Raw genomic sequence first — 259,377 nt, forward strand, 5'->3', positions numbered from 1 at the left:
AATAAAAAACTGTAAAAATAAACATCTTTACAAAATGACAAGTAAAGGCACAAAAAACACAAATTTCCGAATCTCAGTTTTTCACAACATAAAGCTTTAGAAACAAATACCTGTAGTAAGGCAACGTCTGTATGTTTGAACAGTGCAAACTACTTCCAGTGACAAGATAGACTGTATGTGAATGCTGTACCCCGTGTTAGTAAACAGAAGACAAAAGACAGAGAAATCCATGCTAATGCTATGCTAATGTTTTTGGACATCAAAGCGAGATGAAATTTCTCGAAAATGCCTCTGTTTTTCATTCCCTGTCTGCTATGTGTAAAGAGTTATGCCGCTAATGTGACTGCAGGGCGACGTCTTGTGAAACGGAGTCACGTGATTAATGTTGCTTCGTCTGAGTGGTGAAACACAGTCATGTGGTAGATCTACTGGGGGCATCTCTCCACACAATAAAGCATATCCATCCATCCATTCATTCTCTATACACTGCTTTATCCTCACTAGGGTCGCTGGAGCCTATCTCAGCTGACTCGGGCGAAGGAAGGGGACACCCTGGACAGGTCGCCAGTCTGTCGCAGGGCTACATATACAGACAAACAATCACACTCTCATTCACACCTACGGGCAATTTAGAGTGATCAATTAACCTCAGCATATTTTTGGACTGTGGGAGAAAGCCAGAGTGCCCGGAGAAAACCCACGCATGCACAGGGAGAACATGCAAACTCCATGCAGAAAGATCCCAGGCCGGGATTTGAACCGGGGATCTTCTTGCTGCAAGGCGAAAGTGCTAACCACTTACTCCACTGTGCAGCCCAAAGCATATCTAATGTGGTAAATAAAAAAAGTAACAGTGGAGAGTAGCCCAGTGTAATGGAGTAAGAGTAGCATTTCTCCTTCACAAATCTACTCAAGTAAAAGTAAAAAGTATGGCAGAGAAGAACTACTCTCAGAAGTACTTTTCTTTTCAAAAAGTTACTTAAGTAAATGTAACGTTACTACCCATCTCTGATACTCACATTTCTAAATTCATATTCACCTCTTTTAATCCAGTTCTCGTGATGCAGATTCAGTTTTGTAATTCAAATGCAGTTCAGATTTAGCTCGCTATTTATTTCAATTTACACACATCCTTGTCATTGAGGACAGACGACTGTGTGCAGGTCCACAGAGCTCCTTTTCAGCCAGTCGACACCTTTGACCAGGTTCATTCCTGTATATAAAGATGGACGATGCATCTCCTCTTCCACCTTCCGTTTGAAAACTGTCATGGATACAGGCGCTGCTTGTAGAGCTGTGATACATCTCTAGTGGTGCAAGAGCATCAAAACAACAAATCATTTGGGTGAACAAACTAAACTCCTCCTGAAAGGATCCGTTCATTTCTTAGTTTGGTTGAGCTCTTGGTCAGTTGCGAGGAAAAATGCTCATTTACTGAATGAACTGTTCAGGTCATGCATTATTCACTCAGTTCCCTGCGAGCAAACGTGATTAGTTTGCAGTGCATCCTGCAATGTGAACAAACAGGTGACTGAAGATGTTCTCAGATCCATTCACTGTGAGGGAACAGATCAGATTCAGTGATGTGTTCACTGTACGTACTACACAGTGGTCATGAACCCAGAGTGTCTGCAGCTCAAACTGTCAGAATCAGGTTCAGCATGTTGAATAGTAAAATGCCAAACTGTTTGTAAAAAACAGCAGTCATCTCTGATATTCAGGCAAAGTGACTTCCATGAACAAATCTTTTAATAAACTGAATCTAGTGATTCAGAACTGGTTTGCAAAACAGCATTTTCGACTTTATGAGCACTGAGCTGAATGTTGTCAAAACCACTAATACTGACCAAAAAAATTGTCATTTTCTTCTGTTTTTGTAACACAACATGTAACTTGAAGGGATATCCCAGCCACTTACAAGTGCACTTGTTTTTTAAAGAAAAGGAGTTGCGAGGCGGCAGATTGAAACAAGGATTGTTTAAAGCAGAAAAAAAGCAGGAGAGGCAGAGATGTGCAGGTTTTATTCCTCGTATAAGTCGAGCTTCAAAAAGCACTTTGATTAGTTGTTCCCAGTCTGTTTAAAACACTCATCTTTGAAAGATGCTGAATTTCTTTGAGGCATTGTTGAAGTGTTTTCTGGGATATTAAAGGAGCAGTTTTACATTTGGGCAATAGGATAGAAATAGAAGATTGATACTAGTACCTGTTCATTTAGCATGAAGCTAATGTGGATATTCTGCAACATTTTCCTTTATGTTTTGGCCTCTCATTGATGCAGCATTTTGGGTCACTGTCATGGAGATTATTTCAAACATCTTCTGAATAATGTGTATTTATCAGCAGTGGGAAACAGCTAGCCTCATCAAAGGTGCAAATCAGAGTATGAGCACCTCAAAAGCTCATTGTAACAATGGAATATTTCATTTGTTTATTTCAGACATAAACCAAAGTGGAAAAAATATCCTAGCTACCATTTAGAGTTACATGTCTGCTACTGCCTGGGGGTCTCAGCTTATACATGTTATAGGGGCTTAAAGTCAGCTTACCGTGGCTCATACAGAATGCAAAGTGAATTTTAGTGATGGCAAAGGCATCCACACAGCGTGAAAATGGTTCTTCTGGAGCAAAAAAAAATCTGTGTGTATCCTGGGACTTAATGAACTGCTTCGTAAGCATACAGAGATTAGAGGAAAAAGGAGAGAACTGGAGGCAAACATCAGAAAGAGCTGGAGTTTGTGGTGAGTTCTGGGTTCAAACAGAGGCTGAGCCACACTGAAAAACTCAGTCACACTCCCACAGACGCAGCCCACAGTGAACTTCAAACTGGTGGAGCAGAGCGTTTTGGGGTGAATAAATACACAAGGCATAAAAAAGTGTCTACTTTTAGTCTGAACAGGTGGATTGTGTTCCCTTTGGACAGAGCCTGGCTGCCTGTTCCCCTGTTGTCAGTATTTATGCTTATAAGCTGACACAGTAAGTAGTTCCAATATAACTGGGATAAGAGCGGTATTGATGTTTCACGTCACCACAATGCGATAAACATGTATCTGATGCCAGCTATTTCCATTAAGAAGGACAGGCAGCTATTTGTTCAAGCTGTTTAGTGTTAAGCATAATGTGTTGATCTGGTGGATGTCCCTTTAACCCTCATGTCATCCTGCGAGTCAAAATTGACCCATTTTTAAAGTTTGAAAATGTGGGCAAAAATATATAAATTTTCACAGTGAACTTCCGATGTCCACATTTTCAACATTTTTGGGAAATCTTTGAACATTTTTTAGTGGAAAAAAGAAATGTTAATAATGGTTCTTAAGAATATTCATAAAAATAATCAACCAAAATTCAGCAAAAATTCACTGGATTAGGGTTGATTTTTTGTGAATGTTCTTAAAGAAAATGTTAGACGTTTTACTGATATAAATGTTATCACTTTAGATATTTTTAGGATTTTTTTTGGAAAGGTTTTCACTAATTTTTTGAAAATATTTACAAGAAATTTTCTTGCCAAATTTTGGGGATTTTTTTTAAATTAAACTTTCAAGGGAAACTTTTAAGGAATTATTGGAATTTTCTTCCTGACGGATTTCATATTTTCAGAAATTTGGGGATTTTTTTGCTGAATTTTTGGATTTCTTTCAGACAAGGAAACAATCATTTTTGGTGCTCGTAAATGAGGACAACAGGAGGGTTAAATTGATGTTTAAAAATATTAGGTTGGACTACATTTGAGTGAAATCCAAAACTGTTGCTGCTGTGTGGCAGCCAGACTGAGGAAAGAAGACAAGCTCTTTTTTCTTCCTCCTGACTTCTGTGGAGGCAAAACCCAGAGTGGCTAATGTTTAAACCAGCCAGCTCACTGAGTGACACCACAGGGCAGAGCCTGGTGGTCCGAGATGGGGAGCTTACATAGAATATAGGACGGTGTTAGGGGATGGCGTATGTGTTGGAAGATGTAAAAAACATAGAAGACCCCCACTCAACACACACACACACACACAGACGGACATACACCCCCCACATCCTTCCATCGCTCCATCCCTGTCCCCACCAGTCCCTCATTCCGCTCAGCCCCCTCCCCTAAACAAACTCACACACATGCTGAAAGATGAATGTCCAACAAATGGAGGCAAGAAGGTGAGTGAGGCCCCGTATGAGAGGTGTATTGTGCAGCCGGGGGCCTCCCATCCCCCTCCCAGCTCAGAGGCCAGTAATCAAAGGGGCCCAGTGGACGGGGCCAACGGGGTTAGGGGTGGAACGGAGGTGGTGGTGGCTGGAGGGGGGGGGCAAGTGGCTGTCTCACTAGGAATTTATTTATTGGCCTACTTTGAATCTCCTGCTGCCTCCTGCACTCCCTGTCACTCCCATTGATCTTGTCCTGATCCGCCCCCACGGATGGCTCTGCAGACTGTCCTCCTCTTCCTCCTCCTCTTCCTCCTCCTCTCCTCTCATGAAGTGCTCTGTGTAAAAAGCCTTCTGCTCCTGACTGGATGTCCAGAGGGAATGGAGAAAGTGCTTTCAAATCATTTCAAACCCAACTGACAACAGCCGATGCACTGTGTACGTTTCGGCGTTTAAAAAGTGGACTCACTGTTTACATCGTATGCATGTCCTCCATTTGGTCAGAGTGTAAAATAAAAGTGTAGTTAGGTAGCATAGAAGTCTCAGAGCCTTCTTATTACATGCTGTGTGACTTGTTCACAGGCTTTTTAAAGGTCTGATTGGTTGGGAATCAAACATTTTGACAAATAACTAGAAATAAACTACCAGTCAAAGTTTGACACACCTTTCTCATTCAATGCTTTTATTAATTTTGTATTGTTTCTACATTGTCGATTAATACTGAGGATTAATACTTTTTTGTTATCCAACATAATTCCATGTGTATTATTTATAATTTTGATGTCTTCAGTAATAATAATCACTGAATGAGAAGGTGTGTCCAAACTTTGACTGGTAGTGTATGTGGTGCCCTGGTGGGTTTAAGGTAGAGCTGTAATGGTTAATCAAAAAAAATGTCTGATTCCAGCTTCTTAAATGTGAATATTCTCTGGTTCCTCTCCTTCTCTGTGACAAAAAACTGAATATCTTTGGGTTGTGGACAAAACAAGACATTTGATTAGGTCACACTGGCTTCTGGAAACACTCAGTGACATTTTAGACCATTTTTTGACATTTCATAGGCCAAAGACTAATCAGTTAACTGGAAAATAATCAACAAATTAATTAAAGTAAAATAACCGTGAGTTGCAGTCATTTAAGGTGCTGTCTCTGGTTCCAATCCTAAAGGGCCACTGATGTCATAAATGTCTCTCCTTTCCGTCTTTCTATCTTATCATCTTGACTGTTTAATCTCTAGTAAAGCTATAAAATGGCCCCAAAGTGCTTACATAACCTTCAACTGTCTGTGCACAACTAAAAGTGAACAAATAACGCATTAAGCATCACAAGTCACAAGTACTGAGTCAGACATGCCAACTTTTAGCAACAAATCCCCGACAACTTCTTGGACGTGACTTTGTGCCAAAACCCTACTTTTGCTTTTGTTGTGTCTCTAATCTTGGAGCCAGTGGACACACAAAAGAGGGATCCCAGAAGCTACAAAAGTAATCTTCTCCTACACAGACATATTCCCACGCTGTTGGCACTCCCACAGCAGCAGCAATGTGGCGGAGTCGATGCCACGCAATTTGTTTGCTTCCCATGGGTGTTCACCGTGTGGCTATGTAGGTGCTTAGAGCTAAATCCTCCTCTTTTGAATTTCTTAACTAGCACGAAACGAAAAGTCAGAGGATCACCAGCCTCACTGGATATCATGAATTGTGTGTCAGTCTTGTGTCAGTTCATAACCTGTATGTTGACATATTTTAATGGATAAAGAAAGACCTTTTATCTGCTGCTTGGTCTGAATGTATAGTAAGAGAATCACTAAAGTCGGTAGGATTTATCTTCTGGGGACAAATGTAGTTTATTGAAGTTTTCTACAATATTTCAATCTGGATCAACACAGTGAACCAACCGACCAAACAGAAGAACCTTACTGTAACAATGCTATGCAGAAACGACATTCACGGTCATGGTCAAACTTAAGCCTTGGCTATACTCCCATGTGGACGTGCACACTGACACAACAGGCACATAGTTGTTGCCATTAAGCCAATGTCAAACCAGATGACTTTCAAAATCTCTTGAGTCCCAAGAATCCCTCTGTAAACATCTGCATGGAGCCCAAAATTTATGCTACGAAGGCAGCAGTGTGCATGCCTGTAATATGTAGATACAACCAGCCATACATGTATGGAAAGGAGTCCTCGCAGTGAACTCCAAGCAGAGCAGGAAGTGGTACGCAACAACTACACACTTGTGTGATCCACAGCTGTCTGTGTCCATAAGGGAGTCTAGTCAGATACTACTTTCTAGGTCACTTGAAGTCTGCTTGACGGTTGCACAGTAGATTGGCTTCCACGTATTCCATGCATGTACACTACTGTCCTTATAACGTAGTCACCACATGGAGACAAATTTTAGGCTGCATTTCAGTATCTGTAGAGGGGTTTGCTCTGACTCTTGTGGATTTGGGGAGATGATGAGGAGTCGGCAGAATAGGTAGATGCAGATCTACTGTGCATGTATGGAACAGGATCCTCTGAGTGTGCTAGAAAGTGGTTGAATAACAACAACTCCACAGGTGTCCTTGTACGTGTCAACAAGAGTGTATAATGAAGGCTTCATACTTCTTTCTACTCCACTTGGAGGATGCATTCCTTAAATGCCATATGCACTTTCATTTAGCAGACATTTTTATCCAAAGCAATGTACATCTGAGAGTAGATACAACACAAAATGCACAGTAAAGTTGTAAATTTCCAGACATGTACACTAACATGCACACAATCACATTTGTAGTGGAGTTGCTGCACTGACTGTCAAATTACGGCCTACACATGGGACGTCCACAGAGGAATCTGCGTGGGCCAGTGACAAAATGTATGTCACTCGGACCATCTTTACAGCCTCTTTACTAGTTTCTACATGTTCTATTATATACATGAGCTGAGATGAGCAACAGAAATTCTAATTTAGTATCAAAGTCTCACATGCATTTTGTTTGGAAAGAGTAAAACACAACTGGAACATCACCAAAGACCAGAACCAAACACAAACCTCGTTCATAGGGCTCACTCCTCTGTGCAAATGTCGCAGAGTGTGTGCACAAGGTGTAAATTAGCTTCCATAGGAATTATGTATTCAGCACACATTTGCCAACAAGTGCACTTATTGCCATGACCTTTATGACACTATATCTTGCACACAAACATACAATTTCCATTCGGTTCCCTCCGCAGGGTTTGTCTTTGTTCAATCTGGACTTGCTCGCTTCACGATAGATCTTTCTTGTGGAACGCCTGGAATGTCCCGACCATGATAGGAAACATATGTGTTAGAGAGAAGGTCGGTTGCTGGGAGATAATGGAATTCACTGTCACATATACGCCTGGTGGTGTGGGGGCGGTAGGAGGATACAGTCAGACATCACAGGTACAACGCACTGATCATACAAGTCGGCTCCCTTTGCTTCATAAACAAGCCAATCCCCTTCACAGCGTTCGCTCCTCTGTGTAAATGTCATACAGTCTGTGAGGACCCTGGCTTACACGTACACCCACCTCAACATACAGCAGACACATGATCCAAACACACACATTCCAGCCACAAATACTTGTGAAATGTAGTTGGAGCAATGCAGAGGAACAGGGGTCATTAATCTAAGCATTGTTATTCTGGTCTAACCGCATCCACAAATCCCACTTCACCCTCCTGGACCAGCCTGAGGATTCAGACAGGCAGACAAACTATCTAATAAGATCCCTGTTTGAAAATAGCTGAAAGGCACGCACATGCAGTCAAAATGCTTCAGGCTAGGTGGGGTGTGGCTCTAGCTGCAGCAGATTAACAACCAGCGGCTGTCTTTGTTTTACCCACTCTGATGCAGAGACTCTAATCTAATTAGTCCAACCTGAGATATCTGAGCAGTTCTTGGATGGACTGTCCCAGATTTGTTACAAAACATTTTCGTTCCACAGAGGCTGAATCTCTTGACTTTTTCCACCAGCATCTCCAAGTTTTCACTTATTTAGTGAAATACCTCAAAATCTACACGTGGGTTGATACACATTCATGGTTCCCAGAGGATGTATCGAGGTGATTTCAGTGATCTGAGATTTTGAGAAAAAGTAGGCTTTCTTTTTTCAAAATGTCATCACAGCTATAGCAATTTTTGAAATACCTAAGATGATTATAACACATTTCTGGATCACTTACCTTTTCATCTGTTTTTCTAATTTCCCAAATATCTAAACTAACAATATTCCAAAAAGCTTTAGCTGTACTCTCTGTTGATCCTTATAAATGTTTAAGGTTTCTGTCAAACAATTGGGGCTAACTTTTTGTAATGTCACAGCACATTTGCAGCAAGATCATATTTTCAAATAAAAATTAGATTTGTAGCAAACTTGTGGTGAACTTCATTTAAATGTTGTGGAAAACTTCATCTATTAGCTGTTCTCACTTTGTTCGTTTAGCAGGTTACAGTTAGTAGGAATCAAGCAGGCACCATGAGATCCTGTACAAGTAGCCAGTCCATCACAGGAACTATTTATGCTCACGTTCACACCTTTGGAAAGAATCTGAAACCGACAATCATCATTTGCCTGACCATGTATGTCTCTGGACTGTTAGAGAAACCCAGACGAGGAAACAGCTAACCAACAGGTTCAGAAGAAAATTAATCTTACGATTCTAAAAAAAACTACCAAAAATGTGAATTTTTCACAGTTTGAAGGCCACTGTCAGTTTGCCACACGTCTATTTTGCATATAAAATATGATGCAAGTCTGAGGCAACAAATTTGCAGTTATATTGCAAAGGTTAATCACAATTATCTGAAAGAAATTCCTTTTTGTCACGATGCAAACTTGTCGCTAATGGCAGCCTTGTCACCAGAAGATACTATGAGTTAATCATTGGTGGAAAAACACCACTGCTCACCATGTGTGTCAGTAGTGACAAATCTCTTATTATTGGCAATTTTTTTTGCTGAAAATCACCCACAAATATTCTGCAAACATTTTACTTTTGTAAGGGGAGTGCTGATTACTAAACGTTTCCATGCTTCAGTAGGATGCTAAACATGGTCAGCATGAGGCCCGCTAAACATTAGCATGTTAGCTTTAAGAAGTGCTGCTGTGACTAATCTCAGCCACACAGGCCTGCCAGGCTAGCAGCTAGCATAGCTTGTTTAATCACTGTATGCTGCATTAAACATTCGTTAAAAGCAATTACGGCCATTATATCCTCATTTCTAAATCTCATGCTCATAGGCTGAACTCCTGTTTGCCATATTTGAATCAATACACATCTGCTCAATGAAGAGGCCCTCTTCAGATTTGACTGTTTTATGGTGCAGGGCATTATAGTGGATCTATACTGTACTCGATCTCTCATGTCTGTTGCATGGCAGCGGCTGAGGCTGCATTGCTATGTACAGGAGCTGCTGCAGTGCCCACAACTTCCAGCCTGCGAGCACGTCGATAACGAGCAGCAGCCTCTCTGACAGAATCGTTTACTGCCCGGAGGGCTTGGAGACGAAAGTGGAGTGTGCATGCCTGCCTCTAACCTACTTAAGCCTCTCGCTGCACAAATGGAAGTGTTGATATGCAACATGAGATGTCCTGGTGAATTCCTGCCTGCAAGTAGACTGACCAGAATAAATGTGTGAGATTAATGCCAGAGGAAGTACTGGTGGTGTTACTGTGCACGTGTGTATGTGTGTGGTTTCCTTATTCCTTGCTTGTGTCAGCATGTGAATTTAATGGCATAATATTTAGCAAGTGTATCTTATTGCAAATGATACATTCATACGGTGTTTAGTCTAGAAAGGTGGTCAAAATGATGAGCCAAATTGATTCCTCTCTGTTTATGCAGCTCTGTTATGTAAAAATGTGCAGGTATGAGAAAGAAAAACAGGGAGCTGGAATACACACCGCTCTGGGTGTGTGCTGTCAGCTGAGGAGCTATAGCATAGTTTCGAGTTGGCTCCTTAATTCTATTTGCCTCTCAGCGGAACCTCCCCCAAACCTCTGACACACATTTTTAGAGAGCTTTGTTGGGCAAGAGGGGGAGGATGGGGGTGTTGTACTCCCAGCTCCCACTGAGTCTGGACAAGACACATAAATCACACACACATAAATCACACACACACACACACACACACACACATGCACAAGTACTGCTATGTCATGAGGAGATGGGGTCCAGTATCTGGGCCAGGGGCCTCTCCTCTTGCCTTAAATGTTGGAAAGGGCTCAGTGTCAAGAAGGAAAGCGAAGAAATAAAGAATGGAAAAGACAAAGAAGGAGTAAGCTTTTAGTGTATCTAATCATACAGATCCTGAATTTAAGTGGTGGACATTCCAAAAAAAAAAAACAACAACATGGAGGCAGTCACAAATTGACCGACGCAGAGTACAGCAGGGGCCAGGTTTTCCAGCATTGGGGTGGTTGTTGCCCTCTAGACTAAATATTATTGAGATGTTATCTGTATTCTGCGCTCAGTATTGCATGTGATGGATATTTATGGGGATTACTGCATGAGTGTGGGAGGAATTTACTGGTTGTTATTGCACCAGGGAACAAACAGGAACTAGAGAGAGCGTGTTGGATTATTATTGGAATAAAAGTGATTTTTTTTTCTTCAAAAAAAAGAGCTGATTGACTTGTTAGAATGAATAATTTTGCTGTCTGGCAACTCCCTACTAGTTTGATGTCTCCAGGCACTTCATCCTGCTGCCCTCCTCCTCCTCCTCCTCATCACCAGTAATATCACAGCCACTGCAGAAAAAGAACACTCAGTTTAACACATAGACAAACCTGAATAGATGCCTTGTAGGGACTCATTCTGTGCTCTCTGAAGATGCTAAACACATTGCCTTGTACCTGGTATTCTCTTACTACCTTTTTGTACCTGTTACACACACAGTCATTTTGGAAGTGACACATTTACATGAGGTACACATGGTGTTAAAATAAAATGGAAGATAGCAGTTCTAATTGAATATCTTTTTATCAATTGTCTCCTGATGGTCCACTAGCTCTCTGTTCCGTCTTTCTGAAAAAACATCCCATATTTGTACACAGCCCTGATTCTGCATTGGAAACTAGTCTCACATGGCCAGATTGGTGTCAGTGCTGGAGAATGGTCTGACTACACCTCATTATCTTTCTGCTGTAAGGGCAGGAAAATATTCTGGCTTGTTTGCATTTCTTACAACTAATCACTTGGGCACTGCTAGGCCTTCACTTCAACCACAGAATGGATAAAAAAAAATAAAAGACTGACGTAGCCATTGAGACTACAGTGCTGAAGCCTCAAGTTTGGAATTTGCCTTCCTGGTCTTCTGTTGGCAGACAAAACCAACAAGGGGTGGATCTGACTGGAAACTTGAGGGCTACACATAGTGATACCATGGCAACGTGTCAGTCACAAAGTAGCCCTGCCCTTAAGCGTGCTTTGCTTTATCGCCTGCTTTAGTTAAAATCTGACCGTCATTTACAAAATAGATAGATTTGGGTACTTGAGTTTAATCTAAAATCTGTCCTGTTGTTTATTCCTCCACCAAGGAATGTGGTGGAGTTATGTGATTGGCATACGTCTGTCCATCTGTTAGTCTGTCTGTGTGCAACATTACTCAAAAACAGAATAACGAATTTGGATGAAATTTCTAGGGGAGGTCAGAAATGACACAAGGACCGCCTGATTACATTTTGGCAGTGATGCGGCTTATAGTCTGGATCGACGGGCTTGTTAAAGATTTCTGTATCATTGCAAGATAGCAGCACAGCATCACTGTAACTATGACAACAAGTAAAAATTGCGTCAGCTGCCTGCTGATGATCACATGATTGCAATCCTACTACATATTCACTGCTGCGACTTATTGGGACTGATCTGTCGGAAATCATACAATGACTGAGCAGCCGAGGCGGAGCACTGAGCTCTGTGAGTGCTTTTCTTGTTAGATTTGCAATCCAATCAAACTCATTTTAAAATTTCATGTTACATTGGTGAAGTACACTGGTTAGTCCTCATCCAAAAATCTTTACTGTTGTCAAATTAAAATGACTTGAAATTACCAAGAGTAGAGACTTAAATATGAATCAGATCTTACATTTTTAGAGCACTACACAGCATTTCAAACATAATACTGGTGAGAATGCTGGCATTTAGTCTAGGACATCTGATTTCAACCTTTTAGCATTATTTACTTTCTGTTGCCACCAAGAGCACACTTAAAGATATATCCTGGTGTATTTCTACCTGGAGTGTTTCCCATTAATGTTGCTAACGTTGCATTCTCCACCTCCGTAAATATTCAGAGAAAAAACGAGTCCTGCAAAACAGCATGTGAACAATGTGTATTAGAGGAACTCCCACAAGCTACTTGCAGCTTTCCAAAAACATAAACGTTACATGACTAATTTTAAATGTTTGTTTTCAAGTCTGACTTAAAGTAATGGCAAAAAGTAGCCGCCTGGAGCAGTTATTCCTCAGTTGACACAGCGGAGCCATGGGTGCAGAAACATTACAGGAGGCATGTTGTCTTTCAGGACGGTCAAGACAATTTATGCTGTTTACACACTGTCTTGTGTGACTCCTTGTTTCCCTCGGTGGAGGGATAGCATGATCTGTACGGCCACAATAGTCACATTAACGGGAAGTACACCAGGATGAAATAAACCAGACCGATCCCGCCTTTTACAGGGTTCCAATTTTAAAACAAGTCAGCTGGAAACATTTTTAAAAAGCCTGCCAGATGTTGTGTTCCCAAAACTCATGGAGCTAACACTGACATTAATTACACAGCTAACTATAGATGATACATTTTGCTGGCAACAGTTGCTATTTCAGTCAGCAAATCGATCATCAGCCGTTTGAATGGAGGCGCTCACTGTTTACCATTGTCTAAAATCAAGAACCCATTGTTTTGAAAATGACCAAGAATTTGTTAAATATGCATTTCCTCGGGGTTATTTTTGAGGACATCCCAGAATGAACCCTGCATTTTGTCCCTTTGTGTGGGTTTTGACAGAACATGGACAAACATATCGTTTTTTGTTTTTAACCTTAAAGTCTGAATAAACATAACCTGGGTCCCACTAGGCGAAAAACACCCTCAGAAATTCTTTGTGGAAAAACATGGCCACAAATGTCACAGTTAATAGTTAACCTGCAGGTTGCTTGTGTACGCAGGCGGCTTCCTTCACATTGTCTCTGCTCCACTGCTGGTCTCAGCCACAGACCCAGACAACAGCTGGAGGCCAGGCCTGGGCTCAGAGGAGAGCGGCTCCCCGGGCAGGAAGTTACAGAGGCAGGCCTGGGCTTTCCTCCAAAACCACTGGAGGGAAAAGTGGAGCCTCTGCAGTGGGGGAGGTGAAATGAGGAGGTTCTGGAGGAGGGTGAGAAAATCATATTTTGTGTTTAGATGCAGTAGTATGGCACCATACAGTAGTCAGTCCTGTACCTGGACCAGCACAAATCATGTGCTGTGAAATGTTTACATGCCAAGCTTACATCTGTGCAATGTTTTTTACAACCTCCAAACTATATTTCATTCAAAGTGATAGAATTTATTAGAATTCTCCGTAGGTTTTAAAATGAGGCATTAATCCCGATTTCATGTGTTTGACCTGATTTCTGCTGCGGTAGATTTGAAGTAGAGTGTATCTTTATAATACTAGTCCCAAACAATATCCCCATATAAACACATGGAACAACTTTATATGGTGAAGTGAAATGTTTAAGCACAATATCATCTTTTACTCTGTAACTGCACAGTTTTGTTTTGTTTTAGTACTTACACATCAACCGACTGCTTTCATTTGTAAATGTTTAACTGAAAAAAAATTCATCTCCTTTTAAGTGATTGCCCCTCAGCTGACACTGACAGCTCAGTTTATCACACTTTAAAAATTTAAGCTGCTGTCTGTGCGTGAGTTTTAACTGAATCTTCAGCTCTTTTCGCCACTTTACTGAACAAATTCTTCAGCTTGACTCAGTGCTGACACCTAAACTGAAACTCTCTCTTCAACTTCTTTAAATATCTCAGCTTCAAATTCTAAACTGCATGTACATTTTATCCATTAAGATGGAATATTTTCTAATCTCTCAAGGAATGTTAATGACTTTTGGTCAGCTGACTTGGTTCAGGCATAAATAAACACAGATACAGACATTTATACCGGGTTTAGCAAAAGTTCTGTTACACTTGTTGAGACATTCACGAAAATGAACACAAAGACTTTTTGGTGCAATAAGATAATTCTTTATTTTCCAAATATTTCAATATATGTGTTAATGATAATATTAATCAGAAATGTGGCCACCCTCGTCTGCAATCACACTCTCCAGACGAGACCTGAAGGCTGCGCACACCTTGCGGACATAGTCCTTCTTCATTCCTGCCCACACATGGTTGACGGAAGTCTTGTTCTCCTCGACACTACTGTGCCGGACCTTGCAGGCCTTACCCTCAACGTGCGCCCACACGCTGTAGTTGAGGGGGTTGAGGTCAGGTGACTGCGGCGGCCACATGTCCTTCGGCCAGAAACTCAAGTTGGACCCTAACCACTCTTGCACAACCTTGGCAGTGTGGGCTGGTGCACTATCCTGCTGGAAGACATAGTCTCCCTTCTTTGTGATCTTTTTCACCCACGGCAGGACTTTTGTGGCTGTTCTTTGCGAACTCAGTCATTTTGAGCGTTGGATTGCTTTGAAAGGCCTTTCTCACCACCGAACGCTTGACAACTCGAGGTCTGCCTGATCGTGGTCGATCTTTCAGGTCTTCACCATTCTTGAGCCTCTCTGCGACTCTGTGGACGGTCATCCGGCTGATGTTCAGCTGTTTGGCTATGTCAGACTTGTTGTGGCCAGCACGAAGTAGAACAGATATCTCAACTCTTTTGACTTCTTCTTTTGATACAACTTCACCGGCGAACAAATTTGTATTAATGACACCTGCCTATAAGGTAGAACTTTCAGTTTGTTTAATGGAATTTTTCACTCCGACATGTAAACGTCTCTAAAGATCATGAAACCGAGTGTAACAGAACTTTTGCAAAGCCTGGTAGTCCCCAGAGAAGAAATCCTAATGCCTTTAGTGATCCTTTAGCTTTTCCTCTTCTTCCAAAAAGACAATGGATTCACAAAATTGTGTGTAGACACTCATGTTACTCCTCATCATGAACTACCATAACTGTGATGATGGCTTTAATTTCCAAATAGTGCCATTTTTCAGTCAGATTTTTTACTTTTCCACCTCCTCAGTGACTAAATGGACAATTCTACTGAGTATATATAGAGGTGATCAAACCTTTACGTCACCCACAGGTTGATTCCGGCTCCTTCTAATCCAAAAATAAGGAAAGAGTCTGAGTGGAGCTGATGCAGGATGTGTAGGACATAACTAGGCCATGGACTGCCCGATGATGGCACCCATCTGTCACTTTAAGCAATCACACCCTTAACTATGCACAACTTTTACTCTTAAAACAAATAAAACAGTTGAGTTATATTAAAAATCATATCTGTACAGTTGTCAAGAACCAGAAAATTAGCAATAGAGACCAAAATTGTTTTTCATACCAGGCTGTAAAAATGCTTATTTCTGCTGTAAAGTTGGACATTTTATGTGTCTGTGAGGATTGTCTCACTTTTAAGGCGGCCTCAAGTGGTCATTTGAGGAAGGCTGTCAGTGATTGGCTTCATTTCTCAACCCACTTGAAAACATCCGCAGCACTGGTGTTATTTCCATCACAATCAGCTGTGTTAATTAGCAGTTGTTAACCCAATAAGCCCAGCACAGCATCACAGAGGTACTTGCACGGCTGTCAGTTCAGCTATTATGTACAGCTGTAGAGGCATGTGCTTGATTCAGTCCAAATGATCATTATTACAGATATTAGTCATTAAGTGCTGTCATCTAGTACACAAAACATCTCTCAGTGCGGTGGTTTGGGTCAGTTGAGTCTGGAATGTTTTGCATATTTTTTGTAAATAAATCTGTATTTTGTGTGCAGCGTTCTCAACGTGTTGCTGATAAGCTGTCTGCGCAATAAAGTGACTGAAGTGAACAGACAGAGTAAGACAAAGAATGGGCAGGGACTGCTCATCAGCTCAGTCTGCTCCCACCACCCCTCCTCCCCGCACACACCGCAGACACTCTCACACTATTCTGCAGCCTCCCCTCCAAGGCACAGACATCCATAAATCTTGTCACAGTTCCCAGATAATGACACGCCTGGCCTTTGCCTCTCTTCTATATCACTCTGACTCATGCAATGTACACAAAACTGCAGCTCAGCCAAGCCTCGCCAGTGCTCTCCTCCTCTAACATCAGCGGGGAATAGTGAGAGAGAAAATGTAAATATTTGATTAAATATGTATAAGCTGGGGCGATGACAGTCCTTTGGGTGGATCATGCACACGTATTTGTGAACGTGAGCGGCTTAATCGCAGAGATATGAGCCGACGTGAGAGAGAATGGGCTGACATTTGGCTGCTAGAAAATGAATTCGTAGGATGATGTGCGTAAGAAAACATATAAATCTTTTCTAATCTGCTCTTCATCACGGACACAAATAATATTTTACAGCCTTTGGGACTCTATCAAAAAAGTGTCCTCTGATCTGGAACATTTAATCATGTGCCCACTGATTGCTGCTGAAGACGACGTTTGCACTCAGTCAAACAGATCCTGGGAAGAAATCCTAAGTATCATTTGGCTGCCACATGATGAGTTTTGAGAGTCTTACATTTGATATTCTGGGGGTGACTTGAACACTTGAGAACATGTGCGAGGTGTTAACCAGCTCTCTGAGCTTCCAGCGCCAGCTGATGCCACCTCAAAAGAACGTCATTAATTAACATGCCATTATCAGAACTGAATACTGGCTGGGGGAGATTAATGCTGAAAGGAGCTGCGAGTGGATTAAAGGTCACATCCTGTGTGTTAATCACCCAGCACCCCTGACCCCTGGAAGGAAACACAGTAGAATGGGTACATTATTGCCACCTGACTGGGCACCAATCACTACCAGGATCAAAATGAGAACTGTTCCTCTGGACAAACACACACACTGAATCAATGGGATGCAGAGGAGGACAAGAAAATGATTTTTCTCAACCAAAAAAAGGGGCTGAAAATGAACATTATAGTTATAATATGCTATTTGCAACAGTGATGTTAATACTTCAAAGGTCACTGAGTGTGTAGCTGCTCCAAGGCAGCCAGTATGCCTGCTGTTGTCAAGTTCCAGAGGCATGAGTACACGTCTAGTATATCATTTTCTCTGAGTTTTTTCAAACAAAAGATGTGCATCTTACTCAGGCTTTCCAGTCCATGTGTATAATGTATTGTTCCCTCCTTCACAGTCTCCTTTCTGTCTCTTATGGACACACACAAAGGCTCCGTACGAGTTGGCTGCTAACACATTAGATCTTTAGTGTGAAAAGCCTTGAGGACTTTCCAAGGTGGATGGATTAATTTCTGGGTGTTCAAGAGAGAATGCTCGCAGGCTGGATCGGCACTTCTATATCATATTTCTGCAGCCCACACACACATCCCACTCTCCCACATCTGACACAAATCTCTCAGATCGGATGTGACTCACTAGCTCTGGCAGTGGAAGGCTAAATTCTTCTTCTGTTACTCTCTTACAATGACCACTCAGCTCTTTCCACTGCCTTTATTTTTTCCCCTCTTGTAGTCAACCACAATGGACTCCAGCCTCCAGTGTTTGTTTTCATAGTAAGGAACACATTGTTCTGTTGGAATTTACATACTGTCAAAATGAGGTTTTTATTATACTCACATGAACGCCATCTGACAGCTGTGGTGGTGTTTGTTGTACAACTGGCCTTCGCTTAGTGAATTGTATCATCTATTAATATCCATTTTCATTCACATGAGTGTGACAAAGGACATTTGTGCAAACACACCTTGAGTGTTGTTGAGTCTGCACTAGAGGACAGAAGTCGGCTTCAGGTGGGAAAAGGAAAACACATTGTGAATGCTTAGGGAGCGTTGTAGATGCTTACGGAGCGGCATCTATTCTCAGAGGGCCCTGTATTCCTGCATCAACAGTTTCCAGGCTGCAGGCGCATGGTTCATGGCTCGTTTGATGGACTATTTTCCCTCCTTCCCAAACAGGGTTGTGTACATTTTGACCTTGGTGTCAGCACAACGAGACAGAAGCTGCTGAATAGGATATCTCCCTCCTCCTCAAGGACATGCTCGACAACACAATCTATAGTGCTTTTTTCTTGAGTATCTTAGAAAAGAATACTGAGGTGTTTCTCTTTTAATACATGCTTTTTTTGTGGCACGTTCACAGTGACGTATGCAATCTATTCTTTCCAGAGTTTGCACTATTATTGTGCAGTGTGCTCTCTATGACATCTCTTTATTCTAGTACCATTTGTGAGTGTGCAATTTGAAGTGTGAAACATGCTGATATACAATATGTCTTCCATCATAGCTTCAGCTATTAATATTCGAAGCGAAGCCGATCCACCATTTTGATCCAGACTGAAATATCTTCACATCTATTACATGGATTGTCTTCAGCTTTTGTACAGAACTTCATGGTCCTCAGGGGAGGACTTTTCATCTTTTGACATTTTTCATCCATCACCACCATGAGGTTGACATTTTTGTGATTCACTGAAATGTCTTAACTGTTTGATGGATTGCCATGAAATGTGATACATACATTCATCTTCCACTCCAGAGAAAGTGTACAAACTCTGGTTGTCTCTCCACTTTTTATTTTGTGCTGCCATCAGGTCAATACTTTCTATTTCAACACTGCTTCAGTTTATGACTAAATACCTGCAAAAACAGTTCCTAATCTGTAGCAAACGTTAACATGATAACACACAAGATGGTGAGCATGGCAAACATTATAACTGTCACTCTACAATGTGAGTCTCACATGTGTGAACATAAATGACTTATGGCACGAAAGGACAGACATCTGTGCTGGATTATAGAAAAACACTAACTTCTGAAAGTCTGGGGACAAACACAGCAGTGGATGAAGTTTGCTGCTATTTTCAGTGCAGGAGAATTGGAGGAACACTGGATGAACCGAAAGTAATAAATTCTGTTTTGCACCTATTGTCCCAGCAGGACAATGCTCTTATCACACTGTAAAACTCCACAGGAACAGCTTGAGGAACATGGCCAAGAGCTCAAGGCTTTGACTTTACCTCCACACTCCCTAAACCCCAATTTCAAGGATTCAAGGATTCAAGGACATGTATTGTCATTGCATTTCTGCAACAAAACTTTGTTGGCACTTCCAGAAAAAAAACCCCCCAAAAAACCCAAAAGCAACATAGTATGACAGCAACGAACTGTATAAAACAAATATTAAATGTACATATATGCAAGTAAATAGAAACAAGTATTTAAAAAGTATAAAAGTGTAATAGTGCAAAGAGGTCCAACGTCTGCTTTAAAGTGTCTGATTCAAGCTAAATGCTCGGTGGGAAATGGTTATTGCACATTAAGACAATTATTGTCCATCAATGAGTCTCTATTTGAGAGCAGGGGGTTAACAAATTTGAAAGAGCATCCACAGATACACCAAAGATGAAATCTACGATACCCAAGCAAACCATTACCAGCATCCCAGTACCAAACACCACAGACACTTCCAGAGGTCGGTGTCCATGCCATTATGGATCCAGGTTTCTTTTAGTGGTACGATAGAACATAAACAACAATTGGGAAGTGGTTTACTCTGTCACCAGCCTCAACGTGTTTAGTTCAGTCTGTTGTTGTGCTCAGAGTTGCTGAGTAAGGTAGCAATAACAGTAGTAGTAAGTGCAGTAGTAACCCTCTCTGTTCAACAGCTCTGGTTGAGCTGAACTTTTACCCAATGTGAAATATACTTTATCTGTCCAATACCATATTGGTACAACTGGTTGTGCTTGTGCATCATCGTATTGTGTAAATAACTGCAAAACAGTATATTAGCACTGTCGTTATGCACAACTTAGCATTCTGATATGCACATTTAGCTCAAAGCACCCTTGTGCCTGAGTACAACTTTGCATCTCCACTAGCAGGGTTATAGACTCTTAGTCTTGTTATAATAACAATCACTTAATTAACTGTGGCATCAAAACGGCAGATTATAGTAAGTTGTTGCACAGCGGTACAGTTCCCCTCCGCTATATGGAACTTTATTGTGTCTTTTAGTGGATTGTTGTGGTTTTCTAGCCAGCTTCACTGCTTTCTTCCCTCTTACTGCTCTGATACCATAATGAAAGAAAAAAAACCTGTATACTACATGTCCAGCACCAAACAGTGGACAAAGTTGGTAACTAGTTAGAGAGACTAACACTCAAACACTGAAACTGATCCTCTATTTTCTCATTTACATTTAAAATAAACTGATTGTGACTGGGAGGTTTTTTGTTCATTCGTTAGTTTTTATACATAGTAAATGTTCAGTAGTATCCCTTGGCTGTTACTCTTTTAATTTGAAATAATTAATTTCAAAGAAGGAACCTTTTAAGGCTTATTCATTTTATCTGAAGAATACAACTGTTTGTTTATGAAGTAGCCTCTGGTCAAAGCAAGCTGATTGTCTCTTCAGTACAGCGTTTAGCAGCTGTTAGGAGTTGGCGAGGACTAAAAACAGCTAAAAGGAAAGCGAGTATCACAGTTACCTTCTAGCCATTAACATGACTCCAAATGAATGCTAATGTTGCTTCATATCTGGTGTAAATAGACAAATGCATGCCAAGAAGTTCATGATATCAACTTACAGTAAGAGGTGACCATGCATCAGTGCTGTGTTTACAGTTTGTTTCCACTGCCCCCAAGCCAGAACCTCCATTACTGTACGATACATTTCCGTATCATTATTACAAGACTATTTCTAGTAATGGGATTCTCTTTCATTGCCTCGGAGCAATGCAAAAAATTCAGATTACTTTTTGCACAGTTTAAAAACAATTAACTATTTGATATTTAATTTCCATTCTGCATTACAGCCCAGTAAGATTAGTGTTGAACCACTGAAGGTGAATGCATTGTACTTCAGGTTCTTTGTCTCTTGTGTGCTATTTTGCTTGAAGGCCAAAACCAGCAAATATAAGAATCTAAATGACTAACCTGCAGGGAGCAGCAGCACTGTAGAGGCACCTAGAGCTGGGAGTGGAACTGTTAAATCTGTGTAAGCTGCGTGGAACAGCTTAAAAATAGCTCAGTCTTCCATTGGCCTGTCAGGGTCTGAGTCTTGGGCTGCTGCAGTTCACAAGAGAGCTGAATCTGCATGTCTGGAGATTCCTTTTGCTTTTTTGACAGTGAGGTGTAATCAGCTTGTTTGTATGTTGAAAGGCACAGCTGAGTACTAAACTTTGAATGCCCCCGCTAAGGTTCACCACACATCACAACAGAGAGGAAGCAGAATTCATATGACGTAGCACAAGGTCAAAGGCTTAGCTGCTTGGAGAAGGATTCACTCAGCTTCATTTTATTCTCTTTAAAGCAAGACGTGGTGTACTTTCCCAGTCCAAACAGCTCAAAGTAATAGCTTACATCGTTCGAGAATTTCTCCAAGGGCAAAACTGCATTCTTGACTTGATACAAGGACTGAAATCCTCAACTGAGTATCAAAGTCCAACACTTGCTCAGCTGACACCAGAATAGTTGAGGGAAAAATGGAGATGGAGGGTGATTGACAAGGATTTTATTCTATGCCTTTCTGTAGCGCGTTTGAGTGTCAAGCTTCCTCCTTTCAGCCGTGCTGCTGAAAAGCAGTTCCCTCAGGGTGTCTTACTCAGCCTGCACAGACACTGCCACTATCTTGTGATCTCGCTGCAAAAAGCACATGAAAGATTGTTCTCAAACACACACACATACACAGAGAGAGGGTGACAGAGATTACTTCAGTCACAGTATCTAGTATTGCACTCTATTCTTATCTCTGCACTCTTATCAACTCCCTCTAGACCATAAGCTCTGTTGACATTTCACCTCATTTCTGTTGTAAAACACTTCCAAGACCTTATTATCTTCATCACATGCCTTGTTTTAATTCCACTGCTTCTCTGTTACAGTGAAGAACTATTGTCTGTGCCTTCATATTTTCAGTTTACCCTTTGGGATCATTTAAAATCCCTGCACTGTTTATAGTACACCATATTCTTAGGGAGTCGTCCACCTGTGCTGTTCTAGTTTATCAACAGCATTGCTTTCGAATTAAGGGAATCTTATCAGCCACTTACAAGTGTCTCTGTTGTCATTCTCTTAGATGACTCAGAGCCTATTTCACCATCCACCCACAGAATAAGAACAAAGGCGCTGTGTCCATGTGGGAGATGCCGAATGCATCCATTTCCATGCCCTGGAAATTGCGTATGCGATCATGAGTCGCTGCAATGTGCTGAGTGTGTTCTGTGCTGTATATGTTGAGCTACCCCCTGTGCAGCTCGCCTAAAGTAACCCATCCCCCCGCTGAGACATTTTTGCTCTCTATGTGTGACTACATTACGCCAGAGTCCCATCCCCCCACTAAGTGAGCCTTCAGAGCAGGTCCCCAGGGTGGGTGTCGGTGTGGAAAGCAGACCTTTTTCCCTGTCCATGGGATGTTATTGATGAGGTGAGGTAATGGATCCCCCCACTGTGCTCACAGGGATACTGAGGATAAATCAGACAGTGGGTAAGACCCAACCAGCCATTCCACCTCTCTCCAGACTCAACTGCCATTTCATTAGCTTTATTTATGGGGGTTCTGCACTCTTCCCTCCCCTTTCCGTCCTCCCACTGAAAATGCTGCTATTCTTCTTCTTCCTCTTTTATATAGTGCTATGGCAACCCATACACACCCCGATCCTTCTTCCTCCCTTTTTTTCCTGGAAATACTCTACCTCCCACACACCTTTCCTGGAACCAGTCTTTTACTAAGTCTAGTTTATGTGAAAGTGAACCCACAGCGGCTAATCTTGCAATTGACAAAGGGTTGGACAGATACTGATGTGCTCTGAAGTGGTGAAGGACTCAGCACTGGCTGGGCTTTTAACATTAGATGCAAGTCCATCCAGCTCAGCACTTCCTGCGGAGCTGTATTTGAGTTGGCTGATCAGCAACAATTCACCTCTGGGCTTACAGCTCAGCCACTCAGCGAGAAAACGGCAGCCAAAACCGGCTTTGTCCTTGAGGAAAGAGAAAGGAATTCCTTATTTGTCCTTACTGGAAAGGACTAGTTGAACTTGTGTCTTCACCACAGAATTACATTTTTTTCTGTCAGACATGGTGTCCATTATTAGCTGGCAGACACGATTCATTCTGCTTGAGTTGAACAAGCATTCTCTTCCCCTGCATATTGACGCCAGCAGAATACTACTTTGATTCCCTTTAGCTCTTTCATCACTATCTCAGCTGCCAAGGTTTATAGCTCATCTCACATACTGAGCAAAGTCCACAAAACCATGACCTGATTTTCTTTGAACAAAGCATCAGTGTTATCACTGTTAGTGCTGTCTGTTGGCGCTGTGGCATTCAATCAGAGAGCAAATATCTCGACTGACTAGCTGATATTTCTGAGAAGCCTTTCCAATGCCAAAATTTAATCCATATGTAAATGTTGATATACACCAATAATATATGCTGTATCACGTATCTGTATCTAATTTATTTAAAGCACTGGAACCTGAATTAGACATGAAAGGCAGTGAATCATAACTTCCTCACATACGTTTTCCATTAGAAAGAGAAAGGAATGGTCTTTTTTTTCCACTCGTTTCATGGTGAACATTGATGTCATGTCAGTCGTGCTGGAACATGTCCATACAAGGTCCACTTTAGTGTACTCCGCATGAATCCATGCAACCTAACAGATGGTTGACTGAGCTAAGCTCCAGCGATGCTGTGCCACTGCCAGTTTCATTACAGGGGTTCACTTGGACATTGGACAAGTGTGAATATGTCTGTCACGCCCACAGCAGCTAGTAACACGGAGGAAATTCAAGCAATATTTTCTACATGAAAATAGATAACACATAGCAGTTATTAAGGATCTCAATTTGTTACTGAGGCACACAGAGCAGTGGGCGACAGCTGATTTTTTTGGTCTGAAAGCTAAATCAAAAGCACATTAAATACATTGCAAAGGATTTCTGTTCTGCACAGATCAGAGCTGAAGTGCTGTTAAAATACACAGATATATGATGTAACTAAGACAGAGAGCATTATCCAACTTTGTATAACATGGGTGAGGCTGGAAAGAGTCATATTATGTCTCAACAGTAAAATTTAGTCTACATATGATCTTGATAAAAGGAAGGAAAGGGAAAAATGAGAGAAAAGCGTGTGCTGGCAGCCTGCCAGGTGTGGACAGACTCAGGAAGTTGAGCCGGAATTCCAACAATGCAGGCAGTCGTTAGGCTCTTCAGTGAGGTCCTGCCATTTCTGCTCTCTGTGCTGTCTTTGTTGTGGTGAGGAGGAGGCAGTTAGGTGAAGTCCTGTGACTGTGGAGAAATCTCAGCCCTCTGCCTTGTAAATTTGATTTGTGAATGATAGGAGGAAAATAGTATCATGATTGAGCAGATAAGAAAAAAAAAGAGAAAAAAAACAGGCTCCTCTCTCGCTTTCTCTTTCTCCATCTGCCTCTGATATCTGCACAGAAAGATAATTTTCCCAGGCTGTTTCAAAGGAGCCCAGTCGTGACAATAATAAATGCCAGCGGTGGCAGAATGAATCATGTCTCAGCTAAAAATGTACATCATAGCGAAAGGAAGAACCCGGCATGTAATTACACTGGTGTTATAAATAGAAACACATGCCACATAGTATCTGTCACTTTCATCTAAAAATGACATTAGAAATGAATTTCAATTAGAGATATTCTTGTTTATTAGAGCACACATATTTTGTAATTTACCTGTGCTTGAATCCAATTAGTTGAAGTGTAACTGTACGTGTCGTACCCGAGAGGACAATAGAAAGGGAAGAATGCTAGAATGTGATAATGTGTTTGTAATCAGCCACGGTTTAGAAGGATGGCACCTGCGCAGGAGTATTTGAATTTGCAATCAAAGCCGATCATAAAGAGGAGCTCCATTAATCTGGTAGACTCTGGATGGCAGCTCATCTTTTAAGACTTGCTGTTTTGATGAGGATTTTCCCTGCAGCCTCCTCTCGGTTACAAAGGATTTTCTGTTGTTCATCTTTTATTTCAGAACTGTAATGAACGTCTGCAGTGCATCTATCAACTGCTGCCCTTTGAAATCTCCAAAGCCTGCTTCGTTGATGCAGTCTCTCTCCATGGTGCCTTTCATGTCGGCTCCGGATCTATTGAAACAATCCTCTCCAGTTATTTTAATAACTTGTAGAAGAGATAGTACAGGTGTTTCCCTCTGAAGTGGGTTGCGAATTTGTTTTTGCAACAATGAAATGTGTGTCTTGTCCAAATCTAAGTATTTACTGAGACTTTAGGATCTTGGGAGAGTTTATCTGTCCATTTGCCCTTTGTGTGAAGCTTTGTTTAGCTCTATAGGGAGTCTGGCTGCAGATGAAACACAGCTGTGGACATCAAAACTGCCAAGTGAGAAACATTTGTGCTTTATCACCAAGCTGACAAATTGGGCATTGCAGAGATAGGGGATAGATTATTCTGACATGTGAAGTGGTCCAGAAAACCCAGCTGAAATAAACAGTTATCTTTCCTGCTCTGTAATGGCTGGATGAAGAGATGGTGGTTATACTGATGGTTAGAGGGGGTCTCCCAAACCACAGAGCAGAAAGAAAAAAAACACAGGGAAGAAAAACAATCCCATCTGACATCATAGGGAAAGCTGCAGCGGAAATTTAGGTCAAGGCATAGCCTGCGCGAAATGTTCAAGACAGTTCTATGGCAAATTCAGGTTGTTGAAGTCTTGTCCAAGTGGAATAACATAACACTCAATCAAAATTATGCAGTTAAAAGCAAAGTGAAGCTAATTACCATAGCCTGTCAAAATCAGGATTATGTAGCAGCAGATTTCTCCGTCGACTTAACACAAACAAAAAGGCAGTCAGAGTTTTTACACAAAATCCTTTCTCTGAGTGAAATAGCTGCAGTATGGGTGGCAATGTTAGAAGCCGGTGTAGTTGTGTGAAGCAGAGAGAGAAAGGTTTCAGGCCATTTACAGGGCACTGGCTTCAGCAGAGTCATCAACTATGTACCCAGCATGGGATGTTGTGATCTCCCAGATGCTATCCTTCAATGTTAAGTCGCTGTATTCACAGCTTGTACTTCTCCATGGGAATCAAGCAGCACAGATGTAGACTTCCTGGAGTGTCGATGTTTGAGTTGAAACTTTTTTGGAACCTCTGAGTTCAGACTGGAGGGAGGGAGAGGGTTGTCCTTGTAGTGTGAGAGAGATGATACGAGCTTACAATACAATTAAAGTTTAATGTGTGTATCCATTGATCTGTCTGTCTGCTTTGTGGAATATTTGTAGCCTGCGTTGCTACACTGTCAAACATCAAAAGGGAGTTTATTCAGATCAACTCATCTTTATTAGTTTATTAAATGTAAATATAGGAGTTTTGCTCATTTTTAGTTAAACTTCAAATGTTATTCTGAGACCTCTGTAAAAAAATCCTAAAAACAAAACAAAAGTTCTTGCATCTTCGAGGATTTTGACTTGTAATGATGATTTGAAAGAATGAATGGCTGAGAGTTCACTCAGCTCATTAAATTAAGTTTATAGGAAACAAAACTAGCACATAAACAAACTTCTAAGGATGCATTCTTAGAGGGTTTGAACTCACCAGTGACTCTTACTTTTTGTGGTTTGACTTGCTGTATGTCTTTAATACATGTTAAATTAGTTATGATTGTTTCTTTGTAAAGGGCTGCACAGTGGCCTAGTGGTTAGCAATTTTGCCTTGCAGCAAGAAGATCCCCAGTTCAAATCCTGGCCTGGGCCTGGGATCTTTCTGCATGGAGTTTGCATGTTCTCCCTGTGCATGTGTGGGTTTTCTCCGGGCACTCCGGCTTCCTCCCATAGTCCAAAATATGCTGAGGTTAATTGGTTACTCTAAATTGTCCATAGGTGTGAATGTGAGTGTGATTGTTTGTCTGTATATGTAGTCTGCGACAGACTGGCGACCTGTCCAGGGTGTCCCCTGCCTTCACCCGAGTCAGCTGGGATAGACACCAGCAGACCCCGTGGCCCTAGTGAGGATAAAGCGGTGTATAGAGAATGGATAGATGGATGGATGTTTCTTTGTATGATAATCAAAACAAACATGAAAAAAAATGAACACTGAATTCATTCCCGACGTCTGAAGACTTGTCATTTATCGCAGTGGAATGGGAGCAGCCTCATAGATTGTACTGACCCTTGTCATGAATGGCTTTAACTGCTGAGACTATAAACTCAGAAAATGTAAAAGCAATGCAAGTCTGCTTGAAACCATTGTGTATGTGACTAGCTGATTTAATCTAATATCTTATTTAACTTGTTTTTTTCAAGCCAGGTTGATTTAACTCGACCCCTTTTGCGAAATCATAACTCATATGATGTCTTTTAACCAACAAGAAAAATCACTTAGAGAGTGCAGGCTGCTCAGTCGTTGCATCATTTCCAATTGATGAAATCTTTTATAAAAAAATTGCCTAGCGGTGAGCACCGGCATGTGTTATGCATGTGTACATTATGTACCGATACTGAGTCACATGACCAAAATATGTAGTGGGCGACGTGAAATGATGGGACTCGGAAACACTCCCACAATTTTATCAATTGTTCCTTGTATCATTGCCAATGGATAAGTCCTGATAAGATTGATTTGTAGCAGGATCACAATCATATGAACGTCAGCAAGCAGCTGACGTAGTGTTCACCTGTTGTCATACTTACAGGAACGCCGTGCTGCTATCTCGCAATGATACGGAAATCTTTAACAAATCCATGAATCCAGACTATAAGCTGCATCACTGCCAAAATCTAATCAGGTGGTCCCTGGGTCATTTCTGACATTCCCTGCAAATTTCATCCAAATCTGTGTGTCCGTTTTTGAGTAATGTTGCTAACAGACAGACAGAGAGAAGAATAAATGTGTGCCAATCGTCACATAACTCCGCCGCATTCCTAGGCGGAACCAGCTAAAGTGTGGCTAAAGAGCAGGTAACTTATAGCCTAGCCATGCTACACCCATGTTTCTGATGGCACAAGGGTCTAGGGAAGCTCGACAGGGAGGGAGGCAGGCTAAAAGGTTGTCTATCAAATCCCTCTGCAGCAATTGAGTAGGTATACAACCAATCAACGCAACGAATAGGCTGACGTAGTTCCGAGAGCACCGGCGGATTGTGGCTAAGTCCCATTAGCTTCCCAACCAGCGGAGCCGCGGAGCCAACTGGTCTATTAAGGATTTGCCATATCCCGTCGGCATAAGTCCAAATACGTCTTTCTTCTCAATGAAACACTTCAGTGCCGTCCTTTGTTTATTTTTCAAGTTGAATTTTAGCTTCAAATCTTTAAGGGCTGTGGCCAAAGCCCAGTCGAAAGATAACTGTTTATTGTGCGCGGGTTGTTTCTGTCAGAATCGTCACGCCTCTGTCGTCACTTCGTTACGCCCGCCTTCTGACTCTACACTTATGGTGATTGGTCCGGACAGTTTTAGGAGAATCCAGCCTGGAGCCTTATGGAGGGTAACTAGACCCACCCTGGCAGAGAATTAAATTCGTTGCCGCGGGTTGTCTAGCGTGGCTAGGCTAGGTAACTTACATTTATAAGGCAGAACGAGAATTTACAGTATGTTTCTAAGCTGAATGGACAGAAAATGATTTACAGTATTCTAACATTCTGACGGATATATCAGAATCAGAAAGCCTTTAATGTGAAGTGAGCTCACACACACAACAAATGTGACATGGTGAATGGAGTTATGTTACTCAACAACAAGACAGTAAAGGAATAAATATAGAAATTTAAATCTGAGAATCTCTAAAATAAAAATACTATATGTAAAAAGTGAAGTATAAAAAGTGCTGTGTAAAAAAGTACAGTGTAAATAAAGCATTGTGTAAAAAAAGACATAAATTTGACTAAAGTAATAAATTTGAATACAATTTAAATTATAATACAATAAAATGTAACCATACATTTTATGATCAAATATATAGCACAAATACACTTGGGGAATTAGTGTGTATTAGAGAAATGTATTTCATAGATAAATATGATCATGTTTACGGTATATTAACAGAAATATACAGAGGTCGTCTGCGTGAATACACATCAGATTTGGTAACTAATGTGCAGAGAGTATCAAGAGCACAGCCCGAGAAGCAGATTTCTGTTTTGGTTCGTTGTGAAAATCACTGACTTTAACAACTCGTCACTATTTACACTGAATTTGTTGTGGGCATGTGAAATGTGCAGTCCTTGAGTAAAGAGGAGGGGCGAGAGAGCTTGTGGACCTATGGAGAGCCGCTATGGTCTAAGCAGCGGCAGCAGCAGCAGCGGCTCAGGGAGTAGTACCAGACCACTGTGCTGTGCAGGAACAGGCACGACATAGCTGAAAACCGCTAGCGGAACAAATGAAAACGAAAACTCTTCTTTCATGTGGATTAATCCGGGGGCGAGACAGTCACTCGAAGCGAGAAGATATTTAAGCGAAACTGGGACGATTGATGAGGACTGGGACATTGGCTACTGTACGATAACACCGCCGTTGCCCCGCCGCTAAGGTTAGTTAGCTTCCATCGCTGGCTGTCCGTTGGTTTTGGGGGGGTCTGCTCTGTTGTTGGATGACGGGGTCCGGCTATTCTTTGGAGGAGAAACACACATAGCAGTATTGACCTTTCCAGTCTATACGTTACGCTACAGTTACACGGTTCGAACAACCATTGGGAAATTAAATGTTAGAGATCTGGTCGACTAGCTGGTTACTCGACTCAACACAGCGCTCGTAGTTCAGTGGCCATCGTCAGCTAGTTAATTATTTTATAAATCAGGAACACGTGCTACATGTCTAGGCTAAGCTAACTAGCCTACAAGCTAACCGACGAGCTCTCTAAGCTAGCTGTCAGAACTGCCAAGTGGCTAACGCCTGTTTTATTGAGCTGAATAGTGGTTGCCTCCCTGAAGACGGAATTTCACACTCATTTCTAACAATATTTACCGTTAATAAACGATGTCAACTTTTTTTCTGTCTGTTAGTACATTTTGGTGTATGGCTAAGTCATTTAGCCTGCTAACTTGGCTATGCACAAAAGCGCCCGGTTTGCGTTTGTAAACATTGGTTTTGGATGAAGTTGACTTTGTGCGCTGTGTCGGTAGGTAACGTTACGCCCTGGTCTGTTGTCAGATGGATGATGACAATGATTTGCTCACTGTAGTTGTCTAACCAGATTGATGTCAAGCTACACAAATAAATGGGAACGTTGGTGATTTAACGTTTCTCTGCCTCAGACTGATACACCGCTATTGAGACAGTGTACTTGCTGGAGCTGGACTGTGACTTTGAACTTGTCTTTATTTCTAACATTTTATTAATTACATTTTCGCCGGATTACTTTATGAATTTCTGCCAATATTGTTAGTTTTTTAATGATGGTGTCTCCTTTGTATACCTATATATGTATCTACGGTATATTGTCGTACCTTTCCCCAACACTTAAAAGTTTCCGATCATATCCTCCTCCATTATCGGTGCCTCTGAACATGAACATTGCTCGATTTAAATTGTCACAAAGTCCATTATTGTTGCGTTTTGTCCAAATGAAATCTAGCATTGTACAGACAGCCACAGTTTCATGGAAACATCGTGCTTATTACTGCTTAAACCACCACCTTTTGTTCTGTGGTTGGATCTGCTATTGAGAAACAGCTCAGTGTTGGTTATGGATAGCTTTGGTTTCCACACCTTGGTTAGATTCATTCGGCAATGACTTACAGATATGATTTTTTTTTAAATGTTTACTAATGTTGATGTTCTGTTTGAGCAGGGTCCTTTTTGTTGTGGTATTTAAAATGGATGTATTTTCTAGAGGAATTTTAGGAGGCCATACTATCAGTCTTTTCATGCTGTTATTTCTGACACTTGTAGTGGCTTTACACTATTTAGCAATCAAACAGTATAGTTTATTGGTACTGCAGTGAGGTTTATTCTTACTATGTCTGCTCCTTGAAACACAAAAACAAACACATTTTGTCTTTTACCACGAGTGTTATGTTGATAGTTTCAGTTTTGTGTGCCCAGATTGTGACATTTCCTAAATGTCTTTTGCTACAGTGAAGAATGAGCTTGTGTCATGTGATGACATATTTCCAAACTTGTCAACATTAATCTATAACAGACTGCATAGCTTGCATTAAATGTTATGCTTAGAGACTTTGGTGAACTATTCTGTTTGATTGCGTAACTCAGGATTTCCCCCAGGAAATCGTTTGACCGTGGTGGTAAGCCGTGATCCTGACACATCTTATCTCGTGATCCATTTTGTAGTTGATGACCTGTAAACAATTGCCAGACTCATTAAAGATAATTTGCTGTTTAAAATGGAGCATGATCTTTTTCATCCTGAAGGTTAGAGTCTTATTTCAAAAATGTATCACATTTTATGATGTCAGCAGAGGCGGGCTTTGTTTCAGATACTGTGACACACCATGAAAGAATATATTGAAAGAAACCTTAGTAACTTTCTGTTGCTGCTTCACAGTTGGAGCCTTCACTTGCCATCCTTTTTAAGACTTCTTATTGTAAATCAGTTACAAATTTGCTTTTGGTTGGTCAGTAATATCAGTGACTTCTTCTCCCTCAGACTGATGTACACAAATGTAATTATTTTCTTCTTAACCCCAAGATTTTAAATATTTCAAAGAGAACCTGTCATAATCACACATTCAGAACACATGTACACATACTGTGTGCAGACATTTGTGAGATGCACGTTATGGGAAAAGTAGCAGCACTTCTGGTAATTGGTGTTGTCATAACATCTACAAGCTAGTGTTAGCATTAGCTCATGAAGCTTTGTGTGGTATTTGTTTATTGCCCTTATGATGATGCTTGCCTGATAAAGACACAGAGGAGGGAGGAAAGAAGAAAGTTTTAGGCTTCAGATACTGCAGAAAATGTAACTGATTTCAGTTTCTAACTTCCTTAAGGAAAGAACAGGGACAATATGAGCATTTAAGAAAGCAGCTGTTGAACAACTACAACATAAACTTACAGAAACTGCTCTTTGACCGGTTTTCCCGCAGCCAATCTGTGACCCTGCTGAGTTACAGTCACTATGCTTGTTAAGCAAAAGCAGATTGTCAGTCTGCCAAGGAGATGGAAGCTCGGCGAGTTGTGTGACGATTAGCATTGGTTTGTCTGTGTCTTTTAGCAACATGACTAAAAATTAGAGTAATGGATTTGGATGAAATTTTTAGGAAAGTTCAGAAATGACACAAGGACCAATTGATTAGATTTTGCCAGTGATACGGCTTATAGCCTGGATCCACAATTTTTCTTTGAAGATTGTAGCCATCAGAAATGATATGACTGATCAGCCTTGACAGATTACTGTGCTCTCTGAGTGCTTTTCTAGTTAAATTTGAGACAGACCAACCAGCCGTGTTTAACCAACAATCTTTGACCCCCCCCCCCCCCCCCCCCAACGTGAAATGTTTAAGTCTAAGTCCTGAATATAAATATCATCACAAAGTGTGAGTGTATATCATTTTGCTAAACTTTCAGATCCAAATTTAATGTTCTTTTCGTAAAAACAGGCAGTCAGGGGTGAAGACACATTTCCATGTATATATGCATTTGGCCATTTAAAAACCTGTACCTGAAACATGTTCATGATCAAAACTTTTTGACCCATAAAAATATTAATTTCATGTCCAATTTACCTTCTTTTCCTCCTATGTCCAATTCTTCAACCTCACTATGTACCATATCTCACGAATGTAGCATAAACTCAACAAAAACCTCTTTCTCGCTTTTCCTGATCGCCAATGACTTGCCTTGTGGCACACCGTTCAGAGATTTCACGCAGTGAAAATGGCATGCTTTTCTGTGATTGGCTGAGAGCGTTTCATGACCCGGGCGCGTGATCAAGATTCGGGTGGCTCCGACCATTTCCGACGCCTGCCGAGAGATAAAGTTTGTTTTTCTTATATTATCGCTCGGGCGTTTCGAAGATAAAGTAAGTCGAACCCTTTTTTGTTGCTTTTTACAAGAAAAATAGAGCGCCACTGTGGATCACACGGTTCAGAATGACTGCGCCATCAAGCAAAACGATGCGCCAATGGCGCTGTGGCGATCGGCTAGCACAAGCCTAGTCTGATATAGAAAGTATTTCGTTGTTGCTTTAACATGAAGTATTCAAGTATGACATGCAGTCACAGTGCCTGATGTGGCAGTCTAGAGAGCACAAAGTCTCCTAATAATCCCCAATGGTATGACATTGCTGACTTGGTTCCTCATAACTCACATCAGCAGAGTATAGTGTCAGCTTAGCAGTTTGGATTGTAAAGAGTTAAAGGAGAGTGAGGCGATATCGCCCCCTTATCCAAAAGGGTAATGGGGGCAGAGATAATCCCGTGCTCTGCGTGGTGCCTCAGGGAGACCGTTTCACTGCTAGTTTAATTTCTGCTCGTATTATGAAACACAACACAGTTATGAAACTGGAAAGGGGAAAGTTCTCACTCCTTTTATTGTCTGTGAAAGATGAATCCTCGCAGTGGATTCTTGTGGGAAGACAAAGCACATTACATGATCATAAATTAAAGATTTCCATTAAAATTCTGAAAGCCTGTCATTCAAGAGCATAAATGTCTTAAGTTGTCACTTTTAAGTGGGTCTGGAACTATCTTTCTTTTGCAGGGTGCTCTGTGGTTTAGAATATTAACCCAATGATCAAATAGAAATATTTTCAAGTAAATATAAAAAAAAAAAAACAAGAGTGAGAGAAATTTATTGTAGAACCTCGAGCTACATTGCTGCTCCGTTAGTGTCAGTGGTATATGGCACCATTGTAGATACTCATATATACACCCATTGTTCTGCTACTGCCACTTTTAAATGGCATGATGCTGTTTTCTGCTGACAGGCACTAACATTCTGCTACAACACATTAGGAAACAGTTTTCTGCAATTATGTGAAACACAGAGGAACTGTTTGCGCAATTCTTGCCTGTTATTAGGTGAATGTGGCCTGTTCCCAATGGCTAGCGTGTGCAAGTAACTAGCTTGGAAGCTATTACATTACATGTTTCATCCTCAATTGAGTTTATGAGCTATCTTTAATGGTTCATACTATACCATATTGTGGTGACAGCAAGCCCCATAAACCAAATGGTAATGTTTGCACTTTAGAAATGGTTCAGGTTTTGCAGTTTCAAAAGCTGTAAATCAGACAAGCTTGTTGAAAACCATACATAGCCTAGAGGCATGAGCTCTGTGGGAAGAGTGGTTCTAATGAAAGAAAGCTTCCTTAATGTTATTGGAATTTGATGGTTTTTCTTATTTAGGTTAAGACTTGATTTTTAGTTGAACTTGGTGTGCCAATGCCCAGCGTAGCACTAACTTACACGTATGTTGTAGTTCAGCATGCTGAACAGATGTTAAGCAACATTTGACATTATACAGAACAATTCAACCTGCCTGCTTGGTGTGCAGTGCAATAATGTGCTGTTTTTTTATTAGATGCAACCTTGGATGAAATGACAACCTGAATATTGGATGTTGATAGATAGGGTGGGTATGAAATTGAATTGTAAATCAACGTCTTCCTCAGCTGTGTAATTTCTGTAGACAGAAAAAAATATCAACATCTGAATGTAAAATTTGAGCTTCTTTAATTTATTCAAATCCAGTCTTGGTAATTGTTCAAACAATCAGCAATTCACATATCAATTGAAATGTGTATTTATTGCAATAATGGCACATTGAAACAGTGATTATAGGGAAATGGCACAACTTTGGTATGTGGTGCACTTTATGAACCCTTAAGTTAACTTGCAGAAGCCTAAGAGGGAAATATGAAGCAGTCGCTGTGAAACTGCCTCCCAGGCGCATACTCTCCTCCCACCCAGTTTCCCTCTCACTGAATGAGTAACAGCAGCTGTCTAGCATTTCTTGCTCGCCAGTGAACTGCACCTGGTAGGTTTTGTGTGTGGAGAATGTTGTGCGTGACTCAGTGTGGTAGAATATTACGATCAAGCACAGCTGGTCTGTGGCTGTGCCTCAAATTACTCACAATCAAAGTGCTATTGAACTGGACACAGGGCCACCTCAGCTCCAGTGGCTACATAGGGGTTGAACCTAAGCAGTTGTACTATTTTCTGGGATTACCAAATGGAAAAACTGTGGTTGTGACATGTTATTTGAGGAAAATGTCTCTTATATTGGCCCATGTAGAACTCATGCAGATCCTACAAGTAGCTATTAGCCTACAGACTCGAGGTTTGGCAGTCATCTTAAATAGGCCCTTGTGTTTTTTTATTTAAGATGCAGTTGAGGAGATGCAGTCGTCAAACGAAGGGGGTTGGGTATAGTGGGGCTGCTGGCCTAGGGGTTAATGGGGTCTGGAGGTCAGACTGATTCTGCATCTGTCACTGTGTGGAGCTCAAAAGGAGGACAGGATTTATCCATCCTTCCAGGAATTTCTTATGCTGCTTGAAGTGATTAAATTTAATAAGTTTGAATTCACTATAATTTAGTTTGCACGTTTGTGAAACCTCATATTTTAGATGGATTAGAAGTCAAATCATAGTGGCAAATGTTTTGACTTTTATTATTGTACATTTATTGTTTGGTCTCAGTTGCTACAGTGTACTGCATAAAATAGACTTTGAAAACCATAACCACTTGCTTAGGTGAAATGAGACTGACCCATGATCTCAACAAACTAAAACAATTAAACATGTGTAATGATTGAAGGTTTTCCTCCTTGAAGTTGTCTTCACACAGAGTTTATCACCAACATGTGTATCACTCCTGACAAGCGTCAGCAATTCAGATCTCAAAAAAATCAATATGACACTCATTCCTCAGGTGTTTCAGATGTCCAATCAAGTAGGTCTTCTTTTAATTCTTGGCTTCACATGCCACCTCTTCAGTTCATACTCCCACAAAATGAAAATTGGTTGCTTTTCCTGTCTTTTTGCAGTCATTACTTTTTTCCGATCTAGTTTCAAGCACATTGCTTAAAGAAATAAATCTAGCTCTCTGTGGGTATGATTATCAAAAGAGAAGCTGTTTTAAAATGTTTAAAGATATTTTCAATTCTTCCAGGAACTCCAATATTACAGTTATCTGTGAGTTCTGTAAACATTTACAATTTCTGCAACAGTATTTAGACTACCGCTGTTCCTTTTGGCTTCTGTGTGGATGACTTGCATACCCTGATGTCAAGCTCTAGTTACAGTGTAATTTTGTACTGTAGAGACGGCACTAATACCTGTTGTCATGTCAGTTGGCATGGCAGTCACTGTACTGAGCTTCTACCTGTTGGGTCTGTTTTTTTGTCTTGTGCTGAAGACATGGTTGTGATAAGATGAAAGGCTAAATATAGTTCAAGTTTACTTTCCTCATTGCGTTTCTGTGTTCACTGCCATATATCTTGTTCACATTGAGCACAGATGTTGCTGTTTTGTGTACACGAACACAGACTTCTTTTTCCTACAAAGATATATATCTGTACATCATTCAAGCTGGCATTAGTTGCACCAATAAAATATCATCACCAGTCATGCAATATTGTATTTTTAAAGCCACTGATTACACGACCTTTCTGTCTAAACAGTGATTTCAACAACCACTACTGGTCTGTGCTTTCATATCGTGATACTGTTGGACGTTTCTCTTGTATTGAGTATGTGTTACATCTTCTTGAGGCCTGGACTTGCTGTGATGTACTTTAGTGGAACATACTTGATTAAATGCCAGTTACTGAACTGACTTCAGTTACTATTTTAATTGTCTCATAAAGGAATTATATTGCATGTCCAAATGATGTTAGTGAACCTGTAATTTGGAACAAATGTTTTGAATTTCTCATTCACTCAGGGAGTTTGGAAATGATCTGTTACTGCACCTTGCAGACACGAGACTTTTTAGCTGCTTAAAGCACCTTTTTTTTTGCTTTGCTGATAAAACTAAGAAGATAATTGATTGTTCGAATAATAATCTGTTTATGTGCCACAAACAGTTATTTGCAGACCTCACTGTGTTCCAGAAGACCATTATTTGAAAAGCTCTTCCAATATTAATTTATTTGCAACTTGTTTTGAGTGTTGCTGTTCAAAGTTAGTCATTTATCATCCATAAGGCGTTCTGTTTTCATTTTCCCGACTATAAAATGGAGTTCCTATTAAAACCAGTCACCCATATTTAAGCATACTAAAAGAGAGCCAGACAGCGGATTAGCAGAGATTAGAAATGGCTCTGTGGTAAGTGATTCACTTGACTCTGTTACGCAACGCAGATGACAGCATGTTATAGAACATTAGTCTTGTTTGTGTATAGATTACAGCTGTGGGTACTGTTATATTTGTCTCTCTGATTAGCCTAACTTTTCTGCTTGGAATGTGTGTTACAGCATTTTTTTTTAATTGACATTGACGCGTGTTATGGTAATGACGGCAGCCAAGGGCAAACACCTCAGGGCTGATGATCTCACAGTTGAAATACGTGTGACATGCAACAGTGAAAGGGTGTAATTACAGGTTATGATTTGCTTGTGCTGGACACTCCTGTCTCGACATGCATACTAGATCCATGATAGTTCAGTTTGGAACAAATTATTTCTCTATAAGCATCTCAGCATCTGGTCTGTGTTTTGTGATGTTTGGGTTTTTCCCCACTAAAATCTTTCTCTGTCCATAATTCAACCACAATTCATTATTCAGCCAAGTGTATCAGATTTAGATGGGTTGTTTTGTTTATGCAGCCTGTGTAAATAACACAGGCCTGAATGGACGTTAGTGTTTGGCAGTGAACACTAGGGATGTCACGATACCAGAAACTGGATTGTTGTTACCAATACTATTGAAATTTCCACAAATCTTGACATCAAAGTTAACATGAAAATAAGTCAAAATAGAATAAATCCATTTCATAGTAAGCTATTTTATCATGAAAAAGTCTTGCTGCATAGTGTGCTAACAAATTAGATTTTGACAGACTGAACAGTAATAGCTATAAATGTGCTATCAAGTTGTTTTTTTGCTGCTGATGCAATCAAGGTCATTTGATACTTAGTATCTGCCAAAATGGAATCCTTATCAGATACCATTTTCCTAAATAAAGCTCACTTTAAGCACAGTAAATTAATTAAAATCAATCCTGGGCAACAAAATCGTATATTCTCTACATGCATTTTAGAATTTGTATTGTACATTAATTCCAGTACCTCGTTGCTCCATCGGATGGATCCTCTTTTGAGGCTTTGTGAACAGATGATTGAGCTTAGAAAAATGCTATGATCAGCCCCTATCCTGATCCTTGACTTCGCCTCGACACATCCCTAGGTAAAATCGTAGCTTACTAATGTAACGAGGGCCACTCAGCTCACGTTATGAGCTACGGCTACATTAGCCTTGAATGCTGTATGTGGCGCATCGCTGCATTAGAACCAGCTGTTGCAGTCAATTTCTGGACATGAACATTTTGATTTGTCATATAAAATTTAAACAACTGCCACTTTCATCTTGGGTTCTTTGTACATAACCAGATGTCTGTTGTTGAGCTACTTAGATAAGTTTGAGACATTTCCTCCGTTTGTTCCAATTGCTGTGTGACACTATATTCTGTCTTTTGGTTGTCTGGGATTTGTCCCTGATCATCCGACTCAAACCCCAAGGCTACATTGGTGGCTACAACAATTTTCATTGTAAAAAGGAGTTTTAAAATGAAAATGAACTCCACTCACAATGTTTTTAGAATTAAAAAAAAAAAATCTCTGTCTGTGGTAACTGTGTGGCTCTAGCCTAGCCGCGCTAGACCCAGCTCTGAAGACACAAGGGTCTAGGAATTCTCGACAGGGAGGGAGGCGGGCTAAAAGGTTGTCTTTCAAATCACTCTGCAGCAATTGGGTAGGTATACAACCAATCAGTGCAACGAATAGGCTGACGTAGTTCCTAGAGCGCTGGAAATCAGAGGATAAGGGAGTTCGGTGAAGCCTTATTTATACAGTAAATGGGTGAAGCTCAAGTATATTACAGACATGTTAACAGATTATTCAGAGTCAGTGCTAATGGAGCTCAACGACTGTTGTCGTTTTTGTTGTCCACCCTAGCAGAGAATTAAATTCGTTGCCGTGGGTTGTCTAGCACGGCTAGGCTAGTTGTTTCCGATTGTTTCTGTCAGAATCGTCGCGCCGTCGTCACTTAGTTACGCCCGCCTTCTGACTCTACACTTCGTCGGCCAGTTTTAGGAGCATCCAACCTCGAGGCTTACCGAGGGTAACTAGACCCACCCTGGCAGAGAAATAAATTCGTTGCTATGGGTTGTCTAGCGCGGCTAGGCTAGTGTAGCTCTGCAGCTCTCCATCAGTGCTGGACAGTTGTCTGACTGTACTTAACTATCATTCTTCTCTAGTGTTGTCAAAAATAGCGATTTATCGATAATTATGAACTAAAAACGATTCAATATGAATTTTCCCATATACCCATACTCATTTTGTACCTCTCCTGTTGGTCACAAAACAGCGCCACCCGTACACAGCACACACGCTGCTGCCTGCCTGCATGCCGGCTGCGGCCCCTCCCCTGTCCCCACGCACCATATGAGTGCTGCTACTGCTGCGTGCTAGGTGCTCGCGGCTCGCGGCTCGCTCGCTACTATTTTTCTATTGTTGTAGTATGTAAACGCCGGCTCATCAAGATGGCAATGGCATGTGCAGGACCTTCGCCACCCGTTTTAATTGACAAAAGAAACGCCAGAAGTGCTGTGTGGAAATATTTTGGTTATGAACCCGATGAACACGGAGCGTGTAGGGTAGGCGTGTATTTAGTACATCTGGGCTCATTTGCAGTCCAAGAAGGGCACAACTTACAGAGGAGCACATTGACATGTTGGTGTTCCTAGCTAAAAATCTGAGAGGGCCAGAAGGAAAGCAAAAGAAAGTCTAGCTAGTAGCTACAGAAGTTTTTGTACTTGAATTTAAAAATGCTTTAGATTGCACTTATTTCCTTTTCCCTGTTTTTTCAGTTTCTGTAAAAAGTGCCATAACTGCCTTTTGAATGTGTGACAGTCTGAGGCTTTTGAATAGGCACACTACTGTGACAAGCACACTACCTCCTTGATAAAATATTTTTCATTTCTTAATTATTATTGCATTGCATGCACAAATTGCACATACTGTTATTGTGAGAGAGAAGTTATCATTAGTATTACTCCAGTTCCAGAGTCTAGACAGTTCATAATTTTTTGTAGTGTACTACTTGCACTTGACTGTTACTTGAAAATAGAAGATTGTGCTGCTTTTATTTTTACCTGAACCTTATATGCCTGGCCTGCCTTAAGTGCCTTTAAGGCAGTGTGTGACTCAGGCTTTTTGTATTGGTAGTGTCTACGGAATTTGAATTTGAGCATTGTTACTGCTTCAGGGATTTGTGTGAAAACTTCATTCATTAAACATACTTAACTTGCTGACTGTATTATAGTTGGAACTGGAAACTGTTGAAAGTACAGACAGATTGCACATCTTTTATTTGATTTTTTTTGATATTTTATTTGTACTACTAAGGACTAAATAGACTGAATGAAATGTGAAAACATGCACTACCATTTGTTCTGTCATTTTCTTTGAATAAAAAGAAAGCATTTTGGACAGAGATCTTATGGTTGCGTGGTATCGAAAATTGTATCGAATATCGATATTTTTTCAAAATATCTATCGGAGTTAGAAATCCAGTATCATGACAACACTATTCTTCTCTGGGCTGGGGAAAAAACATTCTGTTTGTAGGGCTGGTCTGAATAGCAATTTCTGGGCTCTGGATATTCGGTCCCAATATTTGGCCGACGATCTGAATATTCGGCTCGTCGGCCGGTAGGGGGAGCACATTTTCGAGAACTTGGATCTTGCTTCTCATGGTGTTCATCATCAGAGTCCGACAGCATTAGCCTTAGCATGGATATCTTTGTCTTCGGCTTTTGTCTTCTATTTACTAACACGGGCGAAGTGAAGCATGACAGTTGGTAGTCTGTGCGATACAGTATTTGCATCTTAAAATTAATATTCAGATACCACTATAATGACTGAATATTCGTATATTTGGGTCCAGCCCTACTTGTTTATTATTTTTTCAACCAGTCACAGTCATTGTGGGCTGTGCTAAGTCCAGAATGCTGTGACAGTCCCTTTGCAAAATAGTGATGGGGGAATTGTTGTGGTGGAACTTTGCACACACAAAGGCAAGCATGAAGTCCTGCACAATTTAGATAATCTCAAAATTACTATTTTCTGTGTGTAGGTTGCTGCTCTGAGATAGTTCTTGTTTCCTATAGTGAAGGGGATTTTGGAAATGGTAACATGTAGACAGTCAAAGGGAAGGAACAAGTGCGCATCTGGTAAATCAGACTAACATGCTTTTGACAACACGTATCACAGGACAGTTCACACACACACTTCATACACTGGGCGTGTGTGCTAGTGTATATGAAGCGGAGGGTTAGTTGTAGAATCACGTTGTAGGGGTGTGACGAATCAGAGGAGGACATGTAGTTGATGAAAAGACCAAATCAAGAAATAAACGTGTCTGCGTTATCTTTTCTGAAAGTCTCAGATTGCCCCTTTCTACATATAAACACTGCAAACAGAAATCAGAAACTCTTGTGTTTTCTAAAAGGTTTCAGTGACCTAAAACAGCATTTCTACATTTTACAAAATGCCTGTGCGTGTATTGACAAGGCCTTGATATCGCTATACATGAGTAGTGCTGGGTTGAAAAAATCGATTCTCATTTAAATTTCAAAAAATCGATTCGCACGTCAAAAGATCGATTTTTATACACACACATATTTTTACATTTATTTTTTCCTGGGTGAACTTTAACCCCACCAGTGACGTGACTCGAGCAGGTGCGGTGTGAAGATACTGCGAGTTCTCTTAACAACATGGTGTCGGGCGGTAGCTGTGCAGTTAGCCAAACTCCGTATTTGAAAAGGCCAGAGTCGCTCAAAGCGGATATTTGGAATTACCGTATTTCAGGTTTAGGAACGACGATTCGAGAAAGGAGCTTGACAAGAGCAAAGCCATTTGCAAGATATGCCAGATGGAGGTAAAGTTTTGCGGAAACACGACCAACTTCAGGAACCACATGCAGCGACACCACCAAGACATCATGTCCAAGGCCGCCGGACCACAACAAAAAAACTTAAGGAAGCTCTACAACTACCAGCTAGCTCTCCACGCGCTAACAAAATAACTGAGGCGATAGCGGGCTTTATTTGCAGTGCCATGGTCCCGTATTCTGTTGTTGAAAACCCGGGCTTCAGGCGGCTCATCAAGGTATGTGAACCGCACTGTTATGGTGACACGAAAATGCATGGCTGAACAAGTTATCCCAAACATGTATGACGTAGTAAAAGAAGGGGTGAAAAGCAAGCTGCAGTCAGCTGAGAGATTGGCCATCACAAGTGACACGTGGACGTCCATGGCTATGGAATCTTACATGAGTGTGACAGCACACTACATCGATGAGGATTGGAGCCTCATCTCAAACGCGCTACAGACTCGAAATAATCGATTCTGAATCTCAAGAATTGGAATCGAATTGATTCTTGAAATTTGAATCGATACCCAGCCCTATACATGAGTTAATGTGTTTATTTTGCCCCACAAGTAGCAGGAGACCTGTTGCTACACCTGTACTAACTGCCATTCTGCATGTTCTTAATGTTCAGTATCTCCTGTGCCTATAGCGTCTACACAGAAAAAAATAGCCTAACAGTCTTAAGGATTTTCGCATTGACATGGTACCAAAGTATCAGTTCTTGTGACACCCATAGTGTACACGCACACTGTCACATTGCACACACACTGCCACCCTCTCATGCATAAATGGAAGCACTGTGAGGCTGCTATCATGAGGGGCAAACAGAGGCACTCGGGTTGCATGCTGCCATACAGAAGAACATTTCAAAGCTCTTGAATAATTAAGAAGCGGTACGGAGGAAGTAGGTCAGCTCAGCAGACAAGTGCACTCCTCAGTTTTATTTCCTTCTACTTAGAGTGGAGAGCTGAATATCAGGTGGGCTTTAAGAGAGAACTGACAGAATAAAGGATTTGTAAGTGGAGACATTACACAACAGAGAGAAGCTGTCACCTTGTGTCCTACAGAGCTGAACAATAGGGGGATCTGTTGACAGTAATTTTGTGCATCAGTAGTCAACAAATAATTATTTCCATCAACAGTAACACCTATGAACTTGTTTCTGCATAATCAGAGGGTACAACTGCATTACAATCAATTCCTTGTCTGAATCTTGTTTAATTTATCCAACAACATATAAAGGTACATTTGGAATATTGTAATACAGTTTGTCATGTTTGTGACCTGGTGAAGAGCTTTGCTCATCCAGACTATGGCTGAATCCCAAACCGCCCCCTACACACTCCCCCTCCACTACCGAGTGTCACTCCAAAAGAAGTCACACCCGCAGCTGTGGAGGGCACTTTAACTGAAGGGGGAGGGTATAAATACGATCGTCAGGAATGGGACGCCCTGTCGCCTCACCGGAAAACGGAAGACGTCATCGCCATGGTAACACAAAGACGCCTACTGTGCATGGCTGTAGCACTGTGGCACAGGTTGCAACTAACAATGATCACTGCTGCTTCCAGAAGACGAAAGTGTCCCACTTTTTTTCACTCACATGTTTTCCAGTCCTATTATCTGGCATTTCAAATCCAACAAATGAATGAATAAATGAATTCTGTCAGTTGTGTTCAAATTTTAAGGTGTCAGGGGGTGCACAATTAAATCAAACGTCAGCAGAGAAGAAAATTTGTTTCTTTTGTTTTATCTTTTTTCACCACTCTTTTTGTGATGTTCTGTCAGTGTGAAAAAGGCGTGGGAGAAATAATGGATGCATGTGGAACTTACATCGATATGTTGTTTCCTCCTCCATTTCGACGTTGCACTTCTTGAAAAAGTTGTCCAGAGTGAGCATCGATGCAGACTCGCTATTTAAGGGCTGAACAGTCCACTCCCCCTCCGCACTACGCGGTTTGGGACGGCCCTTAATATGGAGGACCCTCCAAGGGAACGCGCAAACGGAGGGGTAGTGTGTAAGGGTAGTGTGTAGGGGGCGGTTTGGGATTCAGCCTATATCTTGCAAACCTAAGGTCTGCGCCATGATGACATACATGATGGACGTTTGAGATTTGACAATGTAAATACACCGGTAATAATGATATTTAAGAAGTAATTTGTATTTAAAAATTTAAATAAGGAGTCACTATTTCTAAAGCTAATACAAAGCACTTGGACAAGAGTGGCTAAAATTAAATACTTTTGACCTATTATGTAACTATTACGCTATTATGCAGTTGCACTGAATTTAGTTAAATTCTACAAAATGACCAGAGTGAACTTTATTTAGTCTTGTGAGGGTTTAATGTCTTCACAGTAGAACAATAGTTCTACACAAGTAAATAAGACCGAATAATTTTGTCTGATAAAAATCCTTATCCCTAAAGTATAAACTAACCACAGAGTAATAGATCGTTTTTGGGCTGACACATATATGTCTAGTAGACCTAATCCACCAGGTTTAATTGTTTTTCCCAAGGAGACAAGACATCAGCTACTAAAAAATTACTCTAAAGATGCAAAATTGCTTTAAAATCAGACGGTTGAAAAAACTTGGCTGAGATAATAGTTTCTGAGTAGGAGGGAATTCATCAGTCGCATACCTTTACTCTCTTGTCTTTTTCAGTCTTATTCAGACGCTTTTTGAACTTATCATCTATGACAGAGGTATTTTTTGGGGGGCTGTTTGGTCGATTTTCTTCCTGTTTTTTTCTGCATTAAATACGTTATTTTTTTCTATTGCAGTAAAAGATGTAACATGAGCTATCAGAAACTCCTAGAGATGAACAATACTGACGAGCCTAGCACCTTTAAGACTACAGAGGACCCCTAAATCAACAATCTCTACAAAAGTCTGGTCCTCTTCATTCTTCAACGGTAATACCAACAGTTAAGATGGAATTGTCACTCCCACTTTTCCAATATGAATCTCTATTAAAAAAAAAAAAATTATTGTTGCCTCGCCGCCGGGGGACCTAGTATTCGCCTCCATACGTCCGTACGTACGTCTCGCACGTACATCTCGCATCCTTGTCTGCGCGATATCTCATGAAGGAATTGTCGGATCTTCGTCAAACTTGATGTCAACATGTATTAGGATGATCCCCCGACACCAGTCAATTTGGGTGACCTTCGCATAATTTTCAAGGTCACACCGAGCGTTTGTTGACTGTGACTTTCAAATCCATGTCTGCGGCGGGGGACATAGACACGTTAGTGTCAAACACTTGTATAAGATTCAATATGGCAACAAGGAGCCCTGAACCATGGATGCACCACTGGTGGCCACCATCTTTGTTTGCTTGGCTGTCAATCTGTTTTTCTGGCTTCCTGCATCATGACTCACTTCTGCTATCATGTTACTTCTGTATTAGTGTAATAGACAACAGGGTCATTCCGTGTGGTTTCTTAACTTAAAAAAAACTTAAAAGTACTAGAAATACTGCACAGAATACTGCACAGCCCCTGGGTTCCATTCTACACAAACTTGTGTGATAACTTAGCAAACTGGAGCTTTCTAGGTGCCTCAAAATATGGCTATTTTTGGTGGTAAAAATCTCAGTGTGGGACAGGGCAGTAGTACTACAGTAGTACTACTGTAATACTGTACTAACATTCAAGTTAGTACATGTAATTTGTATGTGTATGATATAATTACATGTATGCATTGCAAATGGGTGTCAGCATGTCATGATATCTACTGGTATGGCTCCAAACTAGACCTTGTGACACAAAAAGGGCATTACACTTTTTGAAGGTAGTCATCTTTAACAACTAACATTTCAAAAAGAACAAAACATACATAATACTACCATTGGAATGACTACTAATACTTGTATCCCAATTTAAAGTACTGAAAAGCAAAAAAGGATTTTGACATTACCCATGCCATTTTGAGTAAGAATATCTCAGTAACTACAAATATAACCCTGCTGCTTTTTTGTACAGTGATAAAAGACAGATGGAACTGTCTTGTAGAAAAATTTGGGGTCTCTGGTACCTGTCCCACACTGAGATTTTTGCCACCAAAAATAGCCAATTAAAAATTTCCTCCAACTTTGGGATCTCATATTTTCCAAACTTAGATACCTAGAAAGCTCCAGTTTGCTAAGTTATCACACAAGTTTGTGTAGAATGGAACCCAGGGGTGTTAGAACTAGGGATGTGCGCGACTCGTCATTTAATCGTTTAACCGCCAACTCATTTATTAAACGTTTAGTATTTTAGTAGTCGGTTAAATGCTGCATTAAGCATCATGCACCTTGTTCTTCGCGCCTCTGCATCGGCTTCTGTGTAAACAGGCTGAGCAGCTAGGGAGAGAATTGCTCCTGCTCCCCCTCCCCTCCCCTCACACGCACACATAGCAGGGGGCGGCCGACCTCCGGATGACACGTTCATTTCTCCAAACCTACACCGCCTGTCCGTTCACTCCCCCCCCCCCCCACCCCCCCCCCCCCACCCCCCCCCCACCCCCCACCCCCCGGCACAGCCACGCTTCGCGGCCCCCGGTAACGACCGGGCGCCGCCATGCAGCTCTACGCTCGGGCGTGCGCCGCACGCTCGTCCCGTCTGGGCTACCTGGTTGATCCTGCCAGTCGCATATGCTTGTCTCAAAGATTAAGCATGCAAGTGTAAGTACACACGGCCGGTACAGGGAAACTGCGAATGGCTCATTAAATCAGTTATGGTTCCTTTGATTGCTCTCTCAACGATACCCAACAGGCTTATCAAAATGTCTGATCCACTTGTGAAACTCTTCCTCATCTGTCAAGCAAACCCAGCCATCATCATCGTCATTTACGACGGGGCTGTGAACGCCACTGCAGCCTCCATCGTTATTATCAGTGCATTTTCTCCCGCGTCTGCTGCTATTTCCGCATTTTTTTTCAACCCTCGCTATCCCCCTCATCATTAGCGATGTTTTGAACACTCCAGCTACACCCACCACGTCCCTTCCTGCCACCCCGAAGCAAAGCATCGGCTCCAGTATGTGCTGCTTGGACTGTCATGGCGCACCGACCCACTGCTGTTACGCACAGACGCAGCGGCACTTTCTGTCTCAGTGGACGACTGAACATCTTCATCAGAGGGTGAATATTCCTCTTCAGAATATGAGTTAGCCATTACTTGACAATGTACTTTGTCAGTGTTGACCAGACCTCTCGGTATGGTGAGTTTTCTCACTCTAAAATGTGCCGTCTTGCACTCTGATACGCTCCGACGGCGAGTCTCGTCTCGTCTCCTCGGTTTTCAAACTCTGCAAACTCCAAAACTTTGAATGAAAACATGCCCACAACTGATGCTCAGATTGAAGTTCCAGATGTCCGCCATCTCCTGGTGTACAAGTACATGAGGCACACGAGGCAGTATATTTGAAGCTATGGCTTGTTATGTTCAGCAATGTTGCTTGTTGCAATATTGCGACTTTGGTGCTTAAAGGGTTAAATTGCAAGTTTTCCGAACCGACTAGTCGCCAATAAAATTGGCGACTAGTCGGTTCAGACATTAGTCGAAATTCCCATCCCTAGTTAGAACACTTCTGTGCAGTATTTCTAGTACTTTTAAGGTCCCAAACCCCACTCGTGAGTAGGTTTTTCTTAATTTTTAGCATTTTTAGCAAGCCCCCATGGCCTGCAGAGTGTAGGGAAACACCTGGGGATGTTTGTGGGGCACTAGCTACATGCAGAGGCCTTGTTTACCAACTCGCAGCTCTCTGTTATGTCTAGAGGCTGAGAAATAACCACTTAAAGATGCAAAAAACCCTGACGAGGCTTTTTATAGCCCAAATTCTGAAAATTTCAGACCCCCACAACTCAAACTATTTGAGGTACAGGCCTACAATTTTGCATAGATAGTACTTTTGTGACTGTCTCATGGCATGCAAATTTAGAACTAATTTGAAAATCGTGCAGCAACACCCCCAAGGAATATCTACTCATCTCACCTGGAATGACCCAACGGTTGAATGACAGGATCAGATGAACAAAGTGTACAGTTTGTTCGTGGCACACTATTGACATGAAGCCTATTAATTGTTCAGCCCTACAGCACAATTGATAGAACGTGTTTTTGTGTCAATCAGCAATAAAAATGTTTTTTTTTAAAGCTTAGAAGGCAACATTTGATCAATATTTGCTACTGAAGAATTACACAAACCCTCTACTGTTCTGTATGCCTGCTTTTTGTGTTTTGCATGTGGGTGTATCTCAGAGGACTCATTCGTAGGTAGCAACTTGTTATTGAAGTCATGAGTCAAGAACAATTGAGATTGTTGTTGATTGTTATTTATTAAAATGAACTGATCAGTGTAATTATGTAAAGTGTGTTTCCCTGGTGTCAGCGTGTGTGTGTGAACAGAGGGAGTAGCTCTCAGATCATCCAGTGTGTTTTGGTCGAGTGCCTTTGCCTCCATGGTTACAGGGAGTCATAGTTGGCTAAGGCAATGTGTGAAGGCCCCAGTTCTACACTGGCCAGCAGGGAGGGGAGGGGTGAGTCTTATGTAATTTCACACACTGTCACTGAGGCAGCCAGCAGCGGGGGAACAGGCAGGAAATCCAATAGTGGCTCTGCTGTACAGCATGGATACAGCTGGACGGCCACATCTGGAGGTACAGGACAGCCAATCCCTGACACCGCTCATCTCTGTCTCTTTACTGTCAGACATGCACCTTTTACAATCCGTGTGCTGAAGCCGTGCTAACGGTGCTGACAATTTGCTACATAGAAATATATGATGTAATTGTTTGTTGTCTTTTTTTTTAAAATCTGAAATTGTGGTCACTATAATGCTGTGCTCACTGCTGTTTTGCATTAGTATAGGGCTAATGGCCAGTCCACTAGTACAGGGCAAAAGGCTGGATTTTTTTCTTTGGCTGGTTTAAGATGTGTTTATACTAGCGCTGGACCCAAATATCCGAATATTCGGTCATGACAGTGGTATCCAAATATTTATTTTGAGATATTTGGATTGCCCTTCTCCGTCTTCTCTCCCGTCCGACGTTACGAACCAAACCAGATATTCGACATTAATCGGGGCCGAATATCCGGAGCCCACAAATTGCTATTCAGGCCAGCCCTAGTTTACACAGAAAGCATTTCAGCTGCGTTTTTTTTTTCTTTTCATTTTTACGTGTCATGTGTGTCTAACAGAACAGCTTTACTTCTGTTTTAATCAATTCAGCCATCTAGTCACATGGCATAAGGGCTTGTGTTCTACTTGATATGTGCACACATAAAGGAAACTCGGTATGTTTTACAAGGGATACAAGATTTAACTATCTTACACTGCAGACGTTTGTAAGTTAGTATTTGATTGTTTTTTCAGCGGAATTGTGTACACTAGTCTTTGTATGTAGATGATGTGTTGCTGTGAACAAATCGACAGCCAAAGTGTCAGATCTGTTCATGAATTATGAATCTTTCCAGGTTTTACATTTATGGAATAAACAGAGTAGGCATAGTTCACACGTACACATATTTTCTTTTTACTTTGTTCTCAAAATACTAGCCACACCAACCGTGCCGCAACGAGAAAAGGTCGAATACTATGCGTGAGCTGATTCTGATGCATCTGTTTCACAATATAGCTGAAGAGTATCTGTACATTTATGTGTAATCAACAGCACACACATGGATGTCTTGACGAAAAATCTCTTTGCCCGTCTCAATGTCAACGCTACAGTTTCAGAAAACCTTTAACTGGAAAGGAATTTTCCAAAAGCTCATCTTTCAGGGACTTAAACTGCACTTGCATGTGGACAAAAGGGGAGAGTGTATGAAAAAGCTGCATTTCAGATAATACCTGGGAATTTGTGGACGAGAGTTAAGGTTAATTTTACTTCTGTTATTGACATTTCTCGGCTGAGAACACCACAGTGTTGAGTGGTACTCCAATTGCTGTTCAAATCTCACACGTTCTGCCTGAAAATGATTGTTGAGCAGCATTAAATGCTAATCACTGCACTGTTTAGCTGACCGGAGCGCAGAACACGGGCGGACTTCGGCGCTGCATCTAGCATACATAATACATGCACGATGCAGCGCCGACGTCCGTCCGTGTTCCGCGCTCCGTTCGGAAGGTGGTTTCTGTTGCATTGCGTGCTCACTTCCGCTTTTGATGACGTATCGTGCTCGGACGACTCGTTGACGCGTCATTAGTTGCAGCCCTAGTAGAAATTAAAGAGTTAAAATAGAACTGTTTCATTGAGCATTTTTTAACCTCAAAATGCACAAGAATGCAGGAAAATGACTCCATTTTTTCCGCTATCACTGACACAGAAATTTTTGGCTTTTTGTGACTCATTGTTATTCTTATGAGTGAGCCACAGTGGCTCTTCATTTCAAATGCCTAGTGCAAGCATAGGTTGTTGAATATTTATTTAGTTAGAGAACAGAAACTAGACATTAAACATGTAACATTACATTAGTTCTATTAGATAAAGATTGAGTATTAGTAAACACTTACTGTATGTGCTGCATTTGAACCTTGTTTATATCTCAGTGCTGCTTCCATTTTCAGTTTCACAATCACTATTAGAGTTTGTTTACTCCTCGCTCATGGCTGCAGGTGCTATAATCATTCTGTTGTTAGCGTGGTAGGAAGTGTTCAGTTAGATTCAAAATGAAAGGTGCGACAGGCTGTGGTTTCGACAGATGATTGTACCTCTTTCCATCAGACAAAATTACGACTGTGTCAAAATTGAGTGTGGGTGTTCACATTTTTCTCACAATGTCTTCAGCTGCTGACTGTGTGTTGTGACCGCACATTTCCTATGTGAAAGTCGAGCAGAGGTAAGGTAAGATCAGTTCAGGGTGTGCAGGATGTTCTTTCGTTGTTTTGTACTAATAGTATTGCCCCAGCCACCTGCCTGCCGGGAGCTAAACGATATATCATACCAGCACACAGGCAATAATTATATCACATGCTGCCTTCATAGCCTCTCGCTGTCACCTAATGTTGTATTTTACCTCCTTGGGTAGGAGAATCTTATTAGTTTGGATTGAAAGATTTTTAAGATTCTTATGAGTATGAAATTGTTTCTGATTTGCAAAACTAGAAGAGATTATGTTGTGCAGAGTGTTTTTCTAGCGAGCTGAGTTTTACACAGTACGACATCTTGTATTATGATCTCTGAGCAACAGCGATCTTGTTTTGTAATCCTATTTTTTTCATGTTGGTGTATCTAGCACAAAAAGAGCTGTCCACCTTGTCATTATTCTCTTAGATGTTATCGCTTGGCAGTTCAAGCAACCTTGCACTAGAGTTTGGCAGATCAGTATGTTATTTTTTTCTGCTGTTGGTGTTTGCGATCACCTTCCTATTTTTTTACTGGCTGTTGTATTTGGCTTCCTCCTCTACACTTGACTGTGTTTTGATCGGTTTGACATTTCCCATGGTGTTGTTGACACATGCCAGGAGGAATGGGTCATTGGAGAGTTTAAAAAGTGACATTTTATTGCACAGAAAGCAGTGAAAACTGACATTCTTTGCGTAGTACTCTGGGTAACGGCAAAGACATTCATGGATAATATTGAGAAAACTGAATATGATGGAGGTACAAGTATTTCCACTGAGTCATCGTGAGCTCGGTTTACCATGTATATTGACTTTGTTTCTGCACCATGACCTCAAAAAACCTCTTTGGACGCAATACTGAAGCTTCAGTGGCTTAATTGAAAGAGCTTTGTTTCCATGTTAAAATTGGGTGAATGCCGAGGAGGCAAAGAGTGGGTGTAGAGTAGCCAACAACTACAGATGAGTGCTGAAGCCAGTGCTTACGTACCTCAATATTGGCTATAAGGCTTCAGAACTGGCTCCATGAAAGCCTAAATGAAGGCTGGTGGAAAAAAAAACATGGGTAGCCGTGTTAAATATAATTAGTACATTATTTTTGCACAGTGCTTAGGAACCAATAGCCAGTAACTTCTTTTGTGTGTCATGAAAATATAAACAGGACCACTCATGCATGCAAGTTAAAAAAAAAAAAGTTAAAATCCTTTGGAAAGCAAGTGTTTGCATGCACGTATAATATTTCTGTGCGGTTCACCATTGAGGTTGAGGGTGACTGAATGAAAGGGTAAGCGAGCGAGAGCCTCCTTGTCCAGGGCCCTTCACTAATGAGGCTCCAGGGAGATAAACCCTTATGAAATCTGACAGGGTGCCACATTCCTAGGATGAGAGTCCCAACAGCACCTCCTCACATGAGCTGTGCTGTCAAGGGCACTGCTTTGTAAACTTCTCATGTTGTTCCCAGACCAAGCCTTTTGCCCATTACAGTTCACTCACCTACGTTCTCACAACAGCTCGTTTTAGTGGAACCATCAGCTCTTTTGACTTGTCTTGATAATAGCGGAAGCCCTTGGTGACAGCTTAATACCCAACCGTGTATTTCCTGTGTAGAAATTACAATTGACAGTGCACTATTGCTCCTGCAGTGATAAAACTCTTGGTCCTATCAAGGACCAACCCATGCTATCAAGGCTGTTGTCAACTGTATGCTGCGAGCCAAGATGATTATTTTATCTATGTAGAATTTTTGAACAACATAGGAATACAAGGTGATTTCCATAGGACATAAATGGCTCAGGACCAGATAGATATGATACTCAAGGCCATATAACAAGACAGAAATTGTTTTTTTAGGAGAAGAATCTAATCTAAAATAAAATTTGAAAAATCATCTAAAATAGAATATGGGGCATTAAAAAAATAGAAAAAAATGCAGTTAAAATTACATCTCTATCCAGATTATGAATAAACCGTCCCAGATGTGACTTAATAAAATGCATTGACAAACAGAAAAGTGTTTAGCCATGATATAAATGAGCTGAGAGCTGGGACAGACCAGGTATGGGGAGCAGAAAAATTGAATTAGTTTCTCCATGTTTAGGTTTGACTCTGGAGACAGTAAGCAGACCTGTCTCAGACGACTTCCAGTGCTTTTTAAACCAACATTAGGATTGTGAAGTAAATGCTTTGACACAAGTAAAGCCAGTACAAAAAGGTGAACTGGATTGATTTGCTCCCCTTTTATTTACTCTTAGTGAGGACTGTCAGCAGCATTCAGAATCAGCTGCAGTGGATTTAACTTTTTGAGAGAGAACAATAAAGTAGTCAAGCCCTCTGAAGATCAATTTTTTGTAAGTTCTTTTGAGTCGCTTTAATTTTTGATAGTTTGCAAATTTTGTTAGCTGTGTAACTACCCCAAGAATGAAGTTGCATGCTGACTTAATAATTATTCTTTAATTGTAGAACAGTTAGTTAATTTTTGTCTTTGTGTAACAGACACATTTTGGCACGTCCAGTTGTTTGTGTTCAGATTATCTACTCAGTGCCAGTGATGTACATGTATATCGTCATCTAAGTCCTCTGCATAATTATAGTAGAATATTTCATTATGTCCCATAATTTGATCTAACAGGAGCATATACATGTCTTCACCTCATTTTTGTACACTCAGATATGTAATTGAAACAAAGTAGTTTCTCTTCTTCAAATAGGATTCAAAGCAGTTTAGCACTGTGCCAGAAAGTCCCATACAGTTTTCCAGCCTAACATGTTGTGGTCCACCATGTCGAATGGAGCTCCAAAATTCAATAGTTCTGATTTTTGTTGTCTGCGTTTAAGTGGATGTTATTTTATGCTGTAACAATAAAAGTCTTGGTGCTGTAGCGAGGATGAACTGCTCATTAGAAACCATCAAAACAATTGTTTAAAACTGTTTTTCATGTCCGTTTCATTTTACTTAGAAATTTGAGATGAGATGTGTCCCTGTAATTGTTTGCTAGCTAATTTTAAAGTGAACATCTATCTCAGGTCCACTAACTTACCAGATAGAAGTTACTTCTGCCTTTCTCTCTGCTTTTCCTTTCTCTTACTGACTAAGCGACATGTTTATTTTTTCTTCTGCCTTCTGTAGCATTCAGGGTATTTGTAGTAAATGTAGTCTGTTTACAGTGTTGGAGGAGAAGCTTACTGAACTGTACACATGACACCACATGATGGAAAATGACCTGATAGTTGTGGTACCCAGCCCCTGTCCCAGCATTGTGTTTGTTTTGTTTTTCTTAGGGATGGGACTTAAATACGTTAATTACGATTTATTAATTACAGAAAAAATAATATGTTAAAAAAATAATTCATTTATTCGCATCTTTCTCAGTTCCCTAATTTCTGGCACACCAGTAACACTAATGAACACTGCAGCCCGGTAGGTGGCAGTAATGAACTTAAAGTCTGTTTGGTAGCCACGAAGAAGATGCACAGAATGCATTGAGTGGATCAGCGCAGAAGCATCGGACCAACATGGCGGCTCGGTCGCAAACGTTCTCTTTTATTACGAAAACTGTTCAGCAAAAAGTATTTCTGAAAGCATTTGAGGTGAGAAATAAGCTGCTGAACCTGTCCTGGTTTTGGTTCTGTGACAGCTAGTTTAGACATTTAGCGAAAATTTCACGATTCGTCGGACCTCCGCTCCCCGTGTCGTATTTGCATAAATGAAACTACTTTATGCAGAGTTGAGCTCTGGGGCAATGCACCGTATGTTAGCTATGACAGTCCTGGTACCAGCAAACAGTGTAGCCAGCCCACAGTAGACTACTTTTAAAGACACTGAAAGTGCTTGTGTTTACAAAAAGTCTTAAAATGTTGAGTATGATCGCTATAATTGCACTTTAAGTTTGCAGTATTCTGTGACTGTAGTAGACAGATGAAAAATGCAAATATAAATGAAACATGAACACTTTTGCTGTTTAAGTTCATGTCTGTGTCTATTCATCAATTCAGTTGTTAACCAAAATTTATTTGAATTGGAAAAATTTTGTTTATTTTGTCAAATAGTGGTCTTTGACAAAAATGTGATTGATCATGTTTAATTAATTACAAAAACTGTAATTAATCAGATTCATTTTTTAATCGCGTCCCACCACTAGTTTTTATTTATCATGTCTTTTTACCTACACACGTGGACAAAAATTGTTGGTACCCCTCAAAGAAGGAAAAACCCACAATTCTCACTGAAATCACTTGAAACTCACAAAAGTAACAATAAATAAAAATTTATTGAAAATTAAATAATCAGAATCAGCCATCACTTTTGAATTGTTGATTAACGTAATTATTTAAAAAAACAAACTGATGAAATAGGGCTGGACAAAAATGATGGTACCCATAACTTAATATTTTGTTGCACAACCTTTTGAGGCAATCACTGCAATTAAACGATTTCTGTATTTGTCAATGAGCGTTCTGCAGCTGTCAACAGGTATTTTGGCCCACTCCTCATGAGCAAACAGCTCCAGTTGTCTCAGGTTTGATGGGTGTCTTCTCCAAATGGCATGTTTCAGCTCCTTCCACATATGTTCAATGGGATTCAGATCTGGGCTCATAGAAGGCCACTTTAGAATAGTCCAACGCTTTTCTCTCAGCCATTCTTGGGTGTTTTTGGCTGTGTGTTTTGGATCGTTGTCCTTTTGGAAGACCCATGACCTGCGACTGAGACCAAGCTTTCTGACACTTGGCAGCACATTTCTCTCCAGAATGCCTTGATAGTCTTCAGATTTCATCGTACCTTGCACACTTTCAAGACACCCTGTGCCAGATGCAGCAAAGCAGCCCCAAAACATTACTGAGCCTCCTCCATGTTTCACCGTAGGGACAGTGTTCTTTTCTTCGTATGCTTGGTTTTTGAGTCTATGAACATAGAGTTGATGTGCCTTACCAAAAAGCTCCAGTTTGGTCTCATCTGTCCAAAGGACATTCTCCCAGAAGCTTTGTGGCTTGTCAACATGCATTTTTGCAAATTCCAGTCTGGCTTTTTTATGAGTTTTTTTCAGCAGTGGTGTCCTCCTTGGTCGTCTCCCATGAAGTCCACTTTGGCTCAAACAACGACGAATGGTGCCATCTGACACTGATGTACCTTGGCCTTGGAGTTCACCTTTAATTTCTTTGGAGGTTGCTCTGGGCTCTTTGGATACAATTCCAACGATCCGTCTCTTCAATTTGTCATCAATTTTCCTCTTGCGGCCACGTCCAGGGAGGTTGGCTACTGTCCCGTGGGTCTTGAACTTCTGAATAATATGAGCCACTGTTGTCACAGGAACTTCAAGCTGTTTAGAGATGGTCTTATAGCCTTTACCTTTAAGATGTTTGTCTATAATTTTTTTTCGGATGTCCTGGGACAATTCTCTCCTTCGCTTTCTGTTGTCCATGTTCAGTGTGGTACACACCTTTTCACCAAACAGCAGGGTGACTACTTGTCTCCCTTTAAATAGGCAGACTGACTGATTATGAGTTTGGAAACACCTGTGATGTCAATTAAATGACACACCTGAGTTAATCATGTCACTCTGGTCAAATAGTTTTCAATCTTTTATAGAGGTACCATCATTTTTGTCCAGGCCTGTTTCATTAGTTTGTTTTTTTTAAATAATTATGTTAATCAACAATTCAAAAGTAATGGCTGTTTTTGATTATTTAATTTTCAATAAATTTTTATTTATCGTTACTTTTGTGAGTTTCAAGTGATTTCAGTGAGAATTGTGGGTTTTTCCTTCTTTAACTGAGGGGTACCAACAATTTTGTCCACGTGTGTATCTCTTCTGATTTGTTGGTGAATGGTGGAACACTGAGCACTTTTTGTGTTTTGTCTTGTCACTCGATCAAGTACCTGCCTGTCAGGTTCAATGTCATTTTTGTAACAGGATGCCAAATGCAATACTTTTTTCTGCTAAACAGATATATACTCACGGGTACAAATAAAGTAACCTTGAACCTGTTAGCCATTCATCTAGTAAATGCCAAATGCTGTTTATGTGAAAATGTCATTTAACCTGATTAACTGTCGACCAATAAATTGGTCTATTGCTGCCAGTTAGGAATACCCTCACAGTACACAAATGTTGAGGATTTGCAGAAGATCTAAAGCTGTACAGTTGAAACACTTCTGAAAAAAATCAGTTGACACAATTAAAAAAAAAAGACAATTTCAGATGTTGCGTAATGTTCTCCAAGGTTATATGCTTGATAGGATCAAATTATTTTGTGCTAATTGAGTTGGTTTGAATTGGACAGAAGATAGTACAGATCTGGTATGAAGGAACTGAAGGCTTATCTTAATTTTGTCAGAAAAGAATGAGGCCAAGCTGTTGAATCCATTGTACTCTGTTTTAGAGCTTGACTGTCAAGCTACCAAGTCGGACTAGACGGAGATTTGATTAACTGTTTGTCAGTAGAATTAAACTGTTGTTTGAAGTCTGCCTGCTGCTCTCCTTGGCAGGCTAGAGCCGTCTGTGTGCTCTGCGCTAGTATTTCCACAGCCATTCCTAAAATGGAGAGGGAGGGTGGGGGGTAAGAGGATGAAATATTGGCTTGCACTGCTGAAGGCTGAGACCCACTCTGTTCTGTGGAAAAGACTTGAGCGAAAGAGAGTGGAGAAGGAAAGCAAGCTAGAGCAAGAGAGTGAGGTGACTGAGTTCATTTGCAGTTTTGGCACTGAGCCATCGACTTGCCTGTGGGTGTCTGTAGCAGTGCCAGTGCATGTGTTTAGCCTCTCGTCTGGAAGGCCCCATTCGCCTCAGAGTCAGTGTCAAAGCCCTCTCATTGTGTTGGTCCTCTCATCTTGATTCAGGTTTTTTTTTTTGTCCTCTGTGGATCTTGTGACTGCCTTCAGACTTGTTTTCCCCCTTCTCAGGGGAATCTCTCTGGACTGGACAGTTATCAAAGAGAGGCTTCCGAGTAGGATGACTTATCTCACCCTTCTTTGTCTTCCTGGCCCCTTTTTCGGCCCTTTGTTGAGAATATTGCATACTATGTCAATATAGTGAGGTTTTTTTCTATCTAGTATTTCATTAGCAATGAGGTCTACTCAAGGACTTCCCTTTGTGTGGTTTGTTTACTCAGGTCTGTCTAACCAAAAAATGAGTGTGCACTAGTTTCATGAAAATATTTGAAGCCACAGTTTAGACTGCTAGACACAAAGACGCAGTCTCTCGCTGGTGTGAGACTTACAGCCATGTTTTCCCATCTCGTGGCCCCTATGAGCCCATGTTTACAGAGCTCCACTGTTTCTTACAACCAGAGCCATGTTCAGCCTTTCGTAATAGATCCCTTTGCGTAACTGAAATCAAGTGGCACTTTGTGTTTGTGACAGTGGAGCAGGAAGGAAGGTTAGATAGTGCCCCTCTTTGTGCTGGAAAATAAAGAGTCAAAATTAGTCAGACAATGGAGACTGGCACACTGGCACTCTAAACACAACTTCTACTGTGCCAACATTGTAGACACCTTCTGGTATATCTGGGCTCAGGTTCATAGTGCTATAAAAAGTACTTGTTTACTACTGGTTGCAGAGGTGATTACTCAACCTGTCCCAGTTGGGGCACTATGAGGAGTCACTATGAGGAACTCTGGCCACTAAAAGAGGTCATTGACTTGGCATTAGTGCTAGTGAGCTAATATTGCACTGTTTATAGACCACCACTGAGCCTTTGATCTAGTGTTGTTTTTTTCATTTTCAGTTGAAATAGTTTAGTTGAGCTGCAAACTCTGGACTTTTCTGTCAATGAGCATATTTATTGTGCTTCCTCTGCATCGTAAGGCTGCCTGTTGTGTATTCACAAAGATAGATGCACATTGTTCTTTTTTTTATGGACCCCAGTACCAACTCCAGGAACAGTTGGTACTACTCTTGGTATTTGAATGCCATTCATTTGTTTAATTTTTAACATTTTGGTTTTTTTTCCCCCAGTTTTGCTTGCATACTGTTGACTTCACTTTCTTACTAACTGTATTATATGCCCACCATTAACTATACTTGAGTGTTGTTCATATACACTGACAATGTGTTTATATTCTGTGGACTGTAGTTTTACTGGTCAAGATGGATTACTAAGGGGACTAGTTGTAGCAGAGGTAAAAAAGCCCTGCAGCTAAAGCTACATGAGCGGTTGTGTGTAACTGTGGCAAAGCGGGCAAGGTATGGGACAATACAGCATATATTTGCAGTGTTTTGGATGTCCTGGACAGAGTGACCTGCATCTCCTCTGGCCCTGCAGTCAGTCTTCTCTTCTCAAGCTCAAGCTACTGAATGATACCACCACCTAGATTAATACGACTAGTTGACTAAACTCAACTCGACAGTTACTAACATCACAGCACTCAGCAACTCTCAGCTCTGAAAAAAATGTTGATGCGTATCTCAGGCATCTGATGTGTTCCTTGTTGTGAAGCATCAAAACCAGCTGTGGGGATATATCAACATGTTGCTCTTAACACACCAGTCTTTCTCTGCAAGTTGTGTTCATGTATAAGCATGTGTAAGTTAGACCTTCATCAGTAGATCTCACACACAACAACAAAAACCATAAAGACCAAGTGATAGTTTCTACATCTGTTTGCACTGACTGGTGCATTTGTTGAGCACGGAGAGTGGGCATGCATATGGTTTCATTCACACTATAATTAGCATACTGGTATGTAAATGTGTCGCATAACTACTCATACTAAAGACAGAAAAACACTCAGGCCTCACATGGATATTTCTCAAAAGCTGACACACTGTACACACTATAGTATAATAGGGACATGTTCTTTGGATTGTAGCATAACTGATGTAGAAAACAGTCTTTCAGTGGTTGTGTTGAGGATTTGTTGCATTTAGTAAATAATCATTGTTGTTATTTTTTACTTAATAGGTATTTATTTTGAAATAGATTAATTTTCATCTATCATTATAATGTCGGAGGACTTGTTTACAGAGGTTGGCTCCGTGGCGTTGGCTTCCCCATTCAGTTATCAAAATTGAAGTGCACTTAGAGCACTTTGCTATCTTGTCAAGATTTCGATCTGTCCATGTTGAGAGCCCACATTTCTGCCACCGTGCCTCTTGTTATGTGCCTCACACAGAGCTGAAACATGAGCTATGAGAGAGAAGCGTCATTAGTCAGAGGCCCATTGAAATGGCAGGAGTCCTAATTTCTGTGTTGGCAGCATCCAAAGGGACACATGTCACCAGTACTCGTCCACCTACTACTACTATCACTGAGTGCCTGAGAGTGGTGCAGTAACCAGGCAGCAGGACAGACTTCCCGTTGTCTAGACCGTAGAATTTCACAAATCCCGTCATCCCATTGAGGGATGGAAACTATTTCTGTATGGCCACCTCTTTCCCTTTAAGCATTATTTTTAATTTTATCGAAATAGGTATGATTTGTCTATGTGTTTGCCTGACTGCTTTTAACGTATATCATCGTTGCTCGTCAATATATGATGCACACCTTGTAGATGAGTTTACATAACGTCATCTGGAGTTAAAATCGAGTGCCTTCCTCTTCAGGCCTACATCTCTATCTGGCAATGAGTTATTTATGTTGCCTCTGAAACCCCATCAAACTCTGAGTATTTTTACCGGCTAGCTGCTTGACTTGGCTGGTCTCTGTCTGTAAGTCCTCAGTGTGAGGACAGTGAGCTATTCAGTAAGCAGTGAAGGAGGGATTGTGTCTAGCAGGTGCAGGGACTCACACTCCTTTACTTGGAGCAATCGAGGCAGGAGGGAGCAGCTGTGTTAAGGAGGTGGTGACATTCTGATATCCGGAGAGAGAGAGAGACACACATTTTAATCTCTAGCTACTATGGAGGTGTGATTTAGAAATTATTCAACTGCTTTCGAGCAACATTCATGCATATTGCAAGTTTTTTTTTTTTAAACTGTTCTCTGCAAGTATGAAAGCATCCAGATCAGTTCCAGCGAGGTTGCTTACTTTAAATGTGTGTCTTGTGTGTTTTTTCTTACAGGTTACAGGCTAAATGAAACAGCCCATAATGTGCAGCAACTGCACCACAGTCACACCCACTTCCAGTCTGTAGAGGAAGCGGCTGTGCCAGCATGTCCTCTCATCCCCAGTCCGTGCCGCCGGGCCGGAGGACTGTGGACACACGGCACCTGCCAAACCCTGCCACTCTACCACTGCAGCTGCAACGGGCGCACACGGTAAGGGGCCCGACACACAACGCGTTTAATGACACCACCTGTAGCGCCTCCACATTTTTAGGTCACACCATCTGAGAGATGTTACTGTGGTTGGAGCTCTGGCTCTGTCTGCTTGGTGAATATTTAGTAAACAAAGTGTTACTCAGAACCACTGTAGAGGGCCTCACCATAGAGACCCCCCACTGCTATTTTTCCAACAGAAACTTTCCCAGCTTGCATGTTGTGAAGCCAGAATGGTTCACTCATTAGATGTTTGAGTTGAAAGTTCATGTTGTCATTGTGGAGTCACATTAAGGTCTTCCCCATTATTTCCACCCACATCTCCTAATTATCAAGATTATGTCCATCTATGCATGAGGGATAGAGCTGTCCATGGTTCAAAGAAGAGGTCTCAAGCTGTTGTAAAAGTTCATTCAGTGACTTCCAGTGTTTGCAAGACTTATTTTGCTATTGAATGGCTTGACAATCCAAAGCTTACCCCCTAAGATCTGTACAGCTGCACCTGTACTTAATCCTACCACTCCCTCTTGTCATCGCAGTCAGGAGAAAAATGAGGGTTGATGGACTGTGTCTTGCAATCCCTGATTGGCAGAGGTGCAGGTTTACAGTAACTGTATGTGTCTCCCCACTTGTATGAGAAACAACTGGATGGAGAGGGAGAAATGAAAGCTGGAGAGAAGAAGACTGGATATTACAAAAGATACAAGGCAGGAAATGGGGGAAAACGTTTTTATCATTTTGTGGTCTTTGCAGCGTTCCCATGGAGAAGTGAATAAATGCAAAATTTCTGGTATGGTGACAACTTGTTGTTGTTTGTGTTCTAGGAAGTGGGACTGGTTGACTACCACTCTCATCATGCCAGGGACTTTAGCTCCCACCTGGCCCAGCCCCATCGCCGTCGACCCTCTTTACTTTCAGAGTTCCAGCCTGGGAATGAAAGGTAGGAGCACCGTGCTTTTACTGTATAAAGTCTATTCTCATGAAAAACCCAATTAAGCTGTTTAAACTGCACAATTCCTTGTGGGTTTTATTCAGTTGCCATTTTTACACTACCTGCTTTTCTGAGGGATGTTGTATGTATGCATGTGTGTTTTTTTGTTTTTAAATCACAATACGAATATAGATCAGTGTAAGTAAGAAAAACATAACTGAAGTTCACTACTTAAAACTGACAGCCTAAACTACAGAATTGTGGCATTGTTGTATTATGTTTTATCAACATTCATCACTGCTGGGGTTTAGTGGATTGTGTATTTTTACAACAGTGCAAATGTTTTTTTTGTTGTTCATTGTAATTCTGTCCAATACTATTGCTGCTTTTTTTTTATTTTTTTTTTTGAAGAATTGATGGTATTTATCGATAGCAGTTGAGAGTCAGTGAATGTGGGGAGGGAGAGAGGGAGTGGTATGTCATGTAACAAGGATGCAGCCAAAGGAGAGTTGATCCGTGGCTGCTGTGGTTAAGTGGTGTTGCCCCTTTAATGTATCTGTCCTTGTTGAGTTTTCATGACTGAGAGACAGAGCATGCTCAATGGAAACCTCATGCGGGCAGAATTTTTATGCAGTATTATTCTACTAAACCCTCTGCCTGTTAACCCTCCCCCAGTGTAATCCTTATGTAATTGGCATCCGCAAGCCGTTCTTCTGTAATGTTGTGTTAAACGGCTCTGCAGGGCAATGGAGCTTGCAGAGTTTTTCCATCTTCAATAGACCGATAGTAAGTCGGACAAAGCATTGTATGAATAGTACTTTGTCTCTAGAGACTCAGGTCTTGTACCTACCACTGTTCTTTATTATTTATATAGCCACGCTTTTTTGAGGATGAGACTTGATGAGTTCTTATGAATAATGCATCTGCATGATATGAATTTTGCATGATGCACAAAGTCGCAAGAATATATTTTTTTTCTCCTCGCTTGATTGTCATGGCAGATTTTCTTGCATATGTTAAACCATGCAGGGAGTACAAAACTTAGGCAGATTTTACTAGAAATCTGCAGGCAGATATTTGTTCCATGCATATTATGTCAGGTGCAGAGTGAGGGCTGTCTTTTATGATTTAACGTATCTTGTGTGTCTGGAACACAGTGGAGTTATACCAGCAGACAGCAGATGGTGGAATAACTCTGTAGGAGTGGTGGGCCGTTGCGTGTTGTGTCGGGGTCTTTAAGTATCAATCAGATAGGATTATGGTCCTCATTGTAAAGCACTGTGCTGTGAGTTGGCCCCATTTAACAGTTATTAGCCTAGCCTACAGTGTGGGAACAGTGGGTCATGGGATGATACAGAAATAAACACAACACAGTTCGATTGCTACCCACCAGCTCCTGATTTACCGACACCTTTCATTCAGTCACTGGTGCTTCGGCGCTCTCTCTCTGATGACTCACTCGGTGCTTCTGCAAGACAGATGCATTGTGCAACTTCTACAGTGGAAAGGTGAATTTGTTTTATAGCCACCTTATCAGAAAGGGAGACTACAGACAGTTAGCCCATGTTTCTTTGTGGAGACTGTGCAGCACTGGTCTCACTGGCAGGCGTCTGGAGGTGGGGAGTGTTTCTGTGGAATATTATCAGGCCTTCAGCATTCCTTTAGAGGGCTTAGAATCCAGCTTGAAGCCCTCATTCTATGTTCTCATTCAGACTCTGAATAGTGTAATTCTGGCCTTGGCAATCCTTCAATCTATTCTCCTCTAAGATGTGTGCGCTTCTCTTTTCATAAGTCTCAGTGATTCTGCACACCATGTCTCCATTTGTAGCAAACTCATGGTTGTTGACATTCTAACGGAAACTGTGAGCTAATATGGCCTCAGAAACTGTACTTTTTCTGTTTCTCAGGATGACAGGACTATGTATCCTTCATCTGTCTGCACTGAAGGCAAGGTGAAAACATGGTATTAGCTGATACTCCAAATTTACCCTAATTACAGGTCAGAAAACCACAACAGTATAATTATTGGTGAACCACTGTGCTAGTTGTTTGTTTCATCCTCCTCTTTACTCTAGGCAATATCTCAGTCACTCCGCCTCTTCCCATCTGTCTGAGATCATCCCGGCTTCTTGAGAAAGAGAGAGAATACATTTTATAGCAAGCATAACAAGACAGTGTAACCACTTAACAGAGTTTCTTTCTGGCCAGAAGTGCAAACAAATCTGGTGCAATAGCAGAAAATCAGTTTGTAGAATAGCTGGAATTATTGTTGTTACTTATTTGTATTCATCAATGTATTGCTATTATTTGTGTTCATAGTTGTAGTTTTTTTCTTACTGATAATTTTTTCAAATATGTGCATTCCACTTGGTAATGTCATATAGACTTTTTTGGTAACAGAGCTTAGTGTATCAGTGCAGCAGCATCCAAAAAATAATTACAGAGCTTTTCCCACCTCTACTCAAAATCCTCATATCCTTAAAGTTCCCCTTCCCCTCTCCACACCTTCCAAGACGGATCGATTTCTAGAAACAGATTTCATTAATTCCAGTATCCAGCATTCATGTGGATACTGGAACACATTTTGTCAATATTCCTGCCCCATGTTGTTTTGGCCATTGGGGAGTGTGGTTTTTGTTCAGCGACGTGAACAGAAAAGCATAGGGCTCGAGCACATTTTGCATTAAGTTTTTGGACTCCACCCAGTGTCCCTTCTATTCTCTGCACTTTCTCAGTTTCATTCATCCCAGCTGTGGTGCACTTAGCCAGGCGTCTCTCTCTGTTTGCCACCCCTGCGCTGTGCACAGCTGCATAGCTGCTCCTCTGGGAAACAACGAAGAGATTGGCAGCCACACAGACACTGTAGTGCTTTCACAATAATAGCCTACTATCAGCGTACATGATCTCTGTTCTTGTCATAGTGGGGGCCCGAGCCAGTAAGAAAGTAATGGAGTTGTTGTGGGGGGTTGGGATGCACTCCCCCCCCCCCCCCCCCCCCGCTTGCTTTGCCCCCACCTCCACACACATCTCTTTCTTTTATCCTCCAGACAAATCCTCCCCAGGGATCAGATTATTCTGCACGCTCACAACAGGGTGAGGGGGAAAGGAGGAGGGAGGGAGGGAGAGGGAGAGGGAGAGGGAGAGAGAGTCGATGGGATTATGTAAGTGCCAACCCTCTATGGAGATGAGGAAGTATTCGACTGAATGAGTGGAAAAAAAATATGTCCGGGAGAGTAGTCGCACACCATCTGGGTAATAATTTTGACCCACTATTTTTTGAGGTGCTATTTAGGCAACAACTCAAACATCCACAATCCATTTTTTTCCTCAACACCTCATGTAACCTTTTTAACTAGCAGATTTAGCTGTGTATTGTGCATACATGACATGAGTCAGTCAGTGGATGGTCTTGATTCTAAACCCCCACCCTGACACCTTACTAGACAGAGATGGGCTCCATGCTTCTTGGCACAGAGAAACCACACACTTGGCATTTGTGGGCCTGGACCAGCAATTATGGTTGTGTTTTCCCTCTCTTCAGAAGCCACTTCCATTTTAACACTGGCAACAAAGTCACTGACATTCTGCATCGGGCATCGGGCCTCCAGGGCAGATGTGAGCAAACGGTTCCCTCAGAAAGAACAGAAAGCCATTTACAAGTGGGCTAATAAAATTTCCCAGATCCAAGTAGCGAATGTAGTTAACATTTGCCTTCTGTCATTTGACTACACATCCAAAGCCTCTGTTGCTGGTTTGCTCTGACTTGTTGCTGGTTATTTTTCCCCAATGTACTAATGTGTTAAATGATGCAATAAATGTAGCCTGTTACCTATTAGAACAGCGTAAGTGATGGTGATAACAGCTGCAAATAATATTTTTGCATTTTAAATGTCTTTTAATGTATGTAGCTTGGTTAGCAATTTTTTGATCAAAAATAGGCTGCTCTACTTATATCTTCTGTCTGCTACCACTATTGTTAAAATTAAAATAACACACGAATGACACCCTTACAAAAAGTTTATGCGTTTTTTTTATTCTTTGAGGGTTGCCTAATTGCTGGCTTTCAACTTGGTGATTCAAGTTGACGGTAGTCATTTCCATCCGGAGTTGACAGTGCAGAATGTTATCCGATCAGCTGTTTGATTGGTCACATACCAGTCAGACAAATATTTGTCCAAATACCGGCTGTTGTTTGACAGGTACTTTGTTATTGCTTTTTTTTATCATCGTTTTAGATGAGATTGCCTCTCAGTTTTGTTATTCTTATTCGTCAGCACATAGAACAGACCATTGTTTAATTCTGACCTATCACCTAAATACCTTTAAGCATTCATTTGATTTAAGGGACTCTGCAAAAACACTCAAATGCTGCCCTTAAGGATTTCTATGGAAGGGAAAAACCCTAGGGACAGTGTCGTAGTTCCTACGGCAATTCTAAACAAAGCACTTTATGGCTTTGTTTTTTGACATTGACTGTCTACCAATGACTGTAAAACCCCACACAAGAACTTGTCCACCATATGCTGCTATATTTAAAACCATTAGATGGTAGTGAGTCACCATTTCCAATTTTCTTGCTTCCCTTTCTTTCCACTTCCCAGTCCTGAGTGACCCATTGTATGCTCCCATTTTGCAGAAAAAAAAGCCTTCAGTGATTACTTGACGATGATTCTGTTTGAACCAAATCAAGCCAGCTGGCGTTTGTGTGTGCCTTGAACACAACAGTAAAGATTTAGGTCAGCCTGATCTCAGGCTGTTGCTGTCATCTTGTGCTCATGTACAAATGTCTCTTTGTGTGGTTACATGTAGTCTAAATAAATGGGTTGTGGTTAGGCCATCATGTTTAAACAAACCTGCACCAGTTCTTGTCTCTTTTGCAGAAGATTGCTGTTGCTTCACATTGGTGTCTTCACATCTCAGATTACTTAACTTGTGGCATCATTTTCACTTTATACATAGGGCTTAATAGATTCTTTCTTCTGCTGTCCATTGAGTTAATTGCTCCACCAAGGAACACGACAGAGTTACGTGGCGATCATTGTACGTTTGTCCATTTGTCCATCTGTTTATCTGTCTGTTAGCAACATTACTCAAAAACGAACAGATTTGGATGAAATTTCAGGAATAGGTCAGAAATGACACAAGGGAAAATCTTAGATTTGGCAGTGATGTGTCTTTTAGTTTGGACCCACAGATTTGTTTAAGATTTTTGTATTGCAAGATAGTGACACAGTGTCACTGTAACTATGAAAACAAGTGAACACTACGTCAGCTGCCTGCTGATGACCACATGATTGTGATTCTACTAAAAATTGATCGCAGTGGACTTATCAGGACTAGGGATGGGAATTTCGACTAATTTCCGAACCGACTAGTCGCTAATTTTATTGGTGAGTAGTCGGTTCGGAAAACTTGCAATTTAACCCTTTAAGTGCCAAAGTCGCAATATTGCGACAAGCAACATTGCTGAACATAACAAGCCATAGCTTCAAATATACTGCCTCGTGTGCCTCATGTACTGTACACCAGGAGATGGCGGACATCTGGAGGAATATTCACCCTCTGATGAAGATGTTCAGTCGTCCACTGAGACAGAAAGTGCCGCTGCGTCTGTACGTAACGGCAGTGGGTCAGTGTGCTATGACAGTCCACGAGCAGCACATACTGGAGCCGATGCTTTGCTTCGGGGTGGCAGGAAGGGACGTGGTGGGTGTAGCTGGAGTGGTCAAAGCACCGCTAATGATGAGGGGGATAGCGGGGGTTGAAAAAAGAGCCAAGCATATGCTACTGGCAGGATCAACCAGGTAGCCCAGACGGGACGAGCGTGCGGCGCATGCCCAAGCGTAGAGTTTAATAAATGAGTAGGCGGTTAAACGATTAAATGACTAGTCGCGCACATCCGTAATCAGGACGCATCTGTTGGAAATCATACAAAGAAACAACTGATTAAATTGTTTTGGTGTTTCTGAGTCCCATCAGTTCCTGCCCCCACTACATATTTAGATCACGCATTTCGGTATCCATACATAATCGACACATGCATAACACACACCTGTGCTCAGCGCGAGGTCATTTTTTATTAAAAATTTCATCCTTTGGAAATGATACGTCTGAGCAGCCTTGGCAGAGTACTGTGCTCTCTGAGTGCTTTTCTTGTTGATTATGCTTCATTCTGTTTGTTCCATGTTCTCCTGAGTATGCTTTGGCAAGATGATTTTTGTTGTTGAGCTGTGATCTAGTATTTCAGGTAGAGATGATGATCAAATTGTGAGACTTTCTTTCTCTCTTATTCCTTGGGACGAGGCGTTCCCTTGTACATTATCTGATTTGGCTCAAATTTCATCCGTCTAAGCTTTAATTTACCTGCCTCAGCTGTGTACCAAAGCTATGCTCTGCTTTAAATTAATAGCCATTACACACTAATGAGCCAAAACATTATGATTATGCCTGTCTAATAGACTGTTAGTCCTAGATATCCCACTAAAACGGCACAAACCACTGCATTAAGACCTTTGAAAGTTCCCTACATCTTACACATGGACACTGACAGATCCTTTAGGTCTTGTAAGTTGTCATTTGGAGCTGTCATGGATCAGACTAGAGCTGAAACAACTAATCGATTTAATCGATTAAAATCAATTATTAAAATAGTTGTCAACTGTTTTGGTCATCGATTAGTTGGTTAATAAGTCTATTTTTACTGTAAGCGGAATGTTTCGTGCATATTTTAAGCCAGCCTGTAATCGCGGTGACCAGGTGTGGCAGTAATGAGCCAGTGTAGGTTTTACGCAAGCAGAACTGCAAGAGAAGAAGCAAACAACCAATAGGTTGCCTTGCTTTAGGTCACGTGATGTTCACTCAGTGTCACAGACTCACACTCAGCGGCTGTGTATTATTCATTAGGAAAGTCCGACAGGAGGTCCTCACATACTCCGGTGAGAAGCCAGTTTCCAAGGGAGAAAATCTGTTACAGTGGTGGAAGTCAAATGAGGTGAAATACCCCATTTGGCAAGGTTAGCAAAGTCCAACCTCTGTACAGGGTTCTCACCAGGATTTTTTTACAGCGTAACGGCAGGTTCTCCCACACCCGCACGCACACCCGCATGTGCACGTGCATGTGCAATAGCCTTCATTAAATCTCGCGAGCGGCCGGCCCAGATGTCAGCCAATGAGCGTCACGCAGATGCTCCAAATGCTCATGATTTAGGTCATTATTCACCATACATGGCATCACGGAAACAACTGAGACATGCTAATTGTAACCCCGAGATTGGAAGCGACTCTTAATTTTAGACGGGAAATCGACTGGAAAGTACGGTTGAGGTGGGGAGACTTAAATTAACCTAGATAGGCACCCAGTCGATAAAAACAAACACACATGGCGTTATCTGTCAAAATAACAGCGTAGCGGCGCTAACCACAGCGTAATCTTTTACCCCCAATTTCCACATAACGGGAAAGCGCCGCGGAGCGAAGCGAAGCGCCGCCGTCTTGCTCCGAAAGTCAAAGCACACTGGAAGTGCAGCGCAGCGCCGTCTGGAGGGGGAGGGCTGCTCCACGGAGAGGCTCTCGTGTGAATGACATGAATACCGTTTGCTATTACCAAGTACTTAAAGGTTAAACTCATTAAAAAGAATCAATATAGAGTAGTTAACCCACCGTCCACTCCCACAATTGTTGAAATTTCAGTCCATGCCTTGTCCTTTCTGCCAGTATCCTTGTAAAAGGATGTTTAGGATCATAAATGATATTGTATTTTTCCACTTCAGTGATCAGCTTCTCTTCGTCCATGGCGTTGTGTTGTGTCTGTTGTGTCTGGGACCCTGTTGACCTGATGCTAGTGCCTCCGGAGGGGTCGTAATAACAACATATAGGAAAAAATTTACGTCCGAGAGGTCACGCATTGTGTTTTATTTTGAAAGTTCCAGTTTAACTTCCTGTCTGGTGCTTTCTCAACGACAGTGAATTTACAAAGCGGCGGTGCAGAAAATAGACCTGAAGCGAATCTCCAGTGCCGTGGTGCGCGCTGGCGCTCCGCAGCGTGTGCAGTGGAAATTGTCTGATAGAAGAGAATGGGTTCTAAGTGCTGCGCAGTACGATTCAAGAGCGCGGCGCTGCACGGCACGGCGCTTTCACGTTATGTGGAAATTGGGGTGTTTGACAGCGTAACGGGCCGTTACGACAGCGTAACAGCAACTGTTTTCTGCAGCAGGGACTATAGCCTCTAAAAGAGAGCTGGCCTTAGCCCAGAGCATGTGGACATGCTAACATTTTTGCACTGCAATGCAAAGTTCATGATTCATTCGTTAGAATAATGTTTACATTGTTTGTAAAATGCACTTGTTTTCTCTAAATATTCAGTTTTTGTTTGTTTTTTTAAAAACTCTTAAAAATGTGACTTCCATTTAGGATCCTGAAATGGCACTTTATTTTAAGTATTGTTTACAGTTTCACAGCATGTTAATAAGCTATAAAACTCGTTCACAGGTGAAATCTGTGTTTGTTTTTGGAAAAAATAAAATGCAGTTCACAGCAAAATTGTTTCTATTTTCTTTCTGTTCTCAAATTTAAATTTAGTTCACTACTTTTGGAGCCCTTACATGTGATATTTTTGTAGTATAGCTTAAAATACATGGGTACCCAGAAAATGCTTCTCTACAGGAAAGATGTTTTTAAATTATAAATGTTGCCTTCGTGAAACTTCATGTAAGATCTTGTGACGTTGGATGGTTGTATGAGTATGTATGTGTTGATGAGTCAGTGTTTTGATTGCTGCTAATTGAGACATACTAAAATCCAACTCTGGATAGGTTTTTGAAGAATTTAGGACACTGTAACATGGTTAAAAGCTCTTAAAATGTACGTTGAATGACACAGGCCCTTTATAAATATTTTACATTGGAAAATAAAGGCAAAACTAAAATGTAAGTGCAATATCATGTATTGGTTTCCCCCTGGAATTACAATGAATCGACTAATCGAAAAAAATAATCGACTGATTAATCGATTATCAAAATAATCGTTAGTTGCAGCCCTTGATCTGACATATGCCATCATTGTTGGTTTTCTGGGTTGCCTTGCATCGGATCAATGTCGGCTGGTACTCGCACCACATGGAGCAGTTGATGAACCATTTCTCTTTGGAGATGCCCTGACCCACTGGCCATGGCACCATGTGATCATGTTGTTTTTACGTATCAGTGTGTACATCCATGCCAACTTTGATAGGTACACATTCTTAATCTGCAAATATTAAGCAACTAACTGTCATTCTTTCTTAGTATTTATGTCAAAGTACAGCTGGGGCTAAAGAGAATTTGTTCACTACATTTAAAGACATCCTAACATGAATTTAATGTTTCCACTTGCCAGTTGAAAAGCCACAAGAAACATCCACAGTTCTAGTATAGCTAAAAACATTAAACAAAGCACCAGTACATATAGGGAGAATGCTGCTCTTATTTCATTGGCTGTTGATTAATTGTCATAACACAAAAGGCTTATCACAAGTCTTACATTAATGGCAGATGCCTGTTGTTTATTGTGTATTTAAGTTATTCAGCAGCATTCTGAAGTTTTTTCTGCTTCCTTTGTATTTATTCTGTTGCAGGGGACAAGAGCAGCATATCCGCTATGAGCACATCTACCTACCAGAGCCTGCCAGCCAATCAGAGGTGGAGTATGCTGAGATCAAACGGCCTCGTTTAGAGATGGGACCAGAGTCTCTGATGAGGCCTTCACCCCACCGGCCACAATTACCTCTGGGAGGAGCTGATGATATGACAAAGGTCAGTTGTCACACTAAAGTACAGTGTATCATACTGACTGTTGGGATTAGTGTGGTAATCAAGCAAATGGAAAATAGTTAGTTGTTGACTTTGTCATTAATAATATCAGTTAAACAAATGCTGTGTAAAATGGAATGTATAAACTAAAATCATACTTATTTTCATCATAGAGCTGAGCTCTATCAAACTGGTTTTATTAATGTGCCAGTTTTTTTGAGCGATCAGTGCATTTTGTAGACACTGAGAAATTATGATTCATAATGTAGATACTGTGAGCATTTTTTCCTTGAAAAAGATATTATGAAGTTATTCTGGAAATCTTCTGTTTTTTTGATTAATCCTGCCAGCCTCCTTAAGAGCCCCAAAGGATGTTATTAGACACACCACAGCAGAAGTCATAGAAGGAGATTCAGTATTGTAGCTAAGCTGGATCTCAGAGAGCAGCAGTGGGAAGACTAAGGGAGTTGTGAAACAGCAATTAATAAATAATAGAGCTGACCTAGATTTCAAAAGACTGAGGATGAAACTGTGTGAACTGCAGATCAAACCGACTTGCTCACAGTGTAGAGCTGCTGATGGGGAGGTGTTCCTGACATTACACAGAGTGCTTCGAACTGCCAGGGGAAGCAGACAGCCAAGGAATGGTAAATAGATAGACCAATAACTGAGGGTGCAGGGAAAGAAAACAGTGACTCCTAAGCTAACACGGAAATATTCAGGAATGCCAGTAATTCCTCTCAGAGCAGCGAGGGCTGTAAACCCATTATATAAGTGATGTCAGATGCAATCACTGCATGGAACAAGTGCACCCAGTGATGGTGTGATAGATGGGGAGATGCATCTGGAAATAAGGCAAAGGGCAAGTGTAGGGAGGCATAGATAAAGGGTGATACGGAAAGGGAGGAGTATATGAGACCTAACACCAACAGGAAAAGAGGGAGTAGGCCAGTACAAAGCTGATGCTTGCAGCATGACTCACATGGAGAGGAATCACAGAAGGACGAAAGCAGCATTTTGTTACTATACACCATTATGCAGTTGTCCTAATTTTCTAGTGTTTAACAAAAATAAATATAGGAGCAGATTAGAATGAGAGCCTTTTGTAATTCACCCATTCATACATACAGTCACACAAGGCACTCTTCTACCATTAGGAGCATCTTGGGGTTCAGTGTCTTGCCCAAGGACACTTTGGGAATTGGACCACCAACCAAACAATTAGTGGACCAACCATCTGAGCCATGGCTGCTCCATACTGGATTGTCAGTCCGTCATCGTGACTTAACTCAGAATTCCCTGTCGTGTCAGTGATTTCACAAATTTACGTCATCCTTTTTGTGTGGCGTCATGTGGTAATCCATCATGTTTTAAATCTACTACACAGTGAATCTTGAAATGAAGCAAATCAGATCATAATGTCTGCAATTAAGTATTTTCCCAAAATCATTCAATCCCACCTGAGTTGATTGACTTCTTCCCTGTAGAAGGCTAACTTCTTAAACACATGGCAGGTTAGGTGCACCCGTCCTGTTCTGTGGAAGAGGAGCACTTTGATCATAATGTGTAATAAAAGAGTGAACTTAGGCGACATTGTTCAAGAACTACCAGCAATGAAAAGCAGATTTTGTCAACAAAAAAATGGTGGCCCTTAGCCAGCGCTCCCTGCCCTAGTAAGCATTTCTGTTTGTTATGAGATGTTTATGTTGTTGTCGACATCCACACATAACAAAGCTGAGTAATACACCATTCAGTCCACAACTGTGATGCTGCTCATACCGGTTTCAGTAGTCTGAGCTAGCCCGTTCAACTTATGTGAAATGTCTTTGCAGCCACAGCCAGACAGATGATTCTCTTGATATAAACTTATTGCTAATACATTGAAATTGGTTCATGTGTCTGCCAATATATAGTTATCTGATATGAGTAATAGCATTCGCCTCAGAAATCCAATATTCAGTGGGCTATATTCATATCTCTCCCCTGTTCTGACACCTTCCTTGGTTTTGGTGACCATGCATCTCTAATGAAATGAATTAAAATCATTTTAATGTTATTAATGTTTGAACAAAATTTTGCTGATTTCCAATAAGAGTGAGATACAGGTAGACCTTAAAAACAGATTGCAATAGGATGTGTGTGGCAGAGCAACTCAAAGCTTGCATGTACAAATGGACCCTAAACACTTTTTTTCTGTAAAAATATAACTTTATTTGATGACAGAATTCACTGTAGCATCACTGGTCTAGCAATGATGTATATAAAGTATACTGCAGACTGGACCATCTGCCAGCAATGGCAGCCAGAGTTTACCCTCTGTCTGCTGCATAAATAGATTAGGTTTATTTTTTGATTATTACTCATTATAGATGGAGCAGCTTGTGGTCGGAATGTCACTTGCATGCCGATAGTTTGATGCCAGGACACTATCTAGTGAACATGGTCAAACAAATATGTGTCAAATAATAGCATTAAGCAAAGACCTAAAAACTGTACTTGTGATCTTATTGGCAATAGATCCTCAGCGACCTGTACGTACACGTGCCAGCAGTCAACAAACATTTACTTAAAAAAATCTGTCTACATCTAGAAGTAATTAAAAACAAAATAGTAATTTTGTAGTATTTAGGTTTTTGCCCCTATGTACAGTATTGACAAAGCAATAACATGTCATATGTCACATAACAACAATCCAATACTTCTAAGAGTTAAAGGAGGTTTAAACCACATTACTCCTGGTTTTACTTCCAATTATTCTATCCTATCACTGATATTGCTGTCACAGTAATGATGACTAAACCCTGTAATTACGCAGTTTCAGTGAAACTCCACTTACCCTCCTTATACATACACTACCAGTCAAAAGTTTGGACACACCTTCTCATTCAATGCTTTTTATTTGTTTGTATTATTTTTTTCATTGTAGATTAATACTGAAAATTAACACTTTTTTGTTTGCCACATAATTCCATATGTAATTTTTTGGAGTTTTGATGTCTTCAGTATTAATCTACCATGTAGAAAATCATAAAATAACAACCATGAATGAGAAGATGTGTCAAAACTTTTGACTGGTAGTGTAGATGTTTCTGATTTTCAACACTAGCCATGTTTAAAGCTTACTGAGAATAATTGAACTCTATGTATTTATTTATCTCCTCTATAATACGATTAACCTTTGAAAGCTATGAAAATCATGCTGTAGTCAGTTTCAGGTTTGCTCACCTGCTGTTGTATATTCAGTAGGCTTGATGTCTAAACTACAGAGACTGTTGTGAACATAGATGCACATTCTATAAAGCAAGATGACTAAAACTTTATCTATTGTCTGCAAAACCTGCTGCATGCACAGACCCAGACATCATGCAGTCAGATGTTCTAAATGTGACCAGGGTCATTGGGGGCACACAAGCTTTAAGCTGTGCTGGGCCAGTGGCTTAACTATTGGCCCATGACCTTTTCACACAGTGTCACAGGTGTGGTAATCGTGGATGTGTCGTTGTACTGTTGACAAGAACAGAGGTCAGTGTACGTAACAAGATCAGACAGTAAACTTGATTTGGAAAACACTACTTTCCACTGGATAGTTTTCAAATCCCTCCTGGTTAAACAAGCTGTCTAAACATCTTGCGCACACTTTATAGTTGTGAGCTTTGCAGCAGAATAGAAGAGCTACAATAAGTAAAAAGAGTTCAAAAATGTCATCACCAGTAGACAACTGCAGCAGCAAAGGTAGTAGGGAAGGAATATGAGATTCTCCGCTCCCTTCAAACTGTTATGTTTTTTGAGTATTACGTTCAGCGTCTCTGAAATCCTTGTTTGTTATGATACCTGCTTTTACATCATGATTTTATTTTTTCCCCTGAGAGAAACCTTGTGGCACGCTAACACAGGTAAGGAGGTTAGTGGTATTATTTGCACTCAAGGATGTTTTTTTTGACAAAGCCGAGGCATCATAAGAGCTACTTTCCTGTTTTTGTATTTATGTGTGGTGAATTTTTCTGTCCCAGCAGGTCTACAGGGCTGTAATGCCGCCTCCCTAGTCCAGATTAGCCCACTTACATAACCTTCATTTCAGACGTTTAAAAATAACAAGCTGGATCACACACACAGTCATTTATGGAGGATAAACTCTAGAATGGTCACATACATTCAGAGCGAAGGAACACGCATACAGTCACTAATCAGAAACAGGCATGGACTAGTTTTTTTTTTCCCCTCTGCAGAACAAGTGAAACTTCCCTTCCCATATCTGTGTGTTGTTGTATTACCAGTCATGTATAACATTACCTTCATTCCATGAACATCAATTCAGTGTAGCTTCTTTGTCTGCAGTGATTTCATGGTTCACATGTGTTGACAAAACAGTAGTGATAAAAACACGCAGTAAATTGCTTTGTTGGTATCTTAGTGAATTTATTAGAAATAAATCCATCATTAGAAAATTAAAGGAATATGGCACGTGTAAATTTGCCATCCTGCAGGCTATCCTCAGAAACTGAGTGACTGTGCAAGGAAAAGACTAGTAAGGGATCCCACCAGGACGCCTGTGTCTCCTGAAGGACATATGAGCTTCAGTGACTGCAGTGGGAGAAACTGTTGCTTGGGTCCATCCCCAATCAAACGTAGTGATAGCAACATTCTGCTATATGGATGCTTCTTGGATGTAAGGCCTGGAAGGCTTATAAAGGTTGAGGGCAAAATGAATACAGCAAAGTGTTGGGAAATCTTGCTGAACAACCTGATGCAGTACGCAAGAGAACTGTGACTTAGGCTCACTTTATATTTATCCAAACAAGACCACATAAAATACATCTCCTTCAGACTCCTCCATCCTCCCACAAGCAGTCATACGGTTGCAACGATTAGCTCTGATATGTTTATTAAGAGAGAAAGCCATGAAGTAACAGTATTGAGGCTGATGCATTGTGTGTATATAGCGTTAAACTTATTAGCATTATCGTGACAGACACAGTTACTCTGTCACTTCAGTGTCAAGTAGTTCTCTGATGTGCTGACTTCAGACCAGCTGCTGATGAGCTGCAGTTGTGAAATATTAGCTGCTAGCGCTGTTTGAAAGCCAAACTGTGATGGTGTTAAAAGAAAACAGTGAGGCCATGAATGCGCTGCTCATCTAAACCACCTGCTGTTAGCTTCAGTTGTGATATTACTACAAACAGTCATAAGGTGGCATCGCCTAAAAGGTCACAGAGTGCACAAGTACAGCGACGCATGTGTCCAAATATAACAGTATAAGAGTCACGATTTCCTCTAACATTTTACTCAGTTCAAAGCCAAATTATGCAGCATTACAACTACTACTACATGAATATTTTACTGAAAAAGGCACTTGCATACATGCAATGTTTACTGTTTACTACCAGCCTCTGCTTTGGAGTACTGTGCTGTACTTGGGAGATCAGTGTGTTCATAAATTGCTTTTGTATCATCACTAAGGCTGCACAGTTGATGGTGCGCACTGTGTATTGTTATATGACTGACAGACACACACTATTTCCATTTTTCTGTCAGAAGACATGATTAGTAAGTACGTCCTGAATTTAAACCCACACACATTGTACTGCCCTTCAGATTTCCCCCTACATCCTAAAACCACAACTGTATTTTCATATTGTAGACTAATTCTCCTAAACAGAGCTAGCTGCCAGAACTCGTGTGCGTAATTCTGGTAAGGAAGGCAGTGACCTCACATTCATTAATGTGGTCTAGTGACACCGAGACACTACACCGACTTTCATTACTCAGAGGAGTTAATTACTGCCCTGTGTTACCTTCTCAAAGTGTACACAGACTGTTTGGAGGATTTCTTGAAGCGTAGCCGACAGAAACTGCAGGCACAGGGAGACAGGAATGTTTGCAGCAGGAAAGAGAAGAACTGACAGTGTGCAAATTCATTGCTCCAAGGTCATTCCTTATCAACAGAGTCTTTATGCTTCATGTCTGTGAGCTCTTTCATATAAAATGCTGTCTATAATCAGTTTTGTCCAAATGCTGTACATACATGTTTAACCACATGAAATTAGTTTTTGAAATGTTTCTTTTTTTCCTTAATTTTCTGTCCATCTTAAATTAAATGAATGTATTGTGATTGACTGTGGAAGTGAACGTGCTAAAGCTCATATTGTATCCATTACATCTGACCGTGTCGCTGTTATTTTTTGTGCTTCCGTAGGAGCGTGGAAGTGCCATGGGAAAGCTGGAGCCCATCTCTCCTGTGAGTCCGGTCCATATGGACCCCGACTTGGATTTGGTGCCAGCTCGCTTCTCCAAGGAAGAGCTGATCCAGAACATGGACCGTGTGGACAGAGAGATCACCATGGTGGAGCAGCAAATTTGCAAGCTTCGCAAAAAACAGGTATGTAGATCAGGTCATAACTTGAGATTATATTAGCTTGCTTTGTGTTTAGTGATTGCAGAATGATGCTATCTTCCGCTTAGTTCCTTGATTTTGAGATGGATTTATTTTCTTCCCTGGGGATGTTTTGGCAGTCTTGAAGTAGATGCCTCTGATGAATATTTCTGCCTCAGATTGAACTTGTTGAATTGTTGCAACACCGTCAAAGCACTAGATGGATGTGCCAGGGGAAATGTGTGCTCCAGAAATGGCTTTGCAAATGATTTTGTAGTACAAATTTGTCGAGCTACTGGAAGTAAGACAAATAACAAGCTCTGCCTGATTGTGTTGACATTCTTTAATTCAGTTTGTGGTCAATGAAAAAGGGTTCTGTGGTGAATATGGTCTTACTAGATCAAAAGAAAATACTGCGAGTGCTGTTTGGCATGGAGCTTAATTTTTCATGAGGTATTGTTTTGTGTACAGCCTCTAAGAATGAAGAAAGTTGATTAGAAACCGGTGTGTGATGTCACTCGTGTGCACATATTCGATCCAGGCAGACGTACGTAAAAGCACGATGAGGTACAGAAGTGTTTATTTGTCATGCTTGTAGAAGTGTTTTCCAGTGTTGGCATCCTTGTTGAAATTTCTTAGCGTTTGTTTGAAATGGGTGGTTTTCCAGTGTGACTTTCACTGCCAGGCTTCAGTTGGCATCAGAGCAATAAAGTCTTAAATAGACTTTGCTGTGTTGTAATCGCTGCATTCAAGCTTGTAGCTGTTTCTTGCTCAGTGTGCAATGATTATATACACGCACTCCTCCAGGCATCTGCATTCCGTTTTCTCCCCTCTTTGGCTTTTTATTTCGGAGAGAAGTAGGTTAAAAATATATGAGGCTATAAATAACAGCTTCCCTAGAGGAGGAGTAGGATTATGGTGGAGGTTTTGTGACTGCTAAACCACTCATATTCCTGCCACACTGTCTCCCCTTTGGCTGCTTGCCATGTTTAGGAAAGAAACTGTATAGATAAGCATGCTCCAGTTCACTCGAATCCTTCCTTCACTGTACATGCTATTATCTTAACATACTGCTCATTACACTAATTAAAAAATGATCTGCATTTCAAAACGGGGATGATGTGATGACAGGAACATTTACAGTTCTGTCTCATCTGAACATGTTGAAGCTAATGATGTGACTTATGACCATTAAATTCTACTATTTAAATGTCTCTGCAGCTTGATCTGACAATCACGGACTGAAAATTGTGAAAATTGCTCTTACTAGCTATTGATTTTCTAATCTTGAAGTATTGATTTTGAGAAGCGTAAACATTTTACTGTGAAACTGTAACTGAAAACGACAAGAAGCTATGTGAGCTATGATCATGTTGAACCTCAGAAACCCAGATAGTTGACCGAGAAAGGCCTGCAAATAACGCTCGAGCAACGTCATTGTACCTGCTTTCTCTTTGTTATTAGAAAAGATTTAGTTTAAGAAGTCGGAATGGTTTGCCAAATTGCAACAAGAACCAAAATGTGCCTGGATTCCAGTCTTAGTAGGGAACCTTTTGAATGATTGAGAACCTAAGTTCTCCTGCTTACTAGCATAAATCAAGATCCCTCCCTTTTCCTTCCCTTAATACACGCACACAAGTGTTTTTATGGACTTTTTTTTTCAGTCCAGCTCGCTTCAAGCATTAAAACATCTGGACTAATTAAGTGGCATGCTAAAACTTTATTTAAAGAGTTCTGGCAGAGCTAGCGAATGGGCGTGGGTTAGGGTTTAGGTTACAGTTAGTGTGTGTCATGTCAGCCAAAGCTAAGCATGACTGGTTTATTTTATTTTACTCTGTGGTGGGTTTGGAAAGAGAAGGGGAGTCTCTATGGAAATGTCTGCGTTTCCTTCACCAGATGTTTATCCAGGGCTATCATGGCACAAGATGATCCATCTTGCTCCGTTCTCATGTGGATCCCCTGGAGGCCACCTTTCCCCCTTCTGAAGCCCCTGTCAGGAGATGAGAGGAAGTAGGACGGGGGAGTTGGGGGCTGACTTGACTGTAGATCAGCTGTATGCACACCACTGAGCAACACTTGGCCTCGGCCTCCACACAGCTAGTTACAGCTGAATACACTTTGCTTCTGTCTCCTTTGCAATATGGTGGCTGCATTCAAATATTTTCAGGAAAACTATGAGGACAAAGATTTTGTTTTTCCAGGTTTCTGTATTCACTTGAGCAGACACTTATTTGTGCTTGTGACAGGTGACAATTTTTGGCATGCATCGTGTTTGAAATGCATTTGCTTTCTATACAAAAATGAGGAACTTCTCTATCATTATTATTATTGTTGTTATTGCATTGTTTTTTGTTTTTTATAATGGATAGACCGATTTTGTTGTGCGCACTGATATTTTTAATGTCTCTAGTAAGGTGGTCTGATTGTTAAACATCAGAAAATATTCATCACCGTTGAATCATATTATTCAAGCGTTTGCTAAAGGTTTATCCTTGGATCTTGCTCTTTATCAAAATAATTCACTAGAAGCAGGAAACTCTACAGTGTCTGTAATAAAAGGTTTTTAGTCAGAATGATAAATTGCTTTAGTTGCAAATAGCAAGTCCCCACTTTTCCTCCACCAAGGTGAGAGCTGAGGCCGAGGTATCAGTGTTGTCTGTCTGTAAGCAAGACTAATAAAAAAAAAAAACTAATATAAGCCAAATTTCATGCAATGCAGTGGAGAAGCAGAACATGAGCATGTAAAGAACACGGTACATTTTAGTGCAGATCTGGAACATTTTATTTAAAGCTGCAAGAAAATGCATAGGCCTTGGTGGAGGACTGTGGTCTAAATGCCCTTCAAGTCTTTTGTGTGTCATATTCAGATTTTATTTGTTACATAAATGTTTGCAACATACTTGTCATTCTGCCTAGCACACCTGTTTTGGGAGGTTGAGGAAAAATGTAGTTTAACTAGATAACTTATGCAATAACTACTGAAACAGCCACCGAATAACTTGCTCTCCTAAATAATAAGCAAGGCAACAGTTTTGCTATTATTTGCTCAGGCTGCTGTGGTAACTGTTGGGTTAACTAAACCCTGGAGAATTAATGGCTATTACAGCTAATAGGGCAATTAGTGGAGGGACAGTTGATTTAACGCAGACTGTCTAACCTCGCAGCAGAAATGTGTAAGCTCTTACTTGAACATCCGATTACGGCCCTTTTGGTTTTGTACGGTGTTAACTGTTATTTTTATTTGTGTGTGTGCTACAGCAACAGCTGGAGGAGGAGGCTGCAAAGCCCCATGAGCCAGAGCAGCCCATCTCACCACCACCCAGTGAAGCCAAGCACCGCAGCCTGGTACAGATCATCTACGATGAGAACAGGGTCAGTAAAACACACACACAATCTGTGAAAATGTACGAGGGAGGCGAACATCAGTTGCTTTACCCATTGTTTCACTAGGTTAATTTAAATTAAGCAACTCGGCCAAACTCGGCCTTTGAATCCTCTGAATATTCACTGTTGCCTGATATGGTTATCTCACTGTAATATCTGAGACCAGCCAGTCAGTGTTGTAAGTAGAGAGAGTTCCTGTAAGGTAAACTAGATTACCCAGCAGGTGCACATTTCAACAAGCCACAGTCCCAGATTTAACCACACACAGAGCCCCATGGTATGTTGATCTGTCACCGTTTTTCATTACACTTCACTGACAACATAGACGAAGTGTGGATTAATTTCTTTGTGCATTTAATACAGAGCAAAATACTATGGCTGTAAAGAAAAAAATATCTGTCTGTAGAGGATTATTTTACAGGGAGATTTGTCATTTTCATTTACCCTGTTTGATAAAATTCTCAGAACACTGTCCACAAAAACAGTGTGTCACACAGTAATCATGTCATATCTGACCCTCCTACTCTTCACTGACAGGCAAAGCAGAAGTCGTGCCTGATAGAATGAGCTACTAAAGGTCAACATGGCAGCCATGATTAACCACACGTGTACACATACACACTTTCACAACATGTACACACTGGAGGGTAACACACATGTACACTGACGCAAATCTTTGTATTTTATGCAAGTATTGCAAATGAATCATTCTTCCAAGAAAAGACGACACAGAGAAGCTGTGGGGTAACATAAAGCTACTTGGAAGTGTGTCGTAGTCACAGCAATAATTATATGCAGCAGAGCTGTGTGCAGCAGATTAACTTTATAACGGCGTGATTCTCGGTGCTCTCAGTCCCCTAGTGGTTGGAGGTGCAAGTCTCCTTTTTATTGGAGCTGACGCTTAATAGGAATGTCTTCTGTCACTGTATCACACCCCATATTCAACCTTTGTACTACTTCAAGTGCCCTATGGAAAACTACAAATAATATTTTTTAAAAAAAGCTCTTGAATATTATAAAAAGCTTCACTGACACATTCCAGATGAGTGACTTTTATAGAATGGTAAAGCAGTCTAGTATGTTAAAAATGTGCCCAAGCATTCACTCTGAAGTGTCACTGAGCAAGAGATTAAATCATTAACACTTCCAGGAATGATGATTTGACACGTTGCTCAACCTGCACCAATACTGCCAGATAACGACTGAAATGCTAAGAATCTCATTTAAAGGGAACAGCAGCACAGGTATTGTCCTTCATGACTTTCACTGTCACCATGTCCTGCTGTATCACAGCACTTCTGTGGAACAGCAGGACACTGCAGTCTGCTCAAGACTTATCTAAAAGTCTGAAAGTTTAAGAATGAGGCAAAGCTTTCTCCAGAATATAGTCTGACCTCTATCACACTTTCCACTTCCCTCTGACTGACAGGATGTCCTCTGGCCTACTGCCACCCCCTCCAACTTTATCACTCTTTTTTCTAAACTTAACCAGCCTGTTTTCTAGTTTCACATTTACTCAAATTCATTCTTTGGCTTGACTTTTGTGTCCGTTAGTTAATTCCTAGTCAATTACCATTAAATAAGCTCAATCTGCACATTTTTTTTATGTGCAGTAAGACACATGCTCAAAATAAGCAAATGGTGCCATGGCTGAACATTTCCACTCGACTTCTAGAACTGCATACATGGCAAACATAAGTAACAAATCCTTTCAACTTCTGAGATTTCAGTATCATTATTCTTTTTTAGAGTGGGTTTCTGGTCCAAACAAGTATGGCTAAATTACTCCAAAATTACAACTTGCCTTTGTGGAGGGTAAGGTAGTTTTACAGTGTTTGAGCAGCGTTGTTGGAGCTGGTGAGCTCAAGCTGCCTGGAGTGATAGCGAGGCAGGGACTACATAGATCTGTGCATTCCAGATGAAACAACTGTGTAGAGTTACATCTAAGCCATTTTAAGGCATGAAGGAGTTCTTTTCATGGAAAAAAAAGCTGCTACATATGCAGCTTTGATGCAGAGAGGATTTAAAGGATGTCCAACAAGGAGAAAAGCCAGATGATATTTGATACACTTGTATTTTCAGGCATGTGCTTCTCCATTTACTAAATCAGTGCATAAATGATGGCATTTATCTTGGTTTTCAATGACTGCATGTATGTAAATAAGGACAAACCCTCCTCCCGGCCCGAGGTTGGTAGTTATGAACCTAAGACTGATCATCAGAAACAAAACTTCTGCAGGTCAGCCATTTATTTCTGACACTTCACTAACAACTGTTGGCTGTCTTAAACATCCGCATAAACTTAAATGGATTCACTGTGAACAAGAAAGAAGCTGTACTCCTCTTCAGACCATCACCACCCATATAGTTCACTGCTCTGTCACAGCTTATGGATAGAAAACTATGACAACTTATTTCAGATTGTTTTACAGTGGCCCATTTTAGACTCAGTTTATCTGCCCTGATCACATTGGACAGAGCCTGTGAATGGCCGTTTCTACACCTCACTTTCTTACAGGTGTGGAAACCCTGGAGGAGTAAAGTCTTAGTATGAATATTAGAAACACCAGGCAACATCTGGGTTTGTCGATGCTTGAATGTGTTTAAGCTTGTTTTTTTTTTAAATATCAGAATCATAATCAACTTTTATTGTCATTGCACACTTTCATATACAATGAAATTTGTTTTTGAGCTGCCCTGCCAATGGCAGCGTCGGGCGTCGCATGGATTATGTCAATAGTTTAGTGACTTTGCCGTGTGTGTAGTTGTGCATACATGTAGAGCATGTACATATGTACAGGCTGTCCCAGAAAATTTGACCTTTCAAAGGCCAATAATTTTTGTAATTCTTTTATAGAAAAAGATCAAGATTTTATGTTTAATGTTTTATTTTTGTTCGGTTTTCAGGTTGAGCCATGCCATTCACTCCCAAAGAGAAGTCATTTTGCGTCTTGGAATCTGCGCGTACACAGTCACCCAAGACTGTGCAGCGTGCCTTCAATGCAAACTGTGGAAAAACTGGCAAGCAAATTTGGACTTGGTACCAAAAATTTACAGAGGAAGGCTGCTTATGCAGGGCTATAGGATCTGATAGACCATCATCAACATCAGCATATCCCAAGACGCAAAATGACTTCTCTTTAGGAGTGAACGACATGGCTGAACCTGAAAACAGAAACAAAAATAAAACATTAAATATAAAATCTTGACCTGTTTCTATACATTCTGTGAAAATTTGAGGTTATTTCAACAAAAATTGCCAGAATTACTGGCCTGTGAAATGTCAAATTTTTTTAGACACCCTGTATATTCAAACTAGTGTCTGTCAGTGTGTGTGTGTATATATATATATATATATATATATATATATATATATATATATATATATATATATACACACACGTGGACAAAATTGTTGGTACCCCTCAGTTAAAGAAGGAAAAACCCACAATTCTCACTGAAATCACTTGAAACTCACAAAAGTAACAATAAATAAAAATTTATTGAAAATTAAATAATCAAAATCAGCCATCACTTTTGAATTGTTGATTAACATAATTATTTAAAAAAACAAACTAATGAAATAGGGCTGGACAAAAATGATGGTACCCATAACTTAATATTTTGTTGCACAACCTTTTGAGGCAATCACTGCAATTAAACGATTTCTGTATTTTTCAATGAGCGTTCTGCAGCTGTCAACAGGTATTTTGGCCCACTCCTCATGAGCAAACAGCTCCAGTTGTCTCAGGTTTGATGGGTGTCTTCTCCAAATGGCATGTTTCAGCTCCTTCCACATATGTTCAATGGGATTCAGATCTGGGCTCATAGAAGGCCACTTTAGAATAGTCCAACGCTTTTCTCTCAGCCATTCTTGGGTGTTTTTGGCTGTGTGTTTTGGATCGTTGTCCTGTTGGAAGACCCATGACCTGAGACTGAGACCAAGCTTTCTGACACTAGGCAGCACATTTCTCTCCAGAATGCCTTGATAGTCTTCAGATTTCATCGTACCTTGCACACTTTCAAGACACCCTGTGCCAGATGCAGCAAAGCAGCCCCAAAACATTACTGAGCCTCCTCCATGTTTCACCGTAGGGACAGTGTTCTTTTCTTCGTATGCTTGGTTTTTGAGTCTATGAACATAGAGTTGATGTGCCTTACCAAAAAGCTCCAGTTTGGTCTCATCTGTCCAAAGGACATTCTCCCAGAAGCTTTGTGGCTTGTCAACATGCATTTTTGCAAATTCCAGTCTGGCTTTTTTATGAGTTTTTTTCAGCAGTGGTGTCCTCCTTGGTCGTCTCCCATGAAGTCCACTTTGGCTCAAACAACGACGAATGGTGCGATCTGACACTGATGTACCTTGGCCTTGGAGTTCACCTTTAATTTCTTTGGAGGTTGCTCTGGGCTCTTTGGATACAATTCGAACGATCCGTCTCTTCAATTTGTCATCAATTTTCCTCTTGCGGCCACGTCCAGGGAGGTTGGCTACTGTCCCGTGGGTCTTGAACTTCTGAATAATATGAGCCACTGTTGTCACAGGAACTTCAAGCTGTTTAGAGATGGTCTTATAGCCTTTACCTTTAAGATGTTTGTCTATGATTTTTTTTCGGATGTCCTGGGACAATTCTCTCCTTCGCTTTCTGTTGTCCATGTTCAGTGTGGTACACACCTTTTCACCAAACAGCAGGGTGACTACTTGTCTCCCTTTAAATAGGCAGACTGACTGATTATGAGTTTGGAAACACCTGTGATGTCAATTAAATGACACACCTGAGTTAATCATGTCACTCTGGTCAAATAGTTTTCAATCTTTTATAGAGGTACCATCATTTTTGTCCAGGCCTGTTTCATTAGTTTGTTTTTTAAAATAATTATGTTAATCAACAATTCAAAAGTAATGGCTGTTTTTGATTATTTAATTTTCAATAAATTTTGATTTATTGTTACTTTTGTGAGTTTCAAGTGATTTCAGTGAGAATTGTGGGTTTTTCCTTCTTTAACTGAGGGGTACCAACAATTTTGTCCACGTGTGTATATATATTAGTATCTATGTGTTTAAGCACCTTGCTATAATTACTTCAGCCTCAGCACGCCTTTTAGAGCTGACGTCTCCATGGTGTCTTCTGTCCCTTCTGGGCTCAGTGTCACCAGCTCTCTCAGACAGGGTTACAGCGCATTTCTCTTGACAGTCCATTGTCAAACCCCGGGGATGACTCAACTCCAGTTCACTCTTCTCCTGTTTGGAACATTAAAGTCATGGATGTGCACACAAGAAAAGACAGCCCCACTGAGACTGCATTATCATAATTCTGTTGAGCTGTGCTAAATCTTCATGTCTTCTCTGTACTAAGATGGCCCAGTAGTGTGTTTTTTTTCCCTTTGTTTGGTTGTTTTCTTTCCTACATTCTCCTAATGGGAGCTTCATAGTTCCTAGATTGTAGTCACTAAGGTAACCAAAGTGCTATTCTCATAGATTGGCTTCCCTGTGTTAAATGTTTCATTCATGGGATCCTGTGACCTGCTGGAGAATATATCCTGTAGACTGCAGACAGTATGTACAGTGATACAGTTACTAACCTCACAGCTTGTGATGCCACTGCCAGAGTAGCAGTCTTGTGTGCTACCACAGGGGGGCATGATTGAAATAAGGGAGGCCGCCTCTCTGCTTGCCTTGAGGTTGTGTTTATGTATGAAGTGGAGGGCAGTTATTAAACCATCAGCTCTCTCTGTGTGTAATTGAGTAGACTTTTAGGTGCAGCATTCTTTGCATCTCATCCCTCCCCCCTCTTCACTGCAAAACGTCTCTCCTCTAGCGTTTTATTTGAAGTCATATTTCAAGAGTTTTGAGGTCAGTATCATGCAGTCTTGTTTTCAAATTTGCTTAAAGAATCACAGCTAGGAAATGAAGAGAAATCCTTGAGGCGTCCTACTCCCCGAGGATGAAAGGCTGTTTTTAATAATTGCTGCTCATTAAGTGCTCCTGCAGTGAGCGAGCTCTCTGAGGCAATACTCTGCAGCCTGTTACACCTACTCACTGGTGAGGAAGCAACAGGAATGAGGAAAAACACAGATCAGTGCAGAATGACTGAAGGGAGAATAATAGCATCATGTTACTCTATTTGCATTTGAATGATAAGTATAGAGTGTGCAAATATAAAGCATCGCTGCCTCCTTCTGCTTTATGACTTAGAGGAAATGCACGGTGCACTTTGAAAAACCAGAACCATGTCATCTGGCTTCCCTCACAGGTGATCCAGTTGTAAGCCTGTGCTGACTCAAGTTAAGCTGTGTGTGTGAGCTCCTCTGGGGTCTTACATTCAAGTCCTGTAGCGCGAGTCTCGTATAAACTTAGGAGCAGATCCCAAACACCTCCTGTGTTGCCTTCACGGTAAAGATGGAGCGAAACGGACAAGAAGGCAGCATGACATGGTGGTGGTGAAGGCTAAAGGTTGACGCGGACATACACCCTTGTCAGGCTCTGTCTCCGCTATCACCGCCAGGAATTCTCCCATATGTTTGTTTCCTTCCACCCCTCTCTACCTGCGCTTGCATCCTGTCCGAGAGCGTTTCAGTCCAGCTAGTCTCATTGGTCATTGAGGGAAATGAACTGAGAGGAAAAGCAGCAGAGCAAGTGGTGTGTCACCAAGGAGGGTCTGTTTGATCGATGAAGCAGAGAGAGGTTGTGCAGAGTGGAACGAGGAAAAGAGTGGAGCGAACATTGAGAGGGGTAGTCTGGGACACTGCGCACCCATTTGTCTGGTGGAGCTAAATATGGAGGAGCAGAGCTGCAGAGAGGTCATCAAGAGACAGAGATGGGAGTTTTTGCTGCCCATCTCCATGCCCCAACACCTCTGCTTTCTTGCTTTATGGTCCCTGCCAGAATTTTTTGTTTTAAGAAGCTGATTGTTGTAGGCAGCTGGAGGTGAGATCTTTCTCTGTCTTTCATCAGATGTCTCCTATTAGATAAGAAACAAAGCCCTATAGCCCCCTCCCCCCTCCTTCCCTCTATTTTTTTCCACTCTCTCTCTCTCTCCCACTCAGTTTTTATTCCACTCCCACTTGCTTTCCTGCCTGCCTGCTCTTTTTCTCTTACCTCTCTCTGCTCAGGGGAGGTGAGTAATCTTTTTTTTTTTTTTTTTTTCCTGGGAAAGGGGAGAGGGAGCTGAGGCAAGGAGCTGCGGCCCAGCTTGAGTTAAAAGCTCTAATAATAGTCGGTGCTTCCATCTCTCCATCCTTCCATGCATCCAGCTGTCCGTCCGTCCGGCGAGCAGTGGTGTAGTCTTAGTGATCAAGTGAGCATGTTCACTGCGTTGCCGTGGTGATGACAGAGGTGCAGGCAGCTGGCTAATGTACTACTTCTGTTTGTCTTCCCTCACCAGAAAAAGGCAGAAGAGGCTCACAGGATACTGGAGGGACTGGGACCCAGAGTAGAACTGGTGAGTAGAGACTTTGATTTTCTGTCATTATTCTGGTCTTGTAGTTTTGTTTTTCACATTCTTATGTTTTTACGAGGTCAAATGAGAGGGTTAAAGCATGCTATGGAGAAAAGTGGAATAAGCCTGAATCAAATGAAGTGCAAAGAAATTAAGTAACTATACAAGGTTGCTTTTCTTGAAGCTCTACTAAGCTTTATTGCTGATATTTGACATTAAATAGAAATACTGACAGCACAATAAATGGGTAGTGGTTTGCTTGTTCCCACAGTCACTTTCAAAATTAGATCTTTTACTCTAATGTAAAATCCGAGGCTGCCTTTGTCTGCAGATTTTTTTCACTGCTATGTTTTTGTTAAAAACTTGTCAATGCTGAGGTGTCCATCTAGCTATTCATCCGTTTTACTCTCATTCACACAAAGGCTATGCAAGATGCTACACAAAACAGTTTTGCTCTGTCCTTGAGGGAATTGATTCTTTAGATTGAATTTGACTGTGCTATTAGACCGTTCAGTCAGAGTGTTGTCTTTCCTGTTATTTTACGGCCGTATATTTATTGGGAACGAGGTCAGAGTTGTGTTCGTGACACATTGGAGGGAACTCAGTCATATGGCCTTCATGCATTTACAATCTGTTGCACAATTGAAAATGTGACTAATGGTTTTATCTGCTCGATTCTCCTCCTGCTCCAGCCTCTGTACAACCAGCCCTCTGATACCAAACAGTACCATGAGAACATCAAAATGTGAGTCTGCCACTACACATGCCTGCACACTTCTGTATTCAAAAATGTTTTATACACAGCCAGTAAAGTGTAACTTCCAAACTGCTGAAGAACTCCTGTACAAATTATCTCACCACAGATATATATAATGGATATTTGTCTTTATGTATTTTAAATACAAATTGATAGTCTGTAAAATATAGAATCAATTGTAAAAATACATTTGCAGCCGGAGTAATGCTCTTTAAACTGGAATGCCACACTCATATTCACTTAGCAGCTCTCATTGTGAAATTAGAACCTGTCATTGATTGAATCTTTTTAGATTATTGATTTAAATAATATACTTTTCTGTAGTGGTTGTGTATATTCCTTCACTGAGAAAGATTCACCACTTAGCTCCACCCCCATATCTCGACTCTCCCTTTCCCCTTTGGCAGAGTGAAAAGAACGGCATTTCAGAGGGGGATGTGAATTTGTCATTATGTAAACTTAGTCATGAAACTTACTGGAATAAATGTGTGTAACAAGGAAGGCTACGGAGGATAAAAGAAAATGCAAAGTGGAAAAATGATTTGCACTGTCAGTGGAAGTGTGTTCGTTTTAAATGTGACACTGAAGTAATTGTGGTTCTTAGATCAGCAAGCGGATTAATCCAGATGCTAAGAAACTGCAGTTATTTTTGCCGACAGTCAACTTCTGTCAGCTCCATTTGAATCATCCATCCATTCTCCATACACCGCTTTATCCTCACTGGGGTCGCAGGGGGTGCTGGAGTCTATCCCAGCTGACTCGGGCGAAGGCAGGAGACACCCTGGACAGGTCGCCAGTCTGTCACAGGGCTACATATACAGACAAACAATCACTCTCACATTCACACCTACGGACAATTTAGAGTAACCAAATAGCCTCAGCATATTTTTGGACTGTGGGAGAAAGCCGGAGTGCCCGGAGAAAACCCATGCATGCACAGGGAGAACATGCAAACTCCATGCAGAAAGATCCCAGGCCCACCCCGCGATTCAAACCGGGGATCTTCTTGCTGCAAGGCGAAAGTGCTAACCACTAGCCCACTGTGCAGCCCCTCCATTTGAATCAATTCCTACAAATTCTAGTATTATGCAAGTGGAGTGTTTATTAGGAAACCCTTGTGTTATTGAGCTGAGTACACAAAGTTTCTCGTATTTAATATTGTGTATGAAGAAGACTCTGTCGATTGAGACCTTCAAATGTTGCAAAAAATAGTTCTTTTTTTACGAGAACCTTGAAAATGTCATTTAAAGCTACAGTAATTTTACATCATGGAGGTTATTTTGTATGCAGCTGCATCCTTCAGACAGATTAGCAGCTGCTGTTATTCACCACCACTTCAAAGCTAACAAGAAGTCCGTAGATTTTTCCATATAGGTTAAAATAACATTAAAATCTGCAATCTAATTCTGCCACAATTACATGTACCGATGCAAATACACAGTATGACATCCATAATTTTTAGCTATGTATTTTTACATTTAATATTGCTTCAGATCATCTGTGCTGCAGCTACTGGTGCTTCATAAAACAAGCAGTCAAACATTGCCTCTATTGCCTGTAAAAATGGACATTGTGCTTGTGATATTATGAGCTGTTAACAGCAGTATGCATTTCTCAGCAGGGCTAAGGTTTCCTGAGGTGAATGATTAATAAATCATGCCAATTTCATATGTCAGTGGATATCTGAAATAAGGGGAGCAGAAAGTAGACAACACTGGATAGCAAAGCCACATCTATCAATAAGACTTATTTCCAACTGTAATCTTTAAAGGACCATAATTCAGTGAGGAACATCAAAAGGTTGTAGGAGGGTTATGATGGCTTGCCTCCACCACTGGCATTGTAGTTTGGGCATAGCGGCATGCCACAAGATGTGCCTGACCTCTTAGCCGCACACTGCTGTCTTCACTCCTTTTGATCCCTGCACCGTTTGATCAGTATTATTGCCTCAAAGCAATTAACTGAAAACTGTCCTCTCTCCCTCCGTGTGTGTTATTAAATACCAGTGTGTTGCTTTGAGCCAGCACAATTGACTTCTTTGTTTTGTTAACTGGTTTGATAACCTTGGCATTCATCCCTGCTGGGTTAGATGACTACCAATATCTCTGTGGAGCTCTCAGTCCTCATCACAGTCCATCTTCTGCACACACGGTGCTTCTACCTCTCAGCTGATAATTCATTTGCCAGTATCCTTTGCAAATGGAGACTACTATGAGGACAAACTCAAACTTTAAAGCTTCACAAGCTGCGGTTGTACCACTAGTGAACATCTGTCAAAAGTGTGTGTATAATGAATCTTTCAGCCATCGTGTTTTAGAGGTATTATGGCAAATTACAGTGTTCTCCGATATCTCAGAAATGGCACAGGCTTAGAGCAGGACAAAGGAAACCTTTTGTAGGGGTTCAGGGCTGCTAATCTTTCCCTTTGCCATCTGGTGTCCAGAGGACAATGCCATCTCTGTTTTTAAAGGGCTTAATCTATCAATCTTGTTTTTGCCTTACCAAGTTAGTTCTCACCCATTATATGCCATAGTATGTGGACGTCTCCTGTATCTAGCTGGATTTGGCAGGATTTATCTTTCCTGCTGCAGTTGCATGGCTCAACATGTGTCTGTTTGTGAGTGTGTGGGAGTGTTTATGTAGGTTGGGGGTTGAGGCTATTTAGATTTAACTTGGTTTTGTTACTACAGATAATATGTTTGAAAAATGAAGAACCGGTCATCAGAAGTGTTTATCTCTCTAGACCTGAAATGTCATCATGCCATCTTCAGATTTTTACAAAATTCAGACCCGACCAGTAGCCCACTTCTTAGTCTTCTGTCCTTCCTTGTGACCTGAAGGACCCTGCGGCTCAGCTGAAGTGTCTAATGTAGAATAAGATTACATTAATCAGTGGGGAACGTGACCTTACAAGTGACAGATTAAGTGTCAGGAATAAAACTCTGTCTTGCAGCAAAGAAAGAGACAAACTGAGTGGCTGCCTAAGGAGATTACTGGCCCTGACCTTTATTTGAAGCACTGTGGCTGGCTGTTCCCAGCACAGACAAGTTTTATAAGTTTGGCTCCCCTCGCTGTCCTTTCCACCCAGAAGCAAGTTTGAGTTTATCGAGCGGTGGCATACAAGGAAAGGCATTGTTTGTGTTTATGTGAGTGTGTGTGTGTGTGTGTGAGACAGAGAGAGAGAGAGAGAGAGAAGAGGGGAAGATAATGCATTTTTTTTGTTTATTTATTGGGTGGTGAGGCAGAGAAAGTACAGAGGGTTGAAAATGTGTACCTGAGGATCTGGACAGCATCATAGACTTGGATATATTATGTGACAAATGTGATGAAAGCCAAAGCACTGTCTGATATTGAGTGTTTTCTTGAATGTTCTCACCTTACTCTTCTCTCTCTGTCCTTCCGCCCCCTTGTTCTCTGCATCCCTCTCTGTTCTTCCACCCTCTCAGAAACCAGGCGATGAGGAAGAAGCTCATCTTGTACTTCAAGAGGAGAAATCATGCTCGTAAGCAGTGGGTAAGTAGTGAACTCAACATTTTGACTCTCTGCTGGGACTCGGCCCATGACGGATGACTAGTGTAAAACTGGGCCAGCTGCTCCTTGAAGTGAGTGGCCATTTTAGGCATATCAGAGAGGAAAGAGCTCTGGACATGATCTGCTGTCAGTACTTGCACTGGGGAAAAGATTGCTTTTGCAAAACAAAAAAATTCTCTCATACTGTCATTTGCAAGTATAATTTTATATGTCTATTGAATTCCCTGTCAGCCAAACACAATAATGAGCATTGTACAGGGCTAGTCTGTGTTGTTGCCTGCCAGTGATTGAGCGAGACTGAGCCAAAGAGCATGACTATAAATAAAATACAGATCAATGGGGTGAGCTCTGATGCTGGAGCCAAGCGGACATCATAAAATCAACCGGCTTTATAGAAAATCATCACTGCAAATCAATTCAACGATTTGTTATGAAATTTACACGCGTCCACAAGTAGGAAATTTGATGAGAAAGTGGTTGTTTTTTTTAACTGCTTCCAAGTTCTGAGACCGTGCCAGAAGGAAGCATCTCTGAGCTCCGCATTAGTTATTGTACATTTATGTACGGCTAGAAAGAATTGTTTAAATGCAGTACCCGTATCAAAGTCTGAGTGTCGTGTGCGAGTGTCCGCTCTTCTCTCACACTGTGTCTAAGTGGAGGAGGTTGCAGATTGTGGGCAGAGTGTGGGGAGACATCACCTTGTGGTTTATGAGCCCACTGAGGGTCATGTCTCCACCAGGGTTAATGGTCTGCTTTATAGCCTGCCTGTGAGGAAGCTAGGAAAACAGAGGACCGCCGTCTGCCAGGGTTGTGGCTCAAAGCAAGACTCGAATACCAACATGTCACTTTGCCCCTCTGAACATGTAACGCAGGGGTGTCAAACATGTGGTCCGTGGGCCAAAACCGGCCCGCCAGAGGGTCGACTCCGGCCCAAGGGACAACTTTGTAAAGTGTAAAAATTACAGAGAAGACATTAACTGCAATTCATACATTTGTAAAACTATAGACTTAAAATAGTTTTTAGGCCATGATAAATTGTTTGGATCATAAAGTAAAATGCGATGTTGCTCATTGTTCTTTTGTCATTGTAATATGTTATATTGTTTTTGTTGATTTTTGTCTTTTTTGTCTGACTTCTATTGTTTGTCTCACATGTTTGTCGTTTTGTTTCCTTTTTGTCTCGCTTGTGATTTTTCTAATTTTTGTCATTTTGTGTTTCACTTTGCATATCGTTTTTGTCGTTTTGTTTCATGCCTTTGTAATTTTTTGTCTCATTTGTCCATTTTTTTGCTGCTTTGTAACTTTTTTTGTAAATTTTTGTAATTTTGTTTCTCGCTTTGCCATTTTCTGTCTCATTTTTGCAATATTTTGTCTTGTTTTTGCTGTTTTTTTTTAAAGTAAAATACTATATCATTCGGTTCCAGATACCTGTCACTAAATGTTCTGTGCCTTTGTAGAAACTCTGTGATCTGTAAGTTGTAATGTGTAAATGATAAACTGAGGCATAATGTTGTTGAAATTGGATTTATTTTTCTTAACAAATTTCAGTTTGTTCATGACTCCGTTTAACTCCATATCTTTGTAAAAAGATAATTTCTTAAATGTGAATGTTTTAAGAATGTGCTGTTTTCCACTAAAACAAAGGAAAAATTTGTAGATGTGGTTATGTATAGGTTATTATGCTGTCATTTTACTGGTCTGGCCCACTTGAGATCAAATTGGGGTCTATGTGGCCCCTGATGACAGACTCAAAACAGAGACTTTACTGAATACAACTGGTGAAAATCAATATCTTAAATGACACTGCAGCATCAAATATTCTGTCTTTTAACTGTAGCTGTCAATTTTTTTTAAATTGTATTTTTGCATACTTAGTGGTCTTTCAGTTATGCATCTCTACTTCAAAGGCAAGACTTAAAGGAAGTGATAATGTTCATATTAAAATGGCCTTGCAGTGGACTGAGATGCTTCTCTGTCTGTGATCCTTCAGGAACAGAAGTTTTGCCAGCGCTATGACCAGCTAATGGAAGCCTGGGAGAAGAAGGTGGAGCGCATTGAAAACAACCCGCGGCGCAGAGCCAAGGAGAGCAAGGTGCGGGAGTACTACGAGAAACAGTTCCCGGAGATCCGCAAGCAAAGAGAGCTGCAGGAGCGAATGCAGAGGTGTTTTTTTTTTCCCCTTTTCACAGCAGGCACTGTTAATTTCAGAAACAGACTTCATCACTTTGATTTCTTGCCTTGTTGCTGCCTCTGTTGTAAAAAATGACTGCAGATTTGTTTAATTTGACAAGGTGGGTGGCTCGGTTATAGTAACGTGTGGGTAGTTTTGAGTGACAGGTCTTCCTTTTTTATTCCTTATGCAGCCGTGTTGGGCAGCGAGGAGGTGGGCTGACCTCATCTGCAGCTCGCAGTGAACATGAAGTCTCAGAAATCATTGATGGAATATCAGAGCATGAGGTAAGCTTTGCTGTTTAAAGTGGTTTGCCCACTTGCTGTTTGGCACCGCTTGGGGCCTATTTACATAATTGCCCTCTTTCAGTTGAGTTTCCTTGGGTGGCCAGACAGCTGCGTGTACGATATTGTCGTTGGGTCTACATGTCGAGGTTTACACTACACCCAGGGAACAAATCTCATTTCCCCAGTGTGGATGAGAAATTTCTATTAAATTTAGTCACTTTATATGACATGCAAATCCACTATGTGTAAATAGTGCATAGTAACTGCGTCAAGTCCTCAACAACCTGCAAATACTGTGTACAGCTGTGTTTAGGTAGGTTTGGTTGTTGGTAAAGGGTCCTCACATCTAATTTTGATTTGATATAGTTACCATTTTTGAAAAGCATTGTACCTCTACTTTTAATGGCTAAAACATTCTGTGTATGTGTTTGTGTGTGTAATATACATGTATATGTTGCACTACAAAGTAAATATATATCATACAACATGATTAGCATTTGCAGCACATAGTAATAAAGATAACAATTTGCATGGATGTCAATCAAGCCCTCTCAGATCACAGCAACATTGGTTTTGTTTCAGACATATTGCACTCAGCTGTACAGATGGAATGGAATGCCACGGGAATATTTGTACAAGCTAAGCTAGCAGGGCAAGCCAGAGCTAAATGCTAGCCCTTTAAGGCCACTGCATCCCAGCGGAAAGCACAGCAGCACAGCTGCTTTCAATTGGACTGCTGCCAAAACCTTGATAGTTTCTGGCAGTATTTACTGCCGGTCTCATTTTTACAGTCTTCCCTCGTTTCTCTTTCCTCCATTTATTATGTGCACAGTTGACACACGGCTTCAGCTGCTGGTGCAGCAGTAATCATTGTCCGTGTACTCGTCCACATTTAACAGTTCCACAAAGAAGCGAACTTTGAAGCAGTGAAGGGTAAACTTCAGCATGGACTGTAAAATCACAATCTAAACAAAATGTTTTGTATGAAAACCACAAATCTTATCCGAGAAAAGATTTATTTTTTTTGGCAATTGTGCAAGCCCTTTGAATATACTTCTTACATACCAGCCAAATTCATGCCATTTGGCTGACAAGGTTGTACTTCATTTAAAAACCATCAAACGCTCATAGTTTGTATATTTGGAATCCAGAATCAAATGGAGTTGTCTACAGTGTATTGTATTGAAAGGTCTCGTAACTACATACTTACTTTACTACTCTCCCCTGTCCAAACATTAGACATTATCTAATGTTAATTTTTCTTTTCTTTTTTTTTTTTTAGTTGTAAATTAAAGAGTGACGGGAAATGTGTCATTTCCCGAGTGCTTGACTTTGGACAAGGAGCATATCTCAGCATGCTGAGCAAACAAACCACACTGAACTTCCCCTTTTTTTCTTTCTGAAGTTTTTTGCACTTCAAACCAGTATGCATTACCACATTAAGTTTCACATAGGACATGACTGTATAAGCACTGTGTTGTCGGATAGCTTTTCCTCTGGAGACCAGCCCACTTACTCCAGGATGTTGCTTTTCTTTCTGGTGTGTGTGTGTTACGTGTGGACATCAGAACACAGAGAAGCAAATGCGACAGCTGGCGGTCATCCCACCTATGCTGTTTGATGCTGAGCAGCAACGCATCAAGTTTATCAACATGAATGGATTGATGGATGACCCCATGAAGGTGTACAAGGACCGACAGGTTATGAATATGTGGAGCGAGCAGGAGAAGGACACTTTTAGAGAGAAGTAAGCACAACGCTTCAGGTGGCAACATATTTTTTCCTTTAACATTAGAAAATCGTCTTTCACTCTTATTTCTCACCTGCGAGATTTGCTTTTTTTAACCAAAAATATACCAAAAATATTTTTGGACTGTACCATTTTTGTGTTTGATACTCAGAATACAATATATCACCTGACTGTAGATTTTCCTATTGTTTCTTTTTACATTAGACTCTGAACATTTCAGATATTTGTCAAATGCCATATTAGCTTTTCACACTCCAGTTTAAAAGACAGTGCTGGAGAGCTTATTTCTAAGCAACAAGATAAAAAAAAATATGTATCTTGCTCCCTGTGAAACATGTGTGACCAATGAAAGGTCAGTAAGTTGTTGTTAAGGAAGTACATCTTCCCCTTTCATGAGAATCGAGAGGAGGCATTTAAAGCTACCAAATCAAACCCACGCAGTTAAGTTGGTGACTTTAAAGTTACTCAGAGAGCTTCAGTTATTTTTTATACCAGTGATATAGAACAAATACTAAGACATGTGATATCTAGTAAGTTATTTAATGGCACATTTTGATTTAATGTCATAGCTTTTGATTTTCTGTACTTTGTTGGGGCATTTTTTAAAGTAAGCTGAGGTAGTAATCCCTAATTACATTTTTTTTTGTTCCTGTCAGTTTCTTTGTGTTATTTTGTGATCTTTTTACATACCAGTGATCTGAAGTCATTCAATTGGCTTTGTTCTGCTCCCACAGGTTCATTCAGCACCCCAAAAACTTTGGTCTGATCGCATCTTTTCTGGAGCGAAAGGTATTGATTAATTTTCTTTTTTTGTGACTTTAGGAGTGATCCTGTCTTCTAGGGAAATGAAAAATGGAATTTCTTTCATGTTTCAGACGGTGGCGGAGTGTGTGCTCTTTTACTACCTGACCAAAAAGAATGAAAACTATAAGAACATAGTGCGAAGGAACTACCGGCGCCGAGGAAGAAGCCAGGTATTCTCAGCCTTTAAGCTCACAGTTCAAAGAAATGCTGTATATCTGATCATTGAGGTCCAATCACACATTCTGCAGGCCTGAAAATCTGAGATGCACCATTCTACTGTTGGTTGTAAGCACACCCAGAACCACAGTTTGCTATTACAACCACAACAGCTGCTGTCTGTCACTTAAAGGGGAACTTTGTTTTTTTTCAACCTGGGGTCTGTTTTCATATGTCATTTCATACATGTGAGTGATGGAGAAATGAATTTTCAACATAGCTCCAGTATTTCGCCAGGCAGGCAGCTTAGCAGCTCAGCTAGCGAAAAATATGGGGCAACAAGAGATGAGAAGTGAACGAAAACCTCCACATTACCTGGCGATCTCTATTTGTTGTGGTCTGTATCCAAATCTCAGGACGCTAGAATGCAAAACACTAGTTTTGGCACGAGCTATCCCGCAATTTCAGAACGAGATTTGCATTCTAGCGTCCTGAGATTTGGATACAGACCACAACAAAGAGCGATCGCCAAGTAATGTGGAGGTTTTCGTTCACTTCTCATCTCTAGTATGTTGTGGGACACTCGTTGAGACTATCCGAGCCGGTCAGTGTGTGGGGGGGAGCACGTTAGGGCGGACTTTGACGCGGGGGGGCAAGTTGCCCCATACTTTTCACTAGCTGAGCTGCTAAGCAGCCATGGCTGGAGCTATGTCGAAAATTCATTTCTCCATCACTCACATGTATGAAATGACATATGAAAACAGACCCCAGGTTGAAAAAAACCGAAGTTCCCCTTTAACTAACTTATCTATCCACAAGAACTAATACCATTTGCTAGGTGAAGAATAACGTGATTACGCTCCAGGTCTAATGCGATACTGTGTTGTCAAACACTTTTAGCTGAGTTAGCTGAGAACCGATTCTCATTTTCAATAACAGCCTGAGTATTTTATCTTTGTTGAGTTGAACATGTTAGTTTGAGAGCACAGGATGCTTCACAAGGCAAACAGAGACAAATATGAAATGTCTGGTGCACAAATGCAGCATGCAAAATGATTTTAACACTTCTGAAAATGAGACACCCTCGTGCTTAAAACGTTTCCTGTGTAAGCACAGCTTCGCTCACCTCATTGTCAGCGCTAACGGTATACTGATGCCTTTACAGAACTCTGAGTGTAAGAGTTCAGAAGTATGGCGAAGGTCGCTCAGTTGAGCTGATCAAGTGCCACAGTTTGTTGAACCCAACGTCACCACTTTTTATAGCTGTAAACTTTGTGGTGGTGGGTACTAATGAAACACAATAATTTACTGCCGACCTTTCCCTGTGGGTATGAAGATGGTGTCTCCTCATCTTTCTTGAAGAAACCTCTGCTCATTACCTGGCAGTTCGCTTCATATCTCCAGAGTAGCAGCTAGGTCTAATAGCTCACGGTCACAGAGGGAGGTACCTACGGAAAAGGGACAGAAAGTGCATTGCTATACATCAGAATGATTGCAAATGCTAATAGAGGTTATGTTTGGTTGAAGGAGAAATGGTGAGAATAAGTAATAGCATAATACCAATGTGAATGTGTTTCTAGCCCAACTGAGACATTTCTTTACTTTGCCAGGGAACATGGCGCAGTTGTGTGACAATCGTGGTACATTTGTCCTCCTGTCTGTTTGTCTGTCTGTCTGTTAGCAACATTACTCAAAAAAAAACGGACAACCAGATTTGGATGAAATTTTCAGGAAAGGTCAGAAAAGACACAAGGACCACCTCATTAGATTTTGGCAGTGATGTGGCTTACAGTCTGGATCCATTAATTTGTTAAAAATTTCTGTATCATTGCAAAATAGCGTCACTGTAACTATGACAACAAGTGAACACTGTGTCAGCTGCTTGCTGACGATCCCATGATTGCGATCGTACTAAAGTTAAGTCATGCGATTCAGAATCCATACATAACGTACACATGCATAGCACATGCTTTTGCTCAGTGCAAGGTCATTTTTCATTAAAGATTTTATCCATTGGAAACGATACGATGACTGAGCAGTTTTGACGGAGTACTGCTCTCCCAGAGTGCTTTTCTTGTTTTTATGCTGCAGTAATAGAGCGGCCCCTTTATCTATATTTTGTGGAGAGCTCCCCCTGGATCAGCTCAGAGTATGTCTCGATGCATTGCAGATCTCTACTTTTGATTATTAGACAGATTTTGAAATTCGGAGACCATTGTGTTATGACATTTATTTTTCAGAGTTAATTTCAAATGAATGGAGAGGACATTAGTAATACTGCGCAAATGAAGAACAAGGATTTTATACGAGAAAGATGCTTTTTATCCCCCGCCGTGCGATAGGCACGAAGGGGGATATTGGCGTCATCACGTCCGTCCGTATGTCCGCATTTCGTTTCCGGAGCATATCTCAGGAACTACTTGAGGGATTTCATTCATATTGCACCCAGGCCATCTCTATGTAGTATAGATGTGCCTTTTGGGGTGTATGACCTTGACCTCATTTCCAAGGTCATACTGAGGCACTTCAAATATTTTTTTGTTTCCAGGTCATATCTCAGGAACTACTTGAGGGATTTCATTCATATTGCGCACACTAAGCCTGTTGGTAATGTAGATGTGCCTTTTGGGGTGTATGACCTTGACCTGATTATTTTTATTGTAGTCACGATGTATCATTTTGTTGGTGTATCGTCCACTACAGATTATCTTGCACTTCCAGGCACTATATATACAGCGGGGGATGTTTTAAGCGAAGCGTGTTTATTACATTTTTCTCGTCACTGTGCCATCGTGCTCTGCCTCTTTTTATGTTCGTGTCTTTTTATTTACATCTTTTTTGTAGAGCAAATATGTAATAAAGAGATGAATGAATATTTGGATGAATTTTTGCATAGAGACTGCAGCTCCTGATATCACATGGCATTGATGCCTGACAAAGATCTGCTTGGTCAGTATTAAACAGCATTTAAAGTGTTTAATACAGGCTGTGTGTCTGCACTAGTCTGAACTCTAACCCCAAAAGCCCAGACAGGCAGGAAACTGGCAAGGAAGTGGTTCTGGGTGCTTAAAGAGGAAAAGTTATGCAGTAGAAATGTGCTGCTGTAATTTCGGAACTTTCGTATCCTGTTTTGTTTTGCTCTGTGCTGAAAGTGAATCGGAATTTCAAGTGTTCTGTACTAGCATGAGATTTTAGAAATGGCAAAGAAAGAACTGTATATTACGATATATGTCTCATGTTTGTGTTTTTTAAAAATACCATGGTGTAATTCTTATCTCGCCATCATCTGCAGTCATGTGTCAGACGTCAGATCTACCACTGACAGTGCCAACTCATTCGCTGTGAGAAGATAAATTAGCTTGTAATTACATAGGAAAATTTGAAAAAAGTACTAAAGAAAAACAGTAACTATCCACCTCTGACATTCTCAAGGCAGTCTTTGCACACCCCTCCTTATTTGTATTAATCTGATGGTCAGAATTCACTAATTTTTCAGACAGATAAGCATTTACCGCTCTCTTCTGTTTGACAAATACACGGTGGTAATTCAGTGTGTTCAGACATTGAAGTGTCATATCAGAAGTACACCGTTTACAACAGTCGTGTCTTGTTCCTGTCTCTGCCGTTGCAGCACGGCCAGCAGCAGCAACAGCAGCAACAGGTGAACCGCAGCAGCCAGGAAGACAAAGAGAAGGAGGAGAAAGAGAAGGAAGGAGAGCGGGATGAAGAGAAAAATGAAGCTGAAGACAAGGAAGATGGAATGAAGTGAGTCGCTTTCTAGTACTGACTAAACCTCCGATACCAGAGTCGTGTTATTTGTGTCAAACACTTTAGGAACTCTAAACGTTGTGCGCTGCAAAGATGACTTTACGTACTGATTCATTAAATAAGCACAATGAGGAAGGGGAAAAGATGAAGCTGATTAAAAATATTTGTAGCATTTTTTCATTTTGTATGAGCCGCAGCCTGTACTGTCTGCATTACAAACTGTAGTGATCTCCTAGCTCACTCCATTTCTCCAACTCACCATTTTCAAAATTGTTCCAGGTCAGGATACAGGAAATGGAGTAGGAGTGAATTCTGGCAAGTGGGAGTGGATCTGGAAATCCAATCATTGTGTAACCCTTGAGCTCTTACTCCCTCACCCCAAGCCAGACTTTCCACCTACGGCAAATTGGCGCATCCATTCGTTCTCCCCAATACAGCAGCTGTTTTCCTGTTTATGTTTCTCCCCTTCCCAATAGGATGCCAAGTTTCATTTTTACAATTCTGTGCTTATTTTCTTTAGTCTGGGTTGTTTTTAGTGGGGGGAAATGAGCACTGTAATTAACCTAGCTGTCAGTTTGAAATGTCAGTGTGTAAAGAGGAGTGTGTGTGTGTTGGTGGTGGGTGGGCGGGCAGGTGGGTTCAGTGGTAAAGGAGGGGGTGTTTTAGGCATAATGCCAACAAAGGATGCAAGAACAACAGATGTAGTATCACTGCTTTTTGTTGCCTGAAAACTAATAGATAAATACAGCAGTTAATGTCTGTATTTAGGCATTACGTTGTTTCAAGCAATGGCAGGCCGTATTTCTTAGCAGTTGTTTTGGGCTGGAGGATGATGATAAAGCGTTGCGTACTGCCTCCCTGCTTTGAGACATGGCCAGGGGACCGGGTGACTCCCAGCACACCCTTCTGCCTGCCTGTCACCCCTAGCACAGCTGGCTTGCCTATATTTAGTGTGCCACCAACTCCCCTCAGCAAGATTAATGGAGCTTGGGGAAGATGAATGGAGGAGCAGAGGGTTCAGACTCAGTGGCTGTCTCTTTGCATGGCATTGTGCCGACACTCGATAAATTATCCTGCAAATAAAAAGAATGAAAACGCAGCATGTGCGTACACGTTCACATTTCCAAGTTTGTGTTTCATTCCTCAGCATTCACGAATGTCCCCATGCAGACAAATGTGTCTGTCCCTAGGGTCTGGGCACTAAAGCCAGTGTAATGTAGCATTAGGATGTGGTGAATGTAAGTTTGAATTATAATTTGGGCCGGACTGAATAGCAGTATGGCACTTATTTGAATCTTAGAATATTTTGGATTGTTGCTATTTTGCTATTTAACTAGTGTGCTTTCCCTATGCTTTTTTCTTTTTACCTTTACCAAAAACAGTATATTTTAATGAATCATGTCCCACAATGTGCACTGCAGTCTGCAAATTCTATTGTAATAAGACATTTTTTCCACCTCCGTAGTTTAACATTATGAGTTTGAACTCTAAGTGTCAGCTTTCTAATTTAATTGCTGTGTACATTTGCGCTGGTTTACAGCAGTTCAGAAATGTTATCGCCCTATTAAATAGAAAATAGGCTCAAAGTCATTATATTAAACATTGGGCTGAAACTTTTTTGATATTGACAGCCTAAAGTCTGATCTGTAGTCATCAGCAGAAACTTGGCATTAGATGCAGCACCTTACCTGTATAACGGCTGTCTTTGGCAATAAAGCACGTGTTTAATTAGACAGAGAAAATTTAGTTGTTGGAGAATAAAAACGCAACTTTTTTTGTCTAAATTATTATCGTCAGTGCCCTACAGCGCTGCCCAAATCTGAATGGACTGCTTCCAGGACTTTGAGCCATATCAGTGCACCGTTATATGCAAACCCTTCACAAACCTGGTGTATGTCTTGCTGACTGTGCTAACATTTCTCAAATGCAGGGACGACACCTCTGGAGAAGATGCAGAGGACAAAGAGCCTGCTGTTGCTTTCAAGGGTCGACGCACAGCCAATAGCCAGGGACGCCGCAAAGGCCGTATCACCCGCTCTATGACAAGTGAAGTGGAGGAGACCACCACACCGCCACTCAACAGTGAACTCGGTCAGTCTCCGTTCCCCTGCACTAAAATAGTGCAAATGTTATTTTAACATCAGGAAAAAACTGCCATTTGACTGCAGGCACATTTCACGTTATACTTGGAGAAAATGGTGGGCTAAAACATGAAGTTAATTCTTGGACAAACTGCTTAGAGTTTATCGGTGTGTATTTTTATATTATCGCTTATTTAAAAATGTGAAAGTCTCTTTCAGATTAAAGTCTCTTTTCAAGAGCAGTCTGACCAGGAGGGCAGCAAGCAATAAACAGAAACAGTACACCAGACCAACTGTCCCACACTGCAAACAAGAGAACAAAAAATCTAGTTCATTATGATAAAATATAAAGGACAAAATGGGTACAATTTCAAAAATGATTTCTGTGCAAATTTAGGAGTAATCACCTTGACTTTAAAATGGACTCGGAACAAATTTGTAATCAGATGATTCCAGGTCCATCTGTACATGATTCCAGGAGAAACTGGCTGCTTTAAATACAGGCACAGACTGTCATTACACTTTTTTATACATTCAGGATTACCAAACTTTGTAATCATTTATTATTAAGTCATTTTTCAGTTGAAGATGATAAGCTGTAGCAATAAAAAAGGTTTACAGATAAATATTTTCACCACCACCAGTACACAGAATTTGAGTTTGGTCTCCTCTGATCTACTTGGTCTACTGTTCCACGCCACAAGAGAGCACTAATGTTCTTTTGTCTTCGTTCATTTACGCTCTCTGTGTTTTACCCAAGCTAACAACTCAAAAATGCACAGAGGAATCACAACAAAGAAGAATACTGAGTGCATTTGATATGTAGTCAAAATCCCATCTGTCGACAAAAGACAGAAATGTTATTTAAGGACAAAATGCTGTGTGTCAGCAGTGCCCCCCTCCCCCCCGCTTAGCGCTTTGTTTCTTCGCAGATGGTAAGTCAGCCGTGCACACACTAACACTCTTTCTGCAGGCTACGATGGGATTTTTGATGTTTCAGCAGTTGTGTGTACATGCTGCAGTCGTTCCTGCAGCACAGGTTTGGTCACAGGGAATCCCCAGGTGACTTGGGCTGTAGGGGCTCTCAGTCAGCAGCCCCACCCCTGCCACTGTTTGTTCCCTGCTGGCAGCAGTGCTGGCTGGTCCACTGTGCCCTTCACAGGTCCATGTAGAGGACACATGAGCACAGTCTCGAGCTCCGTTGTCTGCCACGCAGGGCCAGGGACAGCCTGGCTTATGGCCTGTGCAGGGAAAGAAGCCAGTTGTTATGTCTATAATCATTAACTGACTTCTCTCCTTGGATTTCCTGCTTCCTCCATCTAAAACAAACAGTCCCTAGCGACCCGTGCTGCAGTGTTTCACTGGCAAGCCACACAAGCCACCCTGCCCCCCACCCTCTTATTCTTTTTTCTTCTCTAATTTCTGCCTCTCTTTCCTTTCCTCTTGTCAGTCACTCCCTAACTGACTTTGTGACAACTGCCCACTCCCCCCTCCTCCCGCCTTCTCTAACTTGGTGGTTCTCTATTTTTTGACAGCCAATCTGGAGATGAATGAGAGCTCTCGCTGGACTGAAGAAGAGATGGAAACAGCCAAAAAAGGTAATACAGTATAAAATCTTCTTCTCCCTTTGATGTGTAACTTCATTGTCGTAACCGTGCATTATAATACAGATGTCAAAAGAAAGAACACTAGCAGCTCAAGCACTGTTCGAAAGCATAGACAAATGATGTGGCTGTGACTTCCTGTTAATGAGGCAGCAACCGCCACGTGCTGCTAGGTTGTGTCTATGCATGAATGTGTCAGTCTGCCTGGATGTGGTCTGTTGCTCTTTGGAGCCGTTTCTCTGTTTCTCTGGGTCAAGGCAGCCTGTCTTTTATCAAGGAGGCTGTAAAGTCTGCCCCTTATCAGCCAGCCCCTGCAAATGCAGCAGTCGTTAACTTCGCTGTTTATTGTCTCTGACTGAAGATTACCCAGAACACTATGGCTGATTCACAGAGGTCGCTGACATTCTTCCCATTTTCATTGCACCAGCACTCTGTGTGTGTCTTAGTGTTTGTTACGTACAGTTACTGATTGAATGAGCTCCTCATTCTCAGTGATTTTAGCCACATGCTACTCTTTTAATTGGGATTCTCTACTGATCTGTTAAAACAAACTGCTGGTCAGATCTGGTTTATATCTGAGTATTTAAAAAAGACTGATTTACAAGTTTCAAAAGAAAGTTTGCTGCTTCAGTAATGTTACCATTTCTAAATATGTATTTACTTTTGAATTTTTATACACAGGCTGATCCATGGATTACATGCATCTTTTACAGATGATTTTTAAAATCTTGGTCTTTGGTGACTAAGTACCCCCTTTGTGATGTCAAGTCTTGTATTCTGTACATGACTCAACCTAATTTCACTGCAAGGCAGCTGCTTTGTGGTAGTTTGTATGTGATGTGTCATCATGCTTGTTGTGACTCAGTTCTGCTTCTGAGTATTTTAACCTGTCCTCCCTTGTAATCAACTGTAGATAAAGTGTCTCTCGCATGCACTTTGAATGTGATATTAGAACCAGATTCGGTCCAGGAGTTGGCATCTGCTTTTAATGTCTTTAGTGTCTCTCCTGCAAATTGGGGTTTGTGCATGTGTGCAGGTTTGTGTGTTAAGGGGTTATTTTGCGCTAACTGGCACTGGCCTGGCTTGAACACAGTCCTGTGTAGTAATCCTGGTTAATGTCTTCAGTTCCATTCTCCTGCTGTGGGATTAGTGGGGTGCTCCATCCCAGAGGATTAGCCTGGCAGCTTGGTGGTAGCAGGGCTTCTATGAAGAGCTTATGTAACCACAACCACAGAACCCCAGCTACAGTACAGAGGACTGAAGAGGAGGAGCTGCTCTTACCATTTTTCATCGGTTCTAGCAACCACCCCCTCACCTGCCAAAAGGGATTCCCCTTCCAAGATCTCAGACGATTCCAAGATCATAACCTCCCTCCCTCCATTTCCTCACAGTTCTGAATATGCTTGTCAAAAGTGCTTTCCCTGGCAGGTGCTTGACATGTATATGTTTTAAAGAGGCTTAGGCGTCCTGATGCTAATGTGTTTATCCCCTTGAGCTAAACAGATCTGAATAATTGCATTTATAGTGCCAAGGAGGACATCCACATTCCTGCATGGCAGTGCCAGACAGCTTTGCCTTAAAGGATGGCACAGCCATACTCTGAGAAAAGATCACTCCTTTCTTCGCTATTCATAAAGACTGCTATCTCAAACAAGGGACGGCCAAGCTTTGTAACGCTTCTGTCTTATACCCGCTAGCTCTGCCTGCCGTGTGATCGTGCACGTAAGGGATGTGTAGCAAAGGTTATGTTAGTGCACTTGGTCCAAGCGGTGTGTGTTTGCCTGTACACCGGTCTTGGTCGGTGTTTATGTAAGTGCACTAATCTGCCAGGCTTTGCTTGGGTGCAGGCAGGCAGCTGGATAATGGCCCCTGCTCTGCGTGCTGGAAGAACCCATTTAAAGGAGCAGCAGGTAGAGAATGCCATATTATCTTTTCCGCCTTTCTCCTCTGGTGTTGCTCTATCTCGGTCTCTCATTGTGTCTCTTGGTTGGGAGATGGCAGCGGCCCAGATTGGCAGGAGCTGTGGAAGATTTGGCAAGTGCTTCTTTCCCCCACTCACTTTCTCTCTGCCCTCACTCTGTGTTGTTATAAACTCAAGAGGTCACATTCAAGATGAAAAGCAGGTCAGTCAGGAAAAATGTGAAAGCCTTTATGCTTTCTCATGGTATCAACATCAACTCTCTCTCTACCCTCTCCTGCCCCCCCCCCCCCCCCCCCCTCTCTCTCTGCTTACTCTCTACTTCTGTATCCTTTCCCTTTCTCCATTGTCTCTCTGGCTCAGTGGCTCTGCTTTTCCTCTCTCTCTTCCTCTCTCTTTCTCTCTCTATCTCTTTCCTCTCTCTCCAGGCTGCTCTCCCTGCTCTCTGTTTACTCTTGGACTGCCTGAGTGTGTGTTTGTGTCTGTGTGCGAGAGTATTAACAAGAGAGACGGAGAGAGAGGGTTCGAGTGAGTTTGTACTCACTCATGCGTTTGTGTGTGTGTGTGTTTGTGTGTGTGTGTGTGTGTGTGCGCCGCGGTGCCTGCTGGCAGAGTGAGGTAGGGGGAGGGACAGACCGACGGAAAGAGGGAGGGAGGAAAAAAAAGAGAGATAGAGGAGAGATCAGATGAGGGGAGAGAGAGGCTGAGCACATAGCACCGCCCCACAGTCCCACTTTCCTGTGGAAGTCTTCCCAGACGACCGCCATTGGGGAGAGACACGGCAGAGAAGAGCAGACCAGCACTCACCGAAAGCACTGGGTGGACAGAGGGAGAGGAAAAGAAGGGGAGAGGCCAGGAGCATGTGCTGTTGTGGAGCATGTCAACCTGACACCGGCTCAAATATCAAGCCAGCTGGCAGGAAGAGCGCCGAGACTGAGCTGTTTTCATCTCCTCTGCTCTGGATCGGAAGGCCCAGCCCTGAAGAGCTTCCCGGCTGGCCGTCTAGAGATCAGACCGTCTGATAGCGTTGTCCAGAGCAGGGCCACGAGACGGCGGCTGGAGTGACAGGCATGTGACAGACAGGAACAACCACTTTTTTGGCTACACCAGGTGTTGATTGGACTTTCTCTGGGAGGAGCTAATGGGAATACAGTGCCCTGATTGGGTGTGAGGCTACCACCTGTTTCAGTATTGCTGCTTCTGATTGGATGTTTGTTCCATGTGTGTTTCTCCAGCAACTAAGGCCCCGAATCGACCAGAGCTGCTTTGGATCGTGCTTTGTGTGTTTGCATATGACGGAATAAACTGAACATAGCTAGAGGTCATAGCAAAGTGACCTTTGACTTCACTGCTACTGCTTCAGCTGCACTCCATGCTATGTGGCAGTGTTTGTGTCATGGCTACTTCAAGCATGTGTATGTTTATGTGTATTCTGTCAAGTTGGAGGGTGTCTGACCTGCATGGCTGTCTACCCCCCCCCCCCCTGCAGATGACTGTAAAAGGTTAATAGGTTACGGTCACGTGTCTTAGTGCTCTTGGAGAGAGTCGGGCTGACAGGTCTTGGAGGAGCTTTTTCTAGCAATGCCTTTAGTGGCAACAATGAATATTTCAGCTGAAAAACCTCCTCCACTTTAACACTTGACAGGTTGTAGGTGCGCAACAGCTTTTAGACACCAGAAGCTCAGACTTGAAGATCACTTTTGCTTGTTTTAGAAGTTCTTCTATACTGGCATTAATAAATTCTCAGCATGATGGTGAATATTGTGCATCTTTACACATTTGCTGGAGGATGCACAGCTTTTCTCACCTTTTTGACCAAAGTAGTTTTTGTATCAGTTGTATGTGTGGCAGAAGTATTGTTTGACTTGTCAGTGCAGAAATGACTCGCAAGGGATGTACAGTTTTCATGATACTTAATCATATTTTAGGTGACATTTGTAGATCTGTCTAAATATCTTAAACATAAATAGCTCTGTATACATCAATATATACAGTTTTTGTCATAGATAATGAATTGAAAACAATTAATAGACAAGCTTCTATTTGCAGATATTGCTCAGTAGTCATCTTTTTACTGACTTAGTCAAAGCCTGAATCCGGTGCAGTCTTTCTGATTAATATGAGAGATGAAATGACAAGGCTGCAAACAGCTGTCCTTTCCTCTCCTTTGGCTCAGAGTCCTGCTTGTCGTCCTACTACCTCCATTAAGCGATGAGATGCAGAGACCCCTGAACCCATGTCCAAGGTTATCCTAAGATGTGTTGGCTCTGTGCCTCCTAATAACACCCCTCCCACCCCCCTCCCCCAACAACCTTTTGAGAGGCTGTCCTGTTGCCAGGACCTGTCAGGCTGGCACAGGAAACAAGTGGGTGGTGTAAGCTAAGCCTCTTACAACACACACTGTTAATGAGCTGCCTTTAGCTCAGAGCAGAGTCTGGGAAGGGGGCACTGGAGCAAATTCTACGTTATCTGTCTTTCTCACTCACTTGTACTCACCCGCTGACTGCTCTCTACATTTCTACTTTTAGCACACATACATTGCGCTGTTCGTTTGTGTGAGTGTGCGCGCCTGCTTGCGTGTTTCATGACAGGTTGATCTATCACAGCTCTGGCCCAGCGGGTGCCAGTAGACTCTTGTGTAAGGCACAATCATGTGGTTGACTGGGTAAAGGACTAGGGTTTCTTGGAACTGGGTCACATCAAAGTCAGTTGGAATATGACACAGAGTGAACCTAGTGGGGAGAGATAGTGATGTCATTGGTGTGACTGACGGTTCACCTACCACACCACCACTCCCCTCTCTTACTCTTTCACTCTGTGCCTCTCTCTATTTAAGACGTGTATGGCATCCAGCCATGCTGCTGCTGGGAGAGTGGGACTGTGTCTGTTACAGTGTGGACTAAACTCCCAGCCTGTGCTACAGCTTTGACAGCTGTATAGAGACAGATGTTTATGGCAATTGATTTACCATGACCAGACTTCCATGCTGTACACTAGAAGAGATTGTTAATTGAGATAGCGTTGATGGTATATAAACCAAAATAACCATTACTTTTGGCAAGAAGTGCACTTTGCACAGGTTGCATCACTTTTTTTTTTTTTTTTTACAACTGCATAAAGAATATCTTGTTCTCAGCAAGGCCACATCCATGTCTGTCCTCCTTTCTTTATATTGTATCCTAATTACTCTGCCTATCTGTCTGTCAATTCCAGGCCTTCTCCAGTATGGTAGGAATTGGTCCGCCATCGCCAAGATGGTGGGATCAAAAACCGTGTCACAGTGCAAGAACTTCTATTTCAACTACAAAAAGAGGCAGAAACTGGATGAGATTCTGCAGCAGCATAAAATGAAATCGGTAAGCAGAGGGAAAGTTTCCAGTTCACACTTTCACCTCATGATGCGGACAAAGTAAAGTCATTTATGCTTTTTATGTAGTGTCACACCATGATATTGTTTCGGTTTCGGTTTTGAAGATCTTTGCTCCCTGGGACTTTTTTTTATTTAGTATGTGCTTTTTTGACCCAGGAGAAGGAGCGAAAAGCCCGTCGCAGGGGCAAAGCCCTGCAGAATGAGGAGGCCAGTGCCCCGTATGCAGCAGAGGAGGAGGAGATGGAAGGATCAGGAGCCAGCTGCAATGAAGAGGAAGCCCCTGATGATGGAGAAGGTACACCAGTTTGAGGATCTGCATCTTGTGCGAAAATCCTAAAAAAAAAACATTGTTTGAATTGAATTGTATTTTTACCTGTATTTAAGGGCTGACAACTGTTTTAAATAGGATGCCGTTTTCTTTCAATATATAGTTATTTGTACAACATTAAGTATTTCCATTTTTCCTAAGCCCTTATATTTGAGGGCCTGAAAAACATTAGATTTAATGAGAACATAACACAATAATCTTTTGTAATTGTGTAGCTTATGGTTGAGTTGTTTTGGGTGGCATTAGATTGTGCAGGTGTACCTAATAATGTGGCTACTTGATACGTATATAATTTTATATAACAGTGTAACTCTGAGTAGTCCCCTGTTGGTATGAAATATCATGTTCTGCAGTGACAAGCATACAAGTATCATGAAAATCCTGCTGTAGTTTTTTGATAGAAGTATACTGCATAGACTGCATTTCCACAATGGAGTGCTGATGCCCCAGGGGATTTCATCCATCATCTGAATTGGTTTTGTGTTCCCTCTTATTGTACAATGAAACCTGATTAGGCAGAAGACTGGCACTGTGAAGAATCTGGTTTAGCAGAAAGAGATGGGCAAAAGATGGACTAAAAAAGGACAAGGAGATATAACATGATTTACAGTATGAGCCCTAATCTGTGATTCTTTTTGTCCTCTGTCTGTGTCCCAGGTGGAGCCAACAACAGCTCTGACACAGAGAGCTTGCCCTCGCCTCACTCATCCGAGGACAGCAAGGCTAAAGAGGAAGGCTCAAGCAGGTCCAAGGGCAGCTCCAACAGCGAGGACAAGGAGGAGGCCCAGTCAGACATGGGCCAGGCAGGGGATGAGAAACCTCAAGTCAAGGAGGATGCAGACTCAGCCATCAAGCAGGAGATAAAGACTGAAACAGGAGAGCCCAACAAAGAGCAGCTGCAGCCAACGCCACCCAGTGATGCCACAGATAAAAAACCTCCTATAGCAGAGGGAGAGGAAGTCAAAAGTTCCAAAAGCTCCAAAAAGGATCATGCATCCAAAACAGGCTCGCATGGAGACAGTGACTCTAGTGCCACTTGCAGCGCCGATGAGGTGGAGGAGACAGACAACACAGACAAGAACAGGTGAGAGTTGTTAGGATTTAGTGAAAATTAGATTTGATTTACTTATTTGTTTTTGCAGAAAATCGAATTTCCTTTTTGTTTATATTGAAAACAATGTTTTCTATCTCTTTCCTGCTTAATATCACTATTGACATCTTTGGGCATGGTTGAAATTATTATTGTCAAAGGACTTCTGGTTTTTGAGCGATTTACGAGGTGTCCTACTTCTCCTGTCTACCACAGCAGACATCAGAAAACAAACCAGTGAGGGGTTTGAAGTGGTATTAGTTGCCTAGCTACACTTTACAGCAGCGAAGCCATATTTGGAAAGCCACTTGTGTGTATACCACAGGTTGCTCTCTGCTGTCCACCAGAGATTGTAATTGCATTTTGTATGAATGAAGGGGGAAAAAAATCTGTGTGTATGTGCGTGTGTTTGTACTTGTGTATGAAATCTAAATCTATCTGTATATCTGTATATCTTCTGTATATCTATCTGTGTGTGTGTGTGTGTGTGTGTGTGTGTGTGTGTGTGTGTGTGTGTGTGTGTGTGTGTGTGTGTGTGTGTGTGTGTGTATATATATATATATATACAATCTGTGTGTGATTGAGGCCACAAGAAATGGGTGTCAAAGTGCGTGGGAGGAGTGATTAGTCTTGTTTGCACGGTATTTGTTCAATTTTTTCCATGACAGCAGACTGCATGTACTGGCAAAGCTGAGGGGAACGCTGCCCTCTCTGCCAAAGCAAACAAAGGGAGTGAGAGTGTGTGCATGCGTGTACGCACCCTTGTGCATCAGTGTGTGTATCCGCCTGTGATTCGGAGTATGATGTGTGTTTACGACAGTTGTGAGAGACATAGATATGGATTTTTACTTGTAATTCTTTTTCACACTCCCAGGCTCTGTCAACCCATATCTACCCCATATGCACACACACACCCCATGCATATCTGCTTCCCCCTCATCATTTGAATACTTCAATAGTGAACGAAGATTTGTTTGTCTTATTAGGAGATGTACAGAAAAGACAGACAGAACGTCGCTCTTTTTGTGATATTTTTCTGTTTTTACTCTTTAAAGTTTTTCATTGAATGTTCAAAGTTGGTTTCAGCTGGGGAAAACAAATGACACTGCCCAGTGTGTGGAGATTTTAAAATTAAGATGAGCTACACGGGTTTATGGAAACACTAATCAGGAAATGTTATCTCACTCCCACTCATTTATTTCTCTCTGTGTGTGTAGAATGACTTCTCCACGGCCGAGCCTGCTGAACTACACTCACGATGGGGTCATATCATCCCCGCTACAGAAGCCCATGGATCTAAAGCAGCTCAAACAGCGGGCTGCTGCTATACCACCTATTGTGAGTTACTAGTTACATTTTATGTGTCTCATAGTTTTTTATTCTCACATGTCACACAGCTGTTAGAGGCAAGAGCATCTCAGCTTTTTCAAAGTGTCTTTGATTCAGGTAATGTTTTGTTACTGAAAACTGATTTGCTCAGCTCCTGTAAACGAGCACATGCACACCATCAGTCTCCCATTGCAGTGGTATCAACGTTATCCTCGACTCTCTGTTTACAGAGATAACCATGTAGCAGGTGAAATTGTTGTCATATTTGTTTGAGATAAGCCAACCAGATGGAGGATGATGAGAGAGATTGCTTTGTGGAGAAGAAATGAGATGCCAGGCATTAGGGAAACTTTAGCTTACTAAGAAATAAGAGATGCGTATTAGCTATCATGTTGATCAGATACTGTATGTGGCTAACCATATGCCAAATGCCAAGTAGGAGTCGGCTTGTGTTTATGTGTTATGAGTGTGGCTTGTAAGCAGCCTTTTTATTTCCCTCTTGTCCTGTGCGCAGATGCCAGAGGCCTCTGTGCAGGGCAGCCAGCGGAGTGGGGGTGGGAAGGCAGTGCTGCCCCCCCATGCCCTGGCACTCTACCAGCAGCAGATCACCATGGCTCATGGGGAGTCCTCTCAGGAGGTCAAACAGCAGCAGCAACTTTCAGGCCAGCCAGGCAAACAGCAGCCTTATACCCCACAGTCGGACAGAGACAGGGAGGCTCTTCACAGCAGCAGCCCCCGTGTTCGCCCGCGCAGCCCCTCCACCAGTGAAAAAGATGGTACGCAGACCTTTATCACTACAGAAAACTACTCGTGTTGCCTATGAACTCATTTAACTGTGATGTTACGAATGTAGGAACTCCGTGCAATTTCCAGCACATTATCTCCTTTTTCCTGTGCCATTCATGGTGTCTGATCCATGTCACTCTACTGCAGGGTTTATATCTGCATGGCATGGTACATTGCTGGAATTGTCAGTTTTAAAATGTGCAAGATTCATTAATTTACAGGGAAACATGATTAGAGGAATAATGAGTTCACCAAAAAAAGAAAAAAAATGGCTACTAAAAATCTTGCGCAACATGCAGTTCTAGTAGTGCTTGATCTAGTTTTACTTAGTTGGTCCTTGCTACGAGCTCTAACCTTGAGTCTGTGTTCTCTAGTGTTTAGGGTATTCAAGTGTTTCTGGGACACTCGTGAAGAGGGAACTGATAAATGATCTGGTATTGCTATTGACCCAGAAGGGAATATAGTCTAGTTCAGTGCACTTACTGTAAGCTTGTGGAACGTGAATGTCTGAGAGCACAGTGCAAGACTTTAACCAGTCCAGACAAAGACAGGTCTTTTATTACCAACTAGGCACAGCAGCTCGGGACGTCAAAGTACAGCAGCCGCTTTATCATTAGTTTTAGGAAAAGTAGAAGATTTAGAAAGCTCTTCATACCTGACATAGGAGCATATGTATTTATTAGTATTTCTCTGCCCATGTAATGGAGAGAGTTAATGTAGTTAGTGTATATCTGAGGGCAAGCAAGAGAACAATGCTGTGAGGATGCGATGAACTGTGGTGTGTTTGTGTCCCTTCAGAACTGGAAGGCAACGAGAGGTGGTTACTGACCCTCCTGCAGGGATTAAGTAGGTTCACCCATTGCCTTTTACCCCTACTTCTTTCTAATCACACCTTTCGCACACTGCAGTGCAATCACCTCCTCTGCTGGATTTTACCTGTGTACTTGAAGCTGAAATTTAGCAATGGGTTGTTGTGATGTTAGTGCGCTTACTCAGCGGCGTGTCACTCTGAGTGGCAAGTGGCACGAGGGATTCTGTGTCAGTATGATGACAGTGATGATGCTGTCGACGACACTGAGTTAGCAGTGGCAAAAGGACGGCTTCTTGGATTGCTCTATCTGGATGCTGCGTCTTGGTCCTGACTCTCTCTATGTGTTGGTGTTGCAGAAAAGTCCCAAGCATTCTCTCCACATGGGGAAGCCAAGAAGCAGGCACTGGGGCCTGATGACCTGAGGACTTCCAACTTGGGTCGCCCAGTTCTCTCCCCCTTCCCCATGTCCCCACGAGACATGGCCAAGATCAGTCAAGACCAACACATGCTCCACTTCAATTGTAAGTATTCTCTGTATTCTTTACAAGCATCATATACAATCCATTTTAATTAGTACTTTGAGTAGTATACTGCATTATGGAAACTTCTTGATGCTGAAGGTCCTCTGGAGAGCCTTTACCAAAGATCTAATACTCAGTCTCATAATCTCTCCTGTCTACCAGCGTTCCAGCAAGCATGCCACCCCTCACTATCCAGCCTGCCTCAGGACAGTAGCAGACTAGCAGCAGTGAGACCCCTCTCAATGCCAGAGCCTCCACCTCTCATTTCCTCCAATAAGCCAGGAGGCTCTATCACACAGGTACAGCACGACGCACCAAACTATCGCTTTTAGATCATCATAATTACCCAATATTAGGACATTATTTAAAAATCAGTGTGACAAACCCAACGAACACCATAGCAGTGATGGAGTTTATAAACACTGTGATCAAATAATGTGTTTATTCAGGGCACCCCAGTGCAGCTGCACAGTCCTGCTCACGGGTTGGACCATGGGAAGATGCCCCCCACACAGATGGGGTTGCCTTGGATGGATCAAAGGAAAGTTGGTGAGTATAATTGGTGGAGGGATTAGTGCACTTCAATTTTTTTCTTCCTGTAAGCTGCCACCCACCACTACCACACCTGATACTCAGATCTAATTAACTCTTGCCTCACTACAGACGTGACTTTCTCATTACTGTTTGTCTCTTCATTCCTTGCTTGTTTTCATGTTGTGATGTGCGACACAGGTACTTTCCCAGTAGTAAAGCAGGAGCAGTTGTCCCCTCACAGCTCATCCTCCCAAGCTGATAACCTGTCAACCCAGGGAGCGCCTCATGATAGTGCTACTGGACGTGGTGGGTGCCTTGTCTTTTCCTCACATTGTTTCCATTTGCAAGGAGTCGATATTTAACTTTTGCATTTTGCATTTTGCCCTGGCCTTTGTAGGGGGTAAGGAGTTATATCGATGGATGAAATATTCACTCACTTGATCCAGTTTTTCCTCCATCACAACAAATTTATTTGAGAGTTATGACATTTTTCCCATCAGCCATGATGTCACACACCCTTAAATAACAAAGTCAAATCATGAGGTTTTTTTTTTATTCAGCGCTGTCATGCTGAAAAGATTTAGCCCCTCAGCATGACAGTGACCCATGGCACACAGCAGAGACCACACTGGAGTGAGTTGGGGACAAGTCTCTGAATGTACTTGAGTGACCCAGGCTAGACTAAAATCTCAGTTGAAAGTAGGTGGGGAGTTGAGTTCACTGAAGCTCATCTAATCTGACAGAGCTTGAGAGGATGTGAAGAATTGAAGAAACTGCCCAAGTCTGTGTGTACAAAGCTGGTAGACACTTACTCAGGAAAATTTAAGGCTGCGATTATAGTCAGTAGTGCCTCAACGCAGTTTTCCTTTTTAAGTAAATGTGGAAAACTGACTCAATTTTCACTCTAACATCACTAGATATGGTGGTCAGAATGAAAACTAGAGATATACATGTTTGGCATCTTGGCCAGCCTTGCAGGACTGCAAACCTACATTCCTAGTGATCATTTACATTGTGCTTTACCTACTCTTAGTCCAACTTCACATTTTGGATTACAGTTTCTTTCCTTGCCTTCTTTACAACTTCTATTCCAGCCGTACAGGGGGCAGTATCACTAAGGGCATCCCAGGGACCAGAATGCATCCAGATTCTTCAATTTCCTACCGAGGGGGCTCCATTACTCAGGTGAGCTGACATCAGTGAAGTAGGTCCTGGGTCTTGTTTTCTTTTGCTGCTGTGCAGGAGTTGGTAATGTCCCAGTTAAGTGTTTTTTTTGTCTCTTTCTGCTGATCCCAATAGAGTTTTTCCAGGGCTTTCTTCTTAACAAAGCTGCTGTGTCTCCACTTAATCTTATGTGCGAGGTTAATTTCAATTGAATGTGTTTTAGAGATAACTGACTTTCTGTTCAGAAAATACTTTTTGGTTTAGATGTCTGTTTTGAGTGTGTCATGTGGGAATCATTGCTGTTTCCCTTTAAAATACTCTTAAGCTGTTAGTTTGATGATGTAACCTAACGATAATCCCCTGCCACTGTGTTTTAACTCTCACTGTAACACTTGCAGTTTGCTACTGCTGTGTTGGGCGCGGCAATTCCTGATGTGTGTGCGTTATGAAAATTCTGCTGACAGTGTTCAAGAAGTTTTAGTAGTGCATTACAACAGACAACTGGCAGCCAGTTCTCTTCCCCTTTTTATTTGAAGAACCTGTGAACAGCCTCTGAAATGTATCTACATACGTTGTTTTCAGATATTGTCATATATAGGCAGGGTAATGGGTCATGTAGGTTTTGAGGAGACTTGCTATGCTAGTGTTTCTCCTCATATTACAGTACTAGAGTGGTGTGTTCAGGTTAATCTGATTTCTTGGAGGTTGATATAATAGCTATAAATAGTGAACACACACTAATACTGTTTTAAATGGTGTTAAGGCTTCTGCTATCACTGCCTCGTACGGCTATCACACAGACAGGCCATGCTTGTTATTTTTTATTATCCCAGCCTCTTCCAGTGGTTCACGCTAGTTTTGCTCATATATGCAGCCACTGGCCTCTACGCATACAGTATGAAACCTGAGCTTTATGCTGTAAATCTGAGCTTTGTACTTATGATGAAAGAGAGAGCAGCAGAACTGGTGAGAGGTCATGAGGCAGAACAAGTGCTGTGGCTGCTGGATTTCCCTAGTACTGTGACATAACCACAGCTCTGAGTGGCCCTGTTGTCCTAGCAACAGGTACACACTGTACTGCGTCTGTTCCCTCTTTTATTTATGCATTTACTCTAGATGCTGGCTAAACCCAGTCATTGATATACCCACTGTAATCCAGGTGGCCTACAAGACCAAATGAATGTTGAGGAGGCTGGTATACACAGTGATAGCTTAGTAAAAGGAAAGATAAGGAATGATAAAGTGTAACCGTTCAAGAGGGAAAGATCTATTTGTCTGGCTTCAAGCTAGGTCGATTGATAGATGTGTGTGTGTGTGTACACACTCAGGTATGGCAGTGATGCATTTTTTTATGGAGTAGCTAAGGACTGCTGTAGTCAGTGCCATCTGATCCTGTAAACAGAACCCCCCTGCCTATTCGCCGAACCCTATAAGTCTGTCCCCCAGCCTTCCTCAGTCATTTCTGGGAAACGCTGCAACCAACAGATGAGAAATGTGCTCTCAGGCCCTATTGCATCTGTTATTCAACCGTCCACTCTCGCTCTCGTCCCTTCACCATGCAGTGTAGAAACATGACTCATACTCAGGGTACGAGTGATGTGAGTCAAGGTTTCAACAAAGCCGCTTGTTGTCATCTACTGTTGTCAAGTGACTGCACCTCCGCTTCATCTGGGAGTACAACTCTGTTTCAAAGATGTGTTTTTGTGTGCTTATTACTTACTGTTTTGGATCCCTGTTGTACGTCACTGTTGTAAGAAACACTGACTGCTGTAAAAACAGTTCAAGAAATGCAGGACACTTTCTCTTCATATGTAACTTAATCAGCAATTTGCATCAAATTAACAGCTTAGTGTTGCTCACGCATTACCCAAAAAGAAGAGCAGTGATGAGTGTTCCCAGTCATTCACACCAACTCTACAAGAATAGTTTGAAATAGAATTATAATTCACCTGTACTGTGACTCATTATAATTTTCCTAAATTAACTATCAGGGGCTTTTAACAGAAATGTGTTATTTTTATATTGAGTAATTCTGTTTTAACACTTACAACATGCACCGATCAGGCATAACATGATGACCACCTGCCTAATATTGTGCCGCTTATGCTGTTAAAGCCCCTCTGACCCAGTGGGGCATGGACACAGGACCTGTTGGGATTTCTGTGGCACCGAGATGGTGGCAGTGAATTCTGTGGGTCCTTTGGGTTGCAGGATGGGACCAACCTAGATCAGGATTATCATGGTACATGCCACAGATGCTCAGTAAGATTTGGATCTGGGGAGTGTGGAACCCAGGTGAACAGGGGCCACTCCTGAGCAGTTTTTGTGGTGTGTCGGGGTACATTGTCCCGCTGAGGGTGGCTGCTGGCAACAAGGACTGCTGTTGCCAAGAGGGGTGGGGGGTTTCTTGGCCTGCAGTGTTTAGGTGGGTGGTACATGTCAAACATCCACATGAATGTGAGGACTTAAGGTTTCCCAGCAGAACGTTGCATTATAATAAGATGATCGATGTTATTCACTTCACCTGTCAGTGGTCATAATGTTGTGGCTGATCCAGCAATGTTTTCATTGTGCTGATTTGTTTATTGTATGAACTGTTAGATTTTTAATTTTAGTGCTAGTTCTTAATATGTGCTAGTTAAGATAAAGCAAAATTACATAGTCCGTGTTATTCCCTTGAAATAGTAGAGGTATTAATTTCCTAGTATACACAGGAAGTACAAAATTAAATCCAGTCTCTATCAAACATTGTATTTACCTTTGCCTAGTATAAGAATTGCTTACCTGTTCAGAGTTTGTAGTGTGCCACACAGGCAGGTGCATAGGTTTCCTGAGAAGACAACTTCAAGGTGCTTTGAGAGGCTTGATGTTCTTTTTTGTTTGTTTGTTTCTTATATTTTTTGTATCATGGACATATTAAAGTGGTTCTACAAGCTGTTAGTTTGACAGAAAATTGAGAAATTAAGTGTTCAGGGTTTCTGCTGATCGTCAAAGATGTTTCTTGTAAACTCTTTCTCTAGTTTGCCATATCAAGATTGTGATCAGACTTTGACATTTTCTTGAGAGTGGCTGCTGCTGCACACTGATACAACAAAGTGCAGGTCTCATTTCTTCTGTTGTCACCACAGGGGACGCCTGCAGATGTGCTCTATAAGGGAACCATAGCACGTCTGATCACAGAGGAGAGCGCCAGCCGAGCTGAGAGAGAGCGGGATGAGGCCCTGTCTAAAGGGAACGTGCTTTTTGAGGGCATCAGTGGGCACATCCTCACATACGACCGTGAGTATATCAGCTCAGCTGTGGTATACTTTATGCTGTACTTTATACCAACACAATGTCAAATGTGGTTTCCTGTTGCCTTTACAAGCACAGATCTGCACCTTGACTTATTCATATAAATGATTACATCAGAGTATTATCCCTAGAAATACTGTTTGTGCACATATAATAGCATGTTTGTAATTTGCAGGCCCACCATCTCAGACCCCCAAAGATGAGGGCCGAGGCCCAGGGCAGTCTGGGGACATTCTGGGTTTGAAGCGTTCTTTTGATGTCATGGAAGGAGGCATCTCTAGAGGACTGCCAATGAGGGATTCGCTGTCTGCAGCCAACTGTGAAGGTAAGAGATAATCCCACATAACCATCATGTTAAACATTTATTTAATGTATTCAATACTCAGTATGGATTAAATCACTTACTATGTACAATCCTACATCTCAAGACTTCTCAACTGTCTTCAACTCAGGTCTGATTGTTCGAGCCATGCCTCATGATAGGGATAGTCCGCACCACACTTCCTACAAGGATGCTCATCACATTCGTGGTTCCATCTCACAAGGTAGGATAACAAATCAATCTATCACCTTAATATAAGGCATGAGCAGGAAATTGTATGTTCTTTTTCAACATGTATTAGTTTAAAGTGAAACTCCCACTCTATCCTGGTGGCAAAGTTTGTCTTATCTCTTCCTGCAGAGTAAGCATTAAAGTTGGGGTAGGCAGTATTTTTCATTTTTGCTGTCATTATGAAGAAAGTTATACTATCCTTCTACATACTGGAGTCGAAGCTCTCTGAGAGAAAACTAGACTTCTGCACCCCCTCTTGGCTCTGTCATCAAACTTTAGGAAATGTGGCCGATGGCAGAAGACTTTAGCCAATCACAGGTCTTTACACTTGGATCAGGTGAGATGATATAAAGAGCAACAGAGTCCGATGGAGTAGACTGTGGTAGCTGAATGGGTTAAACGGAGAAGTTTAAATATGAGTCCTGGAAGTCAGAAGGACATGCTGACTTTTCACTTGAACTTTTTGCACATTTGAAATGTTTGCTCCTCTAGGGGGAGGGGCTTATCCATGAGAGAGGACAAAGGAGAGCTGCAGGAGGAGAGCTGTGCTTTTTTAATTCTGACAATTTTTACCTGTTCTACATTTCCGCCTACCACAACTTTAAAAAAAGAATTCAAATGCACTGAGTGTTTTTCGTAATTGTGAAAAACAACCAAATTGACATTGTTTTATGAGTTGCCGTCGACTGGATGAAGTATGTGTGATTTTAAGCATGGCAGATTCAAGCAACACAGCTATTCTTGGAAAAGTCTTGAAGATTTTGCAGTACACTAAATCTCTGAAGTGAATCTAAAAGTGTCTGTACCTAAAGCGCGGCCCTATTTGCAATATAATGACCTTTAATGTCGATCTCACACTATTCCTATCCAAAATTTCATATCTGTTTTCCTCATGTGCTTCATCCATTTCTTGCCTCATGTCTGGCTGAATTATGAAAAACAAAAATTAAATATTTGCTGCCCACTCTTGTTTGAAGAAAGATAGATTAACATATTTCACTTTCAGGTATACCTCGTCATCTTGACCCTCAGGATGGCTACCTGAGAAGGGAAGCAAAGCAGATGAAAAGAGAGGGCTCACCAACCCGAGGGTCCGGCTCACTGTCTGACCCGATGAAGGGCAGAGAGGCCATCGTGCCCACGGTTAAGGAGGCTGGGCGCTCTATCCACCTCATTCCCAGAGAAGAGCTTAGACAGCCTGCCAAGGAGGGCATCATAGCACAGGTATACAGATGCTAACAACACATGTAGAGACTATCCCACCCTTAATGCTTTTTACCCTATTAACTCCCAATGTAACCCTCTTTAGGGAACACCTATGAAACAAGAGGCGCCTGGTTCAGGGAAACGTCATGATGTCCGCTCCATCATAGCCAGTTCACCACGTTCCTACCACAATGCACCCTCCCATCTGGAGATGCGTGCTGAGAGGGGTCGATATGAGGAGGCACCTAAAGGACGGCCCAGTGCAGTGGTCAGTACGGCTAGCTCTATAGCCCGCTCTTCTCCCCTTACACTGGGTTCAGAGCAAGGAGGAAAAGCCCATCATAGCCCTGTGGGCTACGATGATAAAGGCACCTTAAGGACCCCTTACCCTGGACCTTCGCACCGTGGCTCCCCACTGTCCAGGGAGGCAAGCCAAAGGCAGCATGAGGGTGGGTATTTCTCATTCCACACAAAACAGTGAGTTTATAATTTTAAATAATAGAACAGCGGAATTTGAAACAAAACCTAATGCAAAGTATGTATGTTATTAATGCATATTAGCTGTGGTATGTAGTAGGTGGTGTAGTGCTAGAAGAGTATTTTAAACAAGATACTTTACTCTTCATCCAGCAAAAGCCATAAATGAAATTCTTGTGTTTCCTATTTTTTGACTCCAGGTTCCAGTAAAAATCCGACTCAGGAGCGTAAAGCCACACCTACCCCCAGGGAGATGAGTGCCACCAAATCCCCACTCACTGGTGTTGCGGATCCGTCCTATGAGCGTCTGCTGCAGGGTCTTGGAGCTACAGACGTGTATCGACAGATCCCCTTAGCCTTTGATCCTGCAGCGCTGCCCCGTGGCATCCCCATCGAACCAGGTACAGAGACACAGTCAAAATTCTATTAAAAAATATCTTGAAACATATGAGACTTCTGAATCAGCTCATCTGAAACTGACCTCTTTGAAGACCCTGGACACACTTGGGTGTTTTCAGCTGTTCAGGCCTGAATAAATTTCTCCTCATTTGAGGTTATTGTTGGCTGTTACAAGGTCACCAAAACTCAAACTTTAACAATCATGCTAAAGGCCATCCTTGAAATGTCCAGACATCAAAAATATGCCTTACCTTTTATTGAGTCCTCTGTTTTGTGATGTGAGAGAGGATTAGTCAAAAATCCCCAACAAAGAGTAGTCAGGAAAAAAAATTCTCACAAAAAATGAGACCAAACATCTTTGTGGGCTTTGACTTATTTAGTCCAAGCTGAATGATTTTCTGACTTTTCTTTACACACAACAGCGTACTACTTGCCTCGCCACCTAGCCCCCAACCCGGCCTATCCTCATCCCTACCCCTACCTCATCCGTGGCTTTCCCGACACCGCGGCCCTGGAGAACCGCCAGACGCTGTTCAATGACTACATCACCTCACAGCAAATGCACCAGTGGCCTGCAGCTGCTGCCATGGCTGCCCAGCGCTCCGACCTTCTAAGGAGCCTTCCTTCACGAGACCAGCCTCTTTCTCTGCCCTACTCTGCGCCCCCACGTGGTAAGGCTAACTCACCTGAAGTCACATCAGCGCTCACTTTCAACCATATTTGTCTTGGTTTGTGTTCACACTGGCTTTTTAAGATGTTTGGCAAACTGAAAGTCGAGTATGCTACACCTACAGATGGAGCTTGCTGAGAGCCTTTACCATTACGAAACAACAGCAGGGTTCATGTTACCTGGATTTAATTCAATAATAGAACCACCGGTGAGCTGAAATATGAAGTGCGGTGCTGTCCATGGCCTATTTAACCATGTACCTCAGCTTGCAGCTCAGGTGGATAATGCTTTCGTAATTAAGTATATATTACACTCAGCTGGTGTGCAGCATCAAGCAGCAGTTAAAGGTAATTAGTGTCTTCTAGAGAGAGGCACACATGAATGATCTGGTTGTTGTCATTCCCTAGAGTATTTAGTTTTATTTATTGTCTATTGGCAAAGCTTTCAATACGGCTAATTTGCAATAACATTTATAATCTGTTTGTTTAAAAGCATAATACAGAAACGTTGAGTTGCGTTTAAGTGTCTGAAAAGTTGCAATGTGAAGTCACTGAGGGCTGAGTGAGTACATTTGGTTTCCAGTATAATGTTAGACAGAAGCGAACGGCAGCAAACCAGAAGTGAAAGTATTCACAGGAAAAGGCCTTGCGTCATTCATCAGTGACATTGCCTTGAAACGCTCTCTAAAGCAGAGTCTTATCAGGTAATCTCCCATTTTTTTTATTGATATCATTTACTTTGGCCATATGTCTGTCTTGGCTTATCATTTTCCACATTTTGAATCAAGACTTGTTCATCACTTCATCCTTTCATATTCTTTAAACATGTTTTAATGGCATTATATCATTACCTATAAAAACATCAAGCCTTTACATCACTGCTAACAACAAAGTAGTGTCTGTTTGAGTTGGATTGTGTCTTTAATGAGGATCATGATGAGAATGGAGCATTAGACTTAGTTTAACCGTTATCCTCTCGGCCATCTGGACCAGCTGTTTGGTTGTTCTTAACCCTCCTCTTCTTTCTGTCCCCTAGGGATCATCGATCTTTCTCAGGTGCCACACTTACCTGTCCTGGTCCCTCCCTCTGCAGGGACAGCTGGCTCCCCAATGGATCGCATCACTTACATCCCTGGGACAAGCACCACCTTCCCTGGCAGGCCTTACACCACCTCCCCCATCTCACCTGGTACAATTCAGCTCGCAAAAACTACCTCAGCTAAATATGTTGCGCTAGTATGGGTTTTATAATGATTTCTTTTTCCTTTTTTGTGTACAGTTGGCTCTTCACACATGAACAAAATGCAAGGCACATCCTCCTCTTCAGAGCGCGAGCGTGAACGAGACCGCGAACGGGACAGGGAGAGGGAACGAGACAGGGAGCGAGACAGGGAGCGGGAGAGAGAGAGGGAGCGTGAACGGGACCGGGAGAGAGATCGAGAACGGGAACGAGAGAGAGACCGTGAAAGGGAAAGGGACCGGGACAGAGAGAGAGACCGAGAGCGTGACAGAGAGAAAGGCGGGTCTCTTGGAAATGTGGAGCACGCCCCCATATGGCGACCAGGTATGGAGGAGATAGTGTTTGTCTGCATGTTTATAAGTGAAGCCACTTGATAAAAACACAAATGTCGTTTGAGGAAAGAGAAATGCATGTGTAAAATTAAAGGATTCTGTTTGTGCTTCTTCTCAGGTACAGAGCACAGCTTGGCAAGTAGCAGCAGCAGCAGTGTGAGACCTTCTTCCCAGCCATACAGCCACCAGCACTCCCCAGTGTCACCTCGTACCCAGGAGAACGTGCAGCAGAGGCCAAGCGTCCTGCACAACACTGGGGGCAAAAGTATTTCTGTCAACGAACACTCCAGCTCATCTGTGTTACGGTAAAATGCTTTTTCTTCTGTTGGTACAAGAATTTTAATGGGATGTCCTCCAAATCAAGAAGCAACCTGGATTATCATGCTTTTTGAAAGTGTGTTTTGTTGTTTTTGCCTGCCAGGTCCATGCCCTCAGGCTCATCCCGCTACCAAGGTTACCCCAGCCACCTCCAAAGGACGGGTGTGCCCCCTGAGGCCTACCCACCTGCCATGGACTCAAGTGTAGCCAAAGAGCAGGGACGCGAAGGTGGCAAAAGCAGGGGAAGTCTACCTAAGCACGTGCAGGACCAGCATGGGCCCTCCAGTAAATCTGACCCCAAGCTGTCCAGCCCCAGCCCAGGAGGAATATACCCAGGTTCTTATCCCTCGGCTTCAGGCCGTCCCCAGCACCTGCTACCTCCCCAGCCGGATAACCCTCCTGGCCGTGGAGAAAGCGGTACAGCTAGTAGGGAAAAGACTCAAAACAAACCGATGTCCATTCAGGAACAAGAGCTCCGAGCACTCGGTAAGACCACCATGACTGCGGCCAACTTCATAAACGCGATTATTATGCGTCAAATTTCTTGTGAAACGGGGATGCCAGAGACGGGCTCGCTTGTTGCCAGCAGCGCCACTGATGGTAAGACGCTCTGGATCCCAGGGTCCCCCTCATCACCCAGACCCTCCCCCGTCAGTCTGTGGCCTATTGCACGCTGTGGTGATTGGCATTATCAAATCAGCCCAATTCATTTACATTTTTTTTATTTCAATGCTATAATTTTTTGCTTTTCCCAGTTTTATTATTGGTTTTTCTTTACGGACTTAAAGACCACCAAGGGTGCCCTCTGGAAAACCATAGCTCTAGCCTGTCCAAATTGGCCCTGACTGGCTTGAATTCAATTGAAAATGGCAGTTGACAAGCTTGATATAGCATTGATAAAGTGTTAATGGCTAATAACTTAATTTTCCTTGAAGGAGATCCCAGGTGTCCTTTAGGTAGCCATAGCTGGTGGAACATTAAGGCAGAAAATCCTTTGCTGTTTTTCTTCGTTTTCCTTTTGTAGAGGATGTGACTTGAATTTAACATGTGGCACCCCTCCTCCTTCCCATTCGGCTGCTTACTTTAAACAAAATATTTCACCACATGCAAGTGTGCATGACAAGAGTATATTAGATGCCTGAAAAGGCAGTTCTCTGCAGGAGGCTTTTATATCACATGTTCAGTAAGTCCTCTGTAAATCAAGCACTTTGTAAATGCAGTGTCTCTACTTCCCAGCTGCATGTCTTATGAGGCCCTCTTTCCAGCAGATGTTCAGATACCCACTGAAGACACACGCTGCTTCAGACAATAACTACATGTATTGGGAAAAGAAAACTGGTGTAATAGTGGCTTTATTTAACGTCATGGAACCACCAAACTCACTCCCTGGGGTCCCAGAGAGCACTGGTGCTGCACAGTAGGAGGGGGTGGGTAAGGGGAGGGACATGGTAAAGACTGGAGACTTTCAGCCTTCCGGGGGAGGGGGGGTACTACAGCTTCTGGCCCTCCAAATCTCTGCATGTTCCTGTTTATGGTTCACTGTAATCTATGCTGATTTTTTTTTTTTTTTCCCACACATGCCAAACGCTCAACACATCTCTCTCAATCAAGCCTCTGGGAGTTTGTCTGTCATTTGGAATGTGATTTTTGTTTTATTTTCTGCTTGTAGAGCAATGTGTCACATCTGTATTTATATGAGGCTTTAGGGCAAGTGACAAATGCATGCCGAGTTTAAATGAGTGTTGTGGGCCAATATACTCATTTATTTACATTAGTCAACAGGGTGCATGCTTCTCAAAACAGATGACAGCGACACATCACCACCTCCTTGCTGTTGGCATGCATCCACAAACTAGTAGACAAGACCACAGAGAGAAATACAAGCTATTGTCAGCTGCTGTTGAAAAGAACTCGGAGTCTCTTATGTTGTTGCTAGCTAACAACAAATACCACAGCATGTTGTCCCCACTGGGGGACTCGTCTTCTCTGGGAGTCCATACTGTCAGTCCATTCCCCCACTCTCAACTTACATCATCCTCATTTAAGCTGAATACTGTAGTGCAAGAAGTGTTGTGTAAGAAAACACATGAGATCTGACGCACATAGAGGGGAAAAAAAAGTCTTTCAATGTTCTCTAGAACATCAGATAAAATGTTTTAACTCCATTATGGTTTATTGAATTAAGTTAAATTGTGTATTCTCAGTATTAACAGTCTGCTTTCCATAGCATGCTGAAAATACTTTTAAATACTCCCTTTCTCCAAGGCAGTATCTTTGTGATTTAAAAAAAAAATAATTGCTCACAATCTTCAGTACATCAGTTATAAAGTGACATTTTTGACTTCTTCATTTATGAGTCACTGATGCAAAACCAGTTAGTTTTAGCATCATTTCTGGTCAAAGATCTGCTTACTAAGTCTATATGCAAAGCACACACTGAAAATAATACAGAAGTCTGCAGTCACTCACACTCATACATGTACAGTGTAGTATAATTGTAGGAAACCTTCCCCTTTGAGCTATCATGTGTAGATGCATCATAAATGTTGAAATTGAGCATCCACCATTAGTCTTGATGGATGAACAAATATTTCTGAAAAGCACGTTTTCCTTAGGACATTTTAAAGCTTTTGAACTCTGTCAATCAAAGCTAATTTTTACACGTATGGATGTGATTTTTGTGCGTGTGTGTGTGCGTGCATTTGTGTCTGGTCTTTGGATTTGACTCTCAGTTCAGCCACATGGTCTCTACCGCCCTCCATCTGAGGAGAGACTGTCTCCAGGCCAGCAGCCCCCATCTCCCTGTGTTAAAGGCAGCCAGAGGGTGGTCACCCTGGCTCAGCACATCAGCGTAAGCCCATTTAACTACTGCCTCACAAAACACCAAAACATCAAGTTGTGTTTTCCAAAAAAGTTTACCATGGTGAACAGATTAGCTACAAATTGTATTTAGGAAAAACATATGAAAAAGCATGTGCTGGTAATGTGTAGTGTTTGTTTTTACTCAGTAAGATAAAATTCTGCAATGCTGTCAGGGGCTTTGCATGTATGTGAGACGGCGTTGTGTAATGTCTGATGTGATGTTTTTACATAAACAGGAGGTGATAACAAAAGACTACACCAGGCAGAGCCAGCAGCAGCAGCAGCAGCAAAGCTACCACGGCTCTCCTGTCCTGGACCTGACCCGTCCACCCAGTGCCTCCCAGCCCCCGCCCAGTTCACAGGATTCTGCCCAAGGGTCCCGATATCAAGAGGGCCTCGGTGGAGAACGCAACAGAGACCGGTAGGTCTCAAATGTGCTACTGCTTTTTATAATTTTTATAATTTACCAAGGAGGTAAATAAATAAACCATGAATGGACTAGAGGTCAAATACGCATGTCTGTGCTGTGCATATTTACGTTATTTTTATCACAGCAATAGGAGGCTTGGAAAACAGTGAATGAGCAATCCTAAAAAGAAATATACATGCTGTAATTACAGTACATCTCTTTTTTTTTTTAAATTTTCTCATTCTATGCAGGTCTCCCCCTCAGCCCAAGACATCACCCGTCAGTGTTTCAAATGACGGCATTGAGCCCGTGTCTCCTGCTGGAGCCGGCTCTGAGCCTGAAGGCCTGGGAGGAGCCTCCTACCCCAGTGATCAGGGAGAGCAAGGGTGAGTCCCTACATTTCTGCACTGTTGTTTGTATTGATTAAGTGGATGCAGTCATCTGAAACGCAAAACAAGCTTTCTTCATAGAATCAAACTTTGTGGCATCTGTTTAATTCTTAAGCGCAGCTCATCCAAGATTCACATCAGCACCACGGCAGGATATTTGACACAGTTGAACATTCAGCTGAGTTGACAAAAAACAGTTTTTTGAATAAACTGAAAAAATCTGGTTTTGTAGTTGTCATACAACAGAGGTTTTAAAGTCCAGACAAAATGGCAAATCAGTCCAGACCCAAACCATATCTTGTGTAGTATATTGACTTTCTTTTTATTAATAATTTGGTATGATTTTGAATGTACTGTGTAGCTGGAGATTATTCAAAGCAATCCTGTCCCCAGATGTAAGTGGTTTTAATATGGCTTATTGCTGTTGTTGATGTTGTCATGGCGATATGAACTGCTAGAGATTGTGCTTTCTGCTGCTGCTGTTTTAAGGCATTAATACTAATTTGCTATCAGCCCCTAAATGGTAGATTCAGAGCAGAACAGTGTCTTGTTTTCTTTTGTGCACAATTTCTAGATCCAGCATAAATGTTAGAAAATGTCTGAGCCAGAAATAAATATAGAATAAGTGAGCCGTGCCCGTCAGTTTATTGCTGGTCCACTCAGAAAAGACATGATGGCTGTGGTGTAATCAGAATTCAGGCGTCACATGTATGCAGCAAACAGTGCTACTTCTCCCACTTAGCTGGATTTTATTGTGACCACCTTGAATATCTTGAACTTAAATCAATGTTTCTTAAGACCTGTAGGATTTACGACAGACCCTGCGTGCATCTTGTGATGTTGCTAAGGCATCTAAAAAGCTTTTGAATCCTGGGACTGGCGATGCATCCAGGGTCTGTCAGAGGGAGTGGTGTTTGCGTCAGCTGTCAGGGACACAGTGACGGCTGTTTCCCTTGGGAAAGCTTATGCTCAGATGCAGAAAAGCAGACTAGTAGTGGCTGAAAACCCTGGACCATGTTTTGTGGACTATCACCATTTTCTGCAGACTACCCCATTGGTTTGTGTTTGGAATATGGGCACCCGGGTTTGTGCACTGATTCACACAGTTGCTGCTGGCAGTCAAATACCTACCACACTACTCATTTTCACAAATAGAATCTCCAGGTAAAGTGCAGCAGTGAAGTGTTTACATGATTGTGTCTCTGCTTTGTGTCAGGGAGGTTGCTCTGAGGAGGTTTGCAGCTGAAGTGGTTGGTATGAGTGCTGGAACCATTTCTCGTGGCCATAAAGTGGTATATTACCAGGATGGGAGTCGCTGAGGGTGTCCTCATTTCAGGATTTGTTTGTGATTGAGGGGTCTCAGGTTACTATTCTGTTATTGCTCACAAGCCTCGGAATGGCCATGTGGTTTCAGTAATGTACTTATGCCTGCAGTGTTATTTTGAGTGTATTGCTGTTCACCCTGATATGTGAGCAGGAGCTATATACCCAGGTGGAGCATCTGTTCTGATGTCTCCATGTTGAGGCGAGCACTATTGCCCAAATCTCACATCCTAAATGAATTACTCAATAAGGAAGAGAGATACTAAAGCTGAGGAGATGTTAATGTGTAGCACCACAAAATCCACAGTGGTAAATGGTTTGATGAGTGGCTGTTTTGTCATTAAAACATTTGTTCCAACAGAGTTCCCCTGAAATGCTGTTTAGATGGGTCAGTTATTGAATTTAAAAGCAGTGCAGACTTCATTTTAACAAACACCACTGCCTACAGATATTTAAATATCAGCATTTTGGCACAGTAAACATCTCAGCTAGGTTTTACTACGTACTGTACTGACTTGCATTACTTTGCCTCCTACAGAATGGGCTCCCGTTCTCCTCCCAACACCTCTCAGCCTCCAGCTTTCTTCAGCAAGCTGACTGAGAACACCTCAGCTATCGTGAAGTCAAAGAAACAGGAGATGATCAAGAAGATGACTGTGGTGGGAAATGACAGTGATTTTAGTAAGTCTGACCTCAGAGGCACTTTCATGAGCAAACAGTTAAAAATAGAAGAAGAAACCTTATGGTTTATTGAATAAAGTGAATCTATCTTTAAAAGTGAAACCCTGTTTGCACTTTCAGATTCTGGTCAGCCAGGAACAGAAATCTTCAACATGCCAGCATCAACAACTGCAGGTAATCTATTAAATCACATCATTATTGGTAAATATTTAAAGTAGGAAGACAGACTTTCGCAGCACATCTTTTATTTGTTGGAGTAAGTGTTTTAGTAAAGCGGACTGATGAATTGCACATTGAGGCCAAGACCTTCGTAATCTCTTCAACGAGGCGATAGTAATTTTATGGAAGGATTGCATGGCTTGCATCGTTCTCCAAACAAAAATGACTTTGACATGCTTGTGAAATTGGTCAAATGTGCCAAAAGCACAATGCAACCTGATCTTTGTTTAGTTAATGATGAGCATGCAGGAGGACATAGCAGGAAGTTAATTCAAATGTATCCGGAAGGAAATTAGTCAGTTGACATGGCAGCAACAATATCTTGAGTCAGAGAGCAGTAGAGTGACAGTAGGATAGTTTTTCTGGACTCGTATCTGTGGACACAGCTCTGTTTCATGTTGTAAAGATGAGAACCTCAGCCAAAGCAGAGACCTTGACCTGGAAACAGTCTTATCTGAAGGTTGATTCGTAACGTCTTAACAAGCAGGTAAAATTCCCCAGTGATACACCCAAGGTTTAAAAGCAAAGCCTCTTCCCTGCCAGGAGCTGTGTGGCTGTTCTACTCTCCTCCTATCCTTTAACAGCTCTTATGGTGTTCTTAGTCCAGGTCTCTGTGGTGGTATTTTATTCATCTCCTTTGCTTACAACTCTTGTAACAACGTTAAATCTCTGACTCGATTTACTGTCTTTTGCTTCCTGACCTTTTCACCTCATTGTGCTCTTTCTGCACCAACCATGTCGTTCTCCCTGTGACATTTTTAACACTTAAAGGACCTGTGAGCGTCCGCAGCCACCCGGTTCAAGAGGCACCTGGTAATTCAATAGGCCTGGAGGCCATCATAAGAAAGGCCTTAATGGGAAACTACAATGATCAGCCAGAGGAACGCTCTCCATCCAACGCTGCTAACCAGATGGGTTCCGGTGTGACTGCCGATGGACGGGTTGAGGACTCTTTCTCACAAGGTGCCGCCTCCCGAAGCACTTCTGTGTTATACTCGTTTGCATTTTAAATGTTCCCTTCGGTGCAATTTAAGCTCCTGTTTTTGTGCGTGCATGCGTTTTAATGTGATCAGTAGCACTGAATGTTGTCCTCATTTCAACTGAGGCCAGAGCAGCGACATTAGGAAACACTCTCAAGAACACAGTATTTTATCCAGTGTACTGACAGTGACTAATCAGTGGGATTAGTTTCAGCATTAGCTTGCCTCAGTATCAACTTTAGTTTATAATGTGACCATCAGTGATTCTCTTTGTCTATACATCACTGTGCAAACCTTTTAAGTCTAAATGATTCCTTTGTCCCAACTGGCTTTAAGTATTCATATTCTCTCTTGTTGAAAACTCTTCTGTCCTCGACAGAATACAATACTTTTAGCTGCATAAAGAGCGTTCACAAACCTCTGACCTCACTACACCATCCTGCCAGACTTTTAGGATAAGATTTCAAAGCACTTTAAGGCTTTTCGCTTGGAGCCCTATCTTCTGAGGACATCAAAGTCCTCTTTTAAATCACCATCTCTGCTTAAATCTATTAAATATGATGTGTCTACATTTTCTAACTGGCTCATATGCGTATCCATAATTGTATTGAACATTACCAGTTAATTCTTTAGTCAAGTCTACTATAAAATCTAGCAGCATTTGTCAAACACTAGTTTATTATAACCATTATATCTATTCACTGAAAGTAGGCGCCCAACTTGACAGCTCTGTATGATAGTTACACTGTAGGTTAACTTCAAAGCTCTGCCTCCGTTATGTGCAGGTGGAACAAAGTCCTCAAAGAGCAGTGGACGCTCTAATGGGCGCAAGGCCAAGTCCCCAGGACCAGGTCTGTCAGGGGGGGAGAGACCATCCTCTGTGTCCTCAGTCCACTCAGAGGGAGACTGTAACAGACGAACTCCCCTCACCAACCGTGTCTGGGAGGACAGGCCCTCATCTGCAGGTTTGAGCTAAGGTTTATTGTTAAAGACCTTCTTTGGAGTCTTTTTGACCTTGACAACATGTCCATATTGTGTTTTTAATATGCCACAAGACATATGATTGAAAAAGAAGACATTTCCTCACTGAAACCACAGTGGACTGGTGACACTCAAAAACACTGATTCAGATTTTCTAGGTTTCTTCATTATGATGGCAAAAGACTCTAAATATGTAACTTTGATTTGCAGAGTGAGTTTTTATGGGTGTAATCAGAAACCAGATCTGTGAAGCACTTCAGCCATTTTGACACAATTCCCTGGAAAAGGAGAATAAAAACTGTTCTGTGTACTTTTTGCAGGTTCAACACCAACTCCCTTTCCATGCAACCCGCTGATCATGCGTTTCCCCAGCGGGACAATGTCTGCTCATTCCCCCTCCTCTGGCCAACAGGGGGGCCAGGGCCCAGGGTCAGGACCTGGACAGGGTCGCTCCTGGGAGGAGGAGCCCAAGCCTCTGCTCATGTCTCAGTACGAGACCCTGTCTGACAGCGAATGACCGGAAATGCCACTGTACGACAGGACCCGCTAACAGTCAACCACCTCTGTGCTGCTGCAGCCACACACTCACACATACACACAAATACACAAACATAACTACTCACACACACACACACACACCTGTCCAGGCATCTGCAGACATACCCACACCATTCCAACCTGCATTTCCTCCATTAGTCATCAGTCAAGGATCGTGCCCTCCTTTCTCGCAGCGATGAAGTGGAACACTGCTGCTGCTCCCTGTGTGTTTGTGTGTTTGCGCTTACATGTTATGCATTCACTCCAGGACTATTCTAAAGGACAAATCACTTTTTTTTAAAGTTTAATACTTTTCCTCACTGGCCTTATCAATATAGACACATTGGCCTGCTTGGTCTAATGTGCTCACACTTGTGTGGAAGGGACTCTGAGGTGGAGCTGTTGGTCCGGTCAGGAGCCTGATGACGGCTGCTCTAGTGACAGATAATTTGACTTGAGAGCAGCGGCCCACACAGCGAGGACCCTCGCATGTTTCTTCACGGTGAACTCCAGGTGCAGGCGGCCTGTGCACTGCTACCGCTACGAGAATACGTGTGACGGCACAGGAGGAGAATCAGCGTCTCGTTTTTTTTTTTCTTGTTTTGGTTCTTTCTTTTTTCCTTAAAGTTCTGTCAGTCCAGTCCTGTGTTTGGTGAGCTGAGACCTTTAGTACATTTTGATGGTGAACTTTTGATGGTGTCATTTGTTGTCTCTCTTATCTGCAATGATGTATATTTTCGGGGCCGGGGTTGGGGGGGCAGAGATTGTTATGCGGGAGGGTCATATCATTGGTTTACAGGGTAAACATGCTGTTCATTGCTGATGTCATCATATATTATGGAGGGCCCTGGAGAAAGACAAAGCCCTGCTGACTTCAGGAATCCATGTGGGGAGAGATGATTTGCCAGATGGATGGCACTGAGACAAGTGACACTTTCTCACTGTTTTTATATTAACCATGTCTGTGTTTGTTGAAACCGTTTTTGGATATTAAGCACTTAGTTGTCAATCTGTTCACAATGGCATTTTTAAGAATCTGTGTTTCCTGGGGCAGGTGAAAAATGGTTTCAAGAACAGCGTAGAAACCCCACTGTGGAGGTATCCTTTAACACCTGTCTGTTTATTTTGGTCTTGCCACCTCCATTCTTTAGCGCTCCCACACTCAAAGCGACAATCACATTTTAGTGAACGATGACTAAGCCGCTTCGAGCAGGTGGCAGACCGACCTTAAAGCTGCTTAAAGGCAAATTCCACAGCATCACCCGGAGTTTCCTTGCATTAAAGAGGTGAAAAAAACAAAGCCATCTTTCTATGACCCTTGGTCCACAGCAGCGTTGGCTTCAGCCGGCCTGCCAGAATCCCGTCTAGGAGCTGTTGTGACGGTCTGACCTCTGACCTTTTACTGCCCAGCAGAGGCACTGAGACTCTTCATCCAGGCAGATTTTGTACAGTTATGAGATATTCCTAGTGTTAAGTGCCATTTATTTTACATATACAATACTGAAGTTACCAAGTGACGCACAATTTTTCTTTTAGCCCCCCATGCCAGGGTTCATATGGTCCACGCAGGGAAATCAAAACAAAAAGCAAATGAAACATCCTGTTTTTTTTTTGTGAGTGTTTGTCTGAGTGCTTTTTTTTCCCCAAATCCGTCACTGCCTTAGCTTTTAACTGCTTCACTCGTTAAACTCATCCTCTAAGCAAGACAAGACGGCGTCACAGGACAGCTTACCTGGACATGCAGCAGATGTTTTCTTCACTACGAGATCTATGATACTACTTCAAGTGTACTTCATTGCAGCCTCTGTTAGCATGAGTTAGAGAAAGTTAAGGGCAACGCACTTGAAAGAATTCTGGCAGTTTTATGTACCATCACTCTACATATTCTCACATTGCAGTATTTTAAAGGTCACGCTATTGGTTTCTACCCCCCCCCCCGACTGTGAGCTTGTTTTGTGGTTTAGCGAAGACTCTCCTCTGTTTGTAGTTGATTTTGTCACCGTGGATCCTCACAACACAAACATGACTGTTATAGGACTACCTCCTCTCCCTGAAACATCCTACCTGTCGATGGTGATGCATCTAGCATGCCTTACCTGCGGAAAGCTCATCTCAGCCATGTTTTAGTTCGGATTTTTTTTTTTTGTTTTCTATCAACACTGATGGAGAGTTTGTAATTTCAGGCACGGCAAAAATATCGCCAGGCTTTGTACATTGGTCTCTCTGCGTGTATATCATTTATCCACTGATAAAGTTCAAGAATGTGACGCTAAACAGACTAAGCCATATCCAGCTGTCCCCTAAACCGATGACTAATATGTTGTTTTAAGAAGTATACTGAAATGAATTTTAACAAGCATCCTTTTTGTTGTTGTTTGTCCGGTGCACACACGTGTCATTCTAAATCAAATGAATCACTCAAACCTAACAGGACAAAGTTGATTGCTGATGTGTTCCCTGGACTGTCCAACGGTGGGTGGGGGGAGATTGACAAACAATACATTGTTCAACCATTTTGTGCATAATTTTTTTTTTTATTATAACCCACTGTATAATAGCAAGGATTGTATATACAACTGAAGAGATGTAAATATTTATGTGGCTTGCTTTAAGGTTGGTATTACAAAAAAAGGAAAAAAAAAAAAAGAAATATTCACATGGTTAAATTCTACATGCCCACCAGCAAGCTTTGTGGATAGCAGTGTAAAAATGAAAAACAAAAAAAGACACTGCCTTAATGTTTAAATAAAAAGCTTATTGCCATTCATGGTCTCAGTGTCACATTATTTATTGGGGGGGGGGGGTTGTTTTTTTAGGTTTTTTTTTCTTTCTTCTTATAGTTCACTTTGTCCTGCAGGGAAACTCAACAGGCTTAAAGTAATGAAGGTCAAGTTCCAGCAGGGGGCGCTTGGAGCATATTTTATAATTACATACTGCTCAAAAAAATTAAAGGAACACTTTGAAAATACTTCATATTTCAATATGGGGGAAAAACAAACTGGATATTTACACTGATATGGACTGGATAATGTGTTAGGAATGAAAAGTGCCACATTGTTTGATGGAAATGAAAATGATCAACCCTCCAGGAGGGCTAAATTCAAGACACCCCAAAATCAAAGTGAAAAACTGATGTGGCAGACTGGTCCATCTTGCTGAAATTCCTTGGCAGCAACTCAAAATGGTATTCAGTAGTTTGTATGGCCTCCATGTGCTTGTATGCATGACTGACGATGCCGGGACAAGCTCTGAATGAGACGATGGATGGTGTCCTGGGGTATCTCCTCCCAGAACTGGACCAGGGCATCGCTGAACTCCTGGACAGTCTGAGGAGCAACCTGATGGTGTCGGATGGAACAAAACATAATGTTCCAAAGGCGTTCTATTGGATTTAGGTCAGGTGAGCATGGGGGCCAGCTAATGGTATCAGTTCCTTCATCCTCCAGGAAGTGCCTGTATCCTCTTGCCACATGAGGCCAGGCATTGTCATGCACCATGAGGAACCCAAGACCATTGCACCAGTGTAGGGTCTGACAATGGATCCATGGATTTCATCCTGATACCTAAAGGCAGTCAGAATGCCATTGTCCAGCCTGTAGAGGTCTGTGCGTCCCTCCATGGATATGCCTCCCCACACCATCACTGACCCACCACCAAACCAGTCATGCTGAACAATGTTACAGGCAGCATAACATTCTCCACGGCTTCTCCAGACCCTTTCATGTCTGTCACATGCACTCAGGGTGAACCTGCTCTCATCTGTGAAAAGCACAGGGCACCAAGGCAAATGCCAGCCGAGCACCACGGTGCCGGTCAGCGAGCACAGCGGGTACTAGAGGACGCTGGGCCCTCAGACCACTCTCATTACATCTCTTTGATTGTTTGATCAGAGACATTCATACCAGTGGTCTGCTGGAGGTCATTTTGTAGAGCTATTGCAGTGCTCATCCTGTTCCTCCTTGCACAAAGGAGCAGATACCTGTCCTGCTGATCGGTTGAGGACCTTCTACAGCCCTGTCAAGCTCTCCTAGAGTAACTGCCTGTCTCCTGGAATCTCCTCCATGCTCTTGAGAATGTGCTGGGAGACACAGCAAACCTTCTGGTAATGGCACATATTGATGTGCCATCCTGGAGAAGTTGGACTGTCTGTGGAACCTCTGTAGGGTCCAGGTATCGCCTCATGCTACCAGAAGTGACACTTACCCTAGCCAAATGCAAAACTAGTGAAAAACAGTCAGAAAACATTAGGGAGGAAAAAAATGTCACTGGCCTTCACCTGTAAACTCATTCCTGTTTTGGGGGTTGTCTCATTGTTCCCCCTCTAGTGCATCTGTTGTTAATTTTATGAACACCAAAGCAGCTGAAACTGACTAAAAAGCCCCTCAGTTACTTACTTGACCAGATCAGTATCCCACATGTTTGACTGATTTGATGCAATACTTAGATTATAAAGTGTTCCTTTAATTTTTTTTGAGCAGTGTATATTGAACGTGTTTGGCCGAGTTCTGGAGGAGTCACTTTATGACCACATGCAATCTTCTTCTTCTTTTCCCTTCAGGGGTTGCCACAGCGAATCAATTGCCTCCATCTAACCCTGTCTTCTGCATCCTCTTCTCTCACACCAACTACCTTCATGTCCTCTTTAACCACATCCATAAACCTCCTCTTTGGTCTTCTTCTAGGCCTCCTGCCTGGCAGTGGGAAACTCAGCATCCTTCTACCAATATATTCACTCTCTCTCCTCTGGACATGTCTGAACCATCTCAGTCTGGCCTCTCTGACTTTATCTCCAAAGCCTCTAACATGTGCTGTCCCTCTGATGTACTCGTTCCTGATCCTATCCATCCTGGTCACTCCCAAAGAGAACCTCAGCATCTTCAGTTCTGCTACCTCCAGCTCTGCCTCCTGTCTTTTCCTCAGGGACCCTGTCTCCAGACCAAACAACATGACTGGTCTCACCACAGTTTTGTAAACCTTTCCTTTCATTTCAGCTGAAACTCTTCTATCATACATCACACCTGGACAATGTGTCTTTATTAGTGAAAAGACAGGACATTGTAATTGTAAGATGTCATTGATTTACACTTGCATTTTGTGCTTCATGGCGCTAGGTGTGCTGTTTGCATGTTGGACATTGTTTTACACAGACACCACCGAAGAAGAACGGTGCCGGAAGTGCAGCTCTCACTGCACATTATGTTGTTGTTCAGAAGAATGCGTTAGCCGGTAAAGACCGCGCCAGAAGAAACTGTGATAAGTGGAATAATTTAATGCACCGTTCTTCAGTAAATAAGAAAGACTGAACGACCATTTTATTTAAATAGAAGCAGTTAAACGTATCAGTTCTCTCCTGTGTTTTCCCGACCACGGTCAGGAAGCGGACAGCAGGAAAGGTTAACAATAGATATCGTCAGTAACTACACAAATATGTTAAGAGCTCAGATAACGACACAATGTAACGAATAAATACAATAACATATAGGCCTACGCCATTTGATTTAGCCTGTGGACGCGTCCTTAGCAACCACCACAGCAACGGTGAAAACGTAACAATGTCCATTCCAAGACGTGAAAGATTCATCGTAATAACAAACAAACCAAAGATCATACACAAGAACTGAACGAATATTGTGAAATTAAAATGAATATTTTTTCGCTAGAAATGTCACCAAAAATGATTTTTTAAGTTCAAACTGTCTTGAAATAATACATTTTCCACCGAGAATGAAAGGAAATGCCACCATGTTTTCATTTTGAGAGGCCAGCAGCAAGCAGTCACGTGACCTGTCGTCAGGCCAATAGAAAATAATAGGGAGAAAAAAACGTAAACATTTCACAATTTTCAGACCTTTATTGTGAGACTGTTACGTTTTGTTCTGTGGACAAACCTAGGTTTGGCCATGAGACTGGGTTGACTATGGCTATCGTAAAAAAAAAAGAAGTTAATAAAACCGTCATTATGAATATATAGCCTATAAAATAATATTTTATTGTATTTTATTTGCTGTGGACTCAAGAAGACTGACAAACACGCCACTTTCGTTCATTATTCATTTAGGCAATTAACATTTTGCATATAGCCTAAAAAACGCACATATTTGTTCTTGCTTGTCATGGCTAGCTCTTATACATTTATGTCAATGGTTCAGGTTTTAGTATTAACAATTTAAAAAGATAATATTCTGAATAAAGCTTCTAAATGGCGTGGGGGAAATGAGCTGTATAACGTACCTACTGTGCCTACTGGGCATTAATAGCATTGGATCAGCTAAATGATTAGATGATCACGACCTACTGTACCTACAGTACTGGCCCATTTCTGTGGGATGATTGTATCAGGATTGAGCCTATTCAATAGTATGACAGAAATCAGATAGGGTACTTCAGTTCACTCATATCGCCCTTAAAGCTCATCAACTCAGCGATTTGCACAATGAATCAACAATACACCGAGCGTAGCTTTCATTTTCTCCACACAGATCGTTGTTTCACATCCCCAAACAGCAGATAAACACCACAGATATTCACTGTCAACGAACAGTGCAGCATGTCACAGCGGACTTCCACAGACAGACAGACAGCACCAGGGCCGGACTGGGAAAGAAATTCAGGCCGGTAGATTTCCAATCAGTCAGGCCACTTCCGCCACCACAAGGGTTGTGTCACGTGGGATAATGCACCAAAATTTTGTTTTTTTTCCTTCCGAAAATATGCCTTTTACAGTTGTTATAGCAGTTACAACACTACTAAACAGACAGCAAGTCTATTAACCACAACCATAACGACAGCTCCATACAGTCCAGTACTTTTCTCTTCTGTAATCTCTTCACTACCCTCACCAATTTTTCCAATGTGTTCCTTTTCCTATTATTTATATAACATGTGGAATTAAAAATATATATATATTATTTTGTCAGCAAATCATTTAGATGTCAGCTGGTCATAGCTAATAGTATATGCAAACACCAATGTTCATTTTATAACTGAAAATTGTAAGTCAACTGCCTATCCTACCTGAAGAGGGGGTCTCAAACGTTTTCAGGCTTCCTGCACCCCACCTGACACCTGTGGAGCTTATTTGGGCCAGACATTTTTTTATTATATTTTGGCCTTTGAAGTCTGATGATGCATTTGTGAGAAGAACCGACCGTTTGTAAACTTACTTGAAGTAGCAGCATCATTTATTTTCAACTGTATGCTGCTGGACCTGGGCGGGGGTTGATGAAACGTGTGCCCCTTCCTCCTCGAGCAACTTTTTTTTCTTCTCCATCTCCCTCTCATGTCCACCTTTTCTCTTCGTCTTTTCGCGTTTTTTGCCGCCAGCTTTCTCAGGGTGCTCCATAATCTTCGCACTTTTCACTCTCTCCTGTCACCTCACTCTCATATCACCGCTCTGCAGTGCATGCTTCCCCGTTCTCTCTATGAAGGGGCGGGCCATAAAGCAACTAACCAATCATGGCACGTTTCTTCTAAAAAAAACTGTCACTTTGACCAATCCCTATCCTTTTGATTTAGAGCTCAGAGCACTTGCTTTGTGTGAGTGACAGGAGGGTGGGCGTGTACTCTGTAAGGCAGGGGTCGGCAAGTAGATGTGGCTGGGCCAAAATGTTTGTAAACAATCGCACAGCGGGCCAACCTGCGGGGGGGCGCTCCGATTCCGCGAGCGGGGGCGGGGGCCATACCGCGAGCAGCGGAGCCTCGACAGCTGTTCACCGCTACTTGGGACACACGTCTCAATTCTGATCACAGATGTATTAAAAATGAGTGCTGAGACACACATGTTTTGCACATATTGTTGCTCAGTGAAATCTGTCTGGGACAACCGTGTCCGACCAGTAGCGCAAACGTGGAAATGCCCGGCAGCAGCCGACCACGCGAGTTTCATGTTGCGGTGACGGACTGGCTTGGCTCCGTGCCAAATCAAATTTTCAAAATCATCTGGCGGGCCACATATTATTTCTGATGGGCCAGTTTTGGCCAGTGGGCCGCCAGTTGCCGACCACTGCTGTAAGGCTTCTAGCGCTGCTGTCTCTGGCCTGTCTGCCAAAAAGCTGATCAACTATTTTTCATTGGCCTGCCAGTCCGTGGCTGGCCTGTCCAGGCAGGCCAATAAGGAGGCAGGCCACTGGGAAAAGTCCCGCCTCTCCCGATTGCCAGTCCGGGCCTGGACAGCACTCCCCAATAGACGCGCTGTCACTCTTCCTCCAAGCTGCATTCAATCCAACACACACAGTGTCAATGAATGCGAGTGATACAGGCCTACCGGTCTGACGTCCGCGCTGCGATCAGTCTGCGTCTCTGCAGTCATGCACCTTGTGGCGTGATCCTTGTGTCCACATATGCCGTCTGGATGTAGTTTTTTTTGTTTGTTGACAAAATATAGTGACTTCAAACCAAAACGAGTCACTGAGAGGCTAAGTTAGGAAGTATTGTATTGCTGACTCGCTGCACAAACAACATAGCCATTTCCGAGTTTCCGACTGTCGTTAAAAAAAACCCCAGTAAAACAGGGTAAAGCCAGGCAAGATGTTCAAATGCTCAATTTGTAGCTGGATTCATCCATCCATCCTTTCTCTATACACCGCTTTATCCTCACTTGGGTCACGGGGGGGTGCTGGGGCCTATCCCAGCTGACTCGGGTGAAGGCAGGGGACACCCTGGACAGGTCACCAGTCCGTCACATACACAGACAAACACTCACACTCACATTCACACCTACGGGCAATCGAGAGTGATCAATTAACCTCAGCATATTTTTGGACTGTGGGAGAAAGCCGGAGTACCCGGAGAAAACCCACGCATGCACAGGGAGAACATGCAAACTCCATGCAGAAAGATCCCAGGCTCAGGCTGGGATTTGAATCAGGGATCTTCTTGCTGCAAGGCAAAAGTGCTAACCACTAGGCCACTGTGCAGCCCTAGCTGGATTCAGCGGTCAACAAAACAATATGACCTCCCTACTCATCAACTCTCCATGCAGTCGCCGCGGTGCACAGGTGAATATAATGCCACTCAAATCACTGCACCTCTGACGACACCCCCGTGACGTGAGTGAAAGGTGACAAACAGCTGATGCCAATACAACATTTACGCATATGGCACCTACAAGTGTGATATATGCTGATGTAACCTAGTAGTTTTATTACAGTCTGCATGTAATCAATAACTGACCATCAAATCAAACACGATAAATACGATACTATTTTAATTGCATGTCATAAAGACGAAACTTGTGTTTTCGGAAATTACAATGATGGGATTTCTTTTTAACTCTTTTCAAATGATATGTTTTTGTCAATCTTATCTTCATTCTGTTTATGATTTACTTTTCACCAAAAATTCTGAATAAAATAAAATATGTATTTTTTATAGCACATAAAAACAATGTCATCAACAGTGGCGGCTGGTGAAAAATATTCTAGGTGGGGCTGTGGCATATCAAATCAGTTTCAGTAACCATCCCGATACAACTGAACAGAAACGGCAGGATATCAGTGGTCTGTGAAATAATTATTATTTAATGCCAATATTAATAACTTGAGGCATTTTTGCACAAAACATGCACAACATATTGCGTAACCACAATTTTGGCAATAAAATATATATTCAGCTGAGCACATGAAACAGCGCATTAGTGTTGAATTGACGACTCAAGTATTATGTTAAGTGTTAATTATATTAAGAAATTAATACTAGAACAGAAAAATACTGTACAGTAATTTATGATAAAGCTAAATGTTACTAACTGATCAGAACTGCAACAATTAAGTGATTTTTTTTTCAATTAGCAGACAAAGAAAAATACAATCTGCAATAATTTTGATGATTTCAACATGTCAGTGAACAAGCCAGAAAATGATGAGCAGATTACATAAGCAAACACATACTATTTAGACAAAATATCAAAAAATTACTAAGTGCAATACATTGCTGGATGATGTGCTAAAGTCAACTTTATACAAAGAAAAATCTGGTCAAGGGAATAAATGTGTGTGTATACAGACAGACAGTACTCTTCTTTTGAAGATTATTTTGCATGAATATGAAACAGGCCAAATGATGGTACCCTTAACTTAATATTTTGTTGCACAACCTTTTAAACCAGTCACTGCAGTCGGGTGATTTCTGTAACTCTCTGTGAGACTTCTGTGGACTTCTGGTGAGCAAACTGGTCCAGCTGTCTCAGGTGTGAAGGCTGTCCTTCTCAGGACTGCATGTTTCAGCTCCTTCCACAGATGTTCAGTAGAATTCAGATCAGGGATCACTGGAGGCCACTTCAGAACAGTTCAGTGTGTAACTGTGTGTCACTCTTCATCTAGCTGCGTCAAGAGTGCCTATCTGCGTCGCGATGTTAGCCTTGCCTAGCATCGTTAGCTTAACGGTGTTCTCCATATGTGCCCTCCTACTCTCGTGTTTCTTTATTTTCTCGGATAAATGTTTCATATCTCTTACTCCTGAAACAGTCCATGCCGTGTCTGTCCCAGTTGTTTTATAGAGCAAACACGAGAAGCAATAAAAAAAGCATTTACATGACTAGATCGAGAGAGCCAAGCCTTCCTCTTGTCACTGTGACAGTGTCACAGTTATCCACCGCACTCACGCATGCTCACTTGGCTTGGGGCGAAATCGATTTTGCCCCACTGGGCATCGGATTCGACGACGCTGATTGGATAAATTCCTGTTGCTATGTTGAATCTCTTGTCGGTAATTGGCTGCTCTGCCGCACTGGAGGGGCGATTTCTCGAGCGGCCCAGCAGCTCAGCAGAGATGAGCAGGAAACTATTTTACCCGAAAATTCTATTTAATATTTTGTACATGACATGTAATTGCGAATTTAAACACGCATGGTGCTAAAAAATAACTGATTATTGTTTATTTCAAAAAAATATTTATTTCAAAAATGAAAAATCAAAAATACCAAGGGGCGCCCGAGCGCCCTCTATTGGCCAGCCGCCACTGGTCATCAAAATTCATCATGCAGTTCAGAAGAATTCATTTTAAAAAGTGCAAAAATAAAGATCTAATGGCAGATCACTGAATAAAACACCTGCTCTCTGTATCCAGACAACAGAGCAATATTTATAAACTGATATTATTTTTTTATTATTATTTTATTATTTAAGTATAATAGGTAAAATTATTTTTGTTCAAAATAAAGAAAAACAAACAGGTCTTATGCTGCCATGGACATGGATTCCATGTTTTGATTTAGTGACCGAAGCATCGTCCGCGATTTTGCAAGAACTCTGAGAGAGAGCAGACATTGGCGAGCATTCAGCAAGTTGAGCAAGTTTAAGAAGAAAAACCAAAGCAACCTACAGGACTACCTGAATTTTCTACTGCCACGAAATGGACAAGGTAAGAATATCAATTACTGAAAACATTTAAATGTATTTAAATTATTTCCGTTCTGTTTAAGATTTCAGCTTGTTTGGGTACTATCTGCTCGTTAGCTAACTTGTTAGCGTTAGCTAGCTTAAATATAAAATTAGCCTCCCTGAGTGCAAAAGTTGAATTTATGAGTTTAGAGAAAATGTCTGTCGCATTTTAGTCTTTCAAATGTGTAATTATTGTACTTAAAAGATTGAAGATACAAAAAATGGCAAAAGAAATCCCTTTCAACTCTTTAAAAGTATTTTTGAAATGTTGTCATTTGAAGTTTTTATCATGCAGTGCGATATGGTTGGAATTGCAAATACACAATAACATTAAACTAAGTAAACAAGCTTTTCATGTGAGTAAGAGACAAAAATAACAGTACAGTGACCAAGCAAACAGTGTATTATTATAGTTAAGGTCCACATTTAGTGCTATGGAGAATATAACAATATTTTTCAGTGTTTAGGCTCTGTGTGGGGTTTTTTAATAAAAGGAGAGTACAGTGTAATTAACATGATTTACTGTTAAGCAACAAAAAAATGTGTCCCTTTGGCTATCTATTTTTTAAAATTCTGTTGACTTTTATCTTTAAAATATCGTCCTCAACAATGTTACTTTTTAGAAGTTTTTGAAAGGTATTTTGCAGCATTAATCACATTTCAAGTTGCTGCTTTTGCTAGATGATTTTTTTTAGTCTGTTGACTTTTATCTTTTACAGTATTGCCCTCAATAATGTTATGTTATTTGGTAGCATTAATCACATTTCAAATTGTCCCTTTTGCTGTGTTTTTTTATTCTGTTGTCTTTAATATTTAAGATGTTGTTCTCAATAATGTTTTTTGAAGTGTTTGAAGTATTCTGTAGCGTTATTCACATTTCACATAGCCTCTTGCTATCTGATTTTTTTTTTGTTCTGTTGGCTTTAACCCATTTTACAATATCATCCTCAATAATGTTATTTTTTTTAAGTTTGAAGTTATTTGGTAGCATTAGTCACATTTCAAATTGTTGCTTTTGCTAGCTGATTTTTTTTATTTTGTTGAATTTAATCTTTATAATATAGTCCCCAATAATGTTATTTTTTAAAATTTTAAATAATTTTACAGCATTAATCACATTTAACTCCGAATGTATGACTACAGTCACTTTTGGATGAGTGAAGAAGTGCATTATATTATTTGAATTGATTGTATAAAGCTATTTCAGAAAATGATCAGTCATCACAGTAGAGCTTTTTTCTACATCATGTTCAACAACAGAGTTCAAAAGTGTGAAACCAAAAATTTACAAGATGAACTTATTGAAACAGAAATGTTTGAAGTACCACAGAAATCCCTCTGTGAAGCACCACCTACTGTCATGGTTTTATTTGAGCATTTGCTCCTCAGATGTGGGTGGTTTAGTGATGTCATTTGAATGCTGTCATCTTTAACGTTTTCTTGTATTCCTGCTAAAACTAAACTGCTATGTGAAGGATTGTGTTGGTGGTATTGAAGGTTGTTGGTTTGAAAATTAACATTTTTTTCTTATAAGCTGTCTCCCTGTGTAGCCTTGAGTTGGACTGGGGACTTGTCCAGGTTGAACCTTCCCCCTGAGCCAGCGGGATAGGCAGCAGCCCCCCGCGGCCCAACAGAGGATTGAGTGGTTTATAGATCACGCATGCATGGAATTCTTAATTACTGAAGAAATATGATGAAGTTTTTGCTAAAATAATTGTTTCAAAACGCTGAACATGGAATGCATTGTTATTAGAAGTGGATATCTGGATTGAATTTAATAATGTAACAGATTTGTAGAATGTCTTTTTTATATTATTCTAATGTATAATTTTTCTGACAAGCAACCCTGTATGTGCTTAAAATGAAACCAATAAACCAAAAGTTTTATAAAGGACATGAAAGACATTTTTAAGTTGCTCATTTCTTCCAATTTCTTCCTTTCTTCCTCTCTCAACTCTCTGACTAGCGGAAGCGAGACAGCAGCCCAGCAGACCACCCGGAGCCTCCAGCCAAGCGGCCCTGCACCACCTCTGGCTCTCAGCGTGGAGGCGAGGAACCATCCCGGCCGGAGGTCAGTCGCTCTAAACACTCTGCTGAAATGTATTTTCACACACAGCTGTCTCCTGTGAGGATAGCTTACTGTAAAACTAATGACTAAATGAAGCACACCGGTCAGTCAGCATGTTGACAGAACAGTGTTTTACCAATAGTTATGTGTCACAGGTACACGCTGCCCAGCCAGAAAGGAGCACCAGCCCCCAGCCGTCCACCTCTGGCACACAGCATCACCCTGAAGAGCCACAGATAAGTCCCAGCCCCCAACCGTCCACCTCAGACTACGATTCAGACTCTGTCATAGATTTTAATATCGATACATGTTCAGAGTTAGATTCAGATGACGAGTCAGATTCTCTTTTTGACTCTGATTCCCAGGACGAGAGCCACAGCCCCCCGATGTCCAACTCTGCTGTGGAGGAGGTCAGTAGTTCACTGAAACGTCTACTCTGAGAGAAGAGACTTTTGTGGAGTTGGTCTGTAGTCATTTTTAAAAATACAGGAAATGATTATTTTTTGAGAGCACAGTGTGTAACAATCAGGACTGGATGGTGTGAGCACTTCAAGTAATAATAGATGTGTGCGAAATGTAAACTGTATTAAATAAGAAAGTGCTACAAAATTCAGACCAAGCTGCCTCAATTACAACAACGATGTGTTCACTGAGCTGAAACAGTGCTCCCCCAAAACTACACCAAGAATTCAGCTCAAAACCTTCCCACCTTATTGTATTGTAATATCTTAATTTATCACCTGTTAACAAACAATTAAACAAACTAAGGAAATCACAGTTTCAAGAATCCTACAAGGCATTTTAAGAGCACAGCAGTCAACAATAAGCTACATGGATGTTTTTATTTTCTCAGGAAAATTTGATTTGCTTTAAAAAGGGTCATGATGTTTCTGCTGGAAAAGTGACACCACGACCTCCCTCCACACAAATGACTAGTTTTTCAGGGTGAAGCAGTTGAATCTGTTTCTTGCTTTGACCCCTCTGCTCATCTCTCTGCAGGAGCTGGTCATTTTGTTCAGCTACGAAGGTCTTTGGGCCGAGGAAAACGAGGGCCAGCCCGTCGTCCACTTCCCATCTGGACTACCAGACGCCGAGGTTGTTGAGGTACTGGACTCGGTTTGGGACCACTGGGTTTGCTCTCCTTACACACGTGAGATGTAGCTTTCCTTTCAGTGAGTAGCTGGTCACACATAGGGCATTTAGTGGCATATTCCATCGCCACACACACACTTTTCCCCTTCCTTAGAGAAATTGCATGTTCAAATTTTAATGATAAGTTTAGGATCTTTGATGTTAGGGACAACTCTTACTTTTCCTCCTTTAAAAAAAACCCTTTTAGAAACACTAATGGTAAGGTTAGGACCCTCTAAGTTAAGGATTTCTGAATCTTTCTGTACAGCTCTACATTTTCCTACTTTCAAAAAAACAATAAAACGACAAAAAAAAACTCTTTACAGTGTATAGACAGTAATGGTAAGGTTAGGATACTCTGAGTTAAGGATTTCTCAATCTTTCTGTACAGCTCTTTCTTTTCCTCCTTTAAAAACACACAAAAAAGCAAAAAGTAAAAAAATAACATCCTATGTAGTTACACTTAAGATAAGTTTAGAATTCTTATTCAAGTTTAAGTATTATTCCTTATATTTTTGCTTTGTAAAGTTTCAAATCAGATGCAAAGGGCTTAGAAGAGGGTCTGCAGAAATGTTCCATTCAAATCCATTAAATCTGTGTTTAATTTGATTGTTTTGACTGAAGCACAGATAGAAAATTCTTCCACAATTCTCATTTTCAATATCTATTTTATTGTTTCTATCACCATTTATGATATGACGAGAAATTAAATACGAATTTGTAGACTAGTTTTACACTTTTTATTATTGTTATTTTTGAATGGAACATTTCCAGAGGGTTAGGGTCCTTCTGCTGCTGCACTGAACATGTAACATATTGTTTGTTTTTTCACATTTAGAGATTGCTGTATTTTTAGTTTCTGGACCCAGCACAGCTCTGTGAAATTTGAAGTTGTTCACTGCGATATCTGTTTGATGCAAACAGTTATTTCTCCTATTTATGAGCCATTTATGTGTCAAACATATTCATACACCTTGTGCACAAACCATTAAAAGAAGACTGGTGTAATTCCACAGACAGTCTGCAGATGTTTCAGGTTCAGTGCAGCCACAGAGACAGGGTGGGTGGACCCTCTTCAAGCCTTTTACCTCTGTTATCATTGATACTGTTGGGTACCACATTATTATTCATTAGTCCTTTCTTCCTGTTGGGTTGAATTTATTAGTTTTTTTCTATTTGGTTTTAAAATCTTCAAATTTACACCATTTAAAGTCTCTGCAAAAGACAAAAGTTTGAGAAAGAGGTCATTCTTCAAAGCGATGTCTTTCCTTGTCCGCATTGCCAACTTAGTTAAAGCAGACATTTGAATGTGAGATTGTAACAGCAGGAGATGACTTTAGGAGGGTCTGTAGGAAATGCTCCATCCAAATAATTTCAGTGTTATTATTGTTATTTGATTTTTTCCATTAGCAATGTCTGATTTATTTGATACATCTCACTGTATTAAGTGGTGAGAAACAATATTCTGAACAAAAAGTAATTACTGTCTCAACGATAAGAGTCATATTTGAATGGAGCATTTCCAAAGGGTTGAGGTTAGGGAGGGCCAGACCCTCCTAGAGTCTTTTTCCTCTTTTACTCCTCTTACTGTTACTCAGTGATCTTAACAGAATTACAAACAAGTATTTTTCTGTTTCATTAGGACATCTGTAGACACTGAGAGATATTTAGGGAAAAAAAACTTTTCTTAAAAATGTCAGACTAACATGAATAGTTTTAGGTACTCCAACACTTTTATCTGTAGATTTCCTACAAAAAGTCATTTTTAAATCATTATTTTAAAATGGCTTTAAATGATGAAAAGAGCTTCAAGAGGGTCTTCAGAAATATTCCATTCAAATCTGTTTAAACATTTGTTAAAGTTAATATGATGAACTTAAAAACAAGAGAAGAAATTCTTCTATAATCTGTATTTACAATGTCTGTAATGATTTTACATTTCAGCTTATGAAATTTCTGAGAAATGTGTCAAGAATTTATTAACTGGTTTCCGGTCATTGTTGTTTGTTATATTTGAATGGAACATTTCCAAAGGGTAGAGGTTAGGGAGGGTCAGACCCTCCTGAAGCTCTTTACCTCTGATACTCATGTTAATATCAGATATCATCACTATTAATGATGACTTTTCTGTTTTTGTTGAAATATGTACAAGAAGAAACATCCGTGTTCCACAGAAAAAGAAAATGTTGAAGATGTTCATTAATGTTATTTTTAAGAACTGTTTGATTGCATGAATCTTGAAAGTCATTTTTTTGTGTGAATATTCAGCAATTAATTAAAGTGAATATTTAAAGAGATTGTAAAAGCAGGAGATGACTTTAGGAGGGTCTACAGGAAATGCTCCATCCAAATTATTATTGTTATTATCATTATTGTTATTGTTGTAATTCTTCCAGTCATATTGACAACATCACATTGACTTCTTTCATCTCACTGTATTACCTGGTGAGATCTTGAAACTACATTCTGAAACTACAATTCAGTGTTTAAACAAATTATTGTGTTAACAATGAGAGTCATATTTGTATGGAGCATTTCCAAAGGGTTGAGGTTAGGGAGGGCCAGACCCTCCTAAAGTCTTTTTCCTCTTTTACAAATGTTACTGTTTGATGTCAGTATTGTTATTTCTAAGTCTTTTCTTTTGTTGATTTTATTTTTTGATGTAAAATCTTAAAAGAAAAAACATCTAAATTCATCCAACAAATGTTTAAGATGTCGCTCAGTAATGGTAGTTTTAAAATCTTTTTTTTCTGTACCCCTTTCACAACTTTATAACAGGAGTTTAACAGCAGGAGATGACTTTAGGAGGGTCTTCAGGAAATGCTCCATCCAAATTATAGTTTTAATTTTAGTAGTATTGTTTTTGCAATTCATCCAGTCACATTGAAAACATCGAACTGACTTGTTTCATCTCACTGTATTAACTGGTGAGATCTGGAAACAACATTCTGAAAATACAGTTCAGTGTTTAAACACAATTTACTGCCTAATCAAAAAGATCAGAGAGTTATATTTGAATGGAGCATTTCCAAAGGGTCGAGGTTAGGGAGGGCCAGACCCTCCTAGAGTCTTTTTCCTCTTTTACTCCTCTTACTGTTACTCAGTGATCTTAACAGAATTACAAACAAGTATTTTTTTCTGTTTCATTAGGACATTTGTAGACACTGAGATATTTAGGAAAAACACTTTTCTTAAAAATGTCAGACTAACGTGAATAGTTTTAGGTACTCCAACACTTTTATCTGTAGATTTCCTACAAAAAGTCATTTTTAAATCATTATTTTAAAATGGCTTTAAATGATGAAAAGAGCTTCAAGAGGGTCTTCAGAAATGTTCCATTCAAATCTGTTTAAACCTTTGTTAAAGTTAATATGATGAATTTAAAAACAAGAGAAGAAATTCTTCTATAATCTGTATTTACAATGTCTGTAATGATTTTCGATTTCAGCTTATGAAATTTCTGAGAAATGTGTCAAGAATTTATTAACTGGTTTCCGGTCATTGCTGTTTGTTATATTTGAATGGAACATTTCCAAAGGGTAGAGGTTAGGGAGGGTCAGACCCTCCTGAAGCTCTTTACCTCTGATACTCATGTTAATATCAGATATCATCACTATTAATGATGACTTTTCTGTTTTTGTTGAAATATGTACAAGAAGAAACATCCGTGTTCCACAGAAAAAGAAAATGTTGAAGATGTTCATTATTAATGTTATTTTTAAGAACTGTTTGATTGCATGAATCTTGAAAGTCATTTGTTTGTGTGAATATTCAGCAATTAATTAAAGTGAATATTTAAAGAGATTGTAAAAGCAGGAGATGACTTTAGGAGGGTCTACAGGAAATGCTCCATCCAAATTATTATTGTTATTGTTGTAATTCTTCCAGTCATATTGACAACATCACATTGACTTCTTTCATCTCACTGTATTAACTGGTGAGATCTTGAAACTACATTCTGAAACTACAATTCAGTGTTTAAACAAATTATTGTGTAAACAATGAGAGTCATATTTGTTTGGAGCATTTCCAAAGGGTTGAGGTTAGGGAGGGCCAGACCCTCCTAAAGTCTTTTTCCTCTTTTATAAATGGTACTGTTTGATGTCATTATTGTTATTTATAAGTCTTTTCTTTTACTTGATTGTTGTTTTTGTTGTAAAATATTGAAAGAGAAAACATCTAAATTCTTCCAACAAATGTTTAAGATGTCGCTCAGTCATGGTAGTTCTCTATCGTTCAAGGTTTCCCCTCCACCCAGAGATATATTAGTATATATCTCTATTGGAGTACCTGAACCCTTGGGTCAGGTGACGTGGATAATTTCTTTAAGACACCCCACCTGTGGTCGTGGCTGACAGCCTATTTAAACCCCTGTCAGCCACTCCCCCAATGATTTTTCTGATTCCACTTGGAGCAGCGTGGCGTGTAATCGCAGAGTTTCTTTGAGCTGATCATAAGCGTCTGATGCACACAGTCTGTGCCGCCTACCTTCAGTAAGTTTGAGAGAGAGAGTGTCTCTCGTGGTGGCTGTGTGCGTTATCGTGTGACGTCCTGCCTGTCGCATTCTCTGTGTTGGCATACGGTCTCTGTGGAGGGGCTTCTGTGCCGGATAACACAAGGATCCTTTTTCCCGGTCCCGATTGGGCGATGGGAGAAGGCTCCGTGAGTTTGTGGATAGTGTAGGATCTCTCGTAGTGCGTTATCTTTTTACGTCCTGCCGGTCGCATTCTCAGTGTTGGCATAAGGTCTCTGTGGAGAGGCTTCTTTGCCGGATAACACTAGGATCCTTTTTCACGGTCCCGATTGGGCGACGGGAGAAGGCTCCGTGAGTTTGTGGACAAGTTAGGCTGATAATTAAAGTGGGAAAAGCGTTCGACGCACTTCCGCATAGTGATCTCGTGCAGGTTTCTCGCGAGATCTGGGCGCTATTCCTTCTGTGAGTCATTTGTGTGTGTCTCTCTCTTGGCTTTATATATATAGATATATATATAAATTTAAAAAAAAAACTAAATAAATAAATAAACGAGAGAAAAGGAAATATATATATATATATATACAGGGTGTATATATATATATATATATATATATATATATATATATATATATACACATTGCTGTCATGGCGTCCTTGGACCATTGCTGTGTGGCGTGTGGGATCCAGCTGCCCATTGAGGATGGTCATGACGTGTATGTGCGGTGTCTAGGAGAGGAACATGCGGCGACAGCTGTGAACAATCCATCATCATGTATGGATTGTTCGATTCTGCCAAAGCGATCCTTGGAGGCTCGGCTCTGTGTTTTTAGACCCAAGTGCAGCAGTATGGTTGTACCACCTCCTGCTCTCCAGCAGACCAAACGCCTTAGGTTAGGGGAACTGGAAGGTGGCTCCTGTAGGGATCCCTACCTAAAGTTTCCTCCTAGCTTGGTGAAAGAAGCGAGGGGGGTCTTGAAGCCGATAACCAGGAGGATTGTGAAATTGATGTGTTAGGAATAGAGATAGACCGATATGGGTTTTTCAGGACCAATACCGATACCGATTATTAGTAGTTAGAGGAGGCCGATAACCGATATTTGGAGCCGATATTCATTTGCAGTAAAAGTGTAAAAATTGGCGTAAAAAAATTGAATAATGCAAACACTAAACTTCATTGAAATGCCTAAAGCATGTTTATTGAATCACACAAATAGAAAATAACAGCTCCAGAAGTGCCTGAATTTCCTAGACTCAGAAACATCTCTTATAAAGTTGAATAAATAGCTCTCTGAAATTTTTCCACAGAAAATACTATAAAATTTAAATATAACTACAATTACTTGTCTTTGTTTTAAGTTCAAACACAACAAAAATACAGGGAGTTCTCAGGCTCAGCAGCACCTCTTGTAAAGTTAAATAAAAACTTAAATAATAGCTCCCTGAATTATTTTCACAGTAAATAAAGTAAAATTTCAATACAACTGAAATGACTTATCTTTTTTTTAAAACTTCAAACAAAAACAAAAAGTGCAGGAGTTCTCAGGCTCAGCATTATCTCTAGTAAATGCAAATAAAAACTTCAATAATAGCTCCCTGAAATTTTTCACAATAAAGTAAAAGTTCAATATAACTGAAATAATTTAACTTTGTTTTAACTTCAACCAAAAAGTGCAGGAGTTCTCAGGCTCAGCAGTATCTCTAGTAAATGTAAATAAAAACTTGCTTCCAGAGATTTTATAAAGTAATATCATTTCTGAATTTTACTCTCTCATCTTCCCGTTCATTTTCAGATCATAGGACCAGAAAGCTCATAGCAACGTTAGTAGTCGTGAGTTGTAGAGTTTTTCACGTGACTTTAACTACATACTATTCTCCACATTACATACCGTGATTTCCGGACTATTGAGCGCACCTGAATATAAGGATTCGAATATTCGGATCTCAAAATAAATACGTGCAGTAGCTCTGTTTACTTCTTTGACCGACAGATCGATTGCCTTTAACTTAAAAGCTAAATCATATGCATTCCTTCGTGTGTTTTCCATGATGAGGGTGTGTGCATGAAGCACAAAATGACTGATCTGAAGAATTTAGTGGAGTGCGTTTGATTTAATTCGAACAGTTTCATTGGTCCACTGTGACTGGTTCGGTAATTTCATTCTGACGAGGATAAACGTATTGACGGCATGAAGCTGGCCCGTAGAAATCTATACATTAGCCACATCGTTGTATAAGCTGTACGGTGTATTTTCCCTATTGCTAATACATAGTCTGCAGAGCGTTTAGAGCCAGATCGACGAACTAATTTTATGGTAAAAGCTAAGCAGCCTCCACCTTAGCGCTCCCTAAAACAAGTGAACTGAGTTTTTTATGCATTCTCTCTTAATCACACACACATGCTTTTCTATCATGGACTGTTTCCATCTCGATATTATCAGCAGTCTTCAGCTGCAGTCAATTCCAGCCATTTTCAGTACAAAAAATCGCTAATATTCTATTTGTAAATAAAAATATGACGAGAAATACAGGGAATATTGGACGCGCATCGCGAGGTGCATTTCTTTGAAAACGACCTATTCGTGGATTTTATACCGACTTCAAGACATGTTTTGGACAAAATATGTTACTGGCTTGTTTCGTCTGGATGTCCAAGGTTGGATTATGGCTGTTTTTTGTGGAATATTTTCATCTGTGTGTAATAATGAACCCGGAAATGTGAGTCGCGCTGTGTACGTTAAAGCCGTGTACGTTAAAGCCGTGTATAGAGAACGGATGGATGGATATTTGTTGTTTGTCGGACAAATGTGTTTATATTACCCGATGTGGTAATCGCATCTGAAAGTGGTTTATACCGGCGGATTCGTGAGAATCTAAGCTTTCCATCGGCGTATCGTGTTTGTATAATCGCGTTTGCAGTTTCAGACATTTAGCAAATTGCTTATGCAGATCTCAAAGTGTACCGCGGGCGGAATATTGAAGCGCAACTGAAGCGCGACGGGTTAAGTAATTCACAGACATGTTGGGACGTAATGCGAGTTAGCAGAGCTGCCGCTAAGGTTTACTCTGCTCTTACGTTATTCTGCTGCTCACTGTAACGTTAGTAGTAGTTGTGAGATGCAGAGTACTGGGATGTTTATTACAATTTCGGAAGAGCTTTCTGCATTTACCTTTGACACGTGTTTTCTGTCTGGAGCTTCTCACAGAAGAAAACTTTTCCTCTCACTCTCCAGTGTGTGTGAGGACAGCTTCTTCTTCGGAAGCTCTGCCTCTGCCGCTTAACCAATCAGAGGACGGGGTGAATATTGCAGGAGACAGCAGGCAGGAGAGAGAGAGGCGCGGCTGCTTTTGAGCCGAAATAACCCAGTTTTAAATTGATTTCTTCATATCGGCCAGTCGGATTAAAAAAAAGGCCGATGCCGATATACGTCAAATTTCCAAATATCGGCGCCGATAATCGGCCCGACCAATAATCGGTCGATCTCTAGTTAGGAATATCAGATGATGGTGAGATTGAGGGAATGGCTGGGGAGGATGAACAGACCAAGGAAAATAGGCGCCAGTAATTTAGGGGTCTGGTTCATAGGGCTTCTCAGGCCCTGGGGCTTGGACCGGTGTCAGGTCAGGTTCCTCCCCCGTCCCGTTTTGACGATGAAGAGGATCTCACAGAGGTCGAGGTGCCATTTGGGGTGCCTCTCCTTCCTGATATGGAGGACCTGATGCAGAAATCATTTCAGGTTCCCACCGCTAAGCTGAGTTTTTCGGCTACTGCCCGTCGTATGTCTGCCATGCAGGACAAGGAAAAGGTGGGCTGTGGTTCCTTGCCTCAATTGGACCAGACTTTGTCTGCTCTCCTGTTTCCGTCCAGCTCAGTGTTGGGGCCGGCTAGTCCATCGGGTGAATACAAAATGCTGGATGCTTCACTGGTGAAACTGCATCGGACAATGGCGGTTCAGACACAGCTGGCAAATACGGCATCCATATTGGCGCTGTACCAGCGGCAGTTGGTTCGTCAGCTGAACTCTGGGGCAGATGCCCACCTTGTTTCAGAGATACAGCTAGTGTCGTCTATGTTGACAGCACTGATGAAGGAACAGGCACTGGTCGCTGGGAAGGGCATGTCATCGCTCTGGGTAACGCGGCGCCAGCTGTATCTGTCTAAATCAAAGCTTCAGTCGGAGGATAAAGGGGCCCTCCTGAAGTTGCCTGTTGTGCCAACAGCTATGTTCGGGCCTGGTGCCACTACTCTTTTGCAGCAGGTGCAGGAAGCCCGCCGCTGTGCTAAGGAGGTTTCGGGCGCATTGACTGCTAGGCCCAGGGCTAGGTGGTGTGGTCCATCGAGCAGTAAGAGAGCGGAAGCTCCCGTGCTGCCGCAAGGGTCAGGCTGGGGCCCTGGTGACCTGAGGGCTACTCTGGAGGCACGGCGTGGGCGCGCAGGTGCTGCCAGAGGAGTAGCCAAGGCTAGATCTGGCAAGGCTGGGGGCAAGCCTAAGCCCCCGTCTTCTTCCTGACGCTATATTACTTCTGGCCGGGGTTCAGCCAGTCTCAGGTCGGGCGGCAGCCTGGAAATCGCTGGGTGCGAGCCCCTGGGTGGTTTCAACCATGACCCAGGGGTATCGTATTCAGTTTGCTCAGCGTCCCCCTACATCGAGGACTCCAACAGTGGTCACGGTAGTGGATGCGGAGAGGAAGGCTGTCCTTCAGACAGAGGTTGGTACCCTGCTGGAAAAGGGAGCCATCAGGGAAGTACCATGTGGCAACAGACAGGCTGGCTTTTACTCCCGTTATTTTCTCATCCCCAAGAGGGATGGGAAACTACGACCCATTCTGGATCTGAGGGGTCTGAATCGGTATCTCAGGCGCTTACCGTGCAAGATGCTGACCATCCCACGGGTGAGATGGTCCATAAACAAGGAGGACTGGTTTGTGAAAGTGGATTTGAAGGATGCCTACTTTCAGATTCTGATCTGGGAGAAGCACTGGCGCTTTCTCCATTTTGTATTCGAGGGCAGGGAATACGAGTTTCGGGTCCTGCCATTCGGTATCTCTCTGGCTCCACGAACCTTCACGAGGTGTATGGAGGCAGTTCTGGTGCCACTGCGGCAGAAGGGGATACGGGTGCTGAATTATCTGGACGACTGGCTCCTCTGTGCACATTCAGAGGCCCAGTGCCAGGCGCATCTGGCTATTCTCCTCGATCATGTCCAACACCTTGGCCTGCGACTCAACATGGAGAAGGTCATGTTGGTGCCGTCTCAACAGACGCAGTTCCTGGGTCTAGTGATAGATTCCCAGGCAGGGCTGCTGACGCTGTCACAGGACAGGCAGATGTCCCTCAGGACATGCCTCTCCCGATTCAGACTAGGGCCAGAGTCACAGGGCGTCTCTTGGGTCTGGTGGCGTCTTCAGTCCAGGCGGTCCCGTTAGCCCTCCTACACATGCGCCCTGTACAGAGGTGCCTCATGTGCTGGGGTTTGGGTCCCAGGAGTCATTTGAACACGTTAGTCCTGGTCACCAGACAGTTGCAAGCGTCTCTACGTTGGTGGAACAACTGGGAGAATCTTGCCAAAGGCAGCATGTTGGGTCCGGTTACGCATCGTCATTTGGTCATGACAGATGCTTCACTGATGGGCTGGGGTGCAGTGTTCAGGGAAAGCGGAGTCAGCGGCCGCTGGGATGCTCCCCACACTCCCCGCGACGTCAACAGCTTAGAGCTGACGGCAGTCTATCTCGCCCTGCGTCATTTTCTGCCGTATCTCCAAGGCCAGCATGTGCTGGTAAAAACAGACAGTGTGACCGCAGCCGCGTATATCAACAGGCAGGGCGGGCTGGGTTCTCCTCGCCTCTGCAGGTTGGCACACCGCTTGTGGCTTTGAGCACACCCCAGGTTTCTGTCCCTGAGGGCGGTCCATGTGCCGGGGGTGGAAAATCATGCAGCGGATCAGCTGTCCGGGGGGGCCCGGACCCAGGGGGGTGGAGACTGCATCCACTGTGCTCTTTTCCCTAGGGGGAGACAATCCTCCCCTTGGGGCAGATGCCCGAGCCCACCCATGGCCACAGACTCTTCTGTATGCGTTTCCCCCATTTGTTCTCCTTTCATCCCTCCTGCAGAGGGTACGAAGGGAGCAAGCGAGGCTGATTCTGGTTGCTCCAAATTGGCCACACATGACCTGGTTCTCAGAAATTCCCCCATTGCTGGATGGGACTCCGTGGGAGCTCTCAGGACGGCGGGACCTGTTATCTCAGGCGCACGGAACTCTGGTTCATCCCTTTCCCCAGGGCCTGCGGTTATGGGCATGGCCCCTGAGGGGTCTGAGTTTCTAGCTATGGGGCTGTCCCCTTCAGTGATTTGCACTATGCAGGAAGCACGTGCACCCTCGACAAGGGCTCTTTACGCCCATCGGTGGCGGGTCTTTTTGAACTGGTGTGACGACCGCCATATTGACCCCCTAGCTGCCTCTGCTCCAGTGGTCCTTCAGTTCCTGCAAGGACTGCTGGATGCGGAGAAGTCACCCTCCACTCTGAGGGGTATGGTTGCGGCAATTAAGGCAGCTCGGGTGGGGCAGTACCAATTGCCTGAAGAGGCAGAGAGACTGCTCTCCCAGTTTCTTAAGGGCGCTAGGAGGAGGGCTGGCATGCGGTCTCGGCCCTCACTCCTGCCCTGGGACCTGGAGCTGGTGTTGCGGGCTCTTGAAGCACCTCCATTTGAACCTTTGGAATCGGTGGACCTAAAATGGCTGTCATTTAAGTCTGCGCTTCTTTTAGCACTGGCCACAGCAAAACGGGTGGGTGAACCCAAGCTCTCTCAGTGCATGAGGACCTGTGTAGGTTCTTGCCTGAAGGGGCAGGGGTGATCCTGCGTCCAAACCCAGTATTTCTTCCCAAGATCCTCTCTGCTTCTCAGCCCAATTTGGACATGGTGATACGCTCTCTTTACTCTGCATCAACAGAGGGTGGGGAGCGTAGACAGTCGCTTGTGTGCCCAGTCAGGGCCCTCAGGGTGTATCTGCAGCGGACAAGGGTCCATAGACAGACAGATCAGTTGTTTGTTTGTTTTCGGCCAGATCTCCTGGGGAAGCCTCTGTCAAAAGCTCGTCTTTCCCACTGGATTGTGGAGACTATTCAGCAGGCGTATACGGGGGCAGGGATGCCCTTTCCAGCAGGGGTGCGGGCACACTCCACTCGGGACATGGCAACATCCTGGGCATCATGGCGCGGGGCATCTCTTAGTGAGATTTGTGCAGCGGCCACCTGGTCTGCCCCGTCTACGTTTACTCGATTTTATCAGTTTAATGTGACTGCAGGCACGTCGTTCAGTGAGCGAGTGCTTGGTGCAGCCCATCAGTCGGTCTTCCTTGTCAGTCAGCCTTGGGTAGGCTGATTGAGTTTGCCTCCTCACCTCCCTGATTTGGCCCTTGCGACTTGTAGGGTGTACTAGCTCTTGGTTGCGTCTGGCACCAAGGCTTTTGGCTGCAGCTTCGGGCATCTGTTGTTGTAGAGCACTTTGGTGGCGGGGACGTCTCATTCGAATCTCGCGTATCCCAGTGTGGGATGTCGCTGCTCTATCCCATTGCGTTGTGTCTTACAGGTCTCCAATAGAGATATATGCTTCATATATCTCTGGGTGGAGGGGAAGCCTTGAACGATAGAGAACGGAAGGTTACATGTGTAACCAAGGTTCTCTGAGTGAAGAGGCTTCCCCTCCACCTCAAGGCCGTTTAGGGATTCGTTCCATCAAATTAATATCACTGGGGGAGTGGCTGACAGGGGTTTAAATAGGCTGTCAGCCACAGCCACAGGTGGGGTGTCTTAAAGAAATTATCCACGTCACCTGACCCAAAGGTTCAGGTACTCCAATAGAGATATATACTTCATATATCTCTGGGTGGAGGGGAAGCCTCTTCACTCAGAGAACCTTGGTTACACATGTAACCTTCCGTTTTAGAATCCTTTTTTTCTGTACTCCTTTCACAACTTTATAAAAGGAGTTTAACAGCAGGAGATGACTTTAGGAGGGTCTTCAGGAAATGCTCCATCCAAATTTTAATTTTAGTAGTATTTAGTTTTTGCAATTTATCCAGTCACATTGAAAACATCGAACTGACTTGTTACATCTCACTGTATTAACTAGTGAGATCTGGAAACAACATTCTGAAAATACAATTCAGTGTTTAAACACAATTTACTGTCTGATCAAAAAGATCAGAGAGTTACATTTGAATGGAGCATTTCCAAAGGGTCGAGGTTAGGGAGGGCCAGACCCTCCTAGAGTCTTTTTCCTCTTTTACTCCTCTTACAGTTACTCAGTGATCTTAACAGAATTACAAACAAGTATTTTTCTGTTTCATTAGGACATTTGTAGACACTGAGAGATATTTAGGGGAAAAAAAACTTTTCTTAAAAATGTCAGACTAACATGAATAGTTTTAGGTACTCCAACACTTTTATCTGTAGATTTCCTACAAAAAGTCATTTTTAAATCATTATTTTAAAATGGCTTTAAATGATGAAAAGAGCTTCAAGAGGGTCTTCAGAAATGTTCCATTCAAATCTGTGTAAACCTTTGTTAAAGTTAATATGATGAATTTAAAAACAAGAGAAGAAATTCTTCTATAATCTGTATTTACAATGTCTATAATGATTTTCGATTTCAGCTTATGAAATTTCTGAGAAATGTGTCAAGAATTTATTAACTGGTTTCCGGTCATTGTTGTTTGTTATATTTGAATGGAACATTTCCAAAGGGTAGAGGTTAGGGAGGGTCAGACCCTCCTGAAGCTCTTTACCTCTGATACTCATGTTAATATCAGATATCATCACTATTAATGATGACTTTTCTGTTTTTGTTGAAATATGTACAAGAAGAAACATCCGTGTTCCACAGAAAAAGAAAATGTTGAACATGTTCATTAATGTTATTTTTAAGAACTGTTTGATTGCATGAATCTTGAAAGTCATTTGTTTGTGTGAATATTCAGCAATTAATTGAAGTGCATATTTAAAGAGATTGTAAAAGCAGGAGATGACTTTAGGAGGGTCTACAGGAAATGCTCCATCCAAATTATTATTGTTATTATCATTATTGTTATTGTTGTAATTCTTCCAGTCATATTGACAACATCACATTGACTTTTTTCATCTCACTGTATTACCTGGTGAGATCTTGAAACTACATTCTGAAACTACAATTCAGTGTTTAAACAAATTATTGTGTTAACAATGAGAGTCATATTTGTATGGAGCATTTCCAAAGGGTTGAGGTTAGGGAGGGCCAGACCCTCCTAAAGTCTTTTTCCTCTTTTAAAAATGTTCCTGTTTGATGTCATTATTGTTATTTATAAGTCTTTTCTTTCACTTGATTGTTGTTTTTGTTGTAAAATATTGAAAGAAAAAACATCTAAATTCTTCCAACAAATGTTTCAGATATTGCTCAGTAATGGTAGTTTTAGAATTATTCTTTCTGTGCCTCTTTCACAACTTTGTAACAGGAGTGTAAAAGCAGGAAATGACTTTAGGAGGGTCTTCAGGAAATGCTCTATCCAAATTATTGTTTTATTATTAGTAGCTTTATTACAATATGTCCAGTGACATTCACAGTATCAGACTGACTTGTTTCATCTCACTGTATTAATTGGTGAGATCTGGAAACAATATTCTGAAACTAACACAGATTATTGTGTCAATGATAAGAGTCATATTTGTATGGAGCATTTCCAAAGGGTTGAGGTTAGGGAGGGCCAGACCCTCCTCGAGTCTTACTGTTACTGTTTGATGTCAGTATCATCACTATTAATGATGACTTATTCTTCTGTTGTTTTAATATCTTCAAGGAAAATTCATCCCAATTCAACAAAACAGAGCAAAGTTTAAAATGTTTCTCAGTAATTGTGATTCTTGAAAGTCATTTGTTTGTGTGAATATTCATCAATTAATTAAAGTACATATCTGAAGAGATTTTAAAAGCAGGAGATGACTTTAGGAGGGTCTACATGAAATGCTCCATCCAAATTATTATTATGATTATTATTATTGTTGCAATTTACAGTTCAGTGTTTGAGCACAATTTACTGTCTAATCCAAAAGATCAGACAGGTACATTTGAATGGAGCTTTTCCAAAGGGTTGAGGTTAAGGAGGGCCAGACCCTCCTAAAGTTTTCATTGTCTTGTACAAATGTTACTTTTAGATTCAGTCACTATTAATGATTGTATTTTCTTCCTGGTTTTTTGAATATCTTCAAAGAAAAGACATCCAAATTCTACAAAATGGAAACATGGTGCAGATTTCCTGTCATGTTTCATGTTTTGGGTTTGGTTCGGTTCGTCTCTCGTCGTCTCTTTTTCTCTCCTCCCTAGTTTCTTTCCACTGGTTTGCTGAGGACGTGGCTCGTCACCCTGCAGATCGTTCCAGATCATCGGCTCCTCCATAAATCCTGGACTCTTCACTACTCTGGTCACAGATTGTTCTGTGTCTTTGGTACAACAACTGCACCTCTCCTGCTTCTGCAGTCATTCAGCTGAGTATTCTCCTTCTGGTGACTTCGAGGTTTCTGTTTTCCTGACTGTTTGTCCTCTCCTGTGTAGATCCTGTGTTCCTCGCTCAGTTCTCCTAAACTCCAGTGTTCCATGTGCTCAGTCTTCAGCTCTGCCTCGGTCACTCCAGCCGTCCACCAAACCAGCCAGTCCTCAACCTCCGCTGTCCTTTCTGAGACTTTTGTTCAAATAAATCACTCTTTTTACCTTACACCCCTTCATGTTCTCATGTCCAACTTCACTAATGTGATAGCAGGACTGCTGAAGCAAAAGATGGAAGAGAAGTGCTCTATTGAAATTAGGTTTTCACTCTTACGTGTGTCACTAATCCGTGAAACACACCGATTAGACTGATTACTTGGGATTGTTCTTAAAGATTCTTCCGACGCGATTTTCAGCAGGAATCTCATCCCACAGCTTTGAGACAGCTGAAAAAAATTATATATCAAAACGTGCTGCTTAAGCTGGAATGATGTGACATGACTTTTGGTGCATTTCCTTCAGTTAGGGTTTGCGAAACGTGTTGACTTTTCCAAAATAATATGTACTTTTGTAAGTTATACGTGTAATTATTAGCAGGACATCTGAGTTCAGAAGATGCATTTGCACACTCACAATTTCTTCAGATGTTCCAGTTTAACTTGCTCAAAAGTGCTAGCACTACTTTGGAGTAAACAAGTGAAGTAAATTAAAAACAGGGACTCAGTTGTCTGAATAGTTTAGAGTTATGATATTTTCTGTAATTTGTTATTTGATGTGCATCACATCGGTGCTGCGTCTGTTTTCTTTTTTGTTTCTGTGACAAGCCTCTATCAAAAACTTCAGTTGAGCTGTGTTTTCCACGTGGATCCACTTCAGCTTCTCAAAGAAATCTTTTTCAGTTTTATTTTTCTATATTAAAAACATGATTCATGACTAATTACAAGTAGATGTAATTCAGGAAAAGTAAATCGTGCTCATCTCTTTCCTGATGCGGCTCCTTCACTGTAACACGTTGAACGTCTCTCTGTAGTACATTCTAAAACTGTATTTCTGCCACACAGCGGTGCTCAGTCTCCATGTTGCTAAACCTGGAGTACTCAGGTCCAAAATAAGTCAGAATGTAATGTACAAAACACAAAGTTATTACAGGATTGTTATGAAGGTGACACACATACTTTGTTTTCCTTTTCTGCAACAGTTGGTGATAGAATTTTATGGATTTTCAGAAATGATGTGTGTGTTCAGATACCGCAATACATATTTTTTTAGTGTGCAAGTTTTCATTTCTCTTTCAGTACTAGGCAGGTTTGTCAGGTTTTCTGGTTGTGATGAGCCAACATCCTGAGGTAAATGTCAGTAATTTACTAAAGCTATGTAAGTTTTACCAGCATCAAAGGTAGAAGTACTTATTCAGTGAAAAATTGATCCCTTTCCACGTTTTTCTGTGATCTATGGTGTTTTTGGATCAGTATTGCTACTGCTTGAATGTGCTTGTTGTATTTTTTGCTGTACATGTTTATGGTTGAGTTAACGTAACTACTTTAAATACCGTTGGGCAATTTAAACTGCAGCAATGCATCGTCTTGTGGTCATCATATGTAGAGTTGATGTCCAGGAGGAACCATCCATTCTCTATACACCGCTTTATCCTCACTAGGGTCGCGGGGAGTGCTGGAGTCTATCCCAGCTGACTCGGGCGAAGGCAGGAGACACCCTGGACAGGTCACCAGTCTGTCACAGGGCTACATACACAGACAAACAATCACAGTCACATTCACACCTACGGACAATTTAGAGTAACCAATTAACCTCAGCATGTTTTTTTGGACTGTGGGAGGAAGCCGGAGTACCCGGAGAAAACCCACACATGCTCAGGGAGAACATGCAAACTCCATGCAGAAAGATCCCAGGCTCAGGCTGGGACTCGAATCAGGGATCATGCTGCAAGGCGAAAGTGCTAACCACTAGGCCACTGTGCAGCCCCCAGGAGGAACCATGTATCTCAAATAAAGTCAGCTTTTCCCAAAAAACAGCACTACGATCAGGGAATTCAAGAAGTTTTTAAAATATATATAAACTACAGTATATTTTTTAAGAAGTAGGAAAGTGTTCTCAACCCAAAAAGGAACACTTAGTCTTTCATTCTTCAGAAAAATTCTAATTCAAAATCACAAAACTTGGAGATGCATAGTTTTTACTCGACATGAAGGGTATAAAAATTACAATCTAAAAAGTATTTCAAGCTGTCAGACAAGTGTAGTGGAGTAAAAAGTACAATAATTGCTTAAGAGATGCGATAATGCGAGCAATAGTAAAAAACTGTATAAAAGGAAAAACTCAAACTAGCAGTAGCTTGAATCTCTCCATGAGTAAATCTGATTTTTTCCATTCCACCACTGATGTTTCATTGCTTACAGTTTTCTTCAGCTCTGCCTTAGTTGGCACTGTACCTGCACATTCAAGCAAATGGACAAAACAGGATCCCACTGATAAAAACATCGCTCAACAGTGATGCTACTGGCCAAAAACATTCACTGGGCACCTTTGAGTTTGTGATTCAGGTGTGTGGCTGTTGTTTCAAACCACAAGCTGAGAGCAAATCTGGGAAAGTAAAACAGATAAAATAATTTTATTATGTTTCTGGGGCTTTTCTGCAGTGGAGTAAAATAACTTCTATGAATCCTTCAGCGAACGCAGGTTTACATTCTTTGATTTGCTGCGCAGACAGTTAACATTCAGTCCTGCAGTTTCATTTGAGATATTAATCAAATTGAAGCTTTTATTTCAGTTTTGTCGTATCATATAATTTGTAAAAAAGCTGTTTAATCTGCTGCTTTTCACACTTTGAGTCGGTTTTCTTTTTCTTAAACATTTACTGCTTGGATTTATTCACAGGGATCAAAACAAGCTTTGACAAATGAGTCCCTGATAAATGTGAAACTGCGGTCAGGCCTGTTTGCTGCCTCACCGTCGGGAGGCACCTCGGCCTTATCCAGCGCCGGAGAGAGACGGATGAGGCGCTGAATGATGTGAGCTGCTGTGGAGACCCTGAGGCACCGGTCCAACACCCCACGCCAACGCTGGCTGGAGGAGCTGCTGTTATTTTAGTTGCTGCCTGATATTTAAAGCCTGCAAAGGATATACATGCAGGACCATTGACACTTTAATTTACAAGTCTTGTTTCTCGTGTACGTAGACGGGAGGACCTTAAAAAGATGGAAACCAAGAGCAACAGAGAAGATGAAGGCCAGAAGCCACTTGACAGACAAGACTTTTGCGTAAGTTGCATTTATTTTCTGTAATTTTTCAATGTGTAATTGATTATTTCTCATACTAGATTGATATATTTACTAGTTTTGAGACTTTTACACTTCAAATACTGATCAGTTTGCTTAACTCCTTAAATAGCATTATGTAAACTATCACTTTCTGCACCGTAATCAGTTTTTTTTATGCAGCCTATTATTTGCTGAAATATATAAAAGGGTTACCAGCGTTACACAACAACACATTAAATTTGCAGCCCTCCCTGTTTCTCTCTCAGATTGACTGATTAAACCAGTGGTGCTCATCAAAATACAATTTCCTGAGATCAAAATCAAGCCACAGATGTTCAGATTTAGGGTTTGGGAATTGCTTTTTTTTATTCAATTAGGATATACATCTTTTTAAATTATTTTCTTTGATCAGAAGAGGAACAATGATCGACGTACAAAAATATAAAGAGAATTATGAAGTGCCTCGATGCCACATATACAACAGGAAAAATATTTTACAGTAACAAAAATCAAGTGTTAGAAAACACAAAAGTATCTCACATGAAACCACCAAAGTATTAAACGCGACACCCGCCAACTTTCTCTCATCACTCTCTGACACAGACCATCAACACGTACCCAAACTCTCCCCACAGACCATCGTTGAGAATAAAAAAACACCTCCACAACTGCTTCCTCATCTCATTTATATATTTTTGAAAGAGCACATCATCTCATCTTGCTCTTCAGATTTCTCCTTTCTCTTCCTCTCTCATTCAACCCATCACCTGTCCTCTAGTACTGATGCCTCGACTTCCTGTCCTCTTTCCTACTCCACCCTTTCCTGGAGGGTATTTCCAACTATAAAATACAACAAGAGACCTCAATTGAAAAATCAGGAATACACATTTGCAAATGAAATAAAACTAATATACTAAGAAAATTTGAGGTAAAGTCTGAAGTTTCAATATTTGCCATGTTCAGTAATCTAAATATATATATATATATATATATATATTTATATATGTATAAGACAGACATTTAAAGAAATCGTGAAAATGCTCAGAAATGAAATCTTACATCTTCAACAGGGGAATCTAATGTGGATTCACTGCTTCACTGTTTACACATTTTTAGAAGAGTTTAACTGAACGAGGAAAATTACTCAAGTAACTGAATCCGTGATCTGTTTTTAACTGATCCTCGAGACGTTTTCTATTTGAAGGTCACTAAATTGCCAGAAGTCATGTCAATAACATCAGACATGATGCTCAAATTAAGTTAAGTCTGACGCTGTTTTCCCTTTAAAACTGTAATTTGTAGATGCGATGCTACGAGTTGTGACGCTTCTGTAGCTTCATGTTTACGTCTGTTTTTTAATGACTTACACTAAAGAAGTCTTTACCAGTTTGGCATTCCTTCCGTTGTGATGGTGCAACACAATTTAGGAAATCACAAGTTCAACATTAACGACGAGTCGCTTCATGCACAAACTCGTGATGGATTTATGAACAGCTGGTGCCAGTCTAGAGCAGGTTTACATCGACTGCTTGTGGCACTAAAACATCAGATGAACTCAAGTTTGGAAACCGTTCTTGTTTTTGTGTTTGTTTTTGACTGTGACAGAGAAGTAGACGACGCAGTGCTGCTGCTGCATCTGCACAGTTTGTTCTGTTCCAAGAGTTGTGACAGGTAAGTGTCACATTTTTCCCTCTGATTGTCTGGTTTGTTGGACACTTTCTTGTGTCCACCATTTGGCAACAAATGGGCAAAAATGTGAGCGTTAAAGTCTTAATAAATACAAACAAAATCAGTTTTCCTTAGATTTGAACTTTGATTTTTGCTCTGCAGCTCCACAGAACCTCATAGAGACCAAAAAAGAACCTGATTACTAACACAACATTAACTTGGAGATTATCTTATCGAAAATATTCACATTATGGTAAAAACTGCTGTGATTCAACACGGTTGAATATAAGGTTGCAGAGAGTTTTCGAAGACTTTAAATTAGAGACCGACGGATATACCATTCCATATTACTGACCTGTCACAGACATTGATGTATATATTGTCCGCTATTTGCTATTGTGTAATATGGAGTCATAACATAGATTGTCCAGCAAAGCGGCTCTGACTCTATTGTGTCCACTGTCTGCAGCACATGTAGCAGAGTATGTATTACAGCTGAGGCAGTGCGGAGCCAAGCAGTGTCTTCATGTTAAATTACTAACTAGTTTGGAAATACATTGCTGGAAAGTTAATACACAATAACCCATCATTCTGCTGAGATAAAGGATATCAGACAGTATTTTGAATTTTTTTTTACTCAAATCTCTCCCTTTTTCAGATACTCTCATTACGATCCTTAATCCAAATGTTGTGATCATTCCTTTGATTCTACTTCAGTCCTGCCTCTCTTGATCAGATTAGCCACGCTGCTGTTTGACTGAGCGCTAATTAAAACTGTCAAATAAAAGCCAGTGCTCTGTCTCAGAGGTCACTAGAAGGAGATAAACTGTTCAAACTATATTTGGTCCAATTTTTTCAGATGCTGTGCTGAAATTCCCCCCTGCAATGCTAAGTCCTCTGAGAGAACTGTGATATATAGAAAACAAGTGCAATAAAGCCATATTTAGAAAGCTTTGCATTGGTGTGACTCGGGTTGCGCAGGTTCAGCTACAATCCACGTGTCACCTCGACTTTTCTCTATACACACACGTCTACGATGCGATCATCACCTCCACTGAGGTTACAATCCAACCCGAAGGAGAGCAAAAGGCCACCAATTTCTCAGCTCATGTGTTAAATAAGCAGCTTTAAACTGCCAGAGGGCCAACACTCTTTTTAAAGACTGCAACAGTAGAAAATCTAAATACACTCAGGTGAAAAGTCACTGAAGAGTTCCCAGAGTTTTCTCTGTGAAGAAGAACAGAGACGGGCTTTTATGAGCTCCGGGTTGAAGTATTTCCCTTTCAACATGGGCCTTTCCAAGTTCCTCGTCTTCCAAAGAATAAAGAAAACCAGATGATGAGCAGGCGGTGCTCCGTTTCTACAGGTCCTCTGTGTAGATGATGCAGGGACTCGTGTCCTCGCTGGACTCCAGCTGCACCGTGGAGACGAACCAGCGGCGGGAGCTGGTGGCGTTGTAGTTGAGCGTGGTGCGGTAAGTGTTCTTGGCGTGTTTGGGGTAGATGATGGTGGTGCTCTGGTAGCTGACGGGCCTCTGCCGGGGCTCCAGGTACACCTGCGTCTTGTAGCTCCTCCAGGTGCAGTTCCTCACTGCCACCACCGTCTCACTGAAGGAAGTTGCCGTGGGAACAGGAGCGCAGAGGACCCGGTCCCGGTAGTGTTTGTCGGAGTCGTACTTGACCTCAGTGTTGCACCTGGAAAGGAGAAGGTGACTCTTTAGAAAACCATCTGAAGCGGATCACTAGGTGGCAGTGTTGACAAGAAAACGCTGATTAAAAGAAGAGAACTGTATTGCAAATAATATTTAGTCTTTACGTGTCGGGGTTCCCTTACTTGATTTCCTGCTCTGGTTTGAGGTCGACCTCGATGCTCTCTCCGTAGAACACGGGGTACATGCGAGTCCTTGGGTCTGGTCCTGTGGAGTTCAGCAGCAGGTAGGGCAGCTGCAGAGCAAACACAAGAGTCACAATCTCACTAAAACAACAGCCTGCCAACGTGTCCATTCAAGGAATTCCAGAAAAAACAACCCAGCATGGTTGAAAGGGTGGGGGGTTCGGCAGAGTCAGCAACCCAAATTAAAAACACCGTAGTCCCCACCCTCCCCAGGAAAACACAGTCCTTGATCCTCCCTCGCGACATCTCGCCTTGTCGATGGCACGGTTGTAACTACAACTACAACTAGACATGAATCAGCTTCCATTTTGACTCAAATAATTACGCTGTGTGGGTCCAGCCAAATGAAGTGTTGGTGGTAAATCTCTTTCACTGAGGTTCAGGCTGGTTAGAGGCGTGTGACCCAGACACAGCCTGTGTGTGTGTTAATGTGTGTGTGTGGACTGAAAATAGGCCTACACATGTTGAGGCTTACAGTAGTTAAAGAAAAGGGAAATTCATTTATAAAACAGTCCCCAGAGCTGCTGGTAGCCGAGCTGAGTGGAGACAACACTGTTTGAAAATGTTAATGAGGTGCTAGTGAAGGATTGTCTTGTAGGCTGCAGCCTCCACCAGGAGGTCAGAGGTCAAGTTCAAAGCTGCAGAAACCCCACAGCTGGTAGAAGATGCAGTGTGTTGACTGAATGTCGCCTCAGCTCATATGGAAACTACTATGTCATTTTAATAGGCTTAAATGACTAAAGTTTACCTGTACTTCACAATAATAGGTTGTAGAGGTTGAAAGATGTGTTTTTTCAGTGCCGATATTGATTATTAAAAATCACAGAGGCCAATAACTGATATGTGGAACTGATACACAGCTGCAGTAAAAAATGAAAATGTCTTGGCTTTAATCTTGTGTATCTGAAAGAGAACTTTTTAACTTTTATCCTTCAGTGTTGATTGGCTGTTACTCATAATGCATAACCAATCAGACGAAGCTGTGGGCAGGAAACTGCTCAGATAGAGGCGGCTGCATCAGTACAAAGAAGCACATTTTTATTATCAGGAATCAGTCAGCGAAAATGTACAGTACCAATAATCAAGAAAACCAAGAAAATGTTCCTCTGAACTTTGGTTTACCCGTAAGAGGTTTTGAGGCTGCAGCTGGTTATTATTCAGGTCATTAGTAAATATACTGCTCAAAAAAATTAAGCGGACACTTAATCATCACAGTATAACTTTAATTCAGCTAAGCTTCTCGGATATTGATCTATCCAGTTAGGAAGCGAAAATGATTGTGAATGCCCCCCTCAGAAGGTTAATAATTCTCCTTTCCACTGTCCAATCACTGATATACACTGTGTCATTTATTGAGAACAAAATGACTTGAGAATGAAGTGTTCCCTTAAATTTTTGAGCAGTGTAGTTACAGACAGATAAAACTGTCCATCATATCATCGTAAAACCCAAACTGACATCTTCACACCACTTATTCTGTTAACTATTGCAGAAGACAATAAATATTTTTGCATTTTCTAAGAAACCACTGAACCAATTGATTGACTATCCTAAAGACTCATAGGGTCTTTTTGAGCACACTGTGTTGATACCAGATGAGCTGCTGGTGACTCGTGTCAGACAGACTACCCTCCACTAATTGTTTAAAGCAACTCTGACTGTGCACTGACCCTTGGCCTCTCTGACTGCTCCCTCTGGAGCCATAACAGGACTCGCACAGCTCCACCAATCACAAACACTGATCCTCTCTGTTGTAACTGACTGTTTTCTTTGCAGGTGTGTCTCCAAACACTGACCAGTTGGAATCAAATGGCACAGCAACCACAACGCTGGCACCTCTCACATTACAGAGGGGAGGCTGTCACATGCTGCGGTCCGACTGCACATGCCACTACAGGGAACGAGCAAGAGCAGGCCAAGGGCACAGCAGATCTCTGCTCCGAGCTCATCTTACCTACAGCCCACCATCATCGCCACACTCTGTCTGAGCCGTGGATCTGAACTTGCACAACTGCTAGTTTTGCCATGCAGGACTAAACGAGGTTCATCTGGCTCATTTTCCGCCACTGCTGCTTCGTGACTTGGAACCACTTGTTTGAGTGTGTGATTGTCTCGCTGCTCCGGCATGGAGAGCATTCCAGGTATTTCTCCACGGTGTGCTCTGGTGACCGGAGGGTCGGTCACCTCCAGCCTGCATATTCCCTGCATGCACACAAGGCATAAACCTCCCTGGAAGCATATTTCTGCCCAGAAGAAACAGTCTGCAGCTGAGCAAGCCGCATAACGTACAATGCACAATGCAGAGAGACAAACGCCAGCACAAACACACATTGGCTGTTTGCTGGAGCACAGCCTCAGACTTTACATCCTGTGTTTCATGTGGGAGCATCAGTATCACACAGTGAGGCAGATTTAGAAGAAGTCATGAGATCTGTCTCCTGCCTGTCCTCCTGTCTAATCCACCAGCAGTTGAGCCACCTCCTTGAACCGGACATGTCCTCAACCTTATCCAGTCCTGAAATATTCACGATTACATTACACCGCACGTGTATTTAATGCATCTGTCCCCATCTTGTGAACCTATTCATGTGTAAAATGATGCGATTGTAAGAATAACTATACTGAATTTGCATAAATGTGAACCAACTTTGAAAACAGACCGGCTGTCTGAGCATTTATCCTCGTTTAATTTAGAAGTGAGAGGTCATCAAACACTTATGCAATGGCCTGCAGCCGCCCTAACAAGCCCCCGCGCCTCAAAATAGAGCCTGAGGATTGTTCTTAGGTGGCATACAAAAACAACACAAAAATAGATTTGTGAAAGAGGAAAAAACGTAGCCCATGTGTGGCTCCCCTAACCCTGCTCACAGACATGTACTCAAACAGTCGGAGAAACTTTTGAGTCCTTCTACACACACAGGAGCAGCAACTATCAGGACTGATCTATAAAAGCAAAACCACAAAGCAGGGGAGTCCTACTAATCTGAACCTCCAGAGGATTAGAGGATCTCGCTTTCTCTCTCTCTCTCTCTCTCTCTTTTTTGTTTCGGGCCTCAGCAAACCAATCTCACGCAACTCCCAGGATGCAGCGCTGCATTTCTGAGGCCTCCTTCTGACACTTTAAAAGCCACTTCGACCTGCACAGACACGTTCTGAAGACTCGAGAAACTGGGAGTGACCTGGAAATGATTTTCAATCAAATCAGCCTCGTCATGTGCGACACACAGGCCACAGGCAGGATGTGTCATTAAAATGCATTTGTCCTCCGAAAGGGAAGAAAATGCATCAATTATCATAAACATTAGTTTCTGTGGAAAATCTTGTGAACATGTTATTTTTGTGTGACTCCTCAGCTACAGAAATGCAAACACAATGTTGAGGTGCACTGACTGTTTGAGCAGTTTAAAGTTTTTACTCATACTGCTGAAATAAGCCCGCATGTACGCAATATTTTAACTGTCGAATAAGCAGTTGGTTATTTTCTTGATTAATTGATTAGTTTTCAGAAAATGGTGAAAAATGTCCATCAGTGATGACGTCCTCAAAGATGTTCAGTTTACTGTCAAAGTGGAGGAAAGAAACCAAAAAGTATCCACATTTGAGAAGTCAGAATCAGAGAATTTTGACTGTTTCCAAAAAATATTACTCTAAACAATCAGACAGGTAATAAAATTTGTTGCCATTAAATCCAGTAGTTGGCAACTATTTAGTTAACCAGTTATTGTTGCAGCTCTCCTGAAAATATGCTTTATATTTGTGCAAAGAAAAGGCAAGTGTTGCTAATGCAGGCGAGAAAGAACAAAGAGCAAACAACAAAGTCATGCTGACTCTGCTGGCTGTTTTCCTTCAGATCTGAGCAGCAGCTGGTTGAGTCTGACAACAATCACAGTGTTTTTACCAACAGGTTTGTCTCTGATGATCACTGAGGATCCACATTCAGAACCAAACGTACTGACCTGCCAGTCTGACACTGTTTCTGCTCCCACATCCACACATGGTGACGTGAACGTTACCAACTCCAGAGAGCGCCGGCTTCCAGATGCTGATTTATTTTTAGAATAAAGTGATGATTTATTTTTCATTCATTTTGAGCCCTCCTGAAACTCCACTGTGTTACATCTCGACTCCCAGCTGTTCATTTTAGTGACGCCTGTTAATGTTCACACACTGAGCAGGTCACGACAAAAGTTAATCACAAACTGTAACGTGCTCAGGCTAATATTAGGGGAGTGTGTCTAGAGTTATAATGAAATGAAAATATTAAATTTAATAGGTTTAATAGGTTAATCAGCCCCCCAAGGGACTGTCAGTCAACCAGAGAAGTAACAAGAAGACGAACAGGAGAGAAAGAACAAAAAAACCCTCTCTCTTCTTTACTTGATTTTCCTCTGACTGCTGATTTTCATTATCAAATTCCACTTTATCAAAGAAGGACTCAAACATCTAAGACTGGAAAATCCCTTTTCAGTTGAATACCCCACAAGTCAACAGCATAAAGGCCCCCTGTGAAGAAAGGTCACCACACAAACAGGTTGGGGAAGTTCCAGCCCAGTAAACAACCAATTTGCCAATTTAAGCTGTTTTCAACACAGGACAAAGACCTGCTGCTCACAGCTTATTTTAGGGTTTTATAGAGTCTGGTTCACTGTGACTCAAAGTCCGCTGCTGATTATAACTTCATCAAGATGCTCTTCAGACCTTAAAGAAGAAGCTTGAGCTTTTCCAAGAAACAAGTCGATGTAAATGCCTCACAGAGCAGCAGCTTTCTAACATTTGTAGTGAGAAGCCTGATCTCACCAGTTCTCTCTACACCTTTAATCAGACACATGCTACTGAAGTCACTTTCTCCTATTTGCTGGGAGATATCAGAGCCCTGGAAAGGACCCCTGGGAGTCCCTGGACCCTAGTTTGGACACCCAGCTGGGCCCACCAACTCTGTGACCTCCCTGTAGTTTGGCCCAGCTGATGCTCCGGAGTGGAAAGTGTCTGTTTTATTGAAGGCCAGCAGCATCTCCAGCCTGAGAGCAACATCACAAGTTTGCAGTGCAGGAATTCCGGACAGAGAGAGAGAGAGAGCTTCCAGATGTGGAGAGAGGGGGACCGATGTGAAATCTGTTTCTGGCCAAACACTAAAACGCTCTCAGATTTTCAGCTTCTCTCACAGCAGCGTCATTATTTGGCCATTAGGGTTTTTATCCTCTAATTCATTGTGTCAATGAAGCGACTGGCTGCAGAATTACAGTGGACACGAAACAGATCCCAGATTACTAAATTGTTTCAAATAATACAGTAAACGCAGCGATGTGTTTCTTACCAGTTTGCCTTCTCTGCTTTCCTTTTTATAATATCCATGATGGCTTTCGACGGGCGTCGTGCAGCTGCCGGAACGAGACTCGATCAGACCCGGAGAGAGCGAGCAGAAGGGCGGACTGGGACTGGGGGGCAACCCCGAATCCGGGCTGTCGAGCAGCCCTTCCCGGTTCTTTCCTTTCAGGCTATCATCCATCGCTTGCAAATGTAGGTGCCCCACCATTTCTGGGAAGGCTCGATGTAAAAAAACAGCCCAGACGGAGTCGCACTGACAAGTTGTTCTGCTGAAGCGCTCCGAGCTGCTGCGTCTCAACAAACGATCCCGGGCGAACTTTTTCAAGATGACTCTGCAAGTAGAGGAGAGGGTAAACAAGTCAGGAAATGACATTTAACTGTTGCTTTCACAGTCAGAACAAAACCACACAAAGTGATATCAGCTCAGCCGTTATTTCTCTCCAAACTTTACCTGCGCGTCGTGAAGCGTCCACTTTAATCCGGAGAGATATTCCAAATGTTGGCAAAGAACTCACACAAACCTGAATGAAACTTCGAGCCCGACTCCAATGTGGAGCTAGTCTTAATTCTAAAAACTAAACTAGACTCAGTAAAACTCGGGCAAATCCAAAAAGTGGACCGTGCGTCTGGCACCGATCTGGATGAAGGCTGCTCTGCTCTGCTGCTCTGTGTGCCACTGGGTTTCACTGGGTTTCCAATCTGTGTGCGCGCTATCCAGTGGAGAGCTCCCTTTTTTCTTTTTTCTTTTTTTTTTACCTGGATCTCGTCCAGCCCTCATGATCTGGATCACTTCCATGCACAACCGGCAGGGGCGAGCACGTCCTCCTCTCCCTGCTGTACAGTACAGTTGGCCGGCCCTGCTGATACGCCTTATGAGGAGAATTAATCCATTTTCCTACCTGCTGCAACCGCTTGTTTGTTTATCTAACTTGTAATTATCCATCCATCAGGTATTTTAATTTAGAGGAAAGCAAAAGACTAGAGCCAATCCAAGCAGACAACATACCAGTGGTCATAACAGCAAGTTAAAGGATTAAAATGGGGATGAAACAATACATAGTTTGCAGTTAGTTGGGTCAATATATAATTGAGGGACTTTTGAAGTCCATGGGATATATCTTGCATGCATTTTTATTAAAAGTTAAAAAAGGTTCTAATGTCAATTATGATCATGTCGTTACATATTCCATAATTATGTATTATGAAAACAACTAGTTATTAATAAAAATGACTGGATATCACTAAAATGTCAACTAAATAACCACCCCAATTTAATAACAACTACTTTCTATTTAGCTGAACAATAATAAAATGAGCTTATTCAAAAATTGTTTTGATTGTTTTATTAAATTGAGATAATCATGACAGATATTCTTTTTTGGCAGTATATCCAATTTATATGGAAAATAATAAATCGTATCTGTGTCTGAGAAACCACTTTCCTCTAAGTTACCATTACAAAAACACCTCTCAAGGAAACGTGTTAATTCCAGATCACATGACCTGCTCCACATGATGTCATTTCCTCCTGAAGCCTTGGCAAGCCTCCAAGGCTTTCTGAGTTATTTAATATAAAGTAGTGTGTGAGTCAAGTGTCAATTTATGGCATGTCAACAGGTTTACTAAAATATATTTATAAATAACCTTTAGTTTCAATTTTACTCAATTGTATATGTAATATTTAGAAGAATCTTTCTCTAAAGAGGTCATGTGGTGTTTAGTTATAGGCGGCCATGTTGATTTTCGGCGTGAAACCAGCAAAAGTATCAACTATGATACAAAAAGTCCTGCAATTATGTATTGACCCAGTTACTAATTAAGGCATTGGTGCTCATTCAGTTTGCACTGATTTGTTATTAATACATTAGTAATTAGCAGTTAATAGTGACAGGAAGAAGTTTGTTAGACTTAGCTAGCAATCAGGAGTTTATATTATATTACATTACCAGAGCAATTAAGAATTATCAGTGAATATTATAATTTATTTACTTCACTACCACATTTTTTACTAATAGTATTAAGTAAGAATGATATTTCTATGCATAATTAGCAATATAATTAGTATAATTAGAAACCACCCATGATTTTGTAAAGCAATTGTGTGAAGAGATTCTACAGGGGCAGTTATGAGGTTAGCCCAAAAGTTTCTGCAGTGGAAGTCACCTTATGGATGACAGATAGCTCAAATTAAATAAAACATTATATATAACTGTTTATGACGTACATCTGAGAGAGAAGCGCGACACATTTACAAAACTGTATCATCTGCATAACAGCAAATATTTCTTCCATGTACATTAACACTATAGTTAATCATTTAGTCTTTTAAACACAAGTTTGGAGTTTATGTTGCCACTACGGAAGACTTACTGAGCTGAATCAGTGTTCTAACCTGGAAACTTATCCAGGTAAAGTTATCCAAAGGTACTCAGATGCAATCCTGTTCTTTCAGAAAACACCCCAATATCAAGTTTATTCAGTTACAGTTAAAAAATCATCAATTGTTGAGCAGTTTGTTTTGGCTGAGACTCTTTTCAGGCAGCAACAGGATGATTAAAGGGTTATTTTTCACGAGATCTCTGTGTGTGTGTCTGTAACTATCCTGCCTGGTGTATTTCAGGACTGGGTGGAGATGGGTGGGAACGCTCCATCCACCAGTAACCAAATGAGCTGCACACACAAGAGTAGACAGAACAGACCTGACGAACAGACAGCAGTCATCAGGGCGGGCAGCGGAGAAACAGTCGAATCCTTGTTGACGGTTCCCTCCACATGATGTCGGTGCTCTACGTTCATGCTGTTGCTCTTACAGACAGCAGCTGTGCCAAAAGGGAAATCAGAGCACATGTCTTAAGTGTTTGATTGTATCTTTGATGGTCCAGCAGCTTTCCATGGTGATTACCACAGATTGCCAGGAAATCATGCGTGATTGTTTTTTCGGTTCTCATAAAAACTAAGATAACTCTGTGTTTGCCTTTGTTGTCAGAAAGATACACTTAATGGCGTGCCTCTTAAGCTTGTGCAGCTGTAATCCTGTTTGCTGAGAATTGTTTTCCCTCCTCTGTGTTATTGCTTGGAAGCCACAGCAGGAAGCCGTGGAGCAAAGTTTTACTGGCGTTCCCCGAGTCAGGTGTGTTTTCCTGTCATCTTGTCCATCTTAAGGAGCCCATCATGTTGATCCTCAGGCATTCAAGGGATTAGTGCAGAGATCTGGTACAGATTAGCTATAAGACACCGGGACACAGATGAAGAGCGTGTTTGTGAGTGCAGGCATGTCAGTGAACATGCTGAAGGGAAGAGTTGCTCAATTGCAGCCACACTGAAGTAGAACCCAGAGAGCAGTGGAAATGACCGGAGTGACCATGCTGGGGTTTGTTTAGGTGTTTTACATGGAGGTCGGTCTGCTCACAGATCCACTCTGCTCTACATGGACGCATGACAAAAAAATAAAAACGCCAAAAGTCATTTACCTTATGCAATGTAGCATGGAAGATAATTTTGGTTCTATTTTTGTAGACTTGGAGGTTTCTGTCTTTGAAATTTCTGCCTCCACACCAACACAGTGGACATGAATGGATTTCATTTGTGGTTATGGAAATGCTGCTGCAGAATTCTTTAAAACAGAATTTTAGGCCACACTGGCAGTTAATTCCTGCACCCCAGAGGAGGATTGTGGGAACATTTGTGGTTACCCTGCCTTTTTATTTTTATTGCCTGAATCAGGTCAAAGTTGTATTTTTCTTACACTAATTAACATGTTACATGCTAAACATGGATGGCTGTGCAAGTCTGGCTATCACAGGCTAACCCGTAATTCAGAAGTATATATTTTTGTACCTTATTTCAAAACCAAAACAGAAAAAAAGAACAGGTTTTATGTCAAAAGTAAAAAGAAAAAAAAAGATAATTCATTTTAAGTTTTATTGTTTTTTAACCTAAATTTAATCTTCTTGAGCAAGGTTGTCTTTTTTTGCCTGGAAAAAATAAATATGAATTTTTGGTTTAAAATTAAAAGACAAAAATGACAAGACCACCCTAGTTTTTAGTTTTCAAACAAAAACAAAAGCTGAAACTTAAATTTGACAGTGTTTGGTTTTCCCTTTTTAAAAAAAACTCAGTTACACCTTTTTCAAATTACAGATTATCCTATAAACAGACCTATACAGTCGCTGCTAAACATCACTGAATGTATGTCGGCTTTCTGGACTAACCATAAAACTCAAAGTACTGTCTGCTGTGCCCAACTACAGTCTCACAGAGCCGCTAACACAACTGCAGACTCTTATTTCATGTTGTGAGGACCACAACTGAAATTCCATTCAGGTCCATTGTATTTGGCTGGAGGCACTAATCTCATATATCTGAAAACCTGGCCAAATAAAACCAAAACATGCAGGGACAGATATCTCAAAACAAACCACAAAATATGTATTTTTGGATGAACTGACCACAGGGGTAACCAGAGCTGTTAAATGTCCTGTTTAGGACCAGATGGACAAAACAGACTAGCTGCTGTTTCTCAGTGTCTATAAAATGGGATTGTACCTTCACCATAAACATCTTATTTTAATCTCCATGTTTCTTACAGCTTGTGCTGAACACACTTTAGGATGCAGTTTCTTTAATATGCTCTCATTTCCACCATTGCACCATTTGACTCACATTTGTTGTTGTTTCTCATAACCAGGGGATTTTCACAATGGTAACCACAGATAACCGAGAGGGAGGATAATGATGTGTGAAATGCAGGGCGGAAATGGCAGACTTATACCCAAAGTCAACATTGGGTGAGTCAGACCAACTTTAGGTACAAAAACAACTTGGTTAGTTTGAGGGAAAGACCAGAATTTAGGTTTGAATAGGTTACCTTCATTGTCACAGTGGTTATAATATTAAACATATTCTCAATAACGAGCATTTTGTTTGAAACAGGAAAGAACTGCTGGTCACCGAGGTTCATGTCCAATGTTTTGTTCTTCCATCCATCCACCTCAACCTCCTCCGTGTACAGGCTTGGGCACAGTCACAGTAAAAGAACGATGAGTCTCGCAAGCTGCTTCCACCTATGGAGCACACACACACACACACACACACACACACACACACACACACACACACACATATATATATATATATATATATATATATATGGGTCATTCCGTGTGGTTTCACCGGATGGTGGTTGCTGTACCATTTTTAAATTAGTCCTAAATTTGCATGCCATTAGATGGTCACTAAAGTACTTTCTGTGCAAAATTGTAGGCCTGTAGCTCAAATAGTTTCTGAGTTGTGGGGGTCTGAAATTTTCAGAATTCGGGCTATAAAAAGCCTCGTCAGCGTTTTTTTGCATCTTTAAGTGGTTATTTCTCAGCCTCTAGACATACCAGAGAGCTGTGAGTTGGTAAACAAGGCCTCTGCATGTAGCTAGTGCCCCACAAACATCCCCAGGTGTTTCCCTACACTCTGCAGGCCATGTCAACATGTCATGATATCTACAGGTATGGCTCTAAACTAGACCTTCTGACACAAAAAGGGCATTACACTTTTTTGCTTTTCAGTACTTTAAATTGGGATACAAGTATTAGTAGTCATTGCAATGGTAGTATTATCTATGTTTTGTTCTTTTTGAAATGTTAGTTGTTAAAGGTGACAACCTTCAAAAAGTGTAATGACATGTTGACACCCATTTGCAATGCATACATGTAATTATAAGATACACATACAAATTACATGTACTAACTTGAATTCAGGGAGCTCTGTAGTAGTTCATGGTTGATTAATTTAAAAAAAACAACAGTAATGTTGAATTTTACAGTATCAGTGCAGTGGGATTAAACATGTTAAATTTAATTGTACAATGCCATGTTACAAGCAAAAGAACCTATACCTAAGTTATAACTTAGGTATACCTAAGTTATACCATTACACTTTTTGAAGGTAGTCACCTTCAACAACTAACATTTCAAAAGAACAAAACATACATAATACTACCATTGGAATGACTACTAATACTTGTATCCCAATTTAAAGTACTGAAAAGCAAAAAAAACGATTTTGACATTACCCATCCCATTTTGAGTAAGAATATCTTAGTAACTACAAATATAACCCTGCTGCTTTTTTGTACAGTGATAGAAGACAGATGGAACTGTCTTGTAGAAAAATTTGGGGGTCTCTGGTACCTGTCCCACACTGAGATTTTTGCCACCAAAAATAGCCAATTAAAAATTTCGTCCAACTTTGGGAGCTCATATTTTCCAAACTGAGGTACCTAGAAAGCTCCAGTTTGCTAAGTTATCACACAGGTTTGTGTAGAATGGAACCCAGGGGTGTGAGAACACTTCTGTGCAGTATTTCTAGTACTTTTAAGGTCCCAAACCCCACTCGTGAGTAGATATCTCTTAATTTTTAGCATTTTTAGCAAGCCCCCATGGCCTGCAGAGTGTAGGGAAACACCTGGGGATGTTTGTGGGGCACTAGCTACATGCAGAGGCCTTGTTTACCAACTCACAGCTCTCTGGTATGTCTAGAGGCTGAGAAATAACCACCTAAAGATGCAAAAAACGCTGGCGAGGCTTTTTATAGCTGAAATTCTCACACACAGGCTTGGCATAGATCAGTGGGTAGAGTGGCCGTCTCGCAACCGGAGGGTTGCGGTTTGATCCCCCGGCCCGTCATGCACATTTCGAGGTGTCCCTGAGCAAGACACCTAACCCCTAATTGCTCCTGATGGGTCGTGGTTAGCACCTTGCATGGCAGCTCCCACCATCAGTGTGTGAATGGGTGAATGTGATGTATCATGTAAAGCGCTTTGGATAAAAGCGCTATATAAATACAGCCATTTACAAATTTTAGATCCCCACAACTCAGAAACTATTTGAGCTACAGGCCTACAATTTTGCATAGAAAGTACTTTAGTGGCTATCTAATGGCATGCAAATTTAGGACTAATTTGAAGATGGTGCAGCAATACCCTCAAGGAATATCTGGTCATTTCACCTGGAATGATATATATATATATATATATATATATATATATATATATATATATATGTGTGTGTGTGTGTGTGTGTGTGTGTGTGTGTGTGTATATATGTATTTATCTATCTGTCAGGGCCCTCTCCTCACCCCCTTTCCCACCTGGCATCCCAAAAAGACCCCTTTTCCCTATATTTCTCCTCCCTGTCTCTCCCTCTGTCTCCCTTCCACTTCTCTGTCTCCCATCCGCTTCTCTGCCTGTTTTCTCCTCCAGTGCGGCACCTGAGTGGAGCGCAGACTCACACCTGCCTCCACTCAGGTAATCAGCCACCTCCACGGGTCCCGGACAGCTGAGAGACATCACCGTGATTACACACCGACAATAAGAACCGGCTCATCCTTCCACACCCTGCCAGATTGTTGAATACGACTTACCAGTCAGTTTGCTCTCTGGCCACACAGTAATACATTGTGTTTTTTGACGCTTTTAACACGCTGTGTCCTCTCTCCTGCCTAGACTCCGCTGTCTGGGATTCCTTCCACCAAGTTCCCTCGTCTGTCCTCCTAGGAACCATTCGGCACCGTGCGTACCACCCCTGGATCCCCCTGTCGGCCTGGACCCCCCCTTCCTGGATCCCCCTACCTGTCCCCCTCACGCCAACCCGGAATCCACAGCAGCACGCCGGCTCTTCTGGAACACCGCCTGGACGTCAGCCTTCCCCTGGCCCACCGAACACCTCGGCCACCGGATCACCGGTGTCCAACGCCCCGCCTCCTCCGGCTCCCACCTCTCACCGGATCATCGTTCCCCTCACCTGACGCCGGCCGCCAGGGATCCGACTTCGCCATCTGCCACACTCCGGTCCCCCCCCCACGGACCAACTGTGACCGTCGATCCCCGGTTCCGGAACCTTCCGGCCCCCTAACCCACTCCTCCTGCCACTACCCCCCTACCTGCTCCTTGACGCCTCTCACCCCGCCATCGTTCACTCAGTCTTACAATAAATATTCTCATTTCCTCCGGTCTTGGTAGTGTGGCTCTCTGCTCGGGTCCAGCTCTCTAGTTCCGTGAGTCTATCTATCTATATATGTATATATAGATACACACACATATCTATGTGTGTGTGTGTATATACAGTAGATCTGCACATTCTAGAGGAAGCAGTGGTGTAGAGTTATGTCAGATAGGAATTATTTTCATGGAAAAAATGTCAAAATACATGCAACTTTGATACATGGGGCTTATTTTTTAAGGGGCTAACTTTAAATTCAGACACACAGAGACAAATTGAAAATAATTAGTAAAAAAAAATCACGTGAAATATTTCTGTCCATGTTTAGTTTTGTGGGTTTCGTATCTATAGAGAGTCAGTTTTAGCTCTGAGCTGGTCACAGTTCTGCACAAACAAACAAGAAAAGGGTCATATTCTGACCAAGCCTGCCTGATGTTTTCTCCATGTGCTCTCATTCATCACATGCTCAGGGAGATGAATTATTCTTTGACAGACTGTGATCATTAATTTAGAGGCTGGCTGCCTGCATACCCGTTTTATCCTTCTCATTCAGTCAGTAAAGTTTCTTTGACGCTGTATATCAAACCTATGACCTTTCCATTATGGATGGTAGACTTTAGCCAGTATTGAACAGACACCTTCACTTGGCCAAGCGGCCGCCCCCGTTATGTGGGAGTTGATTGAAGAGTTCTGCAATCAGGATTCTGTTCCTGAGAGCTTTGGGATCCCAGGAGGCGCTGAGATAGACACAGAGGGGGAGGACAGCCAAACTGTCTGCTGATGATTCATTTTTCAGTGCTCCATCAGCCTTCCCCCTCACAGGGCAATCATTCCTCACATCCTGCCACACAAGCACACACAAACACATGCACAGACAAAAGCACAGCAACATGTTTGTATGCAGAAACTCACTCGCACATTCCTGATCTGCAGAAATCTGCGTCTCATTCTCACTGCATTCTCACAGCCTTGCTATGCCAGCTGTAGGAACTGGGTCACAGAGGAGGGGGAAGTGGTACAGGTGTTCCTCTGTGTGTTTGTTTGCATGCAACAAAGCGAGTGAAACAAACATGCAGCCGGAGAGAAGCGCATTCACTCCGGCCCCATTTTTCAGTCTGTGTTTTCACTGTGAGGTACACTTATTTTGTGGAGGTGTGCAGCTCGCCGTGCACGTCGGCGTGTGCACCTGCTGTCTGGAATAGCTCTCAATGTAAACAAACCACAGAGAGGCCAGTCCTGGCACAGCGCTTGTTTTGAGCTGCCGGGGACGTCACTGTGGTTTCCACACACAACGCTCTTCTTCAGACTCCCAGCCATGAATCTCCTCCATCTCGCAGATAGGTGACCATTCTCCAGTTTGCTTTCACACAATGTACACATAAACACTGGCTGCTTGTTCGGCGAGCTCACGTGACCCGGAGCCTCTGCTCTGTTCCCCATGCCATGTTTGAAAAGGAGTTATGAACAGCCCTTGACTGGATGATGGATGAGTCTGGCAGATTTAAATATGCCATCCAGACCTCAAAGTTCAATCCATAATGCATCTCATTCCTCTGGAAGCAGGCTGGATGTGGTTTTAATGTGTGCATGAAAAAGACAATCCTCACCCTGCAGCTCCCTCTATCACCACCAAGCCTGTCCTCCTCCCCTTGTTCTTTAATCTCTCTTTTCTATAGGTTATATACGGTCTAATACTGCCACTGATCACAACATCACCAGACTATATTCGTCCTGGAAAACAGTTCTTAGGTTTCCTATAAAACATCTCACTGAGTTAAATGTTATATTACTTTTCCAAATTTATGAAGGAAACTGAGAAGCCTGAGAACAAGCACTGAAGGTTAAACCGCTTTGCTTTGGGTCAAGTTTAAGGTTGTTAAAATCAAACGTTTGCAGTAGTAATATACAGCATTTTGGATTAACCCTCCTTTTGTCCTCATTTATGGGCACCAAAAAATGTTGTTTACTTGTCTGAAAAAAATCCAAAAATTCAGAAAAAAAATCCCCCAAAATTCTGAAAATTTGCAAAACTTTCAGGAAGAAAATTCCAATAATTCCTTCCATCTGAATCTGAATCTGGGTTTTTGAGACATCAGAACACTGTATTTTCAAGGAGAAAATGCTCAGTCATAGCATTAGCTGCTTATCTTCCTCAGGATGTCTTCCAGCATATAAAAACACCACATGGACACATTAACAAGGTGAAAAATGTGAGGGTAATCTAATCTAATTGTAACAGCACCAGCACATGGAGGAGGTTGGGGTGGATGGATGGGGCAAGAAAACATTGGAGTTCAACATGACTGACCGCTGTTCATTTCCTGTTTTACACTGTAGTCAGTGTTACTTTCACAGCCTTAAATGTGTCTTAATTTTTGCAACAATGACAACTAAGGTCATCTATTATGAGCCAAATCTTGATCTTTCCCTAAACCTAGCCAAAAGTTTTTGTGTTTAAACCTAGTCTGACTCACCGAACTTAGCCGTGGGAGATGAGCCTGCCATTTCCACCACACATTTCCCACAACATTCTCCTTCCGTTCCGCTATCTGCATGTTACCGTTTTGAAAATTCCCTTGACTTTGAGGAACAACAAGAAGAATCTCTGAGCAGCAGCCAACATGCTGAAAATTGTAAGTTTTGCCAGGGATATTTGGGTCATGCAATAAGGTCGGCCTGCTTGTTAGCAGGGCTAACCTCTTTCCACGCAAATGTTCCACCAGAACAATTCCCCTGTCATTGTTGTGCAAGAATATGCATCCTGGATTTACACATCCAAAACGACTGTGATTAGTTTAAAGAAATACAGAAAAACCAGAATGTTTTTAACGCTCCTGTGGGTCATATTCAGGGGGTAGGAAGTTCAGGAATTACAAGATTTTTATTTATTATCCGAAGCTCACATCCTAAGGTTCTGGCTCATTGGCATTTTATTTAAAATCTAGATGAAAAAAACAGTGACTTGAGCTCAACTTATTGGAAACTTAATTTTTAAATCTAAAAACCTTTTGCAGAAATTTGTCCTTTCCCATTCAGGACTGAGCTGATCAGTCGGCGTGTTGCTCGCTGCAGTCTGCACACTCTGTGACCTCCTTACTGGGACTTCCCTGAGGCTCCACAGCTGTTGGCCTTGCATGCTAGCAGCTCATCCACTCTCTGCTGTAATCAGTGATTCACCTGCACGCTGCTTCCTCTGACATTTTCGCTTCCTCGTAACCTTGTGTGAACAGTCAATAGGTAAACACGAGAATGGCCTTCGTTTAATGTGTAACAGTCAGATATGTGACCGACTGTATTTGTCGACACGCTCCAGGACAAAGATTAGGTGTACAGCTCTTTATCTACACATGCACAGATCCCTTTTCTGCAAGAGTAAATACACAGAGATAATTTAAACACATGAAACGTCGTCAAAAATCGACTTTGTGCAGAGACAGTCAATAGTCGGTCTCTGGCTAAGACGTGGTTGGTGCCCATGAGTCACAGACCTGCCGGACAAACACCAGGGAGGAGGAGTGTCAGTGGTATTCACCCTGAGAAAAAAGAAACACGGGCAGTTACAATCTGTGCTTTGTGTCAGTGTTGATCCTTTGTGTTATTTATTGACTAAACAATGTGTACAGTGGTCACAGGGAGAGAAGGGGCTCAGCAGGGGAGCGAACACAGCCAAGTGAGCGTGTCGAAGAAGACAAGAAAAGGTCAGAGCAGGGGTAGAGGACGCGCAGATAGCAGCTGTTTATGTTTCTTGTCCCATTCATCTCCATTCAGACACATTCGTCTCCACACTCTGCCTTTTGCCCCGCTGCCTTTGCTTTTGAAGCATAAACAAGCCTCACTCTCCGGTTGTGACAGCAGCTCTGCCTGTTTACTCAGTGTGTTTGCTCAGGCCTGTGGTCAGGCTTAGAGGGTAGCAGTGCAGAGGTAGCTCAAGGCACCAAATCAAACGCAGCAATTTGAGATTGATGTCAACATAAGAGCAGCTCGCCTCAGTAACGCAATATTTATTACCCTGCGATTAGACCAAAGTGATTCAGGCCAGGTTGTAGGAAGAACAAACAAATAGTGACTTCCTCTTCAGTGTCACAGGGATTTATTCACCGCAATATATTTTCACCACAGAGCTTCCTCCCTGTGCTGCCTGCAAAAACTCAAAATCTTACCAAGTCTGTTTGTCTTGTTTTTAGTCAAAATGTCTCATCCCACTTGATTTAAGATAAATTCACTTAACAAGTGACATTTCAGCAAGATGGAGGGACTTGTTTTAAGACAATACATCTTAAATATCTTGTTAAGTCAAACAATCTTGAAATGATCTTGTATTGAGTTGTATTTTACAAGAAAACTCAAAATAAGGTTAATCCTCGTGTCGTCCTGCGGTTCAAATTGACCCATTTTGAATTTTGAAAATGTAGAAAGAAATATATTTTCACAGTGAAACTTCTGATGTCTACATTTTAAAAAGTTTAAGGAAATTTTTAAACATTTTTTGGTGGAAAAAAAGAAATGTTAAAAATGTTTAAAAACATTCACAAAAAAATCAACCAAAATCCAATGAAATTTTGTTTGATTTTTTTTTTTTTTTTACGAATGTTATGAAATCTTACCAAGTCATTTTTCACTTGTTCTGTTGGCAGATTTTTTTCACTTATTTCAAGGTAAAGGTTCCTTGAAATATGTTTTTTTTCTTGTTTTGAGAGGGGCATTTTTTCCAGTGAGTGATTTGTGCCTCGCAATTAGCCTTAAGACCATCCATAAAGACAAACATAGACATTGTCATCAATTTACTGCGTTTATTTAACTGCTATGTAATGGATGCAAACGTTGTCAAGGCTAAGTAGCTAAGCTAAGGCTAACACACCACTGTTTAGAATCATAACATCTCTGACAATCATCTGTCTTCTCAAATGTAGTCGTCGTTGCTTGTGACTGCGATGAAGACAGGTAGCTACCAACAGTTTGATTATTCCTTTCTGGATCATAAGGTGGGCTTGCAAAGTCAAGAACAACACTCGCATGTTTGCGGTGCGCCAACGTTGCTGAACGGCTACACATGCAGCGACGTGCTGACGTTTTACGGAGACGCAGTGACGTGGCTCTCCTTGCTAATGGAAAAACAAACCGGTTCTTAGGAGGCACGAGATTTGAAACAACTAAGCACAAGCACCTGGTTCCTTTTGGTCAAAAAAGGGGTATCAGAGTTCACGACTGGTCTCCTGCCTGACTGACAGCACCTCTACTGCTCTGCCACCAGGGAAGGCTGTGTTTCCCATGGTGCTTTGTGTTTGCCTTCTTGCCTGCAGGGAAATAATGACAAGCACAGACCACCCATGTCTGCTTTGGCCCGACTGTTATTGAAGAAATTCCCCCAGCTTCAATGTGTGTGTGTGTGTGTGTGTGTGTGTGTGTGTGTGTGTGTGTGTGTGTGTGTGTGTGTGTGTGTGTGTGTGTGTGTGTGTGTGTGTGTGTGTAAAACCATAAGCTCCAGTTTGTGTTTGCATACTTGCCCTTTAGCCAGCATGATGAACCCTTGTTTAGAAAGACAAACACGGAGACTTAAAGCGATCACACTATAATGACTGATAATTGATTCTTTTCTTTTACGTGACACAAAGCAAACATTTATTCAAGACATGATATGAATGCTGTTTTGCTTCTGGGAAAGTTAGAGGTAAACAATATTTTTGGCTTTTTAAATTTACTCTTAATCTTCTCAAAATGTTTGGTTAAGGGCGCCGGCGGGATTCAAGCGTAACACTCCCTTACCTGCTTGGATCTTTTCCTTTTCCAAAGAGACACCGGTTTGAAGTAGGATAACTAGAACAGCATGATCTGGTAATTTAGTTAGAGTCTTGCCAAATTCTTCTCACTCGCTGGGTACAATGTTACATGCTGTATTGTAGATCTATAATCACTCTCAGTGCCTCTGTCAAAAGCAATCAGCTTTGTCAAGGCTCCCTTTCTTTTCCTCTCAGAGCCTTAAAGAAAGAGTGAAATAAGCACCACTCACAGGAGGTCCTTCCTGGCTGAGCAGGAGACTGTAAAGTTCAGGTGGAGAGTTATTCATGAGCTGCTCATTCCCCACAGGTCAGAGGATCTCCTGTGGAGGACAGTCTGCTGCACTCTGGTGACAAACCACATCTTGACTTGGCTCCTCTCCAGCGGTACAAACTGCTCTCCATGTGTTCCTCTCTACATCGTCAATGCTTTACACATGTTTCCACCTTCCCAAGCATCCTGCGTGATCAGGGGGTCTTCAGACTAACCCATTAAAAAATAGTACACGGCAGCTCGCCACAGAATATGAAAATTTAGCGAGTTAAGAAAAAAACAGCTGCAACTAAAATCTGACTGGCTTTTATAAGTCATCAATTTTCAATTCAACCTTTTTCTGATTAATAAAAGTTTGTTTTTGGTGAATAATTGATTAGATTGTATGAGTTGGGCATGACTTTCTTAGAAACTGTGGAGCTTTTTTCATCAGATTTTTTTTGAGTAATCATGGAACTACAGACAGGAAGAAAATTACTGTAAATGAATGCCACACTGTCAAAATCATTCTCAACTTCAACGTCACTACTCTAATTATATACACCACTGTTCAAAAGTTTGGGGACAACCAGACAATTTCATATTTTCCATGAAAACTCACACTCTTCATCTGCTAACATAACTTCACAAGGCTTTTCTAATCATCAATTAGCCTTTCAACACCATTAGCTAACACAATGTAGCATTAGAACACAGGAGTGATGGTTGCTGGAAATGTTCCTCTGTACCCCTATGGAGATATTCCATTAAAAATCTGCTGTTTTGAGCCCCCAAATAGCTGAACTGGTTGAGCAGGTGACCCATGAACAGGAGCTGTAATCACTGACACAGTAGCCTGGGTTAAATTCCAGCTCACAGCCCTTTACTGCATGTCTTCCCCCATTCTTCTCCCTACTTTCCTGTTTGCTTTTCAACTATACCTATCTAATAAAGCCAACAAAAGGCCCCCCAAAAAAACAGTCGTTTCCAGCTAGAATAGTCATTTACCACATTAACAACATCTAGACTGTATTTCTGATTCATTTAATGTTATCTTCATTGAAAAAAAATGCCTTTCTTTCAAAAATAAGGACATTTCTAGGTGACCCCAAACTTTTGAGCGGTAGTGTACATATGCACAGATGTAATCTGTCTGCTTACATTTTCCTATGCACTCGTCTTCTACATCCTGCTCTTCAGATTCATTGTATTTATGAAACTCTCCAGCGTGTCTTAGTGACTCTAAATCAACCATCTGTTAACTTTGCTCCACCAGCATCAACACTCTGGCGGTCCTGTCCTTATCTCCTACTTTAATCTCAGCTTTATGATGTCTCTTCTAAATGGAGTCTAACTGCTAAAAACGGTAATTTAGCGTGCTCATGTTTCTGCAGTAAACTTCACTCTTTACGTCCGTACAAAGTCTCCTTAATGAAAGCGATGCCATGAGTCTTTGGCCAAATGCTCTCTGCAGGTGTTGCCTCTGTTGCCCCATTTCAGGTAATGAGAAGTTTGCCTTGTAACATGTGGTTGATGTTGTGAAAGGCTGTATTCTAAGCTGGAAAAACTCCTATATGTTGAGTATTGACACATGTGGTACCAACGCCAAAGGACACTTTGTACATATCTCCCACACGCCAGCAGCTTTGACAGAGCAGCAGTATTCTAAACTCTGGGAATGAGAACTGGTTGGTTATTTTCAGTAAATGTGGCATATATAGCATATTAACATAAAGAAATCATGGCCCTACAGACAGTAATAAATTTGCTTTATATGAACGGGATCATTACAAAGAAGACTACAAGCCTCTTCGGACCTTTACACCGTTTCACATTGCAGAACAAGTCTGGTTTACGGCAAATCAGCTGGAATAGTTACAGGAAAATATGAAAACCCAGTATGAAAATGACTTCCAACAGGTTGTGACCTGTTGATCAAAGAAGCAAAGATCCAGCTGGTTTATGGGAAAAGGAGCTCATGTTAGAAAAACTCTACCGTTAATACTGCTGGCGTACAAAGACATTAAATTCTGCATAAAAACGTGACTTGAATTCAAATGAGTCTTTAAGTGTCTGTGTCATTTGTCTCTGTTTGAGTTTCCTCCCCCTTTGCTTACATTCTTTCTCCATCATTCAAACTCACTGAGTTTCACTGATTCAGTTAATCACTCACTCACTTACTCATTCACTTTCTCTCTGTCTGGCTTCACTCACACAGTCTTCAGTCCGACAATCCCTCCAATTTCGCTGGATTTTGATTGATTATTTTTTAAATATTTTTCCCATCAAAAAATGTTTAAAAATTTCCCCTCAAAATTTTGAAAATGTGGAAGTTTTCACTGTGAAAATATTTTTTCCCCCCACGTTTTCAAACTTTAAAACGGGCCAATTTGACTCACAGGACGACACGAGGGTTAAAACAAGATAATTTCAAGATTGTTTGACTAAACAAGAAATTTAAGATGCGTTGTCTTAAAACAAGTCCCTCCATCTTGCTGAAATGTCACTTAAGTTAATTTATCTTTAATCAATTGGGATGAGACATTTTGACTAAAAATAAGACAAATAGACTTGGTAAGATTTTGGGTTTTTGCAGTACAAGGCTCTAAAGAGAAAAGCATTTGAACCTCTGGGAGAATTCACCAAACGGTTGCCTTACTGTTCCACTCAAGAGCACCTCATGTCTTTCATGGAAGTCTTTTGAAAAGTCGCACACAGACTGCAAAATAATTAGAAAATTGATCAGTGCTGAAAGTGCCTTAAGGCTCTTGTTGATGGGAGACGAGTGAATCAGACTCGTCTGCAGTGACACACGCTGACAGAGGTTCATGTTTTCTGCAGCCGCTGTCTGGCCTCAGGGAGGAAACATCTCTGAGCTGTTACTCAACACAGCTGTGTGTAAACAGGCTGTGTTTAGATGCCCATGTCTCAACCTGTACACACACACACACAAGGACCCATACACAGCGAGGCAAACAAACCAAGACGAGCAGAGTGGGTGTATTTGCAGTGCCACACCAAAAACTCTTGCCGCAACTTGTTAGACTGCATGAAATTGCACTGTTTCACACCCACACAATGTAAAAACATGGAAGCACCTCTTCAACACAGAGCTCAGAGGCGTGTAAGTGTCGAAGGTAACGCACACATTTGCCGGTTAAAATCAGATCGAAAAGGCAAATATTCATCAGAAGGCGAGGTAATCACAGAGCTGCTGCTGAGAGACTCTCTGCTTAATTTCAGTTTGATGATGGTGCAGGAAGAACCACAGTCAGTGCCCCGAAAATTATAGAGTGCCTCTCTCATTACTCACATCACAGCCTCATATTGTATTCACTGAAGAGGATCTACAAGCAATTATTTAACACTTACACCAGCGCACACATCAGAATGAAAATAAACACGAGGAAACTCAATGCAGCGGTGTGTTTGTTTGAATTAAGGTTACATTACAAAGTGTTTTACTGCCAGATCCAGTTGGTGAACGACAGGAAAGCCAGCGGGAGGCCGGCTTCTCTGAAGAAGACACGAGCTCCATGAAAACATGAGCTGTGAAATTTAGAGAGATTTCTAAATTGGTCACAGTATGTAATTTTTGACATGCATTTCTGTTTTTCTGTGTTTTCATCATTATGGATCATAAAATTGAGCTATTACTGATAAATGATTCATAAATGAGGGTCATAAAAGCTAAATAACTTTAATTAAGGATACGGGCATTTATGCTGATGGAGCCATTATCACTGTCAGGTGGTGTATTATCATGAACTTCACTAACTTTAACTCAAAAATCAGAAAAAAAAATTGTTGATGCAAACTATTAGAGAAAACAATAACAAACAAACCCAACTTCCTGTGGTGCAAAAAAACAGTGTCAGCTTTGAGTCTGTTTTTTACTCCACCAAGGAACGCAGCAGAGTTATGTGACGATCAATGTACGTTTGTCCTCCTGTTAATCTGTGAATCTGTCTGTTAGCAACATTACTCAAAAACAGAGTAACGAATTTGGATGAAATTTCCAGGGAAGGTCAGAAATGACACAAGGACCACCTCATTAGAATTTGGCAGTGATTCAGCTTATAGTCTGGATCCACGGATTTGTTAAAGATTCTGTATCATTGCGAAATAGAGGCACAAAGTCACTGTAACCATGACAACAAGTGAACACTACGTCAGCTGCCTGCTGACGATCACATGATTGTGATCCTACTACAAATTAACCGCTGTGGACTTATCAGGATTCATCCATCAGGAATGATACAATGACCAATTTATTAAACTGTTGGGGTGCTTCTGAGTCCCACCAATGCCCGCTACATATTTAGGTCACATTATCCGTACATAACGTACACATGCATGTGCTCAGGGTCATTTTGTTTGTGGGTACATCTATATAAAATCTCCACATTCTATAGTGCCGTGATTTCTGCCACAAATTTTTTCAATATTTCATCCATCAGAAATGATACAACAACTGAGCAGCCTTGGTGGAGTACTGCGCTCTCTGGGTGCTTTTCTTGTTCTTATTATTACTATTTTCATTTATAGGAATAATGATAAATAACAGCTAAAACAAGTAATTCATAAATGCTGTATCTGTTTATTTCTGACCACAAAAAAGTGAAGCTTAATAAGTGACCCTGAAAGCCATAGTGTAGTTTTCACCTAAACAGATGTTGAACCAATCAGCGTGCCTGTATAGACACTGACAGCTGGCACTGCAGAAAAATACACCACTGTTCAAAGTTTGGGGTCACTCTGGCAATTTCATGTTTTCCATGAAAACTCACACTTTTATTCATGCGCTAACATAATTGCACAAGGGTTTTCTCATCATCAATTAGCTTTTCAACACCATTAGCTAACACAATGTAGCATTAGAACACAGGAGTGATGGTTGCTGGAAATGTTCCTCTGTACCCCTATGGACATATTCCATTAAAATTTAGACATTTCCAGCTAGAATAGTCATTTACCACATTAACAATGTCTAGACTGGATTTCTGATTCATTTATTGTTATCTTCATTTAAAAAAAAAGCTTTTCTCCAGGTGATCCCAAAGTTTTGAATGGTAGTGTATATACGGTATGTTTTTTTTTTGTTTTTTTTTTGCAATTACAGTTTTTAACCAACTCGAGTCAAAATAAATACTGATAGGATGCATATTCACTTTTCTGTTTATAATTTATACTTTGGTGGAAATTTATATTTCACAGTGCTGTCACATTGTACTGAAAACAATGGTAACACAACATAGAAGGAAGCAAAACAAACAAAACCACAAAAAAATGTATTCACTAAGCCAGGAACTGTGTCTCAATGCACTGACTTCAGTGTGCTGATAAAGTATAAAACTAGCTCAGTGTTGATTGTTCCACTGATACAAATTTCCCCTCCTTAAAGTAACACTGACTGCTGAATTCCTCTCCACACTGTCACAGTTTCGGGACATGAAGGTGTGTTTGTTGGTGGTTTAAAGTGGCTGAAGTCTGTCAGGAGGACGGACAGTGATCTGATTTAGTCACACAGCAGTTAGTCGGTGCGACAGCCACATTCCAGAATGTTGTTTCCTTAAAGCAGGTCAGAGTGTGCAGCCTGTCACAGCTCCTGACTTGGCCTCAGTACAACCATGTAGTCTGACTGACTGGAGAAACAATGCAAGTGTTGTCTTTGATCTTTTAATCTGCTGCTGATATCAAACAGGTGGAGCTGCCTCACCACAGAAAAGTATGATTGTTCCAGTGTTTGTGTGGACTTTCCTGCTGTTCAAGTGTTTCAGTATGCACACACAGTAGCAGACCACTTACACCGGCTTAAGACAAGCTAAAAATATTCTGGAAATTATTTAACCTGCTTGAAACTGGATCCTCTGGTGTCCCGTCTAGACAAACCGCTGCAATTTAGTTTCCTCATCCTGCAGTGATTAAAGGAGTAGGAGATGCTACTCCATTTTTACATGGCCCATTTTTACACAGGATATGAGGGTTCAGACTTAAGCTCCTGCCTGGTTTTGGCAGCGAATGTGTTCAGCTGTGTGGGGCTGGACTGAAGTCACGTCTTAACCACTGTCCCATCAGTCCACGCTGACCCTAACTGACCTGAGGGCGGCTTTAACAGCAGCAGAGCGTACAGCTGCTGCCTGCATCGGCCTCCTCAAGCTGCTGGACAAAACTGGCAGACGGGGACAGGAGGTACAGCAGGTCAGACAGCAGAGAAAGATTTTTGTAGTCGGCCCATCACGGGTCATTCGTCTCCATGGTGGTAGTATTTTCACATTGACTGCATCCATCAGCCCCTGAGCATCCAAACAGGGAACATATAATAAGATTTGTGCATATGTAAGCTATAAAGAGCCTCGAATGTTGTGGCAAGTGCAGCTCCGCCGCTAAACCGGGGGCCCTGTTTGAGTTGGAGAGCAGGGATTTGGAGTGATGTGTTTCTATTCGCTCCTCTGAGCTGCGAGCCAACTGGTCCATTTTCCCCGATCCACTTTCACAGGCCGCTTTTATCCCTCACAAAGCCCAAATACCGCAAGGAAAATGGGACGGGGCGGAGTTCAAACGACAGCTCAAAAGTTTTATGTTCAATGGAATAAGAAATGACTTTTTAAATGCCACTCTGTACGCGCTGCCCTACTGTAAGAACTCGGCTAATGAATTTAATGTGCAGTTTTTGGCTTGAGATGTTCATTTTTCTTCCCTGGCTGATTAAAAAGTAGAAGTGATTTATAGCTGCACTGGGAGTCTGGGTTGTTTTGTCATGTGGGTGTCTCATTATGATTTTAGTCCCCTCGTCTGCAACACCGCCGTATCACACTGTAGTCACCATTTTGCTGAGTGTCTTGTGCTGATAGTGAAATATTGCATTTCAGTTGTAACTTGAACAGCCAGAAGTGGAATGCTGCAGGCTCCTGACTGACAGATTGAGAGTTATCATGGTCGTACACGAGGTCTGGGATGAGAGCTTTATGTTGTCAGCACATTCCTTCAGTCATTCTCCTGTGACTTCTCAGCATTTTTCTTTCAGAGAAATATTGTTTGGGTTTTAAAAAAAACTAACTTTAAGGCATTCAGTTTCAGTAGACCACAGCTCGTGGGGAGTTACATGAAGACAGAGAAGAGAGAAAGACATGAGGAACGTTTAGAGGTGCTATGTGTCAGAATGTGAAGTCATTTACATTTACATTATTTTATTATAGAGTTTGATATTTGATCAAGTTTACAAATTGATAGTGTACGTTTTCTGCCTTGCTTTTTTGGCACTTTTTTATGTTGTCTGTTTTCTAACATGTAGAGCACTTTGGTCAACTTAAGTTATTTTAAAACTTAATTTGATTTGGACTATTAAAGCTAGAGTAGGCAACTTTTTTTTAGCATCACTGGACAGGGACTCCATAATAACTTTTCAATATATTTAAATTAAAGTGAATTAAGAAGAAAATAGTCATCTGCACCGTCTCTTGGCTTCAGTTCCAGGCTTTTGAGCGTCTTGGCTAGAGAGTTCGGCCAATCACAAGTTCTTTTAAGAGGAGAGTGTTGGTATTATTGGCTTTACAAATGCATATTTACATCCGGATGGTGGAAATACTGCTTCAGTGATGAATAAAGCCTCTAAGAAAAGGTGCATTTTACAGCTTTGCCAATAAATGCCCCGAAGGAATATAGATTCTTCCACACCAATACAGATATGTTGCAAAATGAACATTTTCTTCTAAGTTTGGGCCTCACATACAGTCACAAACAGTGGTTAGGTCTTTTAACAGCTTCTAAAAACAAGACTTTGAAACAAAGTAGAAACTATTCTTAATAATCTGTACTAATTTGTCTAATCTAACATTTTGAAACCCCAGTCTGTCTGTATCTAATGGAAATCAATGGTGTCACATTTCCCTTCGCTCATTGCTGCTGCATTGATTATAGTTCTGAAACAACATTTTCTTAGTACTTGCTGCTAGAGGTTTACAACTTAACTTGGCATTGCTGCACCACTTCACAGGCATGTCTGCCACTCAGTCTATTGTATCTACAGTTTGAAGTCTGCAGGGATGATGACATGGTGTCTTCTTCACTCGTATTCTGGATGTAGACTGTGCTGCTATACCTGTTAGAGTGTTTGCAGTGGTTTTTGCATTCTCATTCGTATGGACATATTTTGTAAAATGATGATTGGGTGGACAGAATTTTTTATTTTTATGTTTTAAACAGAGGGGGTGTATATCATCTAGACAAATACCCCCATAAATGCAGACCTGACGACACTAATATAAATGCCACAACGTGTTTTTGTGGAGTATACTCATAAAGCTGGAGTTGGATCCAGTGACTTCTGTAACCTGAGCTTTGACCTAATTTTCCTGTAAAATCTAAATGTGCTGCAGTGGATGGTTTGGGGTTGTGCAGGTAGATTAACCTGCAAGCTGGCAACGAATGCAAATCACCATCCTTGTCTGCTGTGAGGAGTTTAAGAGGAGGAAAGAGATGCAGGTGGAGAGTCTACATTTCTACCTACTCCAGCTTCAATGGGAAGATTTTGACACGCATTTGCTGATGTGGCTCCAAGCTCTATTTCTCAACCTGTGCTTCAGCTTTTGGATACTTTCAATCTCTCTGCTACATGTACTCATTTACTAAATAGGTATCCTTCATGAGAGGCAGCTACCGTGTAATATTCATTGACAGCTACTTCGCAGCCTTTTTCGGAGCACCTCATTCACATCCTCCATGTAATTTGAAGTCTTTATGAACATTTTTGTGGACAGGAGGACGGGAAGTGGTGGCACTTATCTCCAGTGGTGGTCCCACCTCAAGCCAGGAGCCTCATGTGCTGAAAGGTTTTGCAAAACTGAACATGTTGCCCAAGATAACCCCAATACTACAATTACACTAATACGGTAAACACATAAAATTATTCCCAGTCGACAGTCATTTTAAGGCTTTTTCATGCATAGTCATGGCAAAGAGTTACGATAACAGTGTGTTAATATAGTACAGTTATGCAAATGAATCTCAAGAGAAATCGCTTCATAATTAGGAGAAATTTGCTTAATCCCCTCATGTTACATTTACTGTCAGTTTCTTGGTATTTGTAAGAACGGGATGGACCGAGGGAAGCTTTAGCAAACTAAAAGAGATGCAAAGAGAAACTGGTGAGTCAAGGGATTTTAGAAGACACATTCTTGCCCCTGTACTCCCTCAGCACTGGGAGGCTATAAACATGATGAAGATTTACTACCAATGCTGCTGATGGATATATTTAAAGCCATCACTCTTCCATTGCCAAGTCACTGAAGCCTCTTCCTTAGGGTACAGCTGCATGTTTTACAGTGATTTATCAGAACCGAGCCAAAGATGTGATAATTGATAAGGAGCTGAGCAGAGAGCAGAGAGACTTTCTTTTTTTTTCCGGAGATTTTTGTTAATTAATCACTCTCTGTGCAGTAACTGTCTGTCTTCTGGTACTGTTAGACTCACCTGCATGAAAAATAGAGGAAAATTCCCTTGATTCCTTCATATATTCTGCTTCTTTATGCACCATAACAGGTCATCTAATGATTACACAAGCATGATATCTGAACTCTTCCCTGTTTCATGAGTGATATTAACTCTCAACTCTGACATTTTGCAGACCTGCAGTTGTTTTATTGTATTTTCTGTAGAAGCCGTCACCAGAACTATTGGCATGACTGGCTGTTTGTGGAGCCAAAATGTGACATTATATTCAGCTTCTTCAAACATTTCATCAAGTCAGTTGCATGGTTGCGTCCGGCGCAGCACACATTTGATGCCATGTGAGTGTGCAAGCCTCAGCATGCTCGCACATGCATGTAGGGAGTGCGGCGGCTGAGCAGCTCTAATGTTTTTGACGGGTGAGCGACACACACGCAGTCCTGAGCTGCTGGTTTAGGGTGACTGTGTGGAAAGAGATGCAGACTGTGACTCACAGCACGATTGTGACACCTGCACCGTCCGGACCCGTCACATGTCACCGAGGCACACCCCGCTTGCGCAAAAAACTCTGCTTCTGACGTACTTGCAGCACATGAATCCTGCCCATCAAACCCTCGAGGCACAGAAAGACCTTTTAGGCTAACAACGTTTTAAGAGCGTTTAACGGCCGCGACGTTTCCATTGATTCATTTATTGATTTCCCTCGTCATGTGTCCAACTAAGCGGGCCCAGCTTTTTCAAGGACCAATATTTCCTCCACATGTGTATAAGTCTATTGATAGCATGTGGCTCCGTTTAATGCAGACACATAAAACAACAAGCAGGAAGCATTAAAACCATGTGAGCCTGGTTTCGCTGCTCTGCAAGGGACCCAGTTCTCAATCCAATCCAGCCTGTGTACTGCACAGCCCAACACAGGGACGCAAACACACACACACACACACACACACACACACACACACACACACACACACACACACACACACACACACACACACACACACACACACACACACACATAGCTGTTCAAGCAATTAGACATGCCTGCTCTCCATATTGGAATAATAAATACAGACTGAGGGGCACTGCACAACTTTACCCAGTTAATGCTTCACTTTTAGCCCTCTGTGTCCTATTAGAACAAACAGAGGTGGTTTTTGCAGGTTTGGGAAAGTTGACAAGTGACAAACACGCCTACGGGTTTGAGCCGTATATTTCTTGTGGTTTGTTTAAGCTAACCTTAGCGCCAGTGTATACACGATGAGGTGCAATCAGTGTGAGAAAGTTTAGAGAGGTATATTTTTAAGCTAATGTGTCCCGTGCTCTATTTTAAATGTGCTGATACACTGAAGTCCACTCATGCAGCCCTGCGAGGAGGGGGAAAACAAATGCCTATTTGAACTTCTGTTTGGCTGTGGATATCATTTATTTGTGACACTCTATAGTGCAGGGGGCTCTTAGCAAAACTCCCTCTGGTAAACAGTCATAAAAAGGCCAGGATTTAGTTGCAACAAACACAAATAGCTGACTATTCATAGCACTAATGAGAGCTGCCAGGGACGCCAGTGGGCCTTGAAATGCACTGTCGCCACTTGCAGAGTTATGGCATGACTCGGGGTAAGAAACCATGCGGGGCTGTGGATGTAAAGGCATTCCCGTATAACTTCACCTTTCCCTCCAACTTTCTTTTTCGACTCCCTGATGTTTTCTTGTTTGCATTCCTCTTTTCCTGTGTTTTTTCCGTGCTAAAAATCCCCCCGTCCTTCTGTGCCACAACCTCAACACGGAGGCATTTACATCATGGCAAAGATGTTTTCCAGCAGCACATTTGTTCACTGCATTATTTCCTCTGGTGTCTTGTTTGTGCTACACTGATACGCCCTGAGACAACCTCGTCACGTGAACCGCGCTGCAGATTGGATTATGAAGGTGTCAAGTCTCTCCCTGATGGTCACAAGCTATTTTCTGAGTAAGACATTAACTTACCATTACCCCCTACAAACCACAATGGAGCGGTGTGTAATTTAGCAGCGTGCTGATTGATTGGTCTGTTTATTTTTCATTCGGCCTGACAGGAATTTCAAACTCCAACGCTCAAATTCCTTGCAGATGGCCAACCAGGCCGTCCAATCCCACTGCAATTAACCTTTGGAGGAGAATAACAAAGCAGTACACAGGGGCACTGCGGCCGGACTCAGCTGCTTTGATGTGGTTCCTGTGTTTGCTCTGCGTGCACTGGGAGGGAGTTGAACTCTGCCGACATGTCCGGGGCTGCTGAGGGGGGCGTCACAGCAGCATGGAAAGAACTGTTATCGCCTTTCTGAAACATTGGCTGCATTTACTTACACAGAGGAGCTGGCCTTCAGCCACAGTTTTATTAGCACATATCGTACCCTGCAGCAGGCTCTCACGGTCGCCTCAGATGAACCGTTTTTGTGAATAACAGCGTTTGAGATTACCTGTGGTCGCTGGTGCCGAGATGAATTCAGATGATTTACTCAAGAAAAAGCACAGACATGCTTACTCTAGATGAAAATACAAGAAGTCAAAAATTACCATGCCTAAAACTTAAATTAACAGATTTTTGTGTCAGTGATGTATTCTAATTTTTTAATTTATTACGTTGATGATGTTAGCAGATACTTATTCACAGATCCAAATGACATGTAACACCTTAGCATTTATTTGGGAGTGTTTCTGGCACATTCATGAATGTAAGCTCACAGGTTTTATACTAGTTGTTAAACACTCTACTACTTGCTAACTGCAAGTGCTGAAGAAAGTTGTGAGGATTGTTCTTGTGCAAACATATTGATTAACTGACTGACTAAAATAACAAGAAAAGGTCTCAGAGTGCCCAGTACTCCACCAAGGCTGCCCAGTCACTGTATCATGTCCGATGGATAAAATCTTTAAAGGCTTGTGATCCGCAGTGGTTGATTTCTAGTAGGATCACAATCATGCGATCGTCAGCAGGCAGCTGATGTAGTGTTCACTTGTTGTCATGGTTACAGTGACGCTGTGCTCGCAATGATACAGAAATCTTTAACAAACCTATGCATCCAGACTATAAGCCGCATCACTGCCAAAATCTAATCACTCGGTCGTTGTGTCATTTCTGACCTTCCCTGAAAGTTTCATAGAAATTCATTATTCCATTTTTGAGTGATGTTGCACACAGACCGGCAGACAGACAGACAGACAGACAAGCCAACGCTGATCGTCACTTAACTCCGCCATGTTCCCTTACGAAGTAATTACTGCAGCATTAACTCAGATTTACAAAAATATTATTAGTGCAGCTTTAAGTCAGTATTACACCTGAATATATTTTACAAAATATGTATTGATGCAGCTTTAAGTTAAAGTGTGTGTTCATATAAACACTTCATATTTACTGTACAATGATACTGAATCATATCCACGGTAGAATTTTCCTTTTGGGATGGATATAATATCTTTGCTTTAACTGTATTCAATGTAATGAGTATTTTCCCTGCTCAAAGCAAATTTTAAAACCACAATTTAGATGACTGGGTAAATCCAGAGATTTATATCAGTATTTCATAATTATAGCATTGTCAAAAGATCTGCATCAATTGAGCCGGTAGATTTTCCAACTTCTTCCAGTACTGAACAATTTATTTCAAGAACAGTATTTTCTTAAATTAAATGTCAGTATCTTGCACTAGACTAAAATTATTCTGCCCACTGATTGAATGATGAGTCTGTTATTGCAGTGACTTTCTGTGGGTTTCATTCATTGTGCTCTTGAGAAGCAAAAGTTTTTTCTTCTTTTTTCTAAATCAACAGCGTGTCTCCATCTCGACTCCAGAAAACAGTCAAGTTTGACTCCATCAAGAGGTTGCATCTGGAGGCTATATTGGCTCTGTGCTGCATCACTGTGGTGACTTTTAATTATCTGAGGCTTCAGTGGAGCTTCATCATCAGCAGAGTCCAACACATCGCTGTTTCTCTTCTCACTAAACCTGCAGAGCTATTTCCTTCTCAGCAGGCCGGATAGTGAAACACTGACACACCTTATGTGGAATCTTTATCTGAAATATAAAATTATGTTCATTGATAATACTGCAGTGGCATAAGAGCCATCAATCATTCTGCTCCCCAGAAAACATGTTCATGAGGAGTTCTGCTGAACAGACCTTTGATATCTGGCTGTGGATTCTTGGCCCTGGGCTGTTCTGCTTGTTGCACAATGCTGTGTTGAGTCAGTGCTTGTGAGTGGTTCACTTTGTGGTCGGGTATTCTCAGGTATTTAGATTTCACTGAACAGTCTCCCACTGTATTTGTTCTTGTTAATTACTGATAACTTCTGCTGAAGATTTTTGCTTGAAGCTTTTAATGTACCACATTTTTAAGTTGGTCATTGCAACATATTAAAAAAAAATCTCAAAAAACAAATCCACTGTGTAAATGTCTGTACCAATATCACACCTCATAAATAAAAGGAGATTTTTGTTCACCCACTTCCAAAGATCTTTCAGTGGCCTGAACTCTCACCCACAGTGCTACATTAAGGTTTTTTTTTTCCTTCAAACAACGTCTCCATGTGCATTTTAACAGGCCTGAGGAACAATGTTGGCCTTGTGAAGGTTTTCCATGCGTTTTCTGTTAAGGACGTGGCATTTCAGAGAAACAGATTCCTTTGAATGCTTCACAATGGCAATTGATTTCTGTGTGTCAAAGAGTGGGCAAAGAGGTCCAGATTCTTTTTCAGAGTTGAAATTTTGAAGGAAAAACACAGTTCACACATAGCACTTAAAATGTGCACATGTACTGAGGCTGTTTACATGCTTTTAAGTACAAGCTTAGCTGCTTCCTTCCCCTTTGCTGGTGCTGTGTATGTGTGCATTGTGTGTGCAGTGGGAGGTTTTCCACAGGCTCTGAACTGCCAGTGGGTGGGAGGTGTTGGGTGCAGCAGCTCCAAGCTGTGGACAGATCGCTGCTCCGTCCTATCTGCTGTGTATAGCTGACATTCTGGCTCAATGGGCCATTTCAACACCTCGACACTCAATCCACACGGGACAGCAGGCAGGGCTCAGAGCTCAGCCTCTCTTTCATCCCATCGCTCTCAGTCCAGACAGACAAATGTGCATTTAGTTTCCATTATTTTGAAGAGTATTTTAAAGTACAGTATTTGTCTTTAATGCTGTTTGGTATTTTTTCTACCTACATTTTTGGTTCAGTTGCATCAAGTCGACTCATTCAATATTTAGATCAAACAGAGTGAGTATAGAGTGATGATTTTAATGTCTTGAAAACTAGTAGATGATAACTAGTAAATTCAAATTACTAGAAAATGTTCAGCTTCAACTTTCAGCTCATTGTTTGCTGACCTCATCTTTACTATTTGGTTCTCTATCATCAATCTGATTAGTGAGGTTTGCTGAAAAAGCATATTCAGATATAGAACCAATTAGCAGTCAGACAACAAGTGTAGTAAAACAGGAGTTGGTGGAGATGACTGTATAAAAATAGATAATATGGTAAATATAATAATATGAATGAATGAATGAATGTTTTTATTCCAGACATGTGAGAAAATAACCCCATAAAAACTAATGAAAATATTCAAAACAGCAACAAAACAAACTAAAACACAGCAAAACAAACAAACGTAGCAAAACAAAGCAAAAAAACAACCCAACATGTCCGAAAAGGAGTGACTTTATGTCCTTCTACCCCATCAGTCACTCAGTACTCCCATCGTTATTTATGGACATATTTACAATAAATAGAAAATAAAGACTATAAATAAACAAATATTAAAAAATCAGTGATATGCCCGTGTCAGAGTCCCTCCTCCTCCCTGTACCTCCTGAAAAAAATATTTATTTTAACTGCTTTTTAAACTGAGTCATGCTTGGGACATTGCTTAGTTCCACCTCCAATCTGTTCCACTACCTTCACTCCACATATTAAAAGACAAAAGGACTTAGGGTTGTGCAAAATCTGCCATGTTTTAATTTTAAATCCCTCCTCCAATTTTAACCTCATCTCTGTTAAAATAAGTTCTGAATATTTACGGGAACTTGTTTGTTGCTTTGTACATTACATGTGCTGTTAGACAGTGAACCAGATCAGGGAATTTTTAGTATTTTTGATTATAAGAAAAGTAAATTGTGTAGATCTCTATAACCCAGTGTTATGGAAATTATCCTTATTGCTATTTTTTGTAGCATTGATAGTCACAGTAGTGAACATTTATATGCCCTTGCCCAAGCCTCTACACCGTAATTTAGATATGTTTAATAATAATATGGCCATTATGTTTCTGGATGAGCGGTTCTGAACCTCAGTGTGGTGGCTCTGACTGTAGATGTCTCAGTCTGACTCCTAACTACCGGCTAATCTAAAAATGAGTAGAGAGGTGGAGCATGGGTGGAGCTGGGTTGGTCCACAGACTGTCCTGTGATGACACCCACCTGTCACTCAAAGCGGCCACGAGCTTTAATTATGCATAAATGAATGCTTTACTACAATTGAAATGGGTGAGTTATGTAAACATTTATTCTCTGTATAGTTGTAATGAATGGAGAAATAAACTGCAGAGACCAAAAGTCTTTATTGTAATAGGTTGGAAGCATGTTTATTTCTGCTGTAAATCTCAGTATTTTAACATGAGGGACTTTTGGAGACTGAACAGCAAGTTTTGGAACTTTTCTGTTGATTTAGTTTGCCAGTCCTGGAGATTTCTGCTTGGTGGAGACCAGAAGAGAATAAAGAAGAGAACCAATACTGTATTTTCACTCATCAAGTTCCCAGAAAAATTCATCTAAAAGGAACATAATGTTGCTCAGGGTTGCTGTTTTTATCAGTAATTATTTGCCGTACAACTTTATAACACAGGATGACAATATGTTAGTGTTAGTTTAATTATGTGTAATTTATTTATGAGATAATTAGCAATAAATCCAGAGGGGGAAAACCCACAAGGAATTCTAAAGAAGATGTTACAGTGAGCCACTGAAAGCTGATCCGGTGAAAGAGCCTGGCCCTGTTTGTTTTTCTTTAGAGATTAAAAAAGGCCTCAGTCCTATTATATATTTTTTAAATTTCTGAGCTATGTGCTAAATACATAGCCCAAAGGAAGGCAGACACAGCATCTGTCAGAATACCTTTAATCTGCTGGTATATTCTGGATGAATGCCACATTAAAGGGGTTTTCCATTATCCCAGACATGATAATAGGAGAAGCTCAGGCAGTTTAGGAAACCGCATGCAAATGCTTGTTACACAGGTCATTGTGTTTATAATAATTAAAACTTACTTTTACTGCCTGCCATCATATGTGTGTGATCTATGATAATATTTGTTTGGTATCTGATCATTTTCTCAATATCACAATTAAGGACGTTTAAAGTGAATCAATAAACACTCACAGCATTAATTAATCAGTCATAACAATTATTAGCTGGGACTTCTAACAGAAGTGAATAATGGTGGAAGCCGATGGAGGTCAGGGAGGAGAGACAGAGGAAAAAGGAAGAGAGAGGGAGTGCCCTTTTGCTTGCACTCGGCTCTTTTATAACTCTCTGCGGGTTCACGGAAGCTGGCTCCTGCATGGCTGCCCACGGCATTCAAAGTTACCAGAAGAATTTAGTGTGTGCGAGCTTACATCAGGGCTGCTGGCTGTGACTGTATGACTGAGTGCAATCTGATGTTGTGACAGCGTGTGTCACCTTTACTGGCAGCAGGGTCACGGGGGGCACAGTTTTAGGGTGCACGGATAAAAGCAGTTATGTTGGCTACTGAGATGAGGATTAAATTACTGTCAGCTCGATAGATGCATATTTTCTCTGTTATAGGTTGCTGCTGTGTGATTGGAGTGTTAACAGAGCAAAGAGTGCAGGTTTACAGTGTGCTGCAGACACGTGTGGCACAGCAAGCTGTTAACACAATTCTCTGACATATGACGTTATCATGGCAAATGTGTTTGCAACATACCCAGCGGACGCACGGCAACATTACTTTTATTTTCAGTCAAGCTTCCATCCAGTATTTAGCTCTGATTTGGTCTCTACCGGTTCCTGGGAAATATCTGACTCTTTAGCTGTTATTGCTTCCTTCTGTTCACTATGATTTTATCAGAGCCCTCTCACCAAAACCAAGCTGCAAAAAGCACTGTAGATGAGAGCTGTGATAGCGAATTGAACAATAAAGCTGCAGGCTGCAAAAACTGTAAAATTCAATGATGAGACAGTGAAAGATGCTAAAAAGAACAGTAAAGTTGCAAAGAAATTGCAGAAGGGTGATGATTTCACTGTGGGACGTCTCAGTGAACATAATACCTCTTACATTACAAATAATAGCTTGATATATTATTAATATCAAAATATTGTTTGTGGTAACTTTAAAGAGTTCCGTAAATGTCACATTTTTGACCTTGATAAATATCCATATGTGTTTCCTTGTCCCATCCATCCACCCGACCTCTTAGCTATGTTATCTTGGGCCCTGGTCACAATGGATCAGTGTACACTGTATCTATGTGGCTGTTTTTAATATCTCGTATGATTTAAAGTCTAATGTTAACTGCTGTTAACATGTAGGTGTAGCATTTTGACTAATAGAGGATGCATCATGAATATAAAAAAACAAAAAAGCAGTTAACACCATGGCTGAGCATTCGCACCATGAAACTACAGCCATGGCCTTAAGTTTGGACACAGCATGACTTACTATGTCTGTTTGATGCTATTACAGAACATAACTAATATTTTTTGACAGCACCAGTTTAATTAGTCAACAAATCAACAAGGGATATATATTATCAATAAATTCCAACAATTGGAACAACTTTGTTCCCCAAAACATTAATATTAGAAGAAAATAACAAAAAAAATGCAGTAACTTTCAACAACCGAATTTGGTAAGAATAACAAAATGACACCAAACTCTTTTGATTTTTTTTTAAAAATATATGGAAACTTAATATAGTTCTCAGGAGTTGCGTACTGTATTTGTAAGTGACAATTTGTGGTATTTTCTAAGATTCACAAGCGTCATGGTACTTGTGTCCAAACTTATGGCCATGGCTGTACAGTGTAAAATCTTACAAACACAAATTCAGATTCAGACTTACAGATCTGCACATCCAAAGGGAATCAATGGAGTAGAGTTCCATTGAAGATATTTTAAGGCATAATGGAACTCTTTTCATTGAATGAAATTTCAAATTTGTAAATTTGTTACATGATGATGAGGTTTTAGTTGTTGTATTTGTGACCACAGAGGGACCTTAAGCATTGAATTCCTGTTTAAAAGCGAGGATTCAAGGGGCAATAGTAAAATGAAAAATTCCAGTTTACAGTAAATTTTACCTTCTTTTCAGAGTTTTGAATATTGATATGAATCACATGCACTGACAAGCTTAAGTGCTAAAATTGGGAAATGTGACAACACTGATAACAAGAAATATGACAGGCTAATAAACTCAGAGTAGCCCAGATAATCACACAGGTTTTAAACAAACCTTCCGCTTAACTTAATTTATTGGGTAAAAAAATATATGTAAAACTGTAAAATAATTTTCCAAGACTGCCTGTTTTAAACAACCAATACAGTTTACAAAATGACTTCCTCAGCTTTGACCTACTTTGTTTTCTGTGTGGGACCAAAGCTTTTCAGACATTTCAGTTGTGCCCTACATTTTGCCTCTAAATGCAGTTCTTTAGTTCAGTCTAACTTAACTACAGGATGTTTACATCATGTCTCATCATCGACTTTTTATGTTTTTTTTTACCTGGTCGTGCTTATTTTGTTGAACAAATTCACACATCAGCAGTTATTTTGGTGAATACACCGACATAAAAACTTTGAATCTCATTAAAGAGCTGCAGGATGAGACTGGCGCTGATAAAGAAGGAGGTTGGTGGCTGCTCATGTGGTCACTTTAACTCTGCTAAAGGCCACTTCTCTGACAGGCTGAGGACAGTGTGGGTGGGTCTGACCAGGGCTCAGGTTCTGGACTGCTAACTTCTTGCAAAGTCAGCAAACACCTTGTCCCCGACACTTTCACACACAAACACCCACTTTACACCCAACGACCATCAATCTCTTCATGCTTGAAGCCCGTCAACCGAGAAAAGCACCGAGCAGTCTGTTCTGCGTGCTGCCACCTCATCCCTCTGTTTACACCTTTTTAGTTCTTCTTCTCCACACTCACTCCTTCATTGCAGCCATTCCTTTTCTCTCACTCACTGCTTCTCTAATTTGCCCCTGTGTGTATTACAGGAAATCTACTGCATGGCTCTGCTGAAACTGAATCCTCAGAATGGGAGTGGGAGAGAGCGGAGTGCTCAGGGGAGGTCACGTAGATTTATGGAAGGTCAGCGAGCCCACCTGAGAGTCCGACCCCAGCGCTGATCAAACAGACAGAGATGTACTTTGATCATGTGTCTTGAGGTGCTGTCCCATCCCACAAGTTGTCAAGTTATGTAAGCATCCCAAGAGGGGGTCCACCTCCTGGTCTGCTGCTGCAGCTCCACCTCAGTCTTGTGACTGTGGGGCACAAAGATGGTGGTGTGCATTTGAGCCCATGTGGAGGTGACTCCTGGTGCCAGTGTTGGGTTTCAGGCTCGACCCTACAAAGTGAGAAGTGGAGACCATGCGCTCCCGCTGTGCAGGAGTGAGATATAGGGGAAAACGGAGACAAAGACAGTGACAGAGAGAGAGATCGGAAAGAGAGGGGGGAAAGAAAGAGAAACACCCTCACCGCTGCTATGCATGATGGGCATGAATGCGTTTTACAAAGAGCTTGAGTCGTCACCACCACTGACAGCCCACAAACCCAAACACTGAGGGAGCGCTTCACTTCTGGGACCATGCTGGTTTCTGGCACGAAATTCTGAGATTTTATTTATTTCAATTGGGTGCATAACTTGTTATTAAATGTTGGCTCTGAGCAAACAAGTTCACCACACAAGCTTGGGTTAGGGTGCTGCAGGATAAAGTCTTAACAATTTGCATTTGGTTGCACAAGTGGCGCCTTCATCACCAGCTAGTACTCTCTGCCACTTAAGTATGTGGCAGGCTTTTACATTTTATAATAAAACTCTTAACAGACAATAGACACCTTGATCAGTGAGGCAAGGAGGGAAAAAGTGACATTTTTCCACTCAGTCTCTTAAAAGTTATGTTCCTGTATAACAAATCTACATTCTTAATTATGTTTTGAAAGACACACATTTCCTCCTTGTCTGGTAACAGAAAGTAGCTGCAAATGTGTCACAAGTCTGTATTGATTAGGTCTTGGCACCTAAACTGCTTGGTGAGTTTTAAAAAAAATCTTGGTTTGGGTTAAAATACTACATCTCAAGCCTCTCATCCATTTTCTGGGTAACAGTTTAATACGTGATTGGTTGACTGAAAAAAGCAATACAATAAATGTCAAAGATATGTTGATTCAGTTTTCCTTAAAACGTAATGGTGACTGCAATGTAGTTTTATAGGAACACATATATTTAGGAGACAGTCACTCTAGAACTATTTTACTGCTAATTTGCCAGATATGTCCAACAGGTTGATTCATATCCATAAGTGAAAAATAATACAAGAAATGCACTCAGAGACTCCACCAAGGCTGTTAATTCCCCCACATGGCATTGTCAGAAACAGCATATTTTTGTAGAAATGCAGCATTTTTTATTAGTTATTCATGATCAAAAATCACAGCAACATAGAATGTGTCCATTTAATGTCGATGTACCCACAAACAAAATGACCTTGCGCTGAGTACAGGCGTGTGTTATGAATGTATATGTTTTGTGCGGATACTGAATTGAGTGACCTAAATATGTAGCGGGACTCGGAAACCTCCCCGCAATTTAATCTATTGTTCCTTGTTTCGTTTCCGATAAGTCTGCAGGTGGAATCATGCGATCGTCAGCAGGCAGCTGATGTAGTGTTCACCTGTTGTCACAGTTACAGAGACGCATTGACGCGATCTTGCAATGGAAATATTTAACAAGTCTGTGGATCCAGACTATAAGCCACATCACTGCCAAAATATAATCACTTGGTCCTTGTGTCATTTCTGACCCTCCCTGAAATTTCATCCAAATCCATTAGTCCGTTTTTGATAATGTTGCTAACAGACAGACAGACAAACACAGGACAAACACGTTCCTTGGCTGAGTAATAAACACAAAATATCACAATACACACTCTTGTTCAACAAGAATTAAAATTTAAATCAATGGATGCTAAAAAGCAGTGGGTAGGTTTAAATTTAAAACAGAGTAATGAAAGACTCAAGTGCAGTGTCGTTCACAGCCAAGAACAAAATCAGACAAAAAATTTAAATACAGTTTACAAAAGAGCCGTCTGATGCAAATGAGTATCCAAAAGTAATTTAAAAGAAGTTACTAAAAAAGCAGTCAAAGTTCCTTAAACAAACTTAAAAAGTCCTGTCAGAGTCATAGGGCTTTTTGTCAAGGGGACAACAGTTCTAATAATAGTCTGGGCCATAAAGGATCACTCCCAGCTACCAAGCAGGAATCATGGTACCACCCACATTCTCTGTTGTCAGATTCTGAAAGGTGTTGAAGAACAACCAAATTTTTTATAATTTGTCATTATGGAGGCACAAATGTGTATCAAGTTTCATGGCAATCTATCTGAGAATTCTCAAATGTAAACTCACACAAGAAGAAAAGTCTGAACCTCACCAGACCGCTCTAAAATGTAGAAAAACTGTGTCATTCCATCTTTTTTAACCTTTATTTAACCAGGAAAGGGCTCGTTGAGTTTAAGAATCACTTTTACAAGAGCTTTCTGCCCACTAAAGGCAGACTTACGGACTTGAAACAGTTTAAATAAGGTTTACATAAGGATTAAGAGTGTTTTACAGTATCATAAAATTGCAAAAATATGTCACAAGTCATCAGTGATAATGATCAAGCAGGGCCAATGTGGGTTAGTCGGAGCATTTATAACTGAATGTGTCTCCAAGTCACATAAAGTTGCTTTGAATTTGTTTAGTGAGATCCACTCTTTACAACTGAGGAAATTTTGCAGCAGATTCCAAGCAAAAGAGGGCAGCGCACTTAGACACCCTTTCCCCCAGTTTAGCACAGGATCTGGAGACAGATAGCAGGAATAAGTTCTGGAAGAGAGAAAACAACATCTTCCTGTAATTTTTCTGACAAATATAGATGTTGGATATGATGGAAGTTGACCAAGAATATCTTTATGAGTGAGGACACGCCAATGACTAAGTCTACAAGTAGACCATTCAACTCAAGCATGTAACACGCAATGGTGAGTAAGAGATTTAATGTTCGCAGCAAACCTCAGTGCTCTGTATCCACTGAATGTAGAAAATGGAAGGAGGTGTATGCATCCAATACAGACAGCTGTGGCAAAGCTTCTTTTTGGCCTGAAAGGTGAGGCAAGACTGAACAAAAAACCTATTTTCATCTTTTTCTTTTCTTCTTCTTTTTACCAATATATTATTTACATAAAAAGACATTAACCTTCCTGTTGTCTTCATTAACGGGCACCAAAAAATTGTTCCCTTGTCTGAAAAAAATCCAAAAATTTCTACAAAAGAATTCAAGAAAATTCTAGTAAATATTTTCAAAAATTGAGTAAAAATCTTCCAAATAATCTTAAAAATATCTAAAGTGATTATATATATATCAGTAAAAAAAATTCTTATTTATTCCTGCACTGCCTTTATACTTTTATACTTTTTCTTTGGAGCTGCTGTAACGGTGAACTTTCGCCACTGTGGGATCAATAAAGTTTATCCTTTTCTGTAAAACTTCTAATATTTTCTTTAAGAACATTCACAAAAAAATAGACCAAAATCCAGTGAATTTCGTTGGATTTTGGTTGATTTTTTTGTTAATATTCTTAACAAACATTTTTAACATTTCTTTTTTTTTGTTCAACAAAAATGTTGTGGGCATCAGAAGTTTCATTGTGAAAATATATTGTTTCCACACTTTCAAACTTTAAACTGGTCAATTTTGGCCCGCAGGACGACAAGAGGGTCAAAATATTCACAAAATAAGACCAGTTTCACCCCCTTTGGATGAGAATTATCAATCCCAAATGCCACAGTAATCCATTAAAATGTTGTGACATTTCACTAAAACTCCAAAATGTCAGCCCTACGCTGGTGTCAGAGAAAAATCAAAGTGATCACCAAAGTCAGCACGAATAATCCTCTGGAGGCTGAGGCTCATGCATTGATATGGCACAGTATCAATCAATAGCTGTTGAGATATTTTAGTCGGGTGGATTTACTCACAATGTGACAGACAGACTGACTGACATTGTCACACCTGGAGCTATGCTGCTAAGTTGGCTGAAAACTACTGATGCCGGACACACGCACAGCTACAGCGGCCTCGGGTGCTGTGCATGCATGTGTTGGTATGAATGTATGTACTGTATGTGTTTATGTATGCATGCAGCGTGTAAGCCATCTTCCACATGCTGCACGCTCCGTTGCACAAACTGTTTGAATTGTGTTGAGCAAAAACTGCTCCCAGAATCGGCCTGCAGACACAGAACATTCAGCTCTAATGTGCCCAGACGGTGACAGCGGCGCATATTAGTCACATGTACCATTTATAAACAGCAGAGAGAGAAAGAGACAGAGACATGATAGCGTGATACAGCACCGTTGGACGTTGATGACAGATTATATGACCACGCTGTGTCTCCGTCTCTCACACAGGGGCATTTTCTGGCTCGCCCTATCACATTCATTTCCCTCTATATGTTTGTTGCTGGGCCTCCCTGGTAGTTGCCGGCTCCAGAAGGCTAAAATTAACTTCCAGCCTACCGTGAATTTTGGACATTTATTACCACACCCTTCCTTGTCGGTGCTGCTGCCTCCTCCTGCGTTTCTGTGTCTGCAGCCAAACCCAAGCAGAACAGAAGGACAGAAAATAGGAATGGGAGTCTAATGTAAGACATAAACCGGCGCTTCACCAACTATAGGACCAGTGGCACTGTCCAAAAATACATGTATGAGAGGAGACAGCGGGCTGCAGAGTGTGGCTCGGTGTTTGGGTGGGTGATTTATCGTGATCTCTGAAATCAGTTCAGTGAAGCTGCCTGACGACCAGACTGTTTGCTCTGAGAAAACATGGAAATCTACCGCTTACACAGGAGATGAATCAGGCTTGATGAAACATCCACAGCTCCTCGAAATTTGAAAAACAGTGTGATTATATTTGCCTATCTTTACCAGAGTGTGAGAAAGACAAAGGTGAATTTGGGAGTCCGATCGTTTTGACATATCCCAGACTTCTTATCTAAGAGGGAAACATAATCTCACCCTGACCTGGAACCAGAGCCCCCTCCCAACCAAGGCCGTATTACCGACCGGGCGAGTGGGGCGGGCGCCCCGGGGCCCATGGCCCCAGGGGGCCCAACAATAATGCAGACGCCAATTGCGATTACGATGCCGATTGCGATGCCGATTGCGAGGGCTTCTGGGTCATACGATACAGTGACTAGAGGGCCCCTAGGCCACGGCAATCAAAGGGCCCCTGGGCCATGGGAAATGGCGACCAAAGGGCTTCTGGTTCATACGATACAGTGACTAGAGGGCCCCTAGGCCACGGCAATCAAAGGGCCCCTGGGCTACGGGAAATGGCGACCAAAGGGCTTCTGGTTCATACGATACAGTGACTAGAGGGCCCCTAGGCCACGGCAATCAAAGGGCCCCTGGGCCATGGGAAATGGCGACCAAAGGGCTTCTGGGTCATACGATACAGTGACTAGAGGGCCCCTAGGCCACGGCAATCAAAGGGCCCCTGGGCTACGGGAAATGGCGACCAAAGGGCTTCTGGTTCATACGATACAGTGACTAGAGGGCCCCTAGGCCACGGCAATCAAAGGGCCCCTGGGCCATGGGAAATGGCGACCAAAGGGCTTCTGGGTCATACGATACAGTGACTAGAGGGCCCCTAGGCCACGGCAATCAAAGGGCCCCAGCTGGGCTACGTGAAACGGCGACCAAAGGGCTTCTGGCTTCTAGGCCACGAGATATGCGGTACGGCAACCATGAAATACGACAATCAAATGGCCCCTGGGCTGGGTATATTAAACAAGAGTCATCAGAAGATGACCTAAGCCATGGAAGCTGAACAAATTAAATTTACAGAATTCTGAAAATATCAAAAGGCACCATTTCAGTAGTGGGTTAAAGCACATACCAAGTTTCAGATGGATATCAAAAACGGTTTTCGAGTTCTGCCCCGGAAACGAAATTATTACGGACGGACAACGTACGGACGGACAGACAGAAGAGAACACCTCTGTCTGTCTGTCCGTATGTAACGTTAGTCAACATGGTTACAGTCCGCCACTCTGAAACACCACCATTCCGACATGCAGCCTTTCCGGAATAAGTCTATTCCGAAATACCTCCATTTCAAAATCTCATTTTACGCGGAAAGAGACAGTCCACGCATGCGAGAGCAGCGCAGCAACCCTAACCTACAACCTAACCCGAACAACATCCTAATCCTAATCTTAACACTTAATTTGAGCCCTGTAATCCTAAACTTTTCAGAATGGTGGCTTCTTTCACAGTTTCAGAAGAGTCCCCAGTGATGCTTGATCATGTCGGAATGCCGGTATTTCGGAATGGCGAAAGACCCCCAGTCTACATAGCCCACCGGTGGGATAAAAAAACCTAATATCGATTTTTTTAGAAAGCAAGTGTTTGACACTAACGTAAGGCATCTAATGTCCCCTGCCGTTATCTCATATAACATATTATTGAACCACATATCCCAATGAAAACCAGTCAAAGTTACGTAACGACCTTGAAAATTGGGTCAAGGTCACCAAAATCGACTGGTGTCTGTGCGCTGCCTCCATAAATGCAGTGGTCAAGTTTGAAGACGATAGGGCGGACGATTCATGAGATATCGCGTTAACGAGAAATGCGACATTACGTACGTAACTACGTACGGATTACGGACGCCGCTGTATTGGCCTCACTGAGTGGACTGACAGAAGGGGCGGAGACTGTGGCTCTGTCTCCTGCTTCCGGCTCCCCTTCTCCTCAGTCCTCACTCAGAACTTGACCGTGACAGTTCAGCTTGACGACTTGCTTTGCATTCAACCTGTGCCTTATCACTTGTTTTTTTCATATTCAACAGCCTTTTTAAAGGCTTGTGCGCATTTGGAGCATACTATACTATTATAGTAGATCATTCTACATATAATAGTTTAATACTCAACAGCCTTTTTAAAGGCTTGCACACATTTATGTGTGAGCATGGATAGTGCATTTTGTGTTTAAATAACGTTAAATCACCTTCTTCACTTTAAGGCGTGTTGTGCTGTATTTCATTTAGCCTAGTGAATTTACGTAGCGACCTTGCATATTACCGTTACGTCACTCTGCCTTCAAGTTTCACATAGCAACTTTTGGCCGTTTTTGACAGCCAAAAAGCTCAAGATTGAGATATTTTAATTATCAATTCATTTTCAGTTCTGCCTCAGTCAATTTACCGTCATTTATTTCAAATTCTATTGTCTGCCTTGGTAATTTTGTGGACGTCATTATTGCGTTGACATCTATGCTATTTGATCGTTAAATCTCTACGTCAATATCACATTCGGAAAATACGTAATTTAGACTTATTGTTTTGCACCATCCAGGGACTGTTTGACGTCGAAACTATGGAATTTTTCTGTCACGTCATTAGGTCAGGAAGCCTTTTACATTAGCCTTTTTGTCATTAATAGTAGTATGGATTTCAAACAAAAAAGTGGCGCTTCAAAGCGAAAAGCCAAAAAAATCAGGGAGGCTAAACAGGCCGACTTCATAAAAACTGTGCCTTTGATTTCTGGCTTTTTTGATAAGCCAAAAGATTCCAATGTTGATAATGTCATCAGTGGTCCGAGTTGCAGTAGTGCAGAGACCACCATTGATCTGATGGTGCCGGAGCCCACACAGTCAGGCATAGACCTGAATTCTCAGGCTCAGGTTTCAGGGCCAGACCTAAACCAGACATCACCTGAGAAAGGTATGGAGGATTGCACAGAGCTCAGTATCACACCAGAAGCTGGAGACACCATCTCTAGTCATGATTCTTCGGCTTTGTGCTCAAATACCACAGCCCTTCTAGACCCGTGTACTCTTGCAACAGCAGACTCGCCGTCAGACCAGGATGAATACACTGAGACCAGTATCCCTAGGACCTCAAACTTCTGGTGTGAAACCGTGAATGACCCTGCTTTGTGGCCAAGTGTCATTACTGAAAAGGCCAAGTCGATTCTGGTTAGTCGAGGAGCAGTTGCTTTTCAAAATCGGAGTGAGAAGTACCCAGCCTCAATTAGAGATATGACCATGGGGGGTGGCACTAGGACTTTCAATAACTCCCATATCAAATGCTCTCTACCAAATGGCCAGTCCGTGAAAAGGCAGTGGCTCCTTTATTCTCCTTCCTCTGGTAACATTTATTGTTTTGCTTGCAAACTCTTCTCAAGTAAGTGCAATGCATTTGTCTCTGGGTTTTCTGATTGGAAACATTCTGAGCGTATCGGTGAGCATGAGAGGAGTGAGGAGCATAGGGCTTGCATGTTAGCACTAAACAGACGTTCCAAAGACACAGGAAGGATTGACTCTGATCTTGTGAAACAAATAGATGCCGAAAGGCAATACTGGCGGGAGGTTTTGAGAAGAGTTGTTGCTGTTATTCAGTTTTTGGGAGAGAGGGGCCTTGCATTCAGGGGAAATGACGAGCAGTTGGGATCAGCTCACAATGGCAATTTCTTGGGCATTATCGAACTGTTGGCCAAATTTGACCCCTTTCTTGCAGATCACCTCCAAAGGTTTGGAGGCAAGGGCAAGGGCTCTGTGTCCTATCTCTCGTCCACAATCTGTGAGGAATTCATCAACTTAATGGGAGAAAGAACAAAGGAGGCAATTATCAGTGAGATAAAAGACGCTAAATACTTCTCTGTTATAGTTGACTCCACTCCAGATCTTGCCCATGTGGACCAACTCACTTTTATTTTCAGATTCGTTGAAACTGGGGGAGACGTTGTTGAGCGGTTTCTGGCTTTTGAGCCAATTGAGAGTCATAGCGGGAGCAGTTTGGCCGAGTGTGTTGTTGCAATGGTGGAAAACCTGGGCCTAGACATAAGTAACTGCCGTGGCCAGTCATACGACAATGCAAGTAACATGTCAGGCAAGTACAATGGTGTTCAAGCTCATCTGAAACGCATCAACCCGTTGATTTGTTATGTCCCCTGTGCTGCACATTCATTAAATTTAGTTGGAGTCAATGCTGTCGACAGTAGCCCAGAAGCTGGGCGTTTCTTTGACTTTCTGCAGTCATTCTACACATTCTGTGCCTCTTCAACACACAGGTGGGGAAGGGTGTTCAGAAATACAGATGTGAAGCTCACCCTGAAGTCCTTGTCGGGCACTCGCTGGAGTGCAAGAGCTGAATCGACAAATGCTCTGTGGAAATATTATGCAAAATTGAGAGAGTCATTGAGCAATATTTCCAAAGATACGCAGGAGAAACGTGACACTAGAAGTGAGGCCTCTGCACTTTGTGACAAGCTGGACACCCTAGAGATAGCTCTCATGGCTTACTTTTGGGATACCATACTACAGCGGTTCCAAGCCACAAGCCTACAGTTGCAGAAACCAAACATTAACATACATACAGCTACACAGCTTCTCATTTCTCTTCGTGATTTTGTGGCAGCACAGAGAGACAATTTTGCCCATTTTGAAAGATCAGCCATAAAAGTTAGTGTTTCTGTTTCTCAACACTACAGGCATGATCTCCAGCGCACAAAGAAGCGCAAGCATATGGATGATGAAAGTGCAGAGCCAGAGGTTGAATTTGGTGGAAAAGAAAAGTTTCGAATCGAAACATTCAATGTTCTAATTGACAAGCTTGTGTCCTGTCTTGACCATCGCTTAACTGCATACACACACTTGACCAATCTTTTCCATGTTCTTTTCATGCCTGATAATATGTCCATCAGTGAGCTCACTTCAAGGGCTGAAGCACTTGCTGCAGCATATCCAGCAGATCTGACCATGAGCCTGGCAGATGATCTTATTCAATTCAAATCATTCATTCCTGAAGAACAAAGATGCCCAAATACAATGCTAAAGACCGTGGTAAATTTGGGTTTGCAGTCCACTTTTCCAAGTCTTTACATTGCACTTCGACTGTTCTTGACTCTGCCCATTACGAACTGTGAAGGGGAACGGTCATTCTCCAGAATGGCTCGAATCAAAAATGAGCTCAGGATGAAAATGAGCCAAAATCGTCTGAACTCCCTCTCTCTTCTTGCCATTGAATCACAGTTTGTGCAACAGCTGAGCTTTGATGAGTTGGTTGATGATTTTGCTCGAAGGAAGAGCAGAAAGAGACCTTTGTAGGGGGGGCTTGGGTGGTTGTGCTCGGGCCGGGGCAGGGGGGACTGGTGGGAGGAGAGTGGGTTGGAGGGGGGCACTTTCAAACTCCCTGCCCCGGGGCCCAGACCCACCTTAATCCGGGCCTGCTCCCAACAAACACACCCTCAAAGAAGTTTGGCACATTTGATGTAAATATTTCTTATCTTTGGCGTTAACATCTCACCCTTCAGTGGATGAATTTACTGCGGCATAAAATGTTCTCTTTCTTTCATCATGTTTGCTCCCACACTGATTAAATCATCCCTGATGGCTTCCTTTCATCTCCAGTGTGTTTGTCACCACTTTATAGCACTTCACCTCAGTGGACCTGAACCAGTTCAACATTTTGATTTGTTACATGAAGCGCTCTGCATCAAAACGACTGCTGCTGTTTAAATGACAGGATCGAGATCTGCTGTGAAGAAACATACTTCAAGTTTATATTCATCGATCTCATTTCAGGCAGCCACTTCTGTATGTCATATCTCATAAGCAGTGTGTTTACAATAAGCAGAACAATGAGAAGACAACAAGTAAAGCGTACCAGAGCCAAAGTACAAGGTGTGAACAGCTGTAAGGTTTGATAGGAATGATATTAGTCTTGCATGAATTTGGTCAAAACTTTGGACTAAATCTAATTTGGACCTAGTAGCAATTAGAATGATAAAAAGAATGATCACTGAAACAATTTTTCGCATAATTTGTACTTTTGCATTAAATATACACTGCAGCCAGACGTCTGCTTAGTAGGAATATGCCATATTTTTATAGCACCTTTTAAAAACAAAGTTACAAAGTGGTTTACAATAAAACAGATATCAAATAAGACAAAAAACTGACAACAAATTCAACTCAATAAATAAGATAGGTGTAGCCCAGGCTCTAAAATTCTACTTTGGAATAGTAATCATTCCCTATAGCAAATCATGAGAAAGGGACATTACAATCCTTAAAACAATTAATCTTAATTTCAGTTCATCTAAGTAGATTTATATGGAGAAAAAACAGCTAAAATGTGATTTAAAAATGACAATTAGAGTGACAGACATTGAATTTAGCCATATAAATATACACTCAACAAAAATATAAACGCAACACTTTTGTTTTTGCTCCCATTTTTTATGAGATGAACTCAAAGATCTAAAACTTTTCCACATACACAATATCACCATTTCTCTCAAATATTGTTCACAAATCTGTCTAAATCTGTGATAGTGAGCACTTCTCCTTTGCTGAGATAATCCATCCCACCTCACAGGTGTGCCATATCAAGATGCTGATTAGACACCATGATTAGTGCACAGGTGTGCCTTAGACTGCCCACAATAAAAGACCCCGATGAGGATGATGAGCATGCAGATGAGCTTCCCTGAGACGGTTTCTGACAGTTTGTGCAGAAATTCTTTAGTTATGCAAACCAAAGCAATTCAGCAGCTGTCAGAGTGGCTGGTCTCAGACCATCTTGGAGGTGAACATGCTGGATGTGGAGGTCCTGGGCTGGTGTGGTTACACGTGGTCTGCGGTTGTGAGGCTGGTTGGATGTACTGCCAAATTCTCTGAAACACCTTTGGAGACGGCTTATGGTAGAGAAATGAACATTCAATACACGAGCAACAGCTCTGGTTGACATTCCTGCTGTCAGCATGCCAATTGCACGCGCCCTCAAATATTGCCACATCTGTGGCATTGTGCTGTGTGATAAAACTGCACCTTTCAGAGTGCCCTTTTATTGTGGGCAGTCTAAGGCACACCTGTGCACTAATCATGGTGTCTAATCAGCATCTTGATATGGCACACCTGTGAGGTGGGATGGATTATCTCAGCAAAGGAGAAGTGCTCACTATCACAGATTTAGACAGATTTGTGAACAATATTTGAGAGAAATGGTGATATTGTGTATGTGGAAAAAGTTTTAGATCTTTGAGTTCATTTCATAAAAAATGGGAGCAAAAACAAAAGTGTTGCGTTTATATTGTTGTTGAGTGTATATATATATATACATATATATATATATATATATATATATATATATACATATATGTTTGATAAAAGCCTGTTAAAAATACAGAAGCTATTTTGATAAAGAAAATTGGGGGGAAAATACATTGCTGAGGAAAAAGAAGAAACCTTGTGTGTCTTATTGAGAAGGGTTAAATTCCATGATCCAGTCTGCAAACTCCATGAGTCTTTCAGCAAATTCCGTTAGTCCCAGGTGATCAACCGCCTACTTCTTCTTCCTGTAATTCCTTCCTAATTACAAAAAAGTCTTGTTGCGTGACGAAGTTAATCTGTTATCATCCACTGGATAAAAGATGGAAATACCCTTCTGAACAAAGTTATATTGATTCTTGTTGAAGTTTGAGGTTACAACCCCTACATCTATCCAAAAGGCCCACAAAGTGGCAACACAACAAGATAAATAGTTTGTTCAAGTTTTTTTTCCAACTTTTTATAAAGCATGTTTAAGATAAGTAGATCAGTGGTTAGCACTGTCGCCTTGCAGCCAGAAGATCCTCGGTTCGAATCCCAGTCTGAGATCTTTCTGCACGGAGTTTGCATGTTCTCCCTGTGCATATGTAGGTTTCTCTGGGTTCTCCAGCTTCCTCTCACAGTCCAAAAACATGCTGAGGTTAATAAGTAACTCTAAATTGTCTGTAGGTGTGAATGTGAGTGTGATTGTTGCTGTATGGAGCCCTGTGATAGACTGGTGATCTGTCCAGGTGTCTCCTGTCTTCTCCCTAAGTCAGCTGGGATAGGCTCCAGCCCTTCTACGACCCTAATGAGGATTAAGCGGTGTAAAGGTGATGGATGGATGTTCAAGACAACTGCAGTTCTGCTTTCCAAGTGCTTTCCAGTAAAAAGAATAATGACTACTGGTCCAAAAGTAAACTAGAATTTACTGTGTGATTTTACCTGAGTACTTTACATAATTGGGAATAAACAAATACTAGTTTATAAGACTACAATACACTTGAGACCCTACAATGTTAACAATAAAAATAATAATAATAAAAGGAAGCGCAACCTAACTGATGGAACAATTAAGTTAAGACCCTGCAATATCATAAATGATGGAATTTAACCTAACTGATGTAAGCACAGCACTGCTATTTATGGAGCTTAACCTAATTTATTTGACCCTGCAAAAACTATACATGAAAAACCCAACAAATCCAAGTATTCATTGGATCCACTATGAGCAAAGGTAGTATTTTTGTGAAACTAAATATAATATGCAATCAGTCATTATTGTCTCTGGCTTGCTCATCATGCAGACACAAAAGCCATTATTCTGCTAATGTAGCCATAATGTGTGCGTTTTCTCATTTTCATATCTCTGTAGACTCAATTGTTTCTCATGTTTTGTCTCTTTTCTGCATGTCAGGGATATTTTTCCCCGTAAAATAACTAATGTTCTACATTTATTAGCTCAAATTCCAACATGATCCGCTTTGTTTCAGTGCCCATTGTTTGAAGAACACAAAGAAACTCAACACAGTGGGACAGAAAACCCACCACTCAGTAACTGTAGCTGCACAGCAACAAAGACGCTTCAGAGAACAACTGTTCAGAGCAGCTTAGGCCACTTGTTCAGACTACAGTATAGACTCTGTAGATTCAGTGCAGAAGGATAAATCAAGCGACTCTGTGGGGGACAGGAATGTGAGGACCAACTTTCAAGGCAGTGCAACAGCTGGACAGAAAACTAAAAACCACAATGTCAGCTCATATGATTTCACTGAGAAAAAGTCAGAGGATCACCAGACTCAGGAAATTGTAATGTGTGGGAATGACAATGTTTTGTGTCGATCACATATGCATGGAGATATTTTGTTGTTTATGTGATAGTTTTGGCCTGCTGGGGGCATTTAAGCAAGACTCTGGGAGGCAATTATTGTTGCCATTCATCCTCTGGGGATACTGAATATCTGTGGCGAACCTTATTGGAAATCTATCAACAGATTTTTGCGATATTCCACTCAACAACAAAACAACAAGTTTATTTCAGAGGATCATGAATCATCAAGAATCTGGTAAACCATGAATTTCCATAAATGTCATGTCATTGCATCTAATGCTTGTAATAATTCCAGTCTGGACCAAAGTGGTGGACCAACAGAGGCGTGGCTGTAAATCCCTGTCAGATCCATCCCAGACATGACAGCAACACAATGAACAAGTATTTGTGGGAAGTGCAGGAGAAAATCCCCACAGTAATGAGTGTTTGGTACCAAATTAAAGTTAATCACAGGATCTGATTTTAATTAATGCGCTGATGTTATTTACAAGCATCGTTTTGTAGTATATATTCACTGTAAACACATTGTTTACAAACTTAGATTAGGAAAGAGGGCTGATATTGTTTTGATTACGGTCATATATTTGTGTCAAGGCGGTGAAGGGCAAAAGTGAGTGTGAGCAGTTGATCAGTTTGTATCTGAACTAATCTAAACAGTTGGTTTGAATGGAGATGCTTTTAAACTTTACATTTTCCCTTGAGTTTCATTTCTCTACTGTAGATCCTGTTACACACCACCATTCAAAAGTTTGGGGTCATCCAAGCAATTTTATGTTTTCCTTGAAAACTAACACTTTTATTCATTTGCTAACATAATTGCACAAAGGTTTTCTAATCATCAATTAGCCTTTCAACACCATTAGCTAACACAATGTAGCATTAGAACACAGGAGTGATGGTTGCTGGAAATGTTCCTATGTACTCCTATGGAGATATTCCATTAAAAATCAGCCGTTTCCAGCTAGAATGCTATCTTCATTGAAAAAAAAAATGCTTTTCTTTCAAAGTTAAGGACATTTCTAGGTGACCCCAACCTTTTGAACATAAGTGTACGTCTTGCTGTACCTCGTGTCTACCACTCCACACTGTGGTACGTAAAACAGCTACATTAGTGTCAGAACTGGTCAACAGTCTATCAGCAGAGGTTTGCTTGGGCTGATGTGAAGATATATTGCCTGAGCTGGTGGGCGGTATGAAATCAACTGCTGCTGACAGCCATGTAGTCAACCAGGACTTAGTGCTTTTTCTGGAAATCTGAGCCATTTATTATATTGAGGGACAGAAAAAAGCAGCCGTAGTTCCAGCAAAGATGTCCTCATATTTCTTTGTCAACACCAGCTTGACCGGTGTAACCGTGAGAGCGGACGTCCGGCGGGTCGGTCAGGCCGTGGTCATCCAGGAGCTCAGTTACAGGTCTGGAGCTGCTGCAGACAGGCTGCGGTACCTGGGGGCTTCTGCAATGTTATTCTCTTGTAGTAGGAGTGTATGAAACGGTTTGCACTATGGAGAAAGGCTGAACAAGCAGCAGCTGTGCAAACATGGAATTCATCAGTCTGCGGCAGGTGGGGTGTGAGGATTGGAAGATTTAGTGAGAGAGATGTGGAGATGTTGCTACCTGATGCTCTCTGGTCAACTGATTCTGAGCTGCTCCAGACTTTGGATGCTGATTTAATCTACAATGTTCAACATGGAGACAAAGACACTTCCTCCTGCCAGACCTGACTGATGGTTGTCTGAAGGGAAGAGGTATTGTGAGCTTTCCCACATCGCTGATGTCTTCTGCAGTTGGATCTGATTATTTAATAAAAAGAGAAGAAAAGGAGAAAGGGAAAAGCACACATTGCATTTCCATTCATGAATTATCTCTAATGTTTCTCTATCGATGAGGATGAGTCCAGGTGCAAGAAAAATGCAGAGAAAAAAAAAGTCAAGGCTTCCTCCTCCTGCTGATTGCCAGAATAACTGTGACCACCACAGTGCACATTTTTCCTTTAATCATTTCCATGCATCTTGCTGGGATTGAGAAAATTGCTGTCATAAGTGGTCCAAAGACATGTGCTGTTCCCTGCATGTTAAAGTAAACACAGAGGAAACTCACCCTCGTTTTTGTTTACTCTGCTTTTCCAGTCGCCAAACAAATACAGCAAATTGGTCTTAATCAAAACATTGTGAAAGTGCAAATGATTTTTGAGTGCAGCCCACTTGTCTAACTCGAGCAGTAATCCCATTTGAGACATGTGACAGTAAGTAATGTATAGCATCTCTGTGTCCTCTAATTCCCAAAGCCACACAAACGTTCCTCTTTCCCCCTGCGCCTCTCATCTGTGCAGCCTCTCATTTCCCCACTGAGCCACGGCCATTAATTAGCACTCTCTTATGGGAAACAGATGACTTTTAATAAATTAGGGTCATGTTTTGAATTGCTTTAATACTTCCATTCCAGTTCCTAAGCAGCAGCATGAAAGCATTCCCCTACTAACTCAACCCAAAGGCCAAAATTCACAGAGATGTGAGAGTGGCAGGACAGCTGGGCTAAAAGCTACAGACCCACACATACTTGCAGGTCCTGAGTTGTACCCTACCACCACTGCTCACCAGATTTTTCTCTTTCCCAGGCCTAGGGTCTTGCTTTGATAGCCAGCCGGGCTGATTCATCAGACACTAGAGCCTATATTTACACTAATCAGTGCCTTTATCTCGGGCAGGTCCTCATAACCGTTTCTGCACTCCAGATTAAGCCCAGGCCCGGTTGCCATATCTTACCTTACCCCAGCTTTCCCCCTGGAGTCAACTCCTTCCAGACATTTTGTGGTTTCATCTCAAGTTCTCTACTTCAGGGAGATTTTCCTGATTAGTGTCACAGAGCTCAGCGGATGAAATGGCAGAGATTTCCCGGCTTCTTGGGAGTGCCAGACCTTCAGCCCCTTTTACAGCTAAATCCAAATGGTCTTCCATCATTTACATCTATGGGATTTGTCATGCACGGCTGGCCCGGCTATGGTCGTAACCAGGAGCAAAACAACTGCAGCTCTAATCCTCCTGCAGCAAGTCTCTCTCCACATCACACTGTGTGCCCGTTGAGTTTCTTAAAGTTTGATTGCGCTTGAGCTGTGTGGCCTCCCCTTGTGATTTTTTTTTCCCCTTCTTGGCAAATTCAGAGGCACAAGCGTGAAACTCTGTGTAACATCTGATTTGGACAACAGCCCAATCACTGCTGAAGGATTTATACCCATAGATGTTTCTTTCATTGCAAACCCAAAAAACAAACACACTTTAACCCTCATAAGAAGCTAACCTCCAAACCACTGTTGTGTATTTTTAAGTCACCTCATAAATCGGTGTGTTTACTTCTCCTTTCCCACCTTATTTTGGACATGAGTGGCAAATCTATTTCTGAATCATACCCCAGTTGGTTTTATTTGTAATCCACTTAATTTTTAGCAGGTAGAAGTGCTTTATTAATGTCCAGCTCTCGTTCTGGCTGCTCACAGCGTAACTAATCTGGGCATGGCCGGTGTTCTGCTTCTGCACTCTGTCGCTTTCTCTTCTTTTGCATTTCTTCAGGAAGAGGAATGGCTTTCATTTCAGAGGAGGGAAACAGAGCACCGGGGGAGCTCACCCTCTCAGTTTTTCTCTGCAAGTCTTTGCTGTATTCGATCACTAACAACACCGACTGAAACGCTTTTCTTTGCCTAACGAGACAGATAATTTCTTGGCTCGCGCTGAATGTGGATACTTTTTCTTACTGGCCACCTTTGGCTCCGAGCTCCTGGCATTTTATAATACCACAAACCATGGGAATTAGCTTTAACTGCATAAGCCATTGACATTTGACTTGGTTTACAAAGCGCTATAGAAGTTTCTGTTTCTTTGCTTCTCTGTTCCGTGTGAACCAGTCTCTGAAGGACTCTCCACAAAAAGGAGCCTTCACATGTTTTTGATTGAAGGAAATGAAGGGAAAGCGGTGTATTTAACACTAATTAAAGGTTTATGTTAATTAACCCACCTCCTCTACAGTGCAATTACCCCAAAGGATATGGTTGTTGCTTCTGGCTGCGTGGCTGTTTTCGGTGGCCGCTGTCTTTTAAGCTAGTGCCACTTTCAAATGACAGAGACACTTGGAGGAAACTTTCATGTTTGTCCCAGTTCAGAAACATTTCAATCAGAGTGTCTGACTAGGCATAGTGGGACAGTAAACTAATGCAGTTCCATTTTACAGCAGCAAAGTCAAAAGAGCAAATTTCATACCAACCTAAGTTAGAAACTGCACTAATCGATACTTTTTTAAAAGTGGAACAAATGACTGTTTAACATGAAAAATGCAAAATACAAACTGCAGCTGTCTTCAGCTCTACAGAGATTTGCTTCATTCAACTCATTGTTTTGTTTTGTGAGTCATTCACTGTTTCACTTTATTCTAATCAGCAGCAGGCATCTTTTTTTCAGCTGACAGAAGCTCTGATGAAGCGACTGTACACTGGATTTTCAGCATCAAAGACCAAAGACAAAGAGTGAGAGTAAGTGAATACCTGGTGAACATAGTTAAAGTTTTAGCCTCCCACAGAGCCAAATATTTCACTACGGTGACTAGAAACAGAGTGAATGTTACTTTCATCAACTGCTGGCCAACATGGGCCACTGAAGGGGATATTATTTATTATTACTCTGTTCTGTGATGATCGACGTACGTTTATCTGTCTGTCTTCCTGTGCACAACATTACTGAAAAAAACGGATTTGGATGGAATTTTCAGGGAAGGTCAGAAATGAGACAAGGACCAAGTGATTAGATTTTGGCTTTTGTTAAAGATTTCTGTATCATTTCCAGATAGTGACATGACGTCACTGTAACTATGACAACAAGAGAACACTACCTCAGCTGTCTGCTGATGATCACATGATTATAATCCTATTACAAATCAACCGTTGTGGACTTATCGGGACTTATCCGTCCGAAATGATACAAAGAACAATTGATTAAATTGTGGGGGTGTTTCTGAGTCCCATCAGTTCCTGCCGCCTGCTACATATTTAGATCAGGCAATTCAGTATCCGTACATAACGTACACATGCATAACACACACCTGTGCTCAATGCAAGGTCATTTTGTTTATGGGTACATCTATATTAAATGGTCACATTCTATGTTGCCGTGATTTCTAACTAACTAATAAACAAATGCTGCATTTGTGACAATGCCATATGAAGGAATGAACAGCCTTGGCAGAGTACTGCGCTCTCTGAGTGCTTTTCTTGTGTCAGTATACTGTTTACAACTCCCAACACTGACTTCAAGAAATAAAAAATAAAAAAATCAATGCATGCTTGAAATGCAAAATTATTGCATTGGTTCATGAAATGATGGAAATGTGCTGTACATATGAGAAAATAGTGCAAAATAAATATGAAAGGTTGCAAGACAAAAAGACAGGGACCACAGTAAAATCATAATTATTTGTCTTTTTTAAATAATTGACTTCAAATTAATAAAGAGCAAAGTAATAATACGCAGCAGTATGTAAAATATATAGTCCATAACAATACATAAGAGTGTATGGAAATTGCACAAATATTTGTGCAGAAGAAACCCAGAAGCGAAACTCTTGCAGCCATGGTGTGCGAGCCCTATATACAGTATTAGTATATACATTTAGGTATTAATAATAAGCACAGAGTATATAATGGTATGTTGTATTTGATGTTAAAATATGTACAGTATGTATATGTGCAGCCTACGTAATATGCACACACTGTACAGTAAAAAAAAAAGCTCATAAAGAAATGATCTGAAATAGAATAATATAAAGACAAGCTATAAAAGTTGTTTAGAATTACAATTTAGTGAAAACAAATATAATGTACTGTGTTAGCGTTTGTTATTTCTTATACTGAACATTATACTAGTAAAAACCAAAGAGATGTTGCAAAAAGTAAAGCATAAAATCCATCTTTGATTGTACTGGTCACAATCAGGATTCATATTTGCTGTAGGTAGCTGTTAACAAAAGGCTGCACAGTTCCTGCTTTGTGTTCACAAGTAAAGAATGTCAATAGGCTGCAAAAATCACAGATGTTTTTCTTTTTGCCTTATGTTTTGTTGCATTAATTAGTTGCATGTTTGACTTTGCTGTTCAGAAACCATGCAAATGGAGCTCTGGTATTTTTACTTTCTGTAGGTGGGAGCTGGCACCGCCTCACTGCTTTCTCCAGAGCTGGAATAAGTATTTCTTGCCTCTCACTGTGTGGACAGAGCACATTCCTGCAGCCTCCTGTTCCCTGCTGCTGTGGAAGAGAAGAACTTTAACTGCTCTGCATGGCATTTCACAAAGGAGGAACACACACTTTCAGTCGTTAACTTCCCCTTTTATTGCCCTAAAGTAGCTAGGCAAAAAGGTGCCACATGGAGGCTTTTCATTGTCCATGTCCACTGACTATTTTACACATATGGAAAAGTGATTCGGAGAATTCGGGGTCGAGCAAAGCATGTGAACTAAGAATCTGAGCTTCTTTTTTTTTAAAATTGTGAGTCAAGGAGACAGAGGAGTACCTAAATCAGACCATTTCTGAATTAGTAAAGGAAGAGAGCGACAGGAGAAGCATGAGGAGGCGGACGGGCCACAATTGCAAGAACAATCACTCCACCCTGTTCCACCTTCTCCTCGCCCTCCCGATCATCTCGCTGCCTGTTGTCAGCCCCACACCCCTCACTAAACAAATATACAACCCAGTCTGGTCCTGTTTTGCTTCCTCTCCCTCCCCAGTCCACCAGCTCCGATGCCCTTGACTTTGTACTCGGTGTCTACAATGCTAATTCTCTGAGGTTAGGACAATAAACACTGCAGCGATGGGCCCAACCCAGAGGAGGCCACACTTCCTGGCTGCTCAAAGCTGCTCTCTGGGAGAAAGACCAGAGGATTGACAGGAAAGAGGGTCAGGGAGACATAAAGGCAATGTGGAGAGAGGAAGAATGTGTGAGAGCGGGAGAAAAATAAGAATAAAAAAACGACAAAAAGGGGGTTGCAGAGATGAAGAATGGGATGCATGACTTGTCATCATCTATGTGTTGTTGGCTTTCGTATTTGCATCAGAACAGTCTGGTGATGTTGTTATAAACCAGAGAAATATTTTTCAGTCTACTGAACATCCCAAAAACAACACTATTGTTTTGTCTTGAAGTCATTTTTAATATTTATTATTATTCAAACAACTGCAGATTTGGCTTCTGATGAATTTGTTGTTGCACAATAAACAGAAATTCACAGGCCTGATACTTATTCTGCGTTTCATGGTGATCTTAAATTCATATTTATATCATAATATCAATATGTGTACGTATGCTTCAGCTTATTTCTGTATCCCCGAGGATCAGCATGCATACTTTTTAGGCTTTGCAAGCTTGAGGAGAGCTCAAGCATGTTGAAGGCTCTCTGCGGAGCTGCAAGCTGCCTCCCTCTCGCCTTCTGTCTTTCTCTGTGTCTTTGAGACATCTGGCTGCAAGCATCTTTAGGATTCCATCAATACCACAGCAAGGGGGAAAACCCCACAGCTGAAAAAAGCAGCCTCAGCAGTCTGAATGTGGGCCAGCTCAGATCGACTCCAACAACCTCTCAGTCATTTTGCAGAGCTCTCTGAGCTACAGATCTGGCCCTGCCAAGAGTCCAAGAGCCAGAGGAATAAGGAGGTGAGGTGCAAAGAGGGAACTCACTTCTGTCCAAGTGAAAACCAGAGGGTCACTGCTGTATGTGTGTGTGTGTGTGAGTGTTTGGTGTCTCTAAATGACAGCTACACAGTTCCCGATGTTGTGCTTTATCTGGGCAATTAGCTGTAATCAGCCCTCTGAGCTCTCTGGGTGTTCTACAACACTTTCACACGCTGGCACCGGATATCCCTCATCACCACATCCCACTTGTGCTCTCACAGCGACGCGCACACACTGAGCTCTACCTGGAAACCAAAGCAACAGCATGAACCTTCAACCCCCTGTTAAAGAGGAGAATGTACAAGAACATGGTTATTTGTGTGTGTGTGTGTGTGTGTGTGTGTGTGTGTGTGTGTGTGTGTGTGTGTGTGTGTGTGTGTGTGTGTCTGTGCTTGTGCGTGTGTGTGTGTGTGTGTGTGTGTGAGTGATGTGTGGAGCTTGTTTGTAGCCAGGTCTCTGTGGGCCTCTCCAGCCCGTGGCTCTCACTCTGTTCAAGCCTCACCATGTGTTGCGCACATGTTCCCATTAGCCCTGTGAATCAGCCTTTGTGTCTTTGAGCAGCATCCTTGACAGCAGTTACTGTATTTCCCATGTGACAAACACTGACCTCGACCATGTTTCCACCTGAGTGAAAACACCTTCGTCCCAATATGCTAAACAAAGTGGCTGTACACACCAGTGGGAGGGTAAATTATGTTTAAGCACACTGTAAACAAAGTCGTCCCGCAGAGGAAAACCTAAATTTTAATGCGCTGGCATTAACATACACACAAAGACAGGGGGCAGAGGTTATCCTCTACCTTTTCCACATCTACTGTGACTGATCATTGTTACCAAGGGGGATTAGGGGATAGTTCAGAGAGCTCAATGTGCCACTTCACATCTCCACAGTGTGTGGGCCGAGTTGGCCTGCAGAGGCACTGCAGGCAGGGACGACTGCCCCTCTGGGCAACAGCTGCTGAACAAAATGGAGCCGAAAAATTCCACTCCCAGTTCCCATAAACAGGACTAAGATATTATTTACATATTGAGGGACAAGAAGAAAATGATGCACCTTACTGCAGTGCAAATGTGTAACAATTGGATATCTAAAGGTGCAATATGCAGTAGTTTGAACATAAGTAACCCTCTGCAATGTGACAATACAATGATGTAGTGGCGTTCTTAGCAGAGAAAGAGCTCACACTCCCTCTCTGTGTAATCCAAGCTTTCCTGTTCTATATTTTAGTGCATGTGAGTCCCTCCCTTTGAAATTGTTCCTCGCATTTATAAACAGAGTGAGTTCCCACACCACAATGAAAATGAAAATGTGCGGTTCAGCATTTAGCTAGAGTCCTAAAAATCTAAAGGATTTAAAAACAAATATTTAATATGGTACTGGTGTAATTTATATGCACTTATTTTGCTCCAGCTCAGTTTGAGAGTCTCTGTATAGAAACAGACAGACATGGAGCAGACATGAGAGGCAGGTAAAGTGTAGAGAGCATTACCTGAGTTTACAATAACTTGCTAAGGCCAAATGTAAGTAGTTTACAAAGCCAGGCTAAAAACTGGACTAATAGTCGTGGCTGCATAATTTTTTTGTTGTTGACTGTGTGCTCTGAAATTAGTTCTAGCAGCATCCAGTATTTCTGAAAGATTGCACACAGAATCTTTAAGCGCAATTAAAATGCCTCAAGAACCCACAAGGGTGTAACTGTGGGCTTAGAATGCACACATTCACACAGTCTTCACTTATAGAAATTGGATAATGTCTGTCCTCCACATGAAGATCAAAGGTCAGACACAAAACTGGAAGAGTTTTGTGTCTTTCTCATGGACCTGGGTGGCTACAGACACCGTAGGATGAAACTGGTCTCATTACTCACACTGTAATGTAGTGACAGCTGCTACAATGTTGTATTAAAGTGTAGCTGACAGTGTTGGTTACTGTTGGTCAGCAGTTGTACTCGTCCAGCACCAAACATCCTCCTTAACTTGAACTCTTCTTCTCATGTCTCCAACCTGTCCTGACATACTGGTCCAGCTGACTCATCCTTAAGCCCTCTCACACGCCTACACACCGATAGTGAATCCCTCAGATAGAAACAAATCCCCACGGCACTCGAACGCACACACATACACTCGAGTGACCCCCAGCCAGAGTGGAGCTCAGCACATTCTTGTGGGGCATGTTGACACCCTGGCAGGATCTATGAGGAGGTTCAGGCATCAGGAGCATTTTGTTATTCCAACGGTTTTGCTCTTGTGAATACTAACTCCTCCGTCTCAGAGCCACAGACCAAATAAGAGTCCAGCCAAGTATTTCAGTCGCACCACATGACATTAGTGGATTTTGGAACTGCAAGTGAAAGGACGTATATTATTACTTTTCTGGCTCAGTCGAGTTTATTGCCTAATGTATTTTTATGTATTAACGTTTTGACTGTGATACAAGTCTGTGCAGTGTAGACTATTGAAGCATGGACTGAGTAAGACGTTGCAGACAGGCACGTCACATTTATATTCTGCTATTTTTAAAATCACACATCATCAACTTATAGCTGATACAGCCGGGATAGTTTTGCATTAAGAGCATTAATCATTTGGCTGGGAAATTCTTCAGGGTCAAATTGTCCATATCGTCATTTAAACTGAGAATGCAGACTAGTCCAAAATGATGCAACCAAACTGGTGATGCGCTCACACAATGGGGCTTTATACAAGAAAAGCTACAAAGCCAAAACATGCACTGTAAATGTAATATGCATCTTCATTTAGATGTTAACGGGTACAGCAGGTGATTATTAACGTTTTTTAAGCAGCTGTGTTGTTTTCATATGAACAGCAGACCCTGTGAGCCCTTGCATGTGCAACAGATTACTGGTACAACGCATTGTAAATTTTTCTTCCTTGAGGGCACCATGGATGTGCATTTGTTTTAAATTATGCCGCTTTCTCGGCTGCATGGAAGATGCATGTTTATACGCCTACAGGAGATCAGCATTCTGTGCTTGTAGCAGTGTAGCAGCAGTGTGGACACAAATTTTAAACTGCATGTGGATGTCATCATGGACTCTCACAAACTTGAGGGGATGGTGAAATTTATGTTACACAGACCCCTACATTTGTCTGCAACCCTAAATTCAGGAATCATGTTACAGTTACTGCTGGCTAGTCGTAGTTACTCTCAGTGCTATCTTGATTCTCTTTAGCTTTGGTTATATTCCCCTGCACCACCATCACATTGATATTATACTACTTCTTAATCCAGTTGGAGGATTCCATATGCACTACTGTTAAAAAAGTTTGGTGTCACTTAGAAATGTTCTAATTTTTGAAAGAAAAGCTTTTTTCTGTGAAGACAACATTAAATTATTAAGAAATACATTCTAGACATTGTTAATGTGGTAAATGACTATTCTAGCTGGAAATATTTAATGGAATATCTCCATAGGGGTACAGAGGAACATTTCCAGCAACCATCACTCCTGTGTTCTAATGCTACATTGTGTTAGCTAATGGTGTTGAAAGGCTAATTGGTGATTAGAAAAAACTTCTGCAATTATGTTAGCATATGAATAAAAGTGTTAGTTTTCATGGGAAACATGAAATTGCGTGGGTGACCCCAAACTTTTGAACAGTAGTGCATGTATACTAGATCAGCGTCTGTGTAATCTGTGATCGCACATTTCTGCCTATGATCATTCCTCACAAACAGAAGTGGACACACATTTTTGACTGCACTTGGACATCTGGACTCTAGTGAACTTGAGCAGGAATATACATCCCTATTGGACTCTTACATTATCGTGGACATGGAAAGTAGAACGCTGGCCTTAATCATGCAATTGAGCCTTGTTAATGACATAACATGTTTCTGTGAAGTGCTCTTTCGGCTAGTTTTAACCAATTTTCCTGTTTCCTTTGTGGTGAGACTTAAGTAGAGATTTTAAAAAAGGATCTTGCTTGTGTCCTGATTAAGGAAGGAGATTTGTGTAATGAGTACAGTGCCATTTACTTTCTACAGACATCAAATAAGTAAAGTAATGCATTACTTTAAAAACTCTAACTTTCTCTTCAACCCTGCAGAGTAAACCCAGACATCAGATAGACAGAGAGCAGCTAACCTGTGAACATAGATGGAGCGTTTAACAGCTAGAGAGACAGATATTTCCTGCAGGAGTTAGTGGAGACTAGCGGTCCGTATGTTGTCCTTCTGTATGCATATGTATGCATGTTTGCCTTGTCAGCTTTATCAGGTGCTAATGTGTCAGTCTAAATCTGCTCTGTGTAGCTATATCTATTCCCCATATATTTCTGAATGCAGCTTTGTTAACCCACCTGCATGCTCCTCACATATTCATATGTGCTAACTATTTTGAAGTACTGAATATTGCATAGCCAGCATTTCTCATACTTAACATACATACATACTTCATACTAAACAGGTAAATTCATAGCACATTTGCTGGTTTGAAGCACGTTTGCTGTCTTACAATCTCTGCTGCAAGTGTCTCAGCTTTTGTGCCTTTAAGTTTTAAAACCCACATTGCAAACAACCCGTTTTGACCTATTTACAGTCAGTGTTTTTCTCTTGCTGTATGTTTCACTACATTTCGTGATGAACCTGACTAATTAGTGGCAGCTCGTTGTGACCCAGGTCTATAAATAGGCCTTCTTGTGCCTCAGGCCTCCTTTTACTTCGGCCCTCTCAGTGCTCATAGAATGTCTTTACCAATGTGGGGCACTGGATAGTTAATGTCAAACATATGTGGGGAGGAAAAGGGTTTACAGCAAAGACAAGCAGAGATGTTTCATCTTTTAAGTGATAATTACTTGATTCCTACTCTGCCTCTCTCCGCATTAGCCTTTGATCTCGTGCAAGTCAGCCTGCACGACAAGCATAAAATTACAGGAGAGCGTAATGATTTTAAAAGCCCCATACTTTACTGTTACACGTGCAATTAGGAAATCTCTCTCCCTCCTTTCTCTCCCGCTTTACCTATCCCTATAGTTTTTCTCCCGTTTGTTTGTGTGTGCAGCATGCATGCCTCTTGACACATTGGCTGCTGACGATGGCATGACTCAGATGCCAGTGGAACAGGGTGCGTCTCCCCGAGCCAACTGCACATACTTCTGAAGTCAAGATTTGCAAGTGTCTTTCAGGCAGCCCCCTCAGTTGTAAACAGAGCGAGGGTCTGTAGGAAGGAAACTAAGCGCCGCTATGAGTGTTGTAGAGCTATTAACAACATTCAGAAGAAGACAGCACTGTGTGTTGTGTGTATCCGCTTTACTAGATATCTGAAATGTCAGAGTGCTGCTGCAAGTAAAGCAAAACATCTCTCTTGTGTATGAAAAAAATCTGTCTTTCTTGTAGTGCAGCCTTTATGAAGTTTGCACTGTGTGTTTAAGGAGTTCATGTTGAAATGTACTTAATTCAAGAAAGCGAGCCATTTATCGCTGCAGGGCTCAGTCTCTGGCCTTGTGAGCCTCCTCCCCCTGTCCTGCCTACCTCTCTCCATCCCCTGACCACTTCCTCCTGCCTTTGAAGCCGGGCGCCCCTCTCTGCTGCTGCCAGACAGGATACCCCACATCCTGAGAGAGACAGGAAGGAGCCCTGCTCGTAGCCCCAGACACAAATCTGTGCTGCAGCAGCCTCCAGGAACCCTTCTGCACCACGTACACAATTCCAGCAGCAAAATGTTACTGTACTGCACTGTAGAAACAATAGAGAACACATTCTTCTTATCAGACTGAAGCAAACCTACTTCATTCCAAGAAACACTCAGACGGCAACAAAATAACACGTCAAAATCTGTTCTTGGAGATGCACCTCAAATCTTTGAGGATCTCAACAGCTGACACCAATTTTGCTGAGCCTCTTTTGGACGGGCTCCTCATGCTTCAGTGAAGGCAGTCCAGACCTCCATCTGCTGCAGAGCTCGTAGTGGTTTTGGTTGCTGCACTGATAAACCACATGCAGATCAGGAATTTAGTCACCACTATTTTCAGAGTTTTCTTCGGCTCATACAAATGCACAGTCAGGGTCTGTCGAAGGATCAGCTGAGGTGAGGAGTGTCTGCCTGTCATAATGTGCTAATGGCCAGCAGCAGTGCTCCATCACAGCTGCTGGACAAGTTCAAGTTCATGTAAGAAAAATGCATTAATCTGTATTTAGTGCACCTCAAAGGTGTACTAGGCTGTTAAAAATGGAAAGAGTGTCACTCACCCACACTCAGGCTGACTATGTCCCTCAAAATACAACATCTGCTGTGAGTCGAAAAGGAGTAACTGGCTTATTTCAAGCTCAAGCTTTAGTTAAAGGTGACTATTTTTAATGTTGACATGTATTTAAATTTTACTGCAGATGTTGATATACTGCAGCCTCACTCTTCGCCACCACCCAGTGTCGCTGCCACTCGGTGAAGTTGTCTGTCCAGTTCCTGACCTGGAAGTTTGCCTGCTTTTCCATATGCCTGCAGTTTCATGTCAAAGGGAGTCAACCCTAGACCTAATGCCCCTCCAAACGTTCTCTGAGCTCAGCTGTCACTTGTTTTTGGACAGACATGCCTGCTTGTCAGAATATTGCTTTTCAGCTCCATAAAAACCGGCGCATACCCAAACTGCTTGGCCTCGTTCCAGAGAGTAAAGAGGGGGTGACGGTGGCGGTTGTGGCCGTGAACAGAATAGCTCCACAGCCATGGCCAAAGTGACTGTTGCCTGTCCAGCAATGGCAATCTAACCTCTGCCAGCAGCAGTCAGCTTCACTGGCCTGTCAGCTTTCAGGTGTGGAAAACCCCTCTCTGCCAGGCAGCCATCAAACGCAGTGCTGTAATTTAGACCATTAAGATGTAGCTGAGGTCTCAGAGCTGCTGTGCAGGAGGCTGGCAGGGGGACAGATTCACACACCACTCCCAGAGATCAACGGCCAAGAGGAGGATGGTTGGAAGGTAGACTGATGGGCTGGCTGGAACGACGAACAAAACTCAATACACCTATTTTTCTAATTTCTGTCAGATCACAAGCTTTGAATGCTTTTATTTGCAATGGGCCAATATATATATATATATATATATATATATATATATATATATATGTCTATACTACTATTCAAAAGTTTGAAGTGACCCAGACAATGTCATGTTTTCTATGAAAACACACTTTTATCCATGTGCTAACATAATTGCACAAGGGTTTTCTAATCATCAATGAGCCTTTCAACACCATTAGCTAACACAATGTAGCATTAGAACACAGGAGTGATGGTTGCTGGAAATGTTCCTCTGTACCCCTATGGAGATATTCCAGTCAGAATAGTCATGTACCACATTACCACATTTGGAACAGACTGTATTGATGATTAGTTTAATGTCATCTTCATCGAAAAAAACCTGCTTTTCTTTCAAAAATTAGGACATTTCTAAGTGACCCCAAACTTTTGTAGTGTACATATATCTATAAAGACACTATCAGTCAATAGTTTGGACACACCTTCTTATTCAGTGTTTTTTATTTGATTATTTTATACATTGTAGATTAATACAGAAGACATCAAAACTATAAAAGAATATATATTGAATTATGTTGTAAACAAAACGTGTTCATCTTCAGTAATAATGTACAATGTACAAAATAATACAAATAAAAAAACATTGAATGAGAAGGTGTGTCCAAACTTTTGACTGACAGTGTGTGTGTGTGTGTGTGTGTGTGTGTGTGTGTGTGTGTGTGTGTGTGCGTGTGTGTGTGCGTGTGTGTGTGTGTGTGTATGTGTAGTTGCTTGTCATTTGGCCATTTCCTCCTACGCTTACAGTCTCTGTGTTTATTTCTGCTGCCTAAAGTGAATCTTTGTGATTGGATTTGTGTTCGGAGGCTCATAAAGTCGAAGGCCCTGAAACTCTCCCCACAGCAAATAACTGGTGCTGTCACTGAGATATGGACACATAAACTACTCACCCAGAAAATGGAGTGGAAAATATTGTGCATTTTTCTGCCCTCTGGCAATCTTTATATCACCAGTATGCTGAAGCAATATTTGAGTTTGGAGGTCAAAATGTGTGTTGAGTCAGATTCTCCAGAAAATGACTTTGAGGTTCATTCGGGCCCACGGCTGTGTTGCCTGCTTGTTTCCTGAGATATGTGGTTGAGTTGTTGCCCAAATCTGGAGGTATTTGTTTCAGAAAATATTTTAGAATGCTGATTTTTTCATTGCAGTTCTTATTGCCTTTCTTGTTGGACCGTTCAGAAGTGTATCACTCAGAAGTGTGACCTTCCTTCCAACTGCATACGTTGTTTATTGGAGTGAACAGACAGAACTCCATTGATGTCTTTGTGCAAAGTTTGTTCTGTGATTAAAATGTGTGGCTTGCATTCAAATTGTGTCTCTTCTGTTATTTTTCACTGTTCATAAGTAGCCAATCTGTTTTCCTTGCTGGGCCTTGACATACCTCCGTACTTCAGTGGAGTTTCTTTATGCGTTTCTGTGTAGACATTGGAGCTGACTGTTCGTTAGCAGTGACAGGAGACACCTAGTGGCCTGTTTGGATTTGGTACACTGACCTCAATGACCGCAGAAACACATTAAAGTTGCAAAGACGTGCATCTCCCTCATGCTGGTTTGCCCTCTAAGAGTCAGAGAGTCATCTCCTCTCCTCTCCTCTCTTCTCTTCTCTTCACCTGGAAAGTTAAGAGAGAGTTTTATCCAGCAGGTTTAGAACATAAAGAGATGTCAACTCATGCACACGTTTGGAGTCAATATAAAACATTTCTCCCCTACTTGCTGTGTTGTCACTGAATAAAACATATACATAATATGTGAATGACAAATTTATCAGTCAGACTTTACAATGTGTCACCATCTCCAGCTTCTCTCGTGGTGCTTAGCAGGGGAGCTCTGAAGACAGAGAGTCAGCGTGGCGAACACATGAGACCCACTTGCCTGTTGACGCTCCACAATTTAATATGCTTGAATTGGCACAGAAGTTAATGTAAGCTAACCCCAAAGGTCAGGTTTTACTATGTTCCTGCCAGACTGTGCTCCCCGCTCTCCTTCTCCCAGCAGACCCACTCGTGCTGATGCTTGCCACAATGATTGCTTCTGCCACCCATTACTCTGCGTGGCTGTGTTTTGACAAACTTCTTGCTGTTAAATGGTTGGTAAAGGTTGTGGTCGGTCAGCCGCAGAGCTCCAGGTGATAATTATGACAGCATTATATAGTACAGGTTTACAGTTTCTGTGCAAATTTCACATGATGCATATGTTAAGTGCAGGTCTGTATGTGTATACTGTGAATATAGTCGTGAAAAATTGTGAATTCAGTTCATCAAAGAGGCCAAGCAGAGGCGTGAGACTAAACATAAACGGAGTATGGCTTCTTCCCAGTGACAGAGGCCTGTTTGTTGCTCGGCCTCACGGTCTTTCTGCTCAGGACAGAGGCGGCAGTGCCAGCGAGCCAACGGTGGAAGTGGGTCAGTGCTCAGTCACACAGTGGCTGTAACACATACATCACGCGTGCACCTGTACAAACATACAGAGGGAGGGATAGGGGAGGAGAACTGCAATGGCGTCGTCATCCAAATTCATATTTAAAGTCCACTTTTAAAGCACAAATATGCTCCATACCCACAGCTGCAAGTTTAGCAACGATGTCTGGCGTAAAAACGTTTTACTGTATGAGTAAAACCTGCACATTCTGAAATTTGTTGGTGTTAACCTTGGTGCCGTCTGTGGTAACTGTCCTGTCTGACTCAGAACGAATCCTCTCGCCTGCAACAAAGCCAAGACCGCAGCGGCAATATGTTTTTTGGCTTGTTTGGATCCAACAGTTTATGTTCTCGGCTATATAGCGCTTTACAGTTCAGGGTCTGTAGCTTTGTGTGATTCAGGATCTCATACAGATGAATGCAGACGAGCTGCTGCCAAATGGCCTGTGTGGTTTAGTGAGTGTATGTTTAGGCATGTCTGGAAGGAGCAAGGTGTTATTTTATGTCAAAGGTCTCTGCAATCACAGATGCAGAAGATTTCTCAGAGCAGGAGGTCTGTGTAATGGCTGATAGGAGATGGAAAGCAGAGGAAGCGCAAAGGAAAAGTAGCTTTGACAATGTAGCCTAATTTTTGTAGAAAGGAAAAAGAACTAACCTGCTTTGGAGAAAACTGAGTAATTACAGTACCAACAGATATGATAGTGGCTCTGTGAGGCTGCACTCAGGCTTTCAGCTCAATGCTAATATCAAATATATTTATAAAGTATGTTTATAAATCACAAGAGTCAAACTAAAGTGCTGTAGGATTAAAATAACACATAAATAAAACTGAAAGACAAATAAAAGGCCAGTAATATTTAATATAATGGGCCAAGTCAGGGTGTCAAGTTTTACTTGAATCAAATCCCAAAAAGAAGAGGAGGCAGTTGTCTGTAAACTGTTGCAGAGTTTAGGAGCAGCCACTGTAGAGGCTCTATCGCCTCTATTTTTGTTTCTAAACTTCTGAACATGCAAGAACATGTAACTGGTCAACCTCAGTGCTTTTTCTTGGGTATGAAGATGGACGAGTTTTGCTAAATGAGGTGGCACTAAATCATTTAAAACCTTAAAAATAAACAACAAAATCATGAAAATCAATCTTGAAACAGACAGAAAGTCAGAGGAGGGAAGTCAGTACTGTTGTCATGTGATCACATTTTATTACTCTTGTTGAAAGACGAGCAGGCAACATGCTCTGATGATGTTTGTGCTATGTTAGGTCTGTGTGTGCCATCTTAGTTCAGCATGTAAGCTGCTACCATTTACTGAGGTTGGTATTAATGTAATTCATTTTGCAGGCATTTGTTTAAAAAATTCATTGTACAAATACATTTTGAACAGATGAGGGTCCCAGATGATGGCAGGCAGACATGAAAACCTTTTCATCCTCTGGGGAATGTCCGTGTAAACCTTGGTGCCAATGTATCTTGTAGATGTGAGGTTTTGTTCCTGGATAAACGAAAACTTTGACGTGCACATGGCGCTAGACTAATGCTTGTTTATATAACAATAAATGTCACAAATGTAGATGATGGACTTTCCGGGACAATGTTTGATGGATTCCAGACCGCTGAAGGAAATATAACAAATGATGAGGACCAGCGGGTGTCACTGTCAGGTCTGTGAGTCTGGAGAGGATCAACACAGCGGGAAGGTCACGTTCATATCTGGGGTCAGTCGACAGCATCTCTCAACATCAGGCCTGATGTAGAAGGCTGGATGTAAACAGCCTGTGTGCGGTACCAGTTTCAGCTGGGATTACTTTAATGTTGTAGGATTTATATTTCTTTGGCAACACAGCTCATGTCTATGAATTAACTCATATTTTGTTGGCCTGTATTTAAAGAGCCAGCATGGCACGAAACTAAGTCACTCCTTTCTAAGACTGTATGCCAGTGTCTTGATTGGCACTAGTTTGTTGGGAATTTAACAATTTTACCTCAGTGTGTAAATGTTTTTACAAGTTCAGTAATGTTGTCTGAACCTTTGTGATCTCAAATATGAAAAGGTGGCTGTCCCACTGTCTCTCCCCCATGTCTGCCTTATTCTCACAGCATGGGCTGTCCCCTATGACCTCAAGTAAACAACCTCTTCAAAGTTTTGCTCTTTTAATGTATGAATAAATTGCTGCAGCCCCGTAAACTTTAACAGCTGTTTTGTTGCTCATTGCAGTTTCCTGCGTGGCTCATGTTTAGAGTGGAAAATGTCCCTGACTGCATGTCTGTTATGAATCTGCTTGTTCTCATAAAATATTTCTTTATTTCTGCAGGATTTTTCCAGTTCTTGGGCTTCTGGGTCAGTCCCGACATTTTTTTCACATTGAGGGAAACTTGTAAAGACGAACTCCTGTAAAGAGAATCATTAAAAGTGTTTATAAGTGCTAGTTGATTAGCGAGCGTTTATTTCAGAAATACAAATCATTACGTTGTATCAACAGTGGACAAATGGGATGCACCAATTAACACAACAGACTGCAATCTACTTTGCATGCTAATTAGGTGCCAAATCAAGACTAAAATCTCAAGCAATCACATTTTTCCAACATCTGCAGCACATGCCGAGTGTGGTTTTCTTTGCACAGTCAGTTTGGAACGAGCTGTTAATCACAGCTTTTAAAGGCTGATAGTGCTGTAATATTACGTCCACTGGAAAAGCAGAAACAGGCTGAAGTAGACCTTATTCACCTGACTAAACAGCTGCTGAACAAACAGGTAGGTGCAGGATTTTAGTTTTCACTTCATCGGCTTCAGAGTGAAAAGCAAATATCCCACTTCAGTCTGGTGGCTGCATCTGAAACACTCCAGAACAGGCTCCCTTCAGTCCAAGATCTGAAATTTGCCAAGTAAATCTAAATCTAAACATACTGAAAGTGCCAGCTGTGCACACAAATCATATTACCCTCATGTTCACAGTTTACATACAGTACTTTCAATGTGCTGTCCTGTTGAAACGTTTATACTTTGTTTATGAAAAATGTTGAACCAAGGGGGCAGTATGTGCGCCCTGCTGAAATACATTGTTGTCCCTGCTGGCAGCTGCAGCCCTTCATTTTCAGTGCAATAATAAGCGAGTTTACCTGCAGTAATCATCAGCTGTGGATGTGCACGGCTGCAGCAGATGTGTCCTCCCCGCCCCTGCTGGTCCACAGGAGACAGACTTAGTGTGGGAAAGACGGAAACTTGTCTGAAGGGAAGATATGTGCTGACTCTTTTAAATAGTATCTACAATACATGTAAAGAGAAAATGTAAACTTCAGTAAATATTAAATAAATGTAATGGATATTTCTCAGATCTGGCATGTCTGTGCTTTAAGAAACTACAAATGAAATGAAACACCTTATTTTAGTTGATTAAATTGTGACTTCTAAATACCATTAACCTCAATTACAATTATGACTCAGAAAATAGTGTTTGATATGTCTTTTCTAGAGGCCTCCATAGTGGTGTAGTGGTTAGTGCTTTCGCCTTGCAGCAAGAAGATCAATGTTGCGCACAGACAGAATAACAGACGGACAGACAAACGTACGCCGATCGTCACATAACTCCACTGTGTTCCTTTGCAGAGTAATGTAGGAGTTGCAAGCAGATAAAACAAACATCTTATATAAGTAACTACAGCAGCAAGCTTTCTGTACAGCAGAAGCAACAGTTAGTTATAAATGGACATGCTGGCACATGCTGAATCACTTGTTTTTGCATATTGGCACTTTGAGCTTGTCAATAAATCAAAGATTAATGGAGTTCATGTCAAACTTTACAAAGTGCTTGATCACTGAAAATAAAATAAAAATAAACACTAACAGACAGGAAAATGTTTTACCATGAGGTTGTTTTCACACCTGACAGTGTGTCATGTTCATCTTGTCATACCACCCACAGAAATCGATGGAAACTTTGTGTACTCATCGGCTGAAGTATGCAGGCACATTCCCACCACATTTTTGTTTTCTAAAAACCAGTTTACTTGTGAGAAAACTGTATATGTTTCTTTTTATTAGCTAGAATATTTTATGGATTCATTTTTATATAGATTTTATGTTTGACCCCAGACTCCATAATAGCTGTTTCCACTTCCAGTCTTTATAATAAGTTTGGAAATAGCAGCAGTAGGTTTTGTTGGTGTTGTTGTTCTGAAAGTGTTCTGAGAAACTTCTGCAAAGTTTTCAGCCACAAACTTTTTTTAGTTCTCAGAATGAATTTTATTTCTCTCTTCTTAAAGCCAGGATGACACTCTCTAAAGACATTTTACAGATGATTGGTGATAAGATTGTTAGACAATTATACCCTAACATTCTTAAATCATTTCCTGAATGTTGCACTAAGAATGTCATTGTGAGAAATATTATTATGTAAAAGTGTGTAACATTGTGGGAATGTTTTATAGGTGTTCTACCCCTACAACATCCCCAAAACATCCTCAGGCAAATAGTCTTTGTCAATATGTTCCATAGAGGAAACATTTAAAAAAAGTAAAAAATTCTACTATTTGAAGGCTCAATAACATCTTTTAAGCATTGTTTGAATGTTGGATTAAAAATGTTATTTCTTTGTTTTATGTAAGATTATTTGAAATGACAATTTTCCTTAAAATATTCTTTGATTGATCAAACTGTTTCTTTAAACCAGCTTGCACGTAATACTATAAGATCGTATCCTGCTAGCCGTGCAGTTTGAGGCTACAATTTCTCCCACAGACATGAGAATGGTACAGATCTTTTAATTTGAATCTCAGTGAGAAAGTAAATCTATCCCTTTAACTGTACTCACCCACTCTATGCTGTAACTTCAGCTGCTATGAAGTGCTCATCGAACTTGAGTGGCATGCCAGAGCTCTGTGAGGCTTTGCCCCTTCATTGCGGTTGTGTAGTTTACACCTTCCATGTCACGTCGTGGCCAGACTGTGTGGTTTCTGTTTATTTATGTATGAAAAACACAGGAATATATGTGGGCTGAATTAGAGAAGCCCTGCAGACCCATTCGGAGCCCACCAGCAGGAGAACCGACTGGGCCACAGAAAGCCTCCATTACACCACAGCTCTATTTTTAGCCAACATTCTTCAGCTCAACAAAGAAGTCATTCAAGTTAATCCTGAAGCAAATATTTCTTAGTGAGTTATAGAAATAAACCCAGTCACTTATTTACATTTAGGCTACTGTACAATCTTACATCTGTCCTGCGAGGTGTGTGCGTTACATCAAGGCCAAAATAGTGGCTCCTCACATGAGGTTTTGGTCATTATGAGTAGGACTAATAAGGAGGAGGCCAGCTTCTTCATACAGCATCAGCTGAAAGAAAACACAATGACACTGCTCATTGAATGTGACCGCTCCACTGCTTCAACAACATTAGAACATTCTTCAGTGGCATTAGAAAATATTTGGAGAGGGAGGGAGAAGGAGAGAAACCCAAGACATAAACACATGGAGCTGGGAGGGCCAACAGGACAACCTGCCAACAGGAGCTGTGGCTTCCAGGAATGTGAACAAACACACCGCCTCCCTGCTGCCCTCAGTTATCATCTGTGCTCCCATTTTCTCCCTCCGTCTGGCTCACCTGCAGCCTGCAGACGTTTGAAAGATGAAACTGATTTTTTCAACCTAAAAACTGCTGAATGCTTTGTGTGTCCTGAAATCTTAAAGGAGTATTGTGCTTAACTGAGCTTTCAGATTAAGACTTTCTTGATTACCCAGAGGAAAATTTTACTGCTCAAAGCTTGCTCTTCTACAACTCAGGAGACAAATTTGAGATTCTCATGTCAGCCTCATTTTAGTTTCTATTTTGTCTAAAGGTTTCTCATATGTTTCTCCTAAAATTCACTAGGAGAAATAGGTGAGACAGGATAATTAGAGGGAGTCATACTTGAGACTTGTGGGAGATACCTTGCTAATCTCAATACAGTGTGTTTAATGGCTCCTTTATTTCTCCTCTGGAAAGAAAATGAACAATAGTGGAGCTTCTACAGAGCAATATGTGAGACTCACTCACACCTCCACATGAGCATGACACACTCAGAATCAAACCCCAGCCTTCTGAGTGTGAGACAGCCACTCTACCCACTGAGCTATGCCACCCTATGCATATATTAATCTGCACACACACACCTTATAAATGCTGCAACAAATAAGAAGTTGCCAGGATACAGCCTAAACATCTTGAGGCACTTATAATAATATATGGTGACTTCAATCATGTCACCCTCTCCTCCCACTTGACTGGATTTATCATTCTAAACAACATGGATCATCCACTCATAATATCGTGATGGGCCTCTCTCTGGACTGCAGGACGGAAAGATATAGAAGATCTTTGTACCCACAGCGATCAGGCTTTATAATTCTATAGCAAATAGTAGATGAGCTGACAGACAAATAAATTTCCCTTTTGGGATGAATAAAGTAATCTGAATCTTTATTAATTAATTTAAAAAAATATCATGTGGATTACAATAAAGTCAACATGCTAGATGATTAAAAACAACCAAAACGTTGACCTGAGTCTGAGAATTCAGTGAGCGCTTGTGGAGCTACCGAATGTGTTAGCTCTAGCCTCATATTTAATTTAGTCTTTAAGCTGAGCTAAGCTACGGTGGTTATAGTGATATATTCTTGGTATTGTCAAGTTTGGGTGTCTGAAATAACCCCCATAATTGTCTCAGAAGCCCTCACTAGTCTTATTTTAACTTCACAGTTGCTCACTTCAGAAATTCTAAAGAAATGTTTTAGCCTATGTTGCTATCTTCAGACATATAGGTAAATGACAATAAAAATAAAACTAGTGATAAAATCAAAAATAGATGACCACAAAGAAAATAACAAAAAACATCTTTGCTTAAAAATAAGCTCTGAAGAGACGTCTACCTGATTAAACCTGTTGAAAAACATAATCACTATCAATAACGTATACTTTTAAGGAAGTACCTTAAATCATATCTTACACAGCTTCAGTGAAGTCAATGTGTGGATCTAAAATACTACTTAGTGCAACACAAAGATTTTCCTCTCACCTCTAGGCAGCAGATTTGCTCCGAGGCAAAAACACTCCAATAAAGTCCAGGAAAACAATACCGCAATTAAATAGCTATAATAAACAGCAGCATCTAATCTCATCTCCTGGACTATTTAAAGAGTTGGCCACTCAAACTACTAACAAATGAATTAAAATGATCATTAATAATCTATAAAATATAGCAATGTTTCTCCAGATGGTGGCTAAATGTTAGCAAACCTGGTCTAGCTCAGTGGTTCTCTACATTTTTTTGTTGCAAAGCTCACCTTTACGTATGATTTTAGCTGTGTATCATCATAAACATGAATAATTTCAAGGCACACAATTTGAGAAAACCACTGGTCTAACTAGCTTGCACTGTGATAATAATGTGGAGCAAGTGAGAATAGAAGAAAGTGGGAAGATCTTAGTAGTATGAAAAACTTTCGTTCTAACCTGGCTCTCCTTGCAATTACCATTTTTTGGGGCAGAAGCTATGATGGCAGTAACCTCTGTTGTTGCTCCTGCCTCGTCCACTTCACCTTGACGGCTCACCAGCTGCTCTCTCAGCAGAGAGTCGACAGCACAGACAGCAGCTTAGTTTACACAACCCCCAGTTCCAATTTCTCCCTCCATCAAGTTTGTGCAATTTATTTCATGCATGTCACCCTTGTCAGAGTAATTTCCCTCATAACACACCACACCAGTGGACTTTTGGTTGCAGACGGTCACAGTTTAACACCTCTGTGAAGTGATCTGTAGTGTATAGTCCACACTTTGTCTGGCACTGCTGTTTCCACACATATAGTAGATCTTGTTGTGGTGGCACCTCACCTTTCTGAACTTATTTCTTCCAGTATGATTCTGCAACAATGTCAACCAGGCAAATTCCTGTATTGTTATTATTAAATTGCTGCAGGGTATTTAGAGGTGCAAGTCAGAACACTGTGTCATCTGATGTTGCTGTTATTAAAGCCAGGAGACGCTGCCAAGCACTTGATTCATTATTAAGGGCTCTGTTCCTCCAGGAGAAAAAAACCAAACAGTTAAAGGAGTGATTTATGTTAAGGTGTGTTTATCGGGGATATTGCTCCAGGAAAATTTAATGGTAAGTGTTGCATATGTCATCATATCTAAATCTGAGTGAAAAGATTGTGTGTTAAACAAGAAAAAGGCATTTATTTTGTCAATCCAGCAGGTAGATACACACCCCATTCAAATTGTTGATTGTTTGTTTGAGCGAATCTGGCATGCTGTCATTTGTGGTAATGAGTCAGAGTGTGGCAGATAAAGACCCTTTTCATTGCAAATTCTGGGGCACTGGAGCAGGGCTGTCACTGGAGCAGAGCTGTGCCCCTGCCTGAATGAAAATACAGCATGGAAAGAATTTCCTGAAATGAAACTCCATCACATTTGCCACTAAACAGCAGAGTATGCACTGGAGGAATCATCTGCAAAGTCTTAGGTTTGAGTGGCTTGTTAAAGCTGTTCTTTAAAAATATAAAGTACTGTCCCAACAGTCAAAATCAGACAAAATAAAAACACTAGAGCTCTATGAAAGGGGAAGTACAGTGGATGGAGCAGTAATAGTGCTCTATATTTTTTTAAAAATGCACAGGATGCTGGGTTTGTCTTTACAGTTATTTGATTCCTTCCACACTGAAATGTTCTGACTTTTGCTGCAGAGGAGCCTCTCCTCAGAGGTGGACTGACAGCCAAGCACGACAGCGGCGTTACTGAAGATGGTGTGGCAGTGGAAGCTGTAATCCGTGGCTTTCCTGTGCTGACTGGCCTCACAGAGCCCAGCTGGTGTTGGGTTTCCGTCAAGCAGCTGGTCTAGGGTGTTTGTGGTCTTCTTCGGTCCTCTTGAAAGAGGATAGTCCAGTTGAGTCCCTCCATGAGGCCCTGAGTACCCTGACACTGCAGCCGCACCGAGCAGAGATGTCCCTTTTGCAGACATCTAGAAAGACAAGAGGCCTGCGGAGAGCAGCTGGAGGACTCCAGGAGACGCTGGCAACAGGTGAATGCAGCACCAGTGTGAAGCAGAATATCTGGCAAGTGACTTGGAAGGTCTTGAAGCAATGTGGGAACTCAGGATGTTGTCAATATGGGTGAAATGTGTGTGGGAAGAAATAAAAGACCCCGGTTAAAGAGCAAATGTTTTCAGTTCGGGAAGGTTGCTCAGACAGGGTGGAGTGTGCCGAGCTTGTGAAGCAGCTCTCCTGCTGGGAGAGGCGCAGGGTTAGGTGAAGCTTTACACTTACCCCCACAGAGGAAGTGGACGACTTTAGGAAGGGCCTTGACAGTGTGTTGATTGGGGGTTTTCATCAATCTGACTGATCTAGTGTTTCTTGATCTGGGAAGGCCCTGGGTAAATGGTTTCCTTGTATTTTGTCTGGCCACACAGATGGTGGAAAATAGCTCTGTAGTGGGTTTTGCTTGGCCAAGCAGCTCTGTTTTATTTGGAGGCCTGCACTAAAGGATGAGTAGCCCAGCTTGACTGGAGCAGGCCCAAGACCTTTGGAGATCACACAGGCACTAAATCCATATGTGAGATGTACAAAACAGCAGGCAGTGTTTATTTACAGCATTTTGATCGTTCAGCGCTCGTCCCATCAGAGGAGCTGACATACCTGGGTTGAGTGAGGACAAGAGCCTCATACAGAAACCACAAAGTGAGGCGCATTTTACAGACATCACTGTCAACTGAATCATTTTACTCTCCAGAACCAAAAACATAATTTTTAGAAATGTTTCTTATTTTAGTGCAGATTTTGAGGTTACCGCAAACTAAGGATGTCAGGAAGGCCCATTGTGGCCAGAAACAGTATCCATGTAAATTAAAGCATCTGCTTGACATTTCGGGAAATGCCTCATTTGCACCGATCAATATCACTCTCATGACTGTCTGTAAATTGTAGGTCTACAGCCAGCAGCTGGTTAGCTTCGTTTGGTAAAATGGAAACAGGGGAAAACAGCTACAGCCTGGTTCAATCCAAAGATAACAAAATCCACATAACCCCTAATAAATCCTAACATTGCTGTTGTTTCACTTCACTTCTTCTGTGGATTAAATAAACAAGACTTAACACGATAATTAGCGACCTTTAGGTGCTGGTAGGTGGATTTTGTTACCTCTGGGCATAGCCAGGCTGGCTGCTTTCTCCCCATTTTCAGCCTCAGTGCTCAGTTTAAGCTGCTGGTTGTAGTGTAATGTTTACTGGTCAGATATGAGTAGCATCAGAGGACTTTTTCTTTTGCAAAAGTCCGGGTTTCCACTGGTTATCTGGCACATATCCCTAAATAAACAGTACCAGTCAAAAGTTTCTACGCACCTTCTCATTCAGTGCTTTTTATTTATATGTATTATTTTCTAAACTGTAGAGTAATCCTGAAGATTAACAGTGTTTTTTGTTTACAACATGTTTCCATATGTATTCTTTTACAGTTTTGATGTCTTCATTATTGATCTACAATGTATAAAATAATTAAATAAAAACCACTGAATGCGAAGGGTTGTCCAAACTTTTGACTGGTAGTGTATAACAATGAGTTGTCGTCTTAAATTTAATTTATTTTTTGTCGGGATCAAGCACATGCAATGTAACTGTTTAATTTGTGGGCTTCGTTACCTTTGAGAATGACAGGGCTAACTGTTTCCCCTGTGTATGCTAAAGGAAGCCAGCTGGCTGCTGACTAGAGACTGATATTTAACATGCAGACATGAGAGTGGTATCAGCACTCTTATGTAACTGTTTGCCAGAATTTTTTCTCCAAAATGTCAAATTGCTTTTGAGATGTTATGGATGTGTTTAGTGGTATTGTGGTGAACATTTTTTTAATGTCGTGCAGTGCAAGTGAAGAATATAAAGGGGCTATATTGTGCAAAATACATTTTTTAAGAGTTTTTAAACATCATTATGAGTTCCCTGTGTGTCTAGAGACCCACAGAATATGAGAAAAGACATTCCTCTTGTTCCTTTCCTTCCTCCATCAGATCGAGTGGCTTTAGAGGTGTCTGTGAGGCCTGATTTATATTTAGACTGCTTCTCCCTATTAATCTCTCTGAGCTAATGTCGATAGTGGCTTCATCTAAAATATCCACGTCTGTTAAACCCCATCCCAGCTAGAAAGTCCAAGGACAATTTTCCTTTAATTAACACTTCTTTATTAGATCTGATCAACCTCTCTTTACTAACGGACTATACAGCCTATGTTTTTCAGGTTGCTAGAATTAAATATCTGCACAAAAATTATACCCGACATCCAGGAGACAATTACCCAGAGAACGACCCATTTCCAACCTCCCTCTTTTTTTAAAATGCTTGACAAGGCTGTTGCAAATCAATTATGTGAACATGTGCAGAGAAATGTTTTTTCAAGAGGCTTTAGACTATGTCATAGCACAGAAACAACACTAGTGAAAGTCAGCAATGACCTTCTGATTGGCTCACACGACAAACTTATCTATGTACTTGTTTTGCTGGATATCAGTACTGAATTTGGTACAGTTGAGCACAACGTTTTATTACAGTGATTAAAAAATGTCATTGGGAATATTATAACTTCACTAGGCTCATTTAAATTATATTGATCAGATAGATTCCAGTTCATTCTTGTCAATAACTGTTCGTCCATGAGTTAAAGACTTATGGAGTTCCACAGGGTTCTGTGTTTGGACCGACACTGTTTACTTTTTTACATGCTTCCTTCTGTGAAACATTCAGAAACCCAGCTTGTACAACACAACAACACTTTGCTGCTGCACCACGCAAATCAAACGTGCTGTGCGCTGGTTGCCAAACTTGTGCACTTTTGATAACTTTGGGCACAGTGTCCTATCACGTATGGTCCATGCCACTTAAAGAAATGAGTCATCTTTGTTGTTAAGGTGTTTTGAACACAATGGGAGCTTCCTACTAGAAAGGTTGAGGTGATATAATCCTCCTGGAAGTTTTGAAAACTATTTTGTTCTATGTTCTGAGACTCCCCCAACAGCTAGCACAGTGCACAGTGCTCACCGTGTCCTGTCCCAAAGACCCATTAGGCAATATCATCGAGCTGCTAGCTGAGCTGCTAAGCTATGGAGCAATAGGAGTGCCAAATCAAAATATAAATAAATAAATAATTACTGCTACTACAACTTGTACTACTATTACACATGCTGATACTACGTCTACGACTCTAACAGCTACTTATACTACTACTGCTGCTTGTACTTTTCGTATTACTGCTTGTACAGCTATACTACAGCTACTATTAATCGTCTGGTATTTGGTTGTCCAGCTGTTAGCGCGTGTTAGTGTTTTGCTAATGGCTAACTAGTTAGCTCTCATAGACCCTCAACAAGATTTAATAATAAAAAACGAGCCCAAAACTATTCTTACCTGTGGAAAGTTATTCCAAGTTTCCTTGTCTTGATCGTCCGATGTAGTGTGCAACTGTATGCCGCACAATGAGCCGGCATTCTTCTTGTTTTAATTTTCGTGCCGTACACATCAATGGAAAACACTGAAACTTTGCCCCCACGAGCTTAGCGTCTCCGTCGGGACGCCGCTCCCAGGGGCGTGTCGTGTCTACTCTTCATATCATAGATATATACAAACACTAGATGTCTCGAGACGGAGTCGGCGGCGTCGTCACTTGGCGGCCATCTTAGGACAGGGGACTGCTCTGGCGCACTGTACTGTAGTCAATGGTAAGGTGGATGATTTTTTCACTTTAACACTCATAACTCGCTCAATTCTTGATTGATTTACAAACGGTTTAGTTTATTACAAACCTTATTAACGTGGCTATGATTCAGGCTCAATTCCGAAATCGCAGCTTTTCGTTTTGAAAAATGCGGCATAGTTGTGTGTCTTTTCTGCCTGGCTACTCACATTGAAGATGGTGTTACTCACAATCTGATTTTCAATTATTAGGTTTTCCTGAGACCAACGTTTTTTGAGAACCTAATCTTTAGGCGAAATTACATTCTTTGTGGTTGTGGTTGTAGTTATTTGCTTGTTAAGAGACTTTGATTGAGACCTTAGACTTATTGTTTGTATACATCTATGCCTGGATTAGTTAGCCTGCAGCCGAAATGCATTGTGGGTAATGTAGGCACCAGGTTCATGAAAAGAAAAGACAACATCTTTTTGTTGTGCATTGATTTTGGTTGAGCTTTGTTTTTATCTGTGCATTAGAAAGCTGATAGTAATAAAAAAAGTGCAATGCTAAATATTAAAATTACATTTACATCCATTTATGCTGAAAAAAGCTGATATCTGTGTTCATTATTATATGAATTCAATGGTTTTAATTATTCTTATGTAAGCAGTAAAACAAGTACATCTCTGACGTTTATAACAAACCAAGCTGTTGTAAAATCGGTTGAAAATTGAGCAATCTACAGTGATTTTAAAATCCATGCTCCATTGACTTTAATGTTACGAGTGATCGAGCAGCCCTGTCCCAAGATGGCCGCCATGTGGCGACGTTGCTCCCCGTCGGCTGACAGCGCTCATGAGCCATCTAGTGTTTGTATATATCTATGCTTCATATGCCTGTGGTCAGGAACGACGAGGAAGCCCCGCCTAGAGCCATTTGATTGACAGCTCAGTCCACCAAGTGAAAGCAAACTGATTTGCATTTTATTTCATGGTGGTTATTTCATAATGGCCTGACACCATGAAATAGAAAAATGCAAATCAGTTTGCTCTGGGTGGGGCTTCCTTTTCAGGGTGGGGAGTCGTACCGCACACAGGCTTCTTTCCTGACGCCAGCTCCGACCACGGCTGAAGTGAAGCCGTGTCACCGTGGAGCTTCGGCTGATTCTGCCATCAGACACTGAAAGGACGCTGCTAATTCGGTAAATTAATGTTTATTTTCTTATCAGTGGCAGAATAAGCCGAAGCTCAACGGTGACATGGCTTCACTTCAGCCGTGCTGGGAGCTGGTGTCAGGCAGGACTCCTGTGTTCAGAATCCCCGCCCAGAGCAAACTGATTTGCATTTTTCCTTTTCTTGGTGGACTGAGGAAATATAAAGGGAAATAAATAATAATTAAATAAATAATTAAATGTGGAAATATAAAGAGAAATAAATAATTAAATAAATAAATGTGGAAATATAAAGAGAAATAAATAAATAAATAAATAAATAAATAAAAGGAAAAAACAGAAAAGGTAAAAGCAAAGACAAAATTTTCCTTTTTATTTATTTATTTATTTATTTCTCTTTATATTTCCACATTTATTTATTTATTAATTTATTTCTCTTTATATTTCCACATTTATTTATTTATTTAATTATTTATTTCTCTTTATATTCCACATTTATTTATTTAATTATTTATTTCTCTTTATATTTCCACATTTATTTATTTAATTATTTATTTATTAATATTTTGATTTGGCACTCCTATTGCTCCATACTAAGCTGCCTGCCTGGCTAAATACTGGAGCTATGTCGAAAATTCATTTCTCCATCACTCACATGTATGAAATTAAATATGGAAACAGACCCCAGGTTGAAAAAAATCGAAATTCCCCTTTAATAAGCTGGATTTAAAGCTACAGATGCTAAAACAGCCTGTTTATGCTAAAAACAAGAAGAATTTTCAGCATTTACTGTTGAATGAATAATCTATCCAATATGTTGGGCTCAGACTTATCTTACACATTCTATTGGCATGTGAGACTAATATTCACTTGTTTAACTGGGGTACAATATGGGACCTTTAATGATGTGTTTCAGAGTTGTCTTAGGGTTAAGTTTGTAATCCTCCATCATTCCTAGGATTAAACTGAGCCTGTTCAGACCTTCAATAAAAGAAGCCAAAATCTCAAACTCTCAGCAAAATTCAAAAGACACTGAGTTAAGCAGCAGGCACACAGCAGGGTTTAAGACATTACTGTGCAAAAACCATAGCACCCTGTCTCACAGGGGTCACTGCCATATCACAGGTCTCATGTATATGCATAGATTCCTCTCTCAGAGGACACAAACACTTGCAAGGACATTTTAAGGCCTAACAAATGTTTCAGAACATTTTGTGTCCATGTACACTATCGTGAAATGTAGAGAGTCTACTACTGCATTATTTAGAACTGCCGTTAGCAAATGTTCAACGCACTGTATTTCAGAAACAAGCAGTCCGCTGTTACATCCAAACATCCAATGTTCTAAGATCCCTCTTTGCATACTCCTGCAGTGGTTTGAGGATGGATAAAAGTGGGTACATGAAATGGAGAAGTCAGCAGAATTTGCATCCTTATTGTGACTAGACACGAGGATGAAATATTTCTATTGAAAACAGGGAAAACCTACAACCAATCTCCTATGTCTCTGGAAAAACAGAGGATCTTTGAGCTGTATCTCGGAGCAGTGATTATGGTGGTGAGGAGTGAATGGCTGAGGTGGTCGAAATAGGAGCCTGGAGGATTTTATGACTGTTCTGAATCCAGGAAACGCTTGTCTGCTGCTCCTTCTCTTCTGGTTGTCGACCAGACTGTGATAATCTGAGCGGAGTCTGTCCACCACAAACAAAAGGTTTGCACAAAACCTCACCACACACTGGACGTCTGGAGGTGCAGAGGTGCTGTTCTGCTCATATTCTATTTACCTTTACATCAGCCAAAAACCGCTACCTTGAACCTAACAGTGCAAATAAAATCTAGGCTTGATGAAGGAGGAGTATATCTGTAGTTGCATAAAGTATTTGAGCACAGTTTAATTCAAAGCTCTGCTGAAGTTTAATTGGAAGCGCTGGAGTAACTATGATCATATTTATCTAAGAAGATATAATGGGATGTAGATATAGTTGCATTTTCAGGTAATTAAAGGTACAACACACCAATCAGCTACAACTTTAGAACAATTTACCGAACAACAGAACAATCTTGGACTCTTGGTTGTGTTCCTTAAGGCATCACTGAGCAGTTTTGCTGTCAAGCAATGAAGATGTGCCTAATCTAAAACAATGTTTAGGCGAGTGTCTAAGTAATCTCCACAGGAATGCCAGGACCCAAAGTTTCCTGGTATAACTTGTATTATAATGGAATGATAAAATGTTCTTTACTGTCTTTACTGTCAGTGGTTTTAATCTTATGGCTGATCAGTGTTCTTACTGAAATATACACTTTCTTATCTCCTTTGTTTAGTGCTGCTCTGAGCTGCCCATGCACTACACATGATACTAATGCACAGGTCAAGGATTTTTTGTTTAACATTATGTACGTTTTGTCATAAATTGCTGAAATAACGTTTCACTCAATGATAAAAATTTGTTGATTCTGAACTTTAGTTTTACATGGTCAGACCACAAACTGCCTTTAAACAATGTCTTGTGAAACACCACTTCCACTAACTTTTGAACTGAAAAGAGAATCGTCTGGCACATTCACCTGCTTTACTCACTGAACATTTGTTCTAACTGACAGAATACTCAGAGCCAGTAACCGTAATTGCTTTCCTTTGATTTTACCAATGAGCCCTCAGGATTTCTGTTCATTAGCTCATTTCTCCTCTGTGTCTTATCACAGCCTGTCTCGTACCAGCTCGTGTGGAAGGTCTATACCAAGGCCACATTTTTCCTGCCGAGGCTGGCACCTTGAGTTACAGCCACTTCAAAGTCTGCTGTTAGAGCTCCATTAACCACAAGTAATTAAAACGTCACTTTAAATGCCATTGAGTGCACTGCTCTCCCTGGACTGTAAAAGAAAAAAAAGTGTAGCATAGAAAACATGATTTCCTGCAGTCCAGCCTCATTACCAGACTGAAGGCAGAGACATTTTGGCAGTGACGGTGTAATGATTCCACAGCAGAGCTTTCCATGAGGGTCCTATGTAATATGTTGGCTATAATTTCCTCTCTGTGTTCACCTATGTTTTGTCAGCTAGTAAATTTGTCGTGAATTAATTGGAGTGTCCGAAACTGTGGCAGAGAAGCTGATTGCTGTTGAAATAACCTTTACTTTAAGTGCTCATTCCACATATTGTGTCACTTAATTTTCAAATGGCCTCATATAAAGTCCAGATGCTACCAGCATTCATACTGTATATGTTGTGTAAGTGCTTGAAAGGAGAATGCTTTCCATAACACACAAGCACAGAGCAAATCAAAGCAGAAAAATCTCTGGGTTCATTCACTACTGGACGGAGTGATGATTCAAATGTCTGTGATAGACTGAACATGTGGCTAAAACATAATGAGCAACACTATGAAAAGGTCTTATTTTACTTATTAAAGTGTGCTAGAAGTAATAAAGGCCCCTTATGATGGTAAGTTTTTAGAAATAACTCAGCCAGGGTTAACATATTGGCCATTTGCATTTTATATTATGATACCATATATCAAGTTTGAAATGTACCATTATAAAATTTTCAGTGACACACTTTGAAGCTTTTACATAAATGACACATTCATGCCTGCCTTACTTTGGACAGACGAACTAAAAAAAAAAACTCTAGGAAAATTAAATTAGGTTTTCAGAGTTTTAGGGGCATTTCGCCTTGCCAACCTCAATATAATAACTGTAAAACTATTACAACCTGAGAAGTGTTGGTATTGGCAGCTTGTCAGAGCAGGGGCAGTAAAACTGTGCCATGTGAGACAGACTGCCATGTGCTTCCATTCCATTTGTAATTCTACAACAAGGACCTGCACTATCTGTTCATAATCCAGCAACTACACCAATAAGACACGTTGGAGAACGGCATAAGCTAGTTTTTTTAATCCTCATTGATGTGTGACTGATGACCAGAGGTTGTAACAAAAGCTTCATAGCTGACTCTTATTGCTTTTCCATCAGTGTAACTTATGACGTTTTGGGCCTGTATCCAGCAGCCTCACCACCGTCTGTACGGCATCGCTTGGAATATTTCAGAGTGCA

General features: G+C 41.5%; 2 protein-coding genes and 2 long non-coding RNA genes across 4 annotated transcripts; 3 read left to right on the forward strand and 1 right to left on the reverse strand.

The window, feature by feature from the left end:
* Positions 1-29,542: 29,542 nt before the first annotated feature.
* On the forward strand, positions 29,543-137,663 carry ncor2 (nuclear receptor corepressor 2). Its single transcript, XM_051950467.1, has 47 exons — positions 29,543-29,810; positions 61,172-61,367; positions 62,192-62,307; positions 71,909-72,086; positions 78,277-78,459; positions 81,712-81,825; positions 89,217-89,273; positions 89,963-90,015; positions 93,474-93,540; positions 95,549-95,721; positions 95,922-96,015; positions 97,584-97,762; positions 98,500-98,554; positions 98,641-98,739; positions 102,357-102,490; positions 104,424-104,584; positions 106,110-106,172; positions 111,310-111,452; positions 111,623-111,761; positions 112,452-112,878; positions 114,102-114,222; positions 114,728-114,989; positions 115,798-115,845; positions 116,167-116,331; positions 116,494-116,630; positions 116,781-116,880; positions 117,064-117,175; positions 117,960-118,050; positions 121,158-121,308; positions 121,499-121,648; positions 121,776-121,868; positions 122,883-123,100; positions 123,186-123,531; positions 123,760-123,960; positions 124,381-124,629; positions 125,721-125,816; positions 125,907-126,191; positions 126,318-126,504; positions 126,621-127,117; positions 129,250-129,368; positions 129,616-129,800; positions 130,040-130,174; positions 132,039-132,181; positions 132,302-132,355; positions 133,172-133,363; positions 134,166-134,345; positions 134,682-137,663. The coding sequence occupies exons 2-47, from the start codon at positions 61,263-61,265 to the stop codon at positions 134,876-134,878; spliced, it is 7,254 nt and encodes a 2,417-aa protein (XP_051806427.1). The 5' UTR covers positions 29,543-29,810; positions 61,172-61,262; the 3' UTR covers positions 134,879-137,663.
* A 9,756-nt stretch (positions 137,664-147,419) lies between these two features.
* LOC127534667 (uncharacterized) lies at positions 147,420-149,934 on the forward strand. The gene is made up of 3 exons (XR_007942903.1): positions 147,420-148,347; positions 148,500-148,754; positions 149,344-149,934. It is a non-coding gene; the product is annotated as an uncharacterized LOC127534667 (long non-coding RNA).
* Positions 149,935-161,848: 11,914 nt separating this feature from the next.
* On the forward strand, positions 161,849-164,688 carry LOC127534668 (uncharacterized). Its single transcript, XR_007942904.1, has 2 exons — positions 161,849-164,421; positions 164,529-164,688. It is a non-coding gene; the product is annotated as an uncharacterized LOC127534668 (long non-coding RNA).
* Positions 164,689-168,077: 3,389 nt separating this feature from the next.
* On the reverse strand, positions 168,078-177,353 carry rflna (refilin A). Its single transcript, XM_022212745.2, has 4 exons — positions 177,075-177,353; positions 176,613-176,955; positions 171,239-171,348; positions 168,078-171,099 (listed from the first exon to the last, which is right to left on the reverse strand). The coding sequence occupies exons 2-4, from the start codon at positions 176,829-176,831 to the stop codon at positions 170,766-170,768; spliced, it is 663 nt and encodes a 220-aa protein (XP_022068437.1). The 5' UTR covers positions 176,832-176,955; positions 177,075-177,353; the 3' UTR covers positions 168,078-170,765.
* Between the last annotated feature and the right edge of the window lie 82,024 nt (positions 177,354-259,377).

Source organism: Acanthochromis polyacanthus, chromosome 7 (genome assembly GCF_021347895.1).
Source record: "Acanthochromis polyacanthus isolate Apoly-LR-REF ecotype Palm Island chromosome 7, KAUST_Apoly_ChrSc, whole genome shotgun sequence".
In the NCBI taxonomy this organism is placed as follows: Eukaryota; Metazoa; Chordata; class Actinopteri; family Pomacentridae; genus Acanthochromis; species Acanthochromis polyacanthus.

Bases quoted from the DNA above. Each gene is read 5' to 3' on its own strand.
- ncor2 (XM_051950467.1), top strand. From the start codon at position 61,263: ATGTCCTCTCATCCCCAGTCCGTGCCGCCGGGCCGGAGGACTGTGGAC. The intron at 96,016-97,583 runs GTAAGCTTTGCT...TGTGGACATCAG, and splicing joins ATGGAATATCAGAGCATGAG to AACACAGAGAAGCAAATGCG. The intron at 106,173-111,309 runs GTAATACAGTAT...TGTCAATTCCAG, and splicing joins GATGGAAACAGCCAAAAAAG to GCCTTCTCCAGTATGGTAGG.
- rflna (XM_022212745.2), bottom strand. From the start codon at position 176,831: ATGGTGGGGCACCTACATTTGCAAGCGATGGATGATAGCCTGAAAGGA. The intron at 171,349-176,612 runs GTAAGAAACACA...TTTGCTCTGCAG, and splicing joins AAAGCAGAGAAGGCAAACTG to CTGCCCTACCTGCTGCTGAA. The intron at 171,100-171,238 runs GTAAGGGAACCC...TCTCCTTTCCAG, and splicing joins AAACCAGAGCAGGAAATCAA to GTGCAACACTGAGGTCAAGT.